The 288358-nt window shown below is 46.2% G+C and overlaps 2 protein-coding genes, 2 long non-coding RNA genes, 3 other non-coding genes and 1 pseudogene across 28 annotated transcripts; 3 read left to right on the forward strand and 5 right to left on the reverse strand.

The window, feature by feature from the left end:
* Positions 1-3559: 3559 nt before the first annotated feature.
* LOC111756180 (uncharacterized) lies at positions 3560-5929 on the reverse strand. Its single transcript, XR_010047351.1, has 2 exons — positions 5793-5929; positions 3560-4700 (listed from the first exon to the last, which is right to left on the reverse strand). It is a non-coding gene; the product is annotated as an uncharacterized LOC111756180 (long non-coding RNA).
* On the forward strand, positions 4698-99040 carry Sulf2 (sulfatase 2). 7 transcript variants are annotated; one of them, XM_003467712.5, is made up of 21 exons: positions 4698-5149; positions 26349-26622; positions 42088-42327; positions 66142-66293; positions 74481-74650; positions 78993-79143; positions 80307-80482; positions 82227-82355; positions 83434-83490; positions 83831-83960; positions 85595-85796; positions 90935-91163; positions 91252-91348; positions 91818-91912; positions 92879-92938; positions 93485-93654; positions 93899-94041; positions 95101-95224; positions 97182-97215; positions 97445-97498; positions 98353-99040. In XM_003467712.5, exons 1-21 carry the CDS (start codon positions 4985-4987, stop codon positions 98381-98383), a joined length of 2883 nt encoding a protein of 960 aa, XP_003467760.3. In that variant the 5' UTR covers positions 4698-4984; the 3' UTR covers positions 98384-99040. The 7 variants fall into 7 exon arrangements, with proteins under 7 accessions (XP_003467760.3, XP_013005856.2, XP_013005857.2 ...); XM_063248223.1 differs by lacking the exon at positions 4698-5149 and adding an exon at positions 5177-5331; XM_063248222.1 differs by lacking the exon at positions 4698-5149 and adding an exon at positions 5593-5741.
* On the reverse strand, positions 21110-21246 carry LOC111756209 (small nucleolar RNA SNORA2/SNORA34 family). Its single transcript, XR_002790685.1, has one exon. It is a non-coding gene; the product is annotated as a small nucleolar RNA SNORA2/SNORA34 family (small nucleolar RNA).
* Positions 45312-46651, reverse strand: LOC134475985 (uncharacterized). Its single transcript, XR_010047352.1, has 2 exons — positions 46585-46651; positions 45312-45967 (listed from the first exon to the last, which is right to left on the reverse strand). It is a non-coding gene; the product is annotated as an uncharacterized LOC134475985 (long non-coding RNA).
* Positions 99041-99756: 716 nt separating the features above from the next.
* Ncoa3 (nuclear receptor coactivator 3) lies at positions 99757-229648 on the reverse strand. 16 transcript variants are annotated; one of them, XM_063248211.1, is made up of 24 exons: positions 229411-229648; positions 167176-167251; positions 166012-166178; positions 134462-134566; positions 132943-133115; positions 132366-132466; positions 129664-129838; positions 128982-129170; positions 128728-128829; positions 127554-127694; positions 126860-127007; positions 125276-125667; positions 124268-125130; positions 122944-123079; positions 121224-121421; positions 120831-121139; positions 120607-120733; positions 117604-117775; positions 108686-108979; positions 107381-107485; positions 105201-105459; positions 104052-104226; positions 103628-103769; positions 99757-103017 (listed from the first exon to the last, which is right to left on the reverse strand). In XM_063248211.1, the coding sequence occupies exons 4-24, from the start codon at positions 134545-134547 to the stop codon at positions 103006-103008; spliced, it is 4299 nt and encodes a 1432-aa protein (XP_063104281.1). In that variant the 5' UTR covers positions 134548-134566; positions 166012-166178; positions 167176-167251; positions 229411-229648; the 3' UTR covers positions 99757-103005. The 16 variants fall into 16 exon arrangements, with proteins under 16 accessions (XP_063104281.1, XP_063104283.1, XP_063104280.1 ...); XM_063248213.1 differs by lacking the exons at positions 166012-166178; positions 229411-229648 and adding exons at positions 162417-162585; positions 215724-215884; XM_063248210.1 differs by lacking the exon at positions 229411-229648 and adding an exon at positions 215724-215884.
* LOC111756214 (small nucleolar RNA SNORA2/SNORA34 family) lies at positions 189433-189569 on the forward strand. The gene has a single exon (XR_002790689.1). It is a non-coding gene; the product is annotated as a small nucleolar RNA SNORA2/SNORA34 family (small nucleolar RNA).
* Positions 196186-196474, forward strand: LOC100731827 (large ribosomal subunit protein eL37-like; annotated as a pseudogene).
* Positions 229649-274455: 44807 nt separating the features above from the next.
* Positions 274456-274588, reverse strand: LOC111756208 (small nucleolar RNA SNORA42/SNORA80 family). The gene has a single exon (XR_002790684.2). It is a non-coding gene; the product is annotated as a small nucleolar RNA SNORA42/SNORA80 family (small nucleolar RNA).
* Positions 274589-288358: the final 13770 nt, after the last annotated feature.

Consider the following 288358-nt stretch of genomic DNA (forward strand, 5'->3'; position numbering starts at 1 on the left):
CCTGGTGGGATATAGAGAGGGGGAGATAGAGACTGCAAACACAAAATAAAAACAGAATCTCAAAGAGTAACATATTATAGGAAGATATAAAATAGGGAAGAACAGTAGTGATTAGGACACATCTTTCAGTAAAACACACAGGGGGAACACTCCAGGAGATGATAGTGGAGCTAAAACCTAAAGTATGACAAACAGCTGGTGGAGGAAAACCTGGAGAAAGAGTATTTTAGGGAATGGATCCAGCAAGTGCAAAGGCCCTGAGGTAGGAAAGAACTTGAGGAACAAAGAGAAGGATACCACTGTGACTCTTAATCTGAGTGAGCTTGGAAGTGGTTATGGAATTACCATTAATGTCCTCAGATGTGATATTGATGGGCAGGTCATCTGGGAGACCAACATGTTCTAAGAAGATGTCCACTGAGGCCAAGGGCTGCAATCTTCTTTTAAATGGCTCAGCAACATACAATGCACACATGGCAAAGCATTAACTGTGCCTTTTGGGTGCAGAGACACGTCCCCACTGTACTCCTCTTTCAACTTTTCAACTTGAAATTTTCATAATAAAACGGGAAGCAAGAAAGCAGGAAGAGAGTGATGTGGCCGGAGGGGCAGGGTCATGTCATCTCAGGATTGTGCTCAGGAATTCAGATTTCCATCTAAGAGGAGGGGATGGGAAGCCTGGAAGTGGCATCACCTGGTTTGCTTTAAGGGCATCAGCCCAACTGCTCTGAATTTTCCTAGTCCCTGGCAGGGTCTCTCGGGGCCCAGGACAGCAGGTTTCCCACTGTGATTTAAGGAACACTCACTGTGCACTTTCCACACACCAGGCTCTCGGCACGTGTGTATGTCACCTTCATTCATGTCGCTAACGCACATGACAACCTGCAGCATCTCTGATCGTATCCTCGCTCTTAAATGAGGAAACTGAGGCCGGGGGGAGGTCAGCTGAGGAGGCTCCACCAGCACTGACAGAGCCCTGTTAGGCCTCTGCACTGGACCAGCACCGGGTCACCGTCCCATGTTTACTAACTCACCGACATTGCTAATCATAACCGATGAACTATAATCAGAGCTAAGAGGTTTTTGCAACGTGATTATAAAACTAGCCATCCTGTGCCAGCGAGAACCCTAAATTGAACTGCACCAGCGGTCAAATGGATCCTGATTTTCCCTTTAATGAAAGAAAGACCCATAAGCACTGCTTTGTCCACAGAGACCTGCAGCGCGGCCACCAGGAGCCACGTGGCTCTCTGATGTCCCACCGCATGTGCCCTGGCACCGCTGTGTGCAGTGATGTTATTACCTTCCCAACGACCTGGAGTTCATATGTTGACGCCTTCTTGTAGTTTGTCCAGGAGAACTATTGGCATGTCGTTAAGCAACCACACGAATTGCCACTGTTAGCTGGAGTCTTTGAGCAGTGTCTTCACTGGAGATGGGCCCACTGTCTTTTCCAGGGAGGAATTCAGAATCAACATCATTGCTCTTTGAGATCTTGAATAAGCAGCCCCCAGGAGACTGCAATTACAGGCGTTTCTAATTCTCCCTCCCCAGCTAACCCCTGATTCATAAATGTGCACTTTTAGGTGCCAGGCGTTAGAATAAATTAGACTATACAATTACGTGTAATTAAAGGGGAAAATAGCACGCTACCGAGATTAGCTAGGTTTTGCTGAAGTACAGCATGTCTGTGGCGTGTGGTGGCCCAGGAAGGCGGCATGAAATACAATTAGTGTTCTTCTGATTTAATGGGGGCCTATGGAGCTGTTTTTCATTATCACAATATCGTAAGACACGTAAACAGTTTTTCTTCAATGCATTTCTACTGTCAAGACAGGGTGGGTCCCACTGAAAATTCCACAGAATTAGCCACGCATTTATATTGTTATGGATGAAACTGGAATTGGTATTTTAAAACCCATGCAAAATCGTCTCCAACTCAGGAGCTGAGAAGTTTGATCCCAACCCCCTGAGACCGACTGCAGGCTCCCCTGTTCTCGGACAAGTGAGTTGCAGCCAGACTTGCTTGCATTATTAAAGCCACCTGTGCCCCAGCGCGGCCACTTGCTTGCCTGGACCCTTCTGTGGCCAGGTTCCTACTTTGAATGTTTCTCCTTTCCACACCAATTTGTTTGAGACATGTTAAAAGGTTGCTTTTACAACCATCGTAAAACCCCCATCTTCTCCAGCCTAGACCCAGCCAGAAGGGCCGGGGACAATCAGATTGAGTTTCACCCTCTGGAGGAAAAGCCGAAGCACACAGCACGCACGATGGTTCTCATTGTTGTGTGTGAGCCAAGGAAATCCCAGGGCGACTCCGGCTCAGCGCGGCCTGTGGGACCAGCAGGTGTCCTGCACAGCCGGCCACAGAGGAGCTCACAGAAGAGAAAAACAGGCAAGGAGGTTTCAGGAGAAAGGTCCCCCGAGGTTAAACCAACAATGGGGGACAATTGGGGTTGCCCGAGGAGCTTGAAAGGCCCCATTGGAGTCTCCAGCCAGGACCATTGCAGGGACAGATGTCGTCTGGGACTCAAGGGAGACAAGAAGAGAAAGCCTGTCCCAGACAGCAGGGACACAGGCCTCAGGGACTGGGGACTCCGAGGCTCCGGAGATCCTGCTGAGTGACTCCTTAGGCTGGTGGACTGGGCCCTGAACCTCCGCCTACCTCAGGCAGACACTGAGCCCTGAATGGGCCAGCGACTCCCACCTGTGTGAAGGGAACTGGAGAACCATGGGGTTTGCTGGGTGTTACAGGAAGTGGCAGGGTGCCCCTTGCAGATGTTCCAACCCCACGTGTCCCCGTGTGGGACACAGGGCACACATAACCCTGGCCTGCAGCGAACACACACACGCACATACCCAGACATCGACAAGCCAGATCCGTCCCCTTCTCCCTATGGGAGAATCAGGGGCAAAATACAGCCATCACCACTTCGTTCTTTCAACAGCAGCGATGGAGAGGAGGATACACATCTAAAAGATAATCGAGTGACTCCATCTCAGCTCTGCACACAGCCCCCCCTTGCTGAGGTCTCCTTCCGAGGAGAGCAAAGGACAGGGGAGGAACTTGTGGGCAGGGCCCAGCTGGGGAAAGAAGAGCCTGTTCTTGAGATCTGAAAAGCCACATGTGGCGACACAGTGGTGTTTGAACTTTTCAGAGGTGGAAATCCTCCCAGCCCAGAAACATTCTCCAGAACCTAACATAAAAAGCAGGCTGCAGACCTCCCCTAGGCCTCCTTCCCTTCCACCCCAAATGCCCACAGGGCTCTGAGGACCAATGAGAACAGTACTGCTGCAGGGGGACCACCTCCCCCAAGCAGGCCCCAATTCCAGCGAGGTGAAGGCCCACGTGCCATCTCTGCCTGCAGGGAAGATCTTTAGCCCTTGGAGAATCCATTTTCCTGAAAAATGGCTCAGAGAAGAGCATGAGATGACCCGGTAGAAGCACTGCCCCTCGCCCCACAGGACCAGCTGCAGCTGGGCTGTCCTGTACGAGAACCAAGCCACATGCAACTGGTCCAGATGGAGAGGTATTTTAAGAAGAAATACACACCACCTGTCAAGATTAAGAGATTGTGCCAATAATTTTTATATTGAATATATTCTGCAGAGATGACACCTGGCGTATGTTGGTTAGGCTGTTATTAAACCAATTCCACCTGTTCCTCTTTACCTTCTAATGGCCAATGCTAGACAGTTATCAATTAGACCCATGGCCTGCAGCGTACATCTATGGTACAGCAAGCAACACACTGGGTCTGACCTCCCTTCTGAGAGCACAAAAGGGCAGGAACCCCAATATTTTGTGGGAGAAACAGCAAACATGACATTGTACTGCAGAATCAGCCAGCACCATGGGGCCCCAAGTGAGCTTGAGGATTTTTCCGGTTTATTTAAACTCTCGATTAATCTGGGATGTCTAAGGAAGACTAAAAGGCCTCAAGCACCCCACACCTAGTCAAGACATTCAATTTGAACTTCAGATTTAAAAACAAAGACTTTCAGTCTAATCGTATCCTCATACACATCTTGAATTTTTATTAACCTGACAACTCTAGGCACAATTAAGAGTAACAAGGACCTAGGACCAGTAATAGGGAACCTTTAGAAATTTCAGTGGTAACGAACAGCCCACGGCAGCACCCGTGCCATAGATTTGCCACCATTGGCTAAGGTTTGAGTATTGCACATAGCTTGGCTTCCGGAGTTCAAATCCAGATCCATCACTAGTCACCGTGTGACCTTCAGCCAGTGACTTAACTACTCTGTGACCTGGTTTCCATATCTGTATAATGGGCACAATGCCGAGATGTGTTACTACTGCCCACCAGTGCTTTTCTCCATTAGGACTTGTCTACCTTTAGCAGCTAGCTGCATTTCCTGCGGCCACTGGTTGGTTATCTGCTGGCTCTGGGCCCACCCCTTCCAGCTCCATCCCCCTGGGCCTCGGCTGTGGTGCCACAGTGGAAACCACGGCAGACAGCACCACCTGGAGTCCAATTTCCCCCTTTTGGAGGGAGCCGGTTTCTGCTTTCTTTCCTGTTCTCTGGCCATTTCTGAGCGACGCCGCTGTTCTCACTTGAGCTCAAGTTGACTTCTGGGAGAGCTTCCAGGCTCGTGGGAAGGTCCCGGGTGCGTGGGCAGCTCTCCTCGCGGTCTCGCTTGGGGCTGGCCAGGTGCTGGCGTCTCCAAAGACAAACCTGTGTAGATACCGGAGAGCACAGGGCGTTCAGAGCAGGCAGTCGGGTGTTCGCAGACCAGGGTGAGCCCCTGTGAAAGCAGATAAAAGAAAACATTTATTAAGGTGTCATTACGAGGGGAGCGCCCGGCTGGGGCTCTCGCACGTCCAAGAAGCATTTGGCTCCTTCCAGCTCCAGGGCAGGAGGAAAAGAGCCAAAAGGAGGCCAGGATTTTTTTCGTCCCCGGCCAAGTGGACCTGATCGATGGTCCTCCCGACTTTATTGCGATATTTGATTTATTAAGGATGCCCCCCTCCTCTGTGTGGGGCGCGCACGCACACTCACACACAGACACACACACGCGCGCACACACGGCTCTGGCTCGCGTCCCTCCCTCGTTTCCAGCTCCTGGGCGAATCCCACATCTGTTTCAACTCTCGCCGAGGGCGAGCGGGAGCGAGTGTGTGTCGGTGAGTGTGCGTCTGTGTCCCGGCGAGGGTGCGCGCTTGGCGGCGGGAGCGCGGCCAGGCAGCCCACGGGGCCGGAGGCTGCGGAGGGAGGCCACAGCGCGGGACCCCGCTCACCGCGCGCTGCCCCGTCCGGGCCGGACTTCGGGGCCAGGCAGTGCGCCGAGCCCGCGGGGCCGGCCGAGGTACAGCGCTCGCTCGCCGGGAACGCGGGAGGCCGCCGCAGCTCCCGGGTCCCCGCCGCTCCGGCCAGGCCCCCCGGCCCGAGGCCGGCGGTGGACGCTCGGGGCCGGAGCAGCGGGCGGGAGCCGGGCGCGCGGTGCCAAGGGCGGCGGGGCTGGGCGCCCGGGGAGCGCCGGGCGGGGCGCGGAGACGGACTTGGCGAGGGCGGCGCGCCGGGCGGGCGAGCGGGCGGGGGTCGGGGGCGGGCAGAGCGGGAGGGAGGCGCGGCGGCGGCGCTCGCCCGGGATGCGGCCGTGGCGGTGGCGGTGGTGGCGGCTGCAGCGGCGCGGACTCCCCTGCGCCCCGCGGCCCGGCCGGGCTGCAGCAGAGGCGGCGGCGCCCTGCGCCGGGTGAGGCCGCCAGGGTGCGCGCGGTGAGTGGGGCGCGGCGGTGGGGCGCGGGGCGCCGGCAGCCCGAGCCTCACCTGCTTGAGCTCGGCCGCCCAGGTGAGCCCGCGCCGGTCCCGACCGCCCGGCTCCGGCTCCGGCTCCGGCCCCGGCCCCGGGAGCTGGGCGGGGAGGTGGGACGGGCCGGGAGGCGCCGGCGCCGGCTGGCAGCAGGGGGTGACCCGCTTGACCCCGCTGGCGGGCGAGGACTTCCCGCCGCGCCCCAGACCTGGGGGGAGCGCCCCCCTCGGCCGGCCGGCCGCTGAGGCGCGGCCTGCGTGACCCCTCTGGGGTCAGACCTGGAGGATCAGCTAGGAGCCAGCCCACGTGGGGCTTGTCCGGGCAGGACGCGGGCAGGCTGTGGACCGGATCTCAGAGTGAGAACTCAAAGAGGGAGCGAAAGGACAAATAGGATTGGAAAGGCAAACTTCCTTCCTGTCCAGGTCAGAAGCAGCTTCTTCGCCCTGCGGAGATGCTCTCTTCCCCGGGCTTCGGGGTTGGAGAAGTCGGGCGGTGAAGCTGCGGCGATTCCTGGGGTGCACTTTCTCTTTTCTTTAAGCCTGCCGCGTAGTAGTTCATTCATTCGTTCTACCCGCATTTGTGGAGCGCCCTCGTGCCGCCTCCACGTTGAGTTCCAGGAAAACGCTGAGAAGCCTTGTCGGCTCCCTGCGTCCAAAGAGCTGGATCATTGGAGGGTGGCTGGGTGGAGAGAGGTCTCGGGTGGAAGAGTAGTGAGAAAGCCTGGTTTTGCAGAGTGGCCCCCGGCCACATTGCCTCCCTTCCCGGCCCCTGAGGACCCCTGCCCTGCACACAGTAGGCCTCAGCACGCAGTCACACAGTAGGAAGGGCAGCACAGACCTTCGTGGTGCGCAGCCCCCCCCCCCCTTCTTAGAAGTTGTGATTCATCCGCCCCGATTCTGGACAGCCTTTCCTGCAGCTTGTTTTAATCACTTTTGGAGTTAAAAGTCAATATTTAATTAACCAAGTAATTACATTCGGCTTACGTTTGAATCTGGGTATGTGCTCATCTGTGCGTGTTGGGACACCCGCCTTCCCCCTCCATCTGTCCCCTGCCTCTTTCCCACGGTGCTCCCCCAGCCTGCTCTGGAGCCAGATTTCTGGGGGTGACCAGGCAGGTGAGACCGTTTTCCCAGAGGGACGCCCCAGAGTCTGTGCGTGGTGTAGTTAATGGTGAGGGGGACGCCTTTCTGCGACCCCACCTCCCCCTTGCTCAAGGGGGGAGGGGTGTAATTAAATCAAGCCATTCATTAAAGATCAAAGGGGGTGGGTGATGCACTGCAGACCGGTCCCCTTTGAGAAAGGTCGCCCCAGCCTTGTTTGTCCCTGTCCTAGAGGAAAGCTCAGGACAGCTGCCCCGTGTGATTTAATGTTGGAATAGGAGGCAGCTCGGGCTGATGGTGCCGGCTTGACCAATCCACGGTGGACCCTTGCACTGCAGGCCCGACCTCGAAGCCCAGTTTGTGTGCAGGGCAGGGCTCTGGCACCGCTGTGGGTCAGTGTGGCTTTGGGCTTCACACTCTGTGTATACTCCTTGGGTTTTTTATTTGAATTTATGGCTTTTTGTGAAACCCTAATAACATGTTAAGTTATTGAACTGAAGGGTTGAAGGGTGAGCTGCCTGCAGGGATCCTGGGCTTGGAGGAAGCCTAGCTGTGTGTGGCTGAGTGTGCGCATGTGTCTGTGGGTGCATGTGACCCCACCCCAAAGCTCAGTCAGCTGCCACCCCAAAGACCCGGGGATGGGTCTTGGCCCCGACGTTTTAAGCCCCATTTTGGATTTGGGATTGTGAGTCCCTCCTTGTCTCCTGCCTTGGTGGCTGTCCCTACTCACCCCTGGGAGGGTGAGTGCGTGGGTGGGACGACCTGTGGTCTCCTGGGTCAGCCAGGTAGGAGCGTTGCCCAGTTTGTCAGTATTGTTTTTAGACTTCGCCCCTTGAGCCCAGCAGTCCTGTGTTGCCAAAGTGTATCAGCATTTCTGAGCAGCTTGGAGTTAAAAGGTTGAGTCTAGAACCAATAGGTAACTTAGGAACTATCATAGGGCCCAAAAGCATACAAAGCCACTATACATAATAACCCTTGAATCCACGCAAATACCCCGAGTCAGGCTAACAGTTGTCATGTTAAAAATGAGGAAACTGAGGCACAGAGGGACTTGTGACTTGTCAACAGTGGCCCATGGGAGAGCCCTTGGGCTCCTCTCAGTCTTGGCCTTTTGTCCAAATAGAGGAAGAACACAGGCTAAACCAGGAACACACAGAGAGGCGGGGATTTAGCTCAGCAGCACAGCACCTGCTGGCAAGCACAAGGTCCTGAGTTTGATTCCCAGTACCTAAAGAAAAACACGTCCAGAACAACATTGGAAAGTAGAAAACGGTCAATATTTCTTCACCTCTCCCAAACCGTCTCCATTTGGGGAAGCTTAAGTTTGCCTTTTAGGGTTTTCTGCCTGCAGGAAACTATACCTTTGCCTTCTGTCTGTGTCTGCACCCTCCCTCTCCAGTCACTGTGCAAAGGGAACTGGCAAATGTGACATCTGAGGTTTTAGCCCTTTGAAAGAACCATGGTCAGAGGCTGGGCATTCTCCCAGAGTGAGAGACCCTCTCAGTTGTGGAGTTGTCCCGCCATCATCTGAGATGTGGGACACTTGATGTCAGCCCTGGGCGCTGTGTGTGGCTGTGTGGTGGTGGCTGTGGGTTGGGGGGGATGATGCCACCCCTCAACCCGCGCCCCAGTGAGGACACCCTCCCCGGGGCCTGCCTCCCCAAAGGAGCCTTGTGACAGACCCTGGGAGGAATCTGCAGATGCCCCATCCAGCCGGATTCAAGGCGCTATCTAATTGGGAGATCATTAAGATCATTATAATTAATTGGCATCCTGATAAATGGTGTGATTGCCTAATTGGGGCGGTTGCTAGGGAACTGGGCCTCGCTTGGAGCTTACAGGGGAAGAGGCACTGAGCTGGCCACAGTTGGCGTTAGGGTTACAGACCCGGCCGGGAGCGGGCAGGAGGCCAAGGCGCCTCACCGCCTGGGCTGGGCTCCCTGAGCAGCTGCCGTGTATGAGTAGCAAATGGAACATCGGTTAGGAGCCTTTTCCTAGAAGGACTGTAGAGTGATCAGTTTCCTTTCTCTTGCAACCCACAGAAGTGGGGGAAAAACCCTCAAACCAGCTTAAGCAGAAGGGGTCCCTGTCGGCCTCCATAACCGGACATGCTTAGCACGGCTCTCGCATTAAGCGCAGACGGACTTGGGGCTCAGATCTGGTCACCAGGGTCCATTCGCCGCCACCTCTGCTCTGCCTCAATGGCTCTGGCTTTCTTCCCAGCTCTGAGGCCACTGGCACTGGCAGCCGTGGGCACAGTGGCGAGGACAGCCGAGCTACCTGGCCACCTGCCCAGTGGTGGTGAGGGGGCTGTGACTCAACCTCTCTGTGCCCCCGGTCCTCACTGACAAACGGTGGTGACCCTAGCACCTGTCCCGCCTGAGCACCGCGTCTGGCTGTTATCGGAACAGAGGCAGGAGACCCGCCACCTCCGGTCTGCAGGGAAGAAGCACAAGCTTCTTTGGGGGAACGCCCACCTGAGCCCTGGGATCCCCTCCAGCTGGGTGTTCTGTTCTCAGTGCACACAGTCAACTCACAGTGGACCCCTAATCCTGCTGTGGACAGGGACACTGACCACTAGGACCCAAAAGCCGGGGAGAACTGGGAAGCAAGTAGCCATGCTAACGTGAGCGGTGGTGGTCACAGGGACCTGTCTGCACTGGAGCTGAGCTGAGGACCTCGGGAACATCACGGCCACCCTCTTGCCCAGGGCAGCAGGTGTCTCAGGACTTAGCTTCACAGAAGCAGCCTGGCCCAGGTCCTGCACTTTCTGGGGGCTCGATTGCCCATGAAAATCAACTCGAAGTGCTTATTTACACCATGAAATCCAGACCCAGGCAGGGAGAGGGCATCCATGTGGGTTTCAGAGGCACAGACTGGGGGAGGAGTCCCTGGAGCCTGAGGCTGAGGACCCGCCTGGCTGACAAGGTCACCCCAGCTCGTGCCTGCACACTCGGGCTCTGTGATGTCTGCCAAGGGCCAGGCCCTGGGTTAGAACAGGAACCAGCAATAGAGGACCCTGCACTTCCCGGGGCCAAGAGGCTGGTACGGATGGACGAAGCAAATGAGCCCACGGCAGGGCTGTTTCTGAAAACCAAAAGCATCTCAAGGGAACAAAATAGGGATGGGTAAAAGCTGCCTGAGGGGTTGAGATGGGGGCGACTTCAGGCAGGTGGGCTGCAGAAGCCTCTCTGAGATGGTGACCTGTGAGCTGTGGCCTGCATTTCAGGAAGCAGCTGGCCTTGAGACGAGCTGAAAAGGTATGGGAATAGCTAGTGCAAAGGCCCTAAGGCAGCAAAGAGGGGGTCCATCCAAGTCCCTTGTTCCAGACATAAATAGAAGTCCAGAGGTAACATGCTGATACTGTTGGAAATGACCTGGGGAACCATTGGTGGCTTTAAGGTAGGGCATGGCATGATTGGTGTCTCAGAGGTCTCGATGGCTGCTGTAAAGTGTAAAGTATGCATGGCACCTGGGGGTCAAGGGCAGTCTGGTGGGAGCCAAGGGGGCCTGGAGGGTGGCATCATGGAGCTGCAGTGCATATATGCCCTGGACATTATTTGCGGAAGGTGCCCTCGGTATGTCCTGGTGCGCTGACCGCTCAGAGTGAGGGAAAGGGCAGCAGGTGTCAGGTGCTGGGGGACAGGCAGCAGGGGAGGCATTTTGATGGTCAACCCTGCAGTTGCTGCCACACATCCAGATTGTCAAGGCACTGGGCAGCTGGTGGCCCAGCACAAGGAGACCCCTTGGTGAGGCTGGGATAGGCCCAGGGAAGGAGTAATGTGGACCTCAGCGCCCTTTGTGTGAGCCGAAGCTCCTAGGGCGGCGGATCCCCGAATCAGCAGTCACCCTTAACTTGGGAGCCCTTGCACGCTCAGATTTTTCAGGCCGTGGGGCCTGATGTGCTGATCCAGGAAGAGAATCCTGCATGCAAGGTGTGCACCCTGCCTGTTGTGGGTGCATTCAAGGAATGTTTAACCCCCATCCTCCCACCCCGGCCCCTGAGCCGTGAGCCCTCCTCCCGCTCCCGCTCAGCACAGAGAATGAAGCAGGGCTCGATGTGCCACAGCCATGGGATGGCACCTGGGTCTTGGTGGTCTTGGCCAGCAGGTAGCAGACCGCCTGGGGGTGCAGCCGTCAGAGCTGCTCCTCCAGTCCAGCCCAACCCCGTGGATTCTTTGTAGCCAGAACGACCGAAACCCTCCACCGCCCCTCATGTGGTCTCCAAGTGCATGCTGCCCGGGGCCCCTGGCCTCTGACCCGGAGCTTCGCCTGCAGACGGCCTGGTCCGTTGCGTGGTGCACCTGGGCCCCGCTGGAGACTGCGGGAAATTCTAAGCCCAGCTCAAGTCAGGGAGGCGTTGGTGGGCAGGGCCTGCCCCAGGGACCCTCGCAGTACCCTGAGATGTTTGGCCAGGTGGCTGCCAGATGTGGTAGGGAAGAATGTTGCTGACAGTTTTTCTTAAATTGGCTTGTGGTGTGGAACACAGCAGGGACTTGATCCGCCTCGGTAGCCAGAGAGGTGGGACCATCAGTTCCCAGGGGTGGCGGGGTGGAAGGCTGCATTTCTGACCTGCTGTAGACTCACTGTCCACAGACTTCTGAATGCCCATTTATGTGACTATTTCAGGGAACGGGGACATTTTCCAGGATTCTTATTTGAATGTGGATTAACCTGTATTCACTTTGAGCAATAGAATTCTCAGCTCAGAGTGAAATAGAAACTTTTACTTCTCATAAAAATCCCAAAGCACAAGCGTCCCTAGTTGTCAATACAGCAATGTCATGAGAAACTCGGGATCTTTGTATCTTGTGTTCCTCTGTACTGTAGCTTTGACTTGATTGCCTCATGGTTTCAGTGTGGCTGCCACAGCTTCATACATCACATCCCCTTGCAAAACGGTACTGTAGATGGATTGGCTGTTTCACTTTTAATCAAAGAACAAAATCTTTCTAAGAACACCCACACTGCAGACTTTGCTTTATGTCTCATCCAATCAGAGTAGGGTTTCATACTCCCGTCTAACCCAAACCCAGGGAAGGAGCAATGGAATTCTGCTGTTTGGGTTAGCTCAGTGGTTCTCAAATTACCAGATCAAATACTCTCTTCTTACAGCAGATACTGTTCAAGTTTACCTGAAATGCATTCATGGATCTATACCTGTCTCCACATCTTCATCAGTGAAATACCCTGACTGTAATGAAAGGGAAAGCCTGCCGGCCATGGTGGCCCGGGCCTGAATGAGCACACAGGAGGCTGAGGCAGAAGGGTTCCCGCAAGCTCAGGGGCAGCCTGGGCTACAAAGTGAATCTAAGACCAGCCTGAACTGTGCGGTGAAACCTGCACGGGCGTGCCAGGGAAGCTTTTATTGTCAAAAAGACAATAAAAAGGAAAATGATTTGTGGTCACGTGCACTGCAGGCTGTGAGCTCGGACTCCACATTTGAAGACAGCATGCAACAGATGGGCAGCTTTAATCCCGTGAGCAGCGCAGCTGCAAACAAAGGAATATTCTAGAACAGCGCATGGCTCACCCAGAGTTACAATGACACAGGCCAGGCTGCCCCAGTCTCCTCCCAGCTTCCGGGGCACCCCTTGATGAGGGCAGAGCCCCTGAAAGATGGGCCGGGGGTCACCTCGAGTTACCCCAGGTCCAGCCCCCTACCCCTTACTCCAGCCTGCAACAGAAGTCACAAGGTCAGTCTGGGCCACGCAGAGTCACCCGGGCAGGAGCAGGACAGAGTGGGAGACCGGGCCACGGAGGCATCCCCGGGGTCACCCTGTCGTCACAGTCGGGCCCCAGTGTCCAGGTCCCATCTCAAGTCGCTGCTTCTCTCTGAGCCTCTTCTGGGGGCATCAGGGCAGCGTCTCGTTGAGCTGGTGTGGGACGGGGGTCAGTGCCCGGGTGAGGATAGTACTTCCCAGGGCGGGTGTACCCCGGACAATTACTATCACTCGTATCTGGAGGGCCTGTGTTAGCTTTGGGCACCCGGCCAAACGCCTGGGTCACCGGGCTCTCTGCCCATGAGGAAGCCATCGGTCTGCTGGCAGCAGATGAGGAAAGTCCAGCACAGAGGTGACTGTCGGTCACGGGTGCCCTGGATGGTGTGCTCCCTTCCCTTACCTGCCCCCTTGGAGTGGAGCAAACCTCGCTGCCCGACTCAGTGGACAGAGCCTGGAGCCTGTCCCCCAAGCCCCAGGTGGCATTTGTCACCACATGCATGGGTCGGTGCTGGGGAGCAGGGCAGACACCCCTCACACAGGAGCTCCTGAAATCAAGGTCAATGAAGCCAGCACTCTGGGGTGGGGGGCAGGCTCAGTGTGTCTCAGCCAGAACCTGTGCGGGTGCCCTGTAAATGTATGTCCTGGAAAGGCTGTGAGGAAGGAGGCGGCTTGGGGACCTGCTGGCAGATCTAGAGTGAGCGTTTGGGCCTCTTTGCTTCAAAGTGGCTGCTGAAGGCAAGGAAGTCACAACCTGTTCCTCACTTGCACAACATAAAGGTGGCAATGGAGAGGGCTGGCTTCACTGTCCTTGTCCTCATCCCTTGTGGAGGAAGGACTGTTTCCTTCGTGCCACCCCAGGGCCAGTGGGCTCCCAGGGGCCCCCTGGAGTGAAGGCGGGGCTCGGAGGCCAGGGGTGTAATACCAGCTCTGCCCGCCTGCCCTGCCCGCAGGAAGGGGCCGCCCTGGGCTCACAGGAAGGCTCTCTGCTTCCTTTTATTAACCTATGGTCTGTTTCGTGCCTTTCAGAAGATAGTTGTCAGGTTTTTAGCGATTGTGAGATTTCATTTCTTCAAAGACATTTCCACTCCTGGAAAACAGGAAGGTCGTTGCACAGTGGTCATGCGTCCTCTGCTTTGCCTGAGTCCCCGTTGCCTGGGGCTGTGACCACATCCATCTCCTGTTATCCTCCTGCTGGTCCGTTTTGCTCACCGCAGAGCTGTGTTCTCTGCCGTTAGGTCTCCACCCCAAGTGGTGAGGGGAGATCTGGACGGGGAGGTGGGTTTCCTACACCAGGCCAGCGTCCCCTGTACACGTCCCCAGCCCACCCACACAGGCCCTCAAGTTTGGCTGCTAGCATTCACGCCGAACGGTCACCCTCCAGGGATGGCGCGTTGCAAATAGGTTTGTAATAATATTAGAAAAAACATCTGTCGAGTGCTTGTTGCCAGACGTGTAGTCATCAGATAACAGTGCCTGCCTCACCTCCGCGCTGTTAACGGGAGACTGCAGTGTTGGGGGGAGGCCCCGCCAGGCCCAGAGTCTCGAGTCTGTCCCCCTTGTGCCCACTGGTACTGAATGAATGAATACATGGATGCGGGAGCCGCTGCTGACCAGAACCTCGGGAGGCTGGGGAGTCCTGGAAAGACTGCAGAGCAGGCTTAGGAAAAGACAAGAACAGGGGCATTCCAGAGCCTTGGCCACCTCCCGGAGGCCCCAGCAGCACACTTGCTCCCCGCTGGCCCTCTCCATCCTGGTCACTTCCTGTGAGAAGACCATGGTAGTCGGTCCACTCCCTCAGCAGTGACAGGCAGACACAGTGAGAGCCTGATAGGCCGAGCTTGGTCACATGATTGCCGTGCTGCGAGAGGGTGGCCTCTGGGTTACAGAGAGTCCTGGAGAGAAAGTTCACCAGACCTGGCTGCAGCCCAGAGGCTGTGCCTAGCGTGGGTTCAATCACTAGGAAAATGGGGTGCTGTTGTCCAAAGAAGCGACTAGATACTGGACAGGTGGACAGACAAGAAAAGTTAGAAATCTACAGCCTCTGCTGGGCAGCCCTGTCCTTGGAGGAGCACTTAGTGTTTAAAAATGAATAGAGGAATGTATTTCTTAAGACAGCTATAAATAGAAGGCCAACAGGTGCTGCTGGGCATCTGGACGCCCGTCCCCCCTCCTCTCTCTTTCTCTCTCACTGAAACTGAACCTGGGGAACATTGAGACAGGGTCTTGCTGAGTTGCTCAGGCTGGCCTCAAGCCTGCAATCCTCCTGCCTCAGCTTCCCGAGTAGCTGGGATGACAGGTGTGTGCTACTGCACCCAGCAGCCCCTTCCTCTTCATGGTGCCACACAGACATGCAGACCCCCGCCGTGCCTCAGTGCACTCATCTGAAAAATGGGAGTGATTAGCAGTGGCCCCTGACAGGCAGAGCACCTGTGTCCCGCCATGGATGCTGGCTGTCGCTTGCCGCCCCAGCGTCAGCACACCTGGTGACACCCAGCAAGTCCCCTAGCAGCTGTGAGGCCACGGGTCAGGGACACGGATCCCGCTCGCCAAGGCTCGGATCCCTACCCCCTCCCGCTGGTCTGTTTCCAGCTCTAATTAGATTGCACAGCAGGTCCGGGGTGGGAGTAGGGCTCATTCCAGATGTTCTCCCCTTGCACCCCTCACCCTGGCGGATTATTCCGTAAAAGTTGCTTCAGACTCCTGCCCCCGCCTGCAGTCCGAGCTGCTGGAATAATTGTAAGCGCCGGCCGTTTCCAAGGTGAGCTAATCACAGAGGCTGACGGGTGAGGCCGCAGATCAGGTGGAAAGGGAAGAAATAATTGGATTATTAATACCCAGCAACCAGCTCAGCCTTTCATCCCTGTACGTTCTTCCTGAAGGAAACAACACTCTTTGGACACTAAAATATGCATTCTGTGAGGGTAAACAGGGCTGGGAACGCGCGCGGTTCAAACGTGGGCTGGGGGCGGTGCGAGCCGGCCAGGCGGCCTGTGGCAGCCCTACTGAGAGCCAGGCCACAATTAGGCGTGAATAATGACTCTGTTCAAGTCCGACTTTATTGCTTTTGGCCAAAGGCCTTTTGCAAAAATAACTCTAACTCACTGCCAGGGAAGCTTTTGTCCTCAACCGAGACAAAGGAACAAAGAACAGAGGTGGAAATTTCTGATTCCCGTTGCCCCTAAACGCCCCAAAAGGACAGCAGGTGTGGCTTGGCCCACAAGGCGTGGGCTTGGGGAGAGCAGCGCCAGTGCACGGATCACACTCCCCACTTTCGCCATGCAGATCTTCATGCTGGCCGTGCCCATCACAGGCCCTTTGCATTGCTTTTGTCTTTGCTCAGCATTTTGCTTATTATCAGCCTGCCTTCCCCCTTCTCGTCTTGGCTCAAATGTTCCCTCCTCCAAGAGGCCTGACCTGAGTTTCTCTCTATCCTGTCCCTCTGGAAGCTTCCTCCAAAGTTGTTGGGACACGCTGGAATTCCTCATCTGTTGAGGATCCAGAAGGTCAGCATCTGAAGACAGAGCCCTGCCTCGAGTCCGCTGCCCTTTCCCAGCATTACACAGCACCTGACACATAGTAGGTGTTCAGGAAAGAGCAGACAATGGGGAAGGTTTCCCAGCCATGCTCCGAGGGCCTTGCTTGGTGTGGTCAGTGTCAGAACGGAGCGGATGTTCTCCAGTGTCTCCGTGCGGTCCGGCCGCCGGTCTCCCTCACACCCTGACCCGGGCTCCTCGTTCTCCAGGTCCCTGCCTGGTCCCTGAGAGCATCTGAGTTTGCATCCCTGCTTTAGACAAAGGCCACTGCAGACAGGTATCTCTCTCCAAAGGTGACCAGACACCTCTTGGAGCGAGGTCCAGGCCCCTGGCCAGCAGGAACTGACCCACCTTGCAGCTGAGTTCCATTTTGGGTGCTGTCGTGATCAGTGCTTGTGGTTCTCAGTTGGGGCTCTTACGTCTCCTTGGGGACATTTGGCAGCATCTAGAGAGCTTGTTGCACCTGAGGGTGGGTGCTGTTTTGGGTACAGTGTGAGCCTCAGGAGGCTGAGAGACCCGGCCCAGGACAGCTGGGGCTCCCTCCCCTGGGAGAAGAGAGACTTCTTCCCAAAGCAACAGACTGACTCAGAAGGGGACCAGCAAGCACACGTCCAGAGGGACGCCGAGACCCAAAGTCGGGAGTGCACAGGGCCGTCTCCTCTCGCCTCTTACAGAATGGGCCATCTGTTTCATGCCTCAGGCGCTGTTTGGGAAACTGCTGTCTCCAAAGGCTTTCTGGGAGCTGGCCTGCAAGGCCACGTTTGCGTCTGGGCCCTGGGGAAAAGCCACGCGGTCTCGGGTGAGAAGTGTGTGCAGCCTCCTGCCAGGCTGCGGGGTTCACATCCTTCCCAGGCTGGCCCCGGCGCCTCAGCCCAGCACCCCTGGACTCCTGGACAGTGCTGTGGTGACGGCAACCCTGAGCCTGAGGGCCTTGCAGGCTGAAGCCTCAATTTAGTCACCTCGGTCCCTGAGAAGGGTTGGGGGAGTTAGGACCACTTCCCAAATCATACCCCCCACTTCTAGGTGGTTTTCTGCATGTGTTAAATGGGTTCTCAGAAGCAGAGCATAGGCTGCTGGGGTAGCTCACTCCCAGGACCAGCCCTCCTTGCCCTCTGTCCCCTAGGGTCACCCTTGACCTCTGAGGATCAGGGACTCTGGAGCAGGGGTGGCATCAGCTCCCAGGTAGGATCCGACTCAGATCTCTCACTTCCTGGGGGGCTGGTGGGTGTTCCCCGATGGCTGCAGAGCAGGCTTGCTGGCGTGTGACCCAGGCACCCCATGGAGCAGCAGGATCTGAGTCCCCACCCTGGATCTGTCTGACTGTGTATGGCCCACAGCAAGAGGACCCTGAGGGACAGCAGGGAAAACCAGCAGCTCCTGACTCTCGGAGCCCTCCGCTGTCATCTAGGAAGTCAGATGTCACCCTGAGGCCACCTGCCAGGAGGAAACCCAGACCACACCACTGAAAAGCCACAGACAGGTCACTGGGGACCAGTGGCCTGCAGCAGCCACCAAATGACCCTGCGCCAGCCCCTGAGGTCTGTTGGCCTTGTGCACTGACGGTATAAAGCGGAGAGCAGCCAAGATGCCGTGTCCCATTGCAAGTTCCAATCAGGAGTCTCCGAGCATAAAGGGATTTGATTCTGTTTCAGGGTGGGCTGTCCTCCAGGGTCAGCCCTCAGAGCACTGGCCCAATGCCGCTGCCCCTGCCATTCAGACGCTGGTTCATTTGCTCCCCGCCTGGCCTCCAGAATCTCCTGTCCCTTTGCTGCTTCCAGGTGATGTGCTGTTCCCAGCCCTGTCACCTGTGCCCTGGATGGTGGCAATCATCTTGTCACCTCTTGGTATCCACCCCCGCTCCTGCACACAGCAGAAGAACCCTGTTAAGATCTGCACCCAGGGGGCTCAAACCCCGCAGCACTGCCTTGTCTGCCCCGTCCAGCTGCATTCCTCCCTTTGTCCCTCGGGCATCTGGACGTGTTCCTACCTCAGCACATCTGCCGTCGCTCTTCCCTGGGACTAGGATTCTGTTCCCTGAAACATCCACAAAACATTTCCTTCCCTTCCCTTCCCTCAGAGCCCTGCATGAATGTCTTCCCGTCTGTCCAGAACCCTTCTTTGACCAAGTTTTAAGTAGCATGCACACACACCCCAAAGCACCTCCAGCCTAAGGTTCCTTTTGGTGTCTGATCCATGATTGCTCACTTGGTGATCCCAGCATTTAGCATCCGGCCTGTGTGTAGTAAGTGCTCGGGAAATGTTTGTCGAGTGCCTGGAAGAATTGGCAGCTACGCTGTGCCAGAGGCGGGGGCTGTGGAGTAAACGGGAAAGACGCAGCCCCTGCCCTGTGGCCCTGCAGCGGGACGATGGCTCAGCACAGCCCTGGGTGGGACCCACACGCAGCGAATGCGGGCTGCCATGTGCTCTAAGAGGGCAGAGCTGGGCCCGGGCCGGGAATGTCACCCTCCACCTCCACCTGGTGAGGACCAGAACTCAGGGCTCCCCGCTTGCTTCCCCTCTGCCTCACCACCTCGTCAGCGGACAGCTGAGGGAAGTTCTCTGAAGGCACCTGCTCCTGCCCCTGGTCTTGCTCTCCATCCCACTGGCCCCACCAGCCCAGAGCTGTCCTGGAAGCCATCTGCCTCCTACCAGCTCTCCCTCGTGAGTCCATTTGGTTGTAAGTGGCAGAGAAACAACTTGGAATGAACTAAGAGGAAAAAGAAGGGCTCTGACTCACGTCAGTCAGAGAAGGAGGAAGCTGTCCTAGAAAGACTATAGCTCACAGTCTGAGCGGGAAAGAGGAAATCACTGAGCTGGAAACAACTCAGAAGCGGCCTTTCCTCCTGTGCGGTTAATGGGGTCCACTTCTCAAATGTCAGGACCCAAGTGCCTTTAAGTTCGCAGAGTCACTCTGTGTGTGTCGGCTTCCTTGTCACTGTACGTGAGGCAGATGGCACCAGGCTCCCTACAACATCAAGTCAGAATGATAGGGAACAAGTTGGCGGGTTAGAGAAAGCAGTACCTCTTCCTGGCCAATCAGGATACAGCACCTGAATTACTCTGGCCAATCACTGATGCAGGGAAGATGGAAGGTTCTTATTGGTTCAGGCCTGATCACGTGGTTTATAGGCGCGGTCACCCAGGCCATAAGAAGCCAAGTCACCCACCCACCTGGTAGGTGGCGTTGCTGAGAAGCAAACCCAGGTGGCCAGGTGCGGATCCCAGCCAGCCCTGTTCCTGTTCCCGCTGCGTTTTCCTGGCTTATGCATAGATCTGTCCACTCTGTTAGTGCTAAAACAGCATAGATTTTTATCTGGTGTTTTCACTGATGATAAATCAGTGCCAGGCATGAAGCTGGTGCTCAGAAATATTTGTGGCTTCTCGACCGTCTACTTCCCAGGTATGCAGAACATTTTGATGCTCAGCTTCCTAAGCCCTAGAAGACGTTGTTTCCAAACTTGCCTTGAGCCCTGGCTGTGACCCTTACTCCATTCCAAGAGTTTGCCTTTCTTTCGGCTCCTGTTTCTCACCCCTCAGCTACCCTGGGATCTTTCGCCCACAGCTTTGGCTATGTTGACCATATACACCGTCAGCTTCATGAGGTCAGGGACTTTGTTTTCCTGACATTATATCCACAGTGCCAAGAACTCTGCCTGGCACACAGGAGCCTGTGGTGTCCTGTTTGCATTGATAGTTGCATACACAGCTGGGTTGCCAGGCCCTGAATTTTGGCCTACTATGTGCCCTTCCCTTGATGCCCAACTTCTAGTCCAAATCCTGAGGACTGTCTTGAAATTTGACCTTTACCACCCCCCCACCCCAACCCCCCAACCCCCCCCCCCTGGAGAGCCTTCTCTTGTGCCTGGTCCTTGGTTTTGAGAGCTGGCTTGGTCCTCTGCCTGCAGGTGGAATTCCATAAACTGGCCCAGAGAGGACCCCAGGGGTAATCTGCTCCTGGGGAGGTGACAGGGGGAGACTGTGGCTGTGGGTTGCTGGTGCTCCTGACCTGTGTGACAGCCCTAGAGAGGGGAGGCCTGCAGAAAGCATGCTGCAGAGAGGTGGGATGCCAGGGAGTGGAAGGTTTAGCAGGTGCACGTGTGTGTGCTGTGTTGTGTGTCTGGAAACCGCCCAGCGGGGAGGCTCAGGACCTGGCGTGCCCACCCTCCCACCCGGCATCTCCCACCCCGTCCGCCTGCCGTTGGCTCAGGTTCTTCCCCGCCTGCAGCACCGCGTCCTCCACCTCTTCCTCCGGGTTTCTGTGCGTCCTGTGGGTTCTCTGCACTTGGCTCCGCTGGGGATTTCCAGGGCTGATTTCGGGACTGTGTAACAGGTAGCCCTCCCGGCTGCCCAGAGGCGAGCAGTCCCCCTTCTTCTTCTTGTTTGTGAGGCACACATCACCTGAGGCTTCCTCTCATTCCTTGGTTTCCAAGCAAGCAGAGTGAGTGGGCGTGGGGTGAGGACGTCAGCTCAGCTTCCCTGTCTTTTGTTTAATTTTATTTTATTTTATAGGGGGTAATATTAAACACATCAAAACAGGACAAAATGGGACATAAGGAAGCAATGTAAGAGATACAAATTTCAAAGCTAGATGACCTGAGATCTTCACTGTCTATCATATTATCTCTTGTTTTCTTCCAAATAGTTGTCCATGTCTTTGCATACAGAGAATTCATACAAAGCAACATAATATAAAAATGATCCCAACAGAATGAGGAAGGTGTTTTAGGTCTTCAAAACCAGACAATTGGGAAGTCACTAATGGCTGTCATAGAGTCTCTCCAAAATAGCTGTCCATACTTTCATGTATATTGAAGTTCAACAAAACAAAACAGGCAGGGGAGAGGGGTTGCTTGGTTTCCCAGGGCTCCAGGTCCCAGCATGGCACGGCTCCCAGTAAATGCTGGTGGCTCCCCTCCCGGGCCACCGCAGCCTGCCACGCTCACAGCCACTCACAGGGTGGGGGTAGAGGGTTGCTTCAAGCTGTTTCTTTCTAATGAATTGACCATTTCATTGCCCAAGTTCTGAAATGGCCAAAAAACCATAGAAAAACATCTCTTTAGGCTCCTGCTTGAAACCAGCAGCATCAGGAAGCTGCCAGCCTTGATTCAGGACCACAGCTTCTCTGTCTTTTCAGCTTGGGGCCCTGCAGGAAGCATTTGGTGCCCTCCAGCAACAGCATGAGCAGAATATAAGAAACTGATATCCATCCATGGATGGGCGATGGCGGGAATGTTTGCTGACACCTGGAGAGAGGTGTGGTCGTTAGCGCCCAGCAACCTGCCAGGAAGGGTGCCTTGGAAGTGCCCAGCCTCTCCTCCAGCCCTCCTAACCCTAACTGCCTTCAGGGCACAGTGTGTCAGCCTATGTAACCAGGACCACCTCTCTTGGGTATCTAGTCGGCAGTTGCCACCAGCACAGAATCTACCCACTCCCAGCGCCCATAGAAACCCATCCACGGTCTTGGATGCCCTCTCATTGGCCAGGCCTAGGTCAAGTGTCTGTATCTGGGCCAATCGCTGGGGCTAGAGAGATGGGATGTGCTGATTGGCTCCATCCGGGTCATGTGGTCCTGCCCTCAGTCCAGCTAGGGGAGTGGGGGGAAGAAAGCAGCGGTGGGCAGTCAGCACAGTGAGGGACCCTTCCCGGGAGCAGGGAAGGAGAAAATTCTTCATCACATTCACAGATATTTTGAGTGCTATGTCCCAAGCTGTGTTTTAGGTGTTTGCAATACAGACACAAAGCTGAAAAATACCTGTGCCTTTAGGGAGGTGACATTCCCTCCGTAAAGGACAGAGAGAGAACTGACACAGAAATAAGTAAAGCAGCCAGTTGTCGGAGGTGATAAGTGCTCCAGGGAGGGCAGAGACTTCCATTTCAACGCGCAAAAGTGGATCAGAAGGAGGTGAGAACAGGGCTATGAAGATACTGTGTCTGGATGAAGGCTTCAGGCAGCGGCATTTGCAGGTGCAAAGGTCCTGGGGTTGGGCCCACTTGGCATGTTCAAGGAGCAATGCAGAGGCCACGTGGCTGGGACCAGGTGAGGAGGGAGAGAAGAAAGGAATAAGGTCAGAGAGGAAATGAGGCAGATTGCTCAGTCTTGGTGGCCCTTCAGAGAGTTTGCAGGTTCTCAGAGGCTTGTAGTAGAGAAATACAGGGTCTGACTTTTGTTGGAACAGGATCTTTCTGGCTGCTTTCTGGCTGGAAGCAGAGAAGCCCGTTAGGAGGCTGTTGCCCCGTGTGGAAAGGATCACCCTGCCTCACACACTCCAGGCCCTTATGCTATCTGTAAGTAGGGGGAGGAGCTAGGCAGGCGGCCACCACCACGCTGGGACACGTGGGGGCCTGGGAGTTGCAGGGTGCTGGCTCCAGGCCCCTCTGCCCACCCCCAACTCCTTCTGCCTCCTATCAGGAGCCCCATCTGACCCAGCCTTGTTCTGCCCCACCCACTTCCTCTCCCACACCCTCGCTGCCTGATCCAAAGTTCTGTCTGTGCCTTTTGTCAGATTTGGGGATCCTCAGTGACAGCAGCCCGCTGGGTCTTTCCAGGCAGGCCTAGGTGAGTTCCCAGTCACCCTCCAGGGGTGGTAGCCAGGACGGAGGTTGATGATTACCCCAAGACTGTCTGCGGATCAGCAGATGGCCCCACAAGCAGCAGCACTGTCTCTAAACACTCGGGATATCATAGATGTCGTACTGGTCTGGGGCCCTTCGTTAAGTCCTGTGAAAAAGCATAGGAGGAAGTGGAGGTGCTGGACAGACCCTCAAAGAGCAGGTTAGACAGGTAGTGGACCGGCAGTGGATCGGGTGTTAGCAGGCCGGGTGTTAGCGATCCAACAGACTCCTGCCACAGCCACTTGGAATGTTGTACCAAGGAAAAAAAAAGGATGCAGAATCCCTTGTGTCATTTTTAATTGATTCCTTCGGCATCCGGAGAAGGGCTGGCATGGGCCCAGGATGAGTCTGAGCCAGGGGAATTCATCAAAAATCGACCCACTGATGACTTGATCTGATGAAATAATTAGCTCCTGTTACCCTGCGCCCTGGTCGGGAGCTCTGACTCCATCCGCAGGAAGGAAGGGCGTCCTCTTGGCAGGTTAGACCCGCCGGCCGGAGGAGGGAGACAGGACCGGAACCCAGAAACCCAGCTGATTGCACTCCGGCCCATCCCTGCTGGCCGAGGGCTCCTAAGACACTGAGTCTCCTGGCCCCCCTGTACCCACACAGTACAGCCTCGGGGCCAAAAAGACCCTCAGAGAACACCTGGCCGCCTGCTGCCTTATTTGGCAAAGGAGGACACTGAAGCCAGGGTGTGTGTTGTGGCTGGGTCTAGATGTCCCCCTAAAGCTTCATGCAGTCATAGGTGGGGCTTTTTCAGTGGTGGCTGAATCTAGGGTGTGTGATTCATTCATGGTGCAATGCTAAAATTAAGGTTTCTAGGATTAAAAATGGATGATTACTAAGCGGCCCTCTGGGTTGGCTCTGCTCTGATGCCGGTGGCCCGGATGCAACACGGGGCACAGAAGGAGGTCTGTGGCTTGCCTGCTGTGCCACTTCCTGCACTCCATGAACTGTCTCTCCGCAGTGCCTGCCTGCCTCAGTGCCCTGCCTTGGAACCAGCCAATGAGGGACAAACTGAGAGCCGCATAAACCTTTCCCCCTTCTACATTGGGTGCCAGGTATTTTGTCTCAGCATCCTAGGAACTCGCCCTCAGATCTGCCTCCAGGGCATCTGTTGAGCTGGCAGATGAGTGTGAACCGTTCTTGGCCGGGTGATCTCACTGGGAAGTGAGGTAACTGGGCTTTGGCCTCCTCCTCTGTTAAATGGGTTCAGTCTTGATGGGTAAACAACAGATGGACACCTGTAAAATGCTCAGAGCAGTGGCTGGGGCACCGAGAGCTCTCGGGAAGCTTTTGCGCTTGGTTCTAGTGGGAGAGTTGGCAGCCCTTGGGGATTCCCTAGCGGTGTTAGCCTGTCGTGGTGGCTGTGCGGCTGGAGGAACATGAATCCACACTTTCCAGTGTAAAGCACCCCCACAGTGTGTGTTGGCGGGGAGGGGAGAGGGGGTGCCAGTCAGTCATGGGGTGTTCCCCACACCCCTGGGGGACCCAGGCTTTTCTCCTGTCAGCCCTCGACCTCCCCTTCCCACAGCAGCGCCAAGTCTGGGATGGTGCTAATTTGCTGATTCCTTTCCGCACCTGCCAATCTGCACTAACAAGAGCGCGTGCGTGAGCACAGTGCCCACGTGGAGAGGGAGCGGGCGCCTCTGCCCAGCTTTGGCTCTGTTTATGCGATTAGCTCCCCATGAGGGGACACCCATTTTCCATCCATGCTTGGGTGGACAGAACATTGTATTCTTCCAAACCGTGTGTTTGTAGTTTTATTTTGAAATCGAGACCATTTAAGGATGTGCGCGTTAAGCAGTCATGGGGGCAGCGGAAGGCCAGGGCACCGCTCAAGGGGCAGAAGCCAGCTGCAAGAAGAGGAGCGCCCAGGGCCTCTCTGGTGCTCAGGGGACAGGGCTGAGTCTTCGTTTCCTCCGCTGTGGGATGGAGGTGATGGTGGCGGCCAGGGGTTGACATGGGGCCTGAAGGAGACCCCGCGGGAGAGTGCCCACCACCCCACGCTGCAGGGCCCATGCTCGGCCTCGACGTCCTGCGTGGACGCCTTAAATCTTTCACATCCGCTTTGCAGCTGAGGAAACTGAGGCACGAAGCTGTTAAGATCCTCCCTGAAATCACTCCGGAAGGAACTGCGGAGTCCACACTGTTAGCCAGCACCACCTGGTGGCCCCTACGCGGCAGCTGTGCAGGTGGCGGCGAGCAGGGAGCTGGGGAGGAGGCCACTGTGCCCTCCCTTGCGGCTGGCACCTCACCCATCAGCCGTGTCTGTGGGCTGTGACCCGCTGTCCTGTGCTGTGGCTGTCACCTTGTTTTCTGCAGAGATGATCTGTCCCCTGTCCCTTGGGTGGAGAGCCACAGTTCGGGGAGGAGGAGATGGCAGAGGGGACTAGTCCGTCCTGGGCAGCCTCACACCGCATCCCAGCCAGGGTGAGGCCCTAAGTAAGGCAGACCAGGTATCAAAGAGAGGAGGGGAGAGGCAGCACCCAGGCTCCAGCAGCAGAGGGGAACCGTCAGGACCTGGGCCTGGGCCAGGAGGGCGAAGGCAGCGCTGGGGAAGGAGTAGCTGTCGTCCTGCTCCGTGACCTGACCCTCGGTGGAGGGAGGTCTCTCTAGCTGTGCCCCCCGCCCCAGGAGAGTGGAGAGTGGGAAGGGGCAGCAGGGGGAAACCCAGCCGCTGTTGCTGTCCCAGGAGAGGACATAGGCGGCACAGCGCCCTGCGGGACCTGCCGAAAACACCCCGAGCCCAGCCTTTGTGGTGGTGGCCAGGGTCCACTGTGGACCACAGGGACCAGACCCCTTCACGGTCACGGCCGCAGCGATGCATGCTGACGCCCTGATCCTTAGCAGAGGCCTGCCTGGCTGCCTCCCCGCCCTCACGCTGACCTGTGGCCCAGACCGACCTGGGGACAAGGGGGTGACGGAGGCTGTGGACACGTGTGGCAGTTCTCCCTGTCCCTGTGGGGCCCTCCACTTTGTCTTGTCCTTTTGTTTCTTCTGTGACTTAAAACCGACAGACACCTTAGTCCAGCTCTGGGATCTCTTGCCAAGGGGCTTTGATACACCTGAGTTCATAATGGCTACATCCCCTTCTTATTCATGGGGAAACTGAGGCTCCTTCCTGGGTTGTTGGTGGGCAGACTGAGCCCAGGAGAAACTGGCCTGGGATGGGAATGGGCCAGCGGTGCAGCCCAAAGCTCACAGGTGCCCCTTCCGACCTGGGGGCCACACCTCAGGGACCACCCACTGTCCCAGGCCATGCAGAAGCAAGCTGGCAGGGTTGTCCCTGGCCCGTGCCTTTCCTTGTCTGCTGTTTGATGGGACTGTTGGGTGGAGCTGGGGTGGCATTCAAAGCTGGGCCGTCACTGACCAGGGTCTGGCCACCCACACGTTAAGCTGTCCCTAGGGAGGGTTCAGAGGGGTCACAGAGGCTCTGCTGCCAGTCTGCCCCTGTCCCGTGCCAATTGCAGATACGTAATTACCGTAGCCAAGTCCTGTGTGTGCTTGGTGCCTCTCATTGTCTACACCAGCCGCCTGCGACCACCGTGCAGAGCAAGCAGGGCTTGCACCGTGACCCTGTTCCTGTCCTTCTCCCCTAGGCGGTGCGTCAGGAGGGAAGAGGGGAGAGAATAAGGTCCCCAAGACGCAGCTTCAGACTCCACATCCCAAGAGGAGCCACGGAGCGGCCGAAAGCTAGGATGGCGCCCCCCGGCCTGCTGCTCTGCCTGCTGTCCGCCTCCGTCTTCTCCCTGCTGGGCGGGAGCTCGGCCTTCCTGTCCCACCACCGCCTCAAGGGCCGCTTCCAGAGGGACCGCAGGAACATCCGGCCCAACATCATCCTGGTGCTGACTGACGACCAGGACGTGGAGCTGGGTGAGCACCCCGCCCGGCAGGGCATCTCGGGGCTCCAAGGAGGCGCCTGGGGCAGGGCAGCTGTGCAGACCCGAGAGCTCCCTTCAGGGTGCTTTGAAACTGGTACCCACTCGGGTTGGCCCACAAGTGCGGGTCTCCTCCCAGAGGAGACCCCCTGGGGCCAGCGAGACCAGGCCATCCGGAGTCACACGGCCAGACCTTCTGCCCCAGGGTCCACTCCACTTGTCTCTCACTCACCCCTGGGGCCTCTCCCGGTTGAAACTCTTTCTCTTTATCCTGTGTCTTCTCCCCCTTGAATTTTCTGATTCTAAGGGTCCCGTTTCTCCACCGCAAGCCTGCATGACTGCTACCCTGTAGAAATACACCAGACTTCAGTGTCCACCAGATCCATTTCTGCACGTGGGTTCAGCAGACTTTGGATCAAAAACACGGGGAGAGAGCCTCATCTGTGCTGAAGGGGCGCAGACCTTTGTCATTGGTATTATTCCTTAAACAAGACAGAGTAGCAGTGTCTGCCCAGCGTTAACATGGGATTCGAGGTCGAAAATCGTAGATGGCAGTGACTGAAGGGTTTTGTGCAAATTCTGTGCCAGCCTGTGTAAGGGGCTGCATATCTTCAGGGTTTGGTTTCGGAAGGGGCATCCCAAAACCAGTCCCTCCTGGAGAACAAGGGACAATGATGGAACTCAAGTCGTGAACACAAATGACCGGCATAATTTTGCATTTTCTAGTAGCTATGTTTCTTAAGAGTAAAAAGAAACTGGTGAAATTAATTCTAATAACCCAATATATCCAAATTAGTATCAATCTTAACTTGTAATCAGTATAAAAATTATGAAATAGTTTGCATCTCTTAGTTTTTGACATCTGCTGTGTATTTCACACGTGGGATACGTCTCAGGGCACAGCCACCTTGCAGGTGCTCTGTAGCCACTTGGGCTGGCCCTGCTGCTCTGGACGATGCTCCGCTGTATGCATTTTCTTGCTCTTTTGAATTAGAGTTGCCTTCTCACCATCAGTATTACCCCTTGGTATGAAAATCTGGGGGAAGGTGTTCCAGGCAGAGGGTGCTACATGTGCAAAGGTCCTGAGGCAGGACTGAAAAGGCCAGTGTGACTGGAGCTTGGGAAAGCAAGGTAGAACATGAGACTGGACCAAGAGGATGGAGGAGATCCCAGAGGCACTGGGAGATTGTGGTAAGGACCACGGATCATTGATCAAGTGAGGGGCAGGCCCTTTGCCCTCTTCCCCTCTCAGGGACAACAGAATATTATTGATGGCAATCTGATTCTGTCTTTTTAGCTATCCAAAAAGATGCTCTTTATATAAAACCCAGTGACTCCTTGCAATGATTTGTATTAATGATCACAAGTATAGATTTTTCTCAGGAAGCTTATCAGTGTGAAAGGAATTTGCAGCCAGAAAGCAGCCAGAGCCTTTATTGACAGTGTGACACATATGATGTGCATCTCCCAGCGGCAGCCAGGACGAGGTGCATTTGCTAACCACGGGGAGTCTGCAGCCTGTGGCCATGGGAATGTGAGTTTTGTGTCTGACAGTCTCACATTCAGTCCTTGTGGGCTGCCCTGGCCCTCGGAGCCCCTTGGTCTCACCTTGCGTGGCTCCTAGAGCTGTTTTGTTGAGATGCTAGGGCATTCGAGACGCGCCGGTGTCCCTCCATCTACGAGGCGTCTCGGTGTAGCACAGCATGTGGGGAGCTGGGAGTGGACAGTGTCAGTCCCCAAGGTCCATCCCAGGGAGCCGGGAGCCGCCTGGGCCCAGGTGTGCCGAGCCTGTGCCACAGCAAGGGGCTTAGTGCAGTGGACACAGAAGCAGGGCCTTCCTCGGAGGAGCAGCGAAGCCGTTCCAGGCCTCAGCAGGTCCCTCTGGCCTTTACGCCGAGACTGGGTGGCCGGTAGGAGGAGCAGAGACCGGGCAGCGGGAGGCTGGTGCGTCACTGAGCGGGTTTGAAGCCCAGACCGGGAGGAGCGGGTGGGCCGAGGCCCTGCAGGCGCTCTCATCCAGCAGATGATTGGAGGCAAAGCAAAAGAGAAGGGTCGGGCAGCTCCTGAATTTGGGGCCCAAACCTCCAGGTACCGAGCGAGCCCTGCGCCTCGTGGCTGAATCTGCCTGCTGTTGTACATTTGTGACTCAGTAAGACCAACAGAACAGACACTGGCGGGGACAAAGCTGGAGGAAAAGACAGGCAAAACCACGGCTGACTTAAAATACAGAGAATCCTGCTCTGGGTTTTAAAAACCGAAACTGAGGCAGAGAGAAGTGAAGTCACTTGTCCAAAGTTGCACCGCTGGCGTGTGGTTAAACAGAATTTGAACCCAGCGCCCACGGTCTTTACCTTTATGCTTAACCAGTTTCCTGGGAGGGGCACTGAGTTGTTCCCAGACCACCAGCGTGTTTGTTCATTTTTTGGCTGTTACAAACCCCGTTGCCGGGAGTATGTTTTCTCTGCATCTTTGCACACGAGTGACTACTTGGGAAAGCTAAATTCCAGGAAGTAGGATCAGGGCCCTTGTTCAATGGCGTGTAAGCGCCCGTAGGAGCACTCACCGGCCCAGATCAGTGCCTGCCCGTCCTCCCCCCAGGATGGGCCAGTCCTCCTCCCTCCGCAGACCTGGCTTTTGAAGCGAGCTGAGCTTCCTCAGGAGATGAGGGGCGGGAAGGGGCAGTCGGGGGGCTGCTGGGCTTTGTATAAACCACTAGACAGACCCAGATCAATAATGCATATTCCCAAAAAGCCCAGTCCATTATCTCACAGTCTGCTACAACTGGCAAGCAGAGGGTGGTCCTAAAAAATTTATCATCTGCTATTTTCTGCTCTTCCGTGTGGCAGTTCTGACAGTTCTCTGGGCCGGAGGCTTCTCTGCTGAGACAGTCCAGGCCTCTTGCAGGCCCAGCGCGACGGCAGCCGTCCACCCTAATTAGGTCTGCTCCAGAGGCTGGGCGCAGGACCCAGCAGGAAGAGGGCGCGCCCTGTTTCCTACCTGCGGGGTAGGGGCGGGGCTGTAGCATGTGTGGAAATGTCACGGGGGTTCCTGTGGCCTCTTAATGAGCGGCTAGGTGCACAGTATAGTGCAGAGAAAATGCTTGAGTTTGGAGAAGCCAGGAGATCAGCGGCCCGTAGCTGCCTCTCCACCCCGTGTGGTGAGAGAGGAGAAGCCCCGAAAGCAAAGCTCTGTGTCACGTTGCCCTTTGGTCAGGGAGGCCGGGCACTGGAGACTCCACCAGGTTTGCCGCTTTAATTTGATCTAACCCGACCTTTGGTGAGCCGCAGGGCTGGGCACGGTTCGGACCCGCAGCAAAGGTCTCTCTGCAATGCTCTGGTTCCCAAGATGCCCTTTCACCTGGGTTCCTCTGCAAAGCTTAAACGTTACCATGAAAGGAGCCTCTGCATCCTGACTGGGAAGAAAAAGCCACGATCCACTGGCTTAGGACAGAGATCACTGCCAAGCCGAGTGTCTTGGAAGCTGAGCGGTGTCTTCGGCATTTGAGCAAGCGCGAGCCAGTGTCTCTGTCACCGTCAGGGGCAGCAGCTCCCCGAGACTCCTCCTTGGTGGGTGGTGACAGAGCACCAGCACGGGGTACTCCTTTGCACCGGGACACACATGCCTGGGGGCCATGCAGCAGTGGGCTTGTGCCTCAGGGCTGGGGTGACGGCCGGACCCCAGGCTCCAGAATATTTGGGGAGCTGCCCTACTGCCCACTCCCCCAGGAGCCTGTGCCTGGGAGGAGGGAGGAAGGGGCCCTTCAGGGACTCCTTTAGGTGGTCAGACTTCAGTTGTGCTCCCCAAAACTGGGTGAACCATGGAGAAAACCTTGTACAGGGAAGGGAATTCTTTGCCTTTCAGACCACCCTCAGGAGGTATAAATGTGTCCTCCCAGTGAGCGTGGGGGTGAGCACGGAGGACCCGCTCTGTTGGGCTCACATCCTTTTTCTGCCACTAGCTGCGTGGCCGTGGCAAAGTTACTTGACCTCTCTGTGCCTCTGTTTACTTATTGGCAACTGAAGGTGGCAACGTGTCTCCCTGCTCTCCCTGGGCACCTTGAGTACTGATGCGTGTCACCATGGGTGACAGTCTGATCGCACTCTGCCCGCCCAAGCCTTCCACCCGTGGTGCCACCAGCCCTGCGCTGTGTGGCCGCTTCCCTATACTCTTACATTTAAGAGTGAGTTTTTCCTGTGAGTCTTGTAGCCCTGAAGAGCAGGGTCACGCTAGTCCCCTCCCGGGGACTAGGGCGAGCTGGTCAGACGCGGGCAGCACTGCGGGGAACACGAGCCTGGCGTGCAGGCGTCTCCTATTTGAGTGGCCCTGGGCAGCCCAGTCTGCTACGGGTCTTCTGCCATTGTTGTGCGGGCTGGGGAACAGACTTGTGCCATCGTGGGTGGCAAAGGATGCCCGGGCTGCAGGGCAGACAGAAAATCGTAACTCCCAACCCTCTCTGCCAGCCGAGATTCTGCTGTCACAAACCAGTGACCTCTTGAAACTCAAGCAGGATTGAGCAAACAAGGACAACAAAAGAAATCTACTTAACTCAAGGATATGAAAAGCCCCAGTATGTTTTGAGCTTCAGGTGTGGCTGGATCTAGGAATGTCACCTTGTGATGTCAGCCGACTTTGAAGCTCCCTGTGTGGGCCAGCTCACCGTATACCACTGCTGGCATCACCGGGCCTATATTGGTGCCACGTGGACCATGCCTGGGCAGAGACAGAGGCTGTCTTCCCCAGATGCCAAAAAAAGTCCCCAGAGTGACTCCTGGGCCTGATGTTCCCTGAAACATCGGGTCTACCTCGAGGTGTTCAGAGGGTAGAACACATTTCGCATCCCTGGAGTCCCTTTGAACCCTGAGGACTGGGTGTGGGGTGGACATCGTTCCCTGCAGCAAAGCTGAAGCCAGGTGGAAGGACCGCTGTCTGGTCACATCCGGGATCTGTCCTCTCTCGGATGGCCTCCCCGCGGCAGGACACCCGGACTCAGTCATTCGCCAAGTGTTTATCCAGCCCCACCTGAGTACCATGGGGCTCCGCAACAAACAGACAAAAATCTCTGCTTTTCTAGAGCTTCTGCGACAGTGCGGGAATGAATACACAAAACATGCAAGAGGACGCGGTGCGTGCTAGAGGGGACAGTGGTGAGAGCAGAGAAGCGGGATCAAGCGAGGAACAGGGTGCGGAGGGGGAGCTGCAGCTTTGTGCAGGGTGGCCACCCTGGGAATGGGTCACCTGAGCATTCCCAGCAGCCCTGAGGCCCTGGGGCAGCTTTGCCACCAGAGACTGCCGCCGAGTGGCAGAGCAGGGTGAGCCGGGGACAGGTGGAGAGGTCAGAGCGGTGTGGCAGTGTCTGGCGGGGTAGAGTGGAGGACGCTGGGCAGAGGAGGGACGTGGTCCAATTCTGCTTTCACGGTGTCCCTTCTGGCTGCTCCCCGGAGACCACACTGAGGGCCACGCTCAGAGGCGTCCACAGAGGAGCCTGCGCTGAGGTCCAGGCGGGGAGAGTCGGCGGGCGCAGCACGTTTTGCAGAGGGAGAGCTGGTGAGACGCTGCTGGGTCCACTGCAGAGCAGGCCTGAGGAGGTGGGGATGACCTCAGCCTGTGGTGTGAGAGCTCCCCAGGTGACCCCTCTGCTCCCGGAGGTGTGGAGACCTGGACCTGAGGAGTCGCAGGAGCTGGTGCAGGGCCACAGAGCTCTATCCCAGGAGCAGCAGCGGCTCAGGGGAGGCCTTGTCCGGAGGCCACGCACAGGCAGGCCACAAACTGAGCATGCTTTGTGGTCTCCTGGGCCTGAGGTCTGGATTCACAGCAGGCCTCCTGTAGGCCTCAGCCCCAGCTCAGAACAGCCTGACAGGCCTGACAGGCTCCTGGGCAGCCCCGTCTTCCTCTCCCCATCTGCAAACACTAGGAAACCGCACCCCAGCCTGAAGAGCAATAGCCAGGAGGTGGATTCAAAACTTCAGGCCCAGTGCTCCACGGGGGCCAGATGGCTGGCGGCCCAGGACAGCGCCCCAGATTCCAGACACCGGCTCGGGTGACTTCCAGCTCAGCCCGCGAGCTCTCACCTCCCAGCATTCCTGCTCTGTGCTCACTCAAAAAGAAAAACATGTGTGAGCAGGTTATCTCTGGAGGAAGAGCCTCCTTTGGACCCACCCTGGTGCTATTCTTGCCAAGCGCATTCCTGCAAGGTTTTTTTTTTCTAAACCTTATTTCAGCAACACTCAGGGAGTCACTTGAGTTCTAAAAGGAAGTATTATACCAGAAATAGGTCTGGCTCCTCCTAAAGGAAGATAGAGAGTAACAGTTGTTTATGCAAGATAGAATGTTGCTTCTTGCTCACATAAAATTATCTGGAGGTTGGTGGCTCAGGATTGGCACCATGACTTCAAGATTATCTGCGTAGCTTCCATCCTCAAGGTCACCCTGTGCTTCAGAATGGCTGCTACAGCTCCAGGAATTGCAAGCACATTCCAAACAAGAAAGAAGAAGCAGAGGCACTAAAAGAACAGACCTTCAAGTGAAGTTGGCACTCTTTGAGGACATCATCCCACAAGGCATGTGCAACATGAGCAGAAATTAGCTGGCCACATGATCCTAGCAAAGAACATGAGCACATATGAATTCGGTTTACTCAGGAAGGCTTAACTGTGCTGTGCTAGGGTGTGAGGATAGTGTGGCGCCCCCAACACTAGTTACTGATGGAGGGGCCAACACCCACCTCAGCACACGAGCTGGGCAGACACACGAGTGGACCTGAACTTCACACAGAGTACGTGGAAAGTTACCCAAGCAGGTCAGGTACGTGGAACTTGCCCTGGCTGCCAGTGGAGAGGGGCAGCCTGGAGGCAGGAGCAGAAACAGGGCGGTGTCCGGTGCGGTGACCCAAGTGTGGCACCGCCCAAGCAAGGCCAATGGTCCAGGAGTGCAGGGCGGAGGGCAGTGTCCAGGGGGCAGGTGGTACCGTGTGTGGAGGCTGGATAGGAAGAGGGACAGAGCCGGCTGTGCATGAGGCTGCGTCGCAGGCCAGGGGCTGGAGCCCAGGCCCTCAAAAGTGGAACAGCACCCAGAAACCCCACCGTGTGGAATAACCACCAAGGCCCACAGTGCAGGTCGGATTTTCTCCGGGAAGAGGAGACCAGTGATGGCTGAGTCCCTCTGACCACTGTGCCTCCCTGGGCCTCCCCTGAGAACCACAGTGTCAGTTTCTTCCCAGAAGCCTCCGCAGTCAGGGCCAGCAGAGAGCAGCGGAGGAGAAAATCACAGCGTGCTGTCTCTGATGGCGGCCTCAGGAACCAAATCTGAGCCTGCCTTTTCATATCTAAATTCAGCAGTAGCGGTAGACTTTTTCTCTTTTTGAGACAGAGGCTCATTATGCAGTTCAGGCTGGCTTTGAGCTCACTTTGTAGCCCAGGCTGGTCTCGAACTCACAGGACTCCTCCTGCCTCAGCCTCAACAAGTGCTGGGATTGCGTTAGACTATTTTGCAACAGCCAAGAGGCAGGAACAATTTTCCTTTGCACCGTCAGGAGGGAGCCTCATCTGAGAAGCCAGCACGGTTTACTGGACCATGACAGGCAGGCGATCATTGTCACCAACAGCAGTGAGCGTGGCGTCAACCACAGAGTCCTTCTGCCCAGTGTGGCCTCTGATTGCTGCTGTTTGTCCTCCAGACATTCCTCTTGGCTTCCTGCTGGGGACAGAGCTATTCTGGGATGGTCATATTCCCTGAGGTGGCCAAAGCAGGTGCCACTGGGGGCAGGAGGCCGCCACACACAGCTCGCACTGCCTCGTGGATGTTCCAGGCACAGCTGAGGGATGCCAGGTGAGCGGCAGCCTGGTGAGCCACCGCAGTGTCCCCAGGGCCTGCCCACAGCCAGCACTCAGGCCTTTGTCACCTGCCCTGCCCGTGAAGGCTCTTTGGGGCCTGGACCCAAATCCACTGCCTCCAGCTACTCTACCTATGGTGCCTGCCCTGGAGAAATGGTCCCTCCCCAACCCGGGTCAGCAGCTCCTTCAGCCAGAGAAGAATCAGCCAGGGGCCGCAGACTACCACTCTGGGCTCTGGGTCGGCCAGGCCGGGACTGCGCAGGGGCAGGCGGGTGTGCGGGGCCCTTCTGACCCGGGCCGCAGTGCTCAGGTCTGCCCACCTGCGGGCCCAACCACACCACTGTTTTTCTGTTTATCATGTGGCTAAATAATTTGCATGTGCCTTGTGGGATGATGTTCTCAAAAAAGAAAAAAGTTAGCAATTCCAGTTTTTAAAGATACTCTTGGGCAAACAGGATTCCAGCCAGGGGGCTCCATGTGCGAAGTCTGTGTGAGACTAGATTTGGAAACTGCAGCCATTGAGAGGTTTCAGAGCTAATGTAGGTTAACCGCTTTCTCTGTGCCAAGTGTTAAACTAAAAACTTTCCATATTTTTCTGAGTTAAAATCTAGAGCAGACCTAGGGAGGAGGCACTGTTCCTCTCCCTTCTTTGCAGATGAGGAAACAAGAACAGGTGTTAAATCATTTAAACAAGACACCTGCTTAACAGGGAGTGGGAAGATCAGAGCTCAAACTCCAGCCTCTCTCCTCCAGAGCCTGGGAATGGCGACAGTGTTGTAGAATCATCCCAAGACTTCATAATCAAAAGAACCTCATGCATAGCTCCCTGTGTGCTGTTATAACGGGAAACTGAGGCAGGAGTGAACTAGGTAGTTAAAAGCAGCATATGCCTCATTCTTTGGTACCCAAAATCCACAGGTGGTTTAACCTAGATCTAAAGTGTGCATGTGTGTGTGTGTGCGCGCGCGCATGTGCATTACCCACATCGGGGTTCAGAAGCTGATCCCCTTCAGTGCACAGATCTGAGCAAGCAGAGAAGATGGGCCTGAGCCAGAAGTGTCACGCGCCCTTTCTACTTGCCTGCTGTGTCCGGGGTGTCCTGAACATCCAGCCCTGCATCCCCAGGAAAGACCAAAAGCACAGTTTGGAGCCCCTAGCCAGATGCAGGCAGAGAGTGACAGGTGATGTGCACCCGCGCAGGGAGTGGTCATCATAGACAGCCACAGCGGCCCACACCTGCCTCGTACCGGGTGTCAAACACAAGCCTGTGAGCCCCCAGGGCCCAGACCCTTCCTGCACCCCGACTGCTAGGAATGCTGGGCCCTCTTCGCTACACTGTAACGGAGCTGTGGACCCGAGATGCCTTCCGCCGCCGCCTCACTGCTGTGGGCAGAGACACAGCAGCCTGCGTGGTCGGGAGGACCGAGGCCCCAGCTGGAAGCCCGTGGCTTGCGTGCGTGCAGGGTCTACGGTGCCTCGGGGAGACCCGGCTCCCTCAAGGGCGGCTGCTTCCTGGCACCAGCTGATCATGCCAGGAGCTGATTCGCACCCAGTGCAGGAAGATTTCTCAGTTGTTTTGTTTTTTATTTTAAAGACTGTAGAAAGAGGATTTTTTTAATGGAAAACCCAGAGCTCTCTTCCCCTTATACCCGACTGGAATGGTGCTGTGAGAAATGTCTTAAATCCTTTTAAAACCAGTACAAAAAGCAAATTGAAGGTGGGCAGAAATGTGCCAGACAGGATATTCATATATTCATTTGTATACAGCCCTGAAGCATCATTTTTAATGCTTTTCAGAGGAATGTGCTCATGCCTGCAAAGATAACCAAGGGCCCCTACAGCCATGATGGGGCGCTAGATAAATGTGCTACTTTTCAGAGTACAAGGAAGTAATTACATTCCTCAGTCCTGAGAATACACACTACGTGGGCAGGTCCGGCTGTGGCCTTCAGATCGTGACCTCTTGTGTAGCCTTCAAAGACTCTGTAATCTCTGCAGAGCCAGGGTCCTCGCCCAGAGGCCTCGCCAGAACATTCCGTGCCAGGTTATCTGTTCCCAGATAAAAGATGCAGGTGGGAAGCCGTGAGCTGCGGGAGTACTCACTGTTAGCCAAATAGCCCTACCGGAAAATTTTCAAGCACTTCAAAGCAAAGATAGCCCAGGCCTCCTCATCCACCCCTGGTACTGCAGAAAGTGCCATCTGCACTCTGTGAGTCTCCTAGGAACATTTTCTGATCACTGACTCACACATGTCAAGAAAAGCGGTGCACAGCAAGAAGGGGGAGGAGAGAGCGACTGTAATCAGCACAGCTTGGGGGAGGAGCTGTCTGCAGAGTCTTGACGGGTGAGGGGCTGGGCACAGCAGGTGCAAAGGTCCTGCAGCAGGAAGGAGATGAGCATGGCTGACAGGAACATGTGGGAGTGCAGGACAGGGGTGGGGCTGCATCAGGGAGGGTGAGTTTCCTGATCCCTGAGTGCCTTCTAGGCCAGAAGAAGGGCTGTGGCTTTTATACTGCGCGGAAAAAGGCCACAGGCTGCCAAGACCATGGCAAGACAGAGATGGAGGCAGGAGACCGCTTACGAGGCGACTGCAGAGGTCCAGATAGGTAGATTCCCGTCAGGACCTTGTGTTTGCTGGCTCCATTTCTGCTTCTGCCTTGTCCCGAACCGCCTGCTGCTTCCCAAAAAGGCCCTGCCACTGCAGACCTGAAATTTACAGAAAACACAGAAACCATCTCTGACTAGGTACTGACCAGGAGCAGTGCCACCTGTGCCATAAGTGGGGCCACGGTGTGCACCCGCTCCTGGCAGCAGCTGGCCTAGTGCAGGAAGTGCCCTGGGAAGGGCACGGACAGGGTCACTTTTTGAATCTTGAAAGTCCCCAGCACCTGCTGAGTCCCCACAGAGCCCGGGGTTCTGACTCGGGCCGTTAGAAGAGCCAGTCAGGCTGGGGGTGCAGCTCAGTTGCTAGCGTGCAAGGTCCTGGCAGAGTGCCCAAGAGGTGTCAGGATGACCTCAGCCCTGGCCCAGGCTGGTGAGGAGGTTTGGTCACAGAAAGAAAGCAGGCTTGTTTTTGCCTGCATGTCCCCAGATTTATGTTGGACACAGTAAGTTTGGCTTGGCTGGCATGGCTTTGTTTGAAATATTGAGAAGTGGCTTTTTGATTTCTCCATGGCTGCATCTGCCAGGCCCTCCCTGCCACCAGAGCTGGCATCCGCATAAGGGCAGGGGCTGGCCGGGAGATGAAGTCATATGTTCCCACGTTATGGGTGTGGATTTACAGTGCCTGGTCACTGTCCCCGAGGGTAGCCTCGGCACATCATGCTGCCTGTGCACAGATGCCCCTGTCACTGGGCTTGGAAGAACTCTACTTGTGTGGCAGAGTGACACAGCCATCCTCGGCTGGCTGACCGGAGCAGGGCATGTACACCAAGCAGACACTCGGGGTGCTGCCAGCCAGGGCAGTGAGGCGCTTCCCACATGGGGAGAAGCAGGACGAAGTGCTTTAAGACCCGGGTTTTAAACCCATTTTTAAAAAATGCAGGGCTGGGGATATAGCTCAGTGGCACAGCGCCTGCCCAGCAAGTGTGAGGTTGTGAGTTCAATTCTCCAAAAAATAAATGCAAGGCTGTCACCCCAGCGACTCAGGAGGCTGAGGCAGGAAAATAGCCAGTTCAGGCAATTTAGCAGACTGTCTCAAAACGAAAGGGGCAGGGTGCAGCGTGGTGGCAGAATGCTTGCCTAGCACACGTGAGGTCCTTGGGTCAATCCTGAGTATCTAAAACCCAGCAGTTCCACAGCCTCTTCTCATCTGTACAGCATTCGGGGTGCCATCTCCCCAACATTCTTCACCAGGTAGTAGCGTGGCCTGCATTTCTGGAGAAGGCCTGGCCGGTGGGTGAGGAGCTGGTGTGTGTCCTTGCTACAATCTAGGGACAGTGGCACGCTGAGCAGCTGTCTGTCACTTGCTCCTTTCTTTCCCCCATGGCTCGGGAGCTGGAGGCAAAGGGGTTCATTTTGCCTGGCGTGCCCAGAATTCATGCATGCAAGAGATGTTTATTGAGCACCTACTGTGTGCCTGGCACTGTTCCAGGCACTGAGGCAAGTGCAGTGGAGCAGGCAGGGTCCGTAATCCTGGGCCGCAGAGCACTGACATTCTGGGGAGCAGGGGCAGACCGAATAAGGTAAATCCGTGAAGGTGTAACAGCGTGTTGGAAGTGAGCACCGAGCTGACACAAGGAAGGAGGCTGTCAGTGAGGGTGGGGAGGAAAATTTTGCACTTGGTGGTCAAGAGAGCTGTCACCACCAGGAGAGCCTGTGCGTGGGGACCAGGGCAGTGGGCAGCTGCGTGGTCACAGGAAAGGCGCTGCTGCAGGAGGGACAGCAGGGCACAGGGGCCTGGACAGAAGAGAGACCCTGTGGCTGCAGCGTGGGTGGAAGAGCCTCATTTGGGAGACGGGATGATCACCTGCAGGGAGGAGGGGACCAGGTCTGATCGCCGGTGTCCGTACGGAGACAGTGCCGGGCTCAGCTGACAGGGTTCATATGGGAACTCAAGGAGTAGCCACGGTCAGTGCCCAGAAAACTGAAGGACAGAGGAGAGGCTTCGAGAGGCGCAGAGGGCACAGTGGCCTCCGGGGCTTGTGAGGGGGTGGCACTCCGGAGCCCTTAGATAGCAGTGGACATCCAGAGTAGACTGCCAGGGGCTGGCCACTGTCTCCTGCTTCCCCCTCACCAGGCCACCTAGACTGGGTTGGCTTTGTTAAGTCAGTGTAATTGTTGCTTTAAAATTTTTTTTCTTTACTTCTTTAAAGGACAAAGTAGGAGCCCTAAGTAGGAGGAAATTAAGCCAAGCGGTGACATCTGAGCTGAGGCAGCCACTTGCCTGGGGCTCAGGCTGCAGCTGGCCATTTCCCTCCCTCGAGGTCATCAGGTGGAGGGACAGGGAATCCTTCTCACACCACGGCTGACCAGGGTGTTTAGCGCTGGGACTCTGAGTGCCCAGCTACAGTCACCTCTGGGTCACCAAGCACGCTTCCTGGGCCTCACTGAAGCCCAACCAGGAGCACAGGGACTTCTGCGCAGTTCCATGGGACGTGGTCACTGCTCCTGCGTGGTGAACCTGGACCACCTGTGAGCATGGATCTCAGGGCCCACCACCTCCGTGGGCCGAGCCAGCTTCGGAGACTGCCCTCCTGGCATGTAGCTCCACCCGAGACTCAACAGCCTGAGTTCTAGTCTCTCTTCTATATTCCCCTGGAGAGTTAAGGACAATGTGTCTTATACTCTGCAATAAACAGCATGATTGACACGTGATGCCGCCCTCCTCCCCGGGGATAAGTCGGAGCTGTCCCAATGCCTGGCCGCATCAGGAGGTTGTAGCACCGGCCCTCTGGGGTTGGTATGGAGCTGCAGGGAGTGCTGGGGAGCGTGGCCAAGCAGAGAGCACACGATCTGATCACTGCAGTGGCCAAGTTTTAGAAGTCCCCTGTGCAGGACACTAACCCCCATGTGCCTGTCTGTGGCACCTGCTTGGGCTCTGTGTTATGTGGAAACCCAGGTTGATGAGGCCGTCTTGTATTTGTGAAGTTGGCAGATGTTTGTTGAGGGCCCACTGGGTGCTGGCAGCCTGCTGGGTTGGCCGTGTATTGGTGAAGGAAGTGGGCGGCTCCCAGCTGCCGGAGCTGCGCCAGGGACCTGCAGCCCGTGTGGCCCCGGAGCCTCCTGGCCGAGGCCACCAGTGGGGTCCCCTGGAGGGAACCGGCTTTGTGTCATGAATTGGGCAGAAATCCACAAGTCACTGCACAGCACAAACAGCCGTCATCAAGGCCACACGTCCTCCTGAGAAACCTCCAGGGCTCCTGCCAGAAGTGAGGGTCCCTCTGCAGGGGAGAGGGGGCTTCAGGGGGGCCCCTGGCCAGCCAGCGCCAACCGAGCTTAGGCACAAAGGGGCCCAGCGGGGCTCACCAGCCTTGGGCTGTCCTTCAGCTTCTGCCAAGCAGCAGCAGCCTGTAATGGGGACATGAAGCCCTCCGCCAGCCCCGCTGCAGGGAACCAGGCCCAGCTGGCACGCACTCACGCTCAAGGTGATCGCAGCAGAGGTCGGGGCGGGACGGAAGTGAGCCGATGGGGCGCCTCCAGCTCAGGAGGTCCGTGGAGGGGACTCGGGCGTGAGTGAGAGCTGCCAGCCAGCAGGTCTCAGGGAGAGGACCAGGCAGGCCCAGGACCCTCGGGCAGGGCTGAGCCTGGGGCGCTTGGGACACAGGAGGGCTGTCTAGGCCAACAGTGAGCACGGTGAGGCCGGAGGAAGGAGCTCGGGCTTACCCCAGCGCTGCTGGACACCTGCACACATGGAGGAGCTAGAAGAGATACAATCTGTCCGCCCGGGAAGCTAGGCTGTTTCCTTCCCTGTCTTCCCTGCAGAGATGGGGTGAAGGAGCCCATAAATCTCCTTTCCTTTCTTCACCCCGAGGGCCAGGCCGAGGTGGGCTTGTTCCTTGTTTCCCTGTCTCTAGGGAGTTGCTATGGGACGGTGATGGCGGCTGTCAGCCAAGAACCTCGCACGCTGGTGGACCCCGCATGGGTTTCCTACCGCGTCCTAACAAATTACTGCAAACCGGGTGGCTTAAAAGAGACATTTGCTCAGTCGAGGTGCCAGCAGGTTGTGCTCCCTCTGAAGCCCAGGGGCGGGTCCTCCCTGCTCTGCCAGGCTCCGGACTGGTCATATCCATGACGGGGAGAACGCTAAAAACAGCCAGGCGAAGGAGGGAACCAGGCTGGCCCTAGAAGCGAGGAAAAGCATTTCTGTGACGCATTTCACTGGATGTCAGCGTTTGTACTTAGTCATTATAGGGGCACCCAACCCAGCACCCTCCTGTACACCCCTCTTCACGCTGTTGAGCCTCCTGTGTGACACACACTGGCAGTGCCACCTGCAGCAATCAGCAGGCACACGGGCGGTGCCAGCACACAGAGCAGCTCCCCACACCTCCATCTCCTCCCTCCCGTGAAGCCTCACCTGCACAGGCATGGAGGAGACAGCTACCTGGGGTAGACCATTAAGTCATAATAACTTGTGCTCCCATAGATGGACGCCCCAAGAGAAGCCGGAGTCAGGGTGACCCCAAGGGGCTCCCTGCGGAGGTGCAGCTTGACTAGGGGTTAGATTTGGGGGGACATGGAAGCGGGTTCCAAGTGGGTGAAGCAGACAGTGCAACTGGTGCCAAGCATTTCAGCTAAGACTGGGAGAGGGCTACCCCCGGGTGCCGTGACCAGATGTCAGTAGGTGGGGACACTTCTTGGGAAAGTTTCAAACAAAACAAAGTATAATCTTCCCTCCATTTACATGGTGCTGGCTTTCCAGAAATATCACTGTCCACCCAGCAAAAAACACATGCTGTTTATGTTGTAAAACAGTTTGAGTCTAGGCTTAGATGATTTTAAAACAGCTTTTTACCTGCACGGACAGGAATGTCCAGTGGCACAGGGGACCAGAGTGTTCCCAGACTCTGCAGGACTCTCCCGACTACCCCGTCCAGCTGTCCAGATGCGCCTGCTGCGGGCGCGGGGTGAGGATGGAGGGGTCGCACCCCAACCCCACCCCCTCACCTGCCCTGTGTTGCTGGTTGCAGGCTCCATGCAGGTGATGAACAAGACGCGGCGCATCATGGAGCAGGGCGGGGCGCACTTCGTCAACGCCTTCGTGACCACGCCCATGTGCTGCCCCTCGCGCTCCTCCATCCTCACCGGCAAGTACGTCCACAACCACAACACCTACACCAACAACGAGAACTGCTCCTCGCCCTCCTGGCAGGCGCAGCACGAGAGCCGCACCTTCGCCGTGTACCTCAACAGCACGGGCTACCGCACGGGTGAGTCGGCAGGGCCCGAGGGCCAGGCGGACGGTCATCTCTCCTGTCCTTTTTCTATGGTGCTCGCTGGGGCTGCACACAGTAAGCTAGTGCAATTCCAGCCCTTTTTATTTTTGTGTGGGGAGATGAGAAAAGAGATTTGTCTGCAGTGACCTTCTCAAAGAAATTTGCATTCCAAAAAAGGGGAGTCGATTTAAATATAGATGAGGTTACAGGGCGGCCACAGTTGCCACGCTGGAGTTTGTGTTTTCTGTGAACTCACTGAATCCAGGGGACTGCTTTATTGGCTCAGACCATCAGCAGGAAGAAGGTTCCAGAACACTGAGGTAGTCGTTGGAGAGGAGCAGGTTGAGGACTGGCCTGCCTGCGTGGGGTGACCAGGGTGGCGCAGAAGCCGCTGTGGCAGGGAACCTCTTTCTCGTCCGTGCCAACCCGGGTGCAGCTACATCCGGCCTTCCTGCTTGTCACCCTGCAGGGTTACTAGGGTGGCTTCCCAAGGCTTCTGTCAGGCTGGCTGCTGAGATGGAGACGCACGTATTACTGTAGAATCCCTTCCTCCGGCACCATTGCAAAATCCTCCAATTCAGTTCCTTCAAATAGCTTAAATAAAAATATATAAATACTCCCCACCTTGAGCAGGAAGCTCAGGCAGCTGTAAAACCAGATATTGATGCTCTAATGTTGCAACCTGGAAAGGTACGGCCAAGTGCCAAGGTGTTACTGGGGTGGGAGGGCTGTGAGGGAAGACAGTGCCTCCTTCAGCTGAGCCTGCGGCTCTGATGCTGCACAGGGTCCTGTCGGACCCCCGGCATGGGCTGTCGGGGCCCTCAGGAAGGGCACCACCTGGGCTGGAGCTGCTGGTTTCCGGAATCACCTCCAAAGTGGACCCCGCTGCGGGAACTAGGAAGGGCTCACTCCTCACACAGGTCCCGGGAGTCCGACCTGCGTGCCGCTGCTCTCTGGGTTCCTGTGCACAGCCAGGGGTGGCCAGCTCACTGTGGGCCACCCCGGCAAATGGCTGCAGGGGCCTGGGTGTCCCTGGTGAACGCAGGGACACAGCAGAGGCTCGAGCCCTTGCTGAAGGGGGCGTGTACTAGTCGGGTCCAGAGTGACAGCCCTGTGCTTGGGGTTGCTAACCTCTGCATTATGTTTACATTTAAAATCTTAGTGGAAATATCCTAACTTTTTTAAATGTTGGCAGAACCCGGGTTTTTTTAAACTCATGCTGTGGGCCAGAGAAAATATGCCAGGGGCCCGAGTGCCTCACATACCCCCTTTACCACCTCTGGCTGAAAGGCGCACCCCAAAACCTCCAGCTTTAGGTGCCAGTGGAGCAGGAAGGCCCCTAAAAGTGTGCATCTGTACCAGCCCCTCATTTGCTGGCCAGGGCAGCCCGCACCCCTCAAGGGATTGGGCCGTACCTGTGGCACAATCAGAACAGAAACAAGGACTCAGGCCTCTCGTGACCTTTGGGGGAACTTTGGGGGGCCTGGTGTTTCACAGCCACACAGGTGAGACAAAAAAGGAAGGACCTCAAGAATAAAATTGGTCTCCCAGACTTTGTTCTTGGATTGATACAAATCACCAAAAAGCTGCAAACTGCTCGTAACCCACTTGGCTTGATTCTACCTGCAGTAGAAACAGGAGCCCAGTCAGTACCAAAGGTACACAGCCAGCTACAGCACATTTCCTGTCACGCTGCCGCTGAGAATTGTATTCATTGTACTTAGAATGTCGCTCAGTGTGGGGGTTTTCTAGAGTTTCTAGAACTCAGAATGTTTACTGCAATGAACTGATGCACTCCTGATGATTAAGTAACAAGAATTATAAACGTTTATGCTTTCCCTGTTACCCTGGCAGCTAGGAAGCTCAATCTGAGTTTCACTTAAGTTGTTATTCACAGTGAAAACATTGTAACTGCGTATTAAATGTCTATGCTGATCAGCATCTACTGACTGAGAAAATGAGGAAACCAAACCATGAATTCAGGGTCCTTTTCAGATTGATCTGTATGGCACAGTCAGGTTACACTGCGAATCCCCCAAGGACAGAAAGTCCTTTGTTCCTGCTGAGTCTTAGGCTGTATTACACCCTATATCGGTGATGGCGAACCTTGTAGAGCCTTCAGTGATTACAAACAGCCCGCTGTGGTGCCGAAAGTTCACCTGTATCCATGTGGGCCTCTGTGGAAGTCAATCACCTTGGCGTTAAGTTGGGCTGTGTGTGAGACCCACCATATCTGCTGTTTGTCCCTCTCTGTTAAACTCCCATGCTGCCTCGGGGGCCCTGCTCCGTGAATTGGTCCAAGCCTCACTCTTATTTCTCTTCTCATTGGTGAGAATCCAGTCACATGGCCACGTATGGCTGCAAAGAAGCCTGGGAAATGTCATTATTCTGGCTGTCATTTTCCCAGCCGATACGATTTTACTTTGCGATCAGAAGAAAATGGAGACTGAAGCAAAATTAAGGTCTCCACCCCAGTAACTGATCTCAGTCGCCTGTGCTTTTGCACCCTTAGTACACAGGTGGTCACTGGGACGGAGGGACACTGCCCCGGGAAGATCCCACTCAAGTGGACCGCTGTCTCAGCAGACTGCTTTTTACCGTGCATCAGTCAGGTAGCGGAACTGTGCACCTCTTGCAAACAGCTTCGTGTGAGGTCGCACTGATGCGTCACACAGGTTGACCCTAACGTGGCTAAGGGGTCGATGGAGGAAGTGAACTGACCGTGTGTCCCCTGGGTGGGTGTGATTTGTCCAGCAATCTTAAGCGAGAGCACAGCGGGACACCCTCGCTCTCACTGCTTGGTCGCAGCAAACGTGCTGCAGCCTCGCCCCGCATTTGATGAACTGATCCGTCTCCCCCAGCCGTCCCTGCTCCTTGACGTCCAGCGCTCCCCTGTGAGGAGCTCGGTTACCTCCTGCTCCCCTGCAGCAGCCTCTGCCTCACCTACCTCCCACACCAGGTTATTATTCACCAGCAGATTTGCATGTGTTTCGAGCTGTCCTCCAGCATCACTTTAATTAATTTAACAAAACCCTGCATCTTTTAAAAGATTAGCAAGTTCATTTTGCAATCGGCTTGCTTCGCGCTCCCCGTGCTTGCAGCAGAAGGTGGCAGAGGATGAAGCGGGAGGTGCCGCGTCTAAGCGGGATAAACAGTAATTTGTTCATGGATATTTCTGGGTCAGGCTTCCTATCATTTCAAGGACTTGTGTCACAGATAGGGACACCTTGGGGAGATAAATGGCATCCTCAGATTTTCTAAAATGTCCTTAGTCAGCCCCAGCCCATCTCAGCAGCAGGTGAGGGCCCCGCCGCCCCAGCTGCACCAGGTGAACCCACAGGCAGAGTCACGCAGGGCGCGGGGAGGAGGCTGCTCCCTGCCCTCGGCAGGGGCTTAACTGGGTCAGAAAGTGGGTGCTTCTGCTCTCCGGGGTCGGCTTACTGAACTCCGTCACCGGTTACTTGGCTCTCAGGGCTTTGTGGAGATGAATGTGTCACAGCAGCGACAATGATGATTCCACGAGTAGTCACACAAGCTGCCTCCGGCCGGGGTTCAGGTGACAGCACAGTGAGTTGCATGCGTCGAGCAAAGTGTGGGGGCCCGAGCTGCCCCCTCAGTGGTCAGTGAGCTGCAGCTGGACCAAGAGCAGGTGGCACTTCTTAGCCCCTCCCACCACATCCCGTCCCGCCAGGCGTGGGTGAGGATGTGGGGACCGGAAGTCACACACAGTCCTCGGGGTCGCAGGTTGGCCCCCGCCCCCCGCCAAGGGCACTTTGCTCATTTCTGGCAGAGCGGGAAGCGAGCCCCCCTTCCACTCATGGCTCCACTCGGGCTCCGCACCCCCGAGGAGAGACCATTCGGATTCCGATGGCACAGGGGGCAAGGCACCTCCGGCTGTGCCTGCTGTCCCTCAGGTTACCCTTGGGAGAGTAAATGTCCAGGGGTGGCCCAAGGGCCCAGGCTGGTGGCTGGCACTTCCAGGTTCTGTGCTGCCTGGTGTATATTCAGTGAGAGCAGGAGAGCTGCTGTCCCCAGAATGTAAAAGTTGTTCTCCCCCAGTCACTCCAGCCACAGTGGCTCCTTGTTACTGTAACCACATGGGATGCGTGCCTCCCACCCACCTGGGGGCTGCCACGCTTACTCTTCCGTCTCTGGAACCTGCCTGCATCATCTGCACGGCCTGCTCACGCCCCGTCCCCGGTGTGCGCAACAGTGTCCCCCCTGGGGAAGCCACCCCGCAGGGCCCCTCACCTCCTCACTCGCTCTCCTGGCCTGCAGAGCCCTGGACGCTGCCTGACACACACTTGCGTGTTTACTGTCCACTCCCACACTAAGTGACATCTCCCCGCCCCGTTCCTGCTCCCTCTGGCTTCCCTGGCCCTTTCTGTCTCCAGCTGTGTCTCCCACCCACTGAATCGCATGACTGTCTCATTTCTAAGCCACCACCTCCAGGGAAGGAGGGACTGTGTGTTCTGTCCCCTGCCGAGCCCCTGAGCCAAGGACAGTGTCTGCCTGGTAACCAGGGCTCAGTAGGTCTTTGTGGGGAGGGGGGATGTGCGCGCTGTCCTCCGGGAGGCAGCCCCTGCTGCCTTCTGTTCCCCTTTCTCCTCGCCACCCCTCCACCGTCTCTGCCTGTCCCCCTCTTTCTTCTCGGCCTTTCTGCACGCCCAGAGAAGAGAGGACTGAGTTATTCCACTCTGGGCCCTGGTGCAGCTGTCCCTCCCTCCACAAAGGCCGCCTTCTCTCTGCTTGGCTTTCCTCCTGCTCCCGCGCCCTGGGCTTCCTCTCCCCTCGAGTGCTCACACGTGCGCATGCACCCTCGCACACACAACCCCCTTCTTCCCCAGTCCAGCTGCCTCTCGTGCACCCGCCACCTCCGGCCTGTTGGTGTGACAGCGCGGTGTCCCCTTCTGCCCTGGAGTACGTGCTCCTCCAGCAGCAGGGATCCTGGAGGTCTGGGCCTCCACTGGGTCCCACAGCCCCTCGAAGGACGTGGGGTGGCCCAGGCATCCTCGGGAGGCCCCCAACGGCCACTTACACATCTGCTACACTCGGCTTTCAGCCAAACTGGTGAGATTCCGGAGGTCGCTCACCTCCAAGGCCATTTTCCCAGCAAGTGGGACACTCAGGGAGGAGTCAAAATTAGGCTCTGCCTCAAGCTCTTCTGTGATCCTGGGGCCCAGACTTCACCCACTCTGAGCCTCAATCTGCCCCTCTGTGCAGCAGTGCTGTGACACGCATGTGCAAGTCACCCCAGGGCCCACACCCAGGAGGAGAGGTCCCCTGGCAGAGCGCTGGGGTGACATTTCTGTTTGCATTCAGCCAACCCGTCTCCATCTGGGCCCCTGTGTTTTGGTTTCCTGTGGTGACAAATTACCATAAGCTGGGTGACTTATAGCAAAAAACATTTATTCTCACCCAGTTCTGGAAGCCAGGAATCCAACCAAATGCCTTTAGCACTGCACTGTCTGATGGTGTCCAGGGCGAGCCTGTCTAGCCAGGGGCTGTGCCCTGCCACAAGTCTGTAGTCTCTGTCTGTCTCCATGTGGCCTTCTGTCCGAGTCTGTATTTCCCCTGTCATGAGGAAGTGCAGCCCCATCTAACTTGACCACAGAGACCACCGTTCAGCTCGGGTCACTTTGTGGGCAGCTGGTGTGTCTTCGGGTCTGGATGGATACAGGGGGACAGCTCATCCCAGCACAGCAGGACTCTCCCGCCCGTCCCCTGCACAGAGGTTGTGGAGCCTCGGTGTTGGACTAGGGCTGCGGCCTGCAGTCCAGTGGGAACTCGGCCCCCAGCCATACGGGGCCAATCAGTGAGGCCACCCAGCTGATCAGCTCCGTGCAGATTCTCCTTTGCAGCCCTCCTGTCCCTTTGGGAGTCCCCGAAACTGCCTACAAAGTCAAAACAAAAGTGGGGGACAGGCCAGCTGAGATGAGGGATCTAGTCCTTCCTGCTGAGCCGTGAGGAGGTGCCAGCTGGGACTCCTGGAACATTCTGGAAGGGGTTAGGCTAGAGCCAGACAGCCGGCACGGTTGCCAGGAACCACGGGGAGCCATTTAAATTAATTAAACTTAAATTAAAATTTCAGTTTTCAGGACACACAAGCCAGCTTAGGAGTGCTTAGTAGACGCATGGGCCAGGGGTGGGCGGAGCAGAGGCAGGATGTGTCCATCGTGGCCGGGAGGTGGGTGGCATGTAAATGACCACAGTGATAAAACGGTGGTCACTGCGGAGCTGCTGCCCATCCGAGAGCAGTGCCAGGGCCTCCACAGGCCTCGGTCAGCCCTGTGAGGTGGGCGTGCCCCCCACAGCCAGCACCTCTGTCTGTCCGTCTGTCTGTCCTCCCCAACCTTCCCGATTGCTCCTGCATCACACTGCGGTCCCAGGGTCAGGGAGCCCCATGCTTTTCCAGCACTGACCCATCCTGTCCCACCCTGGCATGGGCAGTGAGCCACCTAGGGGCTCAGGAGAAGGTTCAAGGGGGTTCTGCAAAGGCAGGGAGGGAGTCAGCACCCCTAGTGTCTGCCCTCGCCGTCAGCCTGTCCATCCTGGGGGTGCTGAGTTCGGATGGGCAGGCCAGGTAGGGAGGGACCTAGGCTTCACCTGTGGACCGGTAACTGTGCTTTTCAGAAATAAATGTCTAAAAACACCACACAGGCCCACCTGGCTGTGGGTTAGGCCCCAGGTCACTGGGTGAAAGCTTTGTTCTAACTGGCGGCTCTGGAGGGAGCACAGTGCCCCCTACTGGGTAAAAATCTATGCAAGCATTGCTGGTGGTGGTACAGGCTTGGGTACAGCTGGGCTCCTGGGAACAGGGCCCGGACTCCGGTGCCCTCCTCTGCCCAGAGAGCCCTCAGAGCTCCAAGATGCCTTGTCTCCCGCGTGGCTTCTGGATTTCAGACTAGACCATTCCTGGGTGGGGTTATTTCCTGTGTGTTGATACCCACCTAAGCCTATTTTGGACATAAATCCTGACAGCTTCTTGCAGTTTTAATATGCCCTGACTTTCCCAGAATGAACGTGATAAGGAGATGGGCGGAATATTATAATTGCATGCAGAACTTTTCCAGGAGTTATTCCTTCTTTTTGAAAATCCCGTCCCTGATGGCAGTGACACGGGAAGGATTTGAATTGCAAATGCGGCTCCCTCGCCCACCCTCCGCGTCTGTGACTGCACCCTTGCGGGCTTCGAGTCTAGGTACAGGCGTCTGCCTTGATGGATGTGCTTGAGAAATTTCATACTGAAATTTTCCTTCATTATAAATTGCTTTCCTTTTCTTTTTCTTGTAGATTGCAGTTAGTGATATATATATATATTTTTGTGAAGATGTGCAGAGGTAGCTTTTGTTACCCCTAAATTTCCCTTCAGGAAAATAAGGGAGCCTTACAAGACTTTTGTCACAGAAGTGGGACATCCATCTAAAGGCACTGAGAACAGCGCTTTGAAGGATCAGGTTGGTGTCAGATTCCTCCGTGGTGATAATTAAATATCCACCGATTGGCCAGCTCTTCCGGCCATTCCCACCTTGTTCTGAGGGTCTCCTGTGAATTTTCCCTCCCTCCTCTGTCCGCAGCACTTTAAAGGGGGCAGCAAAAAAAAAAAAAAAAAAAAAAAATTTTCTGACCCATCTTATTCCGATGGTGGATGGTGACAGCCTGTGGATGGGAGCCTCCCTGCCCAGCTTGTGAGCGTCCCTGTCCTCCTGGGCTGGAGCTGCCTGCCCCTCCCAGGTAGCAGCCAGGCAGCTGCCCTCTGTGCCACCTTCGCAGATGCTCGGCCTGGGCTTGCTGCCGCCTGGCTCTGGGGCCTCAGGTCGTCTGCACCCAGCCTGGCTGCACAGCAACAGTCCCTCCAGGAGCAGGCAGGTGGAGCTTAGAAAGGGCACGACAAGGGACAGGCCTGAGCCCCTGCCCTGGTTATCTGTCCACCTCTGCTTCTCCCCGGAAACAAACCATCCTTCCTCCCCACCGAGCAGCCAGATGGTGCTTTGAAAAAATGAAAATAGAACTATGTCACTCCTGTTTAAAACCCTCCACTGGCTGCCCACTGCTTTTCAAATAAACCCACAACTCCTTGCCTGGCCTTCTTACCTGCCTTTCTGATAGCACTTGGGCTGCCTGGCCTGATGCTGTTCCCCAAACACTGTAAGGCCCATCCTACCCCAGGGCCTTTGCACTTGCGGTTGCCTCCATCTAACTCCCTGTTTACAGTTTCTTGTCACCTTAAGAACTCCCCAGACCGTCCTCCTCTCCCCTGACCTGGCTGTGTCCATCAGCTTGCCCTCCCCAGCCGCTCTCAGTCTGCCACAACACCCTGCTTTTCTCCTGAGCAGTGGCCACCCTCCTGATTATCTCAGGTGTTTGTGTAGCTTCTCCCCACCCCATTCTTCTGTGAAACAGTTCCTCCCTCCGAGGTCTGAATGGATGGCTATGCCTGCGGGAAGTAGGGACAAACTGGAGTTTGGATTTCTGGTTCCCTTGTCTGGCATCCAAAAACATAACTGGAATCCGTCCAGGCCAACTTTGCTGGATCCCAGTGCTCAAATCCTGGTGTAAGAACCCTGGCTTTCTGCCTCTTGGATTTCCTTTCCTTGGGGCTGGTTTTGTTTTGGGGAAGATTCCTGTCTGTGGTGGAAGGTGACCCCACAATACTAGCTTATCAGCTTTCAGCTGAGAGGGAGGCTCTTCCCCATGGAGTATGCAAAAGTCCTGGGGAGGCTGTCACTGGTACAGTGAAGGTCTTATGTCTGTCCCCAGCCAATCACTGGGATTACCTGATTGACCGGGTAATCAGGCTCCTAGCAGGAAAAAACTACCAGAACAGTAAGGCTGGGACAGGAAAAATGGGTTCCTTCTTTTGCTAACAGAAGGTACAACTGCAAAAAGACAGAAGAGCCTATGATCCAGTGCTCTGGGAGGCTGAGGCAGGATGATTCCAAGTTGGATTTATGCATTTATGGAGCTGGGGGGGCTTCATTTTTGAGACAAGGCCTTGCTAGGAGTTCAGGCTGGCCCCAAACTCACTGGGTAGCCTGGGCTGGCCTCGAACTCACACTGTCCTCTTGCCTCAGCTTTCCTAGTGCTAGGATTACAGGCATGTAATGAGCTGCCTCACCCAGCTAAGATGCCAAGTTAGAGTTTGGCCTAGCCATCTTAATAATTTAGCAAGACCCTGTGTCGGAATTAAACATTTAAAAAAAAGCTCAAGGCAAAGGCAGAATTCAATTCCCAATACTGGGAATTTCTCCTAGAGAAGCAGAGGTCCAGGCAGGAGCACAGGTGCTGGACAGTGAAATAAATCAGAGGTCTGCTGCTGAGACCCAGATGCCGCCTCCCCAGGGGCCAGGCGGGGGGGGGGGGTACGTTTCTCCCAGGAAGCCTGCACCCCGGCTTCCTCTGCTCGCTTGCTCTCCGTTGTCAGGTCGACGTGACCCCACCTCCGGCACCCAGGGCTCTGCAGTATTGATTCATCGCCTCCGTGCGCACGGATTTGCATCTGGTGTCTTTTCCAGAGCAGCAGAGAGCAGCTCAGGCTCTAACCTCGTGAGCAGCCCAGAGTGAAACCGATCTGGTTACAGACTCTGGAGGAGCCCAGCTGCAGCTGTGGGGCTCCGGGCGGGTCTGAGGCATTTCTCCCTCCTCAGTCTGCCTCCTCAGCCAATTTGTCTGCCAAAAAAAACAAAGAGTTCGGGCCTGTGGCATCTCACATCTAATATTTACGGTGCTCTGGAGTTCGCAGGGTTCCCCTCTCACTCTCCACTGTTCCTCAGGAGACCCAGCTCCCCCAGGGTCGTGGGATCGTTTGTTCCCTGCTGCTCGGACCAGGAGTCCCCAGGAAGCCCGGCCCAGTTCAGGGCCCTTCTGCTAGGGGCAGGGGCAGAGCAAAACTCACCCTGGACCGGCTCAGCCTCACTTTGCAGCTGTTGGGGGCCAAATTTGGATCTTGCAAAACCGAAGCTGACAGCCTGGGTCTAACTTTCAACCTCAAATATGTTCTGTTTCCTTACAAAACGCTTCTTAAAACCTGAAAATTGTGCCCAAAACCCAGATTCAAAGCTTCTCTTTAGACAGACAAAAATGATGATGATGATAATTAGGATGCCAATGCCCCCCTGCCGGTGCTGGCGATGAACCCGCTGCGCTCCTTGTTATAAAGGGTTTTATGGAAACCCAGCCACACCCACTCCTTTGGGTATGGCCTGTGGCCACTGTTGCTATCAGCAAGGCTGAAAACATTTACAGTCTGGCCCATTGCAGAAGTTTCTCAACTCCTTCCTACGTGACACCAGCCTGCTGGCTTCGTGTCCCAAGCTGTGCCCAGGGTTTGTTAGCACACGGGGAGAGCCATGGTCCCCAGCAGCTCCCACCTGTCCACATCCAGGCAGCAGGAAGTAGGCGTGGGGACGGCCTACCCAGCCCTGCAGGGGCGTCACAGGGAGCCGCCAGCACTCCAGCCCCTGGGACAACACACAGAATTATGAAAGAAGCCAATTAGATCAATACGATCTTCAGAGTATTTTACAAGCAGAGCTATGTGTGCCACTCTCCACACAAAGTGATGCACTGGAAAGGGTCTGTTCCTGGGGATTGCTAACTTCCCTGGCTGGAAAGCGATGCCGCGGTCACTGACTTTTCAGGATGTCCGCGTGGCTACAGGATGCTAGGAAAATCCTCCCAATTTTCACTGGTGACGGAGTCACAGGTTTACTCTCACTGTGTGGTTTCCTTCGCCCACTGTCTTGAGCGATGCTAGTTAGAGGTCCAAGGAAATAAGTCACGCGCCTTTCCCAGCCAAGCCGGAACCGTCTCTGCCATCCTTAAATGTTCTGATCCGCTTCCATCACACTAACGCCACTGAAATGCTCTGTGCGCCCAGGTTCTGCCTCCTCCCTCACTGTTCCCCTGAACCCGGTCACCTGTCTGCAGATGCCCACCTTATGATCGCCTGGACGCCTGGCGAGCAGCCCTTCTCCATGCCCTGGCCCCTGCTAGATCCAGCCCCGGACCCCCCAGAATGAAGGAGAGACAGCGGCAGACATCGACACAGTGCGCAGGGCCAGCACCCCGCCCTCAGCCCGGGTTCCCACAGGCCTCCCCCGACCTGGGCGTCCTGGTTCAGCCCAGCTGCCTCCGTCCGTGAGTGCGTCCCGAGGGCTCACTGCCCCGGAGCTGGGTTCTGAATAAAGGTGCACAGGCAGGAGTGGGACCACAGAGCCCCCTCCCTGTGGGCTAAAACCCAAACAGATGATAAAAATTTGAAAACAAATTTGTTTAGAAACAAAATCAAGAAGAGGGTGAGGTGACAGGGTACTTGGGGATGGGACATGTGACATAGAGGCAAGCACCTGGCAGAGACGGGGAAGCGTCGTGCAGGGTCCGAGGAAGATGATTCCTTCGCCGGAGGTCCAGGGACAGGAAGGAGCTGGGAGGACAGGAGGAGACCACTGAGACGAGGCACAGTGTGCCTGGGGGAGGAGAGGCTCTGAGGTCCGGCAATGAACAGCTGCATAGAGCCTTGGGGGCCTGGCAGGGACTCTGGGCTTTAGCTCAAGTGTGATGTGCAGCATCGAAGCGTTTGGAGTCCTGGGCAGGTTGATTGGACTTTCGATTTAGCAGGACCCTGGTCTACTGTGAAGGAGCTATGAGGGCAGGGGAGGGGACCCTGCAAGGAGCAGGTGGCCAGGACCAGGCTGGGGCAGCGGGCAGAGGTGGGGAGAGTCCAGGGAGAGCCGCTCCGATGTGATGGCCTCACAATGCTGGCATTGACTGTGGACTGCAGGGTGAGGAGCCGGCTGGGGCACAGCAGGGCCCCTTTGAAACACCCGTGTGACACCTCAAGGACAGACTTGGCAGGAAGTGTTAATATGCTGCAGCTCAGATGAAGTCCCAAGTCACATGAAAAGGACAGTGGACAGCCAGCAGCAGGGGCCACCACCTAGATGGAAAGACCAGAGCCCGCCGTTTGCCCAGAGCCCTCAAGTGTGGCGCGGTGGGACTCCTGACGGACAGGATAGGCTTTGCGGAGGGTCCCTCCCTGAGCAGGGTGACACTGTCTGGGGGCCCGAGGTTCTCTGAATTCTGCCCTGAGCCAGCGTGGTCCCATTTCATGGGCAATGTCACTGAGGCCGATAGGAACGATGTCCACTTAGGAGGCTGCACTGGAGCCCTGTGCCCTGGTGGGCCACATGGCTCCGTGTGCCTGGTGCATGTGGCTCACTCCAGCTCCTGAGCCCCTAGTTGTGACCACCAGATCTGTCCCCTGAGAGGCAAAGTCACCTGTGGTTGGCCCAGCTTACACCTCGGGCAGACTGCTCCACCGGGGGCTTCCTCCCCGTTAGCTGATCCGATATGTGCAGTCAGCGCCCCTGCCAGCAGTGAACTGGAAAACCACGGTGATCGGTCACACTGTCTCGGCTTTCGCCTGCGCTCCCAGGAGGCTGTGGCACTGGACGCCTCACCCAGGTCCTAGCCCAGCGTCCTCCCTGCATGCCCACTCCTGGCAGGTTCCGTGCTGGGCTGTGGCACCCAGACAACACCCTGGGTGGAGGGGAGAAGGTACATAAGAAAATGCAGCCAGGGGGTAATTGCAGAGGGTGCCAGGTGACTGTGGAGGGAAGGAGCACTCAAGGACAGCTCGGTCAGTGGTGACCAATGACCTGAGATGTCCCAGTGAGAGGACAGAGGGAGAAAGGGCCCAGGGAGAGGGAAGCGCAGATGCAAATGACCTGGGGCAGCCTAGAGGTGGGCTTAGAAGCAGGAGGCCCAGGGCGGTCTGAACCCTAGCAAGGGTGAGTCCCCAGGGGGACATGGCATGTTGGGCCTTGCGTTCAGGAGAGTCCTAGGTGTTGGGACACCAGTTCGTGATGGAAGAGAAAGTCCACAGGGGCTGGCCCAGGTTACAGGCGCCCTCTCTAAAGGAGAAGACACTGCCACCCCAAGAGGCGCCCTTCATAGGCTGCCGTATCTCCATCCGTTCATCCACTCAGCCCCAGGCCATCATCAAAACACAGAGGTCAGGGACATGGTTTGCACGGGGCTCACCGTCAGGAGGTGGCAGAGAGACACGCTTGGCCTCTCTCACCACCTGAATTGTGAGTGCTCAGAGGTGCCACAGCGACCCCCGCACTGGCCATCCTGGCCCCCAGCACTGGCAGATGATGCAGATCTCTGCTCCCCTCTCGCCCTGGGCTCCCTGGGTGTCCACACTGATGCAGCCCTGGCCTCCCGTACCAGGCCCTGCACCAGCAGGTCGCCATTCCTGGTTGCCTCGAGACACAGCTTTTACAGACCACAGATGCAACTGTTTCCAGGCCTCTGCAGTTCATTCCGGGCTGGAAGAAACAAGAGAAGGCCTGAGTCTCCCATCAGAGCAAGCTGCTCCAGGCAGCACTTAGCCCAGACCAGCAGGAGGCAGGAGACCTGCTAGGCGGGGCCACGTGTCGATGTCCGCTCCCGGCCGGCAGGAAGGACACACGACATAGTCTGGTAGTGGACAACCTTTTCTTTTTATTTTTCTTCTCCGTACAGCCTGCCCTGGGTTCTCCCAGCTGAAGCCTCCTTTGGTCCGCTCCCCGCGGCTCCTTTTGTGCTTCAGTCTGCCCCGAAGCCTCTATCGGTCCGCTCTCCGCGGCTCCTTTTGGGCTTCTACTTCCGGGCTTCTACCTGGCTTCTACTTCCGCCCAGGGGTGGCACCGGTATATATACGGGTACAGTGTCCAATCATGTTAAAGTAAGCAAGGCAAGCTGATTGGCTAACATCATCAGTTGCCAGGCAGACTATATTGTTGAGCGGGTTGTTTACGCGGTAAGCAGGAAACTAACATATTCGATGGGAGGGGTAATCTACCTCAGGCTTCACTCTTTACTACAGGCCGCACGTCCGCCAAGTAAGGCGAACTATCACAGACGCGGCTCCCAACATCTCCCCCTATTTTATTTTTTATGAATGTGCGCATCGTAGCCCTTCCTGGACTGGGTGCAGAGGCTTATGCCCTATGTGTAGGCCCACCGTAGGTCCTTGGCTTAGACCCTGGTTGGCCATGCCATGGTCTGCCAAGGCCCTGAGGCCCTCGTCCTTTTTCTAGGGCCAGGCACAAACTGGACGGAACCTGGATGCACACAAGCTTGCACTCATTTCCTCTCCGTAAAGAAATCCCCTTGGAGAGAAATTTAGACCTGGGCAGCATCTAACAGTCCAGCGGCTTACGTGCAGGATGGGGTAGGGCCTGGCTTAGGTCGAGTCGTGCTGGGGAGGCACGCTCTTACCCGTCATTGACTCATCTACCCTGCTGTGTATTGTCACCTTATGGAGGAGAATGAAGGATGCCCGCCATATCTAGACTCGGTCGTGGGCCAATCGAGCAAGCCATGCATATGCCTGAGGATCTTTTTGTCCATTTCGGGCTACCGCTATTTCTATTCATCTTGTTGGTTGGTCTGTGATGGATCTCCGGTAGGGCAGGTCTGATCTTCAGTCGAGGGCTTTGTTGCCCGTGTCAGTCTCTCCGGTATCCACAGTGGTTCTCGTCCCGGTTCCTGTGGGAAAACACAAATCGCGCCTCGGTTCCAGCTGACCACTGGATCCGGGCCCATCCACTGTCCTGTCAGGACATCTTTCCACTTCACCCACCCTTTATGGTTGGGGGAAGGGTTGCAGTGCTCCACAGCTGGGGAGCGATTATCATTATTTAAATTTAAAAAATTGTGTGTGAATAGTGCCATGGATAATCGTGCCTTTGGGGCCAGGCCTTGGCCTACTCCCCCTTTTTGTTTTTGTAAAATTTCTTTGAGGCTTCTATGAGCCCTCTCAATGATTCCTTGACCTTGGGGATTGTATGGGATACCATGTTTTAATTGAACCTCCATCATTTTGCAGAACTCATTGAAAGCTTTGCCTATATAGGCTGGTCCATTATCAGTTTTTAATATTTTTGGTTTGCCCCATGCGGCCCAAGCCGCCAGGCAATGATTGATCACATTAGACACTTTTTCACCTGTTTCTGCTGTTGCAAATATGACGTGAGAACAGGTGTCTGTGGAAACATGAACATATTTAAGAGTCCCAAACTCCTGTATATGTGTGATGTCCATCTGCCAAACATCACCAGGGATCAAACCTCGAGGGTTTACTCCCCCTTTTTGTTTTTTATTTTTTATTTTTATCTTTTTCGTTTTTTTTTTTTTTTTTTTTTTTTTTTTTTTTTTTTTTTTTTTTATTGGTACCAGGGATCGAACTAACAACTGCACACTTGCAAGGCAGGCGCTTAAGCCGCTGAGCTAAATCCCCAGCCCCTTTTTCCTCGACCGGCGTTTTTCTCAGCCTGCTCGGCAGAGTAGCCGCCCATGAAAATACCGTCTGCCCAGCGGCGCGACGTCATAAGACTGCGGTCGCGACAGAGTGAAACGGGGCGTCACTTCCTGTGCCGGCTGAGGGAAGGGAGGGTTTCCTGTGGCGGCCTCTCGGCGGGGAGCCGCTTTTAGAAAAGAGCTCCAGGGCGGAGCGGATGGCTCTCTATCTCCTCCCCGCCAGAGAGCGCCGGGGAACCGAGTCTGACCATCAGCGCGCCGACCCTCTCCCACAAGCATTCTCTTGTTCCACCCCCGGTCTCCCCGATTGGCGTTTCTCTCAGCCTGCTCTGCAGAGGACTCTGCATACCAGGCTCGCCAATCCAGGTAACTGCCCGAGGGCAGACACGCCCCCGCCAGCTGAATCCAGTCCGCGGGGGTGAGGGGCCCAGAAGACAGATTCTCCAGCATGGCAATGGTGTAAGGCGCAGTCGGCCCAAAAGTTGTAACTGCATTTTTAAGTTCTCTAATCTGCTTTATCTCAAAAGGCTCCCATACATTGCGTCCCTGACCCATAGCTACTTGTACAGGAAATATCTCGTAGGGGTCACTATCCATCCCAGGTGGTGGATGTACCTCATGAAACAAGCGTCTCCCCTGCCAAAGCCACCTGTGAAAATACCGATCCGCCGGCGGCGGAGCATAAGACGGTGGCCGTGATTGGTCGGAGAATGGGGGCCCGTGCATCACTTCCTGTTCTGACGAAAGGGGGGGGGGCTCCCAGGCGGCCGCCTCGTGGCGAGGGATCGCCTCCGGAAACGGCCCCCGAGGTGGGGCGGAAGGCTCTGCCTCCCTCTCGCGCCGGGGCGCACTCAGGAGCTCTCTACTCTTCCGCAGACCCGACTCCTTATGGAGCGACTTAGGCTCCTGACAGCTAGTCTCTTTGGCCTCCCTGCCATTCAACTTTCCCTCGTCCTCGGAGTCAGACGACTCCGAGGCTAGAGCCCCGTCCTCCTCCTTAGCATCCTTGTTCCCCTTGACGGACCCCTCTCGGGAGCTCCCTGACTGGGCCTGCTCAGATACCCTGCATACTTTTGTAAGCTCTTGAGAGCTTTCTCCACAACCACCCTCGCTCTTAGTGCCGCTACCTAGCATGTTTCCCATTTTTTAATATGTTACTCACCGCGTGAGGCCCAAAAATCCGCCACTTACGCGTGAGCCTGAGGGGAGTCTAAAAGCCCTGTAGGTGCGCGCCACCCAGAGCCCAGGCTTATCCCCAACTCACCTGTCTCGCAGCTCTGTACTGGAGCGTTGTCCACTTCCACGTCTCGGGGGTGATCAGTCCCCGTACGGGCCACCAAATGTCGATGTCCGCTCCCGGCCGGCAGGAAGGACACACGACATAGTCTGGTAGTGGACAACCTTTTCTTTTTATTTTTCTTCTCCGTACAGCCTGCCCTGGGTTCTCCCAGCTGAAGCCTCCTTTGGTCCGCTCCCCGCGGCTCCTTTTGTGCTTCAGTCTGCCCCGAAGCCTCTATCGGTCCGCTCTCCGCGGCTCCTTTTGGGCTTCTACTTCCGGGCTTCTACCTGGCTTCTACTTCCGCCCAGGGGTGGCACCGGTATATATACGGGTACAGTGTCCAATCATGTTAAAGTAAGCAAGGCAAGCTGATTGGCTAACATCATCAGTTGCCAGGCAGACTATATTGTTGAGCGGGTTGTTTACGCGGTAAGCAGGAAACTAACATATTCGATGGGAGGGGTAATCTACCTCAGGCTTCACTCTTTACTACAGGCCGCACGTCCGCCAAGTAAGGCGAACTATCACAGACGCGGCTCCCAACAGCCACGGAGGGTTAGGGCTGGCCGCTCCAGGAGGAGGGAGAGCGTGGATTCTGAGGTGGGGCTCTGCGGGGACCCTCTTAGACCAGAAGCATAGGAATGCCGTCCGGATCTGCGTGTTCCACACCCGGGGATTTAGCTGAGGATCTGAATTCCCAGAAAGTACACCGAGCACTGCGGCACAGTTACTTACATAGCAGTGTGCGTGTTGGGTGTTCTCAGTAATCCAGGGCGGGTTAAAGTGTGCAGGAGGGTTGCGTGGCTTCCATGAGGTTTTATGTAAGACTCGTGAGCATCCGTGGACTTGAGTATGCACAGGGGTCCCCGGAACCCATCACCATGGACACCAGGGGATGCTTGTCTTACTGGTCCCGCCAGCCCCCCCAGGGGGGTATTGCTATCAGCGCCATATTTCAGGTGGAGGATCTGAGGCAGAGGAGGAGAACAGTGTGACCAGGGACACGTGGCTGGCAGCCCTGTGGACTCAGGTCCCCACGGCCCCCTGGGAGAAGGGGTTTGCAGGGCTGTTCTGCTCCTTGTCGGCCTCCCTTGCCGTGGGACATGGTCTTCCTGTTCCTCATGACTGCTGCTCCTTAGGTGGCTTGCGTTCACCTTCGCCTGAGGCCCTTTGGCTGCAGAGCCCCAGCACGGTGACGTCCCCAGGTCCAGCTCCCTCCCCGACCTCTGTGACGTGGCTGGTAGATGGCACGGCTGCCTGTGTTGCTGTCCATGAGGAGCTGAATGCCACCCAGAAGGGACCTCGTCCCCTGTGGCAATGCTTGCACTGAGGAGCTGGCCTGATCACTCACAGGTAGTGCGCCTGGTGACAGACTGCAGCGGAGGGGACTGTCTCCGGCACCGAGCGCTGCACAGGGGAAGCTGTGCTGCCTGCAGCTCCCTGCTCCTGCGGTCACCGGCTCTGCCTCCCATCCGCATCCTCCCGTGTCATCTTCTCCTTTGCACTAACTACATGCTCCACCGACTGGCCTCGCCTCTTCCAGCTTACCATGTTCTGGATTGAAATCCACAGGACGTGTAACCCTACTCCTAGAGGCTGAGGCAGGAGGGTCTCAAATTCAAGGCCAGCCTGGGCAACATAGTAAAATAACATCTCAAACAAGCAGTAATAAAAAGAGGTGGGGGTGTCACTCAGTAGTTTACTGCTTGCTTAGCATAAGCAGGGTGCTGGCTTCAATCCCCAGTACTGTAAAAAATAAATAAATCCCACATGGATGCGTCCGGTCTCAGGGAATTTCGCTCTGCAGCCAGGGTTGGCAATTTTTCTGCAAAGGGCCAGACTGTGGATGTTTTAGACTTGAGCCACCGTGTGTTGCACGGCTCATCTCTGCCATTGCAGGGTGACCCATAAACAAAGGGGGTTGACTGAAACTTCAGTGTAGAATCGGCTGGAACCTGGCTGTGCGCCGAGCGTCTGGTGGCTTTTCTCAGGTCTTTTAATCCCAGGTGCCAGATTCAAACGGAACTGAGCAAGGAGGGCGGCGAGAAAGCCAGTGGTCGGGTTTGTCAGTTTATGTAACATATTTCTGCACTTTGCCGCTGCAGCCCCTGGGGCGGGGTGAGTCTCTGGTGGGCCCCCCTCTCTGTGTAGGGTGTTTACCCACGTCCTGGCCCTACTCACTCAAAGCCAGGACACCTCCTTGTGATGACCTCCATTGTGATGACCGGGACGGTTTCCTGCCCTTGCCTGAAAACCTCTAATATAACTGAAAATGCTCCCATGAGAGGGGCTCAGACCAGCATCCTCTGTCCCTCTCCATGGCCACCTTCCACATCCCACTTCTGCTTTTTTCTAGGTTGCCTCATGCTCAAGCCGACTCTCCCTCTTGGTGACAAAACGGCTGCCAGCAGTGTCAGGCTTCTGTCCCACTAGCTTCTAGCCCCAAGGATTAAGAGCTTCTCTTTCCTAGCAGGTTCCTTAAAATCCCAGGGCCGACACTCCCCAGTTGGCCCCATCTTGGGTCATACGCCTGTCCCTGAATCACGTGCAATGTTGAAGACAAAGGTGGCACTCTGACATGCGAGTACAGGACTCCGGCCATCTCTAGAGTCAGGCTCAGCCTCTGCACCCCTGACTCAGTAAGAAACTTGTACCCACCGACCGCAGTCAGGACCAGGTCAGCCAAACAGGTCTTGGCTGCAGTGTAAAACTGTCCATGCCTGTCCTCTGCAGGTGCCTGCTTCTTCGGGCCAGCGCCCCCAGCATGTGTCGGTGGCCTCTCCGTGAGCCTCTCCTGCTGCCGGGCTGTTCTGCCCCAACTCAACCCCATTCCCCTCCCCTCGCAGCCCCCGGCCCGCCAGCTCCACGAGCCCAGGTTCCCAGCTCCAGCGTGATTCAGGCTGTGCCTTAATCTTGGTTTTATTTGCAGCTCTTCCTCTTGGCTGGAGCCCCCAGCTCCGGGGCCCAAGCTCATTTGCTTCTCCCACCTCTGCTGGTGCCCCAGTAACCATTTTAAAAGCTGCCCTGGGGAAATCTAATCAAATGAGAGCAAAACCTAATTTGGCACTAAAAGCCTCTGACTGAAGCCCTGTTTCTGGAGCCTTGTGGAGCCTGCATCATAAACTCGGGGTTTTCTAAGGATTGGGGTGAGACAGGCGGAGATTCTGTGAGGAGGAAGAGCTGGGGACCTGACCCCATGGGGGGAGCAGGGAACCCCAGGGTCACCAGGAAGGCCCAGGCCTCCGGACCTGGGGGTCACGAGCAGGGGCTCAGGAGGTCATGCAGGAGCCCCAGACCTTCCCTCCAGCTCATGCTCCTGCCAACGGAGGCTGTAAACTTCCAGGCAGCTCCAGTGATTTGTGGTCCTGGGTACCTTTCTGAATGTGGGTGTGTTTCTGGGAAAACACACATAAAACACAAAACCTGGCACAGAGGCCTCGGGACACATGTGTATCTCCTCATTGTGGACTCCAGGACCCAGTGTGATCTGGGCCCTCATCCCAGTGAGGTCACCACCTCCCACCCTCTCTGTCTGCCTCAGGCTCCTCAGATACCCCCCACACTTGTTCCTACCTCAGGACCTTTGCACCTCCAAGTTTGCCATGCCCAGAACAGTTTCCCTCCTGTCCCTTATCTCCATGGATTCCCTCTCATCATTCCTTAAGCCTCCTCTGTGTACCCAGCCCAGAGGTGCCCTTCGAAGCATCTCAGGGTGCCACTCTGCCCACGCATTCTCCTTTCTTCTCCCCCCTCACAGTTCCACCACTGCACTGTCTTCCGTCACTCTGTGTTTCCCGGCCTGTGGCAGCCTCTGCACGGCACAGGTGTCCATAACACCGGGACACGAGCTGAGACGTGTGTGGCTGGGTGTGTGGACATCACAGAGGGTGTGTGTGTACCCAACCTCCACGGCAGAGTCTGCCCGCACAGGCCATGTAGTGTACACACCGCGGCGCCACCCGCCCTTGGCTGCAGCTGTCGGAAGGCCGTGAGAAACTGTAAATCCCCGGCCACGTTGCCCCAAGTCACCCATCTCCTCGGCTGCCACTGTGATTTTTTCACCCACCCCGGACCCACCGATTCTGTTACTTACGTAACATCTTTCTTGCTTGGCTCTTGACTTCGGTGGTTTCTGAAGGAAACTTCTCCATCATCACCAAAGCGTCATTGCAGAAACAGGAAGCATCAGGGCGCCAAGGGAGCGGGTGTTAAAGTTCACCCCCTTCCTTGCTGAACCAACAGAAAAGGGAAACCCAGGAGGCTGCGGCCCAAGGACGCCTTGGCAGGGGTTGGCGAATCTGACCAAGGCCAGGCAGCCCAGCCTGTCCTGAGCGCTCCGGTACCCTAACCAGACCCCAGGCTCAGGTCCGGGGAGCAGCCCACCACCTCGAGAGGCTCCTGAACCCCCATTTCCCGTGAACAGCTGCCTCCCACAAGGACAGGGAGGGAAGCGTGGTGTGCCCCTCCAAACCCGCCCTTTGCCTGTGCTAGGGCTCAGAGCCCCCCACTTGTTTATCTTCTGTTCACCCCATTGGGAGGGCTGAGTGGGTGCCACAGAGGCGTCTGGCCCCTCCCAGGGCCTGCCGGCCACCCCGTGTGTCACTGTCCCCAGGGCAGGGAAGAGTGGAGAGCCGGGAGTCTGGGGTGACCAGGTCAGGGTGGGGAGCGAAGTCATGAGGGTTCTTAGGGCCCCGGTCCACATCTGCGCTCTAGGGGCCCCTTCGGCCCTCGCAATGCAACCCCAAGGAACCGAGAGGTCAATACCAGAGGGCTGGGCGTCGGGGCTCCTCCACTTCAGCGTTCTGGGTCATCTTCAAGGTGATCAGATCGCCCTGTGCATCGGCAGAGGGTTGGCAGCGACCCTGATCTCCAGACAGTGCCAGCTGTCTCCCACCCCCGGGCCCGCAGCCGCAGCCTCCGGCCGGACCTCAGTCACTCCCTCCCTGACACCCAGCCAGGGACACTCGTGGCTGTTTAATGAGACACCTGCCACCTAATTACATCTCACTCTTTAAATACTGGAAACAACTCAGGACTCAGACGGTGCCACTGTGCCCGCCACCTCCTCCCAGGACGGTGCCAGGCTCTCTGGGTTATTTTGGCTCTGCCCTCCCACGCGGGAAAGGCTCCTCATCCCCCAGGCTGCCGGCTGTTGGGGATCCTCCCTGCCTGTTTTTACCTCCCTCTCACCCAGATCTTCCGCAGAAATGCTTCCTTGGGGCCTCCTGCACCCCAGGGGCACACATGCCCACTGCCTGGGCTCCCTCCTGGGCAGTGCCAGCCACCTGCAAGCCTCCAGGAAGCCCGTTCAGGCCACGCGGCCTCTGTGCTGGCTCCGTGTGCTCCAGCATGCCGGGCGATGCCCTCAGGCCCAGCTCCCACCCTCTCACCCTCTGCCCTAGAGGGCCTCCCTGCCTCTTGTCACCATCTCAGGTTCTGCGTTGACACCCAGAGTGCTCCCTGGTCCCAGGGCACAGACCCCTTTGCATCCCTCCAGCCACCAAGCTCATGGCCTTGCGCTCTCAGTGATCTCCGAGTGTCTCAGGGACGCAGCGTCACTGTCGGGAGAGAACAGGCTGGGCCAGGACCTCAGTCTCAGGCAAACCCTCACATTGCTTAAAAATGGCTTTGTGAGTCATAATTATTAAAAAATGTACATGCTTCCTGGGTAAGTGAAATAGAAAAGATTATTAAACTGGGTGTAGTGGCGCACAGCTGTAATCCCAGCACTCTGGGAAGCTGAGGCAGGAGGAGCACAAGGTGGAGCCCAGCCTGGGCAACCTTGCAACTCAGGGAGGCTGTCTCTGAGTACAGAGGGCTGCGGAGAGAGCTCACGGTGGGGTGCCCCTGGGTTTGCTCCCTCATATGGAAGGAAGATACAAAGATAGGTCACTGAGAAGATCCTATTAATCCTCAAAGAGACTTCTGTATGTGTTTGTTTGTTTGGTTGGTTGGTTGGTTGGTTGGCTGCTTTTTAGACAGGCTCTCATTGTTTAGTTCAGGCTAGACTTGAACTCGTGGCAGTCCTCCTACCTCAGCCTCCTGGGTGCTAGGATTACAGACGCGCACCACCAGGCTGGGCTTTTCCAAAGAAATTTTACTACCTGAAAGAAAGGGATTTTTTTTTTTTTTTTTTTTTGCACAAGCTTACCTGGTGATATACAGTAGGGGTGTGGGAAAGTGCTGCACCCCCAGACATCCAGGCCAGTGAGATTTTGCCAATAGAACCACTGGTGTGACCAAGAAACAGGCCAGGGCCACCCAGGGAAGCCCCCTGCCCTCCCATCGCCTCCTCCCTGTATCCGGATAACCACTGTCTTCACGGCCAGTGCATGAGTTTCTCTTGCCTGTTTCTGAAGGGGATCACGCAGGGTGCCCTGCACCCCGGGTGTGGATCGGGGTGTCAGGATGGGCCTGTGCTCTCAAAGACAGCACTGGGTATTTCTCACGTCTTCGTAGCTTTCTATGTTGTAAGAACGCAGGACTTGCCTTCCCCGCTTGCGGCTCTGGGTTGTTTTCTGGGTTGTTTCTGGCTCTGGGTTGTTACGAATGTGCTCCTGGGAGCCTGTTCTGTGTGTTACCTTGGGTGAACGAGCAGGAACTTTTCTCTCCACATGGCCAGATCAGAAGTTAGGGGTTCGAGTTTAATGGACACCCTGAAAGTGTCCCACCGTGTTGGACCACTTGGCACCTCCGCAGCGGCGCACGAGAGACTCCACTACCACACGACAGTAGTTACCTGTTTTTGTTAGCCATCTGGTCACGGTAGTGTGTACAGTTCAGTCTCCCTAAATCTGAATGGGGAGCAGTTCTCTTATTTTGCATTAACCTACAACTGACACTAAGCTTTTGCTTTCAGGGTAAACATAGGCCATAAATCAGTGTATCAGCAAAATCCGTAACTTTGTCACCCGTGGAAAACCATCACTGCAGTTGTCCCAGACACTGCAAACATGTTTACCCTCAGGCCAGGCGTGGTGGTGCACCTGGAATCCCAGCACTGTGGGAGGCTGAAGCAGGAGGATTGCAACTTTGATCCCAGTCTGCTAACTTCAGTGAGACCCTGTCTCAAAATAAAGGCTGGCGATGTAGCTCGTGAAAAGGTCCTGGATTCAACCCCTGGTGCTGGGGTTGAAGGGTCCCTGGGCTGTGCTGGCCCACGGCAGCCGCGGGAAACTGCTGTCTGCCTTCTCACGGGCCCTCTGATGTTGCTTCCCCAGCTTTCTTCGGCAAGTACCTCAACGAGTACAACGGCTCGTATGTGCCGCCCGGCTGGAAGGAGTGGGTCGGACTCCTGAAAAACTCCCGCTTCTACAACTACACGCTGTGTCGGAACGGGGTGAAGGAGAAGCACGGCTCTGACTACTCCAAGGTAAGCGGCGCAGCGGGCAGGGAGGGAGCGGGCTCAGGGCTCTGCGCCTCGAGTGGCACCCCTGAGACACTGACCCGGAGCCGCCCGCATCTCTGCTGCCCGCACTCCATCCCTCAGGGGGTCTCCAGCGTCCCAGCTGCAGATAACTCGGTGCAGGCTCCTCCCGCGCGGCATCTGCTGGGATCCACTGTGTGGCTGAGCCCTGCGTGGCAGTGTGTCCACTCTTCCGCCGCAGCATGCTGTCTGCTGGGTTTACGGTCACTGGGTGGTGGTGTTTCCAGTTTAGGACTGCTGTGAACAGCTGCCAGAACAGTGTACCGCCTACCTCTCCACGCCCGGGCCCCTCTCTGTAACATATCAGGAGCAGGGCTGCGGGGCGCAGTGTGGGTGCCCGTTCAGAGCTGCTGGATGTCAGCTGAAGCCGCTCCCCTCTCCGGTAGTTTCCGGTTCCTCTGAGTTCAGTTCACAGATGGTAAAGTGTGAGGCTCTTACATGGGCAGCTCCATGAACCTTTGTGTCTGCGTGCCTTTCCTAGCTCGAGACAGGAACACTCCAGCCCCAAGAGGCGCCCCAGGCCTCTCTCCATCCTAACTTCTGCTCAGACGCCAGTGTGTAGGTCGTCTTTGCCTGTTCTGGAACCCATGCTCTTTCCCACCTGGCTGTTCCCGCTCAGCAGGATGGGTGTGAGATTCCCCTAGCCCTCCTCTGTCCCCTGCACCTCTGTAGTGTTCTGTTGCATAGATGGAAGACAAGAAGTTTGTCCCTCTTTGCCAGGCATGATGGCCCACACCTATAATGCAGCACTCAGGAGGCTGAGGCAGGAGGATCATTGTGAGTTGGAGACCAGCCTGGGCTACAAGTGAGCTCAAGGCCAGCCTGAACTGCATAGTGAGACCTTGTCTCAAAAAGACAAAAAAAAAAAGAGGTTTGTCCCTCTGACACCCTTAGGAGCTTTCAGTTGTCTCGTTTGAATCCATCTAGAGTTAAGCCTCCGTGCATATCCTTGTACATGGCTTGAGGTGACATTTGTACCTGCTTCTCTCGCTGACCTCCTTGATGGGACTTGTGGGGACACACTATACCTTCAGCAACAGAGCCAGCTTAGGCTTCCCCCTAAAACGCCCAGAGTTCCCATGGCTCCAGATTCCTCATCCACACATGGTGATGTCATCAGAGCCACCTTGTGTTAGGCAGTGATGCTGTGTTTTGTTTCGTCACTGTGGTGTTTGAGGCCCAGGTGTGTGTAGAGCGTGAGATGAGCCCCTTCGCACATGGTAAACACTCAGCGCATTGTAGCTTCGCTTGGGGCAGGAACAGATTCTGTGAATATTTTAGGCTTTACAATCAGGCAGTGTCTCGCAGCCTCCCAGTTCCGCCACCAGAGAAGCTGTGATCCTATGAACAGCAACAGGCATGGCCGTGTCAATGCCCTGTAGCTGACGGAGCCCCTGAGGTCATCAGCTTTGCACAGGGGGAGGGCGTTTGGCCCATGTTTCCAAGCTTTCCTGCCATGGTCATTTGGGCCTGGGGCTTCCCAGGACATCATGGGAGGAGGCCTCTTTACCACCTCAGAGCAAAACAGAAGGGTCAGGGTGTAGGACCCCTCAAGAACGAGTCCCCAGTGATCCGACTTCCTTCCTGTAGGCCTCACCCCTCAGAGTTCCCACCACCTCCTAGTAGTGCCACAGGCTGGGGACCAATACAGGGACCTTCAGGGGACATCACACATCCAGCCACAGCAGCTGTGTGCCAGTGTCAGGGTTTACAGAAACAAGCAGCAGGCCCTGCTGACCTGGCTTAGATGATGGTGGTGGTGATGAGAAGGGAGAGAGACCGCCGTCCGTATTCCCCATGTCCAGAACTTCTACAGCGTGTGCAATGGTCCGCTCTCCCTGCCCGGACACATGCTGAGCCCCTGTGGCTTGCACATAGCTGACACAGTCTGTCCACATTGTCAGAGCCGTTGCTACCCGCTCCCCATCCTCACTGCCACCAGCCCCGGGCCTGGGCTACTGTGATGACCCAGGATTATCAGGGCCATGGTGGCAGTTCCTGAATTGTTCCCCAGAGTCCCGAGGACAGGCATTTGTGGGAGCAGGGGAGCAAAAGGAAGTAGTGGGGGCCGTCAGGCAAGGCCCCTGTAGAAATGTGGGCCCAGGACAGTCAGCCATTCCGATTTTTCAATAGAAACCTCAGATTCACACTGTTTACCTCTGAAATCTGCAGATTCACAAATCCTGGCAACTAAATTCAGTGCTTTGTAAACTCCTGCATGGATCCAGCACAGCAAGCCAGGCCTGACCTGTGGGCTGCTGTCTCTAATGAATCACACTGTCTGTCCACCTCCACCTTCAGGGACTGGGCAGAGTGTCGCACATGGAGCCCCAGCCCCGACAGTGTTGTGTGTCACCCTGGCGCTTTCATACACCACTCACTCCTGAGGGCCGCTTGGCTCTGAGGGATGGGCACACCCCACCTCACAAAGTGAATTTCTGTTTGTTGAACACCTACTACGTGCTGGGCACTGTTCTGTTTTATATGAAGCGTTTCCTGTCTTCACAGCTGTGAACACACTGATCAAGTGTGATTACTCATTCAACTCCTCCCACAAGTACTTATGGAGAGCCCTCTGTGTGCCAGCCACTGCTTTGGGTGCCAGCTACTCAGGGCAACAAAAGCAGACCCACTGAGCATCCTTGTGGGGCTCACAATCCAGCACCTAATGGTGTTACACACTAGAAAGTGATGTAAACGTGCGTTACCCTCAGAGCACCTCCCTGCAGTGTACACACACACACCCCACCCCATCTCCTGTTCTGTCAGCTGGAGAGTGAGCCATGTCAACCCCAACAGCCTTCCAGGTATTCCAATAATCCCAGGACTCAGGAGGCTGAGGCAGAAGGATCTCTGTGAGTTTGAGGTCAGCCTGGGCTACATAGTGAGATCAACAAGCATCCTGAATTACACAGAAAGACCCTGTCTCAAAAAACTAACAAAAAATCAGTCCTACCACATGCAGAAATGCCGATGGACACTGAGGCCATCATGCTAAGTGCAGTAATGTGCTAAAAACACAAAAAGGCGCCACCTCTCCCCCACTCCTTTGGGTTTTTTTGACACAGGATCTCCCGTGTAGTGCAGACTGCCTTTTGAACTATGCAGCACAAGCTCGCCTCCAAGTTGAGACGATCCTCTGTAGTGCTGGGTTACAGGAGCATGCCCCACACCGGCTGCCTCTTAACTGAGGAATCTAAAGTCATGAAATGCTTAAGAAAAAGGTCACCAGGGGGGGGGGGGCAGGGGCAAGGCAGTTACTGGCTAACAGGGGTAAAGTTCCAGGGATGCACAAGGCGTGGGTTCCACTGTGCTTAGCGACTGCGTTCCACGCTTAGAATTGTGTTGCGAGTTGATTTTGTGCCTTCTCTTTAATCACAGTTTTCATGACACATGAAAACACGTGAAAGGAAAAAACTTGAATGTCTGCATAAAACTTTCCTGGAGCACAGACTCAACCGTGCACACCGCCCGTGTGGCTCTGGGACCTCACAGCCTGCAGTGCCTCTGTCCTTCCTGTCCACACTGAAAGGAAGGTGTGACTGATGCCAGCTAAAAACTACTGCCTTACGTGACCTCTCACTAGTAATTCTGGGGCTAGAGGGTAAAAAGGTGGACAAGAGACACCCACAAGGCTTGGGCACTAGCTGTGGGTGCCCTGCTTAATCTGCAGCCTGCATTTCCCCATCTGTAGGATGGGTACAATGTCCACTTCTCAAAGCTGGTGGGCTGATCAGCCAACTCCATGGATGATAACAGTGTGGGGCTCTTTTCAGGATGGGCTTTGGGGTGCCGGCTTTACTGAAGACTGTGTTCCCGGCACTCACCCCGCTATCTGAAGACAGGATAGTTCACTAGGCACACTTTGCCAAGTGCGGATTCTGAGTGTCTCACAGCGTGGGGCTGGGGCACCCCCGCCAGCCACAAGTGGTAAAGCTGAGATGAACCCCATTTGTCTGACTCCAGAACTACCCATGTGGAGTCTGGTTGCTCCTCAAAGGGAAGCAAATCTTTTGGTAAACAGACTGCTTGGGAAGCCCGGGGCTGGGGGTTGGCACTGTGATTTGCAGTGAACAGTGGACCAGCCTCTGGAAGCCAATAGCCCTGGAAAGGGAGACCCTTTATTCCCAGTGACTTAAATGACTGACGTGCGGGGGCAAAAATGGCTGAAATAAGGCCACCCCCCACCTCACTGCACCCCTCACACCAGGGCGGGCCCACACAGCCCTGGGTGTCCAGGCCCAGACTTACAGTGACCCCCGGGACTCACGTGGGGCTTCCCAAGCAGAAAAAATGGCCTGGAAACAAGGAGACTCCAGTTTGGGGAGATGCTGTGTGAGAGATTTGGGGTGAATTCCTTGTCTCAGCCACATACAAACAAGGCAGGACCTCAGGCTTCTGGGGGGCAAGGGCGTGAGCAGGGCCCCACCGGGGCTCACCTTTTCCAGAAGCCGGGGTGATCTTAAGGGAGCCAGGACATCCCAGCCTAAACAGCACCCAGCAGCAGCAGATAGACATACCCACCACCACATCCAGCCTTGGAGGGCACCGTTTATCTCGCTCAGTGAGGGCAGCAGCCATGTCTTTAGCAAATAAAACAGTTGGGGGGTGGTGAGGGACTTACCCACACAGGGCCCCATGGGGAGGGCTGAGCCTTGAATGATGGCACCTCCTGCCACAGTTGCATGCCCCACCAGCCCTCTGCAGACGCAGCCATCAGCCTAGGGCCAGAGGGTGGCAGTCTCAGAAGCATTGGTTCAGTGAGTGGCAATTGGGGGTGCCCCTAGGAAGGTCCCAGAGCCAGTACCCAAGCCACCCTGGCTCTCTCCAGCTGTCACTTCCAAACCCCGGCAGGAGCAGTCCCAAGCCCTAGCATTGCAGCCCACCTGCACAGGCATGCCAGAGGTGTGCGAGAGCTGGTCCTGCTCACCCTGGGTGTCCTGCCCTGGATGTGAGGGGGAGGCTGGCACCAGCAGGGAATGGACAGGGGGCACCTCCCCAGGGGCAATCTGGCCAGCGAAGCTCCCCACCTACTCACCTGATTGAACCTCAAAATTTTCCCTCATGGCCCACCCACACACCCCAAGCCCAGCTTGTCCAGATTGGAACTGTGCATGCATGCACGTGCACACACACACGCGCGCGCACACACACACACACACACACACACACACACACACACTACCCCATCCTTGCTCACTTTCTGCCACCTAGACCCAATTCTGTACTCTTCCCCCAGGCACCAAACCAGATGCCAACAGGGGCAGGGAGCTACATGCCCACCCTAACTGCCCCTCAGTCCAGCCAGCGGCTTGGGCTGATCCCTCTGGTCAGGGCTGCAGTGGCCCCACCACCAGACCTCCTGGCCTTTCACTCTGTCCCCGATGAGGACAGAGGAGTGGCTAGTTCTTGTTGGCCTCCCAGGGTCCCCACCCAGTCCACATGGAGGGAGGAACGAGGGACATGCCGATGCCATGGCAGATGGAGATGAAGGGGGACTAAGCAAAGGATGGCCTCTGGGCAGGACTGTAAGGACGAGTGTACGAGCAGCGGTGCAGGGTGGTGGCAGGAGCTTAGTGGCTATTAGCACCTGAGCCTCTCAGCCTGCCTAAGAGGCAGGCAGGTGGGACCCACAATGTCAGAACCCAGGTGAGCCCTAAGCTTCCCTCCCCAGGTCTCCTCTCCTCTGCTGTCCCGCTGCTTCTCCTGGACGTGACCAGGACCGTTTGAGTTTGGTGCTTATTGCTTTATGTCAGTGGCAGGTATCCCAGATATTGTATTGTATAAGTGATGCTGTCTCACCCAATATGGCTTAAGACTTGTCCATGTTGTGAACATTAGCCATTGTCAGATGAAGCCATGTGTGTCCCATGTTGATCTGTGAGGCTCTGGTTTATTCTCCGTCACTGTGTACATGCCCATTGTTATGTTTTGTCCTGGGAATGGGGAGTCATGGAAGCAACTAACCCCCAGCTGACAGTTTCCTGGCTCTCAAGCCCAGCAGTGAAGTGGCTTGATGGCCAAGAGCAACAGACCTCCTCCCACCATGCCACCAAGAGGCAGTGGTTTCAGCTGGTGGGCCCTTTTGTCACTTTAAGAACATGTCTAGCGGGGTGTGATGATGCACCCCTATAATCTCAGAACACAGGAGGCTGAGGCAGAAGGATCACTGTGAATTTGAAGCCAATCTAGGCTACACAGTGAGTTCGACCAGTCTGAACTATGTAGCTGTCTCAAAAAAACAAAAAGTCTAAAACCTTTAGATTATGCCTGTGACTAGAGCAGCAACTCTGTAGTTTATATAGTGTATTCTCTGTGATAGATTTAACAGAGTCCTCTTCTAAAACATTTTCTTAGCATTTTCAAGAGCGTGCCATTAAAAACAGTTGAAGAAAAAGTGTATAAAGTAGCAGGTGGAATCCTGCCCTTCCAGTCCTTTTCCCAGCGCTCAGTTGGTTCTTGCTTGCTAGCCTTCCAAGTTTTTCCTTGATGTTCAGAACTTCAAGGTCAGGAGTTTGGCTTCTCTTTGATCTGCTTACCGCCTTCTACTCTGTCACTCGGCCTCACTTACAGGGTATCTTGCACAACTTTTCACGCCAGTAGTCACAGACTTACGTCCATGTTAGAGTCTGCTCTGTGTGGCACGGTGTGACACAGTAGTCCTATCAGTCACCTGTCCCCCTCTGCTGCTAGCCAATGCACTGTACATCTGCACTGTAGGCAGCAACTCATGGTCACCCCTGTGCTTTGCAGAGAGGACTTGTGTGCTTGAGCTGTGTGCTGCATGCCTGAAGCCATCACAGTGGGGGTACGTGTGGTCTCCCAGTTTAGGATGGAAGCTGATGCCCCCCTCCCTTTTTTTTCTTGCTAAAATAATTTCTACTTTTAAAAGTGACACTTCGGGGCAGGTACTTTTTAGGAAGCAGAATAAATTTCAAGAACTCAAAACCATCAGCAAGAATTAGCAGCTAAAGGGGTACTAAGTCTTAAAAACATTTATACATACCTCAGCCTCTTAGCTGAGCTTTTAAAGCCCTCAGTTTCTGGCTGTTCTCTTTTCCTCCAGCTCTTTTTCCTCCTGCTCCTACAGGCTGGCTCCTCAGTTTTCTGGAACTTACCGTGTGCCCCCCCCCTTCGTGTGTGTGTGTGTGTGTGTGTGTGTGTGTGTGTGCGCGCGCGCGCACGCGTGCGCTGCTGCTCCTCTCAGGTCCCTGTTTTACCTGTTGTCATTGTTACTCTCTGTGAGGAGCCAGCCCCCACCCTGTTGTGCTCTCTGGCCCTAGGCTGTCTGCCATGCAGCCTTTCATTTGCAATTCCCTCCACCAGGAACGCTCCCTCAGGATCAGTGTCTCGAGCCTGGCTGCACACTGCAGTCTGCTGGGGAGCTTTGAGAAAGTCTGTCCCCTGCGCCACACCACAGACCTACAGCACGTGGCCTGGGTATCAGTGAAGCCCCAGGGCTCTAGCAGGGGCTGTGGTGAAGTCCAGGGGCGCAGCTCTTCCTGTACCCAGCTCCTGCTCATCGTTCAGTCTCAGCTGTCACCTCCTTGTAACGGGCCCCCTGGCTCTTCCCCGCCCCAGCTCCCAGTTACCTCAGATGTCACATCTCCTTGTCTTTCCCCTCATTTGTCACACCTTGTAACAATCCTGGTGCTTTATGCACGTGTTTGTCTGCTTCTGTCCCCAGCAGGGCACTCAGGGCATGCCAGCTTTGTGACACTGGACCATGCACTAAACTTCTCTGTGCTTTTGTTTCCTGTTTGAAATATAAGAACTGTCACCATAGCAACTTTCTGTGATGTGTGTGCATTAGATGAGCTAATGCAAGCAAACGGAGTGGTTCTTGGCGCACCGTAAGCACTCAGTGGTGTTAGCTGTTACCCTCTGAATGTCTTTCATGAAGGAGTGACAAATGGCAGTTCCTCCCCAGTGCTCCTAAGCTCTGCTCTGCTGCCTCCTCCTGAGCTTCGCACCAGCCTGTATGTTTCACTTGCTGATTTACTGCCTGCCTGCTCCCCTAGACTTGTCGGCTCCACAGAACAGGATTTGTTTGGTTCCCCGCTGTATGCCTGCCTCATGTGGGGACTCAGTCCGGATACACAGCTCCTCACCGTTCTCCTCTCTCCCCGCCAGGATTACCTCACAGACCTCATCACCAACGACAGTGTGAGCTTCTTCCGCACGTCCAAGAAGATGTACCCACACAGGCCGGTCCTAATGGTCATCAGCCACGCTGCCCCCCACGGGCCCGAGGACTCGGCTCCGCAGTACTCACGCCTCTTCCCCAATGCATCCCAGCACATGTAAGCTCAGGCCTGCCTGCAGAGCCACTGGGTACCTTGAGGTGGGACAGTGATGGTGTGCCTGTGCCTCCTGTCTAGTCCTCCTGGGTAGAGACCCCAGGAACGCACCATTGTCTGGGGCAATGCAGGGATCCAAATCCAGGCAGCCTGGGTACAGAGCAGAGCAGGAGGCACAGTTCTTAACTTGGGACCCAGGTCCTCCTGCCACAACTATGGAAAGCACAGCAGTGGGAAGCTTCCCTTATGAGCCTGTGAGTTTTCGTTCTGACATTTAAGAACATTCTTCAGAGAAGGGGTCCCGAGTTCCCCCAGCTGCTGGCTGTGACGGGCCCTATGCTATGCCTCATCACATGGCATCAGGTCCCATCGTACTCACGGGGGGCCTTGGTCTGTCAGCCATCCATTGCCGCAGACCCTGTCATCAGAAGTTCAGCATGAAGCAACAGGCTGTTATTCAGGAACCTTGGAGTCACATCTTGAGTCCTGGCTCAGGGTCTGAGGTTCAGGCTGTGTTGAGGTGGCAGCCGGGACTGTTGCTGCCTGTGCATTGCCCAGGGCTCGCCCTCCTGGCTGGTTTGTGCCATGTTAGACCTCTCCAAGGCCGCATGAGTATCCGAACAACCTAGGAGTGCTTGCTCCAGGGAAAACAACCAGAGAGAGACGCCAAAGTGGCAGCTTTCATCTTTTATAACCTAACGTCAAAGTACCACCATCACACTGCCACATCCTATTGCTCACACCACAGTCCATGTAGGGCTGTGATGACCAGGCAGTGGGGATCATTAAGAGCCATCTTTAAGGCTGCCTGTCACACATAGTGTTCCCACTTTGCAGATGGGGAAACTGAGGCATGGAGCAGTGAGGTAACAGGTACCCAAGGGCCGCCCAGCTGCTGAATGGGCAGAGTAGGATTCAAATCCAGTCTCTACCTGTGTGTCCTATCTCTACCCACCCCTCTAGACCACCTCCATCCAGTTGGCTCTACATATCTTTCTGGAAAGTACTCTGGCTTTTCACTACCACAAACCACCTCCACTTAGCCATGATACTCAGCAGTCCTTGCTGTGCTATTCCAGGATGACAAGGACAGGGCAATTTAGAATCTGCTGAATATTCAGAATGTTTAATTTTCATCAAGATCAGGGTAGATTGTCTGCCTCGCTCCCCTCACTGTAATTGGTTTCTAACAGCACCCACAGTGGCTCAGAGAGGATAAGGCTTGGGTGTTACCTTCTCTCCCTGGTGGGCAGGGAAGCTGACAGTGGATGCTCAACCGCCTTCCTGGAGCCACAGCGCCACCTTCAGCCCCACACCGGCAGTGTCGCCTCTGCACAGCAGACTGCCTGGCTCCTGCTCCCCTCACCCCAGGAAGGCATCCCCCAGCCTCCCTTTCCCACCCAAGATTTCCATGGTCCATGCCACCCATCCCAGAGACAAAAGGCAAGGAGGGCCCTCCACCGCCGCTGCGGCTCCTACAGAAGAGGGCGTGGCTGCACCCCGGTAACCCCGAGTTTTGTGAAGAGGTCATTTGACAGTGCCTGCTTGATTGTCCCTTTGAAATGAAAATTGCAGAAATTGAAAATGAGCAGCCACCCACTCTTGCATACTCAGAGAATCCTCTTTGCCTCATTAGGGGCAAATTTGGAAGACTCTTTTGTCCCTGGGGTATTATGACATCCAAGACAAAAACCAAAAAACAAAGCAGCTAGAACATTTCATTATGACATCTCATTCAGTCAAGAAGGGCTGAACGGGAACAGAGCACGCATGTACAGCACAGCTGTTGCAGTGTTTGATCAGATGTCTCTTGTCCCAGCAAGACTGCCTTGTCTCTTGTCCCAGCTGACAGATGCTACTGCTGCTGCTGCTGCTACCACCACCATGCCCTGACCCGTCAGCCCATTGCCCCTCCCCATGCCACACCTGTGCAGACACTCAAGTGTAGACACAACCACATACATGCCAGACACCGAAACAGCAAGCCATATATATAGTACACATGCATACACAGGGTACAGACACATAGATATACCATGCACATACAAATGCATCCACACAAAGGGATACACACAGACCCACAGGTACACAAAGACAAATACAGATGTAGTCACATAGAGACGCAAATATACACCAAAAAGCACAGGCATGCAAACACACAGATACAAAGACACAGGTTAAAGACATGCACACAGGCAAACGTTCAGATGTATAAACACACAGAGCTTCCTTCCAGTGAGCTCAGGGTCTCCTCTTTCCTCCCCCAAGTTATGTTGCAACCGGGGTTAGCGGGTTTGGGGGCTGTTATTCACACCTCGCAGACACAGCATGAGGGCCACATCACCCTTCCTCACCGCCAGCTCAGGGAAGAAGGAGCTGCTCCCCAGTGCCCAGGGCAATGAGAGTTTCACATGGTTGCTCAGCAGGTGGAGGGACCACGCGGGAGCCCTGTGATGCAGGCAACCAGCCAGCTGCATGGGCCCCCACGAAATGGCTCATTCTTCTGGCCTCACAAAGGGGTCCTTTGCAGAAAAGACTGCAAAAGTCATTGCACAGTGACTTCTGATGATACAGCTGCCCTGCTCTGCAGGCAGCCCCATCCTGTCTTCTAGGGTATTAGGGATGACTGCTAAAGGAGCCCAGCCCCTTTAAACCTGGGGAACAGCTTTGACAAACTATGAGTCTCACTGGCTCTGCCGACCTCGCCCAGCAGCCTCCCTTCTGATCCTCAGTGGGGAGGAGGCCTTGTTCCCGGGAATGTTCTACACACAGGTCAGGCCCTGAGCTGGCCGCAGGGGAGAGCAGCCCTCTTGTAATCAAAGGAAGCATGGGCCAGCGAAGATTTAGCAGCAGGAGGCTACAGATCTGCAGAAAAGTCCAGAAGGAGTCTCCAGGCTGTGACTTCCTCCCGCTTCACATAGCAACGGTCTCCTGTCGGCTGCTGAACACTGCAGCATCATGTCTACCTGAGACCGATCTGACATCTGCAGTGGCGCTGAGGTGTTAGGTGCAAGGGGAAAGTTGCCCCCACACTGGCAAGGCCCAGCCACCTCCCGTCCCCCATAGTCCCTTGCCCCTTGATACCCATTCTGAAAAGCCCTTCGTCTTCACATGGGAGACAGGGATGCTGCAGCTTCATCAGAGCCACCAGGAGAGGGGCCACCTTCTCCGCGGTTGCAGTACTGTTTCCCAGCAGTGGTGCACCACACCCGGAGACCCTGCATGTTGGTGAGGTTTTCGGTTCTTCAGATCCCCGGGTCCGCATGAACAGAGGCAACAGAAGGTGCTCTTGCTTCGGGATGGAAAACGCGTTACCAGAACCACACAGAATGCCGACAGTAGCTGAGTCCGCCTTTGTGTTTCTGCTGCTTAGTCCTCCAGCAGGAGCCTCTCAGTCAATTTTGCCCCAGCACCAGTGATGTGAAGGACTCCACTGGCCCTGGGGTCAGCAGGCTTTGGTGCTAGCACGGGGTGGTGGCCATCCCAGCTGCCAGAGTTCAAGCCCAGTGTCTGCCTGGGGCAAGTCAGCCAGGGAGAGTGAAAATAGTGCCAGCTCCTCAGACTTGTGTGAAATGAGATGACAGAAGCTGAGCCCTTTGACTGTGCCAGCAGCCGCTCAGTAGAGGTCACGAGGTATTTGTTCTATGTCATTCATTATCACAGCTGCCACATGGCAAGAAGCCCAGAGCCCAGGGCTGTGCTCCTCACTCAGTGGACCCCAGGCTGCTCCCAAACTCCTCTGAGCAGCTCTTTAGTAAATGGGAGGCTTAAACAACTGGAAGAGTACTTTTGACAGTTACGGAAAGTGACATATCCTTGATGTGGGCATCTGGGTGCTAGCCTCAGAACTTGGGCCATATATGCATAACTGTAATGCATTTGAGCTTTAAATACATCTCTTACCCTTTTAAGCCAAAATCCACTGCAGAAGGATATTCTCTAGACCCCCTACCCACAGCGACTACCACTGGCCACTCGCAGAGCAGCTGTTCTAGGAAATTAGAGCCAGCTGGCCTGCTGGGGCTCTGAACTGGGCCCCTTGTGTTCTTTAAAAAGGGAGGTGAGCAAACCCCAGAGAGTGTCACAGAAAGACTAGCACCAAGCTAAGGCTTTGGCGTAAGAGACCAGGAAAGGGACAGCTTTTCTCACATGGTGGTTCCAAGTCATTCAGTGTTTTACCTCCTAATGGCTTCTGACATATTGTGCCATGCTGAGATGTGTTTAGCAGGGCTCCTGACACACAGTGTCCCTCATCCCCAAGTAGAACAAGCTACCTGTGTTGGCCACTCATCCGAGGTGCATCCGGGCCAAGCACGTAGGCCTGACCACTGTGTGTCTCCACCAGCACACCGAGCTACAACTATGCACCGAACCCGGACAAGCACTGGATCATGCGCTACACGGGGCCCATGAAGCCCATCCACATGGAGTTCACCAACATGCTGCAGCGGAAGCGCCTCCAAACCCTCCTGTCTGTGGACGACTCCATGGAGACGGTAGGTCCCCCTCCTGGGTGTGGCCTACACCCCAGCCACCAGGGCTAGGACCTCCCTGCTTGTGCCTGATGGCCTCCAGCCAGAGGCAGGAAGAGGAAATGCCAGGGTGCTGTCCAGACAGAAGAAAGTGGCTCAGAACAACCCAGGCCAACCTCCACCTTCATGAGACTTCCATTCACAATCTGTGCTGACCCTGTAGTAGCCACTTGTGGCTACTCTTTCCTTCGGTCATTTACATCTTTCATGCTTTATTGGGATCTCCTTCATATACCAGTAATTACAGTCATTATTGAGTGAATATTGAAGCCATCCAACTAAAGTCTACAACTCCATGGTTTTAATATATTCACAGTGTTGTGGAGCCACTTCCAAGTTAATGTGAGAACATTTTCATCACCTCAAAAAGCCCATCAACTTCATCATGACCCTCCAACCCCAATCTCACATACATGCACATATGCATACATCACACACACACCATTACCCCTGCAACCACTGGGCTCAGCCTCCATGGATTTAGTATTCTGAACATTTTGCATAAATGAAGTCACAAACTATACAGCCTTTACTACTGGAGTTTTTGTTTTCACTTAGTAGAGTGTTTTTTCAAGGTTGATTTTTGGTATAGTATGTGTTCCAATTCACTTTTATTGCTGATCATATTCCACCATGTGGATGTATGGGACACATTTTACCCCTGGCTACTTAAGTTTAAATTCATAAAAATACCATCGTAATGACACCTGGCTCCTCCATCACACTGGCCACAGTTCCTGCACCCAGCAGCCGAGGGGCTAGCGCCATCACCCAGGGCAACACAGTCTTTCACGATGCCACTGTCACAAAGTTTTGCTGCTGGGCAGCACTGTCATAGTTCACAAACACCTGCCACAGGCCATGTCCAGCTTCTTTCTTCATTCACTGACCTTTATTAAGTAAGGGTCAGTGTACAAGGGACACAGTGGTCAGGGAACAAGGTGACAGGCATCCCACAAGTAACAAACAGAAGGTGAAAAGTACCCTGGAGGGGCAGGGAGTTACCTCAGGGTCCTGCTGGGAAGTGACCTAAAGCAGGGGTGGACCCAACCCCTTGTCACTCACTCCAGTCAGTGGTGGAGAGGGCCCGTGGCCTGCCACACCTCAGCTCCTGACCTGGGTTGCAGATTTACAACATGCTGGTGGAAACAGGCGAGCTGGACAACACCTACATCGTCTACACTGCCGACCACGGCTACCACATCGGCCAGTTTGGACTGGTGAAAGGGAAGTCCATGCCGTATGAGTTTGACATTCGAGTCCCCTTCTATGTGAGGGGCCCCAACGTGGAGGCCGGCTCTCTGTAAGTGTCACCCCCACTCTTCCCCAGACTCCTAAGGGCTAAAAACTGCAGTCCCACACCAAGTCACACCCCTGGGTAGCACAGGATCTCAGCAGAGCCAATTGGAAACCATTATGTCACCCGGGCAGACTCTGACCCTTCTGATGAGGAGGAAGCCAGGAGCAGTTAGCACCTGGGAAACAATGACTCTGGTGGGGCAGTGTGCCAGGACACCCTGGGGAAGGGTCCTTCCGGCAAGTGGGAAGGGGCTTTGTTTCTGGTGGCTGTTGGAGAAGAGCCGCAAACTTCAGTCAGGCAGCCAGTTATCCTGGGAGCAGCTGACTGTGTCCCTTCCACACCAGCTGCTGCCCTCAGCCAGCCAGTCCCCTTGGCCTACCCTTTGCACAGACATGGCCCACAGTAGAAGGGCTCCGTCTGGGATAGGCTAGACTCCAGCTGCAGCTTCTGTGGGTCGGGGCCAGAGCAGTAGAGGGAGTTTGAAGAGGCGGCTCCCCCGCCATGTGCTCTCACCTCTCCAGTGTGCAGAGGTGAAAGCACGTGCTAGGATAAGTGGCTTTCAGGTGTGGCTGGCTCCAGCTGATTACAGTGCCATCAAAAAGCTCATTTTGCATCTCTCAACCCTGTTTCCTCCAAGTTGGCTTCACTCTCTAGCAGGCTTTAGGGTCAGCATCTTCTAACCTTTGGCTGTGCAGCTTAGGGAACCAAAATTGGTTGGCAGAAAAGGTCTCTTACTGTCTGGTTAGGGTTAGCGTCCCTCACTATAGCCAGAGGTGATAGAAAATCTGGGAGGACCCGACCAGGGACATCAGGCAGTTGAACCTAAACAGCCAAGTTAGACACAGAGTTGAAAGCTGCTGTCTCACTCTGGCTAGGGAAAGCCATCGCCGGCCTGCCCACCTTGGTCAGGTAGGATCTTGGCATCAGTAGCTGGCTGCCGACATGCAAGGTCAGGCCTCTTGCTCCAGCCTTCTGCAGCTCTCACCTGCCAACTGAAGCTGCTGTGCAGGCCACAGAGCTCTAGCACCATGCAGCTTCACCCCAAGTCTCCCAAAGCCCCCAAGACGCTTGGCTGTCCACATACTACTCACTTTGTGTGTGTGTGTGTGTGTGTGTGTGGAGGGGTGCATACTGGGGATTCGCTGAGCTACATCTCCAGCCTTTTTTTTTTTTTTTCCCATTTTGAGACAGGGTCTTGCAAGTCATTAAATTGCCCAGGCTGCACTAAAACTTGGGACCCACCTGCCTCAACCTCCCAGGGTTCTGGGATTATGTGCACCTCTATTCCCAGCTAACTCCTTGGTAATAGTTGAGGAAAGAACTGAGGGTGAAGTTTCTGTCATAGTGATCTCTGCAGGAAGAACATTCAAGGAAGAGGGCACAGCAAGGATGGAGACTCTGAGACCAGACTATGCCCAGCTCTAAAGGAGCAGCAAGGGGCAGGATGTGCCTAGAAGATGGAGGATCCAGCAAGGCCCAGGGTCTGTGTAGCACTGAAGGTGCAGAGCTCCCTGGTGGTGGCAGTCAGCCCAGCGCTGTGCTGTGTAGGGAGGCTTAGAAGGCAAGGGAGTGAACACAGGTGAGGGCTGACTGAATCGGGAACACAGGAGAACTGTTGAGAGTTGAGGTAACACGATCCAGAAGTCCTCACCTGCAAGCAACAGTCCCTGGCGACCTCTCTGCCTCTGGCTTCCTCTCTCCCAAGTGAGGCCAGGTGGCCAAGTCCCTGCTCTCCCTGTCTCCTCAGGAATCCCCACATCGTCCTCAACATCGATTTGGCCCCTACCATCCTGGACATTGCCGGCCTGGACATCCCTGCAGACATGGATGGGAAATCTATCCTCAAGCTGTTGGACATGGAGCGGCCAGTGAATCGGTGAGGGGCACAGCAGATCCAGGGGAGGGATACAGGGCTCCCCAACCTATAGACACTTAGGGCTATGTGGGTCTGGGGGTCTCCCAAGGGTCACGAGGTGGGGGTCGACCTGCCATGGGAGGGGGGAAAAAGGGACCCTTTGCAAGACTGGGGCTTCCACCTGGACTTGAGGACCGGGTCAAAGCTAAGCTTATGCAAAGCAGGAGATAATAGCAGTGGCATAACCATGGAGTTTGTGCTGATGCCGTAGTATGTGCCACGTCCTGTGCTAAGTGCTTTGCAGGGAATGCCATCATTTCCGTTCTCGCAATAACTCGGCGAGCACTCGTATTACCTCCACCTGCCATCTGGGAATTTGAATCCCTAAGAGGCCAAGTGACTTGGCAACAAGTCTGCATGCAGCTCCAGGAATTTAGATTGTTGCTATGCTCCAAGCTTTAATGATGGGTGGTATGATGGGAATCTGTTCCTAGGTGTCCTGTGAGGCAGAAGGGAACTGGAGTGCTGACCAAAACATAGGTGAGGAGGAGGAGTGACATCTCATGGCCAGTGCTGAGACGGCCCACCAGGCCACTGACCCCAGGCTTTATTTCAGCCTTGGGCTTGCACTGTTGCTTCCTTCCCCTTTCCCCAGAGTCCAGCCCTGAAGGGTGCTAATTAGCTCAGTGAGCCACTCCTTCCAATTAGAGGCCAGGTGAGCTATAAGAAGTAAATAGATATTCATGGGGAGGCAAACTGGCTCAGAGGCCAAGATCCCAAGAGTCAGGGTCCATGTGGTAACATCATCTTAGCCTCAGTGTGCCCATTTAGGAAATGGAAAAGGCAGCGTAACATGCCAAGAAGTACGCACTCCAGGACCACAGTTCCAACTGTAATAAAGTCAAGGAAAAGCCTGGAACGTAATTAATTGGAAGTTCAGAGCACCTCAGCATCCCTCCCTGCACAGGATACACACGCACAGCTGGAGCTTCAGACCCTGACTGTGGGCCAGGCTGGCTCTGGGAACAACCCTCCCCAAGAAGAGGAGGATGTTGGGGAGGGACCCCAGATAAGAAGCTGGAGCTCGCCTGTTTTCCAGGTTTCACTTGAAAAAGAAAATGAGGGTCTGGCGGGACTCCTTCTTGGTGGAGAGAGGGTAAGTCCTGAGGCATTTAAAGACCTCACTGAGGAAGTTGGGAGAGGGTCTGATGACCTGGAGGCTGTGTCCAAAGCCCAGGACACAGTGCCCTGTGGTTGATGGCCCAGTTTGCACCTGGAGGACACACGTACCCTTGGACATGTCTTATCCAGCCTGGGTATCTTTGTTGTTTGTTCATTTATTGGCAACTGAAGCCTTTCAAGTTTCCTATAAAATTCTGATTTATAAGTCTTTTAAAACTCAGCATCCCTGGTCAGCTGGCCCTTCATGCTCCAAAGTAAGGGCAAGCCACTGCCCCAGGGCTCCTCCAGAGCTCAAGCCTGCCCCACCCCCACAGCAAACTGCTCCATAAGAGGGACAGCAGCAAGGTAGATGCCCAGGAGGAGAACTTCCTGCCCAAGTTCCAGCGCGTGAAGGACCTGTGTCAGCGTGCCGAGTACCAGACAGCATGTGAGCAGCTGGGGCAGGTAAGGAGCCCGTGACCACCCTGTTTCCCTGCCATCATCCCTCTCTCCTTCCCTCAGGTCCTACATGTGACTCCAGTGTGCATATTTGAAGCTCACAGTGGACAGTCCCCTTCCTCACCATTTCTGGGCCCTGTCCAGGTCAGAGACAATGTCCTGAGGCCTGGGTGTGACTTGGGCTCCTCACAGATTCCTGACCCTTGCACAAGGGCGCTAGCAGTAGCCACAGATGTAAACTTTAGTTTCAGCAACTTCACTTTGATGGTTTCTTCTTTGTAGCTAGTCTTCCTTTTATGGGAGTTGGAGAAAATGGTTTTTAAAAAGCAAATTGCTGTAACAGAACTATTAAGATAGCATTCAGAGATGGCAGGACGTGTCATCTTTTCCCAGATCTGGAAGGTTAAGGTGGGTTCGAGAAGGAAATGGGGTGAAGACTATAAAGTTACACCCACTGAGGGGCAGGGGAGCAGAGGAGGGCCTGGCAGCAGGCTGGGGCAGGCAGGAGAGTACACTTGCTTCACAGTGAGTGGATGTGAGGGACAGAAAGCCATGAACCTGACACCGGCCACCAGGTGAGGACAGACTGGTGAGGTGGGCACGAGAGGCAGGGCCTTGAGGAGCAGAAGACAATTCTATCACAGCCCCAGCTCCTCTCCTAACTCTGTGTCCAGGGCGAGTCACTGTCTCTGTGCCTCATCTAAAAAGGAGCATGAGGACAGCAGCTGCCTGGCAGGGTTGAATCTAACAAGTCAGTGCCCACCAGCCAGTGCTTGGTAAGGGACAGGTGCTCAATAACCACGGGAAACAGATCCAATTCATGTCCTGGGATACACGCATGAGCATAGAACAGGCCCTAAATAAGCAGTCAGAGGGTCAAAGCAAGCAAAAAAAAACAGCAGGGGAGAGAATTCTGCTGTAGGACCCAGTAGGGAGTCCAGCAGCGAGATGGAAAATCAATAGGAGACAGACTTAGGAGTCACTGTGTTTAGTTACCTTTTGACCAAATCCTCGGAGTCAGACATGTACCTGTATAATTTGACTCTATGTGAATGACTCCTTTGGAGAGGGGAAAGGATTTTAAATGAGATGATTAGGAAAGGTTTTCAAAAGAGACGACAGAAGCAGAGGGATGAAAAGCCTCCAACTTCATGCAGAACTGGAGAAAATCATTCTAGACCACAAGAACAGCAAGTGCAAAGGCTCTGTGACAGCATATTAGGGCATCAGGAGAGTTCAGGGATAAAACAGGATAAAATGCCCTGAAGGAGGGCAGAGGGCAGATTGTGCAGGATATTGAAGATCAGACCTAGGTACTTGGGTTTGGGTCTCCTCCTGAAGACAGGCGCCCTTGGCAGGTTTTAACTAGGAAAGCTATGATCTTGCCCTTTTTAGACTCCTCTAGCTGTCCTGTGAGCATAGACTTCAACAGAAAGAAGCAGCTAAACGCGGGTATGGAGGAAGCAGTTGGCCTCATAGTAGCTTCCATAAGGTACAAGCGGCAACAGTGGAGATGAGCAGGCACATGAAGGCCATAGGGGTGGGCAGGGCTGACAACCGCTGCACATGGACAGAGAGAGGGTAGTCCTTAGGTTTGGGGACCAAGGCACTCGAGTCTGAGACCTTGTGTGCATTTGCAGAAGTGGCAGTGTGTGGAGGATGCCTCGGGAAAGCTGAAACTTCACAAGTGCAAGGGCCCTGTTCGGCTTGGCAGCAGCAGTGACAAACCCTTTTCCAACCTCGTGCCCAAATACTACGGGCAGGGGAGCAAAGCCTGCACCTGTGAGCGTAGCGACTACAAGCTGGGCCTGGCTGGACGCCGGAAGAAGCTCTTCAAGAAGAGTAAGTGTCATAGCTTGAGCAGAACTGGGCAGGAGGCGACGTGCTTGGAGGTCCCGTTTGTTCAAACAATTCCCAAGGTATTTGCCTCTTTGACCAGGTGTCATTGTAGGAACCAAAGACAGTGCCAGACTCCTCTTAAACCACTCAGTCCAGTGGAAACAGCAGTGAACCTACATCCAAGTAGTGCTACAAAAAAGTGGGGCAGAGGGAGGGCCAAGGTCAGATGTGATTTCAAAGGCCCCTCGAGCGGCCTTTCAATGAGCTACAGGGGATAACAGAAGCAGAAGTCTATTACCAGCCTGGCTCAGAGACCTGACTGACCCAGAAGCCAGGTGGTGTAGGCAGGACTGTGGCATCAAGAGGAAATGAGGGGCTGGGGATTTAGCTCAGAGGCATAAGCGTCTGCCTTGCAAGCAGGCAGTCATGAGTTCGATCCCTGGTACTCATAAAAAAGAAAAAGACAAAAAAGGGGGGGGGGATCACTGAGTAGACAGCCATCAGGCCATGCTGCTACAGTCAATGTTTTTTCTTGACAGGTTCCAAATTTGCAAACTCACCTTATCCCAAAATTGATTTGTGGCCCTCAAATCAATGTTTGTGTCACTTTTGAAGGGACATGTTTTGAGTTGATTAATATGCTCCTTGCTAAGAACAACCTTCCTCATTTCAGGTCCCACACTACGAAAGGGTCCTTTTCACAGTCTAGTGCCTCACGACCATGCTTTTCCGCTTGTTGGGCAATTTCATTGTTTAAATGTCCCCAAGTGTAGTGCTAAGGTGCTGGCTAGGCACAAGAAGTCCACAATGTCTTATGGAGAAAATGCACCGCTTAAGTGAGCTTCCTTCAGGCAGTTATGCTGCTGCTGTGCTGCTGGCCTTATGTTTAAGGATAATGGGCCAGCAATGTGTCTTTAGAGAAGCACACTTACAAGGCTCAGTGTTGGTGAGGTGATCGAAGTGCTGTGACCAGAGGAGCCTAATCCTGATTTCCACTAGGAGCACTTGTTCAGTCTTTACTAAGTTTGTCTGAATAACTTTATAGGGCATGAACAAGTACTGAAAGTAAGGAAAAGAGATTATACCTGGGACAAGAGAGCTCCAGTCCCTGAAGCAGCTGCCATACCCCTGGAGGGGCCAGGAGCAGAGTGACTTGAAAGCCAAGGATTCCTCTGGCCCTGGCTAGGAGGCTGGGCCATCATCCTTGATTATGTGCACCAATCAGTTTTTCCAGGTTGAATTATACATCATCTCTTGTGGCTCAGGTCTTTCCCACAAAATGGAAGGCAGACAGGGACCATTCTTTGTAAGTGGGAACGAAATTGCTTTGAAACTGCCAGGAGCGCTCCTGGATGCTGACAAACTGGCCAGCCGTGTCCTCTCCAGAGAGGTCTCCTCTGTTGCCATTTCTCTGGCTTCCTGATAGCCAAAGCCTACAGATCTGGTTATTACTTATAAAAAGCTTTAATATATACTACCTTAGCCATTTGTTTCCATTTCAGTGATGCTGAATTAATTCACACTGTTGTACAACCAGTTGCCAGAACTTCGTTTAATTCTGTCCCCATCAAACAGTCCCCGAGCCCATCCTCCTACTGTCTCTACCCCAAGGCACTGTCTGTGTGTGAACGCCTTTTCTCGCTCTGTGTAACATAGGTTGAGTCGTCCATGTGGCAGAACTCTCTCCCTTTTTGAGGCTGTGTGATAGCTCATTGCAGTCTAATTAGAGATGTAGGTACACTGTCTCCTTGTAGGCTCCATAGACTGTCAGGCAATAGACACCTTTGTCATGGGGATAAACTCTCTGAAATGACCAACTCCTATCTCAAACAAGGCTTCCTGGTTGAGGTCCTGTTCCTTTTCCTCCCGAGTTGATTAGTAACTACGGAGCTGACATTTTTAGCTGAAGTCAACAATCAGTTTTTCCAGGTTGAATTATACATCATCTCTTGGCTTCAATATGTGGCACAGATAATCTTTAAATAACAGAAGAACCTGAGGCTAAATTAAGCTCCCTCCACTCTTTATTCCATTAATGGTTAGAGGAAAGGAAAAATGCAAGAAAGAGGACATTTCAGTCAGTCCCAGTTCAAAGGTACAATTTAAGTAAAGGTAGCGTAACATCCAAACTGGCTTACAGGGCTTCGCAACAGCCCTGTGAGCACGCCAGAGTGACCACTTCTTATGATGAATGTGGGAAAAAGTCACATGGCTATCAGGGGACTCCAGTCCCATCTGTTACCAAGAGGACACTCTCCATCCTGCCTTTCTGGCAAAGCCTGGCATCTTGTTCCCCATGGCATTTGTCCACATCTAGACATTTTTTTGGCTGTCACAATTTGAAGGGATAGGGTGCTACTGGCATGTAGTAAGCAGAGGCCAGGGATGCTGCTACCACCCTACAACACACAGGATGCCTCCATAAACCAGTTAACAGTGCCAAGGCTGAGAAGCACTGGTCCTGCACAGCTCAGGCCTTGGCCCACCTCAACCCACTGAAATTATGGCTGTGGTGTGCAGAAGCCAAGCAGCCAGCCAACACAGAATAACATCCAGGAACAGATGAGGGTGAGGAGTATTCCAAGATGGCCCCAGGTGACCAGTGTTTGTTATTCTCTCAGCAAATCTATAAACTCTATTCTATACTAGATGCTGAGCTTAGAGTTGAATGGAGAGAGACCTGGCTTGAACCATGGATGAATCAAGATGTAAAAGCCAGAATAACAAGCCACTTCCCATGATGAAAAGGCATAAAGAAAATGCAAAGATGGTGACCAGGTAGATAGGTATCCAAGGACAGATGGGTGATCAGTGGCATATAAATGAGATCAGAGCTAAAGAGCAAGCTTTTGTGACCTGCCAGAGAGCAAGTGCTGGTCAGAGAACTTGATGCGTCCCAGCCACATAAAAACAGCCAGTATTGGCCTGAATGTGGGGAGCAGCTCGACTGGTGAGATGATGTCACAACTGCAGTGCCAAGGCCCTGGAGTAGTGAATCAATGCCAGCTCACCAAGTACTGATAAATTTACCAGTTTTGTTTCAGGTCATTCTCCAAAGAGCTCTGTAATATGGACATCATGATACCATCACTGCTCAGAAGTAAACTGAGCCACCATGGTTATGCATGTAACCAGGATTTATACCTGAGCATGACCAAGATCTCGGCCACCAGGTTATGAAGAGCTGGTGCTACCCTGTTTGTGTGGCAGGAAGTTACCTCTGAGGTGGTGTAAACTCAGTGATACTGAAAGGTGAAGGTGTAGCTGCAGTGCAGGAATAGTCAATACAGGGCTGTTTAACTTCAGCAAAAGGTGACAACTCATGTTTTATGGGGTCTATACTCTCTGTCTCAGTTACTCAATTCTGTTCTAGTGGGCTATGGCTAGTTCAGGACCTACAGGTTTGGGGAACTCTAACCTTCTAGCTAGGAGACAGAGAGTGCAAAGATGCAAAGCAGCTAACTCCCATGCCAGGTGAGACCAAAGGAGCTGAAGTCTGTTTCATGACCAATGTGGAAAGGGCATGACCTGATGGCACAGGGAAAATTCCTCAGTGCTCCGTGCAGGGAGATAAAAATGGCCCAACAGTCTCAAAGTTTTGCCAACAAGGGTTAGCCTCTCTAGCAGCCCTGAAGATCGATTGGCCTGGGATTCAGATACAAGGAATATGAGAACTGAAAGATACGAAACTAAAACAGGATCCTAGAGCTACAGGGAAAGAGAGGCTGCAGCAGCTTAGGTGCCATTGTCTACAGCCCCCACCTGGTTTTCCTTGGTTGCCATGTAATGGTCTAGGCTAGTAACCTGCTCCATCTGCATCTCAGGAAACTACATTTTGGAGAGGCTTCAGATATTTCACTGCAGGTTGAGCCACTCAGGAATTGAAGTTTCAAGTGAAACGGCAGAGTTTTAGGGGCTGGGGATTTAGCTCAGCGGCATAAACACCTGCCTTGCAAGCAGGCGGTCGTGAGTTCGATACCGGGTACCCATAAAAATGAAAAAGACCAAAAAGGGCAGAGTTTTAAAACCGAGAGGCCTGGAAAGGTCTGTAAACGTAATGCTGTAGATTCTTACTCTTGCTGACCGTTTAGAATTAAGTACTCAATTACACATCTGATCACCAACACGGGGGGGGGAAGGTGGGGTACCACGGATCAAACTCACAACCTCATGCTTGCCACTTAGCTTACTTAGGCCCTTACACCAAGCTAAACCCCCACCTCACCAACTCTTTTTCCCCCAAAGTTATCAAGTTAATTGAACTTTCCACTAGAACAAAAGATCATGATGCCCTGGGGCTAACTGCATGAACCTGCATGTCCTATTTTCCACAGACAGGCAGGCACCCCACAGCAAAAAACATCCTAATGAGGAAGACAGAGGCTGGTGACTCCCTGACTACCCCCTTTTCTGTCCAGATTGCTGTATAGATCATTTTTCCCAACCCCTATTTTTATATCCGTTATTTTGTCCTTTGTTTACTGAAGTTCACATAGTGTGCTCATTTCAGTCTTTCACTGAAGCATTTTTAAGACATCCAGTATTGTATCATTGCTAGTTCCAAAATTTCTCACCACCCGTGAGAAGTGACTGTATAGCATCCTCCAGCCCTGACAACCACTAGTACACCTTCTGCCTCCACAGAATGACCATGTTCTGTATATTTCACATATGCGGAGTGATACCAGTATGTGATTTTCTGTGTCATAGCATAATGCTTCTAACATTTTATGGAGCCCCTGGTGGTGAACCTATGGCATGCATGCCACACTGGACTGTTGTTATGATTGAAACCTCTATCTAAAAGATTCATCAGAATTGATTTAGGCTATGGCATGAATCAGGACTTCTTTTTGCAGCTGAATGTTGTTGGTTTGGATGTGCCATAATTTGTTTATGCATAGCTCCACTGAAATTCTCTCAGGCCAGTTATTTCTTAGCTCAAGGCCTTCAGTCTCCCTAATGTAATTACCCTGAAGTCCCTCCCTGGGGCCCAGGACATGCTTGCAAGTAGACAAAGTTCCTAGGTCCACAAGTCCTATAGAACACTAACCCTCATGCTCTCAGCTTTACCATCATTAAGGGTCTGCTGGACAGCCTTTCCAAGCCTTGCTAACCCAGCCACCCTCTGATGCCCACAGAGTACAAGGCCAGCTATGGGCGTAACCGTTCCATCCGCTCCGTGGCCATTGAGGTAGACGGCGAAGTGTACCACCTAGGCCTGAATGAAGCACCCCAGACCCGCAACATTACCAAGCGGCACTGGCAGGGAGGCCATGAGGACCCAGATGACAAGGAAGGTGGGGGCTTCAGTGGCACTGGAGGCCTTCCAGACTACTCAGCCCCCAACCCCATTAAAGTAACCCATAGGTGAGAAGCTAGGCAGAGATTGGGGGTGGAGCTAGATGGGCCCCTTTGATGCCTCAAGGTCACACGTGTGACACTTACTCTTGATCAGGTGCTACATCCTAGAAAATGACACAGTCCAGTGTGACCTGGACCTATACAAGTCCCTGCAGGCCTGGAAAGACCACAAACTACACATCGACCATGAGGTAAGCATAAAAGGACAAGGAGCACGCAGCCAGGCTCTCAGCAACTCACCACCCTCTGGGAGGCCGCGCCAGGGAAAAACAGGAGATGTCCTACAGAATCCACAACCTGGGCACAGGAGCATCAGACTAGCACCCTTCCTACAGCAAGCTGTCTATGGGAAGACAACTTAGCGACATTATACCCTTGACTTCCAAACCGTCTCTACCACACTTAGGCATCTGAGCTTGCCTGGAAAACACAGTTCAGGTCTCAGTGGGCTCAGCCTGTTTTCAGGCCATCACAGAATGGCTTACATCTCCTCGTAATAGCTTAGTTTGAGGGAAGGAGGACTCGCTTTATCCAATGGAAGTACCTTCTCAGCACCCCCAAATGCGGACACATCTATGAGTCCCTGGGCTCAAAAGCAGCAGGGTTGGGGCAGTCACCAGGCTGTTCCCTTTAAGGCCTCCCCTCTTGCTTCCTCCTCAGATTGAAACTCTTCAGAACAAAATTAAGAACCTCAGGGAAGTTCGAGGTCACCTAAAGAAAAAGCGCCCAGAAGAATGTGACTGCCACAAAATTAGGTGAGGAGCTACCAAACTGCCCCATCCCCTCCTGAGGACCATTCCTGAAGACAGTGTCACCTCATTACTATTGACCCGTTCCATTCTTAACCTTAGCCTCAGGGTTAAAAAAAAAAAAAAAATCAGGGCTGGGGATTTAGCTCAGCTGCATAAGCACCTGCCTTGTAAGCAGGCGGTCTTAAGTTCAATCCCCAGTACCAATAAAAAAAATTAAAAAAAAATCAGTAATTGTTATCTCCAATTGTGAGCCAGCTCGGTGCGTAGTACATGCACATCTCAGGGACCCAATCCCTGCACTGCTCACATGGGGCAGGCTCTCCCATCCAGCACTGGCTCCAGGCAGGAAAAGCTCCTTTTTAAAAGCATGTCCTTTGGAAATCATCCACATGGCTCAAGGTCTACATCATGACAGAAGGTCCGCTGGCACAAACAACTGAAGTACAGAGCAGCCTTGTCCAAAACAGTTTCCCACAATGGAAATGACCTCTATCTGAACTGCGAAAACAGTAGCCAGAGACCACAGCATTTTCCATTTTACCTAGTAAGCTAAAATAGCCACATGTAGCCAGTAGCACCTCAACGGGACAGTACACCTGCACCACCTCTGCCAGCTTCCCAGGAAGGGAACAACAGATTTCCAGTGCTGGCTTGGCAAAGTATAAAGTAAAAGGGAGGGTGAGGACCAAACTCAGTAGCCGAGGGGTGATGCCTGGCTAAAGCCAGGCTCAGCTCCTAGTCTTTCCTTTAAAAAAAAAAAAAAAAAAAAGTCTGGCCCAAGGCCTTTAGGTAGGAGCTTGCAGTTCACACCTGGAAGAAAAAGCCAATGAGAGGCTGGCACCCTAGGGACAGTACAGTACCATTCCTACCACCACCACAGGGCGGGGCAACAGTGACTAAGGGAGTCCCAGGAACAATAGTCTGCACCAGGGTTACCCTGCATGCCTCTGACACTGGGATCTGTTCCAGCTACCAAACCCAACACAAAGGCCGCCTCAAGCACAAAGGCTCCAGCCTGCACCCTTTCAGGTAAGAGCTCCAGAGAAGATAAGCAGAGAGGATGCCCTCCCCTAAGAACAATAAACAAGAAGTCCTGGCTTTCCCTGGAAGTGTGTGGCTGTCCTTAGCCCCAACTCCTAAGCCAAAATGAGCAAGTAGTCAGATGCAGTTGTTGGCTAGATGGGGTATACCTGGAACCCCAAGAGGGAAGATGGTGTAAACAGGAGCCCCAGTGATCACCCAGCTTTTATCTTGGGAGCCACTGAAGGCAACATGAAAAAAGAAGCCCCAGAATCTGGCCCCAACTCTACCTAGCCCCCATGGGGAAACTTGGGGTCCTCTGTTGGAAAAGACACAGTTGAACCAGAGCATGGACAGGAAGGGCAGTAGTTTTGGGTCACTGATCCCACACGATCCCAATGCTGTATGGTTCTTTTGGATTTATGTTTTGAGACAGGATCTCTCTAGGTAGGTTCTGGCCCTGAAATTTCAAAAATACTCCTGCTTCATCCAAGTGCTAGGATTACAGGTGTGTGTCACCACACCGGCACCTTTGTGTGGTTGTTTTGTCTCTAGGAAGGGTCTGCAAGAGAAGGACAAAGTGTGGCTGCTAAGGGAACAGAAGCGCAAGAAGAAACTGCGCAAGCTGCTCAAGCGTCTCCAGAATAATGACACATGCAGCATGCCGGGCCTCACATGCTTCACCCACGACAACCAGCACTGGCAAACAGCGCCTCTCTGGACATGTGAGCAGGCTAGGAGCAGACACAGGACAGGGATGGGAGGCTAGGGCCCATTTTGCATGGTGAATTCCTTGCTCCTGGCTAGTGAGGCCTCACTGTCTTATAGGTCTCTTAGAAACACATGCTGCAGACTGTCACTTGGCATCTGAGGAACTGACTCAAGGGCTGTCCCTTGACAGGAATCAGCTGCCAGACTGAGCTTCTTTCTTCAGACACATTTCAAGGCATTTTTCTCTTCCCTTGGCAGTGGGACCTTTCTGTGCCTGCACAAGTGCCAACAATAATACATACTGGTGCATGAGGACAATCAACGAGACCCATAACTTTCTCTTCTGTGAATTTGCAACTGGCTTCCTGGAGTATTTTGACCTTAACACAGACCCGTACCAGGTATCGATAATAACCAGCTGGAGAAAAAGGGCTAGGAGTTATACAGATATTGCTTTTAGGTCGCTCACCCCTAGAAGAGGCGAAGACAAGTTTCCAAGTCCCAGTAAGTCCCAAAGACAGGAGGACTGTGTACTAAACCGACTAAAAATCTAGGGGCTTATGTCCAAGGAGTGCGCCCTACCGTCATACCCGTTGTGTACCTTAGGGTGCCAAGTTAACTTCAGGGAGGCTTCCTCAAATCAGCTCTCACACTGAAGCCATGGTCTACAAGGAACATGTAACTAAGGCAACATGAAGACAGGCACCCAGCATGCACATGTGCCATGCTTTGTGCTTATTGCTTAAATCAGAGTCACAAGTAACACAAAAATGAGCAGTGTAAAACATATGAGCCCTTGTATGGGACAGTCACTACTGAGCTTCAGCACCAGAGCTACAGGAGTGTGACCTTGGTGTTGCCCAACCATCAACCTTTTAAGAAAAGTCTTAATCTCTTATGTTAATTTCCATTCCTAAATCTAAGCAGTTCTGTTGTTTTATGTCAGCAGATTCCAATGCAGGCTACCAGTCGGTCTTCCTCAGACAGGTCACCCTGTAAGTTATAAGAGGATCTAAGTGACGACCACTGACTCCCAGACTAGGCAAGGGTCCAGTAAATTAGCCGACCCTTCACAAAATGGGCCCTTTTCAATCAAAAGAAATTGAGGCACTGTGAGTGAAGGCTAGAAACAATCTCCAAAGTCTTGAAAAGGCTCCCAACCCTTTTAAGTTTCCTGACTCCAGAAGTTCAACAGTAAGTGCATAGAACAACATGTTTTTTATTCTCATGAGTTACCACTCTCATGAAGAGGACCTGGTGGGAATTAAAAACTAAAGCATCACCCAACTCTTCAGAACCTTAGCTCTTATAGAAGACAGAGTGACCCATCTGACAGCTTTCTTCTCAGGAGCTACTGCTACTGGCCAGCCTGAAACAGTTTCTGGGGTTTGCAGAACCAGCGAGGGGGGGCGAGAGTTCCTGAATTCACCTTGTTGACAACCCAACTTTTTCTCAACTAGCTGATGAATGCAGTGAACACACTGGACAGGGACGTGCTAAATCAGTTACATGTGCAGCTCATGGAGCTGAGAAGCTGCAAAGGCTACAAGCAATGCAACCCCCGGACACGGAACATGGACCTTGGTGAGTAGTGCCCCAGCAAAGCATACAGGGAAAAAGGTAGGAAGGAACTTACTTCTGAGGTCTGATCTACCTGAAGAGTATGCCCGAGAGTCCCCAGTAGTTGGGGTAATACAATTCAAGCCATCTGGAAACTTACAGAGGCCACTTGCCCATAGCAAGCAGGCAGCTGGCTTTTGATAAACTATGCTTCGTAGCAAGGCATGATGGCACACCTGTAATCCCAGCACTTGGGAGGCTGAGGCAAAAGGATGTTCGGGAGTTTGAGACCAGCCTGAGCTACACAGGGAAAAACCAAGACTCAAAGAGATAAAAAGACACACACACACACAAAAAAAAAAAAAACCATTAAGTAGTAGCACAACCACAGCACATGCACCGCAACAGACCATTGTCGTTGAAAGCTCAAAGGTTAACAATCAGTGACCTAAGCCACTTAAACAGAAAACACAAAATTACTTATCATTTTATTTTTCTCTGTTTGTTCAATCATCCATCAAACATCTACTACATGTACTGAGAAATCACACCTGGGACTGTATTGGTTACTGGAAATTTAAAAAGATGACCATACACTGATCTCACAGGGCAAGCCTCTAGTTTGATTGGAGACAAAATAGGATTATCATGCAATGTAACCACAAAAGAATTTCCCTTACACAGAGCCTAGGTCAGGCATGGCCACTCTAAGAAGTGATCTTTGAGCGGAGCCCAGAGAGTAAGGAATAATCCACTATTAGACAAAACCATGGAGGGCTGCTCTGCCTTCCAGAGCCAAGGTAAAGGAAAGTGCTAAGAGTGTGACAGGGCACAAAACCACCCTCTAAGGGGCTTAGTGTAGGCCACAGTAGGAAATTTAGATTTTATTCTAGATGCTTTAGGAAACGAATTAATCCCTGAGCAGTCAAACAGCCCGTATTAAGTGGAGGATCAAACTGTATAGGTTAAATAGTAACAACACAGTTATCCAGGGAAAATGATAAACTGGAGATTCAGGTGGTAAAGCTCACAAGAACATAATCAAAGAAAGCAAATTTATAGTATATTATACATCGCTTTTGTTTCTGGATTTTGTGGGGGACAAGAGAGGAAACTGCAGTTTTAAGTTCAACATGGGGATTAAATACTTTGAAAAGAAATACGATCATCCCAAGTTTGAGGCTGGACTTGGTTACATAGTAATTGCAAGACTAACTCCCTTAACAAAGCAAACCCCTGAGAGATGGAATCCATGCACTTATTAGTTGCAACAAACACAGATTAACCTAAACTATAACCCTGTGGTACATAAAAGGCTAACCTGCATCATGTATGATGCCTAGAGTTTGACAGAAAAGGGGCTAAGCAGCTGCAAAGGAAGCATCCAGTTGGTACAGTCAGGATTGGTTATGAAAGGGTAGAGCAAGAGTTTACAGAGGTGTAGTATTGACACTGCCTGCTCTACCAAGCAGAAAACAATCACTTATTGGTCATTATATGCCAGGCACTGGGCCAAGCGTTTGATAAACATTCACAGTTAATTCTGAAACCACCTGCTAGCATGAATCTTATTCTAATTTTATGCGTGAGTTACGTGAACCTGGAGGCTGACTCCCAAGGCCACACACCTAATACATTGCCGAATCCTCAAGATACATTTCCTGGGACCTTTGGTGTCAGTACACCATAGAACAAGCATTCATGCCCAGGTCTAACTCCCACCATGGCTAAGGACAGTGCTGAATGAAGGCATCAGCATCCTAAAACAGACACTGTGATACCTGGATAGATAGGAAACAACTTACAGGACTACATAGGACACCTAAGCAAAGTTCACCTCATGATTTGGTCCACTCCATCTGACTAGGAAACACTACTGGCATCTACATAGCTTAAGGTGGTTTTCTAGAAGTCTGCCATTCATTGTGCTGTTTTTGCCCTAAAATGTCTGTTGCAATTTGTTCATTTCTCCCTCCTTTAGGACTTAAAGATGGAGGAAGCTATGAGCAATACAGGTATTCGCTTTTGTTACTACTGCTTGAAGAAAGTTCCCATGTCTTAACTTGACCTTTAGTCTCTTGTCTGTGAAGCTTAACCTAATAGACAGAGAAACTGCTGTTTCTCAGTCTGCCTGGGGCCTGAATCACGAACAGTGATAAATGTCCTTTGTACAGTTCTTTGGGAATGACCTTCTTTCTTGGTGATGGTTAACATTCATTCTCCTTTTGACACTTGAAAACTTAGGCAGTTTCAGCGTCGAAAATGGCCAGAAATGAAGAGACCATCTTCCAAATCACTGTGAGTTGAGGAACCAGTTTACAAATAGAGATCTGGTTCTGACTTGCTTCCTTTTGCCAAGGTTATTCTATTTGCATGCATTTCCTATTAGTTTCACTGTTCCTGTGATGAAAAGGGAAACAGTAATGTTAGATTAATAGCTGTTCACTCTGTGATACTCTGTGCTTAGTGAACTTGAGGTGTGACTTACAACCGCCAGACATCTTTAAGGCTGTGGCTGCCAAAGCACTAAATGGTAGGTGATCCTGCCATCAGTAGCAGGGTCACTTTATTAAGTCACTTCCAAAATGTCCAACCTATCATGTGTCATTCCAGGGATGAGAGGCTGGAAGGCGCTGTTTGGAGTCTGTGGTAAGCTGGAAAGTTTACCACGATTATTAAGAGTGGCTAGTTTGTTCTCTTCAAGACAGGAGCAAACAGTTTCAAGACCTTAAGCCCAAACTGCAGATTATGTGTGTTATAATTCAGTTCTGACAGTGGCAACTAATTTGACACTAAGTTAACATGTGAGGAAACCAACTCCCTTAATGACCTGCCATTTGCAGTCACATTCTACATGTTTAGTGACACATTACTTATTGCTGAAGAAAGAAGTATTTCTTTAGTCTGCATCTCACATTCTTATTGGCCACTCTACCCAAATCCTTAAATGCCATCTTTACCAGCCACTGCATGTGTAAGTCAGCAAATAAAAAAGAATATAATGGGGCGGGGCGCTAGGAGTGACATAGAATAACTCATTTTCAGCAGCCACAACCTTGAAGCAATGGTTACACAGTCAGCTGTAGGACCTATTAAAATGTCCAAAACAAGATGACAGTCAAAGGCTGAGAGGAGTTTGTTTTGTCCTACAGGGAACAACTGTGGGAAGGTTGGGAAGGTTAACAAGCAACAGGGACGGACCTCCGAAACCAGAGGCTTCCCTGACTTACCAGGCCATAAAGAATGAGCCACATCAGATTCCTGACTGACCTGCAATACAGGCCAGGAGGTCTGAGAGAGAGACAACTGCTTTCAGTCAACACTGGCATATTCTGGAGGACAACCATCAGAAGCGGACAACTTCAGGACGTCCCATTTCACCCCTGCTTTGCTTTGGATTATGCCTCACTAGCTGCACAAAATGCATTTTCATATCAAAAAGTCACCAGTAATCTTCTTTGAGAATCTCGAGGGAGAAACACAGATTTTCATGGAAACTTGCACACAGGTGAGAGGTGAAAGTTGCTGGAGTTTTTTTAAAAATCATAGAAAAACAACAATACTGGTTTAAATCCTCTTATTCTTTTAATTCATCACAAAGCAGGATGGGCAACTTGCAGATGCTGAAAACTGCACAGTTTAACAAAGAATCAATAGCACAAAAAGTGACATTTATTTAGCACTATAACCCTGGTTGCCTCTTAAGAAACTGCCTTCCCTGTATATATAATGTGACTATTTACATGTAACCAACGTGGGAACTTTTAGGGGAATAATCCCAATTTTTCAAGCGTGGTGGTGTCAATAAACGCTCTGTGGCCAGTGTAAAAGAAAATCTAATCCAGTTGTGGACATTTCTGTTGCTGCCCAAATACAATTTTGCCCAGTATTTATTCCTTTGTTATCCATTCCAGAACAGCTGTTTTTATGGTACTGAAAAGAAATGAAGGTGATATATGTCCTAAGTCTGTATTTATAAAGATACTTTGTAATTAGTCATACAATGTTCAAAACCCTAACGAGTGACAAGCAATTGATATGAAGAAATCTGACATTTTGTTAAACAGCATCCTGGGACAGGCCCTCCTCATCTCAATTTTAAGAGCACTCAAGATACTACCAGTCAATGCCTTTTTGTAAGCACATAACTTAATTCAGAAGATTTCTTTTTTTAAACTGGAACAAATGGTTTTAAATGAATGTCTAAAATTTACCATAAGGGCCCTCACTGGTACTAAGTTTCACACTGCACAAGCTTTTAAAAGGATTAAGAGCAAAGCAGTTCATCTTACCAGATTTCTCCAGGTACAGCAAAACCTGGAAGAGTCCTAGAAGTAAAAGAAACCTCACCATGAACACTCCACCATTTCTCATGTGATAGGTGATTCCATAAAGAGTTCCACTTTCCAATACTACAAATAGGCACAGGCTCCGTAGCGCAAAAACACCGTTTTTACCAAAACTGGGGCTGCTATTTGAAATAGCCCTTTTTTTTTTTCTTTTGCCCTTAATCCAATCGATGGGGAAAGGGGAGGAATCATGCTCATAATCACCAATTTTAAATAGAAACCTTTATTTACAAGGACTTTCAAAATGGTTAGCAAAGAAGTAATACTTCACCACCCCATTTCATGAGTGATCCCATGTAGTTTAAATTCTCTTCAGTGTAAAAGAACAATTTCAGTTTTTTAGAATCAACCATGTAAACTTGATTGAAAGCAAATTGATTATTAATACTGTAAGTCAATTCCTGAGAATTTAAATATTGCTCTCAGAATGACAGTTCCATCTTCAAAATTCCATATATTGCAAAGAGAAATAGGAGGGAAGAATAAAAAAACACATTGCTCATTTGAAATGGTTTGCCCTGGAGTTGCAAACAACTTATTACTCTGCTGCAGGGGTAAATCTTCATGTATCCTAGAAGATAAATATGTATCCTAGAAGATAAATGTGCATTTCCACACTTGTGAACAAAACGCAGGCATTCTGAAAATAAAAGGGACCTGATCCTGCATATGGGCAAATGGGATTCCATTTGGTTTACTTTCCAGCTGCATCTACCTCTGGAAAAAAGTACTTCTAGGACATCAAGCCAATGATCTTCTGTAGTACCCAACCCCAACTCACCTTATATATTCAATATTGATAAACTAAGTAGGACTGTTTACAGATATTTACACCTTTCAATACAGATGGACAATTATGAACATTAACAATGAAACTTGTACTTTTTTAAAGAAACATGTATGTCCTTTTATATCATTTTGATCTTCATAAAATATATATTTTATTTATATATCTTTGGATTCAGCAAAAAAGTAGGTACTGGAAATATCCCACATTCTAAAAGCGGATGGAAAGACTTACACGATTTACCCAAGAAATACCTATGTTTAAAAAAAGGAATGGGGGGCTGAGAATGAGGAGAGGTAGACAGCAGGAGTACAAAGAATTATCCAAAAGAGATTAAAGGACAATAAAGATAAAAATAGCAAATTTCAAAGACTGCATCTGTTATAAGAAAATCAAAATACTGAATTTTCACCAATAAAATCAACAGGTAGAAACCATAAAAACTTAAAACTTATTTTTCCCATACAAAAAAATGGGATGCCGCTGCCTTCCATGTAGCCTGGAGTCAGGAATGAGAAAAGAGTCACACAACGTTTTGTTTTGAGTAACTCTTAAGAAAGGCAGGAGCACTATTCTGTCCTGACATGCAGAGTTTGTTTTGTGGAAGGCTCAGACACACACAACCTTCCTGGACTGAAAGAGAGCACTTGAAGTGTCAGCTGACAAGCACAAGCTGTACAATGGAAGATAATGTTTAAAATCTGAACACCTGTGGAAAGGGGAAAGCATGGCAAACTCATGATTAATAAGCACAATGTTTGAAAAATAAAATGCACTCTAGTTGTGGTTCTGCAAATATGGAGCTTCACTCATTCGTAAGCATGTCAAAGAAATTAAGTTATCTTTCCACTTCAGAGACATCTAGAAAGTTTTGCTAAATGTATGAAATTCAAAAAATAAACTGTTCTCAGGTTTTGCTAGAAAGGCTCAAAAAGTCATTTGAAATTTACAGATATTATAAAAACACAAATCTCATTCTAATTTTTGAACGTAATAGAATAACCCAGTAAAGGGAATCAACTTGATTTTCCCTAAGTCCAGACAGAGGTGTCAAGGAACAGCAACAGCACAAAGTGGCAGGGGGAAAGAGGGGAACAAGCAAAGGTGTTCTACAGCGCAGTCTATTCTGGGTGGTACTTCTTTAAGCAATAAAAGGGACACTATTCTAATTCACAGGGATGCAGAAGACTCTATAAGAACAGCTGAGCAGACACCAGAAACCACACACCAAGGATTCTACCCTTGCAATCTCAGTATGGGATTCACTCCTAAAATGATTGAAAAGACAAGAGGGTACTTTAATTTAAATTTTACAAAGGGAAAGATAATTTATGGACTGCTTAAAATCCAAAAGATTTTTAAAATCAAATTGTTTTTCTTCAAAATCCTGATTTTTCTTCCTCTGTATCTAGTCATTCCCCCCAAATTAACAAAGTGCTTAGAGTTAAACTGGAAAGGAATTTTTTAAAAATTCAGATGCTTACATCTAAACAAATGATCTCTTTTAAAAGCATTTAGACTGAAAGAATGGAAAGAGTGAGGCTTCTAACACTGGGGAAGAGAAAAAACTGTAGACCTTTGTAATCCCCTCCACCCCAAGGACCAGGTGACTCAGGGATCTTCACCATACAGAGCTTACTAAAATCAACAAGTGTTAAATATTCAGCTTCACAAACTGTAAAAATGAGTTATGACTTACAAAAAAAGGTATATACATATTTTACATAATGCAATATCTTAATAGGCCATATTTACAGGAAAAAAATCTATTCACAGAAACACTGCAAACTTCTGATTCAGAGCGCAGTACTTGCCTTAAAGTTTCAGAAGTTTATTTTCAAAAAGCATTATTGCTCTACCATATAGGCAAAGGGTGACACCAGCACTTTAAAAGAAAAAAAGTCACACTTATTGTCCAACAGATTAGTGGAGACAAAAACAAGGAATGTATTTCACCATTCCTCAAGATCAAGAATATTGCATTTATCCATTACTTATTTAAATAAAGTGCACTCAGCTGCACGTTAGCATATGAAAAACTGCCACCGTTGCAAATTAAATACTGTCATCTTATTTTCCCTTCTGCAAAGCTACTGGACATCAATGACAAATGCTGAGTATGGAGTATGAAATGTTCATGAGGAGAAGGCCTAGAACAATGCTCAGGAAAAAACAAAGACTCAGAAATGCCAATTCCACTGCATAACAGGCAGTATAAAATTAACTTTAACACAACACTTCAATACTGAGACTAAGCTCTCTGTTAAATACAACCAATTACAGAAACTAGTTTTGATCTCTTCACTGCTCTCTGGCCCACCTACATTCAGCTGAGAGACATTGGCTAACAAGGCAGAAGGAAGTGATACAGAAGAACCAAGTATTGGCATTCATTCCACTTCTGCAGAATCAAATTCCTAGAAAGCAGAGTATCAAAAAAACTGTTTTGAACACATGATATACAAAAGTAGAGGAAACACCAAAACAAAAGATATTGCGCTTCAGTTTTAAGTCCTGCAAAATGATGTAACTTGGAATACCCCTGATGGAGATCAAAGCTGGTCCTCACTTCACAAATGGATGCCTGAACAATGATTCTTTGACTCCCAGTAATCCTATGGCAGTAGCATTTGTACACTGATTTCTTTAGAGGTCGAAGTATAGGGATGTCAGCAGTATTTCTGTTAGCAATCAGAAGAAAATAATATTAAAACATGTGCTGCTCAAGAGAATAAAACCACCACCAAAAAACACCTTTTTTCCTTTTTATCGGTACCAGGGATCGAACTCACGACTGCCTGCTTGCAAGGCAGGCACTTATGCCGCTGAGCTGAATCCCCAGCCCCCAAAAAAAACCTTTATCTGCACACAGAATGATATTTAGCTTTGGCTGATCAATTCAGACTCCTTAAGAGCCCACAGTATCAAAAGTATCTAATGGTCCAGGGACTTTAAACCAAATTGTTTTTTCCTTTTTTTCTTTTTGTTTTTTTCCCCTCCTTGGGGGAATAGAGGCTTGGAGATTGATCCCAGAGGCTTCAAATCTTCAGCCCTTTTGAGACAGGATCTTGCTAAATAAATTGCTCCATCTGTATGTCAGTCTCCCACAGTTCTAAGATTACAGGCATATATACCATAGCACCCATACAATTATTGTAATTTTCAATTACATATACAAGTTAAAATCTACCTAGACCTTTACAATTACAGTTGAGGCTTCAATTCTCTCAAGAAAACAAAAAAAAAAAAAAAAAAAAATGTTTTGAACAAGTAAGAAATAGATCCACATACCTGATCAGGACCCATGGGCATGCCCGACATGGACATGGAGTTCATGTTCATCTGTCCCAAGTGACCACTGCTTCCATTCATGTGCACCATACTATATGCTGCAGGATTTCCCTGGTGGGCAAACTGCTGCTGGGGAAAGGAGCTGTAAAGTACATATTACTTTGAGCCATTTAAAAATTTAGCACAGAGTCTTATCAATTTTATCAATTGTCCCTGTACTTCCGGCCTTCCATTTTTCACTATCTGTACTCTATATACATGTACAAAGGATGCTCAAAAGGGACAAGCCATGTAACATTTTCTGAGACAACTAGGCCTTTTGATTTCTTTATCAAAACAACTATACCTGAAAAATACAGAGAAATTAATTTTCTGAGTTTCCAACACTAGGATGTGAATTGCTTTTGAACTTGTTACTGTTTACCTGTTCCTAGCCAAGTTTCCTGAAGGCCAGCCCTTCATTTCTGAGGACTGATACATGGGTGCCGTCTGTGGGTGTTGCATCATGGGGTTCTGGGATGGACCCATTCTAGATGACATCATTGGATTAGGAGGACTAGGCACTCGACCAAAGGCTGGATCTGGTTGCTGTCCGAGTCCTCAAAAAGAGAAAAAGAAGTAAGAAATGATGATCCTCAAGAGCTATTCTTTTCTTTTTTGGAAGGGGATGGGAAATGGTGGTAAGATGTGAAGTGCTACAAGAAGCTACCTCCCAGATACTCTTGCTTCTCACTGTAACTACTACAGTCATGGACTTACTACCAAAAGTCCTACCACCTAGTCCAAGTGAAGGACAGCTGCTTCAAAGGCTTCTCATTATGAAAGGGAATTCTTAACATGCTACAGAAATCATACTGTTCATCCCTCTTCAGAAGGCAGAAAAACAACCATCCCCCAGAGAGCAGAGCTGCACCCTGAAATGAGAGGCCTCCCCAATAAGCATCTTGTAAAGACTGAACTGAAGTGCTATCTGCATCATTACCATTACTATTAAAGTTGAAGGAACCACAAAAAAGAGCTTTAAGCTGAGCATGGTGGTACATGCCTGTAATCACAGCACTGGGGAGGGTGAGGCAGGAGAAATGATGCAAGTTCAAGACCAGCCTGAACTGCATAGCATGACCCTGTCTCAAAAACAAACATTCCTAGGCCAGAGATTTAGCTCAGCGGCATAAGCATCTGCCTGGTAAGCATGAGGTCACAAGTTACATCCTGGTTACCAAAATGGGGGGGGGGGGGGGAATGTCTAAAGCCCACACAGTACATCCTTCTCAGTGACTTACATACTAAACAGTATCACCTTTCTCGCTGACTTATTGAAGGATCACAATTCCAAAATAGTGTGACACGTTTTTCGAGCTTAAAAACAAAGACCTTTAAAAAAACTTTACCATAACAGAATATATGTGACTGAAATACCTACAGCAAACTTTGTTTTCCATTGTTTTAAAATAATTTTACTTTTCTGTGAAATAACAACTTAGCAAATAGTATTTGTTTTCCATGTGCAACAAATCTAGCTAATAATTAAGAAATGCTACTTTGGGGATGGGATAGTCTCTGTCTCATTTACCATAATTTGGTGGATATGGAAACTGCTGTGGCTGAGCCTGTGGCATTGCAGGCCCTGCCAAAACGCCATCCATACTGGGGGAGGCGGTCACATTTGGAGGAGGGCTGAAGGCCTGGCTCTGCTGCGGCGGCGGCGGCAGAGGCTGCTGCTGTTGCTGTTGCTGCTGCTGCATCATCATTGCCATCCTCTGCTGTCTGAAGTGATGACTTAGCAGTTCTCTGCTACGCTGGGCAACCATCTGAGCATTTAGAAAACCCTGCTAATACCAAAAGAGAATGCAATTACTAGTAACAAAAGCTAACCCATATCACATATATGGTTCCCCCATAATACATTTGGTATCAAAGAGAGAAAATTATCCAGTGCCTTTCTTCAAAATTGAAGGGAAAAAAACGTAAAATTCACTATGTTAAAAACTTTCAGAGCCTGGCACACTGGCACAGCATACCTGTTATTCCAGCACTCAGAGGAAGTAAAAGCAGGAGTCTCTGTTTAAAAGCACAGGAAGCTGAGGCAAGCCTATGCAGAATAAAGAAACCCCATCTTTTGGAAGGGTAAGGCAGAGTGGTAAGTACCTAATCCAAGCACTGTGGGAGGCTGCATCCAAGTGCAGCCTAGGAAACTTAAGTCACTTAACAAGACCCTGTCTCAAAATGACTAAGTAACACCCCCCACCCCCAGCCACACACATACACGAACACACAGAAAAAACACAACTGGGAGGTTTAGGCAGGAGAACAGCTGTGAGTTTGAGACCAGCCTGGGCTATAGAGTGAGTTCAAGGCCAGCATAAACTGCATAGGAAAACCCTATCTCAAAAAAACAACTGGGGATGTAGCTCAGTTCTTGAAACAAGAGAAAGGTGTGAAGGGCAGGAGAGACAATCCCAAAAATGACTATTAGAGAATGAAAGGACAGGCCTTCCAAAAAGACAAGATATAAAGGGTGAGGTTTTACTGAGATAAGCAGGAACCTTAGAGGTCTTATAGTCTTGCCAATCTGAAAGGAGATGAAGATAAGAAAGCTGTTTGGAAGTCAAGGTGGTAGCATGATCAAAGATTAAACAACCAAGTATGAGAGCTCACATCTGTAATCCCAGCACTCTGGGAGGCTAACACAAAAGGATCATAAATTCAGAAAAGCCTAGGTAATTTAGGCTGTTAAAAAGGACTGAGGATGTAGCACATTGTAAAGAACCTTGGTTCAATGCCTAATACCAAAGTAAATAAAAACTTCTAAAAAAAATAAAAAAGGGTACGACTTTAAAACAACACTGATTTGGGCTCTATGAACTCAAGATTAACCTCTTGTTTGTTTGGTTTCTGTCTTTTTGAGACAGGGTCCCACTATGCAGTTCAGGCTGGCCTTGGGCTCACGTTATAGCCCAGGCTGGTCTCAAACTTGCAAACAATTCTCCTTCCTCAGTCTCCCAAGTATTGGATTACAGGACTGCGCAACCAGACCTGGATACAAAAATTTTTTATCATCTATTTGGAAGGTATCTTAGCTCAGCTTACAGAAGATGTTGACTATGAAGCATAACTACTTCATTCAGTGCAGGCCTTAAATAGCAAAAAAATGAAGGTTTCAGTTTTTCTTTACACAATTAGGAAGAGTTTACATTCATAGTAGACAGAACTGTCATGTTGTCACCTGAGTCCTGAACATTAAACCAGAACGGAGTGGGGAGTGAGGGTTGATGGAGACTGAAACCAGAGCCTTCACACACTAAACTATATCCCAGGCCTAAAAAGCACCTGATCACTGTCTACACTGCTGCTAGAGGAGACAAAAGAGTTGTCACATGCCCTCTCAATACAGGAAATACAGCATATCTCACCTAGTGAGCATGTGGTGCCATAATCTAGGAACAGACATTTACAAAGTTACTATTTTAAATCCTCAATTTAAAATTTACATTAAGTAATAGTTTATATTATAACACATCAAATGATTATAAATGGAAATAACGTTAGAAATATTCATTGGTCGTCTTAATGAAATAAAACTTCATCTTATTGCTCCCATCACCATAGATAGTAAGTTCAATGTGTACATGGAACAGATTTTTACACAAAAAACTGAGAATTATACTGATCTGTTCAACCTACACTCACAAAGCCACCATGAACCAAGCACAGTGCTGGGGTGTGACAGCAAATGTGGAGGGTCCTCCTCACCTGGGAGCTCACCTGGGGCTGCATCATGGGCCTCATCGCTGCAGCACCACCACCAGCAGGGTTTTCAATCTTCATTTCAAGTGCCTGCCGGCTCTGATTCAAGAACTAAAGAGACACAGGTTTGTTAGGATCCAAGTGCAGCAATGGTAACATGCCCCAATCTGGTAATGTTAGAGTATCTCAACATTCCCATTCATCAACCTGGTAAGTAAGTCCCATCTAAACAGAGCTGGTACATTTTAACAGTGCAAAAAAAAAATTAAATTTTTAAAGTAACTGCTAAAATATTCTTGCCCAGCATATAAAGATTTACTGTTTGGCACTACAGAAAAATAAAAGCAAAAATAAAGTTCAGTAACTATCTTTCAATACCAGACATGGTGGAGCACACCTATAATGCCAGGACTCAGGAGGCTGAGTTCTAACGTTGAGTTACAGGCCAGCCTGAACTGCACAGTGAAGGCCTGACTCAAAAAAACTAGCACCCCTCCCCTAAACAAAATCTGTGTTTCAGGAACTCAACAATAGAATGAAAAACCTTATGGTACTTTTCCCTTAGTGACTTTTAGTAGAAAAAAATGATGCAAAGTACAGTAATACCAGGAACACAGCTTTGCCAAGCTCTGAAGCTATTAACAATATTTAGGCACTTCAAAGTCTCTGGCTGGGTATTCCTAACTCAGTCACTTCGTGGTTCAGTACTGCCACATAAAGTAACTTACCCCAATTAAAACATAAATCATAGAAATAATTATATTTTAAAACACTAGCTGGAGATTAAGGACACAATGGGAGAAACAGACATACGTTCTACGAATATTAAGAGAGCTCTAATTTTATAAAACACCTTAAAACTACTCACATCAAGAAGGATTACTTGGTTATAGTATCAAATACTTCAAAAACAAAATCCTCAAGTCACTGTTTCCCCCCCCAAAAAAGCAATCATTGCTGACATTGTTATTTTTTAACATATACAACGGGACATATGAAAGTAACCAACCACTTCTTAACAAGAAGCCAACTGTACAAATAAATTTTTTTGGTTTTTGTCCTTTTCCTTTTTATCGGTACCAGGGATCGGACTCACGACTGCCTGCTTGCAAGGCAGGCGCTTATGCCCCTGAGCCAAATCCCCAGCCCCTACAAATAAAATCTTAACACATCAGTAAAAACAAAAATAATTTTTTTAGATGGCATGAGATGTAAAAGTGGTAAAACCTCTAAGGAAGAAGCCTAAAAACTAAGCTGAGACCAAAGTGAAAGACAATTAAGCCATAGCCAAACACATCAGGAACTGATTACCTGTTGGCCCTGAAGTCTCTGCTGAAGCTGCATTCTAAGTTGCTTTGGGGTATTTGTACGAGGTCTCATGATGCTGGCCCTAGGATGCATCCCCTGGAGAGGAAAACTGCTTTGCTGGCTAATCTGATTCATCATAGAGTTAAAAGACGGTGACTGTCCCTGAAGATTAAAGCCTCCTTGTATTGGAGGACCCTGTGTTGAGTATGTCTGTCCATATAATGCTGCCTTCTGATCCATCATCACTGCTGTTTCTTGGCCTTGAAAAGGATCTTGTTTGGGCTCCAAAGTTTGTCCCTTAAAGATTAAAAATAATAATAATAATATATTGACATACATGTGTAAAAGCAACCAAAATCAAGTGTTCTGAAGGAGAAGAAAAATAAAGTCACTATGTGAAAAGAATAAACAATGGTTCAGAATGTCAGAGGCAAAATCAAGTTTATTGTCTATGAGTTAACAATATCTCTGCTCAGAAATGTGTCTTATATCAAATAATCGTATAGATAGAAATTCAAATATTCAAATGTATTAAATATATGAAGGGATACAATGTGTTCCAGCCAAGATTTCTAGACTAAAAAAACATGAGCTTCCCAAGCCAAGAATTCTATAAAAATCATCATAAAAGATCAATAATGAATAAATTCTTGTGTAATTTGATCATTATGCAGATCTAAAATATACTGAAAAAAAGATTTTGGGAGCAGTGGGTTAGCAGGGATCAAACTCACAATCTTGCCCTTAACAGGCAAGCATTTGAACCACTAAGTGAAATCTCCAGCCCAAAATCTAATTCTTAAAAAATAAATGAAATAAAATAAATTCTTGTGCAATCTGTAGAAGACCTTTTGTTAAGGATTCAAGAAGGATCTTGGAAACTACAGGTAAATTAAAAATTGTTCACATCCCTTAGAGTACAATGACCAAGCCAGTCCTTAAAAATCTAAAAGTAAAAGCAATAATCCACTTTGCCTTACTGGGGGGATCCATTCATTCAACAAACATTTATTAGTAAGTCATAATAGCACATGCCTATAGTCCTAGCACTTGGGTGGCTGAGGCAGGAGGATCGCCTTGAGTTCTTGGCCAACCTGGGCCATATAGAGAATTCAAGGCAAACCAGAAATGTAGTGAGACGCTGACTTAAAAATATAATGTCCCATTAATCATTTTCGGTACACTCTGAAGATATACAGATTGGAGGCACAAGATAACATCCAGTAGGTGTCAGAAAACTTTCTAAAAAGAAAACAGTACTTCCCCTGCTAAATTAGGAGACAATGTGCCATTACCTTCATGAATGTGCAGTCAACGGCTGTCACCAGACTTCTCACAAAGGGAAGTTCACCTCACCATACCTATATTCTTTTCCCACCTCTAGACTTTTCTCACTTAAATGCTTCAATACAGATTCTCTTTTCTCTTCATGTCGTACCTAGTGCTTTCCTACCACTGATGACATCAAATCTGATCTCCAACTCCAAATTTTTTTATTTATACAGATACATACTTAATATCTTATCTGGATTATCTAGGCATCTGACCCTTAATATGTAGAAGACCAAACTCATATGTAGTCCTTCACCTAAAACAAATGTTTTCCTTTAACTCTTCCCCATGCCACAATGTATCGCATTAACCACTCACTATGCTAGAACGCAAAGGCCACAACCTTGATTCTTCAGGGTTCTTTCCAAGTACTGGAACACATGCACAAACTCATACACTGCCCACTAAATTTTGTCAGTTTGTCCGACAGTATATTGTGTATTGTTCCCTTCTTTGTACAACAATACAGCCTTTACAAGATTCTTGTGGTACAATAGTTTGCATCTTTGCTTCAACTTTGTCCCATCGTGCCAACTCCTTTCTTCAAAGGGACATCCAAGAATTTTTTTTAAAGGTAGTCATAGTGTAGAAGATCAACAGTGGCATGTTTTTTCTCTTTCCCACACTACTAAAAATGCAAGTAAAGATTGGGGGGCAGGATTTGAGAGAGGGTATCACTATGCAGCCCAGAATGGCCTTGAACTCTTCAGTGATTCTACTGCCTCAGCTTCCCAAATGCCAGGATTACTGACATATGACACCATGCCTGACAACTGTAAAGTAGTTAAAAAATTGTATTTATAAATAAAACCAGTAGCACGAAAACAAGATCAATATTCTCATAGTTTTTTGGGGTCTTTTGGTTTTCTGGGGGTTTGTTTTGTGGCAGAGACCAAAGTTACAACCTCGCTTTTGCCAAGCAGGTCCTTAGCTCAATTAGCGAAACCCTTGGCCTCCATTGATAGGTATTTGAAATACATAAAGTGGAGGACTAGAAATCACTCAATAGAAACTGAGAACTATGTGGATATGAATGAAAAATACATTAGAGACAAAATGTGGACCACAGAATGCAGGAAAATCCCTGGTTGGCACAGTGCTACAACAGCAGTTGGGTATTAGACTGATTACAGAGCAGAAACCAAACTACCTCCTACCTGCTCATCTGGTAACTACCTCTATACCATCTACCTACCCTCCACAGAACTACATAGGGAATTATGGCAGAGTAGAGAGCAAGAGATAGGAAGAAGCTAAAATTCTAAGTAATTTACACATCTATATATTCTAATAAAATTGTGTTTTATTTTGTAACTTTATATCCTATGAGATTATCCACAGTTCAGTTTCCACAGAAAATTTCAAGGCAAGAAATGAAAAGCCACATCACCAAAAACATGCACAGTCCCAAGAGAAAAAAACAGTGGAGAATAAATGAATGTGATGAATCAGTTGAAATTTAGGGAGTCTTGAAATAATGAGGCCAGTTCCACACTTAATCATTATCCACAGAAACAATGAAATCTGCTCACACTTGGAGAGCAATGAGCCATTTTGTTTTGTTAGGTTGTCACTATGTGGCCCACACTACCCTCAAAAGCATGATCTCCCTACCATGGTTTCCCAAGTGTTGGGATTACAAGTAAACCACAAACGGGACTTCCAGGAGAACATGGCGGACAAATAACAGCAGACACAGAGGCTCTCTGAGATTACCAGTTTAGAATCCAGGAGCGAGGAGGGCCTGGGGATTTAGTTCAACGGCATAAGGGCCAGCCTTGCGACCAGGCAGTCCTGAGTTCGAACCCAGGTACCGATAAAGACGAAAAAAGACCAAAAAAAAAAAGAATCCAGGAGCGGTGCTGTGTGAGGAATCCTACGCGAGGGGAGATGTACCATGCCGACCCAGGAACGAACTAAGCTGAGAGAAACCAACTGGAAATGCAATCCTGATGCCACAACAGGAACAGATAAAATCTCAGTGCAGAAGCTGGATCCCACGCCATTGGAAGCCGCGATTTAAATTTCCTGCTGCGATACTGCTTCCCAATCTGCACCACAGGGAAAGAGACACGCGAAAGCTCTGAGAGCAGGAATCGGAGAACCGAAGGGCGAGAGCGGGACTGGCAGGGAGCCCTGAATTGAATGAGAGAAATGGGGACCCTTTCATAGACTAGGAGGCTCCAACAGAGGACATTGTGGGAACAAGCAGACTAGCCAGAACAAGGCCCTGCAATGACTTTAGTCACATATTCCCCTCTCTAGAGTGAGTGGTGGAGAGCGCTTGGCCTGGTGACGCCAGGGACTAAGATCCAGTAGGCTAGCCCAAACCAGGTCCCTGTGCCTGGGGATGCACCCTAGCAGTGAAGCATTCAGTACATTGACCTGGAGGGGCGGGCCCAGCAGAGGCTGCCCAGTGGGCGGGAACACCTAGTCAGAAGATTCAAACAAACTGTAACAGACAAAGAGAAAAAAAAAAGGGGGGGGGGGGGCCTCCTACATAGGCTTGTAATGGAAGGAACAAAAAGTATGGGAAAAGGGAGCAACAAGAAAGGGTCCTCAGTCCCCAATCCTGAGAACACTGATCCAGGAAAGGTAAATGCAAAAGAGAATAAAGACAAAAAACATGCAATATCAGACACAGCACCTATAGACATAAAGCAGTATCTCCGGAGCCTCATAGACGAGTTCAAAAATGAAGTATTTAATGAAATAAAGCAAGAAATAAGTAGAATAGTTAGAGAAATGCTAAGCATCACCCAAGAAAAAACAGATGGTGGAATGGAATGACAGGAAAAAAAGGGGAGAATTGTTTGATGGAGAAAACATAGAATGTGTGAAGCAGGTTCAAAGAGACTACCAGGAAACTAAAAAACTTTATTGAAAGCTGGCTTAACAGCTTGAAAGAAACTAAGGATAGATTATCAGAATTGGAGGACAGATTTGTAAAGTAGGAGCATGAAATGAAAAACTTCTTAAAAATAACAAGAAAACAAAAAACAATAATACAAAGACTAGAAGATGATAAGAGGATCTATAACTTAAGAATTAAGAACATAAAAGAAGTAGAGACTCAAATAAATGAACTACAAAAGCTATTCACAGAAATAATCCAGAGAATTTCCCTAATTTAACAAAAGGTAAAGATACTCAAATGTATGAGGCATACAGGACACCAGCCACCTACAACCCAAACAGAGCTACACCCAGGCATATGATAATCAAAATTCCAGAAATCCAATATGAGAACAGAATATTAAAAGCCGTCAGAGACAAGAAACAGATCACTTACTAGGGAACACCCATCAGAATTACAGCAGACTTCTCAGCACAAACCATCAAATCACTAAGAGCGTAGGGGGAAATAATTCAAGCTTTGAAAGATAATAACCTCCAGCCAAGATTGATATATCCTGCACAACTGTCCCTAGAAATTGATGGAAAAACAAGGTGCTTCTAGGATAAAGAAGAACTAGGGGAATTTGCAACCACCAATTCAATTCTACAGAGATTACTGCAAGATATTCTAAAAATGAAAAATACCAGAAACAGTGGCAGAGCGGCCACAATGAATGGAGCAGAAAGCGAAATGAAGAGGACAAACTGACAACTAATGACAGAAAAAAAGCTCAACAGAAATGAGGCAGAGAAGGTTGGATGGTAGGAACAGCCATTTTGGAGAAAACAAGACATCATAATAAGTAGTGCTGATTTAATATCCTCTTGTTTTGAAGTCCCATCAAGCTTTTGTTCTTCTGTCTCCATTGGTTTTAACCTGTTGTATCTTATTGCATTTTATTATATGTGATAATATAAACAAAAACTTTTATAGACAAGGAAATTATACAGAAACCATTGTTCATTTTCTGTTAGTTGATTCTAAATACCCTGTAATACTGTCATTCTCTTGAATGGTTTTACATTGTCTTGATATGTTTGATGCTACAGTATACGAAGTCATACACAAAGATTTTAAGGAAAGAGACACTATGGTAACTATTATGTCGAGATTATCTTGTGGTGAAACCCTATTTTGCTTAAATAGCTATGTTTTGACCTGCAATGTTTTGTTGTTATGCCCTCTTTTTTATCTCAATCTCCTTTTTATTATCTACTTTTTCATTTTTATCCTTTAAATTAAGGGAAAAATAAAAACTAACAGGTTATATTATAGTGACCCATTGTGATTTCCTATTAACTTGATTTGAAATCCTGTACTGCCCTTACCATCTTGTTTTGACTGATTTTCCTCTATTCTCTTATGCTTGATAGCACCAAGTTTGAAAGTATAGGCAACAACTATGAAGACAATAAGATTCATTGTGACACCCATTCTGGTTGATTATTACCGCTAATTCTCCAATGTTTTGGTTTTATTGGTCTTATTCTTTACTATTTTGTTCAATTTTATTATAACTTATGATATAGGCAATTCTTTTTAAGATAACAAGAGGCATTATGGTAACCATTGTTGATCACCTTGTATTGTGTTTTTACATTATGTATTATGTCCATCCTTTTGATTTGACTGACTCTGTCCTGGTATGTCACATTTGGTTTTACTTTCTTCAAAAAAAAAAAAAGTAATAACAACCGTGGGAGTAATAAAACCAAAATGTGTAATTGTCATTGTACAAAAGAAAGGAAAAGAAAGTTCTCTAAAAGATATAACTGCATATATATTTAAGTGTATAAGATAGATAACCATATTACTGAGTTTTGTTGGATCATTGAACAAAACTGTTTGCACTCTCACTGTTTGCAAGTCCCCTCTATACGCTTTAATTTTGTAACTTCAACAACTATTTCTAAGATGACAATATATAATTAACTAGTGATTTCCTACTGTTTTTCTGAAATTCTGTATAACTTGTACCCTTTATCTGTTTATTTGTTCTTTTTTTCTCATTAAATAAAATTTTAAAAAAAAAACAAGTAAACCACCAACATTTGGCTCAAATCACCTTTTTAATGTGTCATTCTAAAACCTCACAACACCATCAAGGATCACCAGGTAAGTAAGTTAAGTACTTGATAAAAGCTTCCAACATGAAAATACTCAAAGGTTAAAAAAAAAAAAAAAAAAAAAAAAAAAAAAAAAAAAAAAAAAAAAAATCACATAAATTCATACATTCATTATATATGTAATTTATTACGTATACATCCACTTAATTTTCCTCCCTCATTTTCCTATATTATGAATCATATCCTAAGTATTATGTTTTAAATTAGAAGAAATTTATCCTTTCCAAATCAAACAAACTCAAAATTTGATGAGCAAATTGGCAGTGGAACTGGACCACATATAATCTACACAAATAATACAGGCTCCTGAAAGGGCCTATCATCATACAAAGGAATCATTCTGTGTGTATGTGACAGAAGTGACCCAGGCATGGTAACTTACCTGTAGGGTTAGGGATAGGGTTAGCCTAGGCAACCTAGATACTGTTTCAAAATTAGTATTAAATGAGGCTGCGGATGCAGATCAATGCAAAAGCAGCGGAGTTCAATCCCTAGTACTGAAGGGGGAGAAGGGGAAGGGAAGGGGCAGGGAAAGGAGGAGAGAGAGCACAAGTGAGAGGAAATAACATTATTAAAGAAAAAATCATAAAATAAAATGCTCCCAATCCTAAAATAGGTATTTGTGTACCTAGTACACAACAGAATTAAACAAACCTATACCAAAATAGAGCACAATCAGATTTCAAAAGGCACATTTTTCTCATTGCCAAAAGAAATAATATAAAAGGAACAAATATAAACAAGGGTACCAGATTGGATGGAACCAAAGACTGAATGGCAATCCTGGAGGAAACCTGGACTTTCAAAGAGGAGAGAAATTTTTCAAAATATTAGAAAATTATTTTGAATCTAGAATTCAATATACAGTGAGCTGTGCAAAAGAATGCAATAAAGGACTTAGATATAGAGGACCCAAAATAGATCTCATGTAGGTGGGACAGAAGTCACAACCAGTGTTTCTGCAAAAGAAAGGAGTAAAACCGGAAATAAATAGGCTTTTGCAATTGAGGAAACCAAGACACAATATTAGAGAACAGTGATGTTTGATATACCTGCCTCAGTGGGAAGTAAAGCTTATGTCTGAAAATTAAAACAGCTTCTAATATTTTCACAAGAGTATCTTGTAAAACAACCTGTATGCACAAACAAACAAACAGAAGGCAATTTGTAGTGGGGGAGAGGGAGCAGGATCTCACGTATGTAGTCCAGGTTGGCATCATACTCAATGTGATTCTCCTGCTTCCGCATTCCAAATGCTGGGATTACAAGAGTATGCCAGCATGCCTAGCAGAGAAGGCAATTATTAACTAAAAAAGTTAATAATGGTATACTTACTCATCAATGTGCCAAAATGTAAACACTGGCCATTTAACAAAAGATAGTATTATTATATTGGAGGTACACAGACAGCATATGCTCCTATGTATGTATGAGTGTGCATGGTGGGGGGTGGGGGGAAGATAAACATCCATAATTTTTCATCTAGAATTTCAAACTAAAAGCTCTTAATCTAACATGCTTTTACAAAAGATTTTATCTTCCCTATTTTCTATTTTCTTGCATTTTGCACTTCAGTTACACTCTGGTTTCTCACTGCAGTATTTGAGTTTGGGTATCTCATTCATCTCACTTGACATTAAGGTGCATCCAGTTCCCCACAGATGACTCACATTCTCCCTCCTCTGTAGCAGAGTACTGCTCCAGCGTGTACAATTATCAGATATCTTTTCAGTTACTCTTTACCTCACCATCCTGGACTTCACAACACAAACCTTTTAAAATTAAATAACAAAGCTAAAATTAAGCTAACGGAAAAGAAAGCAAATTATTTATAATATTGTGGCCCAGTATCTTAAGAGAACATTATGCCACAGGGTGTGGTGACCCAAGCCTACAGGATGATGGTGTTGTGATATTCAGAATTACACATTGTAAAATTGTTAGGTTTAAACTGACTTCAACTAGCTTGCATCTTGCCTCCTCAAAGTACACAATAACCAGCTAGGCAGTGAAGAAAGAAGTAGTGATAGGAATAGAAGGAAGATGAGGGGAAACAAGGAAAAAGAATTAAGATGTGGTATGCATATATACCAGCTCCTTAAAATGAATGTAATCAGTATATATTGTAACATGTACTAACAAAAATGATTTAAAAGAAAAAAAAATTCCTGCAAGTAATACTACATTTAAAAAACTTATAGTGCTGCAGCAGGAGGAGTGCTGTGAGTATGAGGCCAACCTCAGTTACAAAGTGAGTTGAGGGGCAGCTTGAACTGAATAATGAAATCCTGTCTCCAAAGAGGAGGGGGAAAAAAAAAATTAATGTCAATGAATCATTGTTCTATACTTTCCCAGAATATGATGACATTTGTATAAAATGCTAGGTTGTGGGAATACAATCATGATCATGAAGCATACTTTGAAGATTTACTGCTGGTATCCATAAATAATGCAAGGAATAGAAGACACACAAGCATCCTGCACCTGACCTCATTAATGTGCACAACGTACACAAGTGATCATGGAGAAACACATTCTTCTAGGTCCATGCTGAAGGAACTTACCTGATTCACAAGTTCTGGGATGCCCAAAGCTCGGTCAATTTCCTCCAGGCCTGTTGCATCTGTGTTGCTCAAGAGTGTGTGCAGCTGGTCCAACAGAGCTCTTTCATCACTCTGGCCTTCCAAGTTAGAAGGTGACCCAAGGAGATCATCCAGGGAATTCCTAAGAATTGGTCTAGAAAGACATTTGCAATCAGTTTTAATAATAGCATTTGGTCATAAGACACAGCTCACTTGTTGTAGATTGCTTTCCTAGCACTAGCTCACCTGAGTTTCAATGCCTAGAATGTAGCTCAGCGACAGAACTAGACCTGGTGGGATATGGCTGTCGTCCTGTAATCTCATCTACTTGAGAAGCTGAGGCAAGAGGTTGGGCTGAAAGTTCAAGGTCTCCTGGTGAATTTAATAAAACCGTATCTCAAATAAAACCATAAAAGGGCTGCATATGTGATTTCAGTGGTAGAGTGCTTGCCTAGTGTGCATAAGATCATAGATCTTATGCACCACGATCATAGATCTTGGTGAGCTATGTATTGTACATGCTTGTAATTACAGTTGCTCAGGAAGTCAAAGCAAGAAAATGGAAAGTTCAAGACTATTCTGCACAAAGTAGCAAGACCCTTTCTTAGGTGTTCCTATGTTTTATCTCTAGTTACACACATATGAGACATATATATGACATATATGACACATATATGAGACAATGTCATAAGCATGGATCCTATTTTTAACTTAAAATACATAGTAACTCACATAATACAAGTAAAATAATAAACCAGAGGGCCAGGGATAAAGCTCAGTGGAACAGTGCCTGCCTGGTTAGTATGAGGTCCTGAGTATGCTTTCCAATACAAACAAATAAAAGAAATCAACCAACAAACTAAGCAACTATACAATAAAAAATAGCACATAACATCAATTGCATCTGAAAATTTCACCAGGCCATCTTAGGCCCAACACATAAAGTTTACCCCTTCAACCCCACTACCAAAATGAATTGACTAATCCTAAATGAGGGATAGTAAATGATGAAGGAAAGAGGGAAAGATCGTAACGTTTTGTAAACAAGAACTGAGGTATAATAATTCTAATATCTGAAAATCAAGGAAATAAGCCAAAGAATCAAAGAAAGGATAAAAATGTTGAAGTATCAATGATTTGCAGCTGGAAAAAAATGCCAAAATAACTTTCTGTTATACTTGTCCAAAAAGTTTAAATTAACATGTATAATTCAAACTCCACACACAAGCTACAATAGTTCACTAAACGTGAAAGAGTACAAAGTGAGATATTTATCACGCCTTGAAAAATTCCTGTTTAAGAAAAAAAAACCTGTGAGCTAGGTGTGGTAGCAAATTCTCGAAATCCCAGAACTCAGTAGGCTGAGGCAAGAGGATTGCCTCAGTTTAAAACTATGAGTTAAAGAACATCTTCCACTACTAAATCAGTTCTTATTAAAAAAAAAAAAAAAAACACTTCTGTACTTCTGTAAATGTAGGTGTGGTATGTACACTTGTAATTACAACTTTCTGGGAGAATGACTGAAGCATTACAAATTTAACATCAAGCTAGGCAACTTAGAGAGAACCAGTCTCAAAATAAAGTTTTAAAAAACAGGTGACAATGTAGCTTTACATTAGCTGGGTTCAATCCAGACCAGAATGTATCTATGAACTTGAAACTATTTGATCTCCACTAGGTAAAGAAACATTTAAGTTCATAAAGTCACAGAAATCACTCCTTATTCAATCAATGTTTTTTTTTTTTTTTTTTCCTTCCCTTAGTTTACAGCAAAACTGAAGTCAAGAGAGGACACCTGACAGAGGCATCTTGCACTAAGTTACTGACATGGTTTATTCATTGTGGCAACTTGACAGGTTGAGAAATTTAACTAAGAGACTCTCAGTGGGAAGCCAGGATCCTTACTTTGTAAATATCCAAGTCCATGCAAGAAGGAGGAGGAAATTTGCAGCTTGCTTACATTATTAAGAGAGAAGTGGTTTATTCTTGTTGTCCCACGTTATTCACAGACTGCTATCTTGAATTGTTGCCCCAGTTCCATGCCACTGCCTTGGAACCAGCTGATTATGGACTGAAACCTCCACTAACAGTGAACTAAATAAATCTTTCCTTCCTTCATTTTGAGTACTGGCTATTTTGTCCTGGCAACAAGAAAAGAGTAACCAAGACAGTTATTAACTGAAAATGAAACATGAGCCAAGTTTGGTGGCCCATGCATGTAATTCCAGCTTTCAGGACCATGCCAGTCTGGGGTATATATAGGGAGATTTCTCAATAAAAAAATAAAACCCACAATCTTTCTCACATAAAGATAAATAGGTAAAATGGCCCACTTTCACCACAATCACTGAAATACTTTAAGTAATTTTAAGAACAACTATCTAGGGGCTGGGGATTTAGCTCAGTGGCATAAGCACCTGCCTTGCAAGCAGGCGGTCATGAGTTCGATCCCTGGTACCGATAAAATGAAAAAGACAAAAAAAAAAAAAAAAAAAAGAACAACTATCTAAGCTAGACATGGTGGTATGTGAACATTCTCCCAGCACATGGGAATCTGAGGCCACTCTGAACTACATGGCAAGATCCTTTCTTAAAAAAAAAAAAAAAGGCACTATACAACCCTTAAAAATTAATTTGCAAAAAAAACTGAAACTTCCTCTCTCAACATCATTTAAAAGAACACTGAGAAAACATATACTGGCAAACTACTATTTATTTCTCTCCTTCCTCACTAGATTATCATTTTATTTCAAAAAAAAAAAAAAAAAAGCACCACCTCAGAGAGATTTTTTTCATATGTCTGATTAAACAGTTCATGGCCCTGATAACTAGCAGTACAGCTCTGTCTCTACCTACTGCCTCAGCAGAATTACAAGCAGGTACTTCAACTACAAAATCATAAAGAATTCTTTTTCAATCTTTTTTCCTATTCTAACTCTTTCCTACATTATTAACATTTTGAACAGTAATAAAATAAGGTCCTACCTGTTTTGAGTGCCATGAGGGATTTGTTCCATGGATAGCATGGCATCTGGCCAGGAACCTGGTTGATTAGGTGGTGTTGCTTGGGCATAGTGATTCACACCCATACCCATTGGAATCTCACCAGGTTCTGGGGGAGCAAAAAGAAACAGTGTTAAATTTTCAAATAAGCCAATAATAAAAACTGCCCTAAAATAGCTAATAATTTTTTGTTTAATGACACATACTGATCTGGAGAAGCTGCTGTTGCTGCTGCTGGTGCTGCTGTTGTTGCTGTTGCTGTTGTTGTTGCTGCTGCTGCTGCTGCAAAAATGGCCTTGCACCAGGAATGTTATTTGACCTAAGAGGAAAAGTTGACATAGCGCCGGCCATTGAAGGTCTGGGTAAAGAACAGGGTAGAGAAGCACTGTAATCTCCTCCAGGCCTTCCCATAGAGTTTGAACTCATAGGTTCCATTCTGCTGGCCTTTGAATTTGGTAAGCCCCAGTCTCCAGAGTTAGGAGTCTGGCTCACAGTCACATTTCTGTTTGGTACACCTAAAACAGGTAAAAATGATTAGGTCTTTTCCACAGCATAATGAAATTCTACTTAAGGTCACTAAGATATTAGTAATAACCTACCAATGTTTGAGCTATAATTTTCCTGACTATCCATCACTCTTGGAGTCCCACCCAACATGGGCTGCTTAGGTAACATAGAGAAAGAACTGATATTCTTTATTGGAGGACTGGAGCCAACAGTAACAGGACCATCTAAAGAAACTGCTCGGCTATATGGTGGACGACTGGATGGCACAGACTGTGGACTTCTCAAACCTGCTAAAAACAAAGAAGGATACTACATTAAATGTCCTGCCAAACAGTACTTGACAGGCTGAGATACAAGAATCACCACAAGTTTGATGCCACACTGGGCTATGTAGTGAACTTAATTATAGCCTTAAATACATTATCAGTACCCTGTGTAAAAAATAGAAAAACAACAACACATAAAGATCAAGTAAAATATATAAACACTACCACCATTTCCCAGGAGAATGTCACAAAAACAACTATTCCCTAAAAAAAAAAAAAGTTTTTAAAAAAAAATGCATCCCAAATAAGGTATAAACAATAATCAGTGTTGACTGAAGTCTTGGGCATTCTTTCGTAACCTGGTATAATCATTAATATTCAGATTCATGCCTTACTAAAAAATTCACTAGGTTAAGGATGTATCCCAGTGGTATAGCGCATGCTTAGCATCCATGAGGCCACAGATTCAATCTTCAGCACCACAAAAAAGGGAAGGATGTGGGAGAAGGGAGAAAGTGAGACAAGGTGACCAATAATTTCAAACTTCTGGATCTTATGTACATGTACTTATTAAACATGGAATGAGCATAATTTTGGACAAGTGATTTGCCTTCTAATCAAGAAACAAATCCCTGCTGTATGTGGTAGCACATGCTGGTAACCTCAGCTCAAGAGGCTAAGGCAGGAGAAACTCTGAGTCTGAGGCCAGTCTGGGATATACAAAGTTCTAGGCTAACATAAACTACACAGTGGGAATTTCTCTTATAAGACCAAAGAGAGGGCCAGGGATGAAGCTCTGCGGCAGATGGCCTAGCTGGCCTAGCTGGCCAGTGCAAGGCCTGCAATTCAATTCTGGGTACAAAAACAAAACAAAGAAAGAAATTGTGTTTTTGTCTTCTAAAACATTTCTTTCCAACTTTTCTTCCTCCAAAATAGGTGACTGATTTGGCTACCCACTTCTGTTTCGAAAACAGTGCCACTGAGCATCAATAACCATCATTCTGGGTAATTATAAATTCTTCTTTTCCAAATAATACCCAAAATATTTCCATGCTTAAATGATCAATGAATAAATGCATAAGAAATACAAGAGAACTTAGCTAAGAACCAAAAGACAAGTTTTAACCTATCATCTGAGTTAATTCAATTCTCTGTAGCTAATATATATATATATATATACACATACAGATAAGTATTAACATTTTCCTACAAATACCATGGTTACTGATACATTGTTTACAAACAGAATTTTTTTTTTAAGAAAAATAGCCTCCCAAAAACCTTTTAAAAACCATAAATGACTATAAAAAAATTTGAAAGGCAGAATAGGAATTCTTTAAGTTAAAAATGGTAGCTATATCCTTTTCTTGGTATAAGAACACTACAAGTGGGCTAGGGATACAGCTCAGTGGCATAGTACCTGCCTGGCAAGCCCAAGGTAAAAAAAATATACATACATACATACATACACACACACACACACACATGCGCGCGCGCACGCGCACACGAACAAGTTTAAAGCAAAACAAATCTGGTTTGCCCTTACCCAAAGAATTAGGTCCTTGAAACATTTGTTGCTTGCTCCCCAGATGACTGCCATTTGTGGATATAGGATTACTGTAAAAGTCAGAACTAGTCAGATCACCAAGAATAGCATCTAGATTATCCAAGTTTCCAGATGGCTGAAAATGGAATTTTAAAAATTAACCTGTGTAATATATTATACACCTATAAATAATCAACAGAATATATGGAAAAAAAAAAAAAACCAAAGTATAATAGTTACCTGAAATGATAATGCCCAACTTAACGCTATTTTCTTAGAACTCCCATTCCCAAACAACCTCCTTAGGATTATGAACATTTTATAAACCACTGAACGTGGTACTTTTAAAGAAGCATTTCTGGGGTGGGGAAGTGGCTCAGTGGTAGAGTCCTTGCCTTGCTTGCACAAGAATCCCACAAACACCACAAAAAATAAAAATAAAAATGAAAATGAAATTAAAAGCACATTTTTCCCCTTACATTAAACATGTAGGTTTCAAACCACAAAAAAAGTGAAAAATTTAAATGAATATTTTCCATCTAACAATCACTAGAAGAAAAACTGATCTTAGCTAACAGACGTTTCCATCTACACATACTTTCTGACACCTTTTTTTTTGGGGTTTTTTTTTTTTTTTTTTTTTTTTTTTTTGGTTTTTTTTTTTGTTTTGTTTTGTTTTTTTCCTTTTTATCGGTACCAGGGATCGAACTCACGACTGCCTGCTTGCAAGGCAGGCGCTTATGCCGCTGAGCTAAATCTCAGGCCCTACACATATAAGTATGGTAAGTAATTTAAGTGGCTAGCTGATGTCTAACAATATTTAAATGGACGCTCTAAAAAGAGCTTTAACCAACAAATGTGATGAGCACTAGCTTGAAAATTAAATCCACAATGTGAGATTTCTTGAAGTTTTTCATTTATTCCTATACTGAGAGGTGATTGGGAAATGCTTTCATAGGGCGTGAGCATGTAAGTATAAAAACTTGGTTATCAGATAAACATCAGAATTACCTGGATCAATTCAATGTTTTTTACATGGCTTGTTCTCTAATGACCCAAAAATTGTCTCAACCCAACAACACAGCCCCCCAAATTTTTAAATTGCCTACTTAAGTTATATCCAAAATTTTATAAAATATATAGTTGACATTTCAAATTGCATCACATGTTTTACAAATGCCCAAAAGAATTACAAAGAAATGAAAACTCACAACTAACTTCCCTTAAATAAACCTTAAAGGAGACAACAGGTATTATGTATATGGTATCTTTCTAAACAGATGACATACAATAACTAATCTGCAACACAGTGAAAATCAGTTACCTCTTCATTTGTTTCAGTCTTAATTTTAGGCTCCTTCTCTTGAGTTGAGCAGGGAATAGTGGAGCTACTGCACATATTTGTTTTATTATCTGTTCCTTCAACTTGGGGCTGTAATTCTTTACAGAGTGCATCACTGGGATCGTCCCTGTCGAGCAAGTATCTGAGAAGTGCATTATTCTCTTTCTTCTTAGGACTTAGCTGTTCCTGCTTGACGGTTCCTTCACTACAAGCAACAGCACTGCTGGTGTCTTTTCCAGTGGCTTCTGCAGTAATCTTGGCTACTTCAGCTGGTGAATTTCCGTTCTGTAGCAACTTGTGTAAAATCCGATGCTTCTCTTGCAACAGTGACCCGTGCATATTGGATGTGGAGGACACACCTCCAGACGTTGAGGAAGAGACTCCAGAGGGGCTAGTGACACTAACAGAAGAGTCTTTACAACTTGAATCCAAGGGGGAGTTGGTCAAGGAGGAATGGCCTCGGTCATCAGAGGAACAGGTGAGTAACTGAAGTAATTTTTTATGACCTTTGCTTTCCAAAGGACCCTTCTGATTCTCCAACCCTTCACCAGTGCTGTCCCTACTTTCTTTGTCATTGAGGTGATCTCTGCTATTTGACATTGTACTCTCCACTGGATTCTGGTCACAGTACAAGCCTAAGGGACTCTTAGCATCCTGACTGATCACTTTACTTGCTTGGGTTATATTCACATTGGGAGAGTTATCCAGTCTGGGTCCTGGTGAAGACAAAGTAGATAAAAGAGAAGTTCCTACACCTTCACTAATGGCTTGCAGGGCACTGAGAGAGCTACTGGAAAAACTGTGGCTCCCTGTACTGCTAGAAGATCCCATGGGAGACTGTACGCCTGGATTTAGAGGAAAAATTAGAAGAGAATTAGGCTATTAGACACTAAAACAATACATCACTTCCTATTGCAAAATAAATTAGTTGGCTAAGAAGTACAGAGGTATGGGAAGAAAAAACTAAAGAAAAACACTTAAGGTAAATACCTGGAACAGGAGAAAACTGATGTGAGGCCATCTTTGGGCTGCCACGATTCCGAGGTGAGATCATAATATTCTGCTGATTAGAGCCAAGCCCAGGACTTCCGTGAGGTGGGCTACTCATGTTGAGCCCATAGTTATTGTTTTGGTAAGAGGACGGTGACTGTATGCCTGGCCCAGCCGTCAATGAAGCAATGTTACTTGAAGTACCATATCTAGCTCCACTCAGCTGTCCTGTGGTGCTGGGGTCTCCCAAGCTGTAGGCCCTGCTGCTCAGCATTTGTAAGCCTTGGTTTGGTGACAAGCTCATGCTACCTACAGAACTGCTGCATCCAGATGCAGAAGGTCTAATGCCTTGACCTATAGGACCTGGGTTTGGTCTATACCCGTTTTGTTCTCTGCAAAAAAAGAAAACATCAAACTTTAACTTCAAAAAAAAAAAAAAAAAAAAAATCACAGGAATGCATTAAATGTCTGAATTATAGTTACAGCAACACAAAAAGAAGATGGGAAACAATAAAGTTAAAGTGAACAGGCCAGGAAAAAAAAAAATTTTTTTTTTTTTTTTTGGTCTTTTTCTTTTTTATCGGTACCGGGCATCGAACTCACAACTGTCTGCTTGCAAGGCAGGCGCTTATGCCACTGAGCTAAATCCCCAGCCCCCTAGAAAATATCTTATACCCAATTTAGATAAGATGACTAATTTGACAATATATGTTTTTGGGAAGTCACAAAATCTAAATTAGAGTGATACCACCACACTACTAAATTAGAGTGACACCACACACTGTACTGTCAAGGATCACCAGTTATGTTAGCAGGAATCTCAACAAGGCCTAAGTAGAGTTGCCTGAAAATATCTGTAAATTACTCAAGATAATCAAAAAATGTCCATCAGTTTATAGTTACCATTACCAATAACACCAGCAGTTACTATCCTTTATTCTTACAAGGTACCTTGAAATTTTAAGTTCATCCCCTAAAAGCAATGTATTACGTTTTAAGAAATGAAAAGCCATGCATGGTGGTATACACCTATAATCCTAGGCAACTGGAGATTGAGGCAGGAAGCCATAAATTTAAGGCCAGCGTGGGTGGGATACCTAGAGTTCAAGGTCAGCCTGTATGACAGAATGAGAATGTGTCTCAAAAAACCCAAACTCTTGTCTATCCCCAAAGAATTAAATATTATACAGGTAATCAGATTTTATATGCTATTTAATAAGCCAAACCTTCCATCCCTTAGATTTCCCAGGAGTATAAAGTGAAATAATCACTTTATATAAAAATATACTAGTAAGTCAGATGTAGTAGTGCACACCTGTAATCTCAGAACTTAGGAGACTGAGGCAGAAGGATTGAGTTCAAGGCCAGCCTGGGCTACAAAGCAAGCTGAAGGACAGTCTGAACTGTATAGTGATACCCTGTTCTCAAAGAGTTATCCCACACACACACAAAAAAATCTAGAAATGTAAACTAGCTTCTACAATCCAGCAATTTCATTTTCTCATTCTTTTCCTTTTGTACTAATAAAGAACTTAAAAACACACTGTATTTAATGTTTAAAAATGCACGGTAATCTATTACTACCTCTGAAGAAAGTGGGTTGAGACAAAACCATGACGATCATTTGTTACAGGATTTCGGAAGAGTTTGCTTTTTGTCTGTGCAGTCACTATAGTTCCATCAGCCAAGGAAAATCGATAAACAGGGGTTTCTGCATGGCCATGAATATAGGCTGTTAAGGGAAACACGTTATTACTATTATATACAATTAGTAAAATAAATACTTGTATACAAAAGATGAAAGGAATGAATTATATTTCAAGAACAAGTATTTTTAAATTCATTGCCAGGAGTGGTGATGCACACCTGTAAGTAATCCCTGCACTCGGGAGGCTGAAGCACAAGGATTTCTGCCAGTGTCAGACCAGGCTGGCCTATACAGTGTGTCCAAGGCCAGTCACAACTACATGGTGAACCCATCTTGGAAAAAAAAGAAAATTTCTTCTAAATCCAGTGAAAGACTAGAGTTGCATCAAAATTACAACCAAAATACATAGGCTCAGGAATAATAGCACTTGGGAGACTGAGGCATGATGATCACTGCAAGTTCAATGCCAACCTGGGCTATGTAGTGAGTTCAAGATAGACTAAATTATAGAATGATACCCAATTATGAATAAGCAAACAGATAAATTATTTTCCTCGCCCCACACCTACAGTCATGTGTATTATAACATACTGAACAATCTAGATCAAAAATCAATCCAAATGTCTTTACCTTCTTGATAGTGACGTTTCTGCGACCATGACTGCCCATCATTAAGACTAAAAAATCTCTGAATACACCTTCGGATTATATCTTCAAAGCCAGGTCTCATGGAGGATCTTAGTGAATTTGTATCTATATTGACGACCTTTCCTGTAACACAAAATAAAAATTTAAAATAAAAGCCTCCCAACAGTATTTAGTGCTGCCAACCAATTGGCTTATTAAATCTTTATTCTGCCTTCTCTACTCCAAATTCTTGCTATCTTTTTGAAGAAAGTCCTGCCAATGCTCTTATGTTCATACATTCCGCTGTGGGGTGTAAAAATAAATCTTAAAACTGTTTTTAAAAATGAAGATAATAAAAATTACAATAACTCTAAAGGGCATATGAGTTCTATGCTGTTGACATTTAAGAATTATTGTAATTTTCATTATCTGTATTTTTCAAAGCTTTTTTTTCTTCTGCTGGCTACTGAGAATCAAACTGAGGACCGTGTACTTGCCAGGAAGGCACTGTACCACTGAGGTTTATCCCAGACATGAAAGCATTTCTTTAGAATAAATGGGCTTTTGTAAGGGCCCGACTGACAACTACTAAAAGGTCCTGAGTTCAAATCCTGATTCCACAAAAGAAAAACGAATGAACGGGCATTAATAGAGAGAAAAATGATACTAAATTCTGATGCAAAATGATACTTGGAGTAAACTGTGCCTCCATATTTGTTGTTTAATTTTTCAAGTGCCAAATATATTATATGCTATGAATGGCGGTAAAATTCACTTAGGATTCTATAAGAAATAAGAATATAATGAACATATATAGTAAATCTTAGTGGGTATAAGCATTTTAATGATCAGGAAGACTGTAGAGATAGTTAATTATTATAACAAATTCCTCTTTTGTCTTTTTTGGGGGTGGAGGGGGGGCAGGAATCAAACTCACCACCTCACGCTAGCCAGGCAGGCACTGCGCCACTGAGCAACATCCTCAGCTTTATTGTAGCAATATTTTTTTTGGGGGGGGGGGGTCTTCTTCATTTTTATTGGGCCGCCTGCTTGCAAGGCAGGTGCTTATGCCGCTGAGCTAAAGCCCCAGCCCCTATTATAGCAATTTTCAAACTGAAGATATGCATATATGCTCACAGATGCAAGATGGAAGCATAGACTTGAACACAGTTTTTACCTGAAAGATCATGTCTAGTAATAAAGCTCTCAGGATTTGATGGAAATGCTCTTTCACCTGTAGTAATACGGCGTGCGACACAGATCATACAGGATTGCAAATCTACAATAAAAAATTTAACCAAATAAAGATTATATAATTGTTTCTTAAAATGTATATTCATTCTATGATCGAAGACAAGGAAATAAATAACAGTTAGAACAATGGAACTAGTGGAGGTATGTGTTTGGTAACATAAATATGACTTCTCTTACCTTCTCCTTCCTCCATCATAGCTCGTGGCTGAGACAAGGCAAAGCACTGCATTGTTTCATATCTGTGGCGCATTTCCTGACTCGTGTTCATGTCTTCCAGTACATCATGTGTTGTTTTTATCAACATACGACAATTAAATGTATGGCTCTTTTGTCTCTGGGTCTCATTTGTCCAGGAAACTCCATTAACTTTGGAAAACAAATTGAAATGACTTTTTAAAAATCTGGTATCTCAGTCTACAGTGTAATCAAAAACTGGAGCTATAAGCCAAGTATGATACTGCATGCCTGTAGTCACAGCTACTCAGCTGGCTGAGGCAAAAGATCGTTTAAACCCGAGAGTTGAATAGTCAGGCATTCATAGCAAGATCAAGTCTCAAGGGAAAAAAAAAAAAAAAAAAAAGCCTATTTTCTCATTACATTTGTTTGCATGGTATGATCTACACTAACATTTCAAAACAGCACTAATATATACAAAACATATGAATTTCAACTTCAACGGAAATCTTGCTATATGTGCCATAAAACAATGTATATTCTATATATTAAGTTTATGGAGGCCATATTTGAAAATTTTTCTAATAACCATTTACCTTGCTACACAAGGTTAATAATCTGGTTTCCTTCAAAAAAAAATATGCAATTTTCTAACAAATAATGAAGGAAAATACTAAGAGTCTACCTGTAGATTTTGGTAAGTTTTTAAGAAAATCTTTTCTGTCTTCTTCATGCAAGATACTGTAGACACTTGTGTTAACCAGGTCCTCCTGCTTATATTGCAAGTATTGTGTGACATTTTCTGACACAAATACAATGTTTCCATCTCGATTCACCACAAACAAGAAACCATCCAACGCCTACAAGGAGACATTAAAACGGTATATGTTACTATAGGTTGTTACACATTTAACAGTATTCCCCTCCTCAAAATTCCTATGTTGAAGCTCTTTCCCTCAATGTGAGAATATTTGGAGATGGAAGTAATTAAGGATAAAAGAAGTCATATGGTCAGGATCCTAACCTAGTATGACAGCTGTCCTTAGAAGAAAGAGATTTTAAAAAAAGAAAGAAAGGCATCATGGATGCATGCACCAAAAAATGAATGACACATTGAGTATAGAGTGACAAACCAAGGAAAGATGACTGAAGAGAAACCAATCAGAGCTATGTCTTGTACTTTAAGCTTCCAAAGCTACAATACAGTTTCTTTTGTTTAAGACACCTAGTCTGTGGCATTCTCTTTTGGTAGCCTTAGCAGAGTAAGAAGACAGACTTAGTAATAATGCCCTTGGAGGGAGGGTACACTATTTAATTGTTACTATAAGCCAGGCATAGTGGACTCACTCTTAAAATCCTAGTACTTTTTTTTTTTTTTTTTTTTTTTTGTAAAAGAGGATAAAATTAAACACAACAAAACAGAACATAAGAAAGCAATGTAAGAGACACAGATTTCAAAGCAAGACAACCAGAGACCTTCACTATCATAGTCTCTTGTTTTCTTCCAAATAATTGTCCATATGTTCCCATACATTGAATTCATACAAAACAACATAGTATAAAACTGATCCAAACACGATGATGAAGTTGTTTTAGGTCTTCAAGACCAGACATAAATAAATAGCTGTCATAGTGTCTCTCATTCTCTTCAAATTAGGTGTCCATACTTTCACGTATGTTGAAATTAAACAAAACACAAAACACAAAAACAAAACAGACTAAAAAAATACTGTTATTGCAAAATCCTAACACCCTTAACAGGCTGAGGGAGAGGCACACTCTGGGCAACTTAATGACTTATGAAACTTGGACAAAGTTAAAATACGAAAAATAGGTAAGGGTAGCTATCAAGTGTGACACCACATGCCTATAATTACAACAATGAGGGAAACTGAAGCAAGAGGATCACAAGATTGAGTATTAAGTACTACCTGGCAAATTAGTGAAAAGCTGCTAAATAAGTTCCGGGAATGTAGTTCAGTGAGCACCCCTAGATTACTCCCGTGAATCACCACAAAAAATAATAAATAAGGCAAGAGAATCATGAACGGAGGTCGGCCTGGGCCACAGAGTAATTAAAATAAAAACGATTGGCTGGGCGAGGTGGCACACCTGTAATCCTAGTACTTGGGGAGGCCAAAGAAAGGATCACTGCAAGTCCAAGACAGCCTGGACTACAATGTTGGGTTCAAGGCCAGCCTAAATGACAGTCTGTCTCAAAAAGATGAAGAGGGGTGAAAAGGATTGGAGATGTAGCACAGCAGTGCTCGGCAAACTCTGGGTTCATATGGGGGGGGGGGGGGGGGCTCTAGAAAATCATACTTAGTTCTTCTCATTTGATACCAAAGTCAGGTTACAGAAATATTATGCTATTTATAAATCAGAATTTACAAATAGGAACTTAAAATTTAATTAAGTAAGGCCAGGGATGTAGCTCGGCAGCACAGTGCCTACCTGGTTAGGTGTAATGCCCAGATTTCCATTCTCCATTATAAACAAACAAACAAACAAAAGCAATACAAGTAAAAGGCAGAAGAAACAAATTAAAACAAAAACAATTTGACAGATAAACTTATTATGAAGGGCTTTAGACTTGTTAATACACTGTGAGTGCTACAGGTTAACACAATCTATGTAACACAACTAATTATAAAACCAAGTTTAAAAAGTTCGACAATACAGAACAAAACGGCAAAAAAGGAATATACAATAAAAGAAGGGTGTTATAAAGTCCTTGCCTACCATACATAAGCTCTGGGTCTGATTTCTAGCAGCACAAAAATTAGCAGAGCATATCAGAATTTGCATAGCATGTAGGAGAGAGTGGGTTCAATCTCCTGAGCTTCCCAAAGAACAAAAATAAAAAGAAAAAAAACCTGAAGTATGCCCATACATTCATACAAAAATACACAAAAAAGTTCAGAGCTAAAATACATAAAATTTCTACCTCTGTAAAATACTGGGTCACTTTTATGAAATGTGTGACCTTTCCTCAACTTCCTTAGTTTTGTATGTTTATTTGTATGTGTGCTTTCTCAATGTGCATTTGTATTTTTAGTGGGGGCAGGACCGTTCCATTATTTGATTGATAGACAGAAGCCTGGTATTTAGCTCTGTGGCTTACATGCCTGCTTGGCAAGCATATGGTCATGAATTTGATCCCCAGTACAAAAGAAGAAAAGAATCGCTGCAGATATATACAGATACAGTAAATATAAGAACACTTTACCATCCTTGTCTTCAAAATAAATACTGAGTTATGTCTCACAGCAAAGTCTTTTTGGTTGCTGCTGTACTCACTTCCTAACCAGGACTTCTGACTATTTCATCACTTTAGACTATATTCAAAGTACAACACTTTGGACAGCTCAAACCTTTTTTATTTACCTGAAGTAAAAGTGGTCCTAAAGAGTCTTTATCAATAACTCCTTGTCCTGTAGAAGATACATCAGCTTTCTGAACATCATCATCATTGGAAACAGCTTTTCCTGAGGTGAGAACAACCAAAGGCAATACTATGAATAGTAGTACATTTAGCTGTTTTAAGTTAAAACAGTTCACACACACAGGTACACAAGCACAAAGACGTACATGCCCTCATTTTAAAATACTAAACTTTATAGTTAGGCAGGAAGGTAAAAGATACTCTAAATTGTCTTTTACTGGTACTAACCTGTGGCTTCTAAAAAGGAAGCTAAATCTGACAAGATGAGCAACACTGACTGACTTCCATTTCTCTGCTCACTGTTTCCTCACTTAGCCAATCCTGTAATCCCTACCCTGAATCACCTGTAGCTCTTACATAAATGAGGTAGCCCAAAAGGCAAATGTAAGGGTTACGGCTGCGGATCAGTGGTAGAGCACTTGCTCACCACCTGTGAGGCTTTCGGTTTGATCCCCAGTTACAGGAAAGGGAAGAAAGAAAGGAGAAGAGAAGGACCCCACAGTAGGAACTTTGTATTACCTTGCTCTTTTATTTGACGTATCTGTCTTACTGTTTCCTTTAAAATTGCACATTTATCAGGTTTGACGTTGAAATTGTCAATATCACTGAGATTTGCAGATATCAGTTCAGCCAATTCTTCAATATATTTACTCTCCTGCTCTCTTCTCCACTTTTCACCACTGCAGGTAAGACTAAAAGGACAGAAAACCCATGATATACCTATCACAGAGAAGCTGTGAGCAGGCTAGCTAAGATGCCAAGGCCAGCAGGCCTAACACTTGAAACACAGCTTCCAGGCCAGCCTGGGCTCCATCATGAATTCGATGATAGGCTTCTCTCAAAAAGGAGTGGTGCAGAGGGGAGGTTGGAGGCGGGGAGGGAGTGGTGAGTAGATCCCGATTCTAACATTACTTTTATGTGTGAACCAATCTAGAAAACTACCTAAATATTACAATAAAGTAGTAGTCCACTGTAGAAAAAAATTCATGCCAATTTAAATTTGATTCTGCCAAGAGGCCCTGGGAAGTTAGACTCAATTCACTCATCCGGAAAAAAAAGAATAATAATCTTTTCTTTACTTTATAAAGGTTTAAAAACAACCAGGTACTTACTATTAGTGAAAATTTAATATTAAGTATGGAATGTTTTCTACCCCTAAAGTGCCATAATAAAGTTCTTTGGCACTGACCTTGGCAAATACTTTTAAAGCTACATAGAATCGCTGCACAGATTATGGTATTTCATTTCTCATTCTTAAACTTGTAATATCATTCAGGGGAAAAATGATGAACCCTCAAAAATGCTCAAAATATAAATTTATACACTTATAAATATCAAACACTATTTGCAACAACACTGATCTGTTTCCCTAACTTCTGCACCTTTCACTCTTGAAATACCGGACTATTAAATATCCCTTTAATTGAATCAGCAATAAAGCTTCTTTTACATTTAAAAAGATACAAAACTCATCAGAATGCTGTACACTGGAATTTCAATCAATAAACATTTTGTTTGCAAATAATTTAGTTCATAAACAAGCATTTGGGAAAGTTTCATTAACTCTGCATCTTCTCCACAACAGTGTAATTAAGTTTGTGAACTAAGGTACCACTGTATACGCTATACATAGGAAAATCACATTATTTAAGAAAAATTTTTTTACTTTTTAGTTAGGCATGGTGGAATAACACATAAAGGCTAGTAAGGAGGTTGAGGCAAGAGGATAACAAATTCTAAGCCAGTCTGTGCAATTTACTGAGATCCCAGCTTACTGAGGGGAGTAGGAATGGGAGAGGGAAGAGAGGCTAAAATGAAGCTCAAAGGCGAAACATTTGTCTAACATGTTCAAGGCTCTGAGTGCCATCCTCAATACTGCTACAAGAAAGGAGAAAAATAAAAACCTAAATCTAACAAAGTAATATCATGAATAAAGGAAGTTGAAATGTAATTTAAAAATTATTTTTTAATTAAAAAAGAAAAATCTCAAAGATAGGATAAAGGAGCTGTGGTAAAGCATCCCATGTGAGTCACCTACCCCTGTCCTGGAGTATCACATGGCAACTTGCGTTTTCGTGAATCAGGGGCCAGTGGATCCAAAGAGTTTTCTCCTAATCCACTCATCTTAAATATACATCAGCAACTAAGAAAAAGAATAATGAAAATATTACAAAACATGCATATCTCAGTGAAGGTGCTAAACAATAGAATGATTTGCATCCTCTAATAATTCAGAAATACTTTCTGGAGCCCAGCGTGCTGGCACATGGCTGTAATCCCAGGACTTGGAAGGTGGAGGCAATAAGAGTTCAAGATCAGCCTAAAAAACATAATTAAACCATGTCTCAAAAATACCTCCCAAAAAATCTTTCTGAGCATTCTGTATCATAAATTAGCATACTGAAAACAATCGCACAGTTCAAGTCAATGCCCAACTTCAACACAGAAATGTTTTCTACTAAACTTATGCATACTGAATCCCACGAAGAGTAAGGCACAATCTCTGTTGCTCAATAAGAATGACAAGAGATTCCATTATTGATAACTTTCTGAATTTCAGTTATATCTAAGTGAACCACAAATAAGTCTTCAAATGAAATGTGTAAATTAGTGACCTTTTTTATAGAAGACCCTTTTCCATTTGACCATTTCATTAACATTCATCATCTAATGCATGTGTACTGGTTGTGTTACACCAAATAACTGATGTCTTATAAGGTGGATATAAAAGAATAGAATTTGAGGTGGAAGGGTTGGCACTGGGCCGTAAGTACCCTTTTTGCAGTTGCCTTGTTTTGTTTTGTTTTTTGTTTTTGACAGGGTCTCATTATGCAGTATAAGGTGGCCTTGAGCTTACTTTCTGGCCCAGCCTGATCTGAAACTTGCACAGACCCTCCTACCTCAGCCTTCTAAGTGCTGGAATGAATAAGTGCTAGAATTACAGTCGTGTGTCATTACGCTTGGCTAAAAAATTACTCTAATATTAAATGATGATAAAATACTACGCTGTGGTTAAAGTCTCAGTAACGAAGATAGTATTTCTTGTTGCAGAAAAGCAGCAGATTTTAATGCTCAGTAAATCATATGTAAAGATATCTATAAGGCCTTCATTTATCACAAATTTTATGTGTACAAATTTCTTCGTTAGGACAAATGTTGTTCTAAGGAATGGCATATCAACCAACAAAGCTGAAAAGTTCTAAACTGTTATTTCTAATGTTAAAATACTCAAGGCATGGTAGCTAATCTGGAAAAGTATATTCTGAAGGACATATGTTTCCACTAGATGGCAGAACAGTACCACAAGAGACGACAGTGAAACAAAATGTGAAACATTGCAATATGCTGATCAAACTTAAAGCAATGAAAATCATGACTAGTCAGGAATTCTGGATTACTGCATCATCTCTATAGATAAAACAGGTTCATTTTATAATTTTCATAGTTAAGTATAAAGGTAGACAAACAAATGTATTAATGATTTGCTACAGTTCTTACCCCTGGCTCTCTGTCTGTCTGTCTGTCTGTCTGTCTGTCTGTCTGTCTCTCTCTCTCTCTCTCTCTCTCTCTCTCTCTCTGCATTTCTTGATTTCAGACCTCCTTCCTAGCCCAGTTCACAGTAATCATGGTAGACACGAGTTTCCCACCATGCTCACTGTCACTCATCCCAAGCCACTCCCCTCACAGAGAATTACTAAGACCTGGTAATGGCTCTGGGATGAAGCCAACCCTTTGTTTTGGTGAGCCACCATCTTGGCTAGACCTGGACACCTTGGTTGCCCATAACTGTATATATCCTCAGTGATTTTATTCTTACCTTGGGTTGCAGTAGAAGTGGCACATTGGAATTAACTGACTAGAATTCCAGTAAGTTCTCCTTGAGATTATAATTATAAATCTTCCTGAACCCCAAAAAGGAGAGGAAAGGGTTCTCTATATATAATCACCTACACCCTGAATACAAAAGTTAGGGCTACAATAAATATTTGCACCCCCACCTAGTAACCTGTGCACATGATGTAATGTCATAAACCTAATAATGTCACACAAAATATTACGTTGAAGTTGCCAGTGAAGAGTTTAAGAATCTATTGAAGTGCAAATTCATCAATTTCCAGTATAAACAAACAAACTAATTAATGTGAGTTTGCCTTTAGTATACGTACAGGGAGACCACAGAAGGCTTTAAGTCTTATAATGTATAGTACAGAAAAATACTGAAGTAAAGAACTATCACTGGATCAGAATCAAAGGCTCGAAACAAATTCAACCTTCAGATGTGAATTCCAGATCCTGAAGGCACTTTTCCAATTATCTTCATTGTCTGAAATGTTCCTAGTAGAAGAGTCCTACACTTTACTACTTAAAGGCATTGATATAATATTGTACTTTAAATAGGATTACATTTAAGTAACATACTCTATACAAGTACCACAAATATACAATAGCAATTTAAGCTATCTTCAATGTTACCAGGATATGATGCTATATATGTATTATTCAACCATACGGAAGTCTTGTCTTATCGTGCTTTGTTTTGTAAAAGGAATCTTATCACAAAGTTCAGGCTGGCCTTTAACTCACTATATGTAGCCCAGGCTGGCCTGAAAATCACTGAGTCAGCTTCCTAGAATGCTGGGATTACGGACGTAGGTACACTTTGTCTGTCTGTGTGTGTGTGTGTGTGTGTGTGTGTGTGTGTGTGTGTGTGTGTGTGTGTGTGAAAATGCATGTGTACCACCAAGGCCACCTTAATCCATGACAAAATTTAAAATTAAATTTAAACGAAGTGTGTAGGGGAAAAAGTGTTTTGAATGTTTCATTACACCTTCTATACATAGAAGCTAAAAGAACATGTTGGCAGCTTAAACATTCAATGAATAAACTGCTAAAAAATGAACCTTAATGGAATAATACTAACAGAAACTAAGAAGCAACAAAGACTTATATTTGCTGGCTCAAAAAAAATTCAAATTTTTGTATATGACTTGGCAGTACTGTTGGGAGCCGTAGCCCCGAGCCCGGTCGCCTTACTTGGCGGACGTGAGGCCTGTAGTAAAGAGTAAAGCCTGAGGTAGATTACCCCTCCCATCGAGCACGTTAGTTTCCTGCTTACCGCGTAAGCAACCCGCTCAACAATATAGTCTGCCTGGCAACTGATGATGTTAGCCAATCAGCTTGCCTTGCTTACTTTAACATGATTGGACACTGTATCCGTATATATACTGGTGCCACCCCTGGGGGGGAAGAAGAAGCCCGGAAGTAGAAGCCCAGAAGGAGCCGCGGGGAGCGGACCAAAGGAGGCTTCGGCTGGGAGCGATCCCAGGGCAGGCTGTACGGAGAAGGAAAATAAAAGAAAAGGTTGTCCACTGCCAGACTTTGTCGTGTGTCCTTCCTGCCGGCCGGGAGCGACATCGACATTTGGTGGCCCGTACGGGGACTGATCACCCCCGAGACGTGACAGCGGACAACGCTCCAGTACAGAGCTGCGAGACAGGTGAGTTGGGGATAAGCCTGGGCTCTGGGTGGCGCGCACCTACAGGGCTTTTAGACTCCTCTCAGGCTCACGCGTAAGTGGCGGATTCCTTGGGCCTCACGCGGTGAGTAACATATTAAAAGATGGGAAACATGCTAGGTAGCAACACTAAGAGCGAGGGTGGTTGTGGAGAAAGCTCTCAAGAGCTTACAAAAGTACGCAGGGTATCTGAGCAGGCCCAGTCAGGGAGCTCCCGAGAGGGGCCCGTCAAGGGGAACAAAGATGCTAAGGAGAAGGACGGGGCTCTAGCCTCGGAGTCGTCTGACTCCGAGGACGAGGGAAAGTTGAATGGCAAGGAGGCCAAAGAGACCAGCTGTCAGGAGCCTAAGTCGCTCGATAAGGAGTCGCAGGGTTCTTTCCCAGCGTTGCGCCGCGAATTGCGCTCCGCTCAACCTGGTCTGCGGAGGAGTAGAGAGCTCCTAAGCGCTCCCCGGCGCGAGAGGGAGGCGAAGCCTTCCGCCCCACCTTGGGGGCTGTTCCCGGAGGCGATCCCTCACCGCGAGGCGGCCGCCCGGGAGCTCCCTTCCCCTTCACCAGAACAGGAAGTGATGCACGGGCCCCCATTTTCCGCCCAATCATGGCCGCCGTCTTATGCTCCGCCGCCGGCGGGTCGGTATTTTTACAGGCGGCTATGGCAGGGGGGACGTTTGTCTCATGAGGTACATCCACCACCTGGGATAGATAGTGGCCCCTACGGGATATTTCCTGTACAAGTAGCTATGGGCCAGGGACGTAATGCATGGGAGCCTTTTGAGATAAAGCAGATTAGAGAACTTAAAAATGCAGTTACAACCTTTGGGCCGACTGCGCCTTACACCATTGCCATGCTGGAGAACCTGTCTTCTGGGCCCCTCACCCCCGCGGACTGGATTCAGCTGGCAAAGGCGTGTCTGCCCTCGGGTAGTTACCTGGATTGGCGAGCCTGATACGCAGAGTTCTCTGCAGAGCAGGCTGAGAGAAACGCCAGTCGGGGAAACCGGGGGTGGAACAAGGAAATGCTTATGGGAGAAGGTCGGCACGCTGATGATCAGACTCAGTTCCCCGGCGCTGTCTATGAACAAATCAATGCCATAGGGCTCCGCGCCTGGAAGCAGGTAAGTGGTGCCGGAACAGCCTCCTTGTGTCTTTCAAAAATAATTCAGGGTACCACAGAGCCATTTGTTGACTTTGTGGCCCGAATGCAAGATGCTGCCGATAAGATATTTTCTGATCCGGGAGTGGCTCGACCGCTGGTAAGGCAGCTGATTTTTGAGCAATGTACAAAGGAGTGCAAGGCAGCGATAGCTCCTCATAAGAACAAGGACCTCAACGCCTGGATTAGGATATGCAGAGAGATAGGGGGGCCGCTCTCCAACTCGGGAGTGGCTGCTCTCCTGGCCGCGGCTGTACAGCAGAGGGGACCTCGCGGGTTAGAAGGGGAATGTAAGGCTAAAGGGTGTTTTGCCTGCGGGGAGCCAGGACACATTAAACGTCATTGCCCAAACAATGCAGATGCTAGGCCTCGCCCTAGGAATGAAGAACCATATGTTTGTGGGCGATGCAAGAGGGGATCACACAAAGCTGAGGAGTGTAGGTCGGTCTTTGACGCTCAGGGCAACCGTATTTGTGGACGAGATGCTAGAGGGCCAAAAAACGGCCAGAGGGGGCCCCCTTCACAGGCGGGCCCCCGCCCCAGAGACAGGACAGCTCAGGATGGCAGCCTTCAACAAGGGCCACCCCTGGGTCAGCAGGTGTGGACCTCAGTGTCGCCTCCAGACTTATATTAGTGCCTGATATGGGTGTTCAAGTGGTTGAAACCACCTTTAAGGGACCGTTACCCGAAAATTCCGTGGGTCTGGTGATCGGGAGATCCTCCACGGCCCTTCGGGGTCTCATAGTAGTCCCGGGGGTCATAGACTCAGACTACACAGGACACATTAAAATTATGGTTCAATCTCTTGTGGGTACTATGGTAATCAATAAAGGAGACAAGATAGCGCAGCTCTTGCTGCTCCCCAGTCTCCACAAGAGATTCCCCTCAAAGCAGAAAATTAGAGAAAGTCAAGGTTTCGGTTCCTCAGGGGAAGTCTTCGAGGGACTCCATATAATACTTGATAAAAGGCCCATGCTCTCACTTAAGGTCAGTGGCAAGAATATTACAGGGCTCCTAGACACAGGAGCTGACCGTTCCATTATCTCTAGAAAGGATTGGCCCTCCAACTGGCCCACCAACACTGCAGATAACACGCTGCAGGGCCTGGGGATGGTGTCAGCTCCTCAGGTTAGTGCTTCAACCCTGCTCTGGTGTGATGAGGAGGGTCATCAGGGCCATTTCCAACCATTTGTGTTGCAGTTGCCAGTGTCTCTATGGGGAAGGGACATCCTCACTCAGATGGATGTCACGCTTACGTCAAACTGCTCCCCCCAGGCTAAGGATATACTCAGGAACCAGGGATATACCCCCGGCAAAGGCTTGGGCAATGCCCTACAGGGTCGGACATCCCCAATACCAGTAGAGAACAAAAAAGGTAGGCAAGGGCTGGGTTTTTCTTAGGGGCCGCTGAAGAAGCTCTCCTACCCACTTCGATCAAAATCACCTGGAGGTCAAATGATCCGGTTTGGGTACCTCAGTGGCCCCTGCCTAAGGAGAAGCTATTAGCCTTGTCAGAAATAGTCAGTACACAACTTAGATTAGGACACATTAAGCCGTCAACCTCCCCATGGAACACCCCCATTTTTATAATTAAGAAAAAGTCTGGCAAGTGGAGGCTGCTCCATGATCTAAGGGCGGTCAACGCGCAGATGGAGTCCCTGGGGGCGGTCCAGAGGGGGCTGCCAGCTCTCTCAGCCATCCCTCAGTCCTGGCCAGTTTATGTTATAGATCTTAGAGACTGTTTCTTCTCAATCCCCCTGCATCCAGAGGACACTCATAGGTTCGCCTTTACTTTACCCACCAGTAACCAAGAAAGCCCTGATCTCAGATACGAGTGGATAACACTGCCCCAAGGTATGGCCAACAGTCCCACTATGTGTCAGATTTACCTTGATTCCCTACTGGCCCCCCTACGGAAATCCTTTCCCAAGATAAGATGTGTGCATTACATGGACGACCTTTTACTCAGAGGCAGGGACCCAGACATGCTAAATAATATGCTCGGCCAGTTGGTCGAGGCCCTGAGACAAGCTAATCTGCATGTTGCCCCCGACAAGATTCAGGGAGGAGAAATGGTGACCTACTTAGGCGCGAAAATCTCCCCTATGCTAGTCTCTCCACAGAAGGTCACCATTAGGACGGATGGCGTTAAGACCCTAAATGACATGCAAAAGCTATTGGGAGACATTAATTGGATTAGGCCATATTTACATATACCAAATTCAGATCTCAAACCCCTGTTCGACCTTCTGAAGGGAGACCCAGATATAGCCTCCCACAGGAGGCTCACTCCTGAGGCAAGAGCTGCCTTACAGAGAGTGGAAAAAGCCTTAGGTGGGGCTACCTTACACAGAATTGAACCAGGGCGACCCTTTGATGTCTGTTTGCTACAGACTAGTCTACAGCCCACAGCGGTGATTTGGCAGAAAGGACCATTACTGTGGATACACCCTAAGGTCTCACCTGCAAAAGTCATAGAGCATTACCCGGAGGCAGTCGCTTCATTGGCCCTTGAAGCGCATGATAGAGCTGTCCAACATTTTGGCTCAGGACCACAAGCCATCCGAGTACCCTATACCGCCAGCCAGATCAAGACCCTGGCTGCCTGCATAGATACGTGGGCCATTCTGAGATGTGTTTTCCATGGGGATATAAACAATCAATACCCTAAAGACCCTATCTTGTCATTTGTCACTCAGCACCCTATAATTTTTCCAAAGGTTACTGCCTCTGAGCCATTAGTCCCAGCAACTACAATATACACAGATGGCTCCAAGACGGGGATAGGCGCCTATGTGATCCTAGGCAAGCCCCCCGGTTACCATACAATTTGAACCTGATCAGCCTCAGGTGGTGGAACTGCAGATCGTTAAAATGATTCTTGAACGGTTCTCAGAAGCCATTAATATTGTCTCCGATTCTAGGTATGTGGTCAATGCTATGCAAGTGCTTGAGACTGCCGGTTTAATTAGATCCACTTCCACAGTGGCTGGGCTGTTCCTGTCTATCCAGACATTGCTTCAGAACAGACACCATAAGGTCTTCACCACCCACATAAGAGCACATACATCCCTGCCGGGGCCCATGGCACAGGGGAATGCGGCTGCTGATACTGCCACTCGCCCGTTATGGATTTTTACCTTACTAACACCAATCGAGCGAGCCCATGCCTTCCATGATAAGTTTCATGTCAATGCCAGGACACTAGCAAACCATTTCCATATTTCCAGAGCAGATGCACGAGATATCGTGCGACTATGTGACTCCTGTGCCACATACAAACCTGCCATACCGATGGGAGTAAACCCTCGAGGTTTGATCCCTGGTGATGTTTGGCAGATGGACATCACACATATACAGGAGTTTGGGACTCTTAAATATGTTCATGTTTCCACAGACACCTGTTCTCACGTCATATTCGCAACAGCAGAAACAGGTGAAAAAGTGTCTAATGTGATCAATCATTGCCTGGCGGCTTGGGCCGCATGGGGCAAACCAAAAATATTAAAAACTGATAATGGACCAGCCTATATAGGCAAAGCCTTCAATGAGTTCTGCAAAATGATGGAGGTTCAATTAAAACATGGTATCCCATACAATCCCCAAGGTCAAGGAATCATTGAGAGGGCTCATAGAAGCCTCAAAGAAATTTTACAAAAACAAAAAGGGGGAGTAGGCCAAGGCCTGGCCCCAAAGGCACGATTATCCATGGCACTATTCACACACAATTTTTTTAATTTAAATAATGATAATTGCTCCCCAGCCGTGGAGCACTGCAACCCTTCCCCCAACCATAAAGGGTGGGTGAAGTGGAAAGATGTCCTGACAGGACAATGGATGGGCCCGGATCCAGTGGTCAGCTGGAACCGAGGCGCGGTTTGTGTTTTCCCACAGGAATCGGGACGAGAACCACTGTGGGTACCGGAGAGACTGACACGGGCGACAAAGCCCTCGACTGAAGATCAGACCTGCCCTACCGGAGATCCATCACAGACCAACCAACAAGATGAATAGAAATAGCGGTAGCCCGAAATGGACAAGAAGATCCTCAGGCATATGCATGGCTTGCTCGCCTAGCCTACGACCGAGTCTAGGGGTGGTGAGCTTCCCACACTCCTCCTCTAAAAAATTATGACATAGCTGGGTAGGAGAGTCAATGACGGGTAAGAGCGTACTCCCCCGGTGCGACTCAACCTAAGCCAGGCCCTACCCCATCCTGCACGTAAGCCGCTGGACTGTTAGATGCTGCCCAGGTCTAAATTTCTCTCCGAGGGGATTTCTTTACGGAGAGAAAATGAGTGCAAGCTTGTGTGCATCCAGGTTCCGTCCAGTTTGTGCCTGGCCCTAGAAAAAGGACGAGGGCCTCAGGGCCTTGGCGGACCATGGGACGGCCGACCAGGGTCTAAGCCAAGGACCTACGGTGGGCCTACACATAGGGCATAAGCCTCTGCACCCAGTCCAGGAAGGGCTACGATGCGCACATTCATAAAAAATAAAAAAGGGGGAGATGTTGGGAGCCGCAGCCCCGAGCCCGGTCGCCTTACTTGGCGGACGTGAGGCCTGTAGTAAAGAGTAAAGCCTGAGGTAGATTACCCCTCCCATCGAGCACGTTAGTTTCCTGCTTACCGCGTAAGCAACCCGCTCAACAATATAGTCTGCCTGGCAACTGATGATGTTAGCCAATCAGCTTGCCTTGCTTACTTTAACATGATTGGACACTGTATCCGTATATATACTGGTGCCACCCCTGGGGGGGAAGAAGAAGCCCGGAAGTAGAAGCCCAAAAGGAGCCGCGGGGAGCGGACCAAAGGAGGCTTCGGCTGGGAGCGATCCCAGGGCAGGCTGTACGGAGAAGGAAAATAAAAGAAAAGGTTGTCCACTGCCAGACTTTGTCGTGTGTCCTTCCTGCCGGCCGGGAGCGACATCGACACAGTACCAGCCAGCTTTTCTTTTGATTACCTAAAATAAAGATAACAAGTTTTTATCTTTGGTCTGTGGTGATGAGTGTCAGCGCATATCAAGTTCAATTGCAGGTGGGGCAACATAGCAAGTTCAATGCCAATTTAAACTAAATGGCAAGACTAGGTCTCAAACCAGCACCACTACCCCCAAAGAAAGAGAAACAGTTTGACTATATGACAAATTGACAGCTGGACAAGCATACAGGAAATATTCCTTGTCTACAAGGAAAAGATACCAAACAAAACCCGTGTTCAGTCTAAGCAAGAAGTTATTTTGGGAACCTACGAAAAGCCATTCTGTGCCACAATGGGAAGAAATAGGTTACCTAGTAAATGTAAATTGGCAAAGAGACTATTTTACTTATCCTAAATTGGGGCTGGGGTGGGAGTAGTTTGTGGCAGTACACTGTCAGACACACTAAATGATTGTTCACAATGACCTTCTAAGGCATATACTCTTACCAGTCCCATTTTCCATTCCAATCACATACACGATGGCAGACTGAGACTATATTTTCTTAAACTTTATAACATGAGACATATATTGAGGGGAGAGGAAGACAGAGTGTCGCTATGTAGTCCTGGCTGACCTTGAACTCACTTTATGGCCTCAAACTCAGTGATCCACCTGCCTCAGCCTCCCAAGTGCTGCAGTTACAAGCACATACCACCATACCCAGTAATGATACACACTTACACCAAATGTTTCTTTGGCATTTTATTCCCTACCACCAAGAGAAGAAGCTGTTTATAACAATGAGTCACAGACATTTCTTGATTAAATTTTTTAGGTCATCAATAAGCACAATGAACAGCTGTAACAGCCACAAGTGAGGGGCATCCTGTATTAGGATCACAAGCAAGGAGGTGCTCGAGCTCAGCAGGTTCTAATCCCTAACCTAAGCATCATAGTACTTTCCAAGTCATGGGATAAACCACATTCTGTAAAGTTCTAATATTGCTGATAACCCTAATTTTCCATTTTCATTAAGTAGTCAGTGACTCACATAGAAGGACGAAAATCTACCACACACACACACACATACACACACACACACACACACACACACACACACACACACACACACATATATATATATCAACTCTGAGATGAGAAACACAAGCCCATACCCTAAAATAAAATAGCCTGTCAAGTATTTTAATTCTTGAGTTTGCTAAGATTAAATGCTGGAACTAAAAACTTGGACCATCAAGCAGCAATGATTTGTCAAGCTTGTGTGCTTGACTTTTATAAGGTATGATTGAAAACACTAATTATGGAGAAGTTTCTGGGTACCTCTGCAGAATTACAGTAAATTAAAATTTTTTAAGACAACAGCTGTGTGTTGGAATTAATTTATTGAAAACTGCTTTAACTACTTTATGCAAAAGCTGAGATGCTCAAGGCCAGTCAGAAAAATTCAAAAAGAAAAATAGAGCTCTAGGGAAGAAAATATGAGACGTTCATTAAGTATAAAGGCTCTATGCAATCCCAGCAATCAAGAGGCTGAGAGAGGAGGAACACTGAGACCTGAAGCACAGCATGGACTACACAGTAAATTCAAGACCAGACTGAAGTATATGGCAAAAGTCTGCCTTTAAGAGGAAAAGAGGGGGAGGGGCCTCAATCCAAAGTTCAAGGTCCAAATTGATACTCCTACTCAAAAAATTTAATACAGTCACTACCAGCTAATTTAAAATTTTATATTTGCATAATTTTTTTTTCCAAAATCACATTAAAGGTTTTTTTCAAAAACAAAATCTGTGGTTGCCAGGTATGGTGGTGCACATCTGTAATCCCAGCACTTTGGAGGCTGAGGTAGAAGGATCAATGCAGATTTGAAACCAGCCTGGGTTAAAAAGTGAGCATCAGTCCAGTCTGAACTGCATAGTGAAAGCCTGCCTCAAAAAAAAAAAAAAAAAAAAAAAGGAAAGAAAGGAAGAATTCAATCTGTGGTCCACACTACTACTAATGCACAAGTACAGCTCTAAGAGAACTGGTATCCTGGCTGAATTGAAGAGAAATAACCTGTATGTGGCAAGGGGCAAAGGAGAAGGAACAGAGTGTACTAAATCCCATCAACCAGGAGCCACTATGAATGTACCCTCAAATGGATGCCTCTTACAACCCTATAGTAAAAGAAAAATCAAGAAAAGAAAAAAAGTTTTAGATAACAATCTGCCAATATCCTTTTGTTCTACTGCGGCTAACCTATACAAGTTTGGTGAAATCAAATATAAACCATCTAATTGAATTGATTTTTCAATTTATTTCTATCTCAGCTCAAATGTTTGCAAGACCAGGAACATTTTAGATCCAGGAAATAAGAAAAATGACACCATGAACTGCTGGAGCTCTCAAGCTAGCAACAGAGGAAACTACTGCAATTTTGCCAAGTGTTAAAATGAAGACACTACAGGAACACAATCAACAAAAAAATTGCAACACACGCAACACACACACACACACACACACACACACACACACACACACTGTCTTAAAAACAAAACAAAAACACTACTTCGTTGGGAAAATACAAAGAAATGTAAAAACTGTCAGCCCTGGTATTCTCTTCTCCATCTTCATACTGCCATTAAGTTCAGAAAGGGGGTGGTAGCAAGTTGGATTAAGGTAAAACATTAATCTTGACATAAATTGAAATATGAAGCAACTGAAGGTAAACTATTCAGAAAGTGGCACTCTTCCCTATTGTCATCCCTTCCCTTTCTTCTTAAACCACAGACTGACTCTAAAGTTCTTAACATTTTTGCTCTGGTTTAAACCTAACAGAAGTTTAATCTAAACACCAACACCCTGAAAGCTCTCACAACAGGCCTGGGCAGACCAATCAGCTAGACCAGGTGTTAGCTACAACTAGAAGCTTGTTGTCAAGAGACTACTGAAGCACCACATCAGCCAGAAGCTGAAGTTCAGAGCCACTGTACAGAGGGAGTTAACAAGCTAATTCCATCTAAATCAAATTACTTTCTCTGGATAGCAAACTAACTAGCAGTATACACTGACTCCCACAATTTAATACACTCTATTTCCCTAATTCTGAGCTTCATAAACTTGAATTCAAAACTTCATAAACTTGAATTCATAAACTTCACTTTCAAAATCTTGTCAGTGGAATCGGGTGTGGTGGCTCACACCTGTAATCCCAGCACACAGGAGGCTGAGGCAGGAGGACTGTATAGAGTTCAGACCAGCCTGAGCTACAAAATGAGCTCAAGGCCAGCCTGAACTGCATAGTGAGACCCTGTCTCAAAAGGGGGGGGGGGGGGAATCTTGTCAGTGTACTTTCTCATTACCATCATCATAAACAGTCATACATTAGCCTAACTTGTCTTTCATTTTTCCTAAATCTCTCTTTCAATCCTCTTTAATCTAGAATATACTTATTCTTCAAAATCAAGTCCAACTATCATCTACGGCAAAAGCATGTCCCTGATCTCGTGGGTTTTTTTGTTTTTTTGTTTTTTTTGTTTTTTGTTTTTTGTTTTTTTAAATCAGTACTGGGAATCGAACTCACGACCACGTGCTTGCAATGCAAGTGCTTATGCCACTGAGCTAAATCCCCAGTCCCTTCCCAATCTCCTAATCAGACATTTTCCATTCTTTATTCCAAGGCACTTATACTTCTATTCCATGTGTTACACTTATTTTTATGTTTCTACTTTCTCTGTTGTAAGCTCTAGCCCACTATAAAAATGTGTATAATGCTACTTTATAAAACTCTTCATACTGACTGTGGAGGACCATCTAGGTGACTCCCTTTGAACACAGAGTAATTATCTCCATTTTGGCTAACCCTGGCCCTGATTTCATGTGCTGTTATGTACAGAGCTGGCTAAGCCATTTCCTTTTCCCTTCAATTGGCTCTCAGCAAAGTAAACAGGGCTAGTTGAGACACTGATGTGTAATCTTTGCAGCCAGTAAGTATTTCCCTGCCAGCAACTCCCATCAAACCAAGGTTCAGGCAGGTGGAACATAGAGCCTCCAGGGCTATGACATCCCTGAGCAGAAAAACTACACATCCAAGCTGAAGCACCAAACATTAAATGCTACCTCAGTTGTGTTAGGCAAATTGTTCTTTCTCCATATCCTTCTCTCTACACACTATAGAGGTGCTTTCTCAGTTATTTACCCTTAAGTCACTGCCTTATTCATGAATTTTAAAAAATTGGGTTAGTCCTTGAGTTGAGCCCTTTGTTTCGATACACCTTCATCTTGACCAGTCTCAGGTCCCCTTGTCCTCCCCCCACCCCCATTATCAATGTCTCATTGTCTTTATTTTGGCCATTGATTCCACTGGAAGTGATAACTTACTAGAATTCCAAGAACATTTCCATGGATTACAAAATTAAACTTCCTGAACCTCAACCAGGATGGGCAAAGGATCTCATAACTGCCTCTATTCCCCTCACTGTTTTTCACAGCTCCAGTTCTCCACTTCTCTCCCCATCAGCTGTACTTCTGAACAGCTATTTTCTATTCTGAAATAAAAGAATTTATGGAAGGAATGGAGTTATTCATGCATTGCAAGACTAAAAAGCAACATATAGCAGCAAGTAAATAGTATACGGAATGACAGTGATTTCTCACAGTATCAAGAACAAAGATTCATATTCAGCAACACTGGTTTTGTTCTCGTGTAAAAAATGGCTGAACAGACAGGCATGGAGGGTAACCTGTAATTCCAGCACTTGGGAGGCTGAGGCAGAAGGACCCATGCCTGGGTTACAAAGTGAGCTCAAGGACAGCCTAAACTGCATAGTGACACCATGTCTCAAAAAGACTAATAATAAAAATGTTAACAATAATAAATTAAAAAATAATTTTGAAAAGGCTACAAACATCACAATCAATTAAAAAGTTTCAAACAAAATGAAAACTACATGAAGATATCTTCAACTTATGGATAGCTACCTAGAATCGAAACACTAGTGTGTAGAATGATAGGTAATAGTCAACAACCATGAAAACAATGTAAAACAAAGAAAAGAAAAATCTTTCAGTTAGGAGTGGTGTTACACACCTGCAATTTCAGCTACTCAAGAAGCCAAAGTAGGAAGACCACAACTTCCAATTCAGCCAAAGCAATTTTGACAGAACTTGTCTCAAGAGAAAACACTATGGCAGAGTTCTTGTAGAGTAAGCACAAAACGCTGGGGTTCAAACATCAGAACCACAAAAATACTGACAATAACAATGCTGGATCAAAATACTGTACTGCTGGACAAGGTGGAACATGCCAGTGATTCCAGAACTGAGGTTGAGGTGGAAAACCATCGGCATAAGCGCAAACTAGAGAATTTGGGAAGATTGGGGGATGAGGGAGTCGAGGGATGAGGGAGTCGGTGCATGCCCATCCTAAAATACACAGGTGCTACTACAGAATTGAATAGGCCCATATAGATTCTGGACAGAATGCCCAAGTATGTTCAAAAGTATCATGTATAATATACAGTGCTGGGAGTATGAGCTCATAAAGCTCTACTAGTGAACTACATCCCCAGCCCTTTTTTATTTTTTGGCACAGAGCCCTCAGTAAATTACTTAGCATGGGCTCCAACTTGCCATCCTCTTGATTCAACCTCCCAGAATGCTAGGGTTACAAAAATGTACCACTATATGCACCTTAACTTTTCTTTGGCGAACAAACATCTCTACACCAAAATATTACTTATAGTGGGAATGCTGGCACTCGTTTAATAAACTCAGCTCTCTGAAGGAAGATGAGGCAGGAGCACTGTGAGTGCAAAGCCAGTCTGGGCTACATAAGCAATTCTAAGGCCAGCCTGACCTACATAGTGAGATGGGGGGGACCCCTAAAAAACAAAGTGCATACACCTTGCCATCTTAGCAGTATGGAAAGCTAAGGCAGGAAGACCACAAATTCAAGTGCAGCTTGGGGAACAAGAGGTTGATCTTGGCTCAATATAGAAAAGGGCTTAAGATACATATCTCAGTGGTACAGCAACTCCTGCGTTAAATTCCCAATTTAGTCACTAATCCCCAACTTAGATCCCAAGTTCAAGTTCAGCTCAAGGATCAGAAGGGAATATTATCCCAAAAAAGATATATATACCTCAGTGGTTCAGCAACTGCTAGGTTAAATTCCCAATTTTGCCCCATAATAAAATATAACCAGCAAAAAGAGAAGAAAGAGAAAAAGACTTTATATCCATTAAGATAAATGGTAAAGGGCTTAATGAGCACACTGTAGAAATAAATGAGCGGGGCATGGTGGTCCACTCCTGTAATCCTGGCACTCTGGGAGCTGAGTCAGGAGAATCACTGCTAATTTGAGATCAGCCTGGGCTACAAAGTGAGCCCGAGCCCTAAACTGCATAGTGAAACCCTGTCTCAAAAAGACAATCAATCAATATAATTATGTAAATTTAATTAATTATAAGTGAAGATGTAGAGACAGGCATGCTGGTGCATGTCTGTAATGCCAGCCACTCTCTTAAAGGCTGAGACAGGAGGACTGTAAATTGAGTAGACCCTGAGTAACTCAGTGGCTTTTACAGAGAATGCATCTCTTTTTTAAAGGGTTGGAAACTTGGGGTTCAGCAGCACAACTGCCTAGCATTTTACAAGGCCTTGGGTTTTACCCCCAGGAAAAAAGTAGAGGGAGCTAGAGATCAGTGTCAAAGTATCCGAGTTTTATCTGCCTCCCACTCAAGGGAGGGAGGAGGGGAGAAGAATGATGTAAAAGCCAAAGATCACAGTATGTGTAACATCTTCTCCTAATTCATCCGCCTTACAGAAGACTACATCAAGAAGAAATATCCAAACTGAAGAGCTGCCCCTGACCACTTCATAACTTAACAGATTGTATAGCAAGTCTGGTACAGACAATGGCACAAAGTAAGCAGTGAAAGGAGAGGGCTAGCCATGATAAACTGGTAAAAAGCAAATCAGGGCCTGTGGCATAACACACTTACCCTAAAATCAACCCTGTCCAGCAATATCAAAAGAACAAAGGCACATAAGTACACATCTATAATTTAAGCACTTTGGGAGGCTAAGGGCTAAAGAGCACTGTTAAGAGATTTTTGGCACAATAAAGGAGCAGAAATATAAGAAAAAGTAAAAGCAGCCTTTGTTCCAAGGATATGGAGGAGGAGCCCACAACTGACAGCAGTCTGGCTTTGTCCTCTGTCTGGATATGGGGGTATATGTAACCTTTTGACCAGAGGTGGTGCTTTTTAGGGTAGGCATTGATAAAGCATGAGGAGCTGATTCGAATTTTCTTCATGCTCACTGAGAGGGAAAAAAAAGAATGGGGGGGGGGTGTGTCCTAGGGTAAACATCCTCGATTTGGCCTTCCACCGCTGTAATATCCTGAAATTTGTTTTAGGCAAAACTCTTTCAATAACTAAAGAACGCTGCCTGAGCAGTGCAATGAGATACTCATCTCAAAATAAGAGGAGTGAGGAAGAGGCTCAATGTATTAGGTTCCGGGTTCAATCCCCAGTATAACCCTCTACATATACATGTGCACATGCAAGTGAGCGCGCACACACAGTGGTTTTACCTGTGGTGCTGAATTACAAAAACAAATGCCAAAATTTTAATGGAAATAAAATACACCATGGAAAACTAGATCTTAGCTAGATTCATTTCTCCATAAAGTAAAGAAATTAAAGCTAAAGGCCTCTAACTCTAGCAACACAACATGGCAAGTCTGACTCACAAGATTTCCTGAAAGGGTCATTATCTTTACTACTGATTGGTCTGTCTGTGACTCAGACTATGCAGTTTTCAGTCTTTTTCTTTTTTTCCTTGACCTCACAACTTAGTGCTTACTCTTCGATGATTATAATTCCAACCTTAATTAAAAATAACTCAAAAATCAAAAGTAACTATTTTTATTAATATTTCCATACTCATAAAAGTTACCTGCCTAGTAAGATAATTAACCTTTTCAAATAAGCATTCATGACCAAAAATAATGCACTGCTGTGTTTTAAAAATCTGAAGAGGATTTTTTAAGGTTTTTACTCTGAAACTCCACTTACCCCACTAATATTCATAATTTTTATGTTTTCATGTATCAGTTTAACTTTATAACTATACAAACAAAGACAGAGAGCATATATACCAAGCAGCCCAAAACAACGTGCTCGTTTAACACATCATACACTTTTTGGACAGTGAAGACAGAAAGAAAGGTTACAAGGTATGGCACCTAAATTAACAACTTCAATGCTGGGGAGGCTGAGAAAGGAGGACAGGAGGATTGTTTGAACTCAAGGCCAGACTGATTGGGGGGGGAGGGGAGGTTGCACATAGACACAGAAATATATCTGTTGTTCTTAAGCAGGAGAAACAATTTGGTGACAATCACCAGGCCTACAATATTGTTACGCAGATTTAATGCAATCCTGGTCAAAATATCAATAGCACATCTCACAGAATTGAAGAAATCTATCAATCCTAAAATTCACTTAGAACCCAAAGAGAATAGTAAAAGCCAGCACAGCAAAAGCAACTCCGGGCAACAAATACAAGACAAGAGGCAACAGAATCCCTGATTTGAAATTATACCACAAAGCTACTTTTGCTGGTGGGGAGGGGAGATACCCAAGGACCAATGGAAAAGATCAAAAGATGCAGAAACAACTCCAAACATACTCGGCCACCTTATCTTTGGGGAAAAAAAGACCCAAAAGCCTTCACTGGAAAACAGCCTCTTTAATAACTGGTGCTGGAAAAAACAGGCTTTCCACATGCAGAAGGTGACCTATATCTTTCATTGTACACTGAACTAAAACCAAATGGATCCAAGATCTAAATATTAAAACAGAAATACTAAGTCTGCTGAAAGATAAAAATAGGTAGAATTCTCAAAGATACTGTAGGCAAAGACTTTATGAACAAAACAATTGCATGTAAATATCACCAAGAATAAACATCAGGGATTCATCTTACAAAAGAAACCACCAACAGAGTAAAGAGACAATCCATGGTGTTCAGGGTGTGGGGGATTCCCCCCTCCCCAGCTCTTCCTGTGACAACTATCTGAAATGCCATCTGAAATACATTAAGAACTCAAAAAAAAGGAGAAACCTCTCCAAATTTTTAAGTGCCCAACTCAAAAACGGGCATATAAAATCAATCAACACTTCTCAGATTAAGTAGATACAGCAAGTACATGGGAAAAATAGTCATCTGACAGAGATGCAAATTACAAACACTGAGATTCCATTTCACTCCAAAAAGAATGGCTATTATCAAGAAATCAACCATTAACAAATGCTGGCAGGGCTATGGGGAAAATGGAACCTTTCTCCACTGATGGTGGGTGTATAGACTCTGGGGAATTACTCAGAGGACTCTCCTTGACTTTCCATTTTGGATAAACTTGGCCCAATTTCCATGTATTGCTATGTACAGAGCTGGCTAGGCTATTTCTTTGTCCCTTCAACTGGCTTTAAGCAATGTAAATTGGGTTGTCTGAGGAGCTGATATGTAATCTCTGAAGCAAACAAACAGGTCAGTGCTACCCCCACCCAATGACTCCCCATATCCATGGCCAAGCCAGGCTGGATGTAAAGCCCTGCCTCACCTAGCCAGCTGGGACAGAGGCTATGACTTGCCAGAACAAAAAGGACTGCACAACAGAACTGAAGTGTTGACCCTCAACTGATTACACACTGCCTCAGATGTGTTATGCAAACTGCTGCTTGCTTGCTCCCTCTCCCCCCCCCCCCCGCATTTCTTGCCCTCTGCTTATTGCAAAGGTTATCTCAAACCTCAAACCTAGCCCAGCTCACCATATTCAAGGCAGTCACATATTTCCCCCACACTCTGTCATCCCCAAGCCACTCCCTTCATGGAGAAGGCCTTTGTTCTAGTGAGCCGCAATCTTGGCTGGATTTAGGACTTCATTCTCACCTTGGTCTGCACTGGAAGTGGTAGATTGAAATTAACTCACTATCTGGGCGTGGCGGCTCACACCTGTAATCCCAGCACTCGAAAGGCTGAGCCACAGGATTATGGGGGCCCTGGACTACAAACTGAGCCCAAGGCCAGTCTGAAATGCATAGTGAGACCCCGTTTCAAACACAAAAATTTTTAAAAAAGAGAGAAAGAAAAGAAATTAACTCAATAGAATTCCAGTAAGACAAAACGACCCTGCCCACATATTTCCCCCAGGAATAAATAGTAGTGATTGGTATTCTAAATAGTTATCAATCACTTTGGGTGGGAAGGTAAGAAGAGTTACCGACCTAACCCCTGCAGTAAAAGCTCCTATCCATCATAGTTCCTGTAAGCTTGCTCTTGCTTCCCCATTTGATCCCTAATCAATATTACCTAAGCAGGTATAATATTATTGGTTCATAGTTTTGTTCTACCTCATATCCAACGGTGATTTCCCATTGAATGAATGTTATCTAAGTGACTATAGTTTTAATCTTATTAATTACAGTGTTTAGACCTTAGACCAGCCTCACCTCCCGGTTTTTGCCCTTGAAAAGGGAGGGCCTTGGCAACCTTTTGCTCTTAGGACATATTTATAATGTAGAAACACACAGATGGCAAACTTATAGATATTTCACAATCAGAGGTTTACGGCTCTACTGTTTCTGCTAAATTCAATTGACCTTGATGGTGTCTATAGCCCAGGTGCACACCTCTGATGAGTCAGAGTATACCTTAGGGTGCCCTGGGCTAATTCAAGAGCCCCTTCTCAGAATGTCCCTTTATTATGGTATGATCCTTAAAGGGGTCTCCTTATCACAGAAATGTCCTTTTATCCAGTAAGGGTCCATCTCCTCTCCTTCTTCCTGGAGTGTTTCTGTTTCAAGACTAGCCTGCCTGTCAATATATGATTCAATGTATGTAATGACTTGTCACTTGCTTTGTACCTCCCACTTCTATATCCTACACCAACTAAACTTTTCATAAATTTAGCTCGGGTGCCTTTGAGGAATTATTCCTGCAACAGTCCACTAGCATGAAGATCCAACAGTCTGCTGATGTAAAGATTAAATGCTGCCTTCTTATCTCCGTAGTGCAAAGAGTCTTCCTTTTAGTAAGGTTTGGTTTGGCGTGGCTTGGGAATTTTCCCGCAACACTGTGTGTGTGTCTTTCTCTATTAGAAGCTTTCTCCCTCCCCCCCCCCCCATAACTATATTCTCTTCTTAACCTTTGCTGTTCCTGGAATTCATTACTAGATTTTAGGAAACATGAACTCAGACATATAGCAGGTATAAAGAGTTGATTTTCCCTTAGATCAGTTGCATACTACAATTTTTTAAAAGGCCCTGACAATTTAACTTGCCTAAATTTAAAATTTCTCTCACTATACATCATTGTTTTTTGGTTTGTTTGTAGTAGGGATCAAACTCACAACCATACTTGAAAGGCAGGTGGCTTATGCAGCTGAGCTAAATCCTTGGCCCTATACATCATTCTTTAAAGGACTTCCTTTTCAACAGCCAAAAGGAAAACAGGCACTCAGGCTCTTATTTCAGATGAAACTAGTTAAGAACTACTTAAGAAATATCAACCTTTTTAAGACAGTATTACTAAAAAAATCCTGGTAAGACTTCAATTTGCAACCCTCCTGCCCCATCCTTCCAAAGTACTGGAACTCAGGCATATGCCAAGAAATTCTGCAAAAAAAAAAAAAAAAAAAACATTCCTATTAAAACAGTTTTTAGAAACAAATACAGAATCATAAATACTCAAAACGGGCTCGTAAGAGGGCCATTTTTTTTTTTAACGGTAATACAAACTGTATTACATAGCATTTCGGGGTGTTATTCAGGATAATTGTATTTCTTAAATTCTAATTTTTTTTTTTAATCAGTACCGGGGATCGAACTCATGACTGCCTGCTTGCAAGGCAAGTGCTTATGCTGCTGAGCTAAATCCCCAACCCTTAAATTCTAATCTTAAGGACAAGAGCTATATTATTAGTGGTTTGGGTATGTCTCTGTCTACTTGAACCGTCTCCATCTGTTTCCACCGAAAAGAGAAAAGTGGTAACTGGATCAATCTAGTACAGTAGTTTGCTGTTCAAATTACATATAAATCTTACAACTTTGACAACCTTCATTACATATTATGAATGCCTCATTGTTAAAATAAGCAAGAGGTTGTTTTTGAAAGGCAATCTCAGTAAGCAGTTTAGGCTTCACCTCACTAACCCTCAAACTTAGTGCTGCTCCTGCCTCAGCCTTGAATACAGAAATTATGGGTATGCACCACACCCAATTAAAATAAACTACTTTAACCTTACTCACTGCCTTTAATAAAATAAATTTATCTGTGGAAATTTTCTTTTGAATGCATCCCCTGTATGATATACAACTCATGCTTTTTAAAAATTACTTTTAGAAAGTTTCAAAGCCAGGCATGCTGGCACATGCCTAGAATGCCAAATCTCAGAAAGCTGAGGCAAGAGGATCATCAAGGCCCTAACCCTAACCCTAACTACACAACCTGATTGTGTCTCGAAAAAATTAAAAGCAAACACACACAGCCCACTTTCAAAATAAATTGCTATGATCCACATTACCTTTGAAATATTTTAGACTTTATAATTATAAATGTATTAATAGTCTCATACATACCATACACGCCACTAATCACATTTCAAACATTCATATTTCCTAAGACTTCCTTCCATATAAAGTTTTTTTGTTTTAAGGTTGCAAGCTTTATTTTAAAAAGTAGTGCAGGAGAAACTGGCTCTTCAGAGTAAGTTTGCGCTGATTAAGAGAAGAAAAAGCAAGAAAGAGTATACCCTACAGCCAGGGACAATAGCACATCCCTAAATCCCAGCACTCTGGAGGCTAAGGCAGTTACATCACCATGAGTTTGAGGCCAACCAGGCCTATATAACTCAGTTCAAGGCCAGCCCACAGGACACAGTGAGACCTTGTCTCAAAAAAAGGTGTACCATACAACAAACAGGCAGGCTCTTAGGAGAAAAGCCAGAACAGTTAAGACAAGATATTTAAAATAAAAATGAAAGAGGTAAGGAAATAAATAGATCACCTTAAATGAAATATTTATGCTATGCCAATTGTATCCACAGAACTTAATCAGATTTAAGTAGCAGACTCAACAAAATTATGGTGAATGTTTTTAACTGTATCTACAATAGCTTGACTAAAAGAACTGATTTCTAGAGGTATTATACAACAACTACAAGTATATCACAAACAGTTCGTGGGTAATTAGGAAGGCACAGATAGATCTGGGTATGAAAATATCCCTTCTTTTAGGAATACAATCTTTTCAATCTTAACTTCCTTAAAGCACAGGAATGATTAGTTAGAGAGTTCATATGAACCCTAACCCTATAATAGGTTAATTCCTAAAACGAAGTCGGAAGTCTTATAAAACTGGGTGGGGTAAGAGTTGTACAGGAAGAATTAAACACTAGAGGAATTGTCTGGCATACCTTAAGACCTCTGGGGTTTGAAACCCAGCAAAAGAAAAATGAAATATCGGGTTAACCTTTGGGGGAATGGGAGGCTAAGCATCTAATCGAAGGCCTGTGTTCTGGCACAAGGTTCCACTCCAGTCCAACAAATTACTTCTGAAACCTAGTAATATTTGAGAAAAAACAGCTTTGAGGTCAGTAGCGTAAGAAATGTGTATTACTATTCCATAAAGCCTTCAAGAAGAGCTACAGATTCCCCAGATTTATTTTTTGAGACACTACATAGCTAAGGGACTGTCACTCAGGCTGGGACTGTACTCCTTATCGTCCTGCCTCAGTCTCCCAAGTAGCTGAAGTACAGGCTTGCACCACTCCATCTACCCATGGTGTTCTTAATAATCTTTAGTACACCAGATAGTTTTTAACAGTTTTTTGAGATGTAATTCACATATCATACTTAAAATACACAACTGGTTTTTATTATATTCAGAGTTGTGCAAATAACAGTAAAAGCACTTTTAGAACACTTTTATATCCCAAAAAAAAAACCCAACACACCTTAGCTGCTATTCCCAAAACACTCCTGTTTTCCACCCTCTGAACCTCATACAGTACTCTTTACCCACTTCCTGCTGCCCTTGGCAACCACCAATTTGCTTTTTGTCTCTGGAATTTACCTACTAAAGAACAGTCAAAATAAATGGTATCATGAAAATGATTTTTACTGGATTCTTTGACTTGCATGTTCTCAATTTCATCTACATTATACTATATATTGACAATATTTCATTTCTGAGTAATTTCACATCATTTTATGAATATACTACACAATTCACTTAGCTATTCATGAAAGGCTTTTTTTTTTTTTTTTTTTTTTTGGGAGATGGGCTTGTTAAGTGACAACATTATTAGGTTATAATAATCCTGCTCCAGCTTGGGAGACTGCTTGTGGCTATTATGAATACCTATAAAGTTTGTTAAAGAAAAAAAAATTGTGTACTCTTCAAGGAGATATCAGGGAACTAAGGAAAAAAATACATTGATGTCAAGAGGGCTCTTAAATAAGATACCAGCACTAACACAAACAAAATAGATTGGAGGAGTTGTTTTGTGTAGTATTATAGGTTGAAAATTCAAGAGTGTTCTACCAAAAAGGCTACATCCCTGGCCTTCTTGTAGAGATGGCATACCACTAAACTGCCCAAACTGGCCTCAACTGTTGATATTCCTCCCTCAGCCTCTCAAGTAGCTGGGCTTATAGGCATATGCCACGGAATATGATAATACTTGCAAAAAGGCCTACCAAGTTTGCTAATAAACAAAGAAAACAGGCTCTTCAGAAATACATTTTGAAAATACTAGAAAACAATACTGTGATAACCAGAATTAACACACTGAGGGTTTAAATTGGGAAACTGGACAACATACAAAATAGACAGGTATCATAAATGGCTACTACATAAGTGGCTGCCTTGCAGGTGCGAGGTCATGAGTTTCAATCCCTGGTACCCGCCCCCATAAAAAAGAAGTAGAAACTTAACAAAAAATCAAAAGGAGGGGCTGGAGGTTTAGCTCAGCTGCATAAGCACCTGCCTTGCAAGCAGACGGTCTTGAGTTCGATCCCCGGTACCAATAAAAATGAAGAGACAAAAAAAAAAAAAAAATCAAAAGTAATTATTTGGAATCTAATAGAGTATAACAGAAATAAAATGATGGGTACAACAGGAAACTGGAATAACTGAAGTGGGGAGAGAGAAGTCAATGAGCTTGATGATGTATCATTACAAACCTCCAAAACTGAAATAGAAAAAAAACTGAAATAAAACATAATATCCAAGAATTTTGTTACAATTACAGAAGGTATGACAGCCCCATAAAGATAATACTATTTAATAATAACTTAAATTCTGAAAAGGCCAAGACTATAGTACACAACGCTAAGAAGAAGAGATTTCCTACGGCCACCAAGGACCAGTAAAAGGGCTAAATGCACAAATACAGAAAGGAGTTGGCCATTTGTGGGGCATGGCTATAATACCAGCATTAAGGTGCCAAAGGCAGAGGGTCTTGGCAAGCTGGGTAACAGCTTAGGTTACACAAGTGCATCCAGAACCTATCTCAAAAAATCAAAATGAAAAAAAAAAAAAAAAAGACTATTTAAAATAAACAAAGATTGCTAAATTTTATTGCATACATATGCATAGCTGAAGTTTTAAAATACCTATGTGAACAGTCTGACATTTGATATAAATCCTGGAAAAGAGGCATCCCATTGATTATTCTCACCAATTAACACTACAAATCCTATCATATTCACAACAGTGCACTAGGAGAAAAGAGTTCCCATGTACCATTTCACTTGAGAAAACCAAGAAACATAGTCTAGTAAGTTGAACAGCTAGAAACTAAATCCAAATCATTTTAATCCAAGGACAAAATTTTAAATAATGTCAAAATTTAATCAGTTTTTTAAATAAACAAAAACTTAAATGTTGATAGGGCATCAAATATTTTATTATTTTTCTCATGGAATTTCAATACAATTATACCACTTAAAGCTACTCTAGCATCAGTGAATTATAATTGGCCTAACTAAAATTTCGCTTTTCTAAATACATCAATTAGAAATTCAATCCCACCAGCCTAAAATAAACAAAAATTACAGATGTTAGCAGGTCATCACCAACATGATCTATTCTAATTAAATATTCCCTTTTTTGAAAAACTCCCGAAAGGACTGCATCTTACAAAGACTTTCATCTCTTAGTCTTACTAACAGACATGCAATTATAATCAGAGAAAGCAGAAATTGCCAGGGATATAGCTCAGCTGCACAGAGCCTGCCTGGCAGGCCTGAGTTCATTTCCCAGGAACAAACGGAGTGGGCAGGGGTATAGCTCAGCTGCAAGGCACCTGCCTGGCAAACGCGAGGTTTAAAAAAAAAAAAAAGAAAAGAAACACACACACAATATGTGTGTTTTTTTTAAAAAAACATGTGTATATATACATATGTGTTTTTGAAAAAGAGGAAATTGATCAGCATATACATAACATGTATGTGCCTAAAAACATAAAAGAGGAAACTCATCAGCAGGCACCTAAACGCTTCTGTAATAAAAAACTCAATCTGCCAACCAAGAAATTTAAAGTTGGCAATATTCTGAACTGTTTGGTAAAATGTGTGAACTGGTAAACAGAAAAATCAATGACAGGGTGAAACTACTACTCTTGGGCCAGGGATCTAGCTCAGGAACTAAAACACTCGCCTGGTGAAAAGCAAGTCTTGCATTCAATCCCCAGTGGCAAAAAGGGTTACTATTCTTTTAGTTTTCATACTAAAAACTCTTTGAGATTGTTATACCTGGGCAAGTCATGGACAAAACTGACATTTTTTTCCTTACACACACACAAAACAAAGCACTTCTGAATTTTTTGATTTTTAACCACATTTCGGTTTACAAGATCTTTTAGAACATGGTTCATATTTCAATTAGCAGGCATTAAAACCAAGCTTATAGTTCAAAAGCTACCTTTCAACTTTCAGTATTCAATTTCAAATTAAACAGCAAAACAAAGATAAATGGGGGCTGGGGATTTAGCTCAAAGGCATAAGTACCTGCTTGCAAGCAGGCGGTCGTGAGTTCAATCCCCGGTACCGATAAAAAGGGAAAAAGACAAAAGACCAAAAAAAAAAAAAAAAAAGACAATGCCAAATACTAAAGGAAAAAAGTTACATCATACACACAATGGAATATTATTCAAAAATAAAAAACAAAAAATTATACAATATCTATGAATCTTTTTCAAATATACACAGGTTGATTAAGGGAAGACACTGCTGATCAAAGTCCAAAATCACACAATCTGTATAAAGTAAAATAAAAGCCTCAAACAAATACTAAAGTTACATTTTTTTCAAACCACTTTTAGAAATCTGTGAAGTTATACCACATAACAATATGCAAAATGAACATTCACAAAGTTACTGATTACAGTATTTTAATTATAAAACCCTAGAAACAATCTAGATACTATGCAGCCAAAAAAAGTTGCCTGAATAAACTATAATATTGTATATAATATATGTAAACAATGGAGACTCGGAGATAATACAAACTAATATGAGGTAGATTAAGGAAATGAGAAAATGAGGTATTTAATAAGGTACAGTATTTCAGCTGGGAAACATAAATTGATCTTGAGACAGATGTTGATGACTCCACAATCTTGTGAATGTATTTAATGCCATAGAAATAAAACAAAATGGGAAAGATTTCACATTAAGTGACATTATTCCCAAGATACCCAAGAGGAGATACAGGAGTATAGTACGCTATCTTTTGTGTAAACAAAAAATAAATAACATGTTCATAAATCTACTTATCGAAAAAGAAACAAGCCAGAAAAATTATTTATGACAAATGAGAGAAAGTGGTATGGATAGGAGGGAATATATACTCTGTACTGGCTCTGACTTTTGCTTTGGTTTTTATAAGGCTAGGAATGAACCCAGGGCCTTGAACATGATAGGCAAGCACTCTACCACTGAGCTGCAACCTTATCCATGATTTTGACTTTTGAAACCATACTAATAGTATACATGTTTCAAAATTAAAATCATTCAAAATCAGAAGGAACATAAAGCTTTGAAAAGCAAGCAAAACAAACAGCCAGGCATGGTAGCTCAATTTTTTTTTTTAGACAGGGGAGGATCTTACTACATAGTTCAACCTGACCTTGAAATAACAATATACCCAGACTGGCCTCAAACTCATGGTAATCCTCCTACCTCACCTTCTCAAAAACTGAGATTACAGGTGTATGCCATCAAGCCAGCTTGGCAAGAGGATTTCAAGTTGGTAGCCAGTCTGGAGCTCAGCAAAACTTAGTCTAAAAATAATACTTTTAAAAGGGCTAGATATGTAGCTCAGTTCTATAATACTCACTCTCTAGCATATAAAAGGCCATAGGTTTCTTTTTGAGACAGGGTCTTGCTGTGCAGTTAAGGATAGCCTTCAACCCACTTTGTAGTCCAGACTGGCCTCGAACTCCCAGCAATCCTCCTGCCTGAGCCTACCGAGTGCTGGGATTGCAGGTATGCACCTCCATGCCCATCTGCAAACAAAGTAATTTAAGAGTAAAATTTTAAATGTTCTCTCTCATCATGGGCAGAACTGGGCAATTAAACAAATTATCCACTCGTTTAAAGTTTCTTTACTATAGTAAAATGGACATCTCAATTCTAAAATTCCTTTAGATGTATTACAGGAGTGAGTAAACACTGACAATTTTAAAGACCAAAATTCTCAAAGCATAAGAAGGGCCATAAGCAGCAGACAAAGAGACTCTTTCTCCCAAGGCCCTGCTGCCATCAAAGGGCCAACCACAACCCCACAGCAAATCCACCACTGGCTTGAGGGCAGTCAGCACAGGAAATAAGGATTCACCAACCAGCTGAACTGGAGGAACACAGAAAAATATCAGGACTAAGGAGCAAGGTACAAACTGTGACCTCCAGCCCATGCAGAACAAGTCCAGGAGACACAAACACAAAAGAAATTGTAATTCACATACCTGAAATTTCTGAAATGATAGCAGCAGAAGTAAAAAGACAACTTAACTTTGTATTCCTATATCTTGTAGTCTGAGAAACTAATTGGAAGATAACAACGTGCATTATACTACGGTTGATTTCCTACTGTCCTTTTTTCTGAGGTTCAATATTCCTGTTTTGTTTCATTCTCTTTAAAAGAGCCGTGAAAATGAAATTTAGATACAAACTCTATAGACATAACATAAATTTATTGTTTGTAAAATATGTACATCCTTACACACACATGCATATACAAATGCACACAGGTTTATTTTCCAGCTTTATCTACTTGAAGGGTCAAGATGATGGGATGAGGGTTGACTATGTAACAAAGTAGTAGAACTGTATTCCCTTGGCTTGTATGAGACCCTGGATTCAATCCCCAACATCAAACAAAAACAACACTGAACTAACAACAGGGTCAAGATGAGGGGATCAATGAGGGCACTGACCTTTTTGTAACTATTACAGCAAAAGGCGGAGGTTGCAGTCAAGAAACATCACTGAATCCATTTTGATGAAGATCTTAATAATATCTCTGTTATCTCCCCACATAGCAAGGGAGTGCAATACTAGAGAAATCTGACAATGAGTGTGGTGGCCACGAAGTTGAAATTAACATTACAGAGAGGATCCAGTAGACATCATGCACTTGCAAAACCTCTTTGTTGTTCTCTGGATAAAGTCATCTATCTAAGCAGCTATAAGTACATCATCTCCGTATCTCATTGTAGGAAACATTATACCAGGATGGAGGAGGGGGAATATATATAGCTCAGTGGTACAGCGCTTGCCTTGGAGCATGCAAGAGGCCCCTAGGTACCTTTGGGTGGGAAGGGTCAAGATTTAATGTTGGAGGCCAGAAGTGTTGACACCTACTGGCTGAAGCAGAAAGATCCAGAAGAGTTCGAGGTCAGCCTGAACTACGAAGTAAGATCCTGTCTCAAAAAGAAAGGTGAATCCCAGCATGGTGGAACATGCCTGCGCTGCGAGTTGAGGCCAGCCAGGACTATATAGTGAAAAGCTGTCTCAACGAAAGAGAAAAACCGCCAGGCATGGTGGCACCTTACTGTAAATCCAGTACTGGAAGGCTGAGGTAGGAAGATCACTGGGCTAGCCTGGGCTTCAAAATGAGCAGAAGGCCATCCTGAACTGCGTAGTGAAACCTTAACACGCATACACACACACATACACAAACAGGAAACAAGTAAACAAGGAGGGTGGTAGACTATTCCAGTAAACGACAGATAACTAAATGTGGTACCTATCTCAGATTGGAATTCCATACAGGTAGTACGTACATGACACTCTGTATGAAATTTATCAGGTCAAGCAATAAGGTAGGAATGTGGGCAATAGGTATTTGTCAATGATAAAATTCTTAAACTTACAGGTTATAAAAGGTTAATTTTATAATATAATTGTTCATGTTTCCAGTAGATAATAATTATATTTCTATGGAAAGCAGATACATGTATGTAAAACATTTTAATTCTGCTTTTAATATACATTTATTGATACATTTAAGATGTACATAATCATAGTCACCAATGGTAATTTGTACATGTATGTTTTCATTACTCTATTCTTCCCCATCCTCTCACCTCTCTTTAACCCATCTTTCTCCATCCTCTTCACAAAGCTTTGTTTTCATTGCTTTTTAATCATTTTTTCCCTTTTCTCTTCCATTCTCTCTCCTTCACCCCACTTTTTTCCTTCCCTTTTCACAATATGTATTGTACAATTTGGTCCTTATTTACATGAATACACACTTCTCAGATAAAGAAAAATAAATGGCAAAAAAATACATGGAAAAATGTTCAACATCAATGATTGATGTTGAATGAGAGGTACAAATTAAAACTCTCAAAAAGACCCCCCCAAAAAAACACGTAGGACAGAGGATTCAGCTCAGTTGCACAGTACCTGCCTGGCTGGCAAGCATGAGGTCCTGAGTTCACTTCCCAGTACAAAAAAACGAGAACAACAACAACCAAAAAAAACAATGCTGAGGTTCAATCTCACTACAGAAAGAATGGCTATCATCAAGAAAACAATCACTAACAAATACTGGAGGAGTTGCAGGGGAAAAGAACCCTTCTACACTGCTGGAGAGTCCTCAAAAAACTAGGATTAGAGATCACGTTTGATCCAGCTATTCCCCTTTTGGGTATCTTCCTGGAAGAATTAAATGCATCATACCACAGCAATATGTGCACTCAAATTTATAGCAGCACAGATTTTAATAACTAAATCACAGAAACAACTCAAATGACCATAAACCAAGGGTAACAATGTGTTTTTAATATATAATTGAGTACTACTAGGCCATAAAGAAGGATAAATGGGACATTTCTAAAATAAATGGATGCAACGTGAGACCGTACTCTTGAGTGAAATAAATCTGACTCACCTGTATAAACATTATATTTGTCTCACTAATGTGAGAAACTGAAACAGCAAATAAGCACCAAAATGTCTAACACTTTGTTCTTTAAAAAATACAGCAGAAGTTCTAGAGGGAAAGAAGCACAGTGTGTATAGCTTACTTTCAAACTGTTCAGGAAAGTGTATATAGCTGGGTTGGCAGTGCAGGCCTATCTATAATTCCAACACTTTTAGAAGAAGGAAACAATAGATCACATTGAAGCCCAACTTATCAAACAATAATCCAGAGGACTGGGGATGTAGCTCAGTACCAAGGTCCTGAGTTGAATTCCTAGTACCCCCTACAAAAACAATGAAGTATGTAATGAGCGTGCGAAGAGAAAGGGATAGAAGAAGATAGATTTCCAAATAAAGAACCACTTCAGGGGGCTGGGGATTTAGTTCAGCGGCATGAGCATCTGCCTTGCAAGCAGGTGGTCGTGAGTTCGATCCCCGGTACCAATAAAACAATATAAAAAATAACAAACCACTTCAAATGTCAGAAAAATTTTGTAACTTACCTCCACAACCCTAATCACCCATCCTGTCCTGGGGATTCAAAACCAGGACATGGTGTATGCGTAAGAAGCACTCTGCCAATAAGCGTTCTGCTTCATTTTGTTTTGTGAGTCAAGGGAAAGGATACATTTAAGAAAATCTTCTAGCCAGATGAGATGATGATGCACACCTGTAATCGCAACACATGGAGGCTAAAGCAGGAGGATCATTGAGTTCTCGAGACCAACCTGGGCTACAAAGTGAACTCAAGGCCAGCCTGAATTGCATAGTGAGACCCTGTCTCAAAAAGACCCCCAAAAAAAATCTTCTAGTAAAAATCTGAAGTGGGTAGAAAACTGTAGATAAGAAAGCAGTAAAGGAACATGGACAAATACATGTATGAATTATGTGGTCTGGGCCTTGAAGAAGGTAAAATTAGAAACAGAAAATGGAACAAATGCAGAAGACAGGAAAATTGCAAACCAGATAATGCCTGTTTACTAAATACATCATCAAAAGGGGGTGGAATGCAAAGAAGACACCAGATTTCCTAACTAGCTAATTATAAAATGATGGCATTAATAACAAAAAGAAATTTAACTAGCTAGGCAAAGCAAAACTATTATCTCAAACCAGGCATGGTGGCATGCCCCTGTAATCCCAGTACTCCACAAGGTGAAGCAGAAAGATCTTTCTAAGTTTGAAACGAGCCTGAAATTCATAGCAAGACCCTATCTCAAAAAGACCCTTCCCTCCAAAAAAATTTATCTTATATATCAGACATTTCTAATCTTATTTTTCCTATCCTGATGCAATATTAAAAACTAAGAAAGGGGTTAGATGAAATACCACTTTTAATATCAAAAGTAATATGGGGAAATTAGTCTTCACAGGTCAAACAGTAAACACTTGCTTACAATGTTGACTAAATGCCCTTCAAATAACCATACAAGGGAGATTTTCCTCTCTCCATCCAAAAAATTGTTTATGAATCTACATACAGATGTACAAATATACACTTGTCTTTGCCCAAATATCCCAATTACATTCACTCAATTTATATTCACTGAAGAGAAAAAACAAAAAGCACCAAACAAGTTTAAATCAATCATAAAGAAGCAGGCAGTATTTTCAGAAGGCTTAAGTCAAAAAAATTAGAAAGAATCAAGTCAAAGTAACTGAATTACCTGGTTAATCAGTAAAATGATGTTGGAGTTTGTTTTTAATGGTCTCTGAGTCCACTGTTTAACAAGTATTTTGATCCTGAAGACAAAAAAAGAAAGAAAGAAAGAAAGAAAGAAAGAAAGAAAGAAAGAAAGAAAGAAAGAAAGAGAATGGGTGTTGAATGTCATTATCCTTGGGTCACAAAAGCATTAGTATCAGTCAACACAAATTAATTACAGTACCTCTATTAATATTTTGTCATTCCTCAAAACTGCTGCTTACAAAAAAAAAAAAAAAAACTCAAGCAAGGCATACACAATAAATACACAGCGTATAGACCTGGAAAATCCCAAATTGGGAGATTGAACACTCCTCCAAGTTATGAAAAATAATCAAGACAGACAAGCACTCTGAACTGTTTTCTTCTAGTATCTAAGAGGAAGTATCTCGCCATCAAAATGAAATATAGTAATGGTGAAATTAGGAACAATTGTTCAAAATATAGAATATGTGAACAAAAAAACGGCAGGTTTTTGGATGCAAAGACAAGCGTTGTAGTATCCAGTTGTGACAAAGCCATCCAAATAAACCTTAGTTCTCCTTATAATTCCCAAATACAAAAATATAAAGCCAGTAACTTGAATGCCATTTTGTAGTCCTAACTATATCAAACACAACCACCATCACCACATAGCCTAGAGTTAATAAGCATTCAAGCTAGAACTGACAAGTCTGTTGGGACAGGGAACAGAAAAAATGACATTCTTAAATTCCAAGTAACAAAAATAATATACTGTGTTCAATCCGACAGGAGTACACAAGGGATTGCCGACTACAATCTAGATACATGGTATGAATGGTTGTTGCACTTTTGAGGCCCAAAATAAACAGAGGAAAAAACATAAAGAGCACAACACAACATATGCAACTAAAAGAGAAAAAAGAAAACTCCAGGTAGCAGACTGTTTATGATCATAACAATCCAGAATTTATAGCTGACAAAAGTAACCTGGTTGTACTTAGAACTTGGAATGCATGTTCCAACGTACAATAAAACTAGTTCAAGAGCACAGCCTTTGAAGTCAGCCAGGTCAAGACTTTAACTTCCAGCTAGTTGGGCAACCTTGGTCAACTTATGAAGTCTACACTGTAATTTTTTTAATGGAGGAGGGAACACAAAAGTATAAAATCTCATAAGACTCTTGTAAGGTTTAAGTGAAAACAGACAAATTACTTAATTAGTGCATAAAATAAGCCATTATCAATTAATCAAAAGGCTATCTGAGGGGCTGGGGATTTAGCTCAGCAGCATAAGCGCCTGCCTTGCAAGCAGGAAGTCGTGAGTTCAATCCCTAGTACCGATTTAAAAAAAAGAAAAAAGCAAAAAAGGGGGAGGGGGGCTATCTGACATATGAATATCCAAGCATACTCAAACAAAATTTTAAAACTGAAAAAAATCAGTTGTTTTTAAATGAGTTTTAAACCTTTTGCAATTGGATTTCTTAGGTATACAAATTAATTAGAAGAAGAAGAAAATGGAAGGGGCTCAAAAAAAACTTCTGGAAGGAGCTTCTAAGGCTGCTTTGTTTTTCAGACACAGTTTAGGCTGGCTTTAAACTGTTTATCCCAAACTAGCCCAAGTTCAAACCATCCTTCTGCCTCAGTCTCCTAAGTGCTAGGATTAACAGCCATGTACCACCTCGCGCAAATGAATGGCTCTGTTAGAAACCAAGTTTCATGTCAAAAATGGTTCTTTGTTGTTATTCCATTTATAGGGGGCAGAATAAAGGGCTGTACAGCCAATAGCACCTAAGGAACAAGTTAATGAGATAAAGAAAAGAATTAAGCCAGAGAGTACCCAAGACCATAACAACTCACCCAATACTACTATCTATTGTCGAAGGTTAGTGAGAAAGCACCTTAACTTATACTCTTAGTATCTTATGGCTGGTTTCATATTTTTCTTGAAATATGCCATTTTTCTCTTATAATTCAGACTCAATTCTGAATTCTCTTGAATTCAGATTGGCAGGGTCAACATATTAAAATATGTTGCAGGCAAGTTCACCTGTGTGATAGTTACTCTGAGATGTACCCTGAGGACTGAACTAAGATTTCAAACAAATACCTAAATTCCCAAACCAAAGACCTAGCATCTGTATAAAATTCTCCCTTCCCAGTAGGTATATACCTAAACTACAGAAAGTCCTACATACTCACACCTCAATGATTACATATTTGTCTGTAAGGAACCTGGAAGGGGTGGACAAATTAAGAACTACTATGTACCAGCTACTGCTTGGGCTGAGGCAGGAGGATAGCAAGCCTGGGCTACATAGTGAGTTTGAGGCCAGCCTCAACTACATAGCAAGACACGGTTTTAAAAAAAAAATGTAGCAGGATCCTATAAAACATGCAAGTGTTATAAAAACTGCTGGTGAGTTAAATTTGTCTGGAACCAAGATTCTACAAAGCCAATAATCCCAGTAGATTTCTTAGGATGTATTTTTTTACCTTTAACCCAAAAAAAAGGTCTTACACCTATTAATTAAATTTTAGTCGCTCATACATAAGAACCAAATTACAGCCAGGCATGATGGTACACATCTGTACCCAGTATTCAGGAGGTTGACCATGAGGATCTTTCCAAGTTCCAAACTATCCTGGGCTACAAAGTGAGCCCTAGGCCAGGCTATACAGTGAGACCTTTTCTCCAAAAAAAAAAAAAAAAAAAAAACTGACATAAAAACTGGAATATAGCACTTTCTAAAATATTAGGCACTTAGAGGGTATAGGGAAAACCTTGTACTGATGGTGACTGAGTAGATCTTATGGTCAAAGCCTGCATCAGCAGAGTTAATGGGGGCAGGGCAAGTTCACCTGTGTAATAGTTACTCTGAGATGTGCCCTGAGCACTAAACTAAGATTCAAACAGTGGGAGAGAAACTCACAGAGGAAGAGCCAAACTGTAAAACACTGATTTTTGGAAATGCAAACAGGAACCCCCAAAAGGCTACAAAGTATTATTATGAATATTTTCTTTCCGTACTGAAGGCAGATCAGGGCAAGTTCTCCACTACTCATACTAAACCCTGTTCTTGCTATGTAGCTGATGGCATTGTTCAGTCTCTCCTCATTTCCTAGTATCCATAGAGAGGAGGTGCCACTGTTCTTGGGGAAGCCAGCTACTACCCACCAACCTTCAAAGCACTATTTAGAAGTGAGGTGTGGTGGCACATACCTGTAATCCCAGCACTTGGGAGGCTGAGAAAAGAGGAGCACTGCATATTTGAGACTATGTGGGCTACACAGGGACTTCCAGATCAGCCTGAACTGCACAGAAAAACCCTCCTCCAAAGGCAAACAAAAACAAAAGGATTGCAGAATAAACTGGTTCACAAAATAATGTTCAGCTTAAAAACTGCATAACAAGTATTAAATACACTGTTCTTTTACAGTTGACATTATTTATCAAGTGGTAAACATTATCCTTTGTTGAAATCACAATGATTTCATTAGCGATAATAATAAAATGCAACCAATCTGTAACTTACTGAAAGAGAAAGAATGAACATGGTATGAATTTTGCATAAGAAAATTTAAACTTCTACAAGATACCACTCTTTGAGGTATATGCACTAAAACCCTGTAAAAACTTTATTAGTCCACTAACATATATGTTCAAATATTTTAAAATGTAGTTGCTACCCAGGATAACAAGGCAAGACATTGATTACAAACCTTTCTGCTTGGTTTCTGAGTCAGGTTCTTGCTCTGTAGTCTAGGCCAGCCTTAAAACTGATATCTAATCTAGGTTGGCCTCTTAACTTCTAATCCTCCCGCCTCAGCCTAATTGTACAGAATTATGTCATCAACTCCCAGTTCTACGAACTTTTTTTTAAAGGCACTATTAATAGCCGGGGATTTAGCTCAGCTACATAAGAGCCTGCCTGGCAAGTGCCAGGTCATGAGTTCGATCTTCAGTACAAAAAATAAAAATAAAAATGAAAAATAATTTTGATAGGAGATAAAGAATTATTACAACATAAGCATTCCCAATAACATTTTTTTAAAAACTGATACTACTTATCCTATACTATATACTACAATCACGCTGACTTACATCATTTAATAAATACATGCTTACTTCAACGGAATCGACCTGAAAATTTAAATGATGCAATGAAAACAGAAATCCTGGGGTGAAAATATCTCAAACTCATGGTAAGCCTCCTCCCTCAGCTTCCTGGGTGCTGGGATTATCATGATCAGAAGAAACCCAAGGTTTTATAAAGTTGAGCTTCTGCAGGCAACCCTATACAACTCATTTATTTCAACTGAATGCTTGCTGTGCTTAGTATTACTAGATGCCAAGCACTGCACTCGCACAAAATAGAAGGCAACTTACAATTCCTGCCATTAACTAGGAAAGAAAAACAGATATAAACAGTCCCTTATGTTCCTGAAAATGATGTTTACAGAGTAAGCATTTGCTGAAAATCAGTATGTGACATTGAACAATGTCCCGAGAATAAAAGGTGAAAGACAGGGTCTTATGACACTACCATATCATAGAAAATTAAAAAAAAAAAAAAAAACCTAACCTTTTTCATAGAAAGCAAGTTAAATCCAAAACCACTTATCTCAATGAAAATGAAAAAATTTAAAATTAACAAAATCAGAATGTACAATTCTTCCAGTTATCCCCAGAGTTAACAAAACCAAAATGCCATTTGAGTTCATGATAAAAAGGAGGTAGGGAAATGTTGTAAAAAGGCTGGCCACTTCCATAAAAAATACACAGGATATACAAAACAAAGGGGGTAGATGAAAGAGAAAACTTTACTCAGCATATCTGGGAAATTATGCCACACATTTTACTTTCATGATGACACCATTACCCAGTATTAAAACAACATTAAACAATTCATTTTTTTAAAATTACCTTGATTAAGGAGAAAACTAAAACATCCAGTTGGCAGACCAGTTTATTAAAAGGCCCCATGTCTCTGAGTTAACTTAGTTATAACGCAGTTGCTGAACAGGCAGCCAGCAAACAGTTTACTGGTGCACAGTCTGCCTCTTTCCTCATCTCTTGGAAAACCTGGACGCATATCTCACAATATAAATACAGGAAAGAGAACCAGAGGACTGGGTGGGGAGGTGAGCAAAGCTCTGCCTTCCACCAGAGGAAGGCTGTTCCACAAGAATTGCTTACAGGGTCAAAAGTTGACAGTGGTTTCAATTTCACCTTTTAGCAGCCAATCAGCAAGCAAAAACTGCATGCTGACCCCCTTAGGCTGCAAATGAACATTAACTCATTGGCTACCAAGATCTCTTGTATTTCTTTTATCCTACGGCTTTTTCTTTCCTTTTTTTTTTAAAGGGCAAGGAGGAGTGGAGAAGGCAAAGAATATCTTAAGTTCAAGGTGACAATTATAAACAGGTGTTTGAGAGGCGAAATAATCAAGTAATTATCCTTTTTCTCCTTGAAATCAATCTCCTTATCCTGTCAGTATCTAACAAACCAATCATTTATGCTAGTAACAAGACAATCAATTTAAGCAGATTAAGGGGACATTTAACTTCCAAGAAGCTGCAATTCCAGTAACTTCTGATAAAAATAATGTATTTCCAGTCAATACTTTAACACGTTCCTGGGGGCCTGAACTACCAGATGATGGATACATGTGTGACTATGATACCCAATGTGACTTTATCATGGAACCCAACAGGACAGTTGTGAAGTTACCACTCACTGGAGGTTCACAGCCACCAGCAGTGAGACATATAAATTATGGCCCCTTTCTGAATGTTAAAATAGGCCCAAATAAAAGATGTTTAAAATATTTACACTCCCAATTTTTTAATCTGTACAGATCTCACCCTTCCCCCAGATCAGCAGTACAAGCATTTAATATGTTACCTTATTCACAGAAATGAAGTTAGAACTCCTGATTTAACTTCCCTTTTCCTATACTCTTCCTTTCTCTGTAACTACTTTCAGCAGCCAGGAGGATCACTGCTAGTTCTACAAAGTCACTCTGAACTACATGGAGAGACCCCGTGTCAACAACAATAACCCAAAAAAAACCAACAGATACCACAGTTACTTCTGAAAAACCCCCAAACTGCTGAACGGCCTCATATAGATTTCATGATGTATAATCTGCACATGGGTAGCAATTTAATGTCAGTTATTAGTTATTCAGGCAGTAAATAAAACCAATGCCAATATATTGTTTTTTCTTATTTCAGCATTAAAACAATTTTCTAATAAGAACCCCCAAACCCCATTATTTAAATGTATGCATATTTAGCAGTGGTTTTAAAATAGATCTAGTTTTTTTTAATGTGTATTGTGTCTTTATGTATCTTCTTACAAGATGGCTTCATTTTGAGAGAAAATGGATGCGATAAAATTCTACATCAAGTCAGCATGTTAGCAAGAAGCTTTTCTGTGTGTTCTGAATTTGATTAATACAAGCCAAGGTCACTTCCTGAAAGATGCCTACCATGCAGCTGCAGGCAAACTAGGGCCTAGTGTAAGATTGGGGGAAGGGAATGGGTGATGGCATTTATTAACACTCAGAAAGGATTCAATCTCCAAGAACAGCTATACTGCTGAGAGAAGGCGGTAGTAGGGAATACTCCAAGCTTTGTAGTATTATTATTTCCATCCTTTAATATCTAAAAACAAACTTAATTCAGTATGATGTTCATATATCCAAGTCACACAAAAATCCTCACTGCTACAAAGTGTGAAAGCATGCTATACCCAGTAAATCATTTAATACTGGACACTGAAGTAGACAGGCATTCTACACAAGGCAATCTGCATTTGCTCTGCAAAGCACCTACCAAAAAAAGGAAACAAGTCCTGAAAAACCAGAATCAGATTCAAATTTTGTTTACCTAAAAACAAGCATTGCTTAAGTCATGAAAGTAAAAACCTCAAACTTTACTGGAAAATGTCTGATAAAATTGTGCTGAAATTCAATCAACTATCTTACCAGCATTAATGCAAATGTTATTGTGCCTCAGTGCTTAAAAAAGACATTAAAAAATATCAGCAACTAGAGAAAAACCTCTTTGAACAATTAATAACAAGACTTTTATTGAGCAGTTACTATGCACAGCTAGGAAACTACACTGTGTACTTTCCTGTATTTTTCAAATCCTTCACACATTTCAAAACAGATAAAATATTAGTCACAGTGTAAGAAACCTATGCCCTCCCCGTAATTTTATATATCTAACTTTTCTAATAGATAAACTGATTTTGTCTCATTTTTCCTATCAAATGAGAATTATCCTCAAATCATGATATCCCAGAGATAATTAGCAATAAGCTTGTTTGCAATGGCTGTATAAATAAACACAAAGCCAATCATCACTTTAAAACACTGTCATATTCAATGCCCTTCCTATTTTCTTCGTGTCCCTCATCCATTTTCTGACTGAAACTTGGTTCAGTAACTTCAACAAAGGGCTTTTCAAATGTTAGAAAGAAAAGGAAGGCAACTAAGTAAAAACATACTGTGAGAAGTCCCCTAATTGAAAGAATCTAGTCCCTGAAAGTGGCCCAAAAACGTATTAGGAAAAGTTCAACAAGATCTTAACACACACTGCTACAGTTTGCATCCTGAGTATCCCCCAAAGGTCTACATGGTAACTGTTTGGTCACTGGTACTATACTATTGGGAGCTGATGAAAATGATAGGTCCCTAGGTCCCTAGAGGGAGGATCTTCAGGTCACTGAGGATATGCCCCTTAGGGAACTGTGGAAACTTGTTCTTCTTTCCCACTGTCTTTTTTCACTTCTCAATCATAAAGCTATCTTTTTTGGTTTTTGTTGTTGCTGTTTGTTTTTGGTACCAGGGATTGAACTCATGATCTCATGTTTGCCAGGCAGGTGCTTATGCCGCTGAGCTAAATCCGGCACTCATAAAGCGCGTTTTGCTGCAGCACACACACAGACAATGATGAGTTGCTTCCGTAAAGCAAGAGGGCCCAACTAATCACAGACTGAAACCTCTAAAACTTTACACTAAATACACCTTTCTCTTTACCAACTGATTGTCTCAGGTAATTGTGATATGAACAGAAAGCTAATATTCTGAACTGGGACAAACCTATAATCCTATCACTACCAAGACAGGCTGAGGGAAGAGGACTGCTGCGAGTTCAAGGCCAGCCTGCACTTCAAAGCAAGACCCTGCTTTAGGGCTGGGGATTTAGCTCAGCTGCATAAGCGCCTGCCTTGCAAATGCACAGTCATCAGTTCCATCCCTGGTACCAATTTAAAAAAAAAGAAAGAAAGAAATTAAGACGCTGCTTCAAACCACAAACAAAAAATTTAAAAATAAAAATAAAAAGGTAAATTGTATAATCTTCCTCCCCAAGACACCTTATAGACAAAAAAGGGAGGTGAATTTGCCCTCAATACCTCCTGGCTCCTATTTTTTCCAATATGTAAATTATTTCAAAGATAATACAGAATAAAGCATAGAGCTCAACACTAGTAATCTAGCATCTTGTCAGAGCCTAGGAGTAGTAATTCCCTCAAATCTCCCACTAAATTTCACTTCTCCCTGGGTTTTATCCAAGTACTCAGTGCATTCCACATTTTGTACCAAATACAAACTAATCTGGGCCCACCTTGGATTATTGCTTGGTCTTAATGAATTAATCCAACTTCTGAGCCAAATATAGTACCTGAAAATAAATACTGACTATAAAACAATAGCAAACAAATAGAAGCCCACATGTCTTACTCTTCATCTGCCAGTGTTTAAAAAAAAAATTCAAGTATTTTCTAAGGCACCCAACTAATGAAAAACTATTTAAATAATACAAAGTACTATACCATGCATACTATTACTACTCAGTTTAATGTAAGTACATCATCACAGTATACTCTTTTAAAAGTCACATTAGAGGGGTTGGGGATTTAGCTCAGCGGCATAAGCGCCTGCCTTGCAAGCAGGCAGTCTTGAGTTCGATCCTGGGTACCGATAAAAAGGAAAAAGACAAAAAATAAAAAAATTTTTTTAAAAAAAGGTCACATTAGAAAGCCAAGTGCAGTGATATACACCTATAATTCCAGCTATTTGGGAGATCAAAGTAGGACGGAAAACTGGAAGCCAGACCAGGTGACATGGCTCTGTTCAAAATAAAAGGTCTCCAAGAGTAAGCTCAGTGGTGGAGCACTTGCCTAGCATGCACAAGTCCATGGCTTCAATACCCAGTAAAAATACTCTCCCAAAACAACAGCAAATCACATTAGCTGGATGTGGTGGCCCACATCTGTAATTCCAAGCACCTGGGAGGCAAGGCAGTAGGATCACTGTGAGTTTCAGACCTGCCAGGATAACACAGTGAGTTCAAGGTCAGCCTAAAACTATACAATAAGACCCAAGAGGCAAGCGTGGTGGCTCGTACTTGTAATGGGGGGGGGGGGGGAGGAGACCCTGAGGCAGGAGGATCATTGCGAGTTTGAGACCAGCCTAGGCTACAAAATGAGCAAGACCAGCCTGAACTGCATAGTGAGACCCTGTCTCAAAAAGACCTTGTCTTTAAAAAAAAAAAAAATTATAAAATCTATTAGGCTATAAACTTTAGCAATATCTGTCAAGTAAAAATGCTAATATTTTATACAGCTATCCATTCATTATGCAAAGGTTTACTGAAAGTATACCAAGATCCTATAGTACTGCTAGTCTAGGTTCTATAGATGCTGGACCAAACACAAGACCCTCATAGAAGTCTCAGAATTCAGAAAGCCTAATCCCTGGGCCCAGCAGTGCCTATTACAATAATACTTTGGTTCACAAATACTTTGTGAACAGCTTAGTTTGTTAACAGAAGCATTTAGCAAAATTTTCTTCTTGTTTGTAAACTTTGCATCCAGTTGCATCCAGTGAAAAACACAACCACAGCCACCTTTCCATGATGAATAGGCATGTAGCCATCTTTTCCAGACTCATGGAATAAAAATTAAGGTCATGAATCTAGGTACTGTGATATATGAGTTCAAAATGATCTAATCATATATAACTGAGATGTGATAAATCCTAAAGATGGAAAAAGGATATTGAATAATAATAAGGCAAAAATAAGATATTTCCAAACGAAGTGGGAAAAGCTAAAAGATGTGTTATGATATAGGGAGACAGGAAAGAAGTAGTAACTACAGGTCAGAGCTGTGAAGAACCAAGTATGCTGAGGTAGTATGATCAAAAGTTTAAGTCCTAGGGGCTGAGGATTTAGCTCAGCGGCATAAGCACCTGCCTTGCAAGCAGACAGTTGTGAGTTCGATCCCTGGTACCAATAAAAAGGAAAAAGACAAAAAAAAAAAAAAAAAATAAGCAATGAAAGTTTAAGTCCTACCAACACATCTTAAAGATACCCTGTCACAAAATGTAAAAAAATTAAAAGGCCTGGGACTGCAACTTTGTGGTAAAACATCTGAGTTTGATACCCAGTAATGGGCAGGGGCAACATTCCAAACAGACAGCACTGCAATTAATAGTTGATTTTACAATCTATTAGTATTAATCAATTACCTTTTATTGTCATTAAGTTTAATAGCCAGGGCTGGGGATTTAGCTCAGCGGCATAAGCACCTGCCTTGTAAGCAAGGCGGTTGTGAGTTCGATTCCCGGTACCGGTTTAAAAAAAAAAAAAGGTAAATGTATTTCTTTTTTGGAAGGTGAGGTGACACAAGGTCTCACTATGCAGTTCAGACTGGCCTTGATCTCCACCATGCAGCCCAGGCTAACCTCAATTCACAGTAATGTTCCTGACTCAGACTGCTGGGATTACAACTTTGTGCTACCACACATAGCTGTTGTGCTTCATTTTAAAAATTAACATACAAAATCACCAGAAGGACCATAACTTATAGCTAGCACAGATACAACTTTAAGTATTAAAACAAGCTAGTGAATATTCATGACAGCATTACCAAAAACAATGCTTTTCCAATGGATTTGAAGGAAAAAGATCAAATTGCAGCTCTCCTAGTTTCCCTGCTATGCTAAACTGCCCTGCCCTACCCTGCCCTGCCATTCCCTCCCTCCTCAGTTTCTCTTTAAAAAAAAAAAAAAAAGAATAACATCTCTTGGCCTATTTCAAAAGGTTCTTATGAGGTCTAAATGAGACCCTCATTGCTGTCAATACTGTCTTCAGAGTAGGGAAAGCCTTCTCTGTGGGTACAGAAAAACATATAACACATCCACTTAGTAACAGACTCTCAGAACATCAAACTTGAGGGTTTATCTTAGTTAAACCCAGTGTCTTAGTTATCCTTCTCACTGCTGAGAGAAAAAAAAAAAAAAACCTGACACCCAAAGTTAAAGGAAGAAAGGTTTGTTTCACTCTGTAAAGGTTTCAGTCCACACTTAGCTGGCTCCAAGACAAGTTGGCATACTAAAAGAACATCACAGTTCATGGTGGGGCAGGCAGAAAGGCAGCAATCAGCAGGTAGCAAAGCAAAAGCCAACAAGCCTGCCTCTCCCCTTTATACCATCCAGGCTACCATCCTTTTGGGTGATGCAAACTATACCCAAAGTGTTCCTTTCCTTACTCATTCCCTTAATCCCAGTATCACACTTTTTTTCCCCTTTCCTTTATGGGTACTGATATCACAACCGCACACTTGCAAGGAAGGCACTTATTCCATTGAGCTAAATCCTTAGCCACACTTTTAAATTTAATCACCTCCAAAACTACATGTCTAAGGGTCAAGGGTTTAACTCAGCAAAGTAAGTGCCTGCTTGGCAAACACAAAGTCATGAGTTCAATCCCCAGTACCCCCCAAAAAATTGCATATCTATGTGCACATCAAGCATTGGGGGGGCAAACACCTATGTATAAGACACAATACTCAGATTGTCCGAATTACATGTATTTGGTTTCCCAACTCATAACCAATCAGGAGGAAGAGACCAATGAGCTATGACTGATAGGCACTTGCCTAGCTTGTCTGCTGATAAACCCTGGGTTCCACCCCCAATTAAAATTGAAAAGAGGAGAGTAGTAAATCAAATCAATCAGTATTACTACAGACATCTCTATACTGTATCTATATTCTATATAACCAGCCACTTCCCAATGTGGTGAGATAAGGACTGGTGAAAGGTCAGGCAGTAAAAATCACAAAACAAAGGGATTTAGGTGGCCAACAATGGATAATCACATTAAGGCAAAAAAGAGCTGGGGATTTAGCTCTGCAGCATAAGCACCGATATATATATATATATATATATTTTTTTTTTTTTTTTTGAAAAAGAGCTTTCCGGGAGTATGATTTCAAATCTAAAAGCTTAAAGGGAATGACTTAAAAAGTCTAAAGAGATACTATGTGTGATTTTATTTTGTTTTGTTTTTTGAGTCAGGGTCTCATTGAATAACTCAGTCTGGCCTTAAACTCAATATGCAGCCAGGCTGCCCAATTCCAAAGGATCCTCCTGCCTCACCCTCCAAACTGCTGGGATTACAGGCACACAACACCATGTCTGGCTTGAACAATTTTACACACCAAAAACTCCACACCATAACCAAAGATAAACATCAACTGGCCTCAAGGTAACAACATGTCTCCCAAGGATACATACCTTTCATTAAAAAAAAAAATGTACTGGTCAAATACGGTACAACTTAAGCATCAAGATAATAAATGACTATCCTCTATGGAATAAAATAAAAACTCATAAATTCACAAGTATGAAGATACATCTACAAAAGTAGAACACAAAGAATCTCTTACTGTAGAAAGTCAACTAACAAACATAAAAGGACCTGGTACCGGTAAAAATACAAAAATACAAAAAAAAAAAAAACCACAAACATAAAAGGAACATTGGTACTAGAACTTTGGCATTTGGTAAAAATCACAATTGATTCAGGAATGAAAAAACACCAAAGAAAACTAAACCAAGCAGGAAAAAGTATAAGGAGATAACACAATAATTTCTATAATCACAGACTCAAAACCCCATAGAAACAGATCTGTAATCCCAGCACCAGCCTGAGGAAAGCCGAGATGGAGGGAAGGATACAGAAAGACAAAGAAAGGCAGAAGAGAGAAGGGAAGGAGGAACGAGGGCAATCAAGTTCAAGCCATGTGAGTGGCACATGCCTGCAATCCCAGCACTCGAAAGGCCAAGCCAGGAGGAGCCCCACAAGTTTGAGGCCAGCCTGGGCTATATAGTGAGTCCCTATCTCAAAAAACAAAAACAAGTAAACAGATGCAGAATTTCTATACCATACATTTATTTTTGCCTAAAGCTATCCATAGGCATCAAAAGGAAAAATAACATGGAAGTTCAAATGACTTAACACAATCTTGGTCATCAATCCAAATTATGTCAGTTCTCAAAGTATTAAATCTGAACAACTCCCTTTGGTGGTATTTCTTTGAGAAAGGTCTTCACTATGCAGTTCGGGTTGGTCCTGAACCCAGTAGAGACCTCAGACTGGCCTGGAACTCACAAAAACTGTTCTGTCTCAGCCTTCTAAGTGCTGGCATTACAGGAATGTGGCACAGTATCAAGCTCTTTTCATTTTTTATTTTGAGGCAGTCTTGTTAAATTTGCCAGATTGGCCTTAACCTTACAATCTTCTGGTCTCAGCCTCCCAAGCAGCTGGAATTACAGGCAGATGCCACCATTTATTCAACTAGAATTATTTTGTTAACTTGCTTCTATTAATTACATATATAGACACAGATATATCACAGATATATACATTTGCCTAAAATGCTCTAGACTGGCCTTCCCATGAACCAAGCTCCGCTATGGAGATCAGGAGACTCAGAAACAAGACAAAGCACGCCTTCCCCTGAGCTAGCAGGTGCTCAGGCTGGGAAAGGAGAAGAGCATATATCCTCTCTTCCTCCACACCCTGGGCAACTGGTTGATTCTGAAAACTAAAGGTGAGATGATAGCAATGAGGTGAAAGGAATGCTTATGTTGTTTGAGTTTGCAGGCCGAGGGCTGGTGGTTTGGGCATCTGTTTGGATGGTGGCAGTGTACACTGTGGCAACTGTGGGAGATTTCCTTCTGTCTTGTTTTTGAAATCCACTATTCTGATCCATTTTATGGCTTTGTTCTATTCCTGTACCCTGTAACTTGAGCAACAATTTTGAAGATAACAATATGCAGTATAACTGTTGTTAAATCCCCTTCATCTTGTTTTGAATATGTATATAGCTAGTTTTTTGTTGTTGCTTTTGTTGTCATCTTGCTTTTTTGTGAGGGGTTCATTTGCATCTTGATTTTTGTTTTCTTTCTTTAAAAGATGTACAACAGATATTGTGAATTGGGAATAATTGTTCAAAAGAAAAGAAACTGTGACAGGGGAAAGGAAAAATGGATAAAGGAAAAAATTATGTACACACATGATAGCAAAAATAGTTATACACCTAGCTTCTGTTAGTTCCTTGAAAAGAATGTTTTGTGCTAATATTGTTTAGACAAGATATCATGCTTATGTCCTGTCCTCTGAATAACTACAAGAGACCAATAGGCAATTGTCAATTATTGTAACTATCCAACTACTCTGTTTTGCAACTAGTTTTCATTGTTGTCTGTTTTTCTCTTTACAATAAAATTTAAAATAAAATAAAATGCCTTAGACTAAAATCTAAATTAACAACATTTGCATAGCCAGGCATGGTGGTGCACTCCTATAATCCCAGGACTCAGGAGACAGGGTCAAGAGAGTCAAGAGGATTGCTGTGATTTTGAGGCCAGAAACAAAAAAAAAAAATTTTTTTTTAAATACAACTTGCATGATGAGCACCATATTAGATAAATTTTTTGTTTGTTTTGCTTTTGAGACAGGGTCTATGTAGTTCAGGCTGGCCTTGAACTCACGGCAAGCCTCTGACTCAGCCTCCCAAATGCTGGAATTATATATTTTTTATAATTATAATTAAACATTTACCACTGTAATGTGTGTGTCATCATGCCTGACACATTAAATGACTTTTTATTAAATGATATTTAGTTTTATTTTAAAAATCTGAAATAACATCTGCTCCTTTTGTCACTCCAAGTTTTTTCATTCACTTTTCCTGTAGTAGGTGGTGCTAGGGCTCAAATCCAGGGCTTTGCATACACAAGGACTCGCTGAACCACTGACTGACTTTCCTAGACCTTCCACTTAGTACTTCAAACCTATAAACTGTTTAAATTAGATCAACCATAAAGAGAATAAAAAAGAGCATTAAATTCCTAAAGCATACAGCATTAACTATCCATAGTTGAGACTAACATTCAGCTATATTAGAATATCTTGCTTGAAGGCTCTCAATTCATACAGTAGAGGTTAATTAGAACTCAGAATGACCTGAATTTTAAGTTTGTGCTTTTTGTACTGCCTTCTGTCTAGAAGGACTCTCTGAAACTGGGTCTCACTATGCAACCCAGGGTGGCCTTGAACTCACAATCCTCCTGCTACAGTATGGAATTACATATTCTGTATATTTATAATTGAACACTAATCACTGTGATTGCATAATTTCAATTCTAAAATGACCCAGCAGCAACTATTTTTGCAATACTGGAGAGGAGAACATAGGCAAACACAGGTGCCCAACCACCCAACAATGACCTAAAAATTAAGCTTTTCAAATATATAACCAAGCGATATTCTTAAAAGAGTTTAGCCCATCTCTTGTTTTTCCAATCTGTAACTCTGGCTGTAGAAAATTATTAGCTTGTGGTGACAAGATTTTTCCACAATCAGAACCCCTTTTCCTTACTCTTTGCTCAGTGAAACTTCCTCACCATGCCACTTGTCACAGAGAAGCAGCTGTCCAATTGTGGTCATCAGACCAACAGCATCTGCACTACCTCCACCTAGGATCCAAGTAATGCAAATTCTTGAATCCCATCCCAGAATCACCAATGCTACAAGTGGTCTAGGTAATTCTGGTAACCTTACAGTTTAAAAGTTACTGCTGTAGAGGAAAACCTGACAGAGCTGGAGATGTAGCTCAGTGGTAGAATGCTCACCTATGATCATGAGGCCCTGAGTTCAATCCTGAGCACAAAAAATGCCTTTTTTTTTTTCTTTTTTTCCACATTATGCTAAGGACAGGCTCTTACTTGGTCACTTTTCTCTCCTTGCTAAGACAAAATCCTTGACACCCAAAAAAATGAAGGAAGGAAAGGTTTACTCGGCTTACAGTTTCTGGAGGTTTCATTATGTACTCAGCTGGCTCCAAGGCAGGAGGATAGCATTGCTAAGGGGCTATGGTTCATGGAGGCCACCGGGTACAAGAGCAAATAGGGTAAAGGGGAAAAAGTATACCTCCTTCCCCTCCCTTATATTGTATGCTGGTACTTGCCCCTGAGCGGGGCAGCACTCACACCTTCAATCCCAGTGCTAAACAATGAACCAATAACACATGCTAGACTCAGCCATCTCCACTACTGCAGGAGAATTTGAGGGGACATTTAAACACTAACCCTAACCCTAACAGGCTTGTAAGCATCTGGGTTAGGTCTGGAAGTGTACATCAGTTTATAAAGCAGCTGCCTAGCACATGTAAGGCCCTGACTTTGACACTCAGCACTGCAAAAAGCAAATAAACTAGCCGGATGTGGTGGCTCATACCTGTAATCCCAGCACTCGGGAGGCTGAGGCAGGAGGATCATTGCTAGTTTGAGACCAGCATGGGCTACAAAGTGAGCTCACAGCCAGCCTGAACTGCATAGAAAGAACCCTGTCTCAAAAAGACCAAACCAAAAAAAAAGGCAAATAAGCTATGCAATAAGATTAACCATGCTCCTAAAATGAGGACATCAGTATAGTATTCCTTTCTTCCTTTGGTATACAATACTGCTTCTCAAACCTCAGGGAACAGAGAATCACCTGGAGATCACTAAGCTATTAATACCTGGACTCCAGATTTAAGAGATCACAAATCAGCAGGCCTGCCCAGGGAGTCATGGCACACACCTATAATCCCAGCATTTAGGATGCTTTGGCAGGAGGATCATTACTACAACAATGAGTTCAAGTCTGGCCCAAACTGCACAGCAAGAACCTGTCTCCAAAAAAAAGCAGGCCTGGAATACTACAGAAACATCACCCAGATAACAAAAACAGAACACATTGTTGAGCACCAAGCTACTAGTGCAAATCTTCAAACAGATCTCACATATTATTAAAATATTCCAACCTTAAGAAACACTCCAACCATTTATCCTTACTGCTTGTTCATTAAGATTCTCAATCTGTCCCATTACTCTTTTTTTCCTCCCTTCCTTCCTGTTTTGTTTTCTGAGACAAGGCCTCACACTTCACTGCCTAGCTGAGGATTTCCCACCAACCTGGGTGGGACTCTGCGTACATACAGTACCTGGCTCCACTATTTAACTTTGAAAGAGGTCTCTTATTTTAGGGGACGGGGAGGTGGGGGGATGGGGGACGGGGGGGGGGGTTCAAACTCATGACCTTGCATTTACTAGGCAAGAGCTTAAACCACTCAGCTAATCCCTATTTTTTTATCAAAGCATTAAGACTTAAGATGCATTTCACTATATAGCAAAATACTACAAAAAGTTTTCAAAAGGGCTGTGAAAAAATTTAATACAGTTCAACTAAATATGTATGGTGTGAAGCCACAATAAAAAATATCCTGTAAGACATCACAAAGAAAACTGAATTGGCAGGCCTAGATTGTCTCAGTCTGCCATGCACAAAGTGACCTTAAAGGTAAAGGTAAATATGAGGAAGTAACTTTAGCCAGATATGGTGTTTCATACTCATAAACATATTACGGATTGTATTTAGATTTCCCCACCAAAGGCTCATTGCAGTCACATCTGGGGATTTTTAAAGGTGACTGGATCTAGGAAGTGTGATACTGAGATTAAGTATGTGGTGCTCGGATTAAGGAAAACCCACTGTGGGTTTCAGTGGCATCATTCAGAAAGCAGGTACCCTGGAAATGATAAAAAGGAAAGAGGCAGACTGCTGCTGCTGGTGGTTTCACTGCTTTGCTACCTTTTGCCTGCGCTGAGACACTATGAACTGTTTCTCATGTGAGGTCCCTCTGCCATACCACCATGCCTTCCTTGGGTCCAGGTGACCATGGACTGAAAGCTCTGCAAACTGTGGGCTACAATAAACCTTTTCTCTTTAACTTTGGTTGTCAGGTTAGCTTTGGCTTATCTCAGGCAAGCAGAAAAGACAACATAAGTAGCTCCAACTACTCAGGAGGTTAAGGCAGAAGGCTCACTTAATCCCTAATACCAAAACCAGCCTGGGAACATAGTGAGACTATCTCAAAATATGCTCTCAAAGTATGCTCTCTCAAGAGCTTTTCAAACAGACATGTAAAAACTTTCTCTCTGGAGCTGGGGATTTAGCTCAGCGGCATAAGCACCTGCCTTGCAAGCAGGCGGTCAGGAGTTCAATCCTCAGTACCGATTTAAAAAAAAAAAAAAAAGAATAAGTTGGCCATCAAGGAATTCCAGATATTGGTATAAATCTTAGGCACAAGAGGATAATACAGTTAAAAGATGCCAATGCCAGGCGTGATGACACATGCCTGTACTCCGGAACACTTAAGAGGTTGAGGCAGGAGGATCCCGGGAGTTCAAGGCCAGCCTGGCCTACAAAAGTGAGTTCAAGATCAGCCTTAACTGTACTATCAAATTCTGTGGACACTCCTGTCCCAAAAAAAATTAGTTTAGCTAGGGTTATAATTCAGTGGAAGTATGCCTGGCATGTGCAAGGCCTAAATTCTCAGTCTCTCACACACATGTGCGCACGCAGACAAAACATAGTATTAAAATTATTGACTATACCTTAAACTTGTATGTGGTGGAGCAAAAAATGTGCTAATACTTTCATAATATTAAATCAGGGGAGCCATGGCTCAGGCAAGCGGTGGCTACCCCAGGGAGATAACCAGCCAGCATCTCCTGAGATGCAAGCCACATTGGAATTTAGGGTGCTGGGAATTAAAGCAATCTGTTTGCCTCCTTGGTAAGCAGCCTTGAGTCTATGGGCTGTGAGGGCGAAGAATCAAATATCCCTTCTCCCCGCCCCCTTCGCAAATGGGAACCAGAGGTCTGAGCATCTCTTAGGAGGTTGACCATATGCAACATAGCAAATAAGGGGAATTTCCTTCTACCATCTCTTTGAAGGCAAACATTGTTATCACCGTTTTCTTTGTTCTGATTAATTGTACTGCTCTATTCAATATTTTGTTTTGATAAATGCTATAATGTTCTGTATTTGGTTTGATTTTGCTATATCTGATTGAAAGGACAACTACTGCAAAGATAGTGAGATATACTATGGTACCTAATGCTGTTATCCTGGTAACCTGCTGTGATGTTCTATACCAATTTCACTCCATTGTCTCAACTGGCTTTGTTCTGTTGTATTTTACTATCTTCAAAATAAAAAAAATTTCTTTAAAAAAATGAGGACCAGGGATATAGCTCAGCAGCACAGGAACTGCCTGCCAACCAAGTGCAAGGCCCCCAGTTCAAATTCTGATAACAAGTCATTTCAAATGTATACAGTGCACTTTTTAAAAAACCCACAAATTCAATATTATGAACATAAAGCATCTGAAATCCTTAAAATATAGAAGACACACCAGATGTGGTGGCACATACCTGCACTCCCAGCAGCTCTTTAAGAGGCTGAGAGCAAGAATTCAAACCCAGCCTACAACACATGGTTAAAGGGCAGCCTCAACTGCATATCAAGGCCTGTCTCAAAAAAAAAAAAAAAAAGAAAAAAAAATTTTAAACATAAAGACAAAAGGTAATATAGTGTGTTCCCAAATCAAATTTCCTTTTTTATTCTTTTCCAACACAGGATTTCACTATGTTGTTCAGGCTGACCTTGAACTCACTGTGCAACCCAGGCTGGCGGTGGTGGTGCTAGGATTATAGGCATGTGCCACCACTTCCAGCTGCAAGTTTGTTTGTTTTTTCTTTTTTGAGCCAGGAGTCAAACTCAGGACCTTACCTTTGCAGGCAAGGTGCTGTGCCAATGAGCAATAGTTCAAGCCCTCAAATTACCTACATCAATGTCAATACACTCACTTTGTATGTACTTAGAATGAAACCGGCATTTGGAGTCAGGACCTTTAAGGAAGTTATTACAATACAATGAGAAGATTATTAAGGTAAACTCTGATCCAATATGGCTAATACATCCTCACAAGAGGAGCAAATCTGGCCACACATATGTATAGAAAAAGACAAAGTGAAGACAGAGACGCCAGTCCATCTATAAACCAAGGAAAGAGGCCTCAGAAAACAGGGACCCTGACAACACTTTGATTTTAGAATTATAGCTCCAGAAACTGTGAGGGAAAAAATTGCTATTTAAGTCCCAGACCTAACACACTAATATAGCCTATTCTTCCTAAAACTAGATGGCATTTAATAGCAGTCCATCTTCAAAGTAATTCCAATACCACTTAGAATTACACACATATAAAAAGGCAAGACACATAAACTAGGCAGATTGGCACAGGCCTGTAATCCCAGCACTTTGAAGCTACAGCAGGAGTGTAGCAAGTTTGTCTCATCTGAGCAACTTAGCAAGACCCTGTCTCAAAATAAAAAAATAAAGAGCTGGGACTATAGGACAGTAGCAGAGTCTTCTTGTTTAATCCCCAGTATTGCTAACAGACTGATAAATGAAGGTTGTGAGTTTATGGCCAACCTGTGCTACACAGTGAGACCTTATCTCAAAATGAATACTTCAGTAAACAACAAAAACCACATTATCTCATCTATTTGGGCTATGACTGATATGAACACTCTATTACATGGCTGTATTTCAAAAGAATTCTCAATTTATACAGAAACCTATTAAAGATGGTTCCTTCTCCCTAGCAAAATTACAGTTATTACTTTTGCACAGAAGAAAGACTCTGGAAGCAGACATTTACAGGTTTAAGCTCCAGTATTGCCATTTACTACTTAGGTAGCTTTAAGCAAGTTATTTTACCTTTCTGACCCTCAAATTTCTCAACTGTAACTGGAGGTTACAACAACATTGTATGGACTGTCAATAACAGCCTGTCAAAAACATACAACATACAACATACAACAGTCCAACATTGTATGGACTGTCAAAAACAGCCATGGTAAGTACCTGGCACACTTCCTAATACATGATGGGTGCTCAATAAATGTTAGCTATGATAAGATCACTCACACAAAATGTACAATGAAAAGGTAGTTACTCATAAAACAGTAAACTTAAGACTTCCTGGAAGACAATTTTGACATATATATCCCAACATGGAGGATATCCCTCAGACATCCCTACACTCAGAAATTTAATTTCAAGAAATCTGTTCTATGGAAATTAATTAACACAGATAGGTAAAGATGGCAGAGAAAGTATGTTCTGTACAGCACTTTTTTTTTAACAGTCAACTAACACACTGCTAGTTTTTAGACTATACAAGATCCATATCTGCCATTATTTTAAAAGTAGCAATATAAAGGATCAATGATATACTACGAATAGGATCCAACATAGTAAGGAGAATAGGATTACAAATGCAGAGGGGCGGGACTGGGGATTTAGCTCAACAGCATAAGCACCTGCCTTGCAAGCAGGCAGTGGTGAGTTCGATCCCTGGTACCGATAAAGACAAATGTAGAAGGACTTGGGATGTAGCTCAGTGGGTGAGTACCTGCCTACCATGCACAAGGCTGAATTCAATCCCTAGTAACACGCGCACGCGCACTCTCTCTCTCTCTCTCTCTCTCTCTCTCACACACACACACACACACACACACACACACACACACACACGCACGGAAATGGATGTTTAAGGGTTTATTTGCAGTTGGACGTGGTGGTTCACGCTGGTAATCCCAGAACTCAGGAGGCTGAGGCAAGAGGTTAGCCCAAGTTTGAAGGTAATATGATGAGTTCAAGACCAGCCTAAACTACAAAATGAGACCTTGTGTCAAAGAGAAAAAAATAAAGCAAGAAAGAAGAAAAACTCATTTTTAACAAAAATGAACACATGCACACCATCCTTTGGATCTAATGATTTCCTGGGCTACAATTAAAGAAAACATCCCAGGTTGCAGGAATCTGAGGGCAGGAGGATGACTGTGATTTCACAATATAAACTCATGATGGCCTTAAACTAGCAGCAACCCTTCTGTCTCAGCCTCCCAAGTGCTGGGATTACAGGCATGCACCATACTGCCTGGTCTTAACAGATGTATTCTAACATTTTCTCGTTTTAAAATTCATATGGAATGACCCTAAATCAAGGCCAGCAGTTTTCTAAAGCTGCTGGTTTCAAGCAGGAGCCTAAAGTGGTATCTTTCTATGGTCTGTTGGCCATTTTAAACTTTAAAATGTAAAACAGTCAATTCATCAGATACAAACAACTCCCTTCCCTCCCTCCCCCACACCCCTTTTCCCCTTGAGCCAGTCACTGCTCAAGGTGGGCCTGGAGAAGAGGTCTGGGATTTGGCAGCCAAAGAGGAACATCAATGAGCTGCAGCCTCGAACTTCACCACCCAGGGAACCTCAGATCAAAGAACCCAGGTGCCTAGCCCAATTCCCTGCACCACAGCACAGGCAGCCAACAGAGGAAACACTTGGGACTCACCAACCTCCTGATTCAAGCACAGGAAAACAAGAAAGATGAAGGTGAAGGGTACAATCTCAGGCCTGCAGTCCACCCAAAACAGGTCCAGAAGACAGCACACAAAACAAACTAGAAGTCACACACCTGAAATTTCTGAAATGACAGCACCTGAAATAAGACAACTTACTGCTTACATGGTTTAATTAATTTTGCATGCCTATCTCACCCAGACCAAGTCCAGAAGACACAGTCATAAAGGAAATGAGAAGTCACACACCTGAAATTCCTCAGATGGTGCCAAATGAAGTAAAGAAAGAACCTAGTGCTTTTCTGTTTGAATTGACTTTACATGCCTGTGCCTGGCAGCCTATACCTAGGATAACAATGTGCATTACAGTAACTGTTGTTGATTTCCTAATCTTGTTTTTGAAATCTACTATGGTTCCCATTGTTTTGTTTCATTCTCTTTAACATTGAAAAAAAAACTGAGAAATTAATACAAAACATTGGGAAACATTTACATTATGTAGAAAAGCCTTTTAAAAATACCAAAATAAATCTATACTCCTATCTAGAAAGGACCAGAATTAACATTTTGGCATGTTTAGTGAAAATGTTTTATGAGAATCAATTTAATATCTCATTCTCCTGAAAGCATAGCAACTAGTTAGAATCTAATTAACTAAAAGATCAAATTTCCTAGCCAGATCTATTTGTACAGCATTTTTGTTCTGGTAGCACTGTCCTTTTTACAACAGTACTTCTCATTTCTGACTTCAAAGTCACCTTCAAGCCTAATGGAAGCACATAGCTCTGATTCTTCTCTACCTAGAACAATACCCATAATAAACGCTTCTGCAAGAGGTATCTGTTTTTACATTTTTCTTAACTATAAACCAGTGTAATAACAGTATTAAAAACTTGAATGGAGTTTTGGTTATAACATCTATATGTAAAGACAAAAATAAGGACAAGGACCCCAGTATAAAAGAAAAAATATATGAAATAGAACCAAATAATAGATCTCTGAAATCTAGTTGGGGGTAACAATCATTCTGTTCTAAGAACACAGCAAGTGGCAGCTTCAAACTAAGTTTACCAAAAAAATAAATGAAAATCTTTGCTGTCAACTCATTAAGAAGCAAGTATGAAAGAAGTTAAAACATTCTCAAATGTAAAAGCACAATAAAATTAAGTTGCTATTAATTTATTAAGTCACAAACTGAATACAACAAAGTATCACAATACATACATAGCTATAGCTAATTTCAGGCTTACTATTAAAGTTTTATTCTGGTAGGTTAAAATTCAATGAACAAAGAAAATATAGTTTATCAATATTGTTAAAGTACTATTTCTAATTTTTCTAGAATTGTCTGAGTCATACACAAAATAACAATTCATTTTACCCAATGAGTGAGTGTTGATATTTTTCTTTCACAAAATGTAAGTATGCATTCAGTGAAATGAGTGATGAGTAACCTTGAGACAGCACTTGGAAGACAGTCACCATGGCAACAATACTGCAAAAGTGCCTCCTCCTCAGTGAAAGGACCAACCCGATACAATGCAATTTACACAAAGCAGAAAAACAGTGCTTTCTTCAAGTCCAAAAACAAACAAACAAACAAAAAAAAAAGGATGGGGGAAAAAAAGCTGTAAAAAATGTTTACTAACATTTCTATTTTAATGTTCCCATTTATTCTTTTTTTTTTTTCTTTTCTTTTCTTTTCTGTCTTTTTGAGGTGGGGTTTCGACATGCAGTTCAGGCTGGCCTTGAGCTCACTTTTGTACCCCAGGCTAGTCTCAAACTCACAACAATCCTGCCTCAGCCTCCTGAGTGCTGGGATTATAGGCATGCACCACCATGTCCCGCTCATTCCTGTTTATTCTTAATGGAGGGAACATATCCACTAAGTTATCTTAATGATGAAATATTAGGTTACCAAAAAGTTTTTTCGTTGTTTTTTACATGGGCAAAATAAATTATTAGGTATGGTCAGTCATTTCATTTTTTAAAGTCAGTCATTTCATTTTTTAAAAAGTATCTTTTGGAACTGGAGATTTAGCTCAGTAGTACTCGTGCCTGCCTGGCAAGAGTGAAGTTGTGAGTTTGATCCCCGGTACCAAATACATAAATAAAGTTTTCAAGATAAATATTATATTATCACAGCCAAGAAGAAATAACCATTTACCATAACAAAACATTCACTTTGCAGGCAGCACTTGGTAAAGAAAATGTGACCCAGAGATGGTGAGACATGCCAACAACTCTAATTACTTGGAAAGCTGACCAGGTCCCAAGTTCAAGCCCAGCCCAGGCAACCTACCCAGTCTAAAAATTAAAAACTCAAAAACTACCAGGAGAGACGGGGACTTGGTTCAATTGCACAAACACCTGCCTGGCAAGCACAAGGTCATGATTCCAACTCCCAGTACCAAAAAAAGTGGTAGGAATATAGTTCACTGTAAAGGCCCTGAGCTAAACACTAAATGCATAGTACTTCAAAAATTAAAATAGAAAAAAAAAAAAAAAGCTCAAGGTAAACTAGGCAATTTCACAGGAATCTGTTTCAAAATGTTTTTGGTATTGGGGAGCGAACTCAAGACCTTGTGTTTACCAGGCAAGTGCTTTGAGCCGCTAAGCTAAATCCCCAGCCCATTTGTTTGTCTTTGAAGCAGGGATTTGCTCTGTAACTCAGATTGACTTTGAACTATGAAGCCCTCGCTGGGCTTCAACTCACAGCAATCCTTGTCTCATTCTCAGGAGTGCTGAGATTACAGGTGTGCACCATCAAAATGTTTAAAAAGAAATAAGATCTGCATATGCAGAGGATTAAAACTGGACCCATAAACTGGGGGTGGTGGCACACACCAGTAATCCCTGCATGAGGAAGGCTTCTGAAGCAGGAGGATCTTTGAGTTGGACAATAGCCACCATTACAGTGAGCAAGGTCAACCTGAACTGTCTCAAAGGCCCAAAAAAAAAAAAAAAAAAAAAAAGACCTATGTCTCACCATATACTAAACAAAATTAGAAATTGATCAAAGAGGGGCTGGGGATTTAGCTCAGCGGCATAAGCGCCTGCCTTGCAAGCAGGCAGTCGTGAGTTCGATCCCTGGTACCGATAAAAACGAAAAAGACCAAAAAAAAAAACAAGAAATTGATCAAAGATTAAACAGAAATCTGCTGGAAGACAGGAAAGGTTAAAATTCTTGAAGACACTGGTATAGGCAAAGATTTTATGAATAAAACCTCTATCACAAAGAATCAACAACTGGGATCTCATCTTATTAAAAAGCTTTTGAAAAGCAAGATGAACAACCAACAGAGTTAAGAGACAACCCACAATGTGGGGGAAAATGTTTGCCTGCTGTTTCTCAGAGAAAAGATTATATGGAAAACATACAAAGAACTTAAAAAAAAAAAAAACCAGACTGCCCAATTTAAGGGTCCAATCCACAAATGGGCATCAGAAGTGAGTAATATAGTTCTTAAAGATATACAAAAATAGTAAATAAATATGTGAAAAATACTCAACATTACTGGTCATTCGAGAGATGCAAATTAGAATAACACTGAGACTCCATTTCACCCCAGAAAGAATGGCTATTATCAAGAAATCAACCAATAACAAATGCTGGAGGGACTGTGCGGGAAAAGGAACCCTTCTCCACTGTGAGACAAGTGTGGGAGTGTAGACTTGTACAACCATGGTAGAAATCAGTGTGAAGATCACTTTAAAAACTAGAGATTGGCATGGGGTGGTGGCACATGCATATAATCCCAGCACTCAGGAGGCTGAGGCAGGAGGATTGTTGCAAATTTGAGATCAGCTGGGCTACAAAAATGAGTTCAAGATCCTGTCTCAAAAGACCACCCCCCCCCCAAAAAAAAAAAAAAAACTAGGAGTGGAGGACCGAATTGACTCAGCTATTCCCCTGCTGGGTATCTTCCCAGAAGTATTAAAACCATCATGCAGCCACATTTATAGCAGCTTAGTTTGTAAAAATTAGATTTTAGAAACAACCCAAATGGCCATCAACCAAAGAATAGATTTTTAAAAAGATGTGGTATTTTACACACTGGAGTGCTACTCAATCATAAAAGATAAACTGAAGGTTTCTGTAGGTAAATGGATACAACTAGATCATATTCAGTGAAATGAATCAGACCTTATGTGTAAATGCTCTATTGTAAGTATTGTTAGTAAGAGAAGCAGAAAGTGTGTGTATACAGAGATAGTTACACTAATTTCTTTTAGTTCATTGAAAAGAAAGGTTTGTGCTAACACTGGACAATTAAATGCCAATATCTTGTACTTTGACAATGTAAAGATGACAGCATTAACCACTGCCCTCTATTATCTTGTTTTGAAATTTTTCCCTTTAAAATAGAAAAAATGAACATACCAAAATGAAACCAAAAAACCAACATACTAAGTCAAAAACAAAACAGTAACAGAAAGATGAGAACTGGGGACAATAGCACACACCTGTAATTCTAGCACTTAGAGGGCAGAGAAAGAATTGTAAATTCCAGGCCAGCCTGGACTACATTAGAAAGACGCTGTCTCAAAGAAAGAAAAAAAAGACAAGACAAAACGAAAAAGGAGGGGGATATCTCTGTGGTAGAGGGCTTTCCTAGCGTCCTAGAGGCTCTGGGTTTAATCTCCACTACTCCAAAAGAAGAAAAAAAAAAACATGAGAAAGATTGGATGAGGGGCCATATCTGTAATCCCAACACTTGTTAGGCAAGAAAATCCCTGTAACATCAAGGTTAACCTGGGCTACAAAGTGAGTTCAAGACCAGGTTGGCTTTCATAGTGAAACTTTTATCTCCAAAAAAAAAAAAGTCGACTTACAATTCTGTTATGGTTTAGGTCTAGATGGTCCTCCACACCTCATGCAGTCATGAAGGTGAGTGAATCTAGCATTTGTGGTTGGTTTGTTGTCTAGAGCCGGGATTGGTGATGTGAGTACAGCACTCACCCAGGGGTGGAGTCAGCATTTTAAGGGAGGGAAGGAGGTCTGCTTGCTCTCTTTAGCATTTTTGCTCTTGCTATTTCTGGGTGCCTTGAATAGCTGCCCCTCAGCCACACCACCTTGGCCTTGGAACCAGCTGAATATAGACTGAAACCTCCAGAACTATATATAACATAAATAAAACTTTCCTTCTCTAATTTTGGGTGTCAGGTATTTTGTCTCAACAATGAAAGAGAAAAAGCAAGACAAATTCCAAACATAAAATATGTAATTCTATTTACACACACTAAATATCTTCATAAAAGCATACCTGTTTGCTTCAGACATCAAGCAGCAGACTACTATGTGAAAACTACGAATATGGTACTGTATCACCACCACCACCACCAGCAGCACTAACAGTAACGCCCAATAGGTACAATCAAACAACTTCAGACTTTCATGTACCTGTTCAAAGAACCTTGATTGACTCTCCAGAACATTTGTAACTTGACACTTAAATTTTTCAACAATTAACTAGATATGAGGAATAATTCCCAAATATTTTCAGTATGTGCATCTTTTAAAAACTGACACATCACTCTTATTCATCATTTTTATGTATTCAAACAAATCAGACTCTTACAATATATCACTAAGTCAGTAAATTTACAACCACAGTTCCTTTCTCCTGGAATGCAACTTTCCTGTTTCTCTTCACTCACAGAATCAAACCGTAATACCATTTCATGCTTGGAAGTATTTTATTGATCATTGCATCTCTGCACCAAAAGGGTACATAAACTGAAATAATTGTCAGATGTAATGATGCAAGCCACCCAAAACTCTGGGAAACTAAAGCAGGATGATCAAAAATTCCAGCCCAGCCTGGACAATTAAGCAACTTACCAAGACAAGAAAATTGTGAGCAGTTTAACACTCATAATTGAGTATTAAACTGATGAAATTAGAGGTACGATGGAAGGAACATGCCACAGAGGACACACCCAAAGTCAAAAATGTGCATGCAATGAAAAACAGGTTAGAGAGATTAGAGATTTCATTGATAAGTCATGCAGTGTACCTCAGAGACTTCTCTTCTTTAAACCAATTTCAGAATAGACTTCAATCTTACCTGAATTTGTAGGAAGGGCACCAGCCAAAAGACAAGAAGCTAAAATAAAATCAAAAAAGATCAAAGCCTAACTGCCTTAAAACATCCTCACAAGTTGGGCATGGAGTCTGCATGTCTGTAATCCCAGCACTAGAGAAGCTGACACAGCAGGATCACTGTGAGTTCAAGGCTAGCCTAGACTATATAATGAGTTCAAGGCAAGCCTTAGTTGCACAGCAAAACTCTGTCTCAAAAGAAACACAGCAAAACAGACCACCACATTCTCACTATGTTTGAAAGTGCAAGCTAGCTCTTTGGTCTCAGTGGCACAAGCGGGATGGCAAAGGGCATGTCATCCTTTGGAAAGTGTCATAATAAGACATATACACTGTGCCACCACTGTGGCTCTAAGGCCTACCACCTTCAGAAGTTGGCTTGTGGCAAATGTGGCTACCCTGCCAAGCACAAGAGAAAGTATACTAGAGTGCAAAGGCTAAAAGGCGAAATACCATAACTGGGCAAATGAGGCACCCAAAAAGTGTGTATCACAGATTGAGGCATTGATTCCATGAAGGAACAACACTAAACCCTAGAGAACAGCTGTTGCAGCATCCAGTTTCTCTTGAGAATTTCAACAATTACTCAAAATAAATGCTTTAGTTTTAAAAGATGAAAAAAATGCAAGCTATACTCTAACTCTGAAAAATAAATACCTCAACACCACTGACAAGAGTAAGAAGAACCATCAACCTGCAGAAGAAATTTATTCACTCAACAAATGAATGGTGAATATCATTTCATGATTTTCCCTCCTTGTGGAGACTATATAATCAGAAGATAAAATAGCTACTAGACACAATAAATAAGTAAATTGTTAGTATATTCATATGAGGGAGGATTCTAGTAGTGAATAAAATGGAGGACAAGCTTTGCTAAAAGGTAAAATACAAGATTTTAATCACTCAATAGTTTACCATGACCATTACTGATCAGCATATTTGTTTTGTACTACCTACCCCAAGCTTTATTCAAGGCAGGTGTCATTTAAACTAGTGCATTCCGGGGCTGGGGATTTAGCTCAGCGGCATAAGTGCCTGCCTTGCAATCAGGCAGTCCTGAGTTCAATCCCTGGTACCCATAAAAAGGAAAAAGACCCAAAAAATAAATAAATAAATAAATAAATAAACAAACAAACTAGTGCATTCCTTTTTGCTTGTTTGTTTTGAGCCAAGGTCTTGCTATGTAGTGCAGGCAGGACTTGAACTATGTAGAACAGGCTAACCTTGAACCTGCAGCAATCCTCCTACTTCAGCCTTCTAAAGGCTGGGATTACAAACCACCACACTCTGTTCAGCTGTTGATTCTTGCATTGAATAAATTTCATTTGTTTTGTTTTGTTTTGTTTTTGGTCTTTTTGAAACAGGGTCTCACCATGCACCTCAGGCTGACCTTGAGCTTACTTTGTAGCCCAGGCTGTCCCCTCAAACTTGCAATGATCCTCTTGCCTCAGCCTCTCAAGTGTTGGGATTGCAGATATATACCACATCATCAGGTGTGATGTGCTGGTGTTTTTGTTTGTTTTTGGGTACCAGGGATCAAACTCACAATCCCACACTTTCCAGGCAGACGCTTACACCAATGAGCTGAATCCCCCGTGTACCACTTACAGTTTTAAATTGTCATTTTTGTATTTCCTGTTATCTTTTTTAAAAGTTAATGAAAAATACCCCAATTTTTGGTCATCTTATATTTAAATAACTAGACTAGTAAGTGATTAAAGAGATGAAATTAGAGGTATGATGGAAGGAACACGCCACAGAGGACGCACCCAAAGTCAAAAATGTGCATGCAATGAAAAACAGGTTAGAGAGATTAGAGATATCACTGATAAGTCATGCAGTGTACCTCAGAGACTTATAGTAAGGGCTTTTGTTTCCAGTAAGTGAAATGGGGAACCTTCTGGAATCTTAAGGAGAGGAAACTGGTTTAGGATTCTGAAAGAACCCTCCAGCTCTTCTTATATTACTGACAGACTCTACAGAGCCAAGGTAAAAAGGAAATGCTCTGTTGAAGTTCTAGGAGAATTTATACAAGTTTTAGTTAAAGCACAGCAGGTTTCTAGATAGTTATGGAAATAAGACAAAGAGAAATCAAAATCAAGATTTTTATGCCTGAAAACCTAAAAGAATGGAGATATCAAAAGATGAAAAAGAGGTTTCTTAACTAAAAACCAGAAAGAAATCAGAAGTTTGACATGTTGAATTCAAAATCCAAATGGAAAGGCTGAAAGCATAGTGATACAGACAAATGAGAAAATAACTGAGTTTATCTCACATAAGCACCATGTAAAGAAAATCCAATATATGTATTAAAATAAAAAAATAAAAACCTGGAAAGAAAAGCTCAGTAAGAGGGGGGGGAAAAATGAAAGCAGGTATTATAACATACACCTTTAACCCTGTAACTCCAAGAGCCTAGGCAAAAGATCACAAGTTCAAACCCCACTGGCCAACTTAATGAGATTCTGTATAACATAACATAACATAACACAACATGAGCTGGAGATGTAACCCAGTGCAAAGGTCCTGGGCTCAATCCTAGTACAGAAGAAAGGAACACTAAGATGAAGCAGCTCAACACTGGCAGAAAACAAAGGGTCAGGTGTTGTGGCATACCCATGTTCCCAGCACTAAGGATGTTGAAGCAGGAAGACTGCCCTGAGCTCAGGCCAATCTGAGCTATACAGTGAGTTCAAAGCCAGCCTGGATTACATAGTGAAGCCTTTTCCAAGAAGGAAGGGGGAGACACAGAGGGACAGGCAGAGAGATATAGACACATATAGAACACGAAACCTATACTAACAGAGACTTAAAAAGGCCTAATAACCAAACCACAATGCATAAATGTCATTTTGATCTGACCCAAAATAAATACATAAGACAGAGAATATGAAAACTGAATAGGGACCTTGTATTGAGGCCACTGAGGAACTGATTTCATTCTTCCAGATATAACAGTATTGAGATTATGCTTTTCTTAAACCAGTCCTTATTTTTTATAGCTACTTCAAGAAATTATCTTTAACTTCTTTTACCTTCTTTAACTTCAAAATAAAGCTACTAATTTGTTAAAACAAGGTTAGCCATTAATTAGTAAACTGGTGAAGCTTTCTGTACCATGAAGCTGAAGAAAAAAAGTACTGTTAAAAAATAAAGAGAATGATAACGTAAATTGAAGATGAGTATTTGAAGAGAATCCTCAGAGTACAGAATAAACTATATCCTTTTCTCAAAACACACCCTTCAAATAAGCATAGAGTTTTTGCAAGCCTGGACAGAGAAGATTTCGTACATCCTTCTTCAGGAAATTACTGAGTCACAAATTAAAACTGTTACATAAAAACGTATCAGGGATGATGAAAATATTTTAGAAATAGTGGATCAGACATAGTGGCACAGGCCTGTAAGCCCACCACTCAGAAGGCTGATGGGGAGGATCACAAGTTCAAGGCCAGCCTGGACTACAAAGCAAGACTCTTATCTCAAAAAAAGAAGAGCTGAGGGTATAGCACAGCAGCACAAGTGCCTGCCTAGCAAGTGCAAGGGCCTGAGTTTGATTCCTGTCCCCACTCCAGAAAGACAGACAGACAGACAGGATGCCTGCACAACAGTGTATGAAAAACTGTGCTGCTTAATGTAAAACTACAAGCAATATTTATATGCCACAGAAGTACAATTTTGATACAACAGGAAAAAATTAAAAAAAAAAAAAAAGAAAAAATTCATGGTAGGGCTGAGAATGTAGCTCAATGGTAAAATGACTGCCTAGGGGCTGGGGATTTAGCTCAGCGGCACAAGCACCTGCCTTACAAGCAGGCAGTCGTGAGTTCAATCCCAAAAAAATGACTGCCTAGGACGCCGGAGGTCATGGGTTATATCCCTATTACGGGTGGAACCAAAAAATGGTAGGCTGTGGTAGCATATGTCTACAATCCCAGGAGTCTGGAGGCTGAGACTCAAGTTTCTCAAAGGCTAACTGCCTCAAGTTCCAGACCAGCCTGAGGGTACATTAGTGAGATCCTGTCTCAAAAAAAAACGAACCAAGAGCTGAGCATAGTGGCACATGCCTGTAATTCCAGCACCCATGAGGTTGAGGCAGAAAGGTCACAAGGTCACAAGGTTGAGGCTACCTGAGCAATGAACACAGAGTTCCAGGCTAGCTCTGACTGCACAGTGGATTAGTGGGACCCTGACTGAAAAGGAAAAAACAAGTCCTGCATCAGTTTCCCATTTTATTTGAGGTAAAAACTGAGGCCCTGAAGTACCCACAGGGCCCTTCTGTTTCTCTCCAATTCCTTGCTACTTAGCCCTCTGTCCACCATGCTCTAGCACACCTGTCCTCTTGGTGTTCCTCAAATACACAAAGAATGGGCTCACCAAGGAGCATCTACACTGGTTGTCTCTCTAGACTACATGAAATGCTTCCTATGCCCAATCTACTTCCCCAGAATCACAGTCTTACTTTTTTGATTCTTTGTCAACTATTACTTTCTCAACAAAATGTACATGACTATCCCTCTAAAACATAACTGCCCAGACACACACACACACATACACACACATACACACACACACACACACACACACACACACACACACACACACGGCTTTATTTTTTCATCACAGCAATTCTGGTCAGGTCTCTAGTCATATCCTAAACATCTATCATAGTCAACACAAGGTTAGAACTCAATAAATCTCTGTAGTATACAATAAAACACAGGCAAAGGTGAGATTTGACAGTGAGAAGACATGTGTATCTGAGAGGTCAAGGTTTAAAAAAAAATCAATCTGCCAAGGAGGAATGAAGATTTGTAAGCCTTCTAATGGTAAAGAAGAAACGTGGCCAACAGCAGCCAAAACATGAGAAATTCAAAGGCTGGAGGCTGGGGGTGGGGGCACAGGCCAGGAGGAAATTCAGGCTAAGAGGAAAGGGATGAACAGTAGGACTTAGAATGAGGGGCTGAAAGGGATGTACAAGAAGAAGGTCAAGAGAACTTACAGGTAACAGAAAGATCCTGAGGAAGAATGAGATTGCATAAGAAAGAAAAAATAATTAAATGGGGTGGAGGCCAATGTTACATAGCAAACTGTTCTTATTCAAATCCAAGACCTAACAGCCCAAATAAATGAATATACAGCTTTATTTCCAAAAATACAAGCAACACAAAATGTTAAAACACACCCAGATACACATATTCAAATATATAGGTGGTGTGTGATGTATCACTTTTAATCTTGAAATTCCTTACTACAAAAATGCACAGAAGTTTAAAAAGTTTCTTCCAGCCAGATGTGGTGGCACATGCCCTGTAATCCTGGCACTCAGGAGGCTGAAGCAGAATCCCTGCCAAGTTTAAGACTAGCCTGAGCTACATAATGAGTTCAAGACCAGCCAAAACTACATATTCAGGCGCTGACTCAAAGACAAAAAATTAATAAAAAATGAAAACTTAATTAGAGCTAGACGTGGCAGTATTTTAGCCTCAGAAGGTTGAGATGGGAAAATCATCATGAATTTAAGGCCCAGCTGGGCCACACTGAAGACTGGGTATAAAAAAATATATTTTTTTTTAAGTTTTAAAGTTCATTCAAAGCCAGAAATGTTGGTATACCCTAACAGTGTCAGCCAATCATTTGGGAGGCTGACACAGGAGGGTCACGTGAACCTCAAATATTATGCAAAGGCAACCTGGGCTGTCTCAAAAATAACACAAGCAGGATCGGTGGCTGAAGCAGGAGGATCATGTGGGCCCACGCCACCAATCACAGACACTCAAGAGGCTGAGGCAAAAGGATCACAAGCTGGAGGTCAACCTGGGCTTTTTTTTTTTTTTTTTTTTTTTTTCTTAGTGTCTTATGTAGTTCAACTTGGCCTAAACTCATTTGCGTATGTAACCCAGGCTGGCCTCCAACTCACAACAAGCAATCCTGCCTCAGTCTCCCAAGTGCTGGGATTATAGGCACACACCATCATGCCTAGTTAACCTGGGCAATTTCACAAGACCTTCTTTCAAAATAAAACTAAAACCCCAGCATAGTGGTGCAGCCCTATTATCGAAGCACTGTAGCGGGCAGAAGAATTTCAAGCTCTAGGCCAGCCTGGGCAATTTAGCAAGATCCTATCTCAAACTTAAAAATGTAAATGGGGGGCTAGGGGTTTAGCTCAGCGGCATAAGCGCCTGCCTTGCAAGCAGGAAGTTGTGAGTTCGATCCCTGGTACCAATAAAAATGAAAAAGACCAAAAAAAAATGTAAATGGGCTGAGGACATACTGAGATCCTGAAGTCAATCCCCAAGTAATATTTTTTTAAAATGCTAAAAACATGGCCAGAGATGTAGCTCACTGAAGGACCTAGGTTCAACTCCCAATACTAATTAATTGTTAAAATAAAAGATTAATAAAACCTGAAATACTCTCATTCCTTAATACCTCTTTAATACCTCTGTTAGGGTATCTGCCACATGAACGATGAAATAAGGCAACTGCCCACTCTAAGATTCTGTTCTGCCAGTTAATAGAACGAAGGCTACCTGTACTGTTTTTTCCATCATTGAAAAAACAGGACAATACTATCTCCCTTTAAATCTAAAAACTAAGGGCTGGGGATATAGACTCAGTAGCAGAGAATTTGACTAACATGTGTGAGGCCCTAGGTTCAGTCCCCAGTACCACAAAAGTGAAATAAAACACTGAAGGAGTCCAACCAAAAGCACAATAATTAAAGTCTACTCATCTTTTGAAAGACAAAACAGAAACCTGAAATATTAAAATGCTAACTAAACACTGCCTGAAACACACCAAATTATCAGTGATCTTAGGCAAATCTTTACGAAACTTACTTTTTTGAACATTTTACAGTATAAAATCCTGGACAGTTTATTTATAAGTAGGACCGAATAGCAATTTTAGGGTTCAGCAGGATAAGTGCCCGCCTGACAAGGACAAGATCATGAATTCAATCCCTTGGGGCTGGAGATTTAGCTCAGTGGCATAAGCGCCTACTTTGCAAGCAGGCAGTCATGAGTTCGATCCCAGGTACCGATAAAAATGAAAAAGACAAAAAATTTTAAAAAATGAATTCAATCCCCATTACAAAAAAAATTTTTAAAATAACGATTTTATATATTTTCAGATGTATGATAAACATACTGAAATAAAAATCAAAATCATTTAAAACAATTAGGAATTTTGGAGCCAGATTTTTTAAAAATAATTTTGCAAGTTCAGTGCTTCTGGCTACACTACTCAGGCAGAGACAAAAACATACAGTACCTTGGATGCGTGAATTTATGCACTTTCACTAAAAGCAGCAAGGGTGCTATTTTATCACTGATAACAGGAGTGTCAAATTCCACTCAGCAAATACAGCTGCAAATGAAGCCAGCACTGTACACCCGCCGGCATGTTATTGTGGGAAATACTGGAAAAACTTCACAAGCGGCCATCCGGAATGTCTGTGGGGTTTTTTTCATATTTTTCCTGCAAAATAGTTTCAGACCAGTAGTCTAATTCTAAGGTGGAAATATCCACTATAACTTCTAGCATAATTATTTCATATAAAAACAAATTACAATATGTCCTCAAATTAGTGTGAAGGGACCTGGAAGTAAAACTGAGGTATAAGTCAACCTGCGTAAAAAAATCTAAAGCATTCTGGAAGACAGACAGATTTGTTTTCTTTTGAAGGGATGATACTGAAATAATTAAACCTAAGGTCGTCACACTGAGATATACCTCCCCTCCCCTTCTTTTTAAATTTTGAGGCAGAGTCATTAAATTCCTTGGGATGGGCTCAAACTTGTGATCTTAACAGAGTACTGGGATTATATTTATAAAGACTAGCTGAGGGAGAAAGGAAAAGTAAGGTTACAATAGTGTGACAATAAGTGTGACAAATCGCATGTTGTTATGCAGCTACTTTCTTGTTAGCTTATCATATAGGCATTCAAAAGCTAATACAAGTCTACAGAACAGCTGAGCACAAGAGCAATAACAAGAAGAGATTGCAGGGCTAGGGATCTACCTCAGCTGTATAAGCACCTACCTGGCAAGTGCTAGGTTGTGAGTTCAATCCCCAGTACCAGAAAAATAGAGATTGCATACACCAGACATAGTAGTTAGCACAAGCTTGGCTATCTCAACAAGCTGAGACAGGAAAACCACTTGAGCCACAACTTCAAAACCAGCCAGGGCAATACAGCAACCTATCATCCAAAAAAGAAGACAGTATTACACATTTTGATATGAAATGAACACTTTCTGTACTAACAGAAATAAGTAAATCAGAAAGACTGACTTTTCAGGTAGGCATCACGGCACATGCCTATAATCCCCGCACTTGGGAGGCTGAGGCAGGAGGACCACCTTGAGTTCAAGGGCAGCCTGGACTACATAGTAAGCCCAAAGTCAGCCTGATCTACAGAGCAAGAGCCTGTCTCAAAAAGCAAAAAGAGAAAGAGAAAACACACAGTAAGTGAAGGCAAACTTGAAATAACATAGTGAGACCCTACCTCAAAAAACCAAATAAAATAAAAATAGTGAAGTCAAGGCCATCCTGCAGAACTACATTCCAAGATTCTGTTTTTAAAAAAATAAAAATTTTTAAAAACAACTGGCCCAGTGCTTAAGTATGTGTCTCAGTAATAGAGTAACTGGCACGTACAAAGCCTTAGTTTTTGTGCTGCCTTTTTTTTTTTTTTTTTTTTTTGGGCCAGGAATCACACTCACAATCTGGCGCTTGCCACACAGGCACTTATACTGCTGAGCTAAATCTCTGATCAAAGACTTAGTTTTAATCCCTAACACAGCAATCAATCAATGGACTAAGTTTTGTGGTGTTGGTTAAAGAGGGAACACAATGACAGAAGTTCAAGACAGAGTGTTTTTACTGTTCTGCAATGCTAGGTACTGAACTCAGGGTTTCATACATGATAGACAAGTGCTCCTATATACGCCTAGACACTGCACTTTTTTTTGGGGGGGGTCCTTTTTATCGGTACGGGGATCGAACTCATGACTGCCTGCTTGCAAAGCAAGTGCTTATGCCGCTGAGCTAAATCCCCAGCCCCGACACTGCACTTTTAACACAGGTGGTCAGAACCTTTCAATAGATATACCAGACCCATGTATTTGATGTTTTGCATTCTAATTTATAATAAATGAGTAGAACAGACAAGGACTTGATCCATTTTCATTAAAGAAATACTGGGCTAGGGATACAGCTCAGCCAAACAACACCTGCCTGGCAAGCAAGGGTCCTGAGTTCTAGTCCAGGTACCAAAAAAAAAAAAAACCAACAACAACAGATTAACCTAATGGTCATTTAAAATGGCAAATGGCCCTTGCTAGACATAGTGACACATGTCTGTGATCCTAGTTATTCAAGAGGGTGAAGAAAGAGGATTGGTGCCATTCAGTTGAGGGCTCTTTTTTCAATTTGGATTGGAAAAGAACACCTCGGGGCTCTGACTGGCAGTGATTCTCAGCCTGTAGTGCTATGTAAAGCCTTAGTGTTATGGTTTTAGCTGTCCCATCAGCTGCTCCCTTAGGAGCCAAAGCTCCTAACTTCCTTAACAGCTTTCTGCAGCTCTCCTAACAAAAGGTGTCTCCACCAACCACCACTGTCCTGCACCATCCCACACTGCCTGTCCCAATCTATAGGCCACAACTCCACTGGCTACTACCACCAGTCACAATCACTAAACTTTTAACACTAACATCTGGTCAGCTACTGTTCGCCTCTGCCACTGGTCTTGAAGCCTTCACACTAACAGCCTCTGCTAAGTATCTGTTGTTTGGGTTGTTTTTTGTTTTGTTTTTTGTTTTGAGACAAGTAGTTAAAGCTAGCCCTGAACTTTTGCTCTTAGTGATCCTCCTTCCTCAGCCTCCAAAGGAGTGTACCACCTCAAGGGAGTGTACCACCACATTCAGCTGTTTATAGCTGTATTTAATGTGACCTACCTTGCCCACACTATTCAAGAATCTCATGGAGATTTTAAAGAACTTTCCAAACTCACTCTGAGAAATGAATCATGGGACTCACAGGACCACCAGTAATTTGGACCTGTGCTGCAGGTTAGGGGATGTCAATAACAAACCAGGTGCAGCCCTAGCAGATTAACACAATGAAGGGATACTATTCATGCATAGCAGAAGAGGGGTAGAGTTGTCCTGGCCTGGTCAGAATTTCAAGCCTTATGGGGTAGTCATCAGGGACTGAGCACAGGGTACAGTCAAATGGGAGTGACTGAGGTTTCGCACTTTGCCATGCCACTCATCTGGAGAGCACCCGGTGAGTCATCCTGATGTGTCCAAGTTCAAGGTGGACATCTTATGGAGCAGTCAGGGTTGTGAAGGACAACCGCAATACATACCAGAGCACACACCTTTCTAGTTGTCAATTGGAATAGGAAAAGATTAGGCCATTTCTCATCTATCTTACGGTCACAAATTATAAGCCCAGTCTGGGTAACCTAGGAAAACCTTGTCTCAAAATAGAAGAGGGCCACACGTGCAGTTTAGCACTTCCCAGTACCACAAGGGGGAGGGGGCGCTACCTAATAACAGTAACAATAATAATAAAGTCAAATACAGTTGAAAACAATTTACAATGTTTAAGAACTGACATTTTAGGGCTGGGGATTTAGCTCAGCAACATAAGCACCTGTCTTGCAAGCAAGCAGTCGTGAGTTCGATCCCCAGTACCAATAAATTAAAAAAAAAAAAAAAAAAGAACTGACATGTTCCAAGTTGCTATGGTGGTACAGACCTATAATACCAGCACTCCAGAGGCTGAGGCAGGATATCAAAACCACCAGGCCATTCTAGACTACTTGGCAAGAACTGTCTCCAAAACAAAAGTTTAAACAATACAGATATGTTCTAGATTAACAATTCTGGCTTTTCTTTCCATTTACATGGCTCACAGAATGTGTCTATAGTATGTTTGCATGACTTATCAAGCTGTAAAAGGCTTGATTAGTACTCAAAATATATATATGAAGCCAGGCAAAAAGGTACATGCCTGTAATCCCAGCATTTGGGAAACTAAGGCCAAAAAAAAAAAAGGATTGGGACTGGGGATTTAGCTCAGCAGCCTAAGCGCCTGCCTTGCAAGCACGCAGTGAACTCTGGTACCGATTTAAAAAAAAAAAAAAAAAAGGATTGCCTGAAGGACATAGCAAGACCCTGTATCAAAATACAAACAAAAAAATTCAAATGCCTCACATACATGGTTATACTGCAAACACACGCCTATAATATCAGCACTCAGGAGGATAAGGCAGGAAGAGCACGTGAGTTTGAGGCCAGCCTGGGCTACATAATGAGTTCAAGGCCAGCCTGAACTACATAGGGAAACCCTACTATCACAGAAAGACAAAAAGACCAAAAAAAAAAACACAAAAAACAAAAAACAGACAGACAAACAAAGACAGATAGACAAGCAAAACCAGGCATGGTTTATAATCCCAATACTGGGGAGACTGGGGCAGAAGGTTCATCATGAGTTCAAGGCCAGCATGGGCTACATAGTGAATTGGAGGCCAGTCTGAAATATATAACAAGTCCTTGACTCAAAACACCAAAGAAAAAGAAAAATGATATGCTCTTCCTGCTTTCAAAATTTCAATAATCTATGAGGTAAAGACAGAGATATACAGATGTTTACACAGATGTGGACATCTATATGGAATGAAAGACTATTCAAAATAAAATGCACATGTACACAGTCAACAAATTTTCAATAAATGGCCAAGTTCATACTTTGCTCATTAAATTCTCCCGTCCCTCTCTCATTCATTTTGTTGTTGCTGGCAGTACCTCAGATGGAAGCCAGAGTCTCAACTCATCCAAAACAAGCACTCCACCACACTTAGCTACATCCCAGGCCTTTTGAAATTTCTGGGCTGGCAGGGTCTTGGGTAAACTGCCCATACTAGCACCAAACTTGGAATCCTCCTGCCTCAAGTCTTCTGATTGCTGGGATTACACATTCTACCATCCCTGGCTCTGGAATTTTCAACCAATAGTACTGGAAACTGTTGATAGTCCTACACTAAATTATGAACATTAATCTTTTTTTTACTAGAGATCAAACTCCCAACCACGTGCTTGCAAGGCAGGCCCTTATGCAGCTGGCCCAATGAACATTAATCTTTACCTCACATCACATACAAAAATTAATTCAAAAGTTGCACAGTGGTGCACACCTATAATCCCAGCACTCAGGAGGCTGAGGCAGGAGGATCATTTCAAGTTTAAAACCAGCCTGGGCTACAAAGTGAGCTCAAGACCAGCCTGAACTGCATAGTGAGACTTTGCCTCAAAAAGACAAAATAATAATTCAAATGAATCTTGCATCTAAATTTAAAAACTAAAACTTTCAAATCTATAAGAGAAAAGACAAGTATGGTAGCACACACCTGTAAGCACAGCTACTAGAAAGGCTGAGACAGAATCAGAAGGTTTCAGGTTAGTCTACCCAATTCAGTAAGACCTTGTCTCAAAATTTTAAGACAGGGCATAGTAGTAGCACAGATCTGTGATCCCAGAACTCGAGGCTAAGGAAAGAGGGTCATCACACATGAAACTATGTTTGACTTCTTCTCTGCTCCCCAAAACCAGATGCTTACACACTACACTAACAATGGTTGCCTGTAAGCAGAGAAGGTAAATTAGCTAAGACAGCAGAGGAAGAGTGGCTTACTTTCTATTGTATAACCTTAATGCCTTTTAAGTTTGTCCCATGTGTGCTTGTTTTAAAAAAAAAAAAAAAAAAAAAAACCGGGGCTGGGGATTTAGCTCAGCGGATAAGCACCTCCCTTGCAAGCAGGTAGTGGTGAGTTCGATCCCCAGTACCGATATAAAAACGAAAAAGACAAAAAAAAAAAAAAGAAACTCTATCTCAAAAGAAAAAAAAAATTTAGTATGTTTGCTCTTAGTTTTCTGTTTGTGGTTTTTTGTTGCTGTTTTTGGTGGGTTTCTTTTTTCTTCTTTTTTCCTTTCCTAAGGTCTTTGCATCAACAATCCTTTATTTTTTTTTATTTTGAAGTAGGGTTTTGCTAAAATGCCCAGGCTAGAGAAGGAACTAGCCAGTCTCCTGTTTCAGCCTCCCAGAGTAATTATAGATACAGACAACCAAGCCTGGTCTAGAATTCTAAGTAGGTTAAGCCTGTTTGTTTGCTAGTCAAATCAGACTCCTTTTCCCTTGCCTGTAGGCCACAAGTTTATTAGACAGGTAAATAAACCTTTATTACTACCCCACTGTAAATTGACCTAGACTCACAATACCCACCAAGTTAAGTTTGGAGACAAAATTGACATCATGTAGACTCAGATTATCTAGTTTGTGACTAAACTGGCCTTCTAGACACTGCAGGTCTTCCTTTCCATTCCTGCTGTATCTTTTGGTGTTTTTCCTGTTCATTTAACTTCCTACCAGAGAAAGGCAATTAAATTCACACCAATTCTATCGTTTGTTATGGGGCTGAATATAAGGTTAGGCTGTTGATAAACTGTAACCTTAGCCCAAAATCATCTTTAAGAAACCCTCTCAGCAAAATAAAGAACCAAACCTAAATGAATAAATAAGCAAGCAAGTCTGCCTGCCTGTCAAGAATGAGGTCCTAAGTTTGATTCCTGGTATCAAAAATAAAACAAAAAAATGAAACAGCTGGGCAAGGTGGCACACACCTGTAATTCCAGCATTCAGGAGACTGAGGTTTACGGATCACTGAGTTTGAGGCTAGCCTGGACTACAAATCAAAGCCAGCCTCAATGGCATATTAAAACTATCTCAAAAAGACCAAAAAAAAGAACCAAAAAAAAAAAAAAAGAACCAAATGTATTCACTCACCTAGAAAACAGGACAAACTGATGTGTAAACCATTACAGTAGAGCCAGTCCCCCACTTAACTGTTAAATGCTCATTTGCAATCCCCTTCCCACTCCTCAAAAGCACTCAAAATGGGACAAAATGTCAATATTTTACTGCAGCAGTCAGTCTCAAAACTATCTTGAGAAACTGAACATATAAAGAGAACATTAAAACATTTCATTTTCAACAGTGCAAAAATAAAAGTGGTTAAGGGAGTGAGTGGTGGCATATCCCTATAATCCTAGCACTACCTTGGGCTACAAAGTGCTTCCAAGGCCAGCCTGAACTGTCTCAAAAAAATAAAAATATTTTACACTATGGAGTACAATAGACTGAAACCAAACTAGTGCAGGTTGGCTTAATATGAGAAACTACAGTACTTTTTCAGTGCTGAGCACCAACAACTCTCTAATGCCAGAAAGCATTAACAGTGACAACTAAACAACAGAAGCCTGGGATTTAGCATAGTGGCATAAGTACCTGCTGGCAGGTGTGAGGTCATTGAGTTTGATCAACTGAATAAAACTGTACACAATCTGCAATGTAGATGAAGACAGGAAATTGTATATACTGTACTCATTCAAATAGCAACATATTAAAAGCTTTTAAAAGTACTCTCCATTCCCTAGACCACAATATAAAAAAATTAGCTTAAAAAAATATAAAGCTGGGTGTGGTAGCTCACATCCAGCATTTAGGAAGTTGAGGACGAGAAATGCTGCAAATTTGAGACCAGCCTACACGACACAATGAGTTCAAGCCAGCCTCAACTACAAAGTGAGCCCTTGTCTCAAAAAGTCCAAAGGGGAAAAAAAAGTTTAAAGAAGCCCTACAATCACTATTGTTAACAACTAATTTGGAATAGAATAATAGATGGTGAGTTTTCCTTTTCTTACCTTATTGTCCAAACTGAAGATTTTGGCAGTGCTGGGCACTGACTGAACACAAAGCATTCCCAATGAACTACAGCCTCAAATTTTTTTGCTGGGGGGAGGAGGGTTTGAGACAGGGTCTAACTACCTAGCTTAGGCTGGTCTTGAACTCATGTTGGTCCTCCTGCCTCAGCCTCCCAAGCATCTTTCCCAAGTAAAGCATTTTAATATTCTCTAGCTCTCTTTTTTTTTTTTTTTTTTCAGGAATCAAAACTCTCCATCTCGTGCTCGCCAGGCATCCGCTTATGCCACTGAACTAAATCCCTGGCCCCAAATTTAAATTTTCATTAGCACATATTTGCAGTACAGAGTGTCTACCTTCATTGTGGAGTTGATACATGTGTATAACACATCTTAATTCTCTTTATTTCCCCTTTCTCTCTCTGCCCTTCACCCCTACATCTCCAGGTTTCACTAAACTGCTAAATTGCTCAGGCTGGACTTGAACCTTCCAACCTTCAGCTTTAGCTTCCCAGGGGGCTGGGATTACAGGCATGTGCCACACTGATTTGTTTTTGTTTTTATTGGGATTTTGTTTTGGATTTTTGTCTTTTTCGTTTTTATCGGTACCAGGGATCGAACTCACAACTGCCTGCTTGCAAGGCAGGTGCTTACGCCGCTGAGCTAAATCCCCAGCCCCTTGTTTTGGGTTTTTTGGTTTTTGTTTTGTTTTGTCTTTTTGAGACAGGGTCTTGCAAAAAAAAAAAAAAAAAAAAAAACACCATTTCAAGAACTTTTTATTTACACACCTCCTAAATCAGTGGTGTCCAATCTTTTAGAGACAGACCCAGAATTCACTTCCTTATCACAACAATGCCAACACTGCAATTAAACTTGAACACTGACGTTTGGTTTAGGGAAAAACTCTTTATCTGATGCTTGGCAGCTGGGGTGACTTAGCCCTCACAACAGAGAGGGCTCTGCTTGCCCAGTGCAGCACTCATGCCATAGGTTCACCACTGTCCTAGAAAAAGGGTTCAAGGTCCAATAGTACAGACTCCTTACTAAATGAATTATTGGCTTAGAGTGTGGGGGTGCTTTACAGACATAATTCACACAACAGGAAATGGTCAGCATAACCTCTTTTAAAATATAGCAAAATTAGCCCAGCATGGTGGCACACATACCTGGAACCCCACTAATGACGGAGGATAAGGCCAGAAGATAGAAATTTGAGTTTCCCCTGGGCAACTTAGCAAGCCATTGTCTCAAAAAAAATAAAGGCTGGAGAGGTAGCTGGGTACAAAGGCCCTGGGTTCAAACCCCAGTACTGGAAAAAAAAAAAAAAAAAAATACACACACACACACACATATGGGTATAATTCAGTGATACACACACACATATGGGTATAATTCAGTGATACAGCACATGCTTGTCATCTAAGTCCCTGGGTTCAATCTCCAATAAATGTAGATATATATATATATATATATATATATATATACACACACACACACACACACATGAACTATATATATATATACACACATACACACACACACTTTATATATACTTAAGCATACATTACTATAAACATATTGCTATGAATGCATATTAAATTTAATATAATTTCTAATAATCTTGTTTTAATACAGTATTAATTTGCAAAATCATTTTCCCAGGTACAGGGGATTCCAGCTCTAGAGACACTGAAGCAGGAGTATCACAAACTTAAAACCAGCTGTAGCAACTCAAGCAAGTCCCTCCCTCAAAACTAAAAAAAAGACTGAGGCTCTTGTACATCTCAATGGTAGCATGCTTCCCTAGTATACACAAAACCCTTTATTAGCTCCATCTGAAGAATTTTTTTTTTAGGTGTTTTGGATTGTTTTGGTTTTATTTTTGGTTTTGGTTTGTTGATCTTTTTTGAGGCAGGGTTTTCATTATATGACTCAGGCTGACCTTGAACTCACTTTGGAGCCCAGGCTGGTCTCAAATTCACAACAGTCCTCCTGCCTCAGCCTCCCAAGTGCTGGGATTATAAGTGTGTGCCACCACACCCAGCTCACTCCCAAGAATTTTAAAACTTATTAAAAATGGAAATCCTGGGCCAGGGCTATAGTTCAGTGGTACCTGCTTGGTAAGCATAAGGTCATCAGTTCAATTCCCAGTACCAAAAACAAAAAAGGAAATCTTTTGATCAGACCTAAGCTTATATTTTCTTTTTTTTTGGTCTTTTTCATTTTTATTGGTACCAAGGATCGAACTCACGACTGCCTGCTTGCAAGAAAGGCACTTACGCCACTGAGCTAAATCCCCAGCCCCCTAAACCCCTAAACTTGTATTTTCAAGCCTCTGTAGTTAAGGGCCATTTTCTGGTAAAAACGTTTTTATAACCGCTCTAGAAACAGTGACAGCCTCCCAGTTGGCCCACAATCTCTATCTCCAAAATGTACTTCTAATGGCACATACCTGTAATCCCAGCACTTAGAAAGCTGAGGCAGAAGGATCTCTGCACAATTTTTCAGGTCAGCCGGGGCTACAGGGTGAGCTCAAGGTCAATTTAAACAAAGATATTTTGTCTCAAATCCACAAAAGCTGGCATATGCCGCTTTGTTTTTTAATGCTGACAGGACAATTAAGTCATTCCTATCAATATGTAAAATACCCCATAATTTAGTATCACAGCAGGCAATTTAGATTACTAATTTCAATTCAGAACCTGAAGCACCCACCCCACGCCCACTCCACCATGTGACAAGAGCTATAGTGTGCACTATCACTTTACATGTTACAGAGGCTTCATTTTACAAACAATGAACCTTGGCAGTGTTCTTCCTACAGACCCAGATTATTTAAGAGCAGTAGTATGCAGAACAACATGACCAGTAAATTCACAAGAGCCTTTCTGATATGTTACCAACATATTTGAGACCATATAAAGAAAACAGTATTTCCACATTTCCCTTTTCTGTTCATTTTATATTCCTGCACTGGCTATATCCTACAAGAGTGTTTAGCCGGGCGTGGTGGCTAATGCCTGTAATCCCAGCTCTCGGGAGGCTGAGGTGGGAGGATCGTTGTGAGTTCAAGACCAGCCTGGGCTACAAAGTGAGCTCAAGGCCTGCCCAAGACTCCGTCTCAAAAAGACAAAAAAAAAAAAAAAAAAAGTGTTTCAAATGAAAATCTTCAATTAGTCCAAAAATGAAACTTACTGTAGAAAATCGTTATATTCATTAGTTTCGAGAAGAATTTGAAGGTTTCAAAGGAGAAGACTCATTTTTCGGTATTTTTGTATTTTTTCTGTTGGGTGTTATATGCAGAACCTATTCTAAATAAGCAAACTGGTTTGGTTTGATTTGGTTGGTTGGTTGGTGTGTGTGTGTTTGTGTGTGTGTGTTTTCTGAGGCTTGTTTTGTTTTTTTGTTTTTGAGAGTTTCACTTTGTAGTTCAGGCTGGCCTTGAACTCAGCAATCCTCCTGCTGCAGCCTCTGGAGTGCTGGGATTTACAGGCGATAATGCTCGATTTTTAAAGAAAAAAAAAAATTTTTTTTTTTTGAGACAGGGTCTCAGTATGCAATTCAGGCTGATTTTTAACTAAGTAGCCCAGGCTGGCCTTGAACTCTGTCTTTCTCCTGTCTCAACCTCCCAAAGGATTACAGGCTTCCACTGCCACACCCGGTTTAGTTACTTGAAGTTTTTTAAAGAACTGTTCACAAACTTAGGTTTCATTACCATCTCAGTTTATGGAGCATTCGCTAAAGATCTGTAATTTCCTCCACCCTCTTCCCAATCATCTTTTAAACAACCTGCTGCAACAAATACTGACGCTTTCTTGCAGCCAGCTAAGTAGTTGGATCCAGGACAACCACTTCAGTCAAGGATATGCAGCAGTCTTAACACTACCCTCACTCATCACATTCAACTCGAGTTAAAACTACTGCAGCAAGACAGCTGGTACTCGCCTTCCTGTTTCTTTACGGTACAAGCTTAATAACAAAAACAGGTTGGCTTTGGAACGTTTGCTCAAGACCTGCAAAAAGGAAGTCTCCACATTTGGGAAAGAAAAAAAGTTTCAACTTGAGGAGAATCTCCTACCTTGCGTGTCATTTCCAGGTGCGAATCCCGAACCTCTCTTTCTAGTGAGATTTCAAGATACACTGTGTCGTTCACAACCACTGTTTTGGTTCAATTCTCTACGCTCGAAGCCCTCAAACTACCTAGGAAGCAACGAAGCCTCCACCAACGACTCATGGCTAGTTTTCCTTAAGGCATATGCAAGTAATCAAATGATTACAAATTGAACGAAATAAGACTGACCATGAGAAAGACAGAAAACTGATGATAAGCAGTAAAAATCGACACGGCCCAGCCCCAAATTCAATCCTTAACTTCTAACTTGCCACTCCCCGGCGCTCACCCCAGAGGTACTACGATGCCTTTTGACTGAGAAAACTGCGGAGAACCTACTCGAGCCCAAAATGGAAATTGCACGGATCCCTCTCTTCGCGTGAGGAGCGCTGTTTAAATGCCCGGGTGCAGGAGGAAAGCCGGCGGCAGCCAGCCCGCGGCTGCGTGCGGCAGGCGGGCGCTGGGCGGGGGTCCGCCGACCCTGCCCGTCCTTCCGGGGAGCTGCGGAGGAGCCGGGCAGCGGCGGCAGACGGCCGCGGGGAGCCGCCAGCAGCAGCCCCAGGGGGCTGGGCAAGGCCGGCGGGCGACAAAACTTTAGGGATCCGAGGGCAAGGCGGGCCCCTGCAGTCCCCAAACTCCTCGGGTGACCACTCCGCGCGGGCACCCCCACCCAGGCGCCGAAGCCCGCTGCCAGCCAGCCTGGGCTCCCCGGCTCCGCCACCGGGCTTCCCAAAGGCTGAGTGCAAGAAGCTTGGCCCGGACACCCCCAAACTACCTCAGTGCGCCCGGTCCGGCGCGCCCCTCAGCGCCTCTCCAGAGCCCAGAAGCCGCCGGCTCGCGGCAGCTCCGGCGCCTCGCCCTCTTCCCTCCGCCTCGCACTCCACCCCCTTGCCCGCTGCCGCCGCCGCCTCCGCCTCCTTTATCTCCACTCACCGCCTGCCGCCATTTTCCTCACAGCTCAGCTTTAAATCGGAAACTCGCCGCTCAGCCCGCAGCTACCCGCACCACAGACTCAGCCGCGGCCGCGGCCGTCGCTCTGAGGGTCTGAGGAGGCACCGCTGAAGCCGAGGCGCGGGCGCCGCTGGGATATGTAGTCCTGCGGCCACGCCCAGCACTACCGGTCCCAGGGGGCCTTGCGCGCCCAGGCAAGGGTTCCAGTGCTGCTGCTGGGCTTCCGAAGCTCGGCTTCCGCAGCTGAGGTCGTGGCCACGTGGGACCCGCGGGCGGTTCTCGCCCTCACCATCTGCGCGCCTTTGTAAGATCTGAGAGCTGGAATGCAGTCTTCGCCCTGCCCTTAATTTTTTTCATGCTTGCCTTCATCCGGTAATATGTAACACTCATGGCGTGTTGTGTGTGCCAAGCGCAGATCTCCCAGCAGGCACCCTTTAGGAACCATGATCGTTGTCGTTTTTCAGATGAGACAACTGAGGCACCAAATCATGAACCCTGAAACAGGCCTATAAATGCTAAAGCTCCAGGTGAAAGGTTGTTGGGTACCTGTGCGTTCAGTCTTGAACATCATCTCTTGGAATATACTTTTTTTTCCTTTTCTTTTTTAGCGTTTATCAAAAAGCAACTGTACTTCTACATTATGGTGACAAACGAAAACAAAACACCTTGGTTACAAGAATATTAAAATATAAAAATGATAAATCTTACCACTAAATTTACAAGACCTATATTCAGAAAACTGGAAAACATTATAGAGAAATTAAAGATTTCAAGAAACACTCGAAGATAACAATTTTCTTTGAAAATCCAAAAGATTTGAAATCATTGAAACATTTTTGAAAAGAAAAACTTTAGAAAGCTAACATGACATATTTCCAGAATTAATATACATTTGTAATATTTACTGTTTGAGCTTCTCACACTAGGGAGACAATATGATGCTTGCATATATGAGTCTGAATTATTTCACTGATGAGTACGGAGTTCCATCTGTTTACCTATAAGCTTCCAGTTTATCCTTTTTATGGCTGAATAATACTCCAGTGTAGAAAAATTCACATTTTTTTTTTATCCATTCCTTGGTTGATGGGCATTTGGGTTGTTTATAAGATTTTACTGTTATAAACTGTGCTGCTAGGCCAGGTATGGTGGCCCATGCATGTAATCATCGCACTCTGGAGTTTGACACAGTAGGATCACTAAGAATTTGAGGCCAATATAATGAGTTCAAAACCAGCCTGAACTGCACAGCCAGATCCTGTCTCAAAAAAAAATAATAAAAATAAAAATACTGAATCAGTATGATGTGTGTGTGTATATGTGTAACCAAGAATCCAAACTCAGGACCTTTTGATTGCCAGGCAGTTGTGCCACTGAGCTATATGCCCAGCTGAAGTGTCTTGAGTGTGAATAAAATAAAACAATCTGAGTTAGGCATGGTGACTAGGATAATCCCAGCTACTCATGAGCCTGAAGAACAAGAATGGCAACTTTGAGGCCAACTTGAGCAATTTGGTGAGACTCAAAAAATAAAAAAGTCTGTGACAGAACACTTATGCAGTATGCATGAAGCTCTGTATTCAATCCAAGCAAGAGATCTAATCCAGTACTGCAAAAATAAAATAAAAAGCCTAGCATGGTGGCACATGCCTGTAATCTCAGCACTTGGGAGGCTACACAGGAGGATCATTGTGAATTCAAGATCAGCCTGGGCTACAAATTGAGCTCAAGGCCAGCCTGAACTGCACAGCAGTCTCAAAAAGACAAAACTAAATAAATAAATGACCTGAGACTAGCTCCACCATCACCACCTGGACTATTGCATCACCTCCTCAGTGTTCTCTGTCTCCATCTCTCCCCACCGCATCTGTTCTCCACAAGGAAGGAAGCATCCTGGTAAACGGCAAATCAATTCATGTCTCTCCACACAGAACTGGTCCTCAATTCCTGTCCTAATTCACCCACCTTGCTGGGTGTGGCGGTGCATGTCTATGATCCTAGCACTCCAGAGGCTGAGGCAGGAGGATCACTGTGAGTTTGAGGCCAGCCTGGGCTACATAGTGAGTTCAAGGCCACTGTGAACTACATAGTGTGAGATCCTGTTCCAAAAAACAAAACAAAGGAAAGAAGTGGGGGGGGGGGGACCATTTGTCTTCCTCTCAGTACAGTTGCCCAGATCTCCTGGGCCCCTTGGGGCAAACAGGCTTTGCACACCCCAGACTCAGAGACTTTGCACTTACGACTGTTTCTCAGCCTAGAACCACTTTTCAGAAAACCCAGGTAGCTGGCTGCTTCATCTCCCCAGGGCCCACCATGTCTACAAGTCGCGTCCTTGGAGAACTTTCCCTCACTGGACTATTTTAAGTTCTTGCCCACTCAGATCCCAGCTTTCTCATCCTTCTTTCCTGTTTCATTTCCCTTCAAATGTAACTTGAATCATTAGAAACTCCTTTATTTTTTTCAGTACTTAGGATTGAACTAACAGCCTTGCACATGCTAGGCAAAAGTGTACCATAGATAGAGCTACGTCCCAGCCCAAGAACTTTCTTCTTTCATGTTATGTTTGGCTTTTTTGAGACAAAGTCTCACTATATAGTACAGGCTACTTTGTACTCACCTTGTAGACTAGAATGGCCTGAAATTTACAGTGGTCCTCCCTCCCTCAGCCTCCTGCGGGCTAGGATTACAGCACATGTCATACGCTCAATTTTCAATAGAAAGAGTAGCTTCAATGCTGAGCAAGGAAGCACATGCCTGTGGTCCCAGCACTCAGGAGGCTGAGGCAGGAGAATTGCCATGAATTCGGGGACAGCCTGAGCTACACAGTGAGTTCAAGGCCAGCCTGAACTATACAGCCAGACTCTGTCTCTCATAATAATAATAATAATAATAGGGGCTGGGGATTTAGCTCAGCGGCATAAGCACCTGCCTTGCAAGCAGGCGGTCATGAGTTCGATCCCTGGTACCGATAAAAATGAAAAAGACAAAAAAAAAAAAAATAATAATAATAATAATAATAATATTTTAAAATAGTACTACCCTAGGCAAAGATTTTATGAACAAAACTGCAATAGCACAGGAACTATCACAAAGAATCAACAAATAAGGGGCTGGAGATTTAGCTCAGCGGCATAAGCACCTGCCTTGCAAGCAGGCGGTCGTGAGTTCGATCCCCGGTACCGATAAAAATGAAAAAGACAAAAAAAAAAAAAAAAAAAAATCAACAAATAGGATCTTATTCTATTGAAAAGCTTTTGCTCAGCAAGAGAAACCACCAACAGAGTGAAGACACAACTCACAACATGGGAGAAAACATTTGCTGTTCCTCAGACAAAGGATTACTATCGAGAATATATAAAGAACTTGAAAAGATCAGTCCTCCCATATTTAAAGATCCAATCCAAAAATGGGCATCTGAGATAAATATGTGAAAAAATGTTCAACATCATTGGTTATTTGAGGGATGCAAATTAAAGCAACACTGAGATTCCATCTCACTCCAGAAAGAATGGTACTATCAAGAAATCAAGCAATAACAAATGCTGGAGGGGCTGTGAGGAAAAAGGAACCCTTCTCCACTATTGGTGGGAATGCAGACTGGTGCAGCACTGTGGAAATCAGTGTGGAGGTTCCTCAAAAATCTAGGGTCGGAAGTCCCATTTGATCCAGCTATTCCCCTTCTGGGTATCTTCCCAAAAGAGTTAAAAACATCATACCACAGTGATATATGTGCACCTATGTTTATAATAGCATGGTTTTTAATAGACAGATCTTGGAAACAACCTAAATGTCCATCAACTGAGGAATGGATAAAAGAGATGTGGTATTTTTATACAACAGAGTACTATTCAGCCATAAAGAATGATAAACTGCCTACTTTTATAGGTAAATGGATGCACCTTGAGAACATACTCATTAGTGAAATAATTAAGACACACGTGTAAATATATTTTTTCATTAGTGTGACAAAATGAAAGAAAAAACATGCGTATATGTGTGTATATGTGCTGGGGATTTAGCTCAGCGGCATAAGCACCTGCCTTGCAAGCAGGCAGTTGTAAGTTTGATCCCTGGTACCGATAAAAAGAAAAAAAAAAAAAAATATATATATATATATATATATATATATATGTGTATGTACATAAAAAATAGTTAAGATAGTCATACCCCTGATATCTCTGAGTTCAATGAAGAGAAAGGTTTGTGCTGGTACTGTTCAGACAGTTGAATGCAGACCTCCTGTGCTCTCGGTGAACGATTTGGGGATGACAAACGTACACACCATTGTTGCCCCTGATTGAAATGTTTTAAATTAGCCGGGCGTGGTGGCATACACCTGTAATCCCAGCATTCAGGAGGCTGAGGTGGAGGATCATTGAGAGTTCGAGACCAGCCTGGGCTACAAAGTGAGCTCAAGGCCAGCTTGAACTGCATAGCGAGACCCCATCTCAAAAAAAAAAAAAAAAAAAAAAGAAAAGAAAAGAAAAAAGAAATGCATTAAATTTTGGGGCTTTTTTTCTTTTTCTTGTTTTTCTCCATGAAATAAAATGGATTTGGAAATAAATTAAATAAAGTAGTATTAGGGGCTGGGGATTTAGCTCAGTGACATAAGTGCCTGTCTGGCAAGTGCAAGGTCGTGAGTTCAATCCCCAGTATCAAAAAAAATAATAATAATAAAGTGGTACTACTCAGAACTCATAGACATTTTACTTTCTAGACATGGTTCATCCAACCCTTGCACTAACACTAAGAGAAAGTGCTTTGATCATCTCCTTTTTACAGAGGAAAAAAATACAGGCATTGAACAAATTAGTAGCTTGCCCAAAGGAAGGAACCCGGGGCTAGAAATCCGTGTTCTTACTTTCCTTGACTTCCTTTCCACAAGCACATAAACATCGAAGACTTTTAATGTCTCGTGTAACACCCTAGAGGCATTAGTTCAGCGTATGTTCAAAGTCGAGGCCATCACACCCACCCACTCCACCGTGCCATCTTCAGCATGGCTTTCTGTCCTTAGCCACTGCCTCATGGGCACCAAATGGCCACAGCTAAAGCATCACACCGAGTCGCAATCAAGTTCAAACACGGCAAGCAGAAAAATGAAAAAGGGTCAAGAGAAAGGTCATATCTCCCCTCCCTTTTTGTCGTAGTCCTTGTTGTTTTTTTCTGAGACAGGACCTCAGTATGTTGTTCAGGCTGACCTTGAGCTCACTATGTAGTCCAGGCCGGGCTCGAGAGCTCATGGCAATCCTCCTGCCTCAGCCTTCTGAGTGCTGGGACACAGGCATGCATCACAGCCCATACCCCTTTGTTTTGAGAAGAAAAACACTTTCCCGTTTTCTCCCTTTCCCTGATGCTATGCAAATGTTCCCTTACACTTTGTTCCCGGGGAGCACAGAGGTCCTCGGCCATCCTTAGAGGCAAGGGAATCTGGGAATGCATTTGAATGCTATTCCAGCCTGGGGTTTACATTTAAATGAATGGATGAGTAAACGCCCTCCCTCTTGCTGGTGTAGCCCAAGGGCTCTGCTTCTCTGCCTCTGCTCTCACAACCCTCCATACTTTTGCCTTTTATCTTCTGACAATCTAACCTACTGGTTAAAATTGTAGGCTTAGCGGGGCATGGCAGCCCATACTTTTAATCTCAGCATTCAGAAGGATGAGGCACAGATTGTCCAGAGTTGGAAGCCAACCTAGGTCTACATAGCACATTCAAAGGACGCCTGGGCCAGACGTGATGGCACATGCCTGTAATCCCAGAACTTGGGAAGCTGAAGCAGGAGGATCGCTGTGAGTTCTTGGCCAGCCTGAACTACAAAGTGAGTTGAAAGACAGACTGAACTGCATAGGGAGACCCTGTCTCACAAAAACAAAAACAAAAACAAACCAAAAAGAGCAAAGCACACTGTGAACTACCAAGGGGAAAAAAAAATTGTGGGCTTTAGTGCTCACTAATCCTGTTCTGTTTTGAGTGTGTGTGTGTGTGTGTACCAAGAATCAAACTCAGGACCTCAGGCTTACCAGGTAGGCCCTGTGCCATTGAAGTATATCCTCAGCCTTTCTGCTTTGCTATTTATAAAACTGAGTGATAAACAGGGCGTGATGGCACACACCTGTAATTCTGGCATTTAGGAGACTGAGGCAGGAGGATCCTTGCAAGTTTGAGACCAACGTGAGCTACAAAGTGAGCTCAAGTCCAGCCTGAACTGCATAGTGAGACCCTGTCTCAAAAAGACAAAAGAAAAAAAAACCTGCATGATAATGGGTCACTTTTTTACTTTTTGTGCCTCCATTTCCTAACATGTGAACAACAAGCTGGGTGTGGTGGCACATGCCTGTAAACTCAGCACACAGGAAGCTGAGGCAGGAGGATTGCCATGAGTTCGAGCCCATTCTAGGCTCCATAGTGAATTCAAGGCCAGCCTAAACTACATAGTGAGATCCTCTCTCAAAAACAAAAATGTTAACAATCATAATGCTAGCCAGCCATGGTGGTGCACATCTGTAATCCCAGCACTTGGGAGGCTGAGACAGGAAGATTGTTGCAAATTCAAGACCAGCCTGAGCTACAAAATGAGCTCAAGGCCAGCCTGAACTGTATAGCGAGACCCTGCCTCAAAAAGACAAAAAAAAAATAAAAATAAAAAAAAATCATAATACTAATAGCAACAATAATAATATATGCTTCATAGGATACCATAAGGATCTAATGCCTATAACCCCAGTACTGGGAAGGCTGAGGCAGGAGGATTGCCACAGCTTCAGGCCAGCATGGGCAACACAGTGAGTTAAAAGCCAGCTTTGACTACATAGTAAGACTTTCTCAAAATAATAATAATAATAACAGGATCAAATATTACGATATAACAAAAGCCTTAGAATAATGTCAGGCACAAAATTATATGTTCTATAGATGTTAATAATGATTTCATGTGGCGGTTCCAAACTCAGGGTTCACAGGGTTGATAAGCCAAGGGGCAATAACAATTTTCTCCTTTTTCCTCCCATTTTACCTCATTATAGTCATTATACTCTCAAACTTCCCTGCAAGTGAAAATAGATTGTTCCAGTAGATGCCGAAACCCTGTACTGCCTGTCACTCTGAAAATAACCTAAACTGTGAGCTGGCATGGCGCAGCCTCCACCCCCAGGTCTGAACTACTTCAGTCCTAGACTGGCACCCACAGCACACGGCGGCAGGGAACCCAGAGACAGGCGCAGGATGCAATTTGGGGGTCACTGATCACTTTATTACTTTGCTCATAGAGGGGGGAAATTCTTCTGCAAAGAGTCATAATTAAGGCAGATTTTTGCTCCAAAGAGCAGTCTGAGCTTTCAGCACAGAGTAACCTTGTATCTAGGCTCACAGCCGGGTTGAACGACCTGTGATTTTTGTGCCAGGGCTGCCGCAGGCACCAACTCGGATGGGCATTGGAGCTGGCTGCGACAGACCCGTCCTGCCTGTGACCTGCAGATGACTCCACAGCTGGAAGAATTTAAAGGCCAGCCCGTTTCTGGGGTTTTGGTTTTTCTTTCTGAGACTGACGTATTCAGTGTGTGAGCTTGGGGGGATATCATCTACTATCCAGTGTTGAAGTACCCATCACAGGACAGCTCAAATAAGAAAACAGGTGCTCACCAAGCATGGTGGTGTGTGCCTGTCTGTAATCACAGCACTCAGGAGGCTGAGGCAAGAGGATTGCTGTGAGTTCCACACCAGCCCAGGCTACAAAGTGAGTTCAAGGCCAGTCTCAACTGCAGAGTGAAGCCCTGTCTCCAAAAGAAAAAAAAAAGTGCTGACACAGATCTGGAAAATGGGAGCTTTCATTTCTTGCAGGTTGAGGCCCTGAAATGCAGCAGCCTTTTTGAAACACAATTGGGCTATTCTGCATTAAACACGGAGCTGCTGTGCGGTGACACTAAGTGTATTCCACTCCAAAAGAACTGAAAATGTGTCCAGAGCACACATGTGATTCCAGCTACAAAGGAGGCCAAAGCACATTAGAGGTCAGCTGAGGCCATTAATAAGACCATATCTCAAAATTTGTTTCAAAGAGCGTTGGGTGCCAGCTGTGGTGGTGCACACCGGTAATCCCAGGGCTTGGGAGGCTGAGGCAGGAGGAGCACCACAAGTTTGAGGCCACTCTGGACTACATAAAGAGACCCTGCCTCAAAAACAATACCAATGAAAAAAACAGATTTTTCTCATTAGGATGATAAGAACATGCTAAAATTAGATACTACTGATGGTTGTGCAATTCTGAATATGTTAAAAATCAGTGAAGTACACACTTTTAAAAGGTGAATTTTGACCAGTTACAGTGGCACGTACTGGTAATCCCAGCTACTTGGGAGGCTAAATCAGGAGGATCTAGAGTTAGAAACTAGTCTGTGTTACATAGGAAGTTCAAGACAACCTGAACTGTACCTTTGTGAGACCCTGCCTAAAAAACAAACAAACAAAAAAAGATTTTTGGGCAAGTAAATACTATCTCAGTAAAGCTGTTTTTTGTGTTGTTTGTTCTGTTTTTGGAGACAGAGTCTGGCTACGTAGTTTAACCTGGCCTCAAATCCTTGGCTTCAACCTTGTATGTGTGGATTCATATGCAGATATTTGCCTCCCATTTTCTCACTAGTAATATATCATGCAAATGGTTTCCACAAGGAAGGTAAGGGCCTCATTAAAAGCTACCTAGAAAGCTGCCACGAGTATATGGATGTATTATGACTTAGTGTATGTATACATTTTGTCTATTTGTTTAGCTTTTGTTTCTGGAGACAGGGCCTTGCTTTGTAGTTCAGGCTGGCCTTGAATTTCCTACGTGGCCCAGACTGGCCTCAGCTCACAGCCACCCTCTTCCCTCAGTTTTCAGGATGCCAGGATCCCAGGCACGAGCTACCACACTTGGCAACTACTACTTAGCAAACATTCAGCTGTTCCCTTTGTCTATCTCAAAGAAATTTCCTTGTACTTTTCTCTTAAAACGAAATTTTATTTTCTTGGTTGTTGTGAGGATGAATCCAGGGCCAGTCCACTGGCCTCCATTCCTAGCCTTTTTAAAATTTTGAGACAGAGACTTGCTATATTGCCCAGGCTGCCTCCCACTGTCAATCCTCCTCCCATAACTGGGCTTTCAGGTGTGTGCCACCATGCCAAGTTTACAACATAATTTTTTTTTTTTTTGTCTTTTTCCTTTCTATTGGTACCGGGGATTAAACTCATGACTGCCTGCTTGCAAGGCAGGCGCTTATGCCGCTGAGCTAAATCCCCAGCCCCTCAACATAACTTTTTAACAAGTATTACTAAGAAAATATAAACATGGGAAGTTGCCCTCTCTCATTTCTAAAAAAGTTTAGAAATGCCAAGCTTAGGATCTTGTCTTTTTTCTTTCTTTCTTTAGGAGCTTGTCAGATGGAACAGCAGCAGGAACGGAGGAAACCGGGAAGCCCAGTGTTTTGGATCAAGGCGGCTCAGTCTCAGAATGGGAGAATCCCTAAGGCTGGAGGTACCAGTGGGAGATTTGATTCCATGGCAACTTTGAAGCAGGCCAAGTTGCTGCCCAAAAGGCTGGCTAGCGCTTCAGAAGATCACAACACATTTGCTAAATGGAAGGTTGAAACCAGTTCACAGCTGTGGAACTCAATGTCATGGGGTCGCTCATGGTTTTGAAAAATGGTACCTGAGCTGGACATGGTGGCATGTGCCTTTAATCCTAGCATTTGAGAGGCTGAGACAGGAGGATCTGAGTTCAAGGCCAGCCTGGACTACATGGTGAGACATTTCCCCCTCAAAAATAAAATGTACTAGAATATTACCACGTGTCAGAATGAACCTCATATAGGATGCATTAGTTCATAAAATGTTTTATCTCAAGTATACACAGAAACACAAGTGTGAATACGGAATCACAGCATTAAGTCTATTTCTCATTGCAGCAGTCAAAGCTCCGAAGATATTAGCTAGGAGAATAATATTTTTTGGCCTTCACACCCTTATTCATAACCTCAAACCTTTTGGAAGGGAAGGAGGGGGAAAAGATGTAAAAAGAATTAAAATGTGCTACAGGCTGGGGATATTGCTCAATAGCACAGCAGCTTTCTGGTAAGCACAAGGTCCTGAGTTCGAGTCTTGATACCGCACCAAAAAACTGTGTTATGTACGCGTACCAATACCCTGCAATGAATGAATTCATTAGATACTGCAAACACGTACAAATAAAAGTAAAAATTAAGCTGGGCGTGGTGGCACAGGCCTGTAATCCTAGCTCTCAGGAGACTGAGGCAGGAGGATTGTCCTGAGTTCAAGGCCAGTTTGGACTACAAAGTGAGTTCCAGGTGAGCCTCATCACCACGCCGGGCCTTCTTTCCTTCTTTCTATCTTCCTTTCCTTTTCAATTATGTGAAAGAAATACAAGTGGGTCCCTCAGAGCCACTTTCCTCTCTCAGGGTCCGCAGCACTGGCCGGTTTCTTACTTGCATTCAACAGCTGGACGGGTGGGCTTCGATTTGCATCCAGACAGAGGCACCGTGAATTGAAAACATGGCCTTCAGCTGAAAACACCAGAGCTTAGCAGTGCAGTCCAGCGCAGGGCAGGGCCGGCCCTGTGTCCCTGGCAGGCTACTGAGGAGATGGAGCCCAGCTCCCGCCACTTCGGACATCACACCACACCTGGGAGCGGATCAGGGCCCAGCAGGACAGTTGCTTCGGACTGCTTCTCCCTTGCACACCACACGGTAATGTGAGCAGAATCACTGACAGTTGGGGGCCAGCTGCCTTTACAAGGAAACACAGGCACTCACGTTTCTGTGCAGGACTTTCGTGATAGAAAGAATGGCATAGTGCACACACTACATTCCTATATTTTATTTTATTTATTTATTTATTTTTGTCTTTTTGAGACAGGGTCTCATTATGCCATTCAGGCTGGCCTTGAATTCACTTTGTAGCCCAGGCTGGTCTCAAACTCTCAAAATCCTCCTGCCTTAGCCTCCCGATTACAGACATGTGTCACCATGCCCAGATTACTTTCCTGTACTTTGAAACTTAACACAGAGCTGGGCATGGTGGAGCGCGCCTATAATTCCAGCTCTCAGAAGGCTGAGGCAAGAGGATTGCCTAGAGGTCAAGGCCAGCCTGGGGCTACAAAGTGAGTTCAAGGTCAGCCTGAGCTGCATAACCAGATCCTGTCTGAAAAACTTAAATAAACAAACTTCACGTAGCCAGATCTTGCTATACTGTTGTATTGGTTGCACGATGTCCCTTGAGTCTGAATATTTTTAGAAATCAGCTGATTCCAGCCCTGAAATTACAGTTCCTTTTGTTTTCTTTAAATGAATTTGAGTTTTAAAAGTGATGGCAGTGAGCTTATGTAAAAGGATAAACCCTTTTCCAATTATTTAGTAATTAGGGAGTAGGAGCATGCAAGGAGTGGATGCGTTGGGGCTTGCAAGTAATACCCAAGCCAATTTAAGAGTCTACCTATTTAAAAAAAAAACAAAAAACTGGTTTTTACCAATCAAGTGCATTGCAGAGTCTCTTAAGGATAAGTCACTGCACACACAGTCCTGATGTGTGCCCTCCCTCTGTCCCTCCTCAGGAAGGGCAGTGGTCCCTGTCTTTGGTGCCAGATGATTGGCTACTTCTGCCCAGACGGAAGTCTATTTGGGCTGATGCAGGTATGAGCCCAAGGACAGCCAATGCCCAGGCTGCTCAGTGATTTATGAGCTGGCAGGGCACAAAAATATCTGGCCAAACAGGAACCAGGCTGACCAGGCTGACCTGTCCCATCCCCATTTGGGATGAATCAGCTCTTTAAGGAAAAGATTTGAAGTGAAAGGGGATAAAGGATATTTGAGAGGAGGGATGAGCCTGAATATGAAAGAACAGAAACAGCATTTAGAGCTAGGAGGTAGAGAAAAGATACTATAAAAAGAAAATAAGGCGGTCCATTTCCAGCAACACAGTAGATTCGATAACCGGAAACACCCCAACCCCACCGCAAAAACGCCTGGAAATTCTGGGTAAGAGATAACAATTATTATTTCAAATGAAAAACTGAGTTTACAGAAAGAAGGGAAATCCCCAGATGCCAAAAAAACAAAAATAGAACTGAAAACCACGCCAGTAAATGTGAACGGAAGCTGCCAGAAGAGGAGTTCTCAGAAAACCAGGTCTTGGGTGGTAATGCAAATACAAGACCCAGAAATGAGGCACTGGGCTCACACAGCCCGAAATTACAGCAGAGAAACGAGCCTCCTGGAGCCAGGAGCCAACAGATCCAGCAAAGGAGGGGGGTGAGACCCTGGAGCTTCAGTGTGTGTGTGTTCACGCACGTGTGTGTGTCTGGTTTGCACTTCCATCCTCCTGCCTCAGCCTCTCAGAGTGCTGGGAATACAGGCATGCACCACCATGCCCAGATACCACCCCATTTCCTCCGAAACAAGGTTTAATTAGAAAATAGACCCCAGCATAATTTCTTTCAAGGTTGCTTAAAATATACACCCTACTCCAAAATAAACCCCAGGCAAGACCATCAGCCAGATGGGTACATTGAGTGTGTCCCTTGCAACACATGACATACGGGGTGAATTATGACAGTGTTGCAGGAGAGAACATGACTGTATCTGAATATAGATTGTTGTATATGAAAACAGTAATACATCCCCTGAAAAGAAGCCCTATTTGCATCTTTGAGAGTAAAAATTACTGTAATACCTAAGATCTATTCTTTTTTTTTTTTTTTTTTTTTTTTTTTTTGTCTTTTTGAAACAAGGTCTCTCTATGCAGTTCAGGTTGACCTTGAGCTCACTTTGTAGCCTAGGCTGGTCTTGAACTCACAAGGATCCTCCTGCCTCAGCCTCCCGAGTGCTGGGATTACAGGCCTGTGCCATTAAGCCCAACAAGACCTGTTTTTATTTTGGGAGGAAACTGTCATTTGGGTCTAAGCACTCATCAGTAGGCGGTCATTTGGACAGTTTCCACTTTGTGGCTGTACCCTCAAACTTCAGATGTACAATGTTTGGATAATGAGCACCGAGGAGAGGCTGAGGATGCTGCTCAGGGGCAAAGCACTCGCCTCACACGTAGGAGGCTCTGGGTTTCATCTGTAGCACACAAGGAGGAAAAGAGGAGGGAGGAGGGGAAGAAGAAAGAGTGGGGAGGAGGAGGAGAGGAAGAGGAAAAACAGGAGGGGGTGGCCCTTAACCATGCCCTTGAGACCTCTATCCTGGCGGTTGTCGACCCCTACACTGGACGAAGGCCCAGGTGACTTCCTATGAGGACCCTGAGCACTGCCCACCCCTTCCTGGGTAGACAGTTATCTCTTGCAACCAGAAGCTGTGAACTAACAGAGACCACAATATACTCTGAGATACTGTGTAAGACGCAGCCTCTTTGGAAAACAACTTAGCAATTCCTAAACAGGTTAAACTCAGAGGTGCAGCATGGCCAAAAGTTCTCCTCCTAGGCAGGTACCAAGCAAGCTGGAGCACAGGCCCACGCAAAACATGTACAGGAATGTTCCAGGCAGCACACTTTTTTTTTTTTGGTATCAGGGATCAAACTCACAACCTCAGACTTGCCAGGCAGGTGCTTGTGCCGCTGAGCTAAATCTATGCCCCTATTTTGGTCTTTTTAAAGACAGGATTTCATTATATGGTTCAGGCTCACCTTGAACTTACTCTGTAGTCCAGGCTGGCCTCAAACTTCCAGCAATCCTCCTGCGATCCCCTTGCCTCAGCCTTCGGAGTGCTGAGATTACAGGCGTGCACCACCGCACCCACAATGGTCAACACTCTTTATTCTAAGAGTAAAAAATGTGAAAAGGACACCAGTGTCCCTGAGCTGATTAGTAGATAAGCAAAATGTAATATATGCAGAGGCTGGAGGTAGAACTCAAGAGTAGAATGCTCGTCTGATCTGCACAAAGTCCCGGATTCAAAAACCCCACCTGCACAGGAAACATCACAAAGAATCGACATCCGGGGTCTGGTCTTATTAAAAAGCTTTTGCACAGTAAAGGAAACCACCCACAGAGTGAAGAGACAACCCACAGCACGGGGGAAAAAAATTGCCAGCTGTTCCTCAGACAGAGGATTGCTATCTAAAATAGATAAAGAACTCAAAAAGAAATTTAAAGACCCAATCCAAAAATGGGCATGTGAAATGAATAGACGCTTCTCAGATAAACTAGAAACAGAAAATAAATATATGAAAAAATATTCAACATCCTTGGTCTTTCAACAGAAGCAAATTCAAGCAACGCTGTGCTCTAGGTGAATGATTTGGGGATGACAATGAAAAACCTATGTACTATTGTTGCCCCCTGCAAAAAAATGAAAAAATTAAAAAGATAAAGAAATGGTGAGATTCCATCTCATCGCAGAAGGAATGGCTATTATCAAAAAATCAACCAGTAACAAATGCTGGAGGGACTGTGGGGGGAAAGGACCCCTTCTCCACTGGTGGTGGGAGTGTAGACTGTGGAAATCACTGTGAGTCCTCAAAAAACTAAAATTAGTGGTTCAGTTCAATCTAGCTATTCCCCTTTTTGTACCCTCCCTAGAATTAAAAGCATCATACTATACGGGGGCACAGTTTCTAGTAGCTAAATGTTGCAAACAGTCCAAAGGTCCATCACCCAACGAATGGATAAAGATGTGGTTTCTTTATGCAAGGGATGTGGGGAACCACCTGGACTACTCTCCTTCAAAGAGGAGTGATAATCTCCATTTTGGATAAACCTGGCCCTCTCTCCTTGTATTGCTAGGTACAGAGCCAGCCAGGCTATTTGTACTTTCAACTAGCTTTAAGCATGTAAATTAGGGCTGGGGATTTAGCTCAGCGGTATAAGTGCCTGCCTTGCAAGTGTGTGTTCGTGATTTCGATCCCACTGGAACCGACAAGAAAGAAAAAGGAAAAAAAAAAAAAAAAAAGCATGTAAATTGGGCTGGCTGAGGAGCTGATGTGTAATCTCTGAAGCTAAGTGACAGAGGCTGTTTCCCCTCTCAGTGACTCCCAGAAAAACCTGGTTGAGCCAGGCGGGATGAAGAGCTGAGCCCCCCATGGTGGGCTGGGGCCAAGCCTGGAGAAAAGAGGCTGCGACTTCCCAGGGCAGAAAAGATTGTACATCAGAGCTGAAGCACCAGCCCCAAAATGTTAGACACTACCTCAGTGGTGCTGTACAGAGTAATCGCTCTGCATTTCTTTCCCTCTGCATATCCAGAGGTGATCTCAGGCCTCCTCCCCAGCTCACAACTCTCACAGATTTCCCACCCACTCTCACTGTCCCTTCTCTGGAGCTGTCCCCTCATGGAGAATTCATAAAACCCGTGTTCGGCCCTGGCTCATGGTCTTTGTTCTGGTGAGCCACCATCTTGGCTGGACGTAGGACCCCTTGGCCCCCCATAACTATACCTGTGTCTTAGTGTCTTTATTGCACCAGAAGTGGTAGATTGGAATTAACTAATTGGAATTCTGATAACATTTTCATGGGATTACAAATATAAACTTCCCAAAGTTAGAGGAGGACCACGAAGGACTCTCTATAAATGGTGTACTGCTCTGCCATAAAGACATTACTAGCTAAATGGATGCACCTATAAGACTATACTGCTAAGTGAAATAAATCAAATGTACATGTTTAAATCTTGCATGGCAGTCAGGTGTGGTGGCGCACAGCATTCAGGAGTGTGTAATCCCAGCATTCAGGAGGCTGAGGCAGGAGGATCGCCAGCAGTTCATAGCCAGCCTGAGCTACATAGTAAGTCCAAGACCAGCCTGAAGTACCTAATGAGACCCTGTCTCAAAATACAACAAAAACTTGCATGGTTTCTCTGGTAAAGAAACTGAAAGTGTAAATAAGGACCAAAAGATATAATAGATAAGGTAAAATATTAAGAAAATGTTCAAATGAGGTGGGGGATAAGGGAGGGGGAGGAAGAAAGGAAAGAAGAGATGGGAAAAAAAGAACAGAAGGAAAAAATGGAAGCAAAGTTTTTATAAATATGGAGGGGAGGGGCTGGGGATTTAGCTCAGTGGCATATGCACCTGCCTCGCAAGCAGGCAGTCATGAGTTCGATCCCTGGTACCGATAAAAAAGAAAAAGACAAAAAAAAAAAAAAAATATGAAGGGGAACAGAAGTTGAAGGAAGGGGAGGGGAATTGAAAAAAATCAAGATATATCATGTACAGGTCAAATTTTCTATAATGAATATTATCATTATGTATATCTACAATGTACCAATAAAGCTGGGTGTGGTAGCGCACCCCTATAATCTCAGCACTCAGGAGGCTGAAGCAGGAGGATCATTGCAAGTTTGAGACCAGCCTGGGCTACAAAGTAAGCTCAAGGCCAGTCTGAACTGCATAGTAAAACCTTATCTCAAAAAAGTCAATAAATGCGTAAATAAAATGTACTTCCCCCCCAAAAAAAAAAAGAAAAAAACGTTAGTTCTGGCAAGGTCTAAAAAAAAGTTCCTGGACTCAATCTTCACAACAACAACAAAAAGCCACACCTGTATGCTTTAACTGAGTGACTTGTGAATTGTATGTACCTTATAGAAAGCTATTCTCAGAGCCAGAGGTGCCACTACCGGTAGAGTGTGTGCTTAGTATACATAAGGCCCTGGGTTCTGGTGTACGTACACACACACACAGGCACCCACTCTCACACACACACACACACACACAGCTATTTTTGTTGTTGTTGTTTTTTGTTTTTTGTTTTTTGGTCTTTTTCCTTTTTATCGGTACCAGGGACCAAACTCACGACTGCCTGCTTGCAAGGCAGGAGCTTATGCCGCTGAGCTAAATCCCCAGCCCCTGTTTGTACTTTTTTGAGACAGGCTCTCACTATGTAGCTCATTGGCCTCAGCCTTGTAGGAATCTTCTTGCCTCAGTCTCCCCATTTTCCCCCCTCTTTTTTCTTTTTTGTCCTTTTTTGAGGGTCTTGCTGCCCTCAAGCTCACTATGTAGCCCAGACTGGTCTCAAACTTGCAAGCTCCTCTTGCCTCAGCCTCCTGAGTGCTGGGATTACAGGCATGCACCACACCTGATTAGCCTCCCAAATTTTGGGATTACAGGTATGCATTGCCATGCTCACCTTTCAAAACTGTTACTTAAAACATAGGACACACACACACAAAAGAAGAAAAGGGTCAAAAATCAATGGCCATGATGAAAACGCATGGAATATATGATAACTACACAGGAAGGCAGTGCCCAGTCATGTGCCATCCCTTGAGTCACACTATGTGCCAGGCCCTGTCCTGAGCAGCTGCTGACCCAGTGCCTATTATCAAAACTTATAGCCCAAAAAAGAAAAAAAAAGCCTTATGATCTAAAGACAAAAAGTTTCCAAAGGAATGACCTGGAAAATTCCATGACCTATTCTGGGCCTCAGTTTCGCCATTTATAAAGTCAGCATTTAAATTCAATGTTTCTCCAAGAACAGTTGAGGTAATTTTTGGTAACAGGCACTAAAGAGTGCTATGAAAAAAAATCACCGTTTTCAGCCTTCTGCCAATTCTTCTCCCTCTGGTGGGAGGTCGCAGCGCGGGGCCACCTTTTGGAAGTGAGGCAGCCCTGAACCCCGAAGTTCTGCAGGATGTGATCATGTCATCTCACCATGTAGCTGTGCTTTTGTTTACGAGCTACAGTAAGTCCCAACTTCAGAGACAGGACCGGGCGCCGCATTGGGGAGATTCACAGATGTGCACAAAGGGTGGAACAGCTCACCCATCTGCCCGACACCGTCACAGCCGTGCCCGTGCCGCTGGGTGCTTGTGGTACAGTGTGACAGCCTGCAGTAGTCGCGCCCAGGGTGACCAGAAGCAGTGGCGACACGGAGGGCACGCTGGGGAGCATAAAGCAATAACTGTGCAGTTGTGTATTTGTGTCAAAGGTGTGTCAGGCTCATTTTGCTGGACTTGTGAACAAATCCAACTTACAGATGTTCTCCCGGAACAGAACTCCTGCTAAGCTGAGGCCTGAACTGTCTCTTCCCAACCTCTTGTTTCATTTTTCATTTTGAGACAGGGTCCTGCCTAGTCTGACCTAGAACTTGAGGTCCTCCTGCTTCGGCATCCCAGAGTGCTGAATTTACAGCACTGGATTTACCACATCCAGCTTTCTCTTTTCATTTTGTTCTGTCCTGCCTCCTGTCTGTCTCTGTCTCTGTCTCTCTGTCTTTGTCTCTCTCTGTACTAGGGAATGGATTCAGATAACCACTCAGCCACCACGCTACATCCCCAGATCTTTTTAAATTTTTCACGTTTTTATTTTTAGAGATAGAGTCTCACTAATTAGTCCAGGTTGGCCTTAAATTTACTAAGTATCTTATGCTAGTCTCACACTTGAGATCTCCCAGTTGCTGGAATTATAAAAGTGTGCCCAAGTGCCCATCTTTTCTTTCTTTCTTTCTTTCTTTCTTTCTTTCTTTCTTTCTTTCTTTCTTTCTTTCTTTCTTTTTTTTTGTCTTTTTGAGACAGGGTCTCACTATGCATTTCAGGCTGGCCTTGAGCTCACTGTGTAGCCCAGGCTGGTCTCAAACTCACAACGATCCTCCTGCCTCAGCCTCCCCGGTGCTGGGATTCCAGGGGTGCACCACCACACTCAGCTCCAACATGCCCATTTTAAAACTTACCTTACTTGAGACAGGTGTTGCTATAACTCAGGCTAGCCTGCAGCTTGGCACTCTCCCGCCTCAGCCTCCTGAATAGTTGGGATTACAGGCCTTCATCACTGCTTTTACTCTTCCTTTCCATTTATGGCTGGGGACACAGGTTGCTCATACCATGTCAACCTGGGACAACAGGTTTCCTTTCTTTCTTTTTTTTTTTTTTAAGGGACTTTTTTTTTTTTTTTTTTTTTGGTACTATCCATTGAATTCAGGTCTCAGGTTTGCTAGGCAGGCACTGCGTTGCTGAGCTGCACCCCAGCTGGGGATACTGACTTTCAGTACTAATACCATATTGATCTAATCCACTGATGTGTTTCCTTCCAGCATATGTGCTGCAGCAGTGAGCCCTAATGTTTCCTTCTAAAACAAAACTTACAGGGTAAGAATCTGTGATCTGATTTTTAGAAAGTGCTGACTAAGTAAATGAGTGGTATAAAAATATAGCAAAAATCATAAACGCGAGAAAGACTGCAAAGACATCTGGTGTTTTCTGCCCATTTGAAGGCAAAAAAGAAAGAAAGAAAGAGAGAGAGAGAGAGAGAGAGAGAGAGAGAGAGAGAAAGAAAGAAAGAAAGAAAGAAAGAAAAGAGAAGAAAGCTCAGCCCCACAGCAGGTAACACAATCGAGCTATCTCACCAGCTCTGACAGGCTCCAGCGGAGGACTTTGCAAAGGAGCAGCGCATTCAGAAGGCATTAGATGCCTGTGATTCCAAGCTGAGAGTCGGGACGGGACTGTGCCAGCCGATCCGGGTGATTTTATCACACATTCCCACATTGTCTCTGTTGGACAAGATCCATTTGTTCTACAAATATTTATTGAGTTATTACCACTTGGGCCGCTGCTGGCCTGCAGGAATGTAAGGATGAGCCCAGAGAGGAACACCACTCCCTGTTCCCCGCCTGTTTGTCCTCTGCAAAGGCCAGGTGGGACTGGAGGGCAGAAAATAAAAGTTAACACACACACCAAAGCCCAAGAGTGATAGTGGGTGCTCAGGGCTAGAAAAGAAACGCATAGCTTAGGACTGGCAGAGGAGTAACCACAGGACGACTCACTCAGTTGGGCTCAATTATTCCTTGTTTATTTACTCTGACTGGGTGATACCCGAATGGAGCTCAAGGCTCAGGATAAAAATCTTCCTTCCAATCTCTCTGATTGGCTCAGCGTCCCTCTCTAGAGGCAAGCAGGGCCACTAGTTTCTTGTGAATCCATATAGAGTGATTCTAATTATGTGCAGACTGGGAAACATATTCTCTGTGTTTTTATTTAGATGGCAAAATACAATGCTCACGTTTGCATCTTAATTTTTTCTACCTGACAGCACGCGTTGGCTAGGACTTCATTCTTCCTTTGGACAAACCATTACGGAAGGCTCCTGCTTGTGTCTGTGTTATTTTTCAGGGTCTCTCTATGTAGCCCTTGCTGGCCTCAAATTTAGGACCCTCAACCTCCAGATACTGAGATTCGGGTGTGGATGACCACACCCAGAAGGAGGCAGGCTTTTGTTATGTACGGCGGGGGACAATCCAGCCAATGACAAGTGCAAGTGACGTGGGTGTGCAGGACAGGAAGAGTCTAGCACACCCAGCCCAGCCGCATGTGATGGGCCAACCTCCCCGCCAAGGGGGTGGGGGCTGGGCAGGCAGGCTCTGAGCCACTGGGTGTGTTTTTAACTGCCTGTCAAGATCCAACTTGCATTTTCCAAAGATCAGTTAGGCAAGTGCGATGGGGGGCCAGGAGCAGGAGTGGGGAAGACACCTAGAAAGGAAATGGTTACTGCATTCCAGAGGAGAAAGAGGAGGTAAGACTGGACCAGGCCAGTACAGGAGAGAACAGGGTCAAGATATTGACGGACAGTGGTTAGAACAGAAAAAAACTTCAAATAAGGGAAAGTAGAACCAGGCATGGTGACACAAGCCTGTGATCCCAGCACCCAGGAGGCTGAGGCAGGAGAGTTCAAGGCCAGCCTGAATTACAGAACGAGACCCTGTTGCAAAGAGAGAGAGACAGAGAGAGAGATTTGAGCCCCTGAGAAGTAAGGGGTTGGTGGATGTCAGAATGTATAATTTACTCTAAAATATAATCAATAAAATATAATCAATCTGACATTGTGTAAATGCCAGCGGAATCTGCAGTACTGAGTATCAGCCATGGAGCAGTATCACTGGGAGCAGGTTAGGCCTACGAATCCCCACGGGTGTGGCACACCCCTGCAATGAGGGAGGGAGGCTGAGGCGGGAGGGTTGTGTGCTCAAGGCCAGCCTCGGCTATGTAGTGAGATCTCCTGTCTCAGAAAGACAAAAGACCTAAGTGCCAAACTTCCCCTCTAGGTCCTCTGAAGGTGGGGCTGCAGGCTGTGTCTTTTTATCAATTTTTTTTAACCTTTTTTTCCAATACCAGAGATCGAACTCACGACCACCTGCTTGCAAGGCAGGTGCTTATGCTGCTGAGCTAAATCCCCAGCCCCTGCAGTTTGTGTCTTAACAAACCCTCTGGGGGATTCTGATGCAGGCTTGGGTTTGTCAACCTGTGGTTTAAGCCACAGTTCTGTGCCTGGTCATCTGCCTGGCTATTAAGGGCACACAATACACGGGTAATTAGCTAGCGGCCCCGTGGCCATGGCCACACAGCACGATAAAGCAGAAGTCGGTCTCCGGGTGCTGGATGCAGGCAAGAGACCTGGTCGGAGCCAGGGACAATGCCAGACTTGCCCGGAATGGCTGCAGGGAGCTGCACTACTGCCGGGCCCTGGGAAAAACAGGCCTTATCTTGGAAAGAGGAAGGGCCGGATGGGAGGAAGTTGGAAGCAGACAATAGGGTCCAGGCCTTATTGGGAAGAACTGCCTTATATGCAAAAGCAACAAGGAAAAAGAGACCGCATGGCAGGTTGGAGGTGTAGCGTACGGCAGGGCACATGCTCACTGTGTGCACAGCTCTGGTTTGACTTCCAGTACCCCAAAAACTCAGGAGGAAGTTGCAATTCTAAGAACCTGGTCAACATCCTTCACCTTTTAGTGATTCCGGGGTATTTGGGGTGTTTTGCTTTGCTTTGTTTCATTTTGTTCTTTTCCACAGGGTCTTACTGCCACCAAGCCCAACTTGATTTTAGTATTTTCCATCTTAAGGAGTTGGACCGTCACCTGTTGTAGATTTAAAAATCATGTCTGTTATGTTGGTGCCCAACTGTCATCCCAGCACTCAGGAGGCTGAGGCAGGAGGGTTGCCTTGAGTTCAAGGTCAGACTGGGATCAGAGGGAGACCCTGTCTCATAACAAAAAAAGAAGAAAAAAATTAGTCTCCAAGAAGGACACACACAAGATCACCTTTGCCATATTTTCTAAAACTATCCAACTTCAATCTAAACCTGTGGAAATCAATAAGTCTAAATTACAGGCTATTCTATAGATTTGACCTAGACTCTGAAAATAATCATCAGCATGAAAGAAAAAGGAAGGATAGAGAATTAGTCTCCATCTACATTTAAAAGACTGAAAAGGAATAGAAGCATTAAATGTAATACATAGCTGGGGGTAACGGTAACGGCACAGCCTGTAACCCTACCAGTCTGGGAGGCTGAGGCAGAAGGATTACAAGTTTGAGAGTACAGCTGGACAATTCAGCAATTTAATGAAAGTCTGTCTCAAAAAAAAAAAAAAAAAAAATTCATAGAGCCAAGGTTGTAACTCAGTGTGAAGGTTCTAGGTTCAATCTCTAGTACCAAATAAGAAATAAATCTAGGGCCAGGGATTTAGTTCAGCAGTATAAGCGCCTATCTGGTAAGCACATGGTTATGAGTTCGATCCCCCGGTACAAAAAAAAAAAATCTAATCCTTGCTTCCAATTAAACAATCATATAGAACTTTATGTGGAGGCCCAGAATTCAGGAGGCTAAGGCAAGAGGATCACTGTGAGTTTAAGGCCAATTTGGGCTACAAAGTGAGTTCAAGGCCAGACTGAACTGCGTAGAAAAACTTTGTCTCCAAGAGACAAAATGAAAAAAGAAAGAACTTTATGGGGCAACTGGGGACATTTTAGTACGAGAGGTATATATAATTTAGGGTTTTTTGATTATTGTTTGAGACAAGGTGCCACTATACAGTTTAGGCTGGCCTCAAGCTATCAGCAATCTTCCTGCTTCAGCCTCCTGAATGCTGGCTGGGGTTATAGACATGTGATACCATGTTCAGACGTGGAGGTACATTTTTAGTTTAATGCTGTTAAATAAAAACTATAAACCAGGCATAGGGACACACTCCTGTAATCTCAGCACTCTGGAGGCTGAGGGAGGCAGATCATTGCAAGTTCAAGACCCTATCTCAAAAAGACAAATATATGTGTATATATAGCTTGGCATGGTGGTGTTTTCCTGTAATTTCAGCAATTTGGGAGGCTGAAACAGAAGGATCCCAAGAAGTTTGAGGCCAGCCTGGACTACATCGTAAGAACCTATCTCAAAAAACAAAAACCAAGGAACATAAAATTCCTGGAGGCCATTGTTTTAGACTAAACTCCTGCTCCACACCCACACAGACCTTCCAGTTACCAAGCTGAAAATCAGCTTTTTATCCAACTTCTGAGAAACCACGGAGGGGAGATAAGAGCACAATTCCCCAAGCAGGCCAGTTTCAGCTGACCGATAATGAAGTTCCCTCTGCCTTCCCCTTCCGGTCACACCAAACAGGGGACCTGACGTCACCTGACATTGGCCATCAGTTATTGTCTGATTGTTGGGCCTCCCTGTCTCTGCCTCCAAGGGAAGGAGCTTTGAAACAGCCAGTTAGTTCTCTCTTCCTTTCTGCACTCTTCAGCATTTCTCTCTGTAAAAACAGCCTCCTTGCTGGGCTCATCAAACATTTTTCTGGTTTTGTGTGTGTGTGTGTGTGTGTGTGTGTGTGTGTGTGTGTGTCTTTTTGAGACAGGGTCTCCCTATGCAGTTCTGGCTGGCCTTGAGCTCACTTTGTAGCCCAGGCTGGGCTAGAATTTGCAGGGGATCCTCCTGCCTCAGTCTCCCAAGTGTTGGGATTACAGGCGTGAGCACACCATGCCCCACCACATCTGTGCCCTTTACACTGCTCAAACAGACTTTCTGAGTACAATAATCATCTTTGGACACACAGGAGAGGGAGGATCCTCCTCCCTAGGATAGTATAGTCGGTCCTTGTGGTAAAGGCCACTCTTTCTGCATGGGGCTCCCAAATTGTTTAGGAATAAATAACAAACCCAACCTGCTGGGGCACAGTTATAACGTGGAATCACCTTCAGGAGATGGTAAAATTACAGATATTTCTAGAGGACTCTGACCAAGTTGCTGCTCTGCGGTCTCTGGTGACTTCAGTTGACCCAAACAATGTCAGAGCAATCGCCTATACCTCAAGGCACCTTGGGCTGACCCTGGCTCATTCAGTAAAAGCTCTCTTTATGGAACATTCCTATATTATGGTAACATCCTTAATCACTCTCATTCAGTCAAGGCTCTCTCTCCAGAACAATTCCTATATTATGGTAATGCCCTTAAGTAGACTCATTCCGTAAGAGCCTCCGCCCCTGGTTCCCGGAGTGTTTCTATTGCTTCAAGCCCAGCCTGCCTGTCATCTATGGTCCAACGTATGCACCAATCACGTAACCCTGCTCACCTGCTTTGTACCTCCCCCTCCTGATTCTATACAGACCAAACTCCCTCCTGACTCAGGGTGGTTGCTGGGGAGGAATTATCCCTGCCACAGTCCACTGGCATGAACTCCCAACAGCCACTGGGGTAAAGATGACACGCAGCCTTCTCTGCTTGGTGCAAAGAGTCTTCCTGGTGGTTTGGTTTGGCTTGGCTTGGCTTGGGAAATTTCCTGCAAAAAAGCACCTGAAAAGCAGAAAAATGCAGAGCTGGGGAGGTGGGGGTTGAGACAGGGTCTCCCCATGTAGTACAAGCTGTCCTTGAATTTGTGTTGATTTTTTTGCTTCAGCACTGGAGCACTGGGCACACAGGCATCCCAGCCCAGCTAATTTTTATTTTAAACCCAAGGCCTCACACTGAGCTAAATCTCCTGTCTTTTTCTTCCTCTTATTTTTGGTATTTTGAGACAGGCTCCTCCTGAGGTAGGAGATCAGGGTTTGTAAAAGCTCACTGAGGTGGGGGCTGGGGATTTAGCTCAGTGGCATAAACACCTGCCTTGCAAGCAGGCAGTCATGAGTTCAATCCCCAGTATCGACTAAAAAAAAAAAAAAAAAAAAGCTCACTGGGGAAGAAGAGGTGACTTGTTAATTATAAAATCCTGGAATAGCTGGGTATGGTTGCACTCATGCCTATGAGTCCAGCATAGGTTAAGCTGAGGCAGGAGAATTGCTATGAGTTCAAGGCCAGCCTGGGCTACAAACAAACAAAACACCAAGATTCTGGAACATTCTGGAACATTCTGGAACAAGCACAAACCAGTTCCCAATCCATTGCATGTGGACTTCTCAGGAGAACCCGAGGTTTTCAACAGGGTGGCCTGGGACGGAACTCACCCCGAGGCCTGGAATCCCAGCACAGCCTCTCTGGACCCCAATGTAGAAGTTCTTGTGGGGTTTTCTCAAAAAGTGGAGAACACATGAGGATTCAGAGTCCAAGAGGAACGTGCTCCTGTGACTTGTATCGTAGCTCGCCCGCCCTGCTTCCTCCGGGGCATGCTTTAATTACTGTTTCTCCTTGTACTCAGCTCTGCAGAGCCCGTTTCTCCCTCAAGCTCCTCCTTTACATGTCAGTCCTTTGTTACCTAGAGGAGCCCTGGAGCCCTGCAGTGTCACTGGCAGCCACATTAGAAGGAGCTTCCCAATTACATTCTGACCCAGCTAGGAGATTCTGAACACCTCCAAAAAACCACAAATCTCTGCCTTCTAAAACCCATCCTGCCACTGTAAATCATGGCTTGGAGTAAGGTGGCCTACGCATCCCGTTTTTCCTGGGACTTTCCTGGTCTTCTAACTGCAAATCCTGCATGTTAGAAATCCCCTTCAATCCCAGGAAAATCAGAATAATTTAAAGCGGGGGAAAAGAAAGTGGTTTATTTAAAATCCATTTTTTACTGGAAGCCTAGCTGCTCAGGAGGTTGAGGCAGGAAGGTTGCAAGTTCCAGACCAGCCTGGATGATTTAGGGGGGCTCCGTCAGACATGGTGTCTAACTCGGGGTGGAGCACTCGCTTAGCCTGTGTGAGCCCCCGAGTTCAACACCGGAGTCCTGGAGGCTCAGTGGCGGCGGGATGTGTTAGATGTGCCTGGTCAAGGGAGCGCTGCTCCAGGACCAAGCCCTCCTTACCGACAGCCCTGGAGTGAAGCTAAAGACAGCAATGACTGCCCCGAATTTCTAGTAAGCTTAGGGTCTTGGACCTCCGTTAAGTCCTGGAAGCATTTGCGAAGCCGTATGTTAGACTGTCTGACTCAGATTAGTGAGAAATCTCAGTTCTGTCCCGAGCATTCTAGGAGAAAGCAAGTGGGCCAGCTTAAACCCCCTCACCCCGCTGAGGCAGAGAAGCCCTGTGTTCCCCGCTCCCTCTCAGGGCTCTGCCTCTGGAGCCCCAGAAGAGGTGGGTGAAGACATAGCAGATTGCTGGTTCTAGACCTCAGCTCCGCTGTGTGACTTTGAGCAGATTACTCAGTATCTCCATATCTGTTTCCTCCTTTGCAAAACGAAGATAACAATCCTAACAATTACATGGGGATGTTGCAACTGCTGAAAACGAGGGTTGGCAAGCTATTTCTGTAAAGGGCAGATAGTAAATATTTAGGGTACGGGGCCATATGGATCGTGGGCAGAACAGTGAGCTTCAGGAAGCAGCCATCGACAGTGCAGAAATAAGTGGGCATGGCTATGTCCCAACACCACTGTTTTATACAGAAACAGAAAGTGGTGCCCAAGTTTGGAATTAGCTCAAATGCAGTTCAACAAGTCAGTAAATAAACCACGATACATTCCAGCATGGAGTAGTATGCAGCAATGAAAAGGAACAAATTGTTGAAGCATATAACAATTTGGATGAATTGCTGAACAGCTCTAATCCTGACACTCAGGAGGCTGAGGCAGGGGGATCACTGTGAGTTTGACATCATCCTGGGCTATATAGTGAATTCAACAGCCGCCTAAACTACAGGACAAGACCCTGTGTCAAAAACAAAAAACTTAAATGAATCTCCAGGGAATTATGCTATAGTGTGTTGGGGAGAACAAGCCTCAAAAGTCATGCTCTTGGGACCGGAGGTAGCTCAGTGACACAGCATAAGATTAGTATGTTCAAGGCAGCCCAGAGTTCAATCCTCAGCACCATATAATAGTAATAATAATCAAACAATCACAATAGAGTACAGTTCCAAGTGTACAACACTTTTGTAAGTACCAATCACCAACCGATTGTGCCAGTGGAGCTCCCATTTAGCGCTTTTAAAGTGACAAAACTTTAGAAACAGAGGGAAGAAAATAGAAATAAAGGACATTGGTTGCAGGGGGTAGGGACGAGGGCTGGGGAGAACCGAGTGAGAGGGAAGTCAATGCAGTGAAAAAATAGGATCCCGCGGGGTTGAGAGGTTCAGTATCGTTACTAAGGTAGGAGGTACACAAACCACACGTGACAAAATGGCACAGGAACCCACAGGCACCCAGATAAATAGAAATATAAGTGGAAGAGGGGATCTGAATAAGATTGGTGAGTTCAAAAAAAAAGAAAAAACCCTAAAAACCGGGCATGGTGGCTCACGCCTGTAATCCCAGCACACAGAAGGCTGAGGCAGGAGGATCGCTGTGTGTTTGAGACGAACCTGAATTACAATGTGAGCTCAAGACCAACCTGAACTGCATATCAAGATCCTGTCTCAAAAAAGAAAAAAAAAAAAAAAAAGATTGGTGGATTTTATCAATGTCAAATCCTGAGTGTGATAATATACTGTAACTCTGCATAATATTACCATGCAGGCAGCCTAGAGCCAAATATCCCATTCCCCTGCCCCCCTTCCCACCCCTTACCCCCACCCCCCGTTAGCAAATGGGAACCAGAAATCTGAGCGTCTCCTGGGAGGTTGACATAGCAAATAAGGGAGACTTCCTTCTACCATTTCTTTGAAGGCAAATATTTTTATTACTGTTTTGCTCTTTTCTGATTAATGGTACTGCTCTATTCAATATTGTTTTAATAAGTTCTATAGTATTCTATATTTCATCTCATTTTGATATACATGATTGAAAGAACAACTATTATAAAGATAACAAAATATACTGTGATAACTATTACTGTCACCCCGGTAACCTGCTGTGAAGTTCTGTACCAATTTCAATATATAATCTTAGTTGGCTTTATTCTTTCTTGTTCTGTTGTATACTTTCAAAATAAAATTAAAAAAATATATATTACCATGCAGGGTGGACAAAGCATACAAGAGATCTTTCTGTGTTATTTCAATCATATATGAATCTGTATCTCAAAAAAAAAAACACTTCAGGCCAGGCATGGAGATGCATGCCTAGAATCCCAGCCCTCAGGACGCTGAGGCAGGAGGATCATGGTAAGTCTGAGACCAGCCTGGACCACACAGCGAGACCCTGTCTCATAAAAAAATAAAATAAATTTTTTTTTTTTTTTTGTCTTTTTCATTTTTTTTATCGGTACCAGGGATCGAACTCACGACTGCCTGCTTGCAAGGCAGGCGCTTATGCCGCTGAGCTAAATCCCCAGCCCCTAAAATAAATTTTTTAAAAAAATGTTCCGAATTGGGTATGGTGGCACATGCCTCTAATACCAATATTCCAGAGAATTGCTGATACAGGAGAAAGACGAATCCCAGTGCAGTATGAGCAATTTAGGGACTTTTAGCAAGAACCGTCTAAAGGCTGGAGCTGTGATTCAGTGGGAAGGCCCTGGGTTAAATCCTCAGGAGAGAAAGGGAGACAGACAGACAGACAGACAAGGCTGCTCTCACTTTGTAAGGTTTACATCTTTTCTTTCTTGGCCCAAACTCTAGAGAGCCAGTTTCTTCTCCTACCTGTAAGAAAACTATGCTACCAGGGCTGGGGATTGGCTCAGCGGCATAAGCGCCTGCCTTGCAAGCAGGCAGTCGTGAGTTCGATCCCTGGTACTGATAAAAATGAAGAAGACCAAAAAAAAAAAAAAAAAGAAAAGAAAAAGAAAACTATGCTACCAGAGAAAGAGAGAGAGAGAGAGAGAGAGAGAGAGAGAGAGAGAGAGAGTTGGCTGGGGATGACTATAAACTTACATGAGTGAGACCAAATTCAATTCCCAGCACCAAGTAAATAAATGTACCCTATCACTGTATTATTGGTTTTGTTTTGTTTTGAGGCAGGGTCTCACTATGCAGCCCAGGCTGGCCTCAGAGTTGCAGCATACACCCTGCTTTAACCTCCCGAGGTCTGGGATTATAGGCAGGCAAGCACCTCTTTGCCCAGTTAATAACTGTGTAATTGTAAGAGTTTTTTTTTTGTTTTTTTTGTTTTTTTGTTTTTTTTTACTGGTACTGGGGATCGAACTCAGGACTGCCTGCTTGCAAGGCAGGTGCCTATGCCGCTGAGCTAAATCCCCAGCCCCCTGTAAGAGATTTTTTTAAAAAGCAAGTAGAGACACGGGTAATCACAACTGGGGGGTACTTGAATCCACCTGATCAGCAAACCTCAGCTTTGTGTTTAGTTTTGGTTTTACCGAGACAGGTCTAGCTCAGTGGTGGCAAACCTAGCTCATAGTGGCACACACAGTGGGGGGCTAATATCAGCGAAAGCTCTAAAACCTTCACCACCACTGATCTAGCTAGACAATTCAGGCTGGCTGTAAACTCACTGTGTAACCCACACTGGCCTTGCATGCAGAGCAATCCTCCTGCCTCAGCCTCCTGAGTGCTAGGATGATAGGTTGGTACTACCATACTTGGCTGGACCCAGTTTTCTATAAATAAACCGGATGCTTTCATGGTCTTGGGTTCTGAGACTTGTCTTGGTGCTAATATGTGTGTGTGTTCTAGTTTTTTTTTGTTTTTTTTTTTTTTTCCTCTGCTGCTGGATGTTGAACCCAGCACCTCTTAAATGGTAGGCAAGTACTCTACCACTCAGCTACAGGCCCAGCTCTTTTCTTTTCTTTTTCTTTTTTTTTTTTTTTTTTTTTGTCTTCTTGAGACAGTGAGACAGGGTCTTGTTATGCAGTTCAGGCTGGCCTTGAGCTCACAACAATCCTCCTGCCTCAGCCTCCCAAGTAAGTGCCGGGATTACAGGCATGAGCCACTACACCTAGCTATTTTTTATTTTGAGATAAATTCTCTCCATGTTGCTCAGACTGTCCTAAAATATGCGATCCTCCTGCCCCCACCTCTACGGTAGCTGGGATTACAGGTGTGGGCCGCCACCCCTGGTTTACAAATCTGTTTTACAAAACTCCAAAAGCCACCTCCTCTGGCCCCATGCTTCTTCAGGTGGCCATTAGCACACACAGTGCTCTTCTCCCCCAAAATGAGGCCCTGAAAATATATCTGCTTTTGTTGAGGCAGGTCATGCCGTGTAGCCCAGGCTGACCTTGACCTCAGCACAAGCCTCCTGCTTCTGCCTCCCTAAAGCAGGCATCACAGGCATGCGCCAACACGCCAGTGGAAACATATGTGAAAACCAAACCCCACATGTAGACATCTGGGCTTCCAAGTTCCACCTCCATCTTTCAAAGACTCCTCTAGAGCCCGTCTCCATGCGAGGAAATTTTTGTCCAGCTTGGACCACCAAATGAAGTCTAGAGCAGAGTCCAACTCTATCAGAGTTTCTCAAATTTCAGACACATAACATCTTTGGTCTTTTCTGTTTTGGTTTTGCAGGGCTAGGGATGGAAGCCAGGGCGTGGACACGCTAAGCCACGGCTCTACCCTGACCTCTGCCCGCAGCCTGCATCTGCGATTTTTTTTACACAGTCCCAAACCAACATATCATGACTTGCTTCATATCCTTTTCTTCCAAATGACTCACTTTCTAGTGAAATTTCTTTAAAAGGGCAAGTTTATATGATCTACTTTTCTTCCTAACTCAGTCATGGTTTTCTCTGGAAGACAGAAATAATATTCAGGAAGCACAATGCCCTTGCTACTAAAGTTAGGCCCGTAGCCAGGGGTGGTGCCAGTATGTGCCTGTGGTCCCAGCACTTGGGAGGCCGAGGCAGGAAGATCACTCTGAGTTTGAGGCCGACTTGGACTACATAGTGACATTCAGTCTCAAAAAAAACCCAAAAGTGTGAGACCCCAGGAAATGAAAAGGCCCAGGCCTGCTACCTCTGACCGCAGGCTTACAGACATCTTCCTCCTGACTCAAGCACATGGCCCTGGAGCCACCCACCAGAGCCAAATTGGCAGCATTCTGCTCTCTCTCTCTCTCTCTCTCTCTCTCTCTCTCTCTCTCTCTCTCTCTCTCTCCTCTGTCTCTACTGGGTCCTGTCCTAGATCCCCAATCTCCCAAACGAGTGTACAGCGGAGGTTAAATAAAAAGAGACAAATTGTATGACTGTTTAGGGCTCCAGGAGGGTCAAAACCCTTTAAGCTCCAGGCTCTGAGGGCTAACACAAAGACTTCACTGGACTGCCCACTTTATTTATGAAGTCCAACAACAAAGGGTGGGGAAACTGAGGAAAGCAGAGGCAATGAGCAGGACCTTAGAAGTCCCTTCAAGGACGTAAGGACATCTCTAAGTCATGAATCAAGTCAGTTTAGTAGCACTGTCTTACCATGAAGACATGGTAGAAGTGAGACTGTAGAAGTAATCTTTGCAGCTGCAGTCTCTACCTTGTTAGGGGTTGGAGCCAAGTGTCCTCAGCTGTGGCCTTATCTTGCCCTTTGAGGTATCTCTGGCCTCACAGGCCACTACAGGCCTCAGCCAGGACCAGTGATTTATAGAGGTTCATTTACTATGAGTCAGCTCCCCTCGCCAGGCAAGGGGCCTAGGCCTAGGACAGACTCACAGATAAACATAGAAAGTCAGTAAAATTTAAATCCTGCTCAGAGCCGCTTCATAGTGGTCTCCAACAGCTCTCTCTGTGCCTCTCTGTGTGTCTCCTCCCTCGTAGTGATACTGCAGATCAAACGCAGGGCTCATGCCGGCCAAGCCAGTGCCTTACCACTGAGTTACATCCCCAGCCCCTTTATTTTGTATTTTCAGTGATGTCTCCTAAATAGCTCAGGAGGCTCTGTCTTGAGATCCTCCTCCCTCAGCCTCCCAAGTAGCTAGAATTACAGGACTACATTTCCAGCCTGACTCTTTTCACATTTTTAATTTAAATATGAAAGATGACCCTACTTTCCGGGTCAAGGGTGGTCCAGAGACTTAGGCTTAGTCACTTAGCGCTTTAATTCTTGCATACAGTGATTACTTCACAGATGAGTTTATGATCCAAACCAGTCTTTGAGACTCAAAAGAATTTTTTTGTTGGTCTTTTTTTTTTTTTTTTTTTTTTGGTCTTTTTGAGACAGGGTCTCGCTATGCAGTGCAGGCTGGCCTTGAGCTCACTTTGTAGCCCAGGCTGGTCTCGAACTCACAATGATCCTCCTGCCCCAGCCTCTCGAGTGCTGGGATTACAGGAGTGAGCCACCATGCCTGACTTTTGTTGGTCTTTTTTGAGGAAGGGTTTCATTATAGGGTTCAGGCTGGCTTCAAACACACAGAAATTCTGCCTCAACCTCCTGAGTGCTGGGATTATAGGTGTGCCCTATCACTCAAAGTTTTGAATTTTTTCCTTGAAAGTACTCCCTTCTGCCTCAGGGCCTTTGCATCCATTTTTTTTTTCCCCTTTGCCTGGCTCCCTGCCCCCCCTTTACACAGAAAGCACTTCCTGTGTGACCTGCACATCATGCCTCCAGTACATTTCTTCAGGATCCCTGCCCTGGCCAAGACTGGAACAAACCTTTTAAGGAAAATTGTTCTCAGCCCAGGTGGGGTCAACCTATCAGGGGAAATTTTAGAAATTCATCATGGTCACCAGGATAAGGGAGAAAGCCAGGTGCAACAGCATGGGACATGGGAGGCGCCTTCTCACACACGAATAATTCTTCTCATGTGAAAATGTCTCACTGGATACTTATACCTGTATGAGAAAACCTTGTTTATAATTAAATTCCTTCCCCTCCCCTTCCTTTCCCCTCTCTGTCTCCTGGAGATTAAACTCAGGGCCCTCACGTCGAGCTACAACCCCAGCTCTGTTTTGTATCTTTTACTTTGAGACAGGTACTAAGCAAAATGCTCAAGTTAGGCTTGAAGTTGGCAACCTCCTGCCTCAGCCTCCCCAGAGTGCTGGGACTAATTCTCTTTTATACAAACACAAACTTTGTCTTCTTTTGTTTCATTGGTGTCGGGGTTTTTTTGTTTGTTTATTTTTTATTTTTTGGTACCGGGGGATTAAACTCACGCTTGCCAGGCAGGCGCTTACACAGCTGAGCCAAATCCCCAGCCATGGTTTTTGTTTTATATATAGGTTCTCTCCTTTTTCTTACGCACACAACTTGTATCATTGAGTTTTCCAGAGAGGTCATTTCTGTGTAACTCGAAGCAAGATGAGACTTTCATTCGTTTGAAACTTTACCAAAACTTCCTGACTCCTTGAAAAATTCTTTCACCTCAACATTGAAGACTCAAGGGACTCGGGCCAGCAGTACTGAGCACCGAGGCGCTGAGGTCTGCAGGTGGGGTGTCCAGGGTGATTCCGCTGAGAAAGGGAAGGAGGGAAGAGGGTGACCACCAGGAAGGACAGTCAGCCTTGCAGTCCCCTGCTTTTGTAGGGGAGGAGCGCGACTCCCCTCAGACCCCACCGCTGTCCCCCCACCATGCACAGAGCCCCTGCGGGAGGGGGTGAAGACACGGAGCCGGGGTGCGGGGAGTGGGTGTCCTGAGGGACGGGCTCCCCCAGAGCTGGAGGCTAAGAGGTCCCATGATCGATCTGCCACCCATGAGCTGAGACCCCAAAAAGCTGCAAGGGTCAGTGCCAGCTCACAGGCCTGAGACCCAAGGAAGCGCGCAGTGTAAGTACCCATGTCGCCAGAGGCTCAAGAACCAACAGCAATAATATCCAGGAGGAAGACAGAGGTCTCAGCTCAGGGATGCTGGGGCTGGGGGTCCGGGTGCAGTGGGGTGGGTGCCCCGCAGTTCTTGCGCATGCACACAGACACCAGGGACCTCCCCAAAGTGTGCGCCTAGTTTAGCCTGGTAAACGCTGGATCGTGCGGCCGGTGCGCCATGGGGCCTTTCCTTTGGATCCCTAAAAACGGCTAATTAATAAATAAGAGTAAACACAGGCTCCTCTACCGGGTGTGTTCGCATACACAGCATTCCAGTCGCTGGCCAGAAGTGGGCTTGGATGAGGAGTGGATCAGAAGGACTCTGCAAAGAAAGGCTCTCAGTGGGAAATTTGCATTTGGATCTTCGCCAAAAGGCTGATAAGCGATTGGCAGGAAATTTGAACATGGCAAATCCTGCATATTTAGTCGGGCACGGAGACCACACACCTGTAATCCCGGCACTCTGGGAGGCTGGGGCAGGAGGATTGCAAACTTGAGTTAAGCCTGGGCAGTTTAGCAGTTTAGTGAGCCCTCTCTCAGGAAGGAAGGAAGGAAGGAAGAAAGGAAGGAAGGAAGGAAGGAAGGAAGGAAGGAAGGAAGGAAGGAAAGGAAGGAAGAAGGGAAAGGAAGTGTGGCTCAATAGAAAGGAGGTCTTGGGACCAACCTCCACTACTACACATATAGGCACACACACTACCTGTTTGAAGACATTAGGAATTACTGTGGGTAGTCCAAGCTGGCTTTGAACTTTGAACTCACTATGTAGCCCAGGCTGGACTCAGACTTGCAGAACTCCTCCTCCTTCTGCCTCCCCAGGGCTGGAATTACAGGCATGCACCACCGTGGCCAGTTTGTTTTTCTGTTTTTGAGACATGGTTTTTCTGGGTTAGTTCAGGCTGTCTTGGAGCTCACTATCTAGCAGAGGATGGTCACCAACTAGCAGTGATCCTGCTGCCTGAACAATGTGATTTCAGGCAAGCACCACTGTGCCTGGCTAGAAATTACTGTAGTGAATGCAAGACCATGGGATTGTGGTCTTTGTTTGTGTTTTGTTTTTTATCTTTCTCAGACAGGTCCTCACTTTGCAATTCAGGCTGGCCTTGAGCTCACTTGGTAGCTCAGGCTGATCTTGAACTCCCAACAATCCTGCCTCAACCTCCCAATTGCTGGAGTTACAGGCATGCACCCCCATGCCTGGCCCAGCTCACAGAAAATTTTTTTTTTTTTTTTTTTTTTTTTGGTCTTTTTCCTTTTTATCGGTACCAGGGATCAAACTCACGACTGCCTGCTTGCAAGGCAGACGCTGAGCTAAATCCCCAGCCCCACAGAAATTTTTTTTCTTTTTTTCTTTTTGTGTACCAAGGATCGAACTCATGACTTCATACTTGCCAAGCAGGCGCTTGCACCACGGAGCTAAATCCCAGAATTTTTTTCCACGGAGATTTTTCTTTTTTTTTTTTAAATTAAGACCAAAAGAGTTAGTGACTTATTATTTGTTTTATTGTTTTTCCTAGTGCCTCAAAAGTTGATAGATGAGATAGGATTTGAAAGTCAGCTTTGTTTTTCTTGGCAGTGTTAAGAAAAGAACACAAAGCAGAAGAAATTGCATTTCATCGCTCCTGTGGTTTGGGAAGAAAGAGTCCAAAACAAGTCAATTAACTTGCTAGTGCAGTCTTGTGGTTGAGGCACTCTCCCGCCGGCGCAGTCGCCGAGGGGCGGAGTCAGTAACAGCCGGGGGTTTCACCTGATAGCTGTCACCGTGTTTAAGCAGCCTGCAAACAACTCTCTGGCTTCTGCCACCCATCAAAACCCCCGGCTTTGATTCCACTATCTTCAGCCTTCCCAGGAGCATTGCGTGAGGCAGAAAAGGCGGGGCTGAGAGCCACACTTTGGAGAGCAACTCGGGTGCTCTGCAAACCCTGGCCCTGGCCCTGGCCCAGATCCTGCTTCAACCCTGTGTGCAAAATCTCCAACACGCACACTCTCGGGAAAAGTGGACGGCTCTCCTTAGAACTAGGGGTGGATCCGGGTTGGGTGTTCCTTTTGTTGTTTTTATAGTGCTAGGGATGTAACCCAGCATTTTTTAATGTCTCAGGCAAGAGCTCTACCACGGAGCTACATCCCCAGCCCCCTATCCGGGTTTGCAAGGACCTGACACTTCTATGGTTTGGAAAGGCCTTCTAACAAGCATTTAAGGCCTGGCTTAGTGGCACACACCTGTGAGCCCAGCATTTAGGAGGCTGAAACAGGAGGATTGGTATGAGTTTGTGACCAGCTGGGGAGACACAGTAAGTCCAAGGCTAGCCTGAAATACATAGTGAGACCCTGTCTCAAAAAGAAAACTTAGGGGCTGGAGATTTAGCTCAGCGGCATAAGCGCCTGCCTTGCAAGCAGGCAGTCATGAGTTCGATCCCCGGTACCGATAAAAAGACAAAAAAAAAAAAAAAAAAAAAAAAAAAAGAAAACTTAAATGCATTAATAAATAAAATCAAAGTAGTTGTAAAGCAGAAACTGGGTCGGTGGTGAACACCTATAATCCCAGGTATCTGGGAGGTTGAGGCAGGAGGATTTCAAGTTTGAGCCCAGTCTAGGTAATTTAGAAACTTAGACCCTGTTTCAAAAATTGAAAACTAACAACAATGAAAAAAGTTTAAAAGCACTGGGGATGCAGCATGATGCAGAAACCATCTGCTCACCTCCCAGTGATGGGAAGAGAAAAAAAGACAAAAGATCAGTGTGATTGAAAATGGGAAGAGAGGGCTGGGGATTTAGCTCAGCGGCATAAGCACCTGCCTTGCAAGCAGGCGGTCGTGAGTTTGATTCCCGATACCGATAAAAATGAAAAAGACAAAATATATGTATATATATATATGTATAAAAAAGAAAATGGGAAGAGAAATCCCCAACAATGACGGCTGTTAACAGGCAGACTCCGGAGCGGCCTCCAGTGATGCCGTGGTGGTGGGCTGCTTGACAGCTGCGAGGGCAGGTGATGACACTGCAGCTTCCAGTCAGCCCTCTCTCAGCCAGGAGGCCTGGCAGGTCTGCACAGTGAGAGGCACAAACCCGCGGCCCCGCCCCTGGGCCGCGACACCAAGCCAAGCCCCGAGGCGAGGCGGCTTGTCACACAGCCACAGAGAGCTGTCGCAGAGGCTTCCGGGCTCTGGTGCTTTTCTTCTGAGAGCTCTTTCGGTTATTACCAGAAATAAAACTCACCTACAAATGCTTCCTGCTTGCTGCCTGGCGTGGCTCCCCACCAAACCCTGGATGGCTCGGGCACCGCTGGCTCCTGCTTCCCAAGAGAAATATGGAGCAGAGTGAGAACCCAGACTACCCTGGGTGACTCTATGAGTAAACAGGAGCCTGCAAGGATGATGGCTCTTTATCTCTGTCTTCCTTCCCTTTCTCTTTCCATTTCATTTCTTTTTTGAGACACGTTTTCACTATGCAGTTCAGGTTGGCCTTGAACTCACTATGTAGCCCAAGCTAGCCCTGATTTTCCACTGATTCTCCTGCCTCAGCCTCACAAACACTAGGATTACAGGCGTGTGCCACCATACCCAGCTCATGGAGACCAGGCCTTGTGCGTGCCAGGCAAGCTCTCTACCATTGAGTTCTAGCCCCTATGTTATTTTATAGTGAAAAAGTCAGACCCTTGGAGACCTTAGCAAACTTAAGCTCACACAGCTGCAGACCATGGTAGAGTCCTCATCTCCCAATGGGAATTCTGGAGAGCCTATGATGTGCCAGAGTACCAAATACATTCCTTTTTTAAAATTTTTAACCAGGAGTTAAACTCAGGGCCTTGTACTTGCCAGGCAGGCACTTATGCTGCTGAGCTATATCCCTGGCCCCCAGGTATATTCTTTATTTGTTTTTTTTTTTTTTTTTTTTTTTTTTTTGGTACTAGGAATCAAACTCATAACCTCCTGCCTACCAGGCAGGTGCTTAAGCCACTAAGCTAAATCCCTGGCTCTTTTTTTGTCATTTTGTGACAGGGTCTCACTATACAGTTTGGGCTGGCCTTGAGCTCACTTTGTAGCACAGGCTGGCCTCAAACTTGCAAGGATCCTCCTGACTCAGCCTCCCAAGTGCTGGAATTACAGGTGTGGACCACCAGGCCTGGCTCTCCAAATATATTCATTCTGCTGAACGAATGTGAACTGACTGGAACACTTAATGATATGGCCTGTCTTATCCAGCAAAGGTAAATGTCTTTTTAATACAAAAAAAAAAAAAAAAAGATGGGGTTGGGGCTGTAGCTCAGTGGCACAGTGCCTGCCTGGCAAGTGCAAGGTCCTGAGTTTGTCTCTCCGTTACACACACACATACCCCTGATGCTGGAGGCAGGGAAAAGGACACATCTGTTCTATGGCAAACAGTAATGGAGTTATGGAAGTATTTGGGATGAGGATTAACAAAAGCCCCTCAGCCAGGGATTTAGCTCAGCAGTGTAAGCACCTGCCTGGCAAGTGCGATGTTGTGAGTTCAGTCCCCGGTACCAAAAAAAAAAAAAAAAAAATGCACCTCAGAATTTCCCAGAGTCAAATTTGAAATGCAAAGGGTTGGTGTTTTATTTCACCCATCATATTAAAAAGCTGGTTTTGTGAGTTTTAAAAGCCTATGTAAAAATAATTAATTTGTGATCCACATTCTGCTCTTTTGAACAATTACAAAAATCTCTGGACTGACACACCCCTTCGGGGTCAGGCTTCTCGGTGACCATGGGCAGCTGCTGTTAGTCGAGGCAGCCCAGTGCCCCGTAGCTGGGGTTATGCTGAATCACGTGATGGCCCTGCTTCCTCTGAACTTTCTGGTTCTCTGAAATGGCCATGATTTAGGAGGACTGTGAATATTCCAATTAAGCCACTTGTGATTTAATTTTGGAGTGGTAGAACTTACAAGGTCTTCTAATGTGCATGGAATAAACATTAAGCCTTTGAAAATTAATGACTTCTCCATGAGTTCTTATTCACAAAAGTCCCTTTGGTGCCAAGCACAAGGTCTGAAATATATTAGGTGTCCACTAAATTAATAAGGTTGTTGACATGAATGGGAATTAGTCAGACAGCTAAAAGAGAACCGATAACTCAGAATTTCACAATTTCCATCTCTTTAATCACCTCAAGACCTCTGCTTTACCTGAACACAAGGATCTGAGTCTCCTCTTCACCTAGGATGCTGTCTTGGTTACTTTTTCTCTCTCTCCTTGCTGGGATAAAATACCTGACACCCAAAGTTAAGGAAGGAAAGGTTTATTTAGCTCACAGTTTGTGGAGGTTTCAGTCCCTAATCAGCTGGCTCCAAGGTAGGGTGGTGTGGCACAGTGGTAACTCTTCAAAGCAGCAGAAGACAGCAAAAGCATCCACAGCAAAAAGGGGTAAGAGCAAGCCTCTTTCCCCCTCTTATATTGCAAGCAGGTTACCCTGCCCAGGGCAGGTGTAGCACTCACACTATCTCCCTGATCTCCTCTTGCACAGGCTCAGGACCTTTACAAAGTGAGGCCCCTGGCCCCTGCTGAGTCCCTTAAAGGCCTAAACTTCTCAAATTGACACAAGGCATCAACATTTGCAACTGCCACTCCCTGTAACTGGAATTGACTGCCAGGGCCAGTCGGCACTCCTCTTCTCTAAGAAACTGTTTCTTTCCAGCAGTTTAGATTCAAAGCAAATCGGGTGGAAGTCACAGAAAGTTCCTACACATCTGGGATCCTCGCACATATGGGATCTCCGCTCCATCACGTCACACAGCACGGTAGGACATTTGTCACGAAAGATGCACCCGCAGTGACATGCTGTGATGAATTTGTGGTAAGGTGCATCCTTCCTGCTGACAGTTCTGTGGGTTTTGACAAGTGCGTAGTGACAAGTCCTGAACTCAACTGGCAGTCTAGGCTGGCCTTGAGCTTGCAACAATCCTCCTGCTTCAGCCTCCCAAATGCTGGGATCACAGGGGTGCCCCACCATGCCCTAATACAGTACATTGAAGAAGAGTATCATTGCCCTAAGGCAGCCCTGACCTCTACCTATTTATCTCTCCCACTCCTCATCTCTGGCTACTGCTGAGATCTTTTCTATTTCTATCATTTTAGCCTTTCCAGAAGGTTGTATCCCTGGAATCACATAGTAGGTAGTCTTTTCATAGTTTGGGGGTTTTTTTCTTTGGTTGGTTTGGTTTGAGTTTGGGTTTTTTGTACCAGGAATTGAACTCAGGACCTTGTGCTTGCAAGGCAGGTGCTCTGCCACTGAGTTATATCCCTGGCCCCTTATCCTTTCTTTTTTCTTTTTTAAAGACAGGCTCTGGCTGTGTAGCCCAGGCTGGCCTCAAACTTTTTGGTGATCCTCCTGCCTCAGACTCTTGCGTTCTGGGATTACAGGCCTGTGCCACCATACCCAAGGAGTGATAAGCTACATTCCTAGCCCTTTATAAAACATTGCTTGGGGGCTGGGGATTTAGCTCAGCGGCATAAGCACCTGCCTTGTAAGCAGGCGGTCATGAGTTCGATCCCTGGTACCGGTAAAAATCAAAATAAATAAATAAATAAATAAAACATTGCTTGCAAACAGGGTCTAATTCTTTTTTTTTTCCCTACCTTTTATTTTGCTCTTTATTTATAATTTATGTTTCTCAAAAAAGAGAAACCATGTGATATTCAAGTTTGTTGTGTCTGGTTTATCTCACCTAACATTAAGGTTTTAAGGTCCATCCATTTTCCTAAGAACAATCCAAGTTTATCCTTCTTACGGCACAGTAGTACTCCATTCTGTGTAAATACATTTTCTTTATCCACCTGGTAATGGACATGCAGGCCACTTCCAAGATTCAGCTGTTATGAATTGTGCTACTACAGGCACATGGGTATACAAGCATCATGTATCCCTGCAATCCGGCGTCTTTCACCCTTTCAGGGTGACACCCAGTGGGAATAGCTGTGTCAAGTGGAATTTCTAATTTTAGTTCTTTTGGGGACTCTCCCTGCTGATCCATAGCAACTGTACTGGTTTCCATTCCCACCAACAGTGTAGGAGGGTTCCCCCCACCTCAGCCTTGCCAGCATTTGTTACTTGGTTTCTTGGGGTGGCCATTCTCACCAGAGTAAGGTGGGGCCTCATGTTGCTTTAACTTGCCTTGCTCTGGTGGCCAGCAGAGCTGAGCAATTTTTTTTTTTTTTTTTTTTACCGGTACCAGGGATCAAACTTACAACCACGCGCTTGCAAGGCAGGCGCTTATGCTGCTGAGCTAAATCCCCAGCCCCTAAAGAGTTGAGCATTTCTTCATGCACACAGGGATCACAGACACTAGGCAGGTAATTCTGAGAAAGGCTGAATCGCTTCAGTTGGCCATTTATGGGCTACACCTTATTTTGGGGGGTATCTAATTTTCTGTGTTCTTTATATACTCTAGATAATTGTCTTGTGTCTGAACAGTTTTTGAGTCTAGGGGGAAAACTTCGGATCTTATCTAATCCTATCTAAAATCCCCCTTTTTTTTTTTCTTTCCGGTACTGGGGATTGAACTCACGACCGCCTGCTTGCAAGGCAGGTGCTTATGCCACTGAGCTAAATCCCCAGCCCTCTCTTATCTAAAATAAAAGAATGCACAAAGCTGCTGACAGTCTTGCTGTACAGAACTAGAAGAGGCAGGTAGGCTTGAGGAACAACAGTGAGCTGGAGGCACTGGTGCAGGAACCCAGGGTCTCACCCCCAGCCAACAGCACCAGCAAGGCTTGGTTTCCCGTGCAGTGACTCAGCATGCACAGGGAGAGCCCGGCGCTTGCCAGTCTGCTGCTCAGCAGGACAGCACAGTCGCTCGCAAGCACAACATGGCAGGAGACCACTGAGCATCCCAGCTTCCTCTCCTGAAGTTAGCTTCCCACTCGGAAGGCTCAAGCGCCAGGCTATCCGTCCACACCATACTCCAGGTGACCCTGGAGGACAGCAGGATGGGACTGTGGAGTCTGCTCTGGAACATGCAGGTTTGGGAGCAGATGAGATACAGGCTGCTCTGGCTGTCTGCCTGAGAAAGAGAACTCCACCAAACCCAGCAGCTTAAATCCACGAGATGTTCTCCAAGCTTTCACAGGTCTGAAGCTGTGGGCAGCTCCTGGCTTCCGAGCACTTGGCTGCAACAGCTGGGAGTGGGGCTGGGACTAGGGGATCCAGGCAGGCACAGCCCCAAGGGGCTCTCTCCACATAGAGACACAGGACATGGGAGTCCGGGCTGAGCGGTTCACAGGATAGCAGGTAGCTTCCAGGGTACAATCTCTGTGTGTTAGCCTTGGTGGGGCCTCTGCTTCCCCTCCATTCAGAGCAACTCACAGGGCCAGATCCAAGGCCAACACAGGATGACACAGCAATGACTGTGAGGTGCTTAGTATGCAAGGGCCACCAACCCAGTGTCTGTCACAGGAAACAGACCAGGAAACACAGGCAGGCCAGGGAGTGGCTGGGGACTTGGCAGGGCAGAGGCTGGGACAGGAATATAGCCCACCACCCCAGATGTGGCCAGACTGGAGTCAGGGATGGGGCAAGGGGATCAAGCTGGAGAGGGACCAAGTGTAGTGGCAAGGCCAGGAGAGAAGACAAATCACAGACCCTAGGCAGGCAGCGAGCCAGAGAAGCTAAGCAAAGATAGAAAAATGGAGCTGGGCATGATGGCTCACACCTGTAATCCCAGCACTCCGGAGGCTGAGGCAAGAGGATCGTTTTGAGTTCGAGACCAGCCTGGGCTACAAAGTGAGCTCAAGGCCAGCCTGTACTGCATAGCGAGACCCTATCTCAAAAAGACAAAAAAAAAAAAAAAAAAAAGATAGAAAAATGGCTGATTTCTCCCAAAGGGAAAAGTTGAGGAGGAAACACTCAAATCCACGGGCCATTAGTGTTGAAACTGGATTTCTGGTCCCTTTCTTCTGTCAGAGAGGTCAAGGGCTCCTGGTGTCCTTCTCAGCACTCTGGCCTCAGACCTGCACTGGGATGCTCTGACTTGAAGATAGGCATTTAACACCCCTGCAGTTCTGGTTTCTGACCCTAGATGCTTGGGATGTTAGTGCAAAGGTGAACACCAGTAATGTGACCCGCAGGCTTAGGTAGCCAGGAGGACAAGTCTCATGAGATTGAGACAGCCTCACATGATCCTCTGAGTCCACCCCCAGTCCCCGCCCCAATTCCCACCCTAGGCCCTCAGGATGGCCTGCCTGTGGTTCTGGACGAAGCCCCTTGCCAGGAGCTCGAGCTCAGCCCGGCTGTCCCCAGGGCTCCTGCCTGGAATCTGCAGATGTGCACGATAACCACGGCTCACAGAGCATTTCCACCACCCTTTTCTTGCCCCAGCCCAGCCTAGTCCTGCTGGCCGTGGGACAATGCCTGGCTACCTCTGCATTTGCACTCTGTTGCTGCCATCGGTCTGGGGCTTGTGTGACTTACTGCATCGACCTAAGACCCCAGGGTGATTCTAACACGCAGAGGAACAGAATCACCCTAGGCTGGAGCTGGTCCTGCAGGAGCCCTGATGGGTGCTTACCTTCTCACAAGCTCATCTGCACCCCAGCCTTCCTTATCTCCCAGATGCTGGGGCCGGGGGTGCAGAAGCTGCAGCTCCAGGCAGGCACATACGTCCCAGGGTCTAATTCAATTGCCCAGGTGGCATCAAACTTGTAATCCTCCTGTCTCAGCCTCCTGAGTAGCTGGGACTATAGGTGTGCTTCACCATGTCTGGCTCTTTAAATAGGTTGATAGCATATTTCTCTGTGGTGCTAAATGATATTCCATTTTCTAGATGTATCATAGCTTGTTTATGTATTCACCTGGTGAAGAACATCTTGGCTACTCCCAAATCTTAAGTCTGTAAGCCCAGCACTCAGGAGGCTGAGGCAGGAGGATCCCTGCATGTTCAAGGTGAGCCAGGGCTACATAGTGAGTTACAGGTTAGTTGGGACTACAAATCAAGACCATGTCTTCAGTAGATGATACATGATTGATAGATAGATGGCAGTAAAATTGCTAGATCCTACAGCAAAAGGATTTATTCAGTGTTTTGTTTACCTGTTCATTTTTTTTTTTTTTTTTTTTGTCTTTTTCGTTTTTATCGGTACCAGGGATCAAACTCATGACTGCCTGCTTGCAAGGCAGGCGATTATGCCACTGAGCTAAATCCCCAGCCCCTACCTGTTCATTTTTTGCAGACACCCCAAGCTGTCCCCGCAAGCGGATGTTCCCTTTTGTGCTCCCAGCAGTAATGGGTTTCTCTTTGGGACGTTTCCCCCATTTTCAGATATAGCATTTGTATAGAGCTTACACAACTTTCTTCGGGTCTGTAGCTTTTCCTCCCCTCTTGACAATCTCTCCCCTGCCCTTAGAGGCCCAGGAACACAGCTATCGCCCTACTCTGGTGGCTGAGGAGCTGAGGAGCTCAGCAGTATAGGCTGCAGGCGGTGTTCTTGCTCCTACAGGATGAGGCTACCGAGATGAGCTAGCGAGAAGGAAATGGTGGCCCCGGGCCGCAGCTCAGGTGGAGCACTGGGCTAGTGTGCTCCAGTCCCAGATCCACCCGGCAGAGGCCAGCTTCAGGCGCGGAACCGTGCAAGCACAGACCCAACTGCGTGTGCATGCGTGTGCAGCACTGGGGACTGAACCCAGGGAGCTACATCTCCAGACTTTTTATTTGAAGCAGAGTCTCACTGTGTCCTTCAGGCTGACCTTGAACTCATGGAAATCCTCCTGTCTCAGCCTCGAGAGTGCTAGGATTACAGGCATGCATCACTAAGCCTGATTTTGGGGGGTTTTTACACAGGGTTTTTGCCATGTAGTGCTGGCTGTCCTTGAACCTACTATGTAGTCCATGCTGACTTCTGCAACCCACCTGCTTCAGCCTCCAGAGTGCTGGCATTGCAGGTATGCACCACCATGCCTCACTTCCAACCCTTTTTTAATTTTTTGTGACAGTCTTGCCTACACTGGGCTCACACTTGTGATCCTAAACAAACAAAGGAACAAACAAACAAAATTTGTGATCCTTCTGCCTCAACCTCCCAGAGAATGGGGACTGCAGGTGTTCGCCACCATGCCTGGCTCAGGACCAACACTTAGGAGAAACGGTTTTATTTATCCTTTTATTTATTTAGAGCCAGGCACTCACCATGTAGCCCAGACCGTGCTTGAACTAGTGGCGGTTCTCCTGCTTCAGCCTCCCAAGTGCTGGGATTGCAGCCATGCAATGTGAGAAATTATTGCAAGGTTATAAAATGATACTGTCCTTTTTTAACCTATCTGACAGGCAATTTGGAAAAAAAAAATGGTACAGCATGTAGCTGGGTTACCAGGAAAATGGCATTGTGGACTCAGACTGGTTACGAGAGACAGAGCCATGACAAACTGGTGGTGAACGTGGGTTGGCTTATTTTCCTTCTCAGGTCAGGGAAGGCTGGAGTATGGTGGAGTCCATTTTCCTCCAGGTCCTGGATTCTCTGTCTGCTTCACTGAGCATTTCCTTCTTAGAGTCACGTGACTCGAGATAGTGGTTGGAATGCCTTCAGTCACATCTGCATCCCCAGCAGCAGGAAGACCAGAGGCCAAGAGAAGGTCCACTCCCTCCTTTCTGGAAGCAACTATTCCTCCTTATATCTCACTGCGCAGACTTAGACCTAACTGCAAAGGAGGCTGGGAAACTCATCTGGGTGGACTGGTGAACACCTGTAATCCCAGCGCTAAGTGCAGCAGGGGCAGGAAGATCACAACATTGATTTTTCTTGTTTTTTTGTTTTTTGAGACAGGGTCTTGCCATGTAGGTCAGACTGACCTTGAACTCACCTACTAGCCTAGCCTGGCCTGCAACTCACAGTGACCCTCCTGCCTCAGCCTGCTGAGTACTGGGATTACAGGTGTGCACCACCATGTTGGGCCAAAATTTGATTCTCAGCTGAGCAAGTTAGTGAGACTGTGCCTCAAAGTTAAATATATAGGTATGTATGCTGGTACAGTTGCCATGGGCTTAATCTCCAGCACTGGAACAAACAAAAACAGAGTGCTACTGACAATGCCAAGGTGCTGGAATAAAAATCAGAATTCATCTAAGAAGAAAGAAAAGAAGAAAGTCATAACGTGGGTGCAGGGGTGTAGCAGGCCTCGGGTTGTTGCCGTTTGCACAGGATCTCATTCCGTTGCCCTCTCTGTCCTCCCTGAGTGAATGGAAGGGGTCCTCCTGCCTCAGCCTTCCAAGCCTCGGGGACTGCACCAGCACACCCAGCTTTCACTGGATGTTCCTCTCCATCTTCCTGGTTGCTCTTCAGTAAGTTGTCTCATCTGATGCCAACCACATCCCCTTGTGGATTCTTCTTTTCTGCACAAGGGGACTGACGCTGTACAAAGGTTTCTTCCATTTAAAAGAGCTGCTATCAGTGCATGTTTGCAGTACGTGGGGAGCGCGTGGGGCCATTTGTGACACATCCTAATTCTTTTCTTTTTTTTTTTTTTTTTTTATAGGTACCGGGATTGCCACTGAGCTAAATCCCCAGCCCCCACATCCTAATTCTTTCATCCTCTCTCTCTCCATCTTCTGGTCCTCTTCCCTTTTGCAAAAGATGTCTGTCTTGAGATTCTTTTGTTTTGTTTTTTTATCATCACCAGGGATCAAACTCACAACCTTGCGCTTGCAAGGCAGGCGCTTATGCCGCTGAGCTAAACCCTTAGCCCCAAGATTCTTTTTTTTTTTTAAAGACTGGGTCCCACTGTGTCCTTAAGGCTGGCTTTAAACTCATGGCGAGGGGCTGGGGATTTAGCTCAGCAGCATAAGCACCTGCCTGGAAAGCAGGCAGTCATGAGTTCAATCCCTGGTACCGATAAAAAGTTAAAAAAAACTTTAAAAATCACACATAAACTCATAGCAATCCTTTTGCCTCAGCCTTCTGAGTGCGGGATTATAGATGTGTACCACCACACCTGGCCTGTTTTGAGAGTCTTGACAGAAAGTCACAGAAACCAAGATCAACTTGGTTTATGGAAAGGAAAGTCACAGGCACACTCCACGGCAAGGGTACAGGTGGAGCCTCCTTCAGGCATGGCTGGATCCAGTCACTCACAGTGAGGTCACGGCTGCCTGTCTCCTGTCTGCTTCCTTTGCATTTCTGCATCTGCTCCTTACCTAGGCCCATAGCATGAGAGCCCTCAATCCACACCACAAAACCATTATTACAGAAAATAGCACTTTTTTTCTAGTATTTCTAGAAATTATCCCAGAACTGATCTGCATCTACCATCCTGAGCCACTTGCCTAGCTTTGAGCCAGTCCCTAGAGCCAGAGCTGACCCTGGGGTGCTGACCCGGGGTCATTCACTTTTCCTTAGAACTGGGGAAGTAGGAGGTGGCTGCCGGCGAGCTGCAGAGGGAGAGGGAGTCCCGGGGACAGGGGGCCTGAGGGCCAGTCCTTCAGCAGGGGGGAAGTTGCTAGGTGGACCGAACCACAGCAGCTCTGGGTACGTGGTGGGGCATGGCTGCACTCCCCGCTCCACACTGCACCCCAGTTCTCCAGGCTGCTTGTTGCTTAGCAACTCAGTTGGAGAAATCACAAAGTGTAAACATGGACCAACAGTGAAGCCCTGGAGGAGAGCAGGATGCCGGAAGGGAAGGCTCCGGAAAACTTTCAACTTTTCAACACTGTCCCCGTGTTCGACTCGTCAAAAAGTTTTGAATTCTGATGACTGAAATAATTTGCAGATGTGGAGGAGCTGCTGCCAGCGCCCTGGAGCCCTGGGGAGAGACTGAGACCCAGGCAGGGAGGGAGCCTGGCAGGCTGATCCTGGACACCCAGGGGCCCTCTGGCTAGCCTCCTGCTGCTTCTCCTCCTCTCTCCCTTTTTAGACAGGGTCTCTCTGTGTAGTGTAGGTTGGCTATGAGCTCACAGCAGTCCTCCTGCCTCAGCTTCCTAATTGCTGGGATTATAGGCATGTGCCACCATGCCCAATGGCTTTCTTTCTTTTTTAAAGGCAATTTTATTATTTATTGCTGTGCAATTTTATGTTATAAAATTTGCCCCGTTTTACCTGTACAATTTGATGAATCTTAGGCTGAGATTTTTGAATTTTAATTTAACTTTTTTTGTATGTGGCACTGGGGTTTGAACCCAGGACCTTCACACTAGCTACATCTCTGGCTTTTTTTTTTCTTTTTAATTTTGAGCCAGGTTGTCATTAGTTTCCTGGGTTTGAACTTTTGATCCTCCTGCCTTACAACCACCCAGCCCAGTTGTAAATTTTTAATATAATGCAGTTTGGGTTGTTGTAGTGGCTTAGGGCTGGGCAGGGGATTCAGAGCTCTGGGCCCCCTGAGCTTGTCCACCATCCTGGCCACCAACCTAGTCACAGCCTCTGTCCCTCCCCAGCTGGGCAGTTGCCTCTGCGAATCCACTTTTTGCCTTTATAGACTTGCCTCCTGTAGACATTTCTCTTTTTGTTTGTTTGGTTTTTGAGACAAGGCCTGTCTAGGCCTTGAACTCACTATGTAACCCAGGCTGGCCTCCAGCCGTGGCACTCCTGCCTCAGCCTTCCAAGTGCTAGAATTACAGCACAGCAGTGCACCACCATGTTCAGCTGTCTCCTATTCTTGTGATGGAAATGTTTCTATTGTTTGTATTTGGCCTAAATGTAAGACATGTAAAAAGTTTTTTAATAAATAAATAGGAGCTGGGAATTTAGCTCAGCGGCATAAGCACCTGCCTTGCAAGCAGGGGGTTGTGAGTTCAATCCCTGGTACCGATAAAAAGTTAAAAAACAAAACAAAACAAAATAAATAAATAAAAGACATATTAAAAATGTGAAATAGTGGCCAGGAATTAAGCTGAGTGACTGAGGTGCTTGCCTGGTAAGTTCGATCCCCAGTACCGATAAAAACAAAAAAGACAAAACAAGCAAACAAACAAAAATAAAGTCATTTTGTACCCCAGGCTGGCCTGGAACTCACAGGGATCCTCCTGCCTCAGCCTCCCAATTGCTGGGATTATGTGCACCACCATGCCTGGCACAGCCTTGTGCCACCACACCCAGGCCAATATTTTATTTGTAAGTGGACTAGACCTAGTCAAAATGAAACAGGAAGCGATGAGATGGAATGGAAAATATCAGACGACACTGAATAATTCATATTGAAACCAATACTTTTAGTGTATGTATATATATATTATATATGTAATATGCATATAACACATAATATATATCTAATATGTATACAACTGTGGTGGCTCTCTTAACATTTTTGGCTTTGTCTTGGCAGTACTTAGTTGGAATCCAGTGCCTTGAACACACTGGACAAGGGCTCTGCCACTGACCTGCAGCCTCAACCGCTCCCTAACCTTTTATGTGGTTCATTGCCTCTCATAAAGCAAGAACTAAATTTTTGAGGGGCTGGGGATTTAGCTCAGCGGCATAAGCGCCTGCCTTGCAAGCAGGCAGTCGTGAGTTTGATCCCTGGTACCGATAAAAAGGAAAAAGACAAAAAAAAAAAAAAAAAAAAGAACTAAATTTTTCATACTTTATTGATGATTCAAAAACCCCATAGACCTAGCCCAGGCTGGAGGTATAAAGGAAAGTGTGTGTTTAGCACGCACAAGGCCCTGGTTTAATCCCCAGCACCAACTCCTTCCCAGAAACACAAAATCTATCCTTACCTCACTGGTCCGCAAAGAATAATAGTGAAAAAAATGTTGTTGTCTTTTTTTTTCGTTTTCGTTTTTATTGGTACCAGGTATCAAACTCACAACTGCCTGCTTGCAAGGTAGGTGCTTATGCCGCTGAGCTAAATCCCCAGGCCCTGTTGTCTGTCTTTTTGAGACAGGGTCTCACTATGCAGTTCAGGCTGGCCTTGAGCTTACTCTGGAGCCGAGGCTGGCATCAAGCTGGTCAAACTCACGGAGATCCCCTTGTGTGGGAACCAGCCAGATGACTCTCCTTGGAAGCAGAGCAGTTCCCCCACTTTGGATAAACCTGGCCCTGTCTCCTTGCATTGCTATGCACAGAGCTGGCTACACCACTTCTTTGTCCCTTCAATTGACTCTAAGCAATGTAAGTAGGGCTCACTGAGGTGCTGATGTGTGATTTTTGAAGCAAGGTGACAGTCTCTGTCCCCACCCCAGTGACTCCCAGAAAAAAAAAAAAAAACAATTAATCCAGGCAGGATAAAGAGCTGAGCTCCATACTGTGGGCCCAAACCTGGAGAAAAGAGGCTGTGGGGCTGGGGATTTAGCTCAGCGGCATAAGCGCCTGCCTTGCAAGCAGGTGGTCGTGAGTTTGATCCCCGATACCAATAAAAATGAAAAAAACACACACAAAAAAAGAAGAAAGAAAGAAAGAAAGAAAAGAAAAGAAAAGAAAAAGAGAAAAGAGGCTGTGACTTCCCAGGGCAGAAAAGACTGCACATCAGAGCTGAAGTACCCATCCCAAAATATTAGACACTACCTCAGTGGTGCTATGCAGATTGCTTCTCCCTCTGCATATCCAGAGGTGATCTCAGGCCTCTTTCCTAGCCCAGCTCACAGCTCTCACCCACTCTCACTGTCCCTCATCCTGGAGCTGCTCCCCTCATGGAGAATTCATAAAACCCAGGTTGGGCCCTGGGTGAGGCCTTTGTTCTGGTGAGCCACCATCTTGGCTGGACTTGGGACCCCGTGGTCCACGACTGTCTTAGTGTCTTTATTCTTCTCTTGGGTTGCACCGGAAGTGATAGATTGGAATTAATTCACTAGAATTCCAATAATTTTTCCATGGGATTACAAATATACACCTTGGGCTGGGGATTTAGCTCAGCGGCATAAGTACCTGCCTTGCAAGCAGGCAGTCTGTGAGTTCAATCCCCGGTACCGATAAAAATGAAAAAGACAAAAAAAAAAAAAAAAAAAGAAAAGAAAAAATGAAAAAGTCCAAAAACAAACAAATATACATCTCCTGGACTGAGACAAGATGGGGGAAAGGGCTCTCTATACTCTGACCTCAGCCTCCTGAGTGCTGGGATTACTGTCGTGCAACACCACGCCTGGTTTCGTTGTGATACAGCCATTGCCATTTGTAAATACATTCTGTGGCCACTTTGTGTGTGTGTGCGTGGTACCGGGACTGGAACTCAGGCAAGCCCTACGTCATCCAGCTATATCCACAGCCCTCTGTTGGTTTTGAGTTTGAGTGGGATAGTCATGCCAGAGACCTCTTGGCTGCAAAATATTACTGGGCAGCCACTTTGGGAAAAGTTGCCTGACCCCCAGGCTTCTCTACGTTATTCCAGCCTCACACATGAACACTTATTGTCCTTTGTGGTGGCAAATTCTGCCGCCGTGAGTAACTACTTGTGTGTGATTTTCCACTTCTGCACATTTCTCATGGAGGCTAAATCCCAGCAATGGAATGAACGAGCCTGAAGACAAGTGCATTTGTAATTTGCATAGAATTTCTCAAATTATCTCCAAGGGGATTGTATCCATCCACTGAGAGTCCCAGCAGCAATCAATTTCTCCACACGCACGCTGACTGATCATGCTATCAGACTTTGCAATTTTTGCCAAACCGGGAGGTTCAAATGGCCTGGAGTGTAATTTTCATTTGTGTTTCTCTTTTGCGAGGTTATCAGTTTCCTAGGGCTGCATGACAAGCTACCACAAATGGAGGGGGTTTAAACAACAGAAATTTATCTTTTCCGAGTTCTGGAGGCCAGAAGATGGGACTGAAGGTATCACGGGCTCCAGGAGGGCCCAGCCCTGCCCACTTCCAATTCTGGTACTTTTTGTTCTTGTTCTCTGTTTCTGATGTCCCCTCCATTTCTACTCTGTCTTCCTCTGCCTGCTGCTTTTGGGTCTGTGTCGGCAAAAAGATATCCCTGGTTCCCTAAGGACTACAGTCATCCACCTCTGTCTCCCACTGAGGCTCCATGCTTAGTTCTCAGCAGATGCAGCTTTCAGAACGCTACTGCCCAGGGCAGTGTAGGGAACAAAGCTCGGTGTGTTCGCTTTTTAATTTGCAAATAGACTGTGTGCATCAGACCTCTCAGGATTCAGATACCAGGGCTCATCTGACAGTGAGACGTCTTCATCTTCCCGGGTTTGCTTTTCCGTGGAGCCCCACATGCAATGCAAATAAAATTGGGGGCTGGGGCAGAGTTGATCCTAAGCACCCTACAGCATGCAGCTGGGTGAACTGCTTCTGTGCAAAGCAAGTTTGAAGTTTAAAAAGGGCCACGAGAGTATCTGTGAGCTGACTTGAGGTGTGAGGAAAAGATATTTCCTTCTAAAATGATAAGAATTATTATTACATAGTGTTTTGAATGTTTATGAAGGGTCTTTTTCTAAGCCCTTAATATGTATTGTGCAGTAAATCTTTACAAATAAAGAAACTGAGGTACAAGGGTATCTACCTGGGCAAAGGCAAGATTTCCACCCACGCAAAAAAAAAAACCAGAAAACAAAACAAATTTTTTTAAATTAGGCTGCTGGGCATGGGTAGTGTGTGCCGGTAATCCCAGCACACTGGGAGGTCAAGGACAGAGGAGCTCTCCAAGTTCAAGGCCAGCCTGAATTACAGTGAGACTGTGTCTCAAAACAAACCAAAGCAAATTAAAAGATTTGTACCCAGCCCTCTGACTCCAGGCCATGCTGCTAACTCATAAATAAACTTAAAAGAGAGACAGGAAGTCTCTCGTATTAGAACTAACATTTGTTTCCCTTCCTCTGTTAGATTTTTAAATATTACACATCAAATACAACGTATTATTCAGCTCCAGATTTCAAAATTTCTTCCTATTAAGGCCTGGGTATCACCCTGATCTTTTTTAAAAACTTTCTTTCTTCTTCTTTTTCTCTGTGCTTCACTTCCTCAACCAAGTAGCTGTCTCAGATCAGGAAGAGTAAGAACCATAAATAACCGTTCTGTGAATTACTCTACCGGAAGTTCAACCTGATCTGATCCTGCTCGGCAGTGGCGTAGCGAAAACAAGCCACTGTGAAGCCCTGGGAGGGTTTCTCTGCACAAAGCCACAGGACGGGTCAGCTCCTGCGGTCCCCCTCCTCTGCAGGAGACCCTGCCGGAAGTGCTGAAACCACAGTCCCAAACCATGAGTCACTGATCAACTCTACAACCTCTTTGCTTCTTATTTTAAGGCAAAGTTTCAGTGAGTAGCTAAGTTTTCCAGACAGGGCTGCAACTTTCAGTTCTGACGTGGGCACCAAATACTGTACACCCAAATACTGAGTTCAGTCATCCGAGTATTGTAATCCTTTCTCTAGTCTTCCTCACAATCCAAGAAGTTATATTTTTAATCCTATTGAGACGATTGAGACGCTATTGGAGTTCCAGCAGGTTAATTCCAATCTACCATCACCAATGCAATGTACAAAAAGACAAAAAGACATTCCAAGTTAAGGACAGCCAAGGGGTCCTAAATCCAAACCCCCTGAGGATATTCAGACAAGATCCCAGGCCTCTCCCAGCATTTGTTATCTTGTAGAGAAGGGGGGTGGCTCAGGGATGAGTGACAGTGAGGAGGCGGAAATTACATGAGTAACTTGAGCTGGCTGGTCAGGTGTAAAACTGGCATCTCTGTAAATTGCAGACGTAAAGATATACAGAAGGATCAATTTACATAATCCAATTAGGGTAGCAGTGGAATTGTTTTGGGGGGCTACTGCTTTGGTTTTTAATATGTAAACCCTTGTGCCCTGGGGAGTAATAGCCTCTTATCTTGAGGCTCTACCAGTTGACATTCTCCGAGCTATTTGCTCTAACATCTTGGGAGCTCAATCCTATACTGTGGTGAACACTATGCAGGAAACAGGACTGTCTGATGGCTTTAGGCTTTGCGTAACAGCACCTCGGCTGGCCTGATTTGCAATGCTCCGAGCCAATGAAGAGAGAAGGAAATACCCTAGCCAGCCTTTTATGATCCCGCCTGCGGATCAATCCGTGGGGTGTACCTGGAGGGGGAACGGGGATTAAAATAAAAACATGGGGGATACAGAGAGAGACTGAGGCAAATTGAGAGTCCAATCAAGCCCCCGTTTATTCCGGAAGTGATTACATCTTTTATAGGGAAAGGGCGGGCTGGTGGGACAGGAAGAGGCTATGGGGATGAATACAACAGGGTCATTGTCACATCCGGGTATGTGACATAAACAGGAGAGGATTATGGTTAATGTAGGCAGACGCATTGTGCTCATAGGAGAGAGGCGGGGAGGCAGCAATGGGGCTGTTGCGTGGCTCCCTACACTTTTACATTCCAGTATAAGGAAATGAGTCTCCAAGTAACCAAAGTCACAGTAATTGTTTTGGATCCAAAGGGAGTCCCTGGAGTTATCTCCCACCCTCCTGCCTCTGCTTCCCAGAGTGTTGAGATTACAGGTTTGCACCACCATGCCAGACTCCTGCTCTTTGTTGTTCTGCCTTTTTGGAGACAAAACCTCGCTAGGTAGCCCAGGCTGATCTTGAACTCACTATGTAGCCCAGGCTGACCTCGAACTCACAGTGACTTTCCTGCCTCAGCCTCCCAGAGTGGTGGGATTACAGGTATGTGCCACCATGCCTGGCTCCAACTGTATATGTTCCATTATTTTTTTAAATTGGTGCTGGGTATTAACTCCAGGGCCCCACACATGCTGGGCAAGCCCTCCACCACTGAGATACAACACAGAGCCCCGCTTGTGCTGCTGCAGCCTCCCAGTGTACCCGCAGCAGCCCTCTTGGATGGGGAGAATCAGTAAGAAAGCCACCTCCGCTTCCTGCCCCAACATCTGTAAGCAACTGCTGTACACTAGCAAAAAGAGCTTCGTCATCCTGTGTTATGTTTGCCAATGCCCAAGTTATGTGACCAAATTACCTGTTAATTCCTTTTGCAAACGCAACTATTTTCTACAACCAGACTCCCGGGGCACCAACCGCATTGTTGTAAAATAGCTGTAGCGCCTTCATACTGTTCTGTATGCACCATCTTCCTGGGTGACCTGATTGATATGTTAACCATTGTTCCCCTCAGCAAGGGACAGATGTTATCTAAAAATTAAATGCTGAAATTAGCTGACAAAGGACTGTAAACTCCTGGGAATCTTCTCTGTCCTCAAGCAAAGGGAAACAAAGGTCTTCTTAATTGTTCTTTCTATAAAAGTCTGTTAAAATTTTAACCCAGTTACACAGTTTTGTAAACTGCAACTGCACTGTGTCACTGGTGCCAAGATAAATAAAAGCGCTCCTTTTTCTTTAAAAAGACATCTTGCCCTGTTTTTTGGACAACATTTTGTGGTCTCATTTTTGGAGTACAACAGCACCCAGACGCCACACAGGCTGAGATGATAACTTGACATTTATGTTGTTTGATTGACTTTGCAGGTTTGGGACCGGTAGTCTGGGCAACTATTTAGAGGATAACAATATGCAATATAGTAATGATTGTGGATTTCCTACTGAAATATCACTGTTCTGTTTCGTTTCTTTTTACCATTCTGTTTTACTCTCTTTAAAAGAAAACAAACATTTTTAAAAATATATAAATATCACTATGCTTCAATGTTTGTTACGTAATATATTGTGTCTATATATTAGAAAACAATACACAAATGCACTCTGCCTGATGATACGATAGATAAATATGTATCACATTGAATATACAAACTACGAGGCTCTGGCATGTAGCAATGGCTCAGTTAACGTTCTTCTCATCAGCACCCACATAGCAATAGCTCTGACGCCCCACAGCGCCCTACCCACTAGCTCACCTCACTAAGCTATCCCATGTGGCCTGACATGGACCCTCACACCTGGAGAGAAGTCCGTGGAGAACCACAGAGATGACTCCCTTGACTCATGTCAAGAGAGCACATGTGTGACCTCTGAAGCAAAGAGACAGGTCAGTGTTACCCCACCCAGTGACTCCCCAAATCCGTGACTGAGCTGAGTGGGCAGGGTAAAGAGCTGGGCTCCACCCTGTCAGCTGGGACCAAGCTGGAGAAAGAGGCTATGACTTCCCAGAGCAAAAAGCATTGTACATCAGAACTGAAGCAAGGACCCCAAATGATTAGACACTGCCTCAGTGGTCATGCAGATTGCTCTCTCTGCATTTCTTGCCCTCTGCTTGTCTCAGAGGTGATCGCAGACCTCCTACCTCGCCCAGCTCACGGTGGTCACAGCAGTCACGTATTTCCAGCCACTCTCACAAACTTGAGCATCCCAGGTGCTATGATTACAGATAGCCAAATGAGGTAGAAATAGAACAGGCAGGGGCTGGGGATTTAGCTCAGCGGCGTAAACACCTGCCTTGCAAGCGGGCAGTCGTGAGTTCGATCCCTGGTATCGATAAAAAGGAAAAAGACAAAAAAATTTAAAAATTAAAAAAAAATAAAACAGCCTTGACTACATTTTTTAGTCTCAAGCACCTCCCCAAAAATAATTACTTTTTTATTTTAAAGAGAATAAAACAAAATAAAACAGGACAAAGTAGAGCAAAGTAAGACAAAGCAAATAACACAGGATTCCAGAAAAAGACAGCAGGAAATCCACAAAGGCTACCATAATATCTCTTGTTTTCTTCAAAGTAGTTGTCTATACCTTCACATACAATAAGTTAATACACATCAAAATAATATAAAAGCAATCAAGACACAAGAATCAGAGCCTAAAGGACTTTCAAGACCAGATACGAGGGCCAGGAATTTAGCTCAGCAGCATAAGCACTTGCCTGACAAGCACAAGGCGGGGAGTTTGAGCTCCAGTACCCCTCCCCTCCAAAAAGACCAGACATTAGGAAATCAACACTGGCTACCATAAAGTCTCTTGTTTTCTTCCAAATAGCTGTCCATATCTTCGTACATAGTGGAATCAAATAATTGAAAACAAACTAAAACCAATCAAAACCAAGAATAAAAGCATTATTGGCTTTCAAATCAAAATGATAGGAAACCATCAGTGGCTACTGTGATGTCTTGTTTTCTTCAGTGTAGTCGTTCGTATTATCACACATACTAAAATCTGTTCTTGTAAATTCTTTAGGTGAAGTTTCTAGGCATATAAATGTACATCTATCATTTCAGTAATAGGGGAAAAAACAAAACAACAAATAAATAGCTGTATCTAAACGCCCAGAGAAATAACTACTTTTGAAGGCTTGAGGTAGCACCTTCTGGAATTCTTTGTAAGCACTTACACAGATATATATGTAATTATAAAGAGGATATAGGGATACCTGGAGTCCCAGGACTTAGGCGGCTCATGCAGGAGGATTGCTGTAAGTTTGATGTCACCCTGAACTACACACCAAGACACTGTATCAAAAAAAAAAAGAAAAGGGGCTGGGGATTTAGCTCAGTGGCATAAGCACCTGCCTTGTAAGCAGGCAGTAGTGAGTTCGATCCCTGGTACCAGTAAAAATGAAAAAGACAAAAAAAAAAAAAGAAAAAGAAAAAGAAAAAAAAGAAAAAGAAAAAGAAAAAAAAAGAAAAAAGAAAAGTACATAATATATATATATATTTTTTTTGTCTTTTTCCTTTTTATCGGTACTGGGGATCGAACTCACAACTGCCTGCTTGTAAGGCAGGCGCTTATGCCGCTGAGCTAAATCCCCAGCCCCTAATACATAGTATTTTTGTCTTGAGTTTGTTGTCATTGTTCATTTACTTGTTTTTGGAAATAGAATTTTGCTAAATTGTCCAGCCGGCCTTGAACTCATGATCCTCCTGCCCTGCCTCCCATGTGCTGGGATGATAAGCCTGTGCCACCACACCCAATTTCTGTCTTTTTTTGTTTATTTGTTTTGAGACAGGGTCTAATTATGTAGTTGAGGCTGGCCTTGAACTCACTAGTAGCCCAGGCTGGCCTCAGATTCCTAGAGAGATCCCATCTCAGTCTACAGAGTGCTAGGATTTCAGGTGTGGGCCACCATGCCCAGTGACTTCTGATATTTTAACATGGAAACAAACAACTTGTCTCAATATATAATCCAGGCTGGCTTTGAGCTTGGGATCTTTCTGCTTCAGTTTCCCAAGTACCTGAATTACAAGCATACATCATCACAGTGGGGCTTTTTTTTTTTCCTTTTGCATGAGTTCAAGCACTTTCTACCCCTATACTAGGGATGGAGCCTAGGGCTTCATGCAGGCTAGTTCTCCCATTATAAACAATAAAGTATAAATCCCAGCACTGGGGAGGCTGAGGCAGGAGGGTTACCATGAATTCGAGGCCAGCCTTAACTCCATAGTGAGTTTAAGGCAAGCCTTAACTACCTAGCAAGACTCTGTACCAAAAACAAATGAAAATCCCTATAACATCATAGCCTAGTATTTTGCCACTTACCTGTAATTCCAGCACTTAGGAGGCTGAGACAGTGAAACTGAGAGTTCCAGGCCAGCCTGAGCTGCAAGGGGAAACCCTGTCCCAAAATAAGCAAACAAACACACCATGATGCTGCACTATGGTGTCACATGATGTGTGCTACATGACAAAGTAACAAAGTGGCAAATGCTTGGGTTTTGCTAGTCCTGAGCTCCCCAGCTCAAGCTTGACTTTTTGCTAAGAGGCACAGTTTCCCAGTGAAGAAGCCAGCTCCTTAGAGAGGAAGATCAGTTCTCCAGCTGCTCAGAGCTGCTGGGGTTACCTTTCAGGAGGCAGCTTCAGGCTCAAAGTTCCCAAGGCCCAAGAGCTGATCACCACGGTTAACTAACTCAGCCACTGTGGAAACTGTAAGAGAGGCTTCTGAAGCCAAGATAGACACCAGTAGAAGGCAGCTGCTGCAGAACCCCGGGGTTGGGATTGTAGGGCCACGGCTCAAGAGGCAGCAGCGCTGGGGCACAGTTACAATGTGGAATCACCTTCAGGAGATGGTACAATTACAGCTATTTCTAGCCAACTCTGACCAAGTTGCTGCTCTGCAGTCCTTGGTGACTTCAGTTGACCCAGACAATGTTAGAGCAATTGCCTATACCTCAAGGCACCTTGGGCTGACCCTGGCTCATTCAGTAAAAGCTCTCTTTCCAGAACATTCCTATTTTTTTTTTATAAGCTGTGCAGCCTGCTTCAGTGCTCACAGCCCACAGCAGGGGCTGGGCAATGGTTGGAGGCCAGGCTTTCTCTTGCATGGGAAAACTATGAAAGGCCCACACAGCTGGACCCACCATAAATCCATTACCATGCTCAGAACATTCCTATATTATGGTAACATCTTTAATCACTCTCATTCAGTCAAGGCTCTCTCTCCAGAACAATTCCTGTATTATGGTAATGCCCTTAAGTAGAGTAAGAACCTCCACCCCTGGTTCCTGGAGTGTTTCTACTGCTTCAAGCCCAGCCTGTCTGTCAATCTATGGTCCAAAGTATGTACCAATCAAGTAACCCTGATCACTTGCTTTGTACCTCCCCTCCTAATTCTATACAGACCAAACTCCTTCCTGACTCAGGTTGGTTCCTGGGGAGGAATTATCCCTGCCACAGTCCACTGGCATGAACTCCCAACAGCCCACTGGGGTAAAGATGACATGCTGCCTTCTCTGCTTGGTGCTAAGAGTCTTCCTTTTGGCTTGGCTTGACTTGGGAAATTTCCCGCAACAACATAAGAACACGTGGAGTGTGGAGTGGGCCTCTCCACTCTGTGTGTGGAAGGGTGAACCTGTGCTTGAGACTGTCGTTGAGAGGTAGAATATTGTATGGTTTTTCCCAGGCTGTTCTGCTTTTGACATTAAAAGATAGTTCACCAAGCATGGTGGCTCTCACCTGTAATCCCAGCACTTGGGAAGCTGAGCCTGGATCGCTGGGAGCACAGCCTAAACTACATAGTGAAACCTTATAGGGGGAAAAGTTCACTTTGCTCTCTTATCTAGAAAACAACAGTGCACTCACATCGGTTTATGCATCTAGTGCACAGCCAGTTCCCGCCCACAGCATCATCTGTGCCCTGCTGCTGGGGATCAGGGATCCCAGGAAGCAACACCTTCTTCCTCGCCTGAGCTCAGAGTAGACTCAGGCGCCCGGTATGTGAAACAGATTGGGGGTTGTGGCTTTCCATGAGTGGAGAGACACCACCCTGACTGCAGATCGCTACCTCGGTCCAGCCAGCTCATGGACAGCTAAACCCTGGATCTTGGTGACTTGGCATAAGTAAGACCTGATTGCCGCTGCTGTAAATCCCACAGCAAAGTTCCCGGTCCCTGGAGTGTCTCCCCAGCCAAGTGCACATTCAGGAATCAGTGATCCTAAAGCCTCAACTTGTAGGGCCACTGTCCTTAATGTTGGCTCCCCAGGATGCTCTTCTGCACCAAGACAGGACAGTGTGAGCCTCACAGAGCTCTGGAGGCAGCGTCTTCCTAGCAGAGAGAAGAAGGCCAGGGCAAAGGCCCAGGGTGCAGGGTGTTGCCGTGTAGCACCAGGGTGCTGGGTGGAGGAGCAGAAGGAAGGGCCTGGGGTTGGAAGGTTTTAGGGGAACAAGAGGGACAAGTCCCTTGAGGAGTGACACACACAGAGCTAACACGGCTGTGGGAACTGGGGTGGCCATGTGATCCGTCTACTTCTGTGAAGGTCCATCCCCGACATCATGGGACCTTCTGGAGGGGAAAGAGACCTGAGGGCTGGCGAGCTCCCCTACCATGCAAAGACCTGGCAAGGAGGCTGCAGGGAAGGAAACCAGGCCTCATTAGATCTTGAATTTGGGAGCCTGATCTTGGGCTCCCACCCCTGAGGGGAGAAAAACAATAAATGTTTATAGTTCACAAGCCACCGGTCAGTGGTGTTTGGTCACAGCAGCCTGTGGCACTCAGCTTTCTGTCGTGGTGACAAATTGCCTGGGGTAATCACCATGGGGAGCCACAGAGATACCTCTCCTGGCTCTCCTTAAAAGAAGAGCAACTGTCTCTCCATTTTGGATAAACTTGGCCCCATCTCCGTGTATTGCTATATCCAGAGCTGGCTGGGCTATTTCTTGGTCCCTTGCACTGGCCTTAAGCAATGTAAATTGGGTTGCCTGAGGAGCTCATGTGTGACCTCTGAAGCAAAGAGATAGGTCAGCGTTACCCCACCAAGTGACTCCCCAAATCCGTGGTTGAGTGGAGTAGGCTGGAAAGCAGTGCTCCATGCTGTAGGCCGGGACTGAGCCTTGAGATAAGCTGTGACTTCCCATGGCCAAAAGGATTGCACATGAGAGCGGGAGTGTCCACTTCAAGTGAGTGGACACTGCCGCAGTGGTCATGCAGATTGCTCTCTCTGCATTTCTTGCCCTCAGCTTATCTCAGAGGTGATCTCAGACCTGCTACCTAGCCCAGGTCACATGCCAAACATGGCAGTCACTTATTTCCTGCCATGCTCACTGTCTCCCATCCCCAAGTCACTCCCCTCATGGAGAATTAATAAAATCTGGTAAGGGCTCTGGGTGGAGGCCTTCGTTCTGGTGAGCCACCGTCTTGGCTGGAATAGGACCCCTTGGCTCCCCACAGCTGTATATATGTCTCAGTGGCTTTATTCTTACAGTGGGCTGCACTAGAAGTGGTAGATGGGAATTACTCACTAGAATTCCAATAGCATCTCCTTGGGATCACAATTATAAACCTTCCTGGATGGAGACAAGGGTGGGAAAGCCTTCTCCACAGATCACCCGCCAGGGAGGACAGCTGAACTGTCCCTCAGGGCCAGAGGGTTCAGTCCATGGTCCTGGGGCCTGCAGCGACACAGTATGTGCCAGCAGGAGCACATGGCGGTGGAGGCTGGGCAGGAGACCAGGAAGGGGCACCTGTGACTTCGTCTCACCTAGGCCACCTCTCCCCTCCTCTTCCTCTCCCCTCTCTTAGGAACTGGAGCGAGGGCCTTACACATGCTTGGCAGCTCTACTAATGAGCTACAGTCCCAGAGCTTATTATTTCTCATTCTGAGGTGGTGCCTAGCTAAGAAGTCTAAGCCAGCCTCAAACTGGAGTTCTTCCTGCCTCAGTCTCTTAAGATTCAGGATCAACAGGCATGTACCACTACACCTGGCATAGGACTCACCTTCTTCTTCTCCTTCTCCCCTTCCTCCTCCTCTTCCTCCTTTTTTGCAGTACTAAGGATTGAACCCAGGGCCTTCATACTGAGCTAAACCCCAAACCTTTTATTATTTTTTATTCTGAAAGAAAATCTTGAGAGTTTGCCCAGGCTGGACTCAAAGTTGAGATCCTACCCTGACTTCCCAGAGTACTAGGATCATAGCCACAGGTCACTGAAAGAGTTTTACCCTAGAATAAATTACAGGACATTATGGCAGTGGTGTAACACGGCGGAAGGCCAAATCTGAAAGGCTTACCCTGACGGCCACTTACTCCTTCTTCCCCATAACAATTTCCACCTTTCTTTCTGGTGCATATGAATAAAATCCCAATCAGCCCCTCAAGCATCATAAATGTCTGCCCCAAGCGCCATATCCAGTCAAAGGTCACATATACCCTCACCCACCCACCACCCCTGTACCTGATCAAAGAACACAGCCCAGCCACCACCGTGTATGCTCCTTTCCATGTCCTCAATAAACCCATTCTTTTTCTACTTTTTGCTTCTCTGTTGCACCAAGAAACCTCTACCATCACTATGCCCATTTCTTAAAGGTTCAATAGGGCCGCAGACTACTTACCAAGCCTTTAACACATAGGCCTTGGAGAACATACAAGATCGGAGCTATCGCACAACCCAAAAGGCATTTCTCAGTTCAAACAAGAGTTGCAATGGGCGTGTTGGCACACAACCCATAATCCCAGCACTCAGGAAGCTCAGACAGGAGGATCACCTCAAATTTGAGCCCAACCTGCGCTACTTAGTTAATTCAAAACAAGCTGGATCTACACAGCAAAACTATCCCAAGCCAGGTGTGATAGTGCATACCTGTAATCCCAGCACTCAGAAGGCTGAGGCAGGAGGATAGTTGTAAATTTGAGACTAGCCCCGGCTACAAAGTGAGCTCAAGGCCAGCCTGAACTGCATAGTGAGACCCTGTCTCAAAAAGAAAAAAGAAAAAACTCTTTCTCAAAAAACCAAAAACAAACTAAGTCTCAAAACAAATTCACCTCAGGGCTGAACATGTGTAATCCCAGCTACTCAGGAGGCTGGCCAGGAGGATCTGGTGTTCTAGGCCAGACTGGAAAACTTGTCAAGGCCCTGTCTCAAAATAAAAGGGCTGGAGATATAGTTCAGTTGTGGGATGCTTGTCTGGCATGTACGAGGCCCTGGTTCCATCACCTTTACCCCATATACTCACAACCTCAACGTAGAAACTTGAGTTTCTACGTGCTGTGAGTAGCCCTGATTGTGTCAGAATGAAAATTATGAGGCCATGGGCTCAGACATCTGCATGACTCACTGGTGGGCTCAGGCTGTGCACAATACCTTGGGCCTCCCTCCCGACACCCAGCGAGGAAGGGAGATCCTTCCCTTGCCCCATGGTTGTGTGGAGCCTCGTGAGTGAATGGCCTCGGAGAGCTGTGAGCCGAGAAACACATGACTTCCGGCTGAGGGTTTGACACGTGGCCCACCTAGCACTTTCCAGGGCCGCCTTCTGCTAGGTTGGGTCATTATCAGTGTCCAAGACAGTGGCCGCTGTGAACTGAGCCCAGTTTGGGCTGCATAGTGAGTTCCCAACTGGCCTAGACTACATAGCAGGACCCTGTCTCAAAAAATATATCACTGCTGTTTTGCCACCACAGCGTCTGTGATGCACTGCAGTGGCCAAGGTTCCCTACAAACCAGAAATGAGTGAACAGCCTGGGCTCCTGGAAGCAGGTTCCTGCTGCTTGCACCTGGCATTCCTGCCTGGCCACCAGAAGGCAGAGCATGTCCCCCGCATAGCCATCTGCTCCAAGGACAGTGCTCACCCCCACTCACTGGGGCCACAGCGGAGGTGTCCGACAGGCTCTGAGATCCTGCAGCAGTCCTGGGGTTCCCATCCCTCCACACCCAGGGGAACCTGCTCTATGACACCTGCTGGGGCTTCCTATCCCTCTCATCTCCTACCCCCCCCAGGGTTCCCAGATGAACTAGAAGCTAGAATGTTCCTCTTATCTGCTTTCTGAGGATCCCTAAGACACCAGCATTCCCCTGACCTCACCAGTGCCCGTGGGGCCCGGAGGCTGCACCGTGGAAGCAGCTCAGCCTTTCCCTGCAAAGGACAAAAGCCAGCAGCTCGCAGGGCCTCTCAGAGGTAGAGAGAAGCCCAAGCCACTGCCAACTCTTGTCACTTTTTATGAAAAAATCCCAGAATAATGGTGCAGACCTGTAATCACAGCACTCCGAAAGCTGAGGCGGGAGGATGAGTCCAAGCCCAGTCTGGCCAATTTAGTAATTTAATGAGATCCTGTCTCAAAATAAGAAATAAAAAGGGGGTAAGCATGCAGCTCAATGTGAAGGGTCTGGGAACGGGAGTGGGAGAGGAAGGAAGGAAAGAAAAGAGAAAAACTAAGCAAGGTGACTGTGGGAGGCAACCCCAGCGACTCTCCTTGAATGCCAAACAATTACTGTGACTTTGATTATTTGGAGACTTATTTTTTTATACTGATATGTAGAAAGCTGGCTATGGTATTTCATTCTCTCAGTTGGCTCTAAGCATTGCAAAGAAGGCAGCAGAGGTGCTAGTGTGTAATCTCTAAGGCCAACAGATAGTCCTGTTTCCTCCCATAGCACAGGATATGAGCACAGCAGGATGTTAGAGCCAGTAACTCGGGGAATGTCAACTGGTATGAGCCTCAAGGTAGAAAAGCTATGACTCCCTAGGGCACAAGACTTTACATATCAAAAACTAAAGCAACAGCCTCCCAAAACAATTTAGTTGCTACCTTAATTGGATTATGTAAATTGAACCTTATGCATATCTTTATCTCTGCAATTTGCAGAGATGCCAGATGCAAGACTGGCATCCTTACTGTCACTCATCTCTGAGCCACCCCCCTTCTTCACAAGATAATAAATTCTGGGAGAGGCCTAGGATCAGGGCCTTTGCACACACATCCTCACGGGAATTGGATTTAGGACCCCTTGGCTGCCCTTAACTTGAAACATGTCTTGGTGTTGTTACTCTTGCTCTGGGTTGTATTAGTGATAGTAGATTAAAATTAACTTGCTGAGGGGCTAGGAATTTAGCTCAGCGGCATAAGCGCCTGCCTCGCAAGCAGGCAGTCGTTGTGAGTTCAATCCTCGGTACCGATAAAAACGAAAAAGAAAAAAAAAAATTAAAAAAAAAAAATGCCGGGGAAGCCAGGCATGGTGGCGCATACCTATAATTCAGCACTCAGGAGGCTGAGGTAGGAAGATCATTGCAAATTCAAGACCAGGCTGGGCTACAAAGTGAGCTCAAGGCCAGCCTGAACTGCATAGTGAGACCTTGCATCAAAAAGAAAAAGGAAAAAATGCTGGGGATGTAACTCATGCTAAAAACACCACTGGGATCAGCCTCCAGTACTGCCAAAACCAAAACCAAAACAACCCACCAATAAACAACAACACAGAAAGCTGCCCTTGCTCCAGCCATCACAGGTACAGCCTGAAAAGCTGTATTTCCATCAAGTCTCCAGGGCTAGTGGCTGCTGCTGATTTGGGGGTAACATTTCAAAAACTGTGGTCCTTAACAACCCCTGGGAGGCAGCTGTGCCAACCCCAGTCTCTCTCTCTCTTGCTCCCCTACCAAAGCTGTGGGAGTCGCTTGTCCCTGTGGCCTGGGGAAGGCAGAGGGAAGCCTTCAGCTCTGGGCCTGCCCTGACACCTGTGTGGTGCTGCCTGCAGCCCTCTTCCTACTGCGGGCAGCTGAGTTCTCCCCTGGGGACCTCCCTGGCCGCCGGCGCCTGCGTTCCAGGTGGGGTGACTTCCTCCCTTCCACAGCACTCGCGTCCTCCAACCTGGAGCTGGCCACAGCGAGGAGCTGGGGACCAGAAGGCTCGGTGAGCAGAGTCCTGGTGGCTTCTGGGCTGGGGGTGGAGATGGGGCTGCACCCCGATGGTGGGTGCCTAGGGTATGATGGGATTTGATTAGAGTCTGACATATATTTCAGAATATCACTGGTCTTGTGTGGGTTTGCAGATAGTTGCTGATTAACTTCCCTCCTCTGCTCTTGTAATTAAATTAGGGCGCCTCAGAATTTTTTTTTTTTTTTCTCTTCTCAGAGCCAGGTCACAGAGGGCCTTGGCCTTGTAGGCCTGAGGGGGCATTTCAGTCTTGAACTCATTGAACCGAGAAGTGACTGCAAGGCTAAAACAGGAGAGGCACAGGAAATGGCTTTTCTGGGGACACAGAGCGTCAGATCAGAAGGTGAGAGCATTAGCACATGAGAGCCAACAGATACCCTAGGTCTGCAGGCACCAGCTGGCTGGTATAGAGGTGCACACCTGTGATGCCAGCACTAGGGAAGCTGAGGCAGGAGGATCACAAGTTCAAGCCTAGCCTGGGCAATTTAGCAAGACTCTGTCTCACAAAATAAAAAATGGACTAGAAGAAGCCTCTGGGTTTTATCCCCAATACCACACACAGAAAGATCCAAAAATGTTTTATTTACAAAACTCAATCTAGGCGGGGTTGGTCTGTGACCCTCTATTTACCAATCCCTAATACAGAAAGAATATTTAAGGAACACATAAGGACTTGTGGAGCAGGACTGCTTACTGCAGCTGAGAGAGGAAAAAGTCAAAAGCCTAATACAATGTAAATAAACACTCACCATCAGTGTGTTAATGGTGGTGTGTTTATTCTACATGTGTAATGCAAATATTCAAGGCAACCAGGGAGCTGAGGGCCTCCAGATCTGGACGAGCATCTAGAAGGTACTAAGTGTGCAAGGAGATCTGTAAACCAACACAACCGGTACGTGCACCTGTGTGCGCCATGGCCCTGGGCTGTCAGAGGGCACCGCTCCAGCCCTCTGGTGCCAATCCCGCCTGGCTGTGTGACTTGCTGTGACCGAGGGGTGTTAGCAAGTGTGAGCAGAGCCCATGCCTGTGCTTGCAGTTTCTGTATCGCTTTTGTTTGGTACTTGGGTACCGAGGACTGAATACAGGGTCTTGTGCATGCATGTGCCCATCCCTGCATCACAGGCCCTGCCTCCAGTCCTGGCTCACACAGTTCCCCTGGGCTTCTGAACTCCCAGGAGCACCTTGAGAAGTACATGGTCCCCGTAGCTACTAGAGCGAGGGGGATGAGGGGCACACAACCCAGGCCCCACAGCCCGAGGCGGAACTGCCCAGCCTGCACCCACAGACTCAGGAGCTGAAGCGTAAAGCCTTTGGCCAGGCACAGTGGTGCATTCCTGTCATCCCAGCACTTGAGAGGCTGAGGCAGGAGGATCAATTTGTGTTCAAGGCTAGCCAAGGCTACTCAGTGAATTAATGAGTTCAAAACCAGCCTAATCTACATAAGAAACCCCAACCCCCTGCCAAAAGAAACAAAAAACAGAATGAAGGCTTAGATCCATTTTTGCTGCTATGACAATACCAGAGGGTGGATAATTTATAAATTTATAAATTTATAATTTATTACACCTGTAATCCCAGCACTTGGGAGGCTGAGGCAGGAGGATCATTGTGATTTGAGGCCAACCTGTGCTACATAAGGAATTCAAGGCCAGCCTGACTACATACCAAGATCCTGTCTCAATAAATAAGTAAATAAATATTGTATTTCCCCTTTGGAATCTGGAAAGTCTGATACCCAGAAGCTAGCCTCTGGTGAGGCTCTTCTTGCCTTCTATGTCACCCTATAATATGGCAGAAGGTGACGAGATGAGAGGGTCAAGGCCAGAGATGGAACTGACAGCCACAACTCCTTTAGTGACCAGCATTAGTGATCCATAGGGTGGCGCTAACCGAGGCATGGCGGTGCTCCTCACCCTGTAAGCACTGTTCATGGTTCTTGATCCAGCACAGCCTGGGCATGGAATCTTCCCTGTACCCCACCCCACCAGCCACTGTGTGTTCCTATCCAGCGCAGGTGGCAGGTGCCCACAGCAAGGCCTCTGGTCTTCTCCGAAGCAGCCAAAACTCTGAGGAGCAGTGCTGATGGGTCCCAGCCTCTGGCCCACCTCCCATGCCTCATCCAGAGCACTGTCACCAGCCCGGCAAAAGTGCCAGGGACTTAACTGCCCCCAGGTCACTGGGTAGGTATGTGGCTTCTGGGTCTCCTGCAGACTACGCACGGTGGGCTTTGTCTGGTTCTCCCATCCGCATCCCACAGAGGACTCAGAGCCCTCACAACGTGCCGAGCCTTCTACTGCTAAGCACAGCTTAGTGACACTGATTTTTTTTTAATGTCCCACAGAATCCTGGGGCATTACACAACTGCCCCACCTGGCAAGGGTGTTCTGTCTATGGGGTAATTTACCCAGGAAAAAGCTGAGGGTGAAAATAGCCAACTAAAATCTGCCCCGAGTATGCTGGCCTGGCCTGTGCCTCTCTTCTGGAACATTTTGTCCAGAGGAAAAGGTATTTAAGGAGGAAGGAAGCGGCCAAGTTCATCTGAGGTAAGCAGCTGAGGAAGAGGACGCCAAACACACAGCGTGGCTCTGACCTGTGTCCCAGAGAGGAGATGGGACAGCCCTGAGCTCCCTGCCGAGCGGGCGGGAAGATCTGGTTGTCACTGTCTCCCGGGAGCTTTCAGCAGTATGATCTTAGTTGCCCTTAATTTCCTGTCCTTGGCACTCACTTTCACTTTGAAATAGGGTTTTTATTTATCTGGGGATCTGGGGTTTTTTCTTGTTCTGTTTGTTGGGGTTTTTATTTGAGCCAGGTCTCCCTCTGTAGCCCAGGTTGGCCTTGAGCTCCCATGATCTCCTGCCTCAGCCTCCCAGGGGTCGGACTACAGGAGTGCACACCGCACCTAGCTGAAGTCTCAGCAGGTTCAGAGCTCGGACCTGAAAAGGGCTTCTCCTTCCTGCTTTCTGTTTCACACGCAATAGTAGGTGATGATACAAATTCACGCAGATGAAAATGGAGAAGGCAGCAAATTAAGTCCACAGAGATTCTTGACCAAAAGGAATTCTCTTGAGTGCCCTTCCTTTTGGGCTTGGGAGGTAGCTCGGTGTAGAGCACCTTCCTGCAGTGTGTGAGACCCAGGGTTCCATCCCCGGCAGTGAGGGGGACGTGCTGGAGGCCCTGAGGGTCACCTGATAGATGTGAACTCAGAGGTCCAGCTTGTCCCCTTGAATGCCACCTATTCCACTCCTCACCGGATCTAAAGTAACACCCCCTCAGTCCTCAACATCTGCCCTGAGTCTGCTTTGCTTTACTTCAGAGCATGCGCTGATGTTAAAAGATAACATCTGAGCCAAGCGTGATGGCATATGCCTGTAAGTTCAGGACTTGGGAGGCTGAAGCAGGAGGATGTCGAGTTTGAGGCCAGCCTGAACTAGATAGTGAGACTTTGTCTTTAGAAAAAAAAATACAAAGAGTTAAAATCATAAATTTTATTCCTTTATAATGCACATATCTTTTTCTGGTTTTTGAGACAAAATCTGATTGTATAGTTCAGGCTGGTCTTGAACTCACTATGTAGTCCAGGATGGTCTTGAATTCATGATGATCCTCCTGCCTCAGTCTCCCCATTGCTGGGATTGTAAACATGCATCACCTAAAGTGTTTTTATTTTTCCTCAAGTGCTTTTAAGCCAAAAGTTTAAATGGTCTGTGATGCCAGTGCTCTGGGGGGTTAAGGTAGGGAGACAGTAAATCCGACCCCATCCTAGGAAATACAGCAACTTAGGGAGATCCTGTCTCAAAGTAAACTTAAACTTAATTTAATAAAGACCGGGAGTGCAGCTGCTAGTGTATTCTAGGAGTTTAAACTCTAACATCAAAGCAAAGGAAGGAAGGAAGGAAAGAAAGACGGACAGAGACAGAAAGAGACACAGAGACAGAAAAAGAGACCAGAAGGAAAGAAAGAGTGAAAGAAAATAGCACAAAATTTGACCTTTCATGGCCTTTTAAACTTTCTTTTTTTTCCTTTTTGTCTTTTTGACACAGGGTCTCTATGCAGTTCAGGCTGGCCTTGAGCTCACTTTGTAGCCGAGGCTGGTCTCAAACTCGAGAGGATCCTCCTGCCTCAGCCTCCTGAGTGCTGGGATTACAGGCATGAGCCACCATGCCCAGCTATAAACTTTCAACTTGATTTTCTAACCACAGTGGTGCACTCCTGTATATGCCAGCACTCAGGAGGCTGAGGCAGGAGGATATATGCGAGTTCAAGGCCAACCTGAGAAACCGTGATCCAGCACAGGGAGTCCCATCTGTGCTGGTGCGACCTGCTCACTAGTTTCTCTGGGACACGCCCTGCCTTTATTTGAGCACAGGCTTCTAAACATTTAGACCCTAATAGGAAAAAGGGGCTCCCAGGATGGCTATTCCCACAGCTCCCTTTCCTCCTCTCTTTCTTTCTCAAACAAATGGTACCTTCCGGAAATGCCCTGCAGGCAGAAAGCCTGTCCTGGTGGTTTAGTAACTCCCACCCCAGCCCCAGGCCTGAATCTGAGGCCAGGTTTTCCTCTCCAGATCCTGATCCCGGAGGCTGTGGTGAGCTGTGACGCTCCCACTTCCCCCACACCCCTGCGTGTGTGTGGTTGTGACATGAATACCAGCACGTGGGTTGCTGGGTCAAAGCCAGTGCCAGTGGTATGATTTTTCCACGTGGAAAATGGAACCCAGGGCTTCACACAAGTTAGGCAAGTGCTGGACCCCCAGTCCTGCCCATGGATTTTGAAATCATTGGTAAATTGGTAAGGCTGAGGCAGGAGGATCTCTTCAAGTTTGAGGCCAGCATGTGCTACATACTGAGTTCAAAACTAAGTTAAACTTGGCTGAGGATTTAGCTCAGCAGTATAAGCATCTACTTTGCAAGCACATTGTCGTGAGTTTGATCCCCAGTACCGATAAAAAAAAAAAGAAAAGAAAAAAAAATAGGTTAAACTACATAGTGAGGCCGGTTCCAAAAAATAATTTTTTTTTTTTTTTTAAAATTTAAAAGGCTGGGGATGTAGTTCAATTCCCGGTTCAATCCTCCTTTCAATTCCCAGTTCTGCAATCAATAAATAACATAAAAATATGATGGCTAAAATTTTTTTCATACCACTGAAGAGGCTGGAAAATACAATAAACATTGCCAAAGGCCAAATTAACATATTTGAGGACATCCCTGAAGTGAAGTCCTACAAGGCTAAAATTGTTGAGCAAAAACTGTTTTGAGACCTGTATTTCCATAACAGACACCCATAACCGCTCTAACAAAAATGAATTCAAGCCGGGGTTTAGCTCAGTGGTGTACGCGCCTGCCTGGAGAATGCGAGGTCCTGAGTTCCATCCCCGGTACCGAAAAAGAACGGACACTACAAAAATGAAATCAAGATGCCACGCGTGCCAGGAAAGCAAAAGAGCGCGAAGCAAGCGGAAGCAGGCTGCAGAGCCGCGAGCTAACCCAGGAGGCGGGAGGCCCGTGGGCAGCAGGCCCTGGAGGACCCGCCCAGCACACTGGGCAGGGCGTGACCAGTGCGCTCCTACCGCAGCCACGCGCGCCGTGGGTGCCAGGTGAGGCAGTGAGGGTTTGGGCCCTGAGCTCGCGCCCCCTGGAGGCCCCCTTTCCTTTTATCTTGACCCAAAAACCTTGTTCCGGAAATACTTCCGTAATCAAAGGGTTGGAGAGGTTGTTTATTCCCTTTTATTTTATTTATTTAGCCTTTTGGAGACAGGGTCTCACTGTGTGGTTCAAGCAGGCCTTGAGCTCACTGGGACGCCCAGGCTGGTGTGGAACTGGCAATGATCCTCCTGCCTCAGCCTCCCCAGTGCTGGGGTTACAGGCAAGCAACAGCCCACCCAGCTGTCTATTCAATTTTAAATTCAGCAAGCACCACACTGTTGGGAGCAGCCCCCTGGGTGGGTCCAGGGCCCTGGGATCCTGACATTCATGCATCATCGCAGTGGGGCCACTCATGGACTTCGGGAGGTCTGCAGCTTGGGGCCACATGGCCAGGAGCCAAGCGTGGTGGTGACAGAGTTCTGTTGGAAACGCAGGACTGAGGGAGCTGCGCCCTTCCCTGTGTTTAGCAGTGGGCCGGGCCGCCCCGCTGACCACCCGGGTTTAACTCAGCTCTGCCACAGTGATGAGAGCCAGAAGAGGAGACCCCGGGTCACTGGTGTCTGACCCTTTAAACACCGGGGGCCTGAGGCGGTTCCTGGTGCTCAGGGGAGGATCCTGTTCCTCCTGCGGAGGGGAGAGGCACAGCCCAGAACCCCCAGCGCGCTCACTGGTGACTCCTCAGCGCCACCACCTGCGCAGGCGTGGCAGCACAAGCATGTGATCCTGCACTCTGCAGAGGCTGAGGCAGGAGTGTCACAGTGAGTTCGAAGCCATCCTGGGCTACACAGTGAGTGAAAAACCAGCCTGAACTACACAGCAAGACCCTGCCTCAAAACAAACAAACTAAAAATAAATCAACCACCATCAGCTCCTTTTCTGAGAACTTCACTGCCAGTTCCCCTCTTTTTCCTTTCTGCCTGTTCCTGCTACTTCTGTCCTGTGATCGCCAATAAACACAGGTCCTTATCTCCCCGTGGAGTGTGTGCTTTCCCATCATGCACAGGAGCCTGGACTCTTTTAGCTCATTTATTGGAAACAGCAGCACATATTGGGAGGCCGAGACAGGAGGATCCCAAATCTGAGCCCAGCCTGGCTAATTTAGTGAGACCATGTCTCAAAGGCTTGCAAGCTGGGTGTGGTGGCGCATGCCTGTAATTCCATTGGGGGTGCTGGGAGGCGGCTCTGTAGGAAGGCCCTGGGTTTAATCCCTAATGCTACAAAACACCAATTGTGTCATGCAAGCTCTTGTGGGATCCTGTGTTTGTAGGGAGATTGAGTACTTAGGGTTGATCCTAGCACTAGGGGGAAAAAGCCTAAAAGTTTAGTGGCTTAAAATATTACACGTTTAGGGCTGGGGATTTAGC

The sequence above is a fragment of the Cavia porcellus genome, unplaced genomic scaffold (genome assembly GCF_034190915.1).
Source record: "Cavia porcellus strain 051 isolate PalLab524CR breed Dunkin Hartley unplaced genomic scaffold, mCavPor4.1 scaffold_5, whole genome shotgun sequence".
Classification (NCBI taxonomy): Eukaryota; Metazoa; Chordata; class Mammalia; order Rodentia; family Caviidae; genus Cavia; species Cavia porcellus.

Bases quoted from the DNA above. Each gene is read 5' to 3' on its own strand.
- Ncoa3 (XM_063248209.1), bottom strand. From the start codon at position 134,547: ATGAGTGGATTAGGAGAAAACTCTTTGGATCCACTGGCCCCTGATTCA. The intron at 108,980-117,603 runs GTAAGTTCCTTC...TTAATCTTTAAG, and splicing joins TCCCAGAACTTGTGAATCAG to GGACAAACTTTGGAGCCCAA. The intron at 103,770-104,051 runs GTAAACAGTAAC...TGTACTTTACAG, and splicing joins GGAAACTTGGCTAGGAACAG to CTCCTTTCCCCAGCAGCAGT.
- Sulf2 (XM_003467712.5), top strand. From the start codon at position 4,985: ATGCCCCCCTCCTCTGTGTGGGGCGCGCACGCACACTCACACACAGAC. The intron at 83,961-85,594 runs GTAAGGAGCCCG...GTGCATTTGCAG, and splicing joins CATGTGAGCAGCTGGGGCAG to AAGTGGCAGTGTGTGGAGGA. The intron at 91,913-92,878 runs GTGAGGAGCTAC...GATCTGTTCCAG, and splicing joins TGTGACTGCCACAAAATTAG to CTACCAAACCCAACACAAAG.